The sequence below is a fragment of the Asterias rubens genome, chromosome 2 (genome assembly GCF_902459465.1).
Source record: "Asterias rubens chromosome 2, eAstRub1.3, whole genome shotgun sequence".
NCBI lineage: Eukaryota > Metazoa > Echinodermata > Asteroidea > Forcipulatida > Asteriidae > Asterias > Asterias rubens.
The window spans coordinates 9084891-9373248 of NC_047063.1; the positions used below are offsets into that span (position 1 = coordinate 9084891).

The 288358-nt window shown below is 38.3% G+C and overlaps 10 protein-coding genes across 15 annotated transcripts in view; 5 read left to right on the forward strand and 5 right to left on the reverse strand.

Moving 5' to 3' along the window:
* Positions 1-2619: 2619 nt before the first annotated feature.
* Positions 2620-8689, forward strand: LOC117304969 (ubiquitin-conjugating enzyme E2 N). Its single transcript, XM_033789632.1, has 5 exons — positions 2620-2792; positions 4548-4649; positions 5696-5840; positions 7511-7651; positions 8278-8689. The coding sequence occupies exons 1-5, from the start codon at positions 2763-2765 to the stop codon at positions 8313-8315; spliced, it is 456 nt and encodes a 151-aa protein (XP_033645523.1). The 5' UTR covers positions 2620-2762; the 3' UTR covers positions 8316-8689.
* A 10596-nt stretch (positions 8690-19285) lies between these two features.
* On the reverse strand, positions 19286-59962 carry LOC117306473 (DDB1- and CUL4-associated factor 1-like). Its single transcript, XM_033791020.1, has 34 exons — positions 59880-59962; positions 50500-50616; positions 49415-49565; positions 48482-48595; positions 47905-48042; positions 46506-47237; positions 45868-45969; positions 44989-45188; positions 44416-44554; positions 43016-43225; positions 41685-41854; positions 40409-40528; positions 39888-39990; positions 39369-39491; positions 38453-38606; positions 37724-37801; positions 37107-37250; positions 36181-36305; positions 35079-35333; positions 33599-33792; positions 32834-32909; positions 32246-32307; positions 31585-31663; positions 30821-30892; positions 28956-29012; positions 28227-28309; positions 27199-27283; positions 26592-26819; positions 24740-24833; positions 24086-24193; positions 23053-23126; positions 22517-22606; positions 21574-21793; positions 19286-20409 (listed from the first exon to the last, which is right to left on the reverse strand). Exons 1-34 carry the CDS (start codon positions 59909-59911, stop codon positions 20342-20344), a joined length of 4797 nt encoding a protein of 1598 aa, XP_033646911.1. The 5' UTR covers positions 59912-59962; the 3' UTR covers positions 19286-20341.
* LOC117306484 (peptide methionine sulfoxide reductase MsrB-like) lies at positions 52759-78379 on the forward strand. 5 transcript variants are annotated; one of them, XM_033791046.1, is made up of 6 exons: positions 52759-52912; positions 73094-73199; positions 74343-74420; positions 76190-76218; positions 77243-77340; positions 77631-78379. In XM_033791046.1, the coding sequence occupies exons 1-6, from the start codon at positions 52786-52788 to the stop codon at positions 77751-77753; spliced, it is 561 nt and encodes a 186-aa protein (XP_033646937.1). In that variant the 5' UTR covers positions 52759-52785; the 3' UTR covers positions 77754-78379. The 5 variants fall into 5 exon arrangements, with proteins under 5 accessions (XP_033646937.1, XP_033646918.1, XP_033646928.1 ...); XM_033791027.1 differs by having other exon boundaries at positions 52760-52946; XM_033791037.1 differs by having other exon boundaries at positions 52760-52937.
* Positions 78380-91229: 12850 nt separating this feature from the next.
* LOC117307280 (interferon-related developmental regulator 1-like) lies at positions 91230-102105 on the reverse strand. The gene is made up of 11 exons (XM_033791995.1): positions 101927-102105; positions 100463-100561; positions 99982-100081; positions 99728-99852; positions 98410-98567; positions 97342-97392; positions 95967-96145; positions 95029-95137; positions 94399-94533; positions 93164-93385; positions 91230-91963 (listed from the first exon to the last, which is right to left on the reverse strand). Exons 1-11 carry the CDS (start codon positions 101952-101954, stop codon positions 91883-91885), a joined length of 1287 nt encoding a protein of 428 aa, XP_033647886.1. The 5' UTR covers positions 101955-102105; the 3' UTR covers positions 91230-91882.
* A 5771-nt stretch (positions 102106-107876) lies between these two features.
* Positions 107877-135771, forward strand: LOC117306866 (dual serine/threonine and tyrosine protein kinase-like). Its single transcript, XM_033791424.1, has 10 exons — positions 107877-108039; positions 115961-117151; positions 123902-124137; positions 125364-125447; positions 126538-126663; positions 127740-127923; positions 129244-129400; positions 130117-130366; positions 131584-131833; positions 133256-135771. Exons 1-10 carry the CDS (start codon positions 107892-107894, stop codon positions 133480-133482), a joined length of 2853 nt encoding a protein of 950 aa, XP_033647315.1. The 5' UTR covers positions 107877-107891; the 3' UTR covers positions 133483-135771.
* A 5694-nt stretch (positions 135772-141465) lies between these two features.
* LOC117306555 (NADH dehydrogenase [ubiquinone] 1 alpha subcomplex subunit 12-like) lies at positions 141466-145935 on the reverse strand. Its single transcript, XM_033791066.1, has 4 exons — positions 145836-145935; positions 144292-144374; positions 143648-143720; positions 141466-142864 (listed from the first exon to the last, which is right to left on the reverse strand). Exons 1-4 carry the CDS (start codon positions 145928-145930, stop codon positions 142693-142695), a joined length of 423 nt encoding a protein of 140 aa, XP_033646957.1. The 5' UTR covers positions 145931-145935; the 3' UTR covers positions 141466-142692.
* A 298-nt stretch (positions 145936-146233) lies between these two features.
* LOC117306528 (HAUS augmin-like complex subunit 7) lies at positions 146234-168865 on the forward strand. 2 transcript variants are annotated; one of them, XM_033791064.1, is made up of 10 exons: positions 146234-146287; positions 154454-154560; positions 156779-156855; positions 158113-158174; positions 159335-159453; positions 160977-161147; positions 164609-164708; positions 165856-166065; positions 166653-166755; positions 167198-168865. In XM_033791064.1, the coding sequence occupies exons 1-10, from the start codon at positions 146234-146236 to the stop codon at positions 167320-167322; spliced, it is 1128 nt and encodes a 375-aa protein (XP_033646955.1). In that variant the 3' UTR covers positions 167323-168865. The 2 variants fall into 2 exon arrangements, with proteins under 2 accessions (XP_033646955.1, XP_033646956.1); XM_033791065.1 differs by lacking the exon at positions 146234-146287 and adding an exon at positions 153623-154031.
* A 5515-nt stretch (positions 168866-174380) lies between these two features.
* LOC117303155 lies at positions 174381-176840 on the reverse strand. Its single transcript, XM_033787280.1, has 3 exons — positions 175632-176840; positions 175039-175187; positions 174381-174568 (listed from the first exon to the last, which is right to left on the reverse strand). Exon 1 carries the CDS (start codon positions 176601-176603, stop codon positions 175722-175724), a length of 882 nt encoding a protein of 293 aa, XP_033643171.1. The 5' UTR covers positions 176604-176840; the 3' UTR covers positions 174381-174568; positions 175039-175187; positions 175632-175721.
* A 3293-nt stretch (positions 176841-180133) lies between these two features.
* LOC117307138 (protein O-linked-mannose beta-1,2-N-acetylglucosaminyltransferase 1-like) lies at positions 180134-213264 on the forward strand. Its single transcript, XM_033791807.1, has 21 exons — positions 180134-180265; positions 180849-180980; positions 181725-181777; positions 182301-182351; positions 183278-183492; positions 184324-184387; positions 184989-185136; positions 186048-186169; positions 186924-187014; positions 187689-187882; positions 189834-189926; positions 191271-191366; positions 196447-196523; positions 205381-205474; positions 205809-205985; positions 207169-207232; positions 207672-207890; positions 208153-208317; positions 209320-209451; positions 212150-212253; positions 213120-213264. Exons 2-21 carry the CDS (start codon positions 180898-180900, stop codon positions 213131-213133), a joined length of 2256 nt encoding a protein of 751 aa, XP_033647698.1. The 5' UTR covers positions 180134-180265; positions 180849-180897; the 3' UTR covers positions 213134-213264.
* Positions 213265-275360: 62096 nt separating this feature from the next.
* Positions 275361-288358, reverse strand: part of LOC117306829 (ATR-interacting protein-like) — a 14003-nt gene continuing 1005 nt past the window's right edge. Inside the window, exons 2-14 of the mRNA XM_033791370.1 lie at positions 286372-287576; positions 284856-285026; positions 284002-284353; positions 283757-283879; positions 283412-283589; positions 282526-283093; positions 282159-282382; positions 281052-281194; positions 280190-280278; positions 278230-278316; positions 277298-277383; positions 276579-276739; positions 275361-275703 (exon numbers count right to left, since the gene is read on the reverse strand). Coding sequence (XP_033647261.1) covers positions 275582-275703; positions 276579-276739; positions 277298-277383; positions 278230-278316; positions 280190-280278; positions 281052-281194; positions 282159-282382; positions 282526-283093; positions 283412-283589; positions 283757-283879; positions 284002-284353; positions 284856-285026; positions 286372-287535 — 3468 coding nt within the window. The 5' untranslated portion in view covers positions 287536-287576 and the 3' untranslated portion in view covers positions 275361-275581. The remainder of the gene's footprint in view (positions 275704-276578; positions 276740-277297; positions 277384-278229; positions 278317-280189; positions 280279-281051; positions 281195-282158; positions 282383-282525; positions 283094-283411; positions 283590-283756; positions 283880-284001; positions 284354-284855; positions 285027-286371; positions 287577-288358) is intronic.

Sequence of the window (288358 nt, forward strand, 5' to 3'; positions counted from 1 at the left end):
TATTGTCAAAGACTAGCCTTCACAGTTGGTATATCTCAACATATGCATAAAATAACAAACCTGTGAAAATTTGAGCTCAATCGGTCGTCGAAGTTGCAAAATAATAATGAAAGAAAAATAACCCTTCTCACACGAAGTTGTGTGCATTTAGATGGTTGATTTCGAGACCTCAAGTTCTAAACTTGAGGTCTCAAAATCAATTTCGTGGAAAATTACTTCTTTCTAGAAAACGATGGCACTTCATAGGGAGCCGTTTCTCACAATGTTTTATTTCTATCAACCTCTCCCCATTACTTGTAATCATGAAAGGTTTTATGATAATAAATATTTTCAGAAATTACCAATAGTGTCCACTACTTTTAATTTAATCCAATTTATTTCAACATGTAATTCCTTAGAAAGTCTCGCTCGTGTTAAAATATTTTTCGAAACCTTTTATTGCCATTTGTAAGACAACAAAATCAGGCACTTTAACAGGTTTCAACATTCAAAAAAATAGAGACTTGTAAAGTCTGTTGGTGCAATCAAATATTTCAACTTTTAAAGGGCCGGCACTGGACACGTTTTGTAACTGTCAAAGACCAGTATTCTCACTTGGTGTACGCATAAAATAACAAATCAGGTTCATTGGTCATTAAAGTTGCCAGAAAAAAAGGAAAGAAAAACACTGAGAAAGGCTTGCAGGCCTGTAGCCTTTTTCATACTCAAATATTTTAGTAAGAAATTACCTCTTTCTCCGTACTTTGCTATTCAGAGGGAGTCGCTTCTCACAATTTTTTATACTATCAATGGCTCTCTGTTGCTTGTTACCAGTTTTAAAGCTAATATGTTTTGAGTAGTTACAAAACAGGTCCAGTGCCTTTAAAGAAGCAGTAGTATCATAGTTAAGCATTGGAAACCAGACTAAAGTTGGCTTCTGGGAAACTATGGCCCCTTTTCGAAACCACGACTTCGGCTTTGGATTCGGCTCAGGCTAGCTTGGCCCGCAGTTGTGTTGACAATTTACATGTGCTTTGCGTATACATGCACAGGGTTTCAATCAATCAATCAGAGAGAACTTATATAGCGCCAAAATCAACAAAAGTTGTTCAAAGGCGCTCAAAACAGTTGGATGAAGTTAATGTTGATACACTTGTTGGAATAGAAAACATTTGAGGAGTTTCTTGAAAATGTGAATAGTGTTAGCATGGGAGAGTGTTCCATTCCTTTGGTCCAAAACAGGAGAGTGAGCGATCTGCAAATGATACTGCATGGGTTCTGGGCACAATAAACTGATTAGAAGATGTGGACAGGACGGACCCTGAAACTAAATCCAAAGCCGTGGTTTCGAAAAGGGCCTATTAGTTTCAGACGATTTTAAGTGACAAAGTATCTGTTGATACCGTACTGGTTCTTTCTGTCTTTTAAGTAAAACTAAAAAATGAAACACAATTAATTAAACGACAAAAGATAACAATCTGGTAATTGTTGTAAATAAGGCGAATAAGTTTTCAGATTTGTTTATATTAAATAGAAATCATGAACCAATAAAAGCACAAAAAGAGAATAAATGCAAATGTTTGTCTTCCTATCGAGTTAATGTGTTTTCAAGATGACCCAAAATTATTTTTACACAAACCGAGTCTCTTGAAAGGTCTACAGGTAATATTCTGAAAGGGGCACATTAGTATTATCATTAAATTCAACTGTTTATAGTCACCGTGGTCAATTGGTTAGACTGCAAGAATGTACAATCACAAGGTTGTGGGTTCGAATCCTACCAGGCTAACCGCTAATTTCACAAAGACTAGAGTTAGGAAATTGGGGGAGCGTCCATGATATGAAAGCTGAGAAAAAGTGCTACTATTTCGATCTTTAGACTCACTTTGGTCACATTGTCGACTGCCCAGGACTTGCAAGCACAAGGTTGTGGGTTCGAATTCTATCTGGCTAACCGCTGATTTCACAATGACTAAAATTAATTTTTAAAATAAATTTAACTATTGCAGCTTATTGCAATAGACCGATCCATTAAGCTCCGCCCCATTGCGAATTGGCCAATTAATCACAAAGCAACGAAGGTCCGACACTAAGGTGCCGACATGCGTGCGTGTAAGAGAACTTAGGTAAATACATTGTTCTTGGGGAAAATGTATGCATTGTTCAGATAGACAATTGAAAATACCTGGGATGTTTGCTGCCCCCCAGTGTTCCAAAGTTACCATTGTTTTGTGACTATTCGGATTGGATGATTTTAAGCATCCTTTTAGGTTTTGTTTCCCAATTCAATTTCCAATGCCTTTTCAAAAAACTAAAAAACTACACTAAGTCTGAATGTTGTCCTTTGCAAAAATGTCTTTAAAAAAAGACTTTACAACAAACAAATAAAAGATGACAAGCCATGTTTTCTCTATAAATTAAATTAAATATTAATATTGAAACAGTTTTTGGTTTGTTGGATAGCAAAACTGAAATCACCAACGGATAGATAAAAATATTTTAAGTTTTTTTGTACAAATTTTGTCTAACCACACAAATGTTTTAAATAAACAGCATGGTCGTTGTAGGCCACCGTACCGTAAATCCAGAAGCCTTTTACCCATCATGCCTTGTTCCGGAAGAACATGCTATCAGCCGAAAATTCCCTTCGCCATTTTTAACACAAGTCGAAGTGACTGAAAAAATCTGCCGTGTGTCGGCGAAACTAACGCGGGTATTTTCGTCAAAATCCCGCATTTTGTTATTAAATTACTCTCAACAGATATTCCGAATCTGAAGACAAGATGAGTGGTTTACCAAGGAGGATTATTAAGGTAAGAATTTACACGAAATAACACACCCATTTTTATTTTGGAATTTTGACATTGTCACGATTTTCTAGATTTTTACACATGTGGAACCGTGTGCGAATTGCTTTAACAAATTTATTCTGTGATATTTTCGTCAGTTTACAATTTACTTAATTTTACAACGACTCTGTGTGTGAAAGTAAGGGTTAATCTTGGGACTTGATCTGAACCGTTCAGCAAACTGACAGTGGACATGGTGGACTGGCTTGCATTTCTTATTCAAATCAAGGCTGCATGCAAGCTCAGAGCTGCTTTAATTTTTGTTATTAAATAAACAAATTAATAACATTTAGTTTGTTTAAGTTGTAGGCTCAGTGGATTTGATATCTTGCTGGGGAAAACTTTCGGTATCCTGCCACCACTTGTTCATGCATTTTCACGTACAAAAAAAGAATATCTCATTTTTAGGTAAATTAGATAGGCCTAGGCCTACTATTTTATTTTTATTCAAATGAAAAAGTGGTGGCAGGATATACAAAAACTTTTCCTTTACAGAAAACTTTTTTTGGTATCCTGCCACCACCTCTTCACTCAAAAAGGAATTGTCATTTTGGTAAATTAGATACTAATTTATTTAATAACGAATGAAAAAGTTGCAGCAGGATACAGAAACTTTTCCGAATGTTGAAAGAACAGGGAAAACTAACAGAATCCACTGGCTACATAGCCTATGACACGTCACATGGCAGTAGCTTCTGCATCATGCATGATCAACTGCTAGTGCTAAGTGGCAGTGGTCATAATTCTGCCTCTGGTAAATAAAATAAGCAGGATAACTTTCCGTATGGCACCACTACTTTTCCACTCAATTTTTACAGAAAGGGATATCTTATTGAGGTAAATTAGATACTATATTTTTTTTATATCGAATGAAAAAGTGGTGGCGCTATACAGAAACTTTTCCAATAAGGCTATTCGGAATTGCAGCTGCGCATGTCTGTTACTGGTGACATTGCAATTGTATATCTCCCGTGACCGTTTTGACATTACCAGCGGGTATTGTCCAAAGGTCACGGGAGAGAAACAAATTGCGTTGTCAGCAGTACCAGACACTGCGCAGCTGCAATTTCGAATAGGCTTATTGCTTATGAGTTATGACTGACTGAATTTATTTTGTTTTTTTCCCACTTGCTTTCTGTAAATAATGTGTGCACATCTCTCTTTATTGTGCTTTTGTAATTACATCCCTTGTATACTTTCCCTGTGATTCTTTTAATGTTTGTTTTTCTTAAATTGTCTCTCCAGTCCAGCACCTCGGACTTTGTTTGGTCACTTTGCAATTTTTGTTTTATTTATATTATTTTATATTGTAATCCAACTTTGCTGTATGTACTTTTTCACTTTTAATGATCCAAACATATCTTATTTGGATAGATATTTGTTCCCAAACATTTAATCTCTAAGAAAGGGCCTGACCTCTTTATCAAGTGTGATAATCGCCTTCGTTTCTCCTGATTGTCGGAGACCAGAGGGTTACAACAAACCATACACTTTAACTATATTATGGCAAATTGTTTGAACTTTGTAAATATTTTTTTTTTAAATACACAATTTTTCTGCCATAATAAAAAAAAGTGGTCTTTTATCACACTTACCTGCAAATTTATTATTTTGCCTCCCAAAATGGTGGAAATTGTGAACTCGTGGAGGTGCTTTCCTCGTTGAGCGCAGGGACAATAGAATAAACGTGTTGACTGACTTGATTTATTTCTTTTTAAGGAGACACAACGTCTTGTAGCGGAGCCTGTGCAAGGTATACAAGCAAGTCCAGATGAACATAATGCAAGATACTTTCACGTTAGAGTAGCTGGCCCAAAAGATGTAAGTAATGATATGGCCCAATTTCATGAAGCTGTTCAGCAGAAAATGCTGCTTGACAAATGTCTTTGCTAAGCAAAAATTGAGTCGGCCACCAGCCATAACAATGCAAACTTAATTTATTTTGGGCTGGTAACCTATTTCTGCTAAGAAACATATGTTCTGTGTTAAGCAAGTTTTTGTGCTTACAGTCCCAGGCTAATGAAATTGGACCCTGCACATCAGTTTTTTTACATGACAAACATTTAACCTCTTGGCCCAATTTCATATACCTGCTTAAGCAGAAAAATTGCTGAATACTTTTCTGCTAAGCACAAGTAAGCAGGCTACAGTTACATTTTCGATTCGCATGTGTAGGAAGTATGAACCAGGCTTTGTAGGCAAAATTATGTGAAAGTTTTAGCTGGGTACATTGTCTATTTGTAATTGTTGAAAAAACTGACAAAAACTGTCACCCTATTTTCACAAGAAAGTCAAAGAAATCCAAGTTTAGCAAGGTGACAGCGGATGCCAATTACATTTCTGGTCGCAATATTCAAGAGGGGACACCAACCCTCAATAATCTGAGACGCGATTCACATATGAATTGTTTCTGAGATTTATATGTTTTGGGGGGTTTAAAATTATCCAACCAAACTGTACGGAATAGACCCTTCCCATGAAGTATGTCAATTACACTATAGCGCATATGCACTTAACATGTTGGTTGCCAAAAAGAGGGAACATTGCGCTGTTTTGAATGTGGCTAATGGTCCGGCTGCGTGATGCAGACGCGCTTGTGCGTCTGCTGAGTGCACATCTCTATGGCATTTGCCAACAATGGTCTGTACGCATGCGTGAATGTAATTAACATATTTCATAGGAAGGGTATCCTGCTGCAGTGCTTCTGACCAAGTTAGTTTTTTGTTGTCATTAATTTGTTAAATATTTACAAATCATTATGACCCTACTTTTAAGAACAAGCTGTTTCATCTACATGTAGCTACAAAAATACTTTTGAATAAATTCTGTATCCCTTTTTTTTTCTTTTTCTTTTTTTTTCTCCACAGTCACCATATGAAGGAGGCTCTTTCAAGCTAGAATTATTCCTGCCAGAAGAATATCCAATGTCAGCACCTAAAGTTCGCTTCATGACCAAAATATATCACCCAAATATTGATAAACTGGGTCGTATATGTCTTGATATTCTCAAAGGTATGTAGCTCTTTGAATTTATGGAAAAATATGAAGTATGTTTCTTGTGGTATTTAGTGGAAAGAGTCAGTCGGGCAATGTTTCCAGGTTTTGTTCTATTGAGTGCTCTTGAACCATAAATTATTTGATTGTAATGTTTCCTGTGGTATTTGGGGGGGGGGGGAACACCACAGTTTGAGAGTGTGCACTCATTGTAATGTTGTTTTCCTGTGGTATTTTGTGGGGAAACATCACATTTTGACAGGAGTGTGCACAGAATTAGTAATGTTTCCAGATTTGTTCTGTTGAATACTCTTGAACTTGAATTATTTGTACGTCTTATTTTATTTATTGTCCTGCCCCTTTTTTGTGTTATATCATTTGTACTCTCTATATTGCTTGACTTTTTCTATTGAACATACTTTAACTTGTTATAATCATCATATAGTCATAATGTGTACTGGCACTTATTTCGGTGTCATCATAACGTGTGTATTATATTGCCTATTGATTGACCATTTCTTTTGATTGCTTCTTAAATTGATTTTATTATAATCAAACAATTTTTATTGGCACTTAATTTGATGTGACCGTGTGCATTACAGATTGACATATTCTTGTGAACATATTTGTTATTCTTATAATGTTAATGTGTATGGGCACTTATCTTTGTGCCACTCATCCTATGCAAATGCAATATACAGATTGTCTTTTTCTGATGAATGTGTTTTTGATTGTTTTCTATAACTGAAAATAGTAATGATAATATTTTCTGGTTTGTACTTTTTCCTTGACAATGCCTGCTAAAAAGCCTTCCCTATGCCACACAAAATGTATTTCTTTTGTTCTACTTTTCTCTTCTCGCATTCAATCAATTATTAATGTACATGTTTTATGAATGTTGTATATGTGTCTTTTTTTAACATGGGTTTTTAATTTTAAAAACCATTTTCCAACTCTGTTATTGTCTTGAAGCCCTTTGAACCAATTCTCAAAGCATTAACAAATGCTGCATTGTTATATCCCCAAAACTCACATTTTTAAACAATCAAATATTTTCTTTGGTGTAAAGCTGTATTGCTTTTTTACACAAATCTGTTGATCTTTTTAAACTTTGTGATTGTTATCTTTTTATGAATGAATGTTTCACCCTATATCAGATTTCTTCAAATTTGTGTGTGGGTGTGTGTGTGTGAATTTTGAACTTTGTGCTTATTTTCATGTAAAGCTCTCTGAGGCCTTCGGGCATTAGGAATAATATGATGTGATTTACTATTATTGATTCTATTCGTATAACTGAAAAGATTTTAATGTTTCTACCGCCAATTATGTTTGGAACAGTACGTTCCTTTAAGTTTGTTATTTAATTTATGTTAACTTTGTGTGAACAAAGACAAATCCCGCCCAACCCACATTTTCCCTGTCGCCCCCCAAAAATGTTTTATAATTGCCTATTACTTCCGTGATTCCTTAAATTTGTGTTACCGGTAAAAATAGTTAGGCTTATTACACTAACTAGAAGTTTATTTTTTCAAATTATTTAAAAAGTATTCTTTATACAACATTTCTAAAGACCATTTGTATCATTATCATTTTAACAAAAGTAAATTTACTCAATGAATTTTCCGACTTGATGTCTGTGTCATTGCGTAGTCCTGTAATTTTTTATATATATTTTTTTCTGGGTGTAGATAAATGGAGTCCAGCTCTGCAGATCCGAACCGTTTTGCTGTCAATTCAAGCTTTACTCAGTGCCCCTAATCCAGATGACCCCTTAGCTAACGATGTTGCAGAGAAATGGAAAGTGAACGAAGCACAAGCTATTGAAACCGGTGAGTTCTGATTTTGTCAGTGTGAGACACAAGGCTAGTTGTGTGAGACACTTGGTTCTAGTTGTGCAAAACACAACGTTTCTAGTTATGTGCGCAACTAGAAACTTGCTTATCACATTAGAAACTTGCTTATCACATTAGAAATTTGCTTATCAGTCACTGTCAATCACTGTAGTGTATTGATTTTTAGGACTTGCACAAGTCTGTTTTGGTTGTTAAGTGACGTCATGTAGTACCCTGGGCGCCGCCTTGTTCACATGTCAGTAACACGGAACGTAGTTCAGCTCACGATAAATACTTTTAGTTCAGAATTACAATTACAATCGACTATTCTATGTTGTTATACATACTAGGATTAGTATATTACATTCACACAACTATAAACATTTTCATCACACAACTAGAAACTTGCTTCTTACTGAACTAGAAACTTGCTAGTTGTGTGAGAAGCAAGTTTCTAGTTGTGTGCGACACAGGTTTTGAGTTGTGCAAAACAGGTGAACTTTATATGTTCCCCTAATTATGTTGTGTAACACTAAAATAGAAAACAACTTTATTTTATTTTCATTCTAAGTTATGATTTCTGGGTGTTAAATTGTTTCTTCTTTCCTTGTTCTCTTCCACAGCAAGAGCATGGACAAGACTGCATGCAACAAAGCCATGACAGGGCAGCTTTTATTTTTTGTTTTTTGTTTTCCTTGTATATCTACTCTGCGTTAAACACTCCAATACTAACAGTGGGAGAGAAGGGACACTGCAGAAAAAGGAAAGCAGTAGACCTTCGGGACTCTGCTGTATGCTGGCGGTTCGTAACAAGGCATGTTTAAAATTGGGACTGTATAACTGAAGTTTGACGGCGCTGGCCTGTAGTTTGTAAAGTGATTATATTTTTATTGTTTTCATTTTAGTAAGATTCTGTTTTAGAGGGAAATTCACTCAGACCCCCCCCCAAAAAAAAACCATTAATACATTCTGAGTTGGTTGAATCCTCTACAAACTCCAGGCCAGGACTTTGTTTTTTGTATAAAATAAAAAAAATAATAGTAATAAAAAAGAGTTGATAAGTTAAAAAAAAAATTAAATAAGAAAAACACACAGCTATTCTGTCTAAGGACTGCGGAAAAATAAAAGTCTACGTTTTTACTTTGGTATCATTTTCAATTTGGACGACATTAATACAAAGTAAAGTTTTCAGTTAGGCTGTGTTTTGGCTACAGCAGTGGCTTTGGCTGAATCACTGCAGCCAGTCACTCTTAGCCAGAGCCACTGGATTTAGACGCGGCTCAGTGTAGATACGACAGAGCAAGTTCAAGTGCGCACATTTAGTTGACTACTGACCAGCAACAGACATGCGCAGCGACCCACTCACTCAAACGACTTGTTTGGAAGCCTAGTCAACAATGGTACCATGGTATTCAACACTCAATTGCCTTTCGCCCTTTTCACTATCTTGTCACTCGTTGCCCTCTGCGTTTTGACACATGTTAGCATGGAACAGGCTATCAGGACCATGGAGGAACCATGGTCATGAGGCAGGTTCCAAATTGTTGACCACAGTAGTCGACCAATGGTCGCCAGGTTTGAGTCAAAATAGTCGACCTTTAGTTAAAGACAGTGGACACTATTGGTAATTGTCAAAGACTACTCTTCACAGTTGGTGTATCTCAACATGTGCATAAAATAACAAACCTGTGAAAATTTGAGCTTACTCGGTCGTCAAAGTTGCGAGATAATAATGAAAGAAAAAAAACACCCTTGTCACACGAAGTTGTGTGCTTTCAGATGCTTGATTTCGAGACCTCAAATTCTAAATCTGAGGTCTTGAAATCAAATTCGTGGAAAATTACTTCTTTCTCGAAAACTACTCCACTTCAGAGGGAGCCGTTTCTCACAATGTTTTATACTATCAACATCTCCCCATTACTCCTAATCAAGTAAGGTTTTATGGTAATAATTATTTTGAGTAATTACCAATAGTGTCTACTGCCTTTAACTATTGTGCACACTCGAACTTGCTCATAATGGCAGTGTTTTCAATTGGGGAGAGTTTGTAGTTGGGCACTATTCAATTTCCAATTGGGTAATTCTAGGCAGATGCAATTAATGTGTACGATTGACCTTCTTTACTGTCTAGTCCCATCATGTTGGTAAATACTAAACTGATGTAAGTTTTTCCGGTAAACATTTTATGTAAAATATCAATTTGTTTTTATTAGATTAGAAATAAAATCCGTTGAATCAAAGTAGTCTTTAAATGTTTTTGTTACGGATCAAAGTTAATCCATCTTTATTTATCCCAAATCTCTTGATCCCAATCACTCGCCAAAGTCCACCACCTGGTTTAGATTTATCTTGATGGATTTAGGGCTACATTGATAAACAAACTCGCTTGGAGTAGAACAAGGAATCCTCGTCTTATGAAAGCTTGATTCAATTTGAACCAACCATTGAATCAATCAATCATCAATGTATTATGTTCCCGGGTCACTATGATTTAAAAAGGATTTCATCAAAAAAGGTTCAAGATGAGTGTTAATTTATGTTTTGTACATACTTGTATTCTATCCTTAAAATCATAGAGCTTTAATGTTGACTAGAGTGCTAAGTTGCCCTTAGACTGGTCCTCTGTCCTCTGTCTTTATTTCACAAAGAGTTAGGACTAGTCCTAACTTAGGACCAGTCTTAGGAGATATTTGAAAAAACTTGAGGCTAGTCCTCAAGTTAAGACGAGTAATTCGTCCCAAGTCGAGATAAGACTAGTCTTAAACTCTTTGTGAAACCCACCCCAGCAGCCGCTTTCTTGAGTTTGGACGAGTTACTCGTCCTAACTTAGGATTGGTTCAATGTGTCCTAACGTCTATGGATACGGAACTTAACTCGTCCTAAGTCCTGAGATTAATCCTTAACTAGGAAGAGTTCGGTGAAATCGGCAGCGGGTATTTTAGGCCAAAAGATTTCATTGGATAAACGTGCTGTGACATAAGCTTACATTGTGTGTGTTTTGATTGGACTGAGGTGATGTAATGTCAGCTTGCACTTGCGACCGTCTGCATTCAGTGTGCATTATGTTAATAATAATAATTGTGGCTTCTTATATAGCGCACATGTCCGTCACCCAGTGACGCTCCTGGCGCTGTGACATACAGTATTTCCTGCCAGATGTGGGACTACGTTTGAATTATGAGACCTAATTCTGATAGCACCATGTAATGCTTTATAAGGTGCTGTGGTGCAGCTTGCTGCCAATCATACCAGGAATACCAGAGCGAACCCTTTCTCTTTTAGATAAGTGCACTGAGTTCATTTACATGCGTTACATAACACATGAGACCAACGGCTTTACGTCCCATCCGAAAGGACGAAGCAATGGTTAAGTGTCTTGCTTAAGGACACAACTGTCCTGGCTGGGGATTCGAACCAACACTCTGCTGATCAGAAACACCAGAGTTTGAATTTGGTGCTCTTAACCGCTCGGCCACAACACTTTCATGTTGTATAGTGTTGTTTTATTCACCGTGTACATTTACATTTGTACATGTGCGTGTGAATTGACTGCGAATCTCCGCGTGAAATGAATGCGAGGTCAAAAGTACATTTTAAAGGATCCAGACATCCAGTCAGGCTGGTATCTGGCGTTATTCGAAACCTCAAAGTGTGACAAATTGATTTTCAGTCTAACTTGCCCTGCATTTTGAAGTCGTGACGGCGTGTACATGTTTGTAAGTTTGTAAGCGCACATTCAGTATTTTCCTGCAAGGTATGTGGTACTACATTTGAATTATGTAACCTACTCCTTTAACATAGCACTAATGTAATGGTTTACAAGGTGCTGTGACCCAATATGCTGCCAATCAAACCAGGAACACGGGGCGAACCCCTTCTCTTTTGCAATAAGTGCATTGGGTTCTTTTACATGAGTTACACAACACCCGCGACCAATGGCTATACGCCCCAACCAGAGTTTTTAAACGTACCATTGTCACTCGCGCATGAGGAGGCTTTTACAAAAAACTTGTGTGTGTGTATAACGTGGACTTAGTGCTCTAGTCAGTATATAAAGCGCTGTGCCTTAAAGGAAGGGTCATAGATGCAGGCACCGTCAAGCTTATTTTGTAGGCAAAGTTATAAGAAAAATACAATAAAAGTAGCATGTGGAAGTTTCAGCTGATTATAGTGTCTACTTGCTAAGAAAATGGCCAAAACCATGAAAGTATTTTCACAAGAATGTCAAATCCATCTTTGTTTGACGATGTACGAACAGCAGGTACTAATTGCATCTCTGGTCGCACATTTCCGAAGGGACACTAACCCTCGGAAATCTGAGAAACTATTCATATGAAAATATATTTGGGTGGAATTGTCCAAAGCCATATTAAATAACTTGATACTAACAACAGCTGCAATACTTCTAACCAATTGTTTACGGCCAATATTTGTTGGAGTCTTTACCAATCTATGACCCTACCTTTAAATTTTTGTTTAACTAGTAACTAATACCTAGTAACTATAAACCTGGTTATTTTCTAAGCAGTAACTAGCAGGGAACCAGTCAACAAAAAGCTTACACTACGATGTGTTTAAGCTGGTTACCAATGTATTGTAAGCAAACTAAGCAACTTTTAACTTATGCCCATGGGTTTGTTCAGGTTGGGTTGGTCGAGGCCAAGCCAATTATCAATCCCGTAATAGTAATTAATTTCTGTAGTACTACTATCAAATGTATTTGTTTGTATTTCAAAACGGTTGAAAATAAATCAAGAATTAGGAAAGAAACCCCCAGTGCAATTTAAATGTTGTACTTACGCGAACAATTACTTTTTTAAACATTTCTGGGCCTGTATTATTTTAATTTTAGGTAACAGGCAATCTCCACAATCGATCCTTTTTATTGCATATTTAGTTTGTTTAATTATTTTTGTTGTAGCATCGTCTGTAAACGACAATTAAATACCAAAGAGTAAATATAAGAACTAGAGGGCGCACTGGTGATGCTGCGTGCACGACGCGATGGGACTGCAAGGAGACACACGCGCCATTTTGTAAGATAAACTTTGTACGCGCGTTGATTAGTGAAGTAGACCTACAGGTTGACACGTCGGTGTGTGTGTAATCAACCTCGTCCCCATGGTTGACTTTATTTTCAACCATGTTTACAATAGTAAACCCTGGGATGGAAACTCCTTAACTTGGACCCTGATTGGACAACAACGTTACAATAATTAGAATATGTTCAATATGCATAGGTACAGCCAGCTGCCTGCAACCAAAAATGTACAAACAAGAGCTATTAAATCTGGTACCGTACTACGAGATTATGACGGAAGATGTGAATTTTGAAAAGTAGCCAGACTGTTTGAATTTGCATACGGATCCAAAATTTTTGGATATGCAAATGATCCAATACCAGGGTGAGAGAGCGGTCAACCTTGTAACCGCTCGACACACCCTGGGGACGAGGTTGGTGTGTTATACACTTTATGCGATGGTGTTTTTTTTTCAACTTACAAAACGACTGCACGCAGGGCCGCGTAACTAGGCCAGTGCGCTCTCTATAGTTCAATATATAACCCGATGGTAAAGACTTGCAGCCTCTTGTGAGTTGGGCATGTTCTAGAAGCAAAAGAACGCTACTGTTGGCACACTCCCATAACCCATAACATTGTGCCAAAGCCTGGGCCTAATTTCATAGAGCTGCTTAAGCACAAAATTTTGCTTAAGCAAAAAAATCCATGCTTAGTAAAATCAGATTACCAGTCAAGACTCCACTTAATTGTTACGCTAAGAAATTACCAGTCACAAGCAATGTACATGTATATGGCATGAAATTTTGGCCAGTAAGATGTGTAAAATAAGCAAGCTATTTTAGCGGGTAAGCAAATTTTTTGCTTATAAGCAGCTCTATGAAATAGGCCCTGTTCCGTGTTGCATAACATTTTTTCGGCTGAGCACAAGTAAGCAGGATACCTTTTGTACATGTAAAATGGTATTTTATCTGAACCATATTCTATTAAGCATGATTTTGTTGTGCCTAGCAATTTTTTTCTGCTTAAACAGCTCTATGAAATTGGGCCTTGTTCATGAGTATGCTCTGGAATACTTATCCATTTAGAACGTTCCTAACGTTCTAACTTCTGAGGCACTTCTTAACAACGCTGGTAATGTAACAATAAAACAGCATCAATGCGTATCATGGGGTTTTCATCCAGAAATGATTCCAAATGGTGAATATTCTTTATTGCAAGTTGTTGTTACATGTATGTTCAAATCAATCATGTACATGTGTATTGTGTTAACAGCAAATATAACAACTGCGCCGAACTTCACGGCTCCGCTTACCGTAAGCTAAGAGTCTGTGCTTATAGAAGCAGGGCATTCCCGCTTATGCCAAGGGTATTTCACAGGATTGCGGGGAATTTCTGCTTGTGTGCGTATGTACTAGGCGTTCTAGCGCAGACATTTTAGGCATGCATCCTTAAAGGTTTGTACATGTAGGGTCATAGAGCATTTCATTGAGAAAAAAAACATCTTTGTTTTTTTGTGCTGATCAAATTATCAAGAAAGATACAATAAAAGTCGCATATGAAAGTTTCAACTGAATACAGTGTCTATGTACATGTACATGTGTACTTGCTAAGAAAACGACAAAAAACTCGAGATGTTTTCACAGGTGGAGCGTAAAATCTTTCAACGTGATGGCGGAAACCAACTGCATCTCTGGCCGCAGCATTCGCGATCGGACACCGTTCCTCAGAAACATATGAAATTAGTTAGTCATTTCTTAGATTCAAATTTGTACATGTATCATAGCATATTTCATTTATCGTTCCAAATCATAATGAATAGTATTGTCATGTGAATGGTTGGATAGTAGGATGGTTGACCGTGTACTATGTAGATGCATTCACCACATGTTATCATGTCAGAGGCTAGCATTATGTCATGTATATGTGTAGATGCTTCCCAATGCGTCATATCATATTACAGGCTGGCAAAGTTTATATATCATTCAAGTGGATGCTATTAATTGGTCAGACAGTAGGAGGGTTGACTGTGTACTGTGTGCATGCCATCACCATATCATATTGCAGGCTGGCATAGTTTATATATCGTTCAAGAGGATGCTATTGGTCAGACAGTACGAGGACTGTGTACTGTGTGCATGCCCTCACCATATCATATTGCAGGCTGAAATAGTTTATATATCATTCAAGTGGATGCTATTAATTGGTCAGACAGTAGAAGGGTTGACTGTGTACTATGTGCATGCATTCACCATATCATATTGCAGGCTGCCATACACTTGTTTATACATTTAAGAGGATGCTGTTGAAGGGTTGACTGTGTACTGTTTAGATGCATTCATGGCATCTGTCGTTCCAAATCAGAGTGAATAATATTGTTGTGTGAATGGTTGGACAGTAGGAGGGTTGACTGTGTACTGTGTAGATGCATTCACCACGTGATGTCATGTCAGAGGCTATGCATTATGTCATCTTTCGTTCCAAATCATAGTGGATAATATTGTCATGTGAATGGTTGGACAGTAGGAGGGTTGACTGTGTACTGTGTAGATGCATTCACCACATGATATCATGTCAGAGGCTAGCATTGTCAGCTTTCGTTTCAAATCATAGTGGATGATGTCATGTGAATGGTTGGACAGTAGGAGGGTTGACCGTGTACTATGTAGATGCATTAACCACACGATATCATGGCAGAGGCTAGCATTATGTCATCTTTCGTTCCAAATCATAGTGGATAATATTGTCATGTGAATGGTTGGACAGTAGGAGGGTTGACTGTGTACGTAGTATGCATTCACCACATGATATGTCAGAGGCTAGCATTGTCAGCTTTCGTTTCAAATCATAGTGGATGATGTTGTCATGTGAATGGTTGGACAGTAGAAGGGTTGACCGTGTACTATTTGGATGCATTCACCACATGTTATAAAGCCAGCTGGTATAGTTTACATGTATACATCATTCTGAACCACAGTGTATGATATTGTCCTGTGAATAGTCGGGACAGTAGGAGGGTTTAATTTGTACTGGATGATGCAGGCTGGCATGTAGGTTATCAACCAATAAACCACTGTAAATGATATTAAATGGTCAGACAGTAGGCAGGTTGACTGTGTACTGTTTACAACATGATATCATATTGCAGGCTGGTATATTTTATCTTAATATCTATCATTCATAAATATCTAAGACAGTTTATCCATTCTGATTGGTGATATATAACGCCAGTAAATAGTGTTGAAACATGGGCGTGACACGCGAGTTTGCACCTGTGCTTATAAGACAGTTTCTTCATTCCTATTGGTCGAGAGCAACGGTTGGAACAATTGCGCCACATCACGCGATACGCGCCAAGGGCACAGCATCTCCTTATAAAGAGTTGTTTACCCGAGGGCCTTACCATTTCATAGCTGGAGGGGAGTTTTATTGAAAGAAATAACTGAACAATTATAATTTTTGCATTTATTTTGCTTTTTGACCAACAAGTGTTGATGTTTTTGATCGAAAAGGTATTTATGAATGGGAATCAAAGTGTGTTGAATCGGTTTTCAACTAGTGGTTTAAACCCGCCGAGGCCTGGTTCTTGATAATATACCTCGACTTCGTCACAGTAAAATCACCACACATTGATTCCCTTATTCAAAACCACAATGGATGATATTGAATTGTCGGACAGTATGAGTGTCGAATGTGCACTGTGTAGGGTATGCATTTACGGCATGATATCATATTGCAGGCTGGCATATATTGTTCAAAACCACAGTGGATGGTATTGAATGATCAGACAGTAGGAGGGTTGACTGTGGACTCTGTTAATGCATTTACCACATGATATCATTGTATGCTGGCAAAGTGTATCATTCTAAACTACAGTGGATGATTTTAAAATGTCAGACAGTAGGAAGGTTGACTGTGAACACGATCAGTCATCAGTGACACAATCCTTCAATCCTTTCAGCGTTAACTTTACTAATTGCACCTGCGGGAAACATTGTGCCTCAATGCATCTTGGGAATTATAAATAAGTCGTGACTAGTGTCGAAGTCTCGACTATTTGAGGTGCAACTAGTCGAGTAGTAAATTTCACTAGTCGCCTAGGCCTTCTAAGTACTCTCTCGTACACTTAGTGTATTTTCATGTTGAACTGGATTTTCAGGAAAACTGTAGTCTATAATTTCTAGAGAAAGTTCGCAGTTTGAATCCTATGTTTTGGCAGCGGGTAGCCTCTAGCTACTGGGCAACCTCGGTAGTCTAGTTGGTAAGACACTGCTCTAGAATCCCACCCGAGTAACATGCCTGTGATAACTTTTCACACGAATCGGGAAAGTACCGAGTATACAGTACTAACACACATCGGTGTATGGGTAAAAACCAAAATTAATATTCTTTATCCCCGATGCAAATTTAACATCTCTAGTCTTAAGTTGTTTTCAATTGGTAAGACACTGCTCTAGAATTGCAAGGGTCGTGGGTTCGAATCCCACCCGAGTAACATGCCCGTGATAATTTATCACACGACTCGGGAAAGTACTGAGTATACAGTGCTACATACATCGGTGTATGGGTAAAAACCAAAATTAATATTCTTTATCCCCGATGCAAATTTAACATCTCTAGTTCTAAGTTGTGTGGTTGATACAATTGTGTCATGGTTTGTTCCTTTCTCCATGGTCAAAATGATCTTTTACTTTCCTTTATATCCACAATTGCATGGTGCTGTATAAAGGATAGGACTCGTACTTCAAAAACGTAGCTCCTCATACCTTGCAGGAGATAATACTGAGCGCTTTGATATACCCCCTAGGGGTGTGATAAAACACTATTAAAACCCAGCAGCTGGTTTCACGAAACGCTAGGATGGACGGGTAACCCGTCATAACTTAGAATGGGTTCAATGTGTCCTTAGCTATAAGGATACAGAACTTAATAAAGGGAAGGTACACGTTTGGTAATTGTGAAAGACCAGTGTTCAACAAGCCTGTGAAAATTTGGGCTCAATTGGTCATTGAAGTTGCGAGAAAATGATGAAATAAAAAACACCCTTGTTGGACGTATTTGCTAGCTAGAAGTCTTTTATTATTTTAGTGAGAAATTACCTCTTTCTCAAAAAATATGTTACTTCAGAGGGAGTCATTTCCCACGATGTTTTATACTATCAACAGCTCTCCAATGCTGTTATGAAGTCAGTTTTTACGTTAATATTTTGAGTAATTACCAAACGTGTACCTTCCCTTTAACTCGTTCTAAGTCCTAGGATTAATCCTAAGTTAGGATGAGGTTGGTGAAATCGACGACAGTATTATTATATTATAGTTCGGACACATCACAAGGTGCTATGTAAAAGGAGTAGGTCTCATAATTCAAAATGTAGTCCCACATACCTTGCAGGAAAATACTGAATGTTAAAGCTGCACGAGCGTCACTGAGTGACGGATATGCGCGGTATATAAGAAACCACTATTAAATAAAGAAACCATGTAAACCATATTCCATTTTTTTTGTAATCAAATTCTTTTTTTATAAACGTTTTTTTTTTTACAATGCATAATTGGTATGAAGCCAAAAAGTTACCTATTTACAAACACAATGATTATCATTGTGATGCTGGCAGCTCTCTGAATAAACTTCTTTCATTTTTTTCCCCTCCTCATTTCCATAAACCAAAATAAATCGAAGTTTAAATCAAAGGGGCACAAAATACAATAAATCATTGATAAGAACAATTAAAGCAATGTAATCAAGTAAGGTATCATTGAAAAATACATAACGCTATGTGCTTTCGGCAAATATCTTGTACCTGTTTAAGTTATAATACAAAATCTGGATACAGTTGAAATAAACGTGAACTGTATTATTAACAGTTACTGGTTCCCCTGCCAGATAAAATAAACTGATTTCTAATAGAAACACTTTTTTAGGGAAAAGCTGCTTAAAGGCAGTGGACACTAATGGTAATTGTCAAAGACTAGCCTTCACAGTTGGTGTATCTCAATATATGCATAACATAACAAACCTGTGAAAATTTGAGCTCAATCGGTCATCGAAGTTGCGAGATAATAATGAAAGAAAAATAACCCTTGTCACACGAAGTTGTGTGCATTTAGATGGTTGATTTCGAGACCTCAAGTTCTAAATTTGAGGTCTCGAAATCAAATTCGTGGAAAATTACTTCTTTCTCAAAAACTATGGCACTTCAGAGGGAGCCGTTTCTCACAATGTTATATACCATCAACCTCTCTCCATTACTCATCACCAAGAGAGGTTTTATGCCAATAATTATTTTGAGTAATTACCAATAGTGTCCACTGCCTTAAAAGATTATTATTTTGTGTTCAACATACACCGATGTGTAGTAAAGGCACTGGACACCTATAGTAATTGTCAAAGACCAGTCTTCTCACCTGTATCTCTACATATTCATTGAATAACAAACCTGTGAAAATTTGAACTCAATTGGTCGTTGAAGTTGCAGGAGAATAATGGAAGAAAACACACCCTTGTCACACAAGTTGTGTCTTGTATTTAATTCAAATATTTTAGTGAGAAATTACTTCTTTCTCAAAAACTGTTTTACTTTCTCACAATGTTTGACACTATATATCAACAGCTCTCCATTGCTCGTTACCAAGTAAGTTATTATGCTAACAATTATTTTGAGTAATTACCAATAGTTTCCACTGCCTATAACCACTAGCAGTCAAACACTCAAGTGAAACCCTTTAACTAGCAGCAGTTACAGTAAACAGTTGGTTCAATAGATGAGATACTTTGCATCTGAGAATAGAGAATTTGTTTTCGAATACACGAATGTGAACAGCTGAAAGATTTATTTTACTCTGGCCATCCATTCTGTTGGACGAGTCGAACATAACCATGTCGGTCAGTTTAAAACCACTTGAAGATCATAGCGGCACAAAACGCTTGTATCAAAATGGCTGCAAACCGCCATAAGGTTTTACCATGAAGTTGTATATAAGAACTAGAGGGCGCACTGGTGATGCTGCGTGCACAAACACGACGAGACAGCAAGGAGACACGCGCGCCATTTTGTAAGATATGAACGTTATGTGCGCATTGAATATGAAGTAGGCCTACACTTCGATTTGTGCGTGTGTGCATGATAAATACACGCTATGCGATGTTGTTTTTTCAACTTACAAAATGGCAGCATGCCGGGCCACATAACTAGGCCAGTGCGCCCTCTAGTTCTTATATAACCTTATGGCTTTGACCCACTTCCATTCACATAAAGTGGTCAAAATAAAGGTCATGTCTGGATAAGAAATTGTCCCATGTAAACAATTATTCCAAATTATAAACACAAAACTAAAGTTTCTGTATCGGGTTATTTCTGTTAGATTTCACTGACACAATTTGATATTAGAAATGTCTGGATGTTTTGTGACTATACAGAAATGAATGGTCTCTGAAGGAATAACAACACAAAGAAATAATGCCTGTGAAAACTTTGTCATCACTGTTGAATAATTTTGTTATGGGAGTCACAGGGCAAACATTTGAAATAAATATGATACCAAATGGACCAAAATTAGGGGGAAAAAATAAAACTAAGAATACCGATAACTCCAAAACAAAAGTGAAATATATCATCTATAAGATGTTTTAAAAGTTTAGCTGTTGTCCATCTTGTAATGAGAGCCAATGATCAGGACCAATGTTGACTGAGACTGAAAAGCACATCTTCATAATCATCATCATCTTCGTCACTTTCATCTGAGCAAAAGAAAGAAAGAAAACAAATTGACAATAATTCAGACCGAGTTTCTAAACATCATAAATTGATTTATCTTCAAGTAAGATTGAATCCTTGATTCTGATTGGCTAATCACTGACCTGATAAAACCCATATCATACTCATTAAACCTGTATCATACCCTAACGCATTGTGCACATGCGCCGTTGTATAGTTGCAGAGCAGTTTTGTCAATTGTATTTACAAACATGGCGTTTCAGTGTTGGGTAAACAGGCCAGTTCCTGCGTTGAAACATAGGTTTCCAACCTTCCCTCGGGCTGAAAGTTAAATGTAATTGTTACCTGAAAGTATGTGTTCTCCCTGTTTTATTTCCACGTTCAGGGATAAAAGTGTTTTTATAGCAAGATGGCTCACTATAATTGTCTCTCTTCACCCAGGGGTATAAATGGGTACCTGCGAGGGTAGAGGTTGATATTGTGTATGAAAAAGCATTCGGAGCGCTAGGGTTTCCCAGGATTTTATACTCCCCAGGGAGCTGAGAAAAATCAAAGAAATGTTATTGGCCCAATGACGAGGGTACTAAATGTAACGACTCCCTCTGAAGTGACGTAGTTTCCAAGAAAGTAGTCATTTTCTGCGAATTAGAATTTGGAGACCTCAGATTTAGAATTTTAGGTCTCAAAGTCAAGCATCTGAAAGCACACAACTTCATGTGACAAGGTGTTTTTTTCTTTCATTATTAGCTCGCAACTCACGACCAATTGAGCTCAAATTTTCACAGGTTTGTTATTTTATGCATATGTTGAGATACACTAAGTGAGAAGACTGGTCTTTGTCAATTACCAATAGTGTCCAGTGTCTGTAAGTATGCCTGATGAACAGGGATAATAATACTGTAAAGCGCCTTACAATCTAGCTACAAGGATAAGAACCAAGTCCTACTGTTGTTACTCAAGAAATGTTGGACCTGTATGACGATGCTAAGAACTTTTGTCTTTGGAACAACCTGCCTGGTGCATGTTTCCCTCCATCCTAGAATCCAGATTGTTTTAAGAGGGAATATTAATTCCTACATTCAGCTCCCCAAAGTTCTTTCCACTTTAAGTAATTTTTCTTCTTGTAGCCCCATTGTTTGGGACGTACTTGCACAAACAAAAGAAAAAAAGAAGACAATTCTAACTACCAGAGTCTGAGCTGAGAAGATGTACGTCCGAGTCTCTGCTACTTAAATCATCATCATCATCATCATCTTCAAGACGCGCCGGTCGATCGTCATCTCCTTCCCTGCCTCCATCTTCATGACCGCTGCTCTCACCAAGAAGGTCGTCGACGTCGAAATCTGGAAGACTATCTTCATCGTCATCATCGTCGTCTGATCCTTCCTCGTCGTCATCTTCCTCATCCTAAAAAAAAGATGAGAGCATCACAAAGATGTTAAGGAGAATGGATGAGAAAGTGTAGATTCGTGGTTAGAATGTATGAGCTGAAGGCGTGTACATTGTAGTCTCGAATCTACATATTAGATGGAATGTATGAGCTGAAGGCGTGTACATTGAAGTCACGAATCTACACTTTAGATAGAATGTACGAGCCGAAGGCGTGTACATTGTAGTCACGAATCTACACTTTAGATAGAATGTATGAGCTGAAAGCGTGTACATTGAAGTCACGAATCTACACTTTAGATAGAATGTACGAGCCGAAGGCGTGTACATTGTAGTCACGAATCTACACTTTAGATAGAAGGTACGAGTCTATTCTCTGACTTAAAAACTATTTCCCTCAATCTTTGGTTTTTGACAAACGACTCCGGTCAAATTTTATAACTATTTTTCAAAAGGTATAAGCATATGTACCACAATATCGGACTTAACAGCGTTTATAACATCTTTTCAGCTGAGTTTTTAACATGTTGTTTTCGGAAAGACGGTCATGTCACTTCAGTTTGTACACTCAACTGTAGATTTGTAACGAATCTACAGTCGAGTGTAGATTCACAACAATTCTACAAGGACACAAGTGTCATGACTGGGATTCGAACCCACACTCCGATGACTTAACCACCAGAACTTGAATCCGATGCTGTTACCCACTCTGACACCCTGTAAGGAAATGATTTGTCTTACCTCGTCTTCTCCATCGGCTCTCTTGGGTCGTCCTACTTCATACATTCTACACACGCTCTCAACATTGAGTGTTTCTACACTGCCCTGGGTCTGTGATTGAAATAAGAAAACAAAATGTTAGTTTCGTTTTATGACTGATTATTGTTTCTTCATTTACATAGGATTTGAGGCATTGCATGGTGAAGTATCAATAAATATTTGGGTTGCGGTCACACCATGTGTGTATCTACTTGCCAGGTAGAGTTTGTTCTTTAGAGAACTGTCTTTCTTTATTCTACTACCGCGGAGTAGATTTATCGGATGTTCGGTAGACTTCTCAGTTCTGAAAAGGACTGTCCTGCTTTTTAACTACTTCCTGGCGGAAGGTACAGAAAATTGGCTGGGACTACTAAAGAGCTTATAGGATCGTAATTAACTGCACTACCACGGAGTCAGTTCTTGAATTGGTCTCAACATTTCGACTAGCTTGCTCTAGTCATCATCAGGAGACTGCCGATTGTTATTACTGTTATTTTTCGACATAAAGTTGTACCCACCTCTAGTACAGCAAGATAGCAGTCTGTTGGGTCTGTGGCCAGATCAAATATATTCCTCTTGACATCAATTGTGGCTGACGATAAACGAGAGACAAAAATCCATTAGTTTACAACTATTACAATATTATGTTATGGAATAACCTCGTGATGACTTCTTCTAAAAGAGGTAGTTCTCCCTGAACAAAGACAGTTGGTTTATTCTGACATTTTGTATTCAATAATAATAATAGAGGCTTCTTGTATAGCAGGCATATTTGTCACTCAGTGACGCTCAAAGCGCTTCAACATACGGTATTCTCCTGCAAGGTATGTGGGACTATGTTTTGAATTATGAGATCTACTCTTTTTACATAGCACCATGTAATGGTTTACAAGGTGCTGTGGCGCAATATGCTGCCTATCCAGCCAGGAACACAGAGTTTTAGACCACATGTGTTTTGCTGTGGTATTTAAGTGGATTCTCAGCCTTTTTTTAAATAGAGGGTCAGCCTCCTTTCTTTGCCTCTAAGGTTGGCTGCTCTACAAGTATTTACCGAGTCAGTTTCCCTCGTGGTTTATAATAATTTAATATCTGAAATAAAAAGTTGAATCCCCTAAAGCCAGGTTCATACTGCCTGCGAATGCTTCGTGCGATGCGAATTTCATTGCGTCACAAAGGGAAATGGAGCGCGTACTGATTGTTGCGTCACCAAAGTTCGCTGCACTTTAAGGTGATCCCCTGGCTGCAGCTTCCCAGGTTGTATCATAGATTGGGTGTGATCCCTGGCTACACTTCAGTTAATGGTTGTATGGCTTCTGAATGGCACCCCCGAACAAAGATACATGTATTGACTGTTTATAGGGAGACCGCCAACATAGGGCTAGATAGGTCGCCGACACAGTAATTTGGAGGTTGTTGGTTCGAGTCCCACTTTTCATATTTTTTTTTTCTTTGTTCCAACCCCTAACTATCTATAAGTGTTTGATGAGACTCCTGCACTTATTCAAAACGTGGTCTAGTCACTGACTCTTCTTTAGTAGTCATGATCTCTACCTATTGGTTTGTAGTCTGTGGCATCGAAGGTTCGGAAGGAGGAACCAAAGGGGCTCTTTAGTCTCTCATCGTCAAGGAGGTCTTCATCTGCATCTGATTGGAAGACAGCTGCAAGACACGAAAGAAGACAAAGGTTAAGACTTGAAATAAGAATACAGTTACAAATGGTGTATGGGCTTAACCTTATTGAACCTCTAAAGTGTGGCATTTCAGATAGATTTACAAACTCTAAAACAGTATATAAAAAAAACAAGGCGTCATCTTTGGTCCCCCCTTAGTCTCGAAGATGAAGAGTACTATTAAATCATCAGTCGAGTCGCGACTATCTGTTTTCAAATACTTCATAAATAGTCCTGACTACTTCAAAAAAAGTCGCGACTCTCTTTGGTAAGCCAATTGTGTGGCTCACTACGCTACAACATAAATTACTTGCGAAACACAATCAGACATCAGTGACACAATCCTTCCATCCTTTCGGCTTGAATTTGACTATATTGCGCTTGCGGCACCCATTGCAACAATGCATCTTGAGAATTGAAAATTAGTCGCGACTAGTGTTGTCGTCGTGACTATTTGAGGTGGGACTAGTATTAAATTTCACTAGTCGCCCAGGCATAAGTTGGTGTTATAGATACTGATCTTAGTGAATCTTACTTCCGTAAATGACGGTCCCTGCCGTGTTGAATACAATATTACACTGGTCCAGCGCTGGTACTGTGTGCATTAAATTGAACGTTCTCACGTCCCACTGATTGGCAAGGTTAAGGACGGTTACATTTAACACTTCTTCCCTGTTAGGACACCATTAATAATTAACAGACATACACAATTCTTGGGTTTGGGTTTATGTTGGTGTATTTGTGGCACAAGCGGTACTTGGTAGATTTTCCTCCTGAAACTTCCGCTGGGGAACTTAACAAGGAGGTCATCAGGAGAGCGTCGTCTAATTCGTTTTTTTGTTGTTATTGTTTAGGCCTAGATTGTGAGTGTAATTACTTTTGAAGATTTGGTAGGATTTGGAATCTATGAGGGATTATTGAAGTTTATTCCATAGTTTCAGTGTTCTTGGAAAAAAAGATTGTTCGTAGATGGTAGATGAGATGCTGGGTATTTTTAACTGATTGTCGTTGCCCTTTATTGCCCTCTGCGGTTTTTATTATAAAATGTGGATGTGGTCTCTTTTGATTACACCATTGATCATCTTATAAAGTGTTGTTAGCTGGTGAATTTGTCCTTTTGTACGAGCATGCTGGAAACACTGCTTGGGTTGCTTGGGTAGAACAAGGCGCCCTACGCCACACCCTAAAAACACGATACATCACATTCCATAGCACGCCCTCAACCTTAATGCGAGCCCATGCACCGTGAAGAAAACCAATGCTCTAAATCAAACACAGTTGTTCAACCGATCACATTTGAATTAATGTGTATATTGACTGGTCTCCTCTGTTTATCCGCAAGGATAAAGACAGGCAATGGTTTTATAGACCCAGTGATTTCGTTGGATAAATGTGCAGTGACGTAACCTTTCCATATCTGTGTTTTGATTGGTGCGAGGTGATGTTCATCAGCTGTACATACTTTCGATCGTCGGCATGCAGTGTGCACTGTGTAATGTTTGTATTGTAGCGCAGACAAACAATTGAACTGAACAATACAGTTGTACCATTATAATGAAAAGGGGGTCCAGTATTATTATTGTATACATTCAGTGTATGCATTGTTGTTTTATATGTATACAAATGTGTGTATGATTTGACTGCAAATCTCCATGTGAATTGAATGCGTGGTCAAAGGTGCTTTTGGAAGGGGATTGAAGTGGCTCAAGGCAGATCTCTGGCATGATTCACATCACAGCCCAATTTCATAGAGCTGCTAAGCACACAAATTTGTTGAGCATCAATTTTTTTTCTTGATAAAAACAGGATCACCATCCAAACTTCCATGTAATTTTCAGGATAAGCAAACAACAGCTGAATACCATTAAAGGGAAGGTACACGCTTGGTAATTACTCAAAACAAAAAATAACTTAAAAACCGACTTGGTGATGAGCATTGGAGAGCTGTTGATAGTATAAAACATTGTGAGAAACTGCTCCCGCTGAAGTAGCATAGATTTTGAAATTGAGGTAATTTCTCACTTAAATAATAAAAGACTTCTAGCTAGAAGTCTTTTATTCATATCTGAAAGCACAAAAATTCATCCAACAAGGGTGTTTTTCTTTCATAATTTTGTCACAACTTCGATGACCAATTGAGCCCAAACTTTAAAAGATTTGTTATTTTGTGTTTGTGTTGGGATACACGAGTGAGAACACTGGTCTGTGACCTTCCCTTTAACAAGTATAATGCAACAAATGGAAACTTGGTTGGTTATCCTGTTTTTATCAAGGAATAAATTTCATGCTAAGCAATATTTTGTGCTTAGAAGCTCTATGAAATTGGGCCCAGATGTTCAGGCTAATGTGTACATAGTCGAGGCCATTCTTAGATGGAAAAAGGATACAATTTCCGAGTTGATAATAATCTCAAGTCCAGCAGGATGGAACATTCCACTGATGTTACTCTGAAACTTGTCAAACTTGTAGATGGCTTTAGCCGACCGAACATCCCATAATACTCCATCGTTGAGGACTAGCTCATCAGTCGGGTCAAAGGTTGCACGGTTCTTGGTGTAGTTGTTGCTGAAGTCTTCCAGTTTGAGGATCTGCTGACCGGTAGAGGTGTCGTAAATCTATCCGGAATAAAAAACAAATGTCTTTTAGTGGCTTTTTCTGATGTGATGGTCTGTGACAACAAGCACAAACGGGGTTCAAACCCCCTGATGGTCAACTGCAATTTGCTAGAGTGTCATGCTCATTAGCAAAAAATGCATGAACGGGGTTCAAACTCCCTGATGGTCAACTGCAATTTGCTAGAGTGTCATGCTCATTAGCAAAAAATGCATGAACGGGGTTCAAACTCCCTAATGGTCAACTGCAATTTGCTAGAGTGTCATGCTCATTAGCAAAAAAGGCACAAACAGGGTTCGAACCCCCGATGGTAAACTGCAATTCGCTGCACCATAAATGCTCTTCGAAAACAGCGAGATGAAAATGAGGAAATGGACTTACAAATGCCGTCTCATCCTTGGTCCCTATAATTCGATCTTGAGACAGCTTACTGAATTCCACATGTTGATCTTCCTGGAACGTAAACCTGAAAACAAATCCGCAACGAAAAAAACATAATTTTTCAAAACTGACATCTTCAAGATGTTTTTTCCCGCGATGTTTTTCTGAGATTTTTTTCCTCAAATTGTATGTCGTTGCTGTAACTTCATTCAAAGATTTTGATTGTAATGTTAACCCAGTTGTAATAATAATAATAATATCAAAGTCTTATATAGCGCATGTATCTACCTAACAAGGTACTCAAGGCGCTGAGTATATACACAAACTAAGATGGTGAATCCTTATATGTAGCACCTTATAATGGTTTACAAGGTGCTACTGCACATTCAGCAGCCACAGCCGGGAACTCCGGGGCGAACCCCTTCTCTTTTTGATAAGTGCACTGGGTTCTTTTACATGCGTTACACAACACATGGGACCAATGGCTTTACGCCCTACCCTATCCGAAGGATGAAGCAATGGTCAAGTGTCTTGCTTAAAGCCACTGGACACTTTCGTGACAGAATTTTTTTTTAAAGTTCACAGATTTACAAATAGCTTACAGGGTTTACAGAAGGTAATGGTGAAAGACTTCTCTTGAAACTTTATTCCATGAAATGCTTTACTTTTTGAGAAAACATTAAAACAATTATCAATTCTCGATATCGAGAATTACGGATTTATTTCAAACACATGTCATGACACGGCGAAGCGTGCGGAAACAAGGGTGGGTTTTCCCGTTATTTTATCCCGACTCCGATGACCGATTGAGCCTAAATTTTCACAGCTTTGTTATTTTATATATAAGTTGTGATACACGAAGTGTGGGCCTTTGGACAATACTGTTAACCGAAAGTGTCCAATGGCTTTAAGGACACAGGTGTCACAGCTGGGGATTCGAACCCACACTCTGCTGATCAGAAACACCAGAGTTTGAATTTGGTGCTCTTAACCACTCGACCACGACACTTCCACGGAGTGGTACGTACTTTTTATCAAAGGTGTCACCGATACCCCATAGCGCAGACATGGGATGACTCCACGAACTGGAGGTCAGAATGAGTTTTCCATCCTAAAAAAAATCAAAAAGTAAATGTTATCAGTGCCAGCCTTTCTAAAATAAAACAAGAAATAATAACACCAATTGCATTTTAAATAGCGCCTAACACCTCAGAAGAACACAACAAAGAAAAAGTACATGTACGATGAATTGCAAATCAGTCACTAGTGTTTTATTTAATATAAATCAGTCTATATATTGTTTTGTTTTTTCCTATCGGTTTTTATGTTTAAAGACTTCTCAGTTCTGAAACGAAGTGTCCTGCTTTTTAACTACTACCAGGGTGGAAGGTAGAAAATCGGCTGGGATTACTGCATTAGTAAAGGATCAATATTAACTGCTCTACCGCAGAGTCAGTTCTTTAATGGTCTCAACGTTTCAACTAGCTTGCTCTAGTCATTGTCAGGATGAAATTATTATTATTTAATCAGTTTTAGAATTTGCACCTTTAAGTCATAAATTGCTATTTGAACCAGGTATCAATCCAAATCATTTTTTTAAATAGGCTGGATTGGTCATAACTACTTTGATGCTAAGAGAATTTCAAACTCAGTTGATGAATTTGAAAATGTTATTAACAAAACTGCTCTGCATTTGTGCACAAATGCAATCATTAGTTATTTTTAATTCAGTTTTAGAACAATTTATTCTAACTCACCCTGGAGGGCTCGAGGTTTGTTATAGGCGAGTCGTGGCAACTGTACGATGCTTCCTCCTGCATTGGGAGACAAAAACAACCCATCAAAGTTCAAGCTTAATTTTGTAGAGCTGCTGAAGCACAACTGTTATAATTGGCAGCCTATTGCGCCAAAGCACATTGTAAACCATTACATGGTGCTATGTAAATAGGAGTAGATCACATCATTAAAACTTAGTCAAACTTAAACCTTGCAGGAAATTACTGCATGTTAGAGGGAAGGTACACTATTGGTCAAAGATCAGTGTTCTCACTTGGTGTATTTCAACAAATGCATAAAATCACAAACCTGTGAAAATTTGAGCTCAATTGGTCATCGGAGTTGAGAGAAAATGATGAAAGAAAAAAACACCCTTGTTGGATGAATTTGTGTGCTTTCAGATATGAATAAAGACTTCTAGCTATTTTTAGTGAGAAATTACCTCAATTTCAAAATCTACATATGCTACTTCAGCGGGAGCCGTTTCTCACAATGTTTTATACTATCAACAGCTCTCCAATGCTCATTACCAAGTCAGTTTTCAAGTTAATATTTGTTTTGAGTAATTACCAAACATATACCTTCCCTTTTAAAGCGCCTTAAGAGTCACTGGGTGATGGATATGCACGCTATATAAGAGTCCTTATGATAAGAATATGCCTACCAAAATAACGTTAACAAGGTTTATTGTTGTAAAGAGCATTGGGACCTTTGCGTGTTGCGCTACATAAGTACTGTGCTATTATTATTATCATCGATAAATCAATCTTAACAATACACCAAGGTGATTAGGGATCAGTTAAATTAGACTTAAAGATGTTATGTCTAGATGTCTAGGGTGTAATTCATCGTTTGCTAGGGCTACAGTACATTGGTTGCTATGGTTGGTTGCTAGGGCTACAGTACATTGGTTGCTATGGGTGTTGTACATTGTTTGCTAGGAGTATAGTTCTTTGCTTGCTAGGGGTATAGTACATTGGTTGCTAGGGCTACAGTACATTGGTTGCTAGGGCTACAGTACATTGGTTGCTATGGGTGTTGTACATTGTTTGCTAGGAGTATAGTTCTTTGCTTGCTAGGGGTATTGTACATTGCTTGCTAGGGGTATAGTACATTGGTTGCTAGTGGTATAACTCACTGTGTGCTAGGGGTACAGTACATTGGTTGCTATGGGTGTTGTACATTGTTTGCTAGGAGTATAGTTCTTTGGTTGCTAGGGGTATTGTACATTGGTTGCTAGGGCTACAGTACATTGGTTGCTATGGGTGTTGTACATTTTTTGCTAGGAGTATAGTTCTTTGCTTGCTAGGGATATAGTACATGGGTTGCTACGGCTACAGTACATTGGTTGCTATGGGTGTTGTACATTTTTTGCTAGGAGTATAGTTCTTTGCTTGCTAGGGGTATAGTACATTGGTTGCTAGGGCTACAGTACATTGGTTGCTATGGGTGTTGTACATTTTTTGCTAGGAGTATAGTTCTTTGCTTGCTAGGGGTATAGTACATTGGTTGCTAGGGCTACAGTACATTGGTTGCTAGGGCTAAAGTACATTGGTTGCTATGGGTGTTGTACATTTTTTGCTAGGAGTATAGTTCTTTGCTTGCTAGGGGTATAGTACATTGGTTGCTAGGGGTATATGTCATTGGTTGCAATGGATATAGTACGTTAGTTGCTTGGAGTGTAGTACATTGGTGCTGTGTTGTATGGCACGTTGCGTTCACACATCTTTGTAGTAAAACTAAGACCTTATAAGACGCCCTCTCAACCAATCAAAAGGCAGAATCCCGCTAAAAGGTTGTTAAAATATCGTAAAGTTGATTAAAGTTCTTGAATATTTGGACTCACCGTGTTAGAGTAGATATTGTATGCCTTCAACTCGCCTCCATAATTACCAAGCCACAAAAACATCTCAGTGGGCTGCAACAAAATACAAAATACAAATCAGTAAAACAAAAACATACACGTAGGCCGTGCAAGTCTTGTGGGTATTTTAACATTTTTTGTGACCAATTTGGCCCAACGTAAATTGGTCCCAGATACATTGTTTCGTCTTTAGCCAAAAAAAAAAAAAGATCTTGAGAAAATTTTTCAGTTATTGGAAGGTTCTATGCAAAACTAATACTTAGATTTTGCAACTGTAAATACTTATATTAATATTTGGTTTTTACTCATACACCGATGTGTGTTAGCACTGTATACTCAGTACTTTCTTGAATCTTGTGAAAAAATTTCACAGGCTTTTACTGAGAAAGTATTGAGTATACAGTCCTAACACACATCGGTGTATGGGTATAAACCAAAAGTTAATATTCTTTATCTCCGATGCAAATTTAAAGACGGTGGACACTATTGGTAATTGTCAAAGACCAGTCTTCTCACTTGGTGTATCTCAACATATGCATAAAATTACAAACATGTGAAATTTGAGCTCAATTGGTCGTCGAAGTTGCAAGTTGCATCGAAAACTACATTACTTTAGAGGGAGCCGTTTCTCAGAATGTTTTTTACTATCAACAGCTCCCCATTACAAGTAAGGTTTTGTGCTAATAATTATTTTGAGTAATTACCAATAGTGTCCACTGCCTTTAACATCTATTGTAAATACTTACATCCACATGTCGGCTAAAACGGCAGCAAGTGAAGCAACTGTCCTCATCAGGGTCACGATAAGTCAGAGATGGGTGAAATCTAAGAGAGGAAAACAAAAATTTTTGACATGTTTTAAGCTCCTGAAGCTTAGGGTGCGTTTGATTAGCTTCCCCGAGTCAACCCCTGGTACATTCTAATAGCTTGGATGTCATTCCAGGTCCCCTTAGCCTGCTTGTGGAACGGGTCACTTGAGGCTGGCCCCGAGGTGCATGACGTCACCAAGAGACGGAGAGGAGAGTGTGATCGTTCGATTAGCTCTTGTCAGGGGCTCACCTGAATGAGCACCGCAGGGACACACCCTTAGTTTCTTACAAATCCAGTAGCCACTTCAACCATGCTTCCCAAAACAATATGTGCTTACAATGCCTGTAAAGGAAGCCAGTTTCGTAAGCGCGATATGCCGACCACTATAAATTTTGCCTCTGGTAAGTTCAGTATTAACGTCTGTGGTTTTTTTGTAATTTTAGGCCTTTCCGGGGCAACACTGTGGTGTCTTGAAGCTTCTTAGGACGAGTCACTTCCAGTTTGTTGTGATTGGTTGTGATCCCACTCTGTAAAGAGTCAATCGGTCATGTACAATGTAGTTGTTTTATTGTGTGGAATCTGGAAGAGTCTACTTACCTACTGTAGATAAAATGTCTCGTACATCTTAACCCGTCCACACCACCATGCATTGGTCTGATCTGTACAACAGAAATCATATTAGCAAATGTTATAATTCTTTAAAACCCTTGAAACCCTCTCATACACTTGTACCACCAACTACCCCAAAGTACCTTCAAGGCTATCATTTGAGTGCATGTGTGTTTTCTATTTGTACAGCTGGTATTATCTGGAAACCCCATGGTTTGTGTACTATGGACTTAGTGTTCACAGGCTCCTGTAGCATTTTGTGGCATAGGCCAGTTGGGCAGGAGATGATACCAATAATGGCTTGTATACTATGGACTTAGTCTCCCCAGTCTCCTGTGGTATTTTGTGGCATGGACCAGCAAGTGGGCAGGAGATTAAACCGATACTTGGTTTGAATGCTTTTTTTTACAATGAGTGCCAATTATTAAAAGACGCCCATTTTTGTAAATTCTTCGGATGGAAGGCTGAAGACTTCTACAAAGTCTTAGAACTAATGGAAACTGTTAATCTGAAATTTATTAGATATTTATAAACCATTGGAACAAAAACAAAACTAAATTTGTAGTTGAAACTCACAGCTCTTCTGAAGATCCTTGACGTTGCATTAATTGGAGCGTTCTGACGGAACTTTGGTTCTGGACATTGATGGGGTCTGTTTGGCAACAAATGGTAAACAGTTGACAACTCATACAAATAAACAAATTAGATTTAGGCCATATGAAAAAGGGGTCTCTGATTAATCGGTAGGATAAAGCCATACTGTATTTCTACATCATCCAGATACAGAACAAGAGTAGCTGGTCTAAGTCTCCCCTTGGTCTTGAGTTTGAAGCCCCTAAACATCCCATGTGTTGCATTTCAGTGGATTTACAGACTCTCTATACCACACTAAATACAGAATACAGTGGTGGGTCTGGGTCTCCCCTTGGTCTAGAGGAAAGCCCTCCCCCCCCCAACTTCCAGACTGACATTATATTTCAGTGGGCACTAATGTAAAGCACATTGATACGGTTATTGTGAAATGCGCTATAAAAGGATTGGTTATTATTATTATTACTATTATTGTTTACAGACTCTCCAAATCATTACGAGGAAAAGAACTTGGATAGTTGGCTAGCGGATTGGGTCTCCCTTTAGTCTACAGGATGAAATCCCCTGAACCTCCTGGGTGATAGTTCAAAGTTCAAAGAATTAACATACTCAAAGACCTACACATGTACTTGTAGTTAGCCTTTGTCCCCCCCCCCCCAGCAGTCAAGGTTTTAAAACATTCCAAGACTTTTCTACATCACAACTAACAAAGACTCAGACTTGGTTCTCCTTTGCCTCTCTCTGACTTACTCTAGCAGTGAAAAACTCGGGCAGGCAACGACCGGGTTTCTACAGTGTGCATGTTGCTCCCTGAGGTACTGTGATACTATGATGTCTAATGATGGGGGGCTGGGTACCTGACGCCGTTTGGACTGACCTCCGACACCACTCCCAAGGAATAAGGCATTCTGGGATACTTTCTCTCGGATGATTCTCTTTTTAACCTGTCGCAAATGTTGAACAAAAATAAATTCCCCAAAATACCAACCCAATAAGATCATTCATTTAGGGAAAAGAAATCTCATGTGCAAAAAGAACAAACTGGGGTGTAACTTCTACTTCTACATCTGTACTCAGTAGGATCCATAAAGGCCGAGTCACACTGCAGCGATAACGAAAACGTTACCGATCACAACGCAAAGAGAAACGCATTCTATTGGTCGAATGAGCGTGTGCGTATCCTGCATGGAGCAATTCAACCAATAGAATGCGTTCTCTTTGCGTCGTGATCGTTATCGTTTTCATTATCGCTGCAGTGTGACTCGGCCTTTAGTCTGGATGTAATGCCGAGGGACTTCTTGTCCATGAGTGGTGCATATGTGCAAGTAAAAACTCATCGCTACATGTGTGCAGCCACTACTCCCCTAAATGCCTCAACTGAAGGCCTCAAACCCAAATTGACTTTTAATTTTTTCAGGGGCCGAGTTACTGCCGATGGCAAAATCTGAACCTGGGATCCAAATCTTTAAAGGGACATGGGAATGATAGTCTTGGGATCCCCCCTTGAGTTATAGATTCCAAGGAGCTTTTAAGAACAGTATCTTCAGTCCTAGAGATGTAGATCGAAGAGCATTACTTATTTCATTTGGAGAAAAGCAAAGATTTGTTTGTTTACCAGGTAGACTTTAAAAAGTTTGATTCAGATGAAAATCTGGGATTTCTCACCCCTTCATGGGAAGATGTGAAATCATTTGTACCTAATTCATTTTATATCTGTATTTATAAACTTGTAATCAGTTCTTTTGTACTTGTTGTTGTTGTACATGTTGTACAAATGGAACAGGAAGTAAAACAACCCCAAAAACACCCCACCCCAACAAACAACCAACCAAACTAATTCCTCAAAGCGTCACACCTAATTTCAATTCAACATAAATTTGAATCTCTCCATTGGCCGGGAGTCTATAATAGTGGCTTTTATATAGCGATCATAACTGTCACTCAGTGGTGCTCAAGGCGCTCTACCATACAGTATTTTCCTGCAAGGTATGTGGGACTACGATTGAATTATGAGACCTACTTCTTTTTACATAGCACCATGTAATAGTTTACAAGTTGCTGTGGCACAATATGCAGCTAATCAAACCAGGAACACTGGGGCCAACCCCTTCTCTTTGCTATAGGTGCAACGGGTTCTCTAATGTGCGTTACACAACACACAGGACCAACGGCTTTACATCCCATCCTAAGTACAAATGCATCATGCTGAAGGACACAGGTGTCTACTCACTCTATTCACACTCCCCGGTGTGGTCGCATTCCTATCCGGGCAGAATGATATCCGTCCGATGTGCTGGGGCGTAGTGGGTGCCGAGTGGGTACCTGGGCTGGGATCCCCAACACCACTACCCTGTGAGCCCATACAATGGTCCTGAGATACGGATACACTGAGTGGGGGAAGGGGTAAGGTGGAGTTGGGTTGGTTGTGGCTTTGGGAGATGTGTGAGATCGGTGGCGGAACCCTCGGGGTGTGGAATGATCGCGGCTGTAAACAAAGAAAAAGATTTATTTTTAATTCAAATAATGCTTAACATTTTTAAAGCAAGTTGTCAAAACTTGCAAAGTCTCTATTCTGTAAAGCGCCCTCTCTTGGTTGTTATTGTTTAGTGTTATTGTCGTGTTACAAAATGGCTGTTGTTGAGTTCAGTCACGTACAAATAAAGATAGTTGACTTTTCTGAAAAATTGTTTCCACGACTGGTTAAAACAATTGGTGATGAGGAAGGGATGACCAGCAACTTTGTAAAGTGATTTCACATTTTCTATGGCATTATAAATTTCATAAAGAAGCAGTAATCAGCTAAAAAATTTACAAGCTTAAATTAAATTTTCGAAACTCAAAAATTACGCCCAAAACAATGTCATTTCACAGATGTAGGAAAATAAGTTGTAATGACTAGCTAGTAAAAAATATCTACATGAACTTTCATAGCAACAACATCTTCATCAAAAGCAATGAAGAAAAACAACTTGTGCAATGAAGAAAAACAACTTGTTTAAACAACAATGTTTATACACAAGCCAACAAAACATGGTATTGAGTCAGTGCTTTAGTGTGACAAAATTCCAGATTTCTATGAAACTATTAAACATCATTTACTATTGGACAAACTTCATTTACTATTGGACAAACTTTATTTACTATTGGACAAACTTTTAAAAAAATAAAAAATAAAAACTACTGTCAAAACTAAACAAAGCAAAGCAATCTTCTTAACAGTAAAAAGTTTATTAATTTGATTTGAAAAAAAACCAACACTTTTTTGTACCATACATATATGGGACGTATTATAATAAAAGCCAATTATGTTACATATGTTACAGGGGACGTACCATTATTGAAGCGGGTGTTAGTAAGGTACCAGCGGTGTGAGGGGAAAGGCCAGGGGTCAGTAAACTTGTTGATATCTTTGGTATCCTAGCCTCTCTCTGTAAGACGCTCGCTGTTTCATTCAAACCTGTGAACAAGATACAACGTTTTAATAGATGTTAAATTTGCATTGGGGATAAAGAATATTCAGTTTGGTTTAAAGGCAGTGGACACTATTGGTAATTACTCAAAATAATTGTTAGCATAAAAACTTACTTGTTAACGATCAATGGAGAGCTGTTGATATTATAGAACATTGTGATAAACGGCTCCCTCTGAAGTAATGTAGTTTTTGAGAAAGTAATTTTCCACTAAGTTATTTGAATTTGATTTTGAGACATCAGAATTAGATTTTGGGGTCCTGAAGTCAAGCATCTGAAAGCACACAACTTCGTGTGACAAGGGTGTTTATTCTTTCAAAACTGTCTCGCAACTTCGACGACCAATGAAGCTCAAATTTTCACAGGTTTGTTATTTTATGCATATGTTGAGATACACCAAGTGAGAAGACTGGTTTTTGACAATTACCAGATGTGTCCAGTGTCTTTAAGTGTTCGTTATACATTTATTGACTCCTTGCACGCACGTTCCACGCGGCCACTGATGCCACGCTCACAATGTTGGTGGGCAGTTAGGTTTACATGTATTAACGCCATGTCTCCTAAAATGCGCACTTCACAGCAAAACGCACAGCATAGAGTTATATATAAAAACGCATAGTAAAATTGCCCACCAGTATGGCACATTCAAGATTTTTGTGATTTGGTCATTAAAAAGTATATTTGTCCCAAGGAAAAGAGTCATCATCTTAATTTTATTCTTACATATTTTTGGCCAAGTTGACGTGACACCTGCAAATTCGGAGTGTAAAACAATACTATAAACTCACCTTGCGATACTAGGTGACTATGGATAAGCTGCAGCAGTTCTTTTTGTGAGTACGATATCTTAGTTTGAGCAACAATACTAGCTTTATGAAGCTTGGAAAGTGTTGCATCACCGCTGAGCGACATTGGCTTGCCCGTCACTTTCTCTGTAGGAAAGAAAATACAATTGTCAGCTTCTACATGTATATATACACCATTATACAAATGTACATGCCATTTGGTATATTCAATTTGCAGTATGTGTATATATTTACTCTAATTGTGTAGATTTGTTCTTTGAGAACTTGTCTTGCTGATTAATCTAATGATGCAGAGTAGATTTAAGTAATTTGAAGACTACTTAGTTCTGAAAAGAACTGTCAGTTCTGAAAAGAACTGTCCTGCTTTATTAACTACTACCCGGGGGGGGGGGGGGGGGGGGGGGGGGGGGGTAATAAATCTGCCAGGACTACTCCTTTTTATTAGAAGATCTATGGGACTTCTCGTTAAGTGCATATTTAACTTGCTGGAACAGACTATTTTCAATACCACTGGATTCAAGCACATTTCCTTTGACAATGGTTCCCAGCATACTTGGTGCCACACACAACTTTAAGAAAAGCTGAACTGGGTAACTTACCGATTAGCTCGGAGGCATACTTGCAGAATTTCAAATGCTCCGACTGTTTATCTTGTAGTACAGGTTCCCTCATGAGTACTGTCAAAAGAAAATAATTTGTATTTATTAACAAATAAGTGTAATAAATATCTATCGTTGTCGTAGTCCACCAAAAGTCACAATGGAATCATTTTGACCCTTTTGATAATGGAGTTCCATCACCGCCTGTCCATAACTGACCGACCGACCAAGCCCTTAAGCTCCTTTATTCCATCGGTCCTACGAAGTTGCTGTCTGACACTTGAACTGCTTCCTTTTACAATTCCTTCATAACATACCAATTCAAATTTATAAGGCGCTATTCCATCAAGATCATAGCGCACAATAATAATCTTATCTTCTTATCTCTTCTTCATTCTCAATCAATTTTCCAACATAAACTTTGATTTCTGCTCTTTCCATAAAATTCTCATCATCTTCCAAAGGCCTAGAGTTACACGCAGACCAAAGAGGCCATGGCCCGTGTTGCCCCTGGCCTTGGCCTTGGTGCCCCTTTAAAAGTCCCCCATAGACTTAAAAGGTCCTTGCCCTCTCAAATTTGAAATTCCAGGCCTCCCTGCAACAACATCTACACATTGTGTCAAATATTGAGTAGGATCGCCAAAGACAAATGAGAATTCCTAAAGTTTGATGATCAATTTGCGCCCCAGAAGTTTTGTAAATTAGTACGAAGAGAATTTGAGATCGTACCTTGGAGCTGTCCGCTAGAGAACAGCGGCAATTTACTGACGATCTGGCGAACAACTTCACTCTTGGCAAGTCCACAAAGGGCTTTACAGCTCAACGCACGGATAGAGTCTGCCTCGATGATCGGAATCTTGATGGTCAATAGGCTTAATAATGTCTGAAATAAGGGCAGTATACATGTGATATTAACTGGCAATATGGGCAATATATATGAGAAATGGACTGGCAGAAAAGCCAATGTGATATTGCCAGACTACAAGGGTATTAGTGCCAGAGTCTGTAAAAAAAACAGAGAGGGCTTTGCAGCCCAATGCACGGATAGAGTCTTCCCCTGTGACCGGAATCGTGATGGTCAATAGGCTTAATAATGTCTGGAAATAGGGGCAGTATACATGTGATATTGACTGGCAATATGGGCAATGTTTATGTGATATTGACTAGCAGAAAGGGCAGAGTGATATTGACTGACTATACAAAGGCAAATGTGCAAGAGTCTGTAAAAACAGAGAGGGCTTTACAGCTCAATGCACAGATAGAGTCTGCCTCGGTGATCGGAATCTTGATGGTCAATAGGCTTAATAATGTCTGGAAATAAGGGCAGCATACATGTGATATTGACTTGCAAAAAAGGGCAATGTATATGTGATACCGACTAGAAACAGGGCAATATACATGTGATAATGGCTAGTAGCAAAACTGACAAAATACATGTGATATTGACTGGCAATAAAGGCAATGCGATTTTGACCGACTACAAGGGCATTAGTGTGAGGGTTTGTAAAAAGGTAACAATGGCCACAAACAGAACTCAAGCTTAGTTCCTCAATAACAGATAAATCATTTTTAGACCAAGTCAAGAATTGAAGTAATTTTCTAATTTACGCAGAGGTCATTAATGGCCTCTTGACCTATGACCTACCCTAATGCCATTGTTACTCCTAACACAGTCCCACATCTTCTCAATGACATCATAACTTGACCGTACTGTACCACGGTTCCTCCTGGAACCACCCTCTGCAAACCGGCTGACCGTCACACCAAGCTTTAAAAAAAAAAAAACATTTTCATTTGGCAAAAGAAGACGAGCAGAGTATGTTTAAAGATGTTAAATTTGCTTTGGGGATAAAGAATATTCAGTTTGGTTTTTACCCATATACACCGATGTATGTTAGGACTGTATACTCAGTACTAAAGTATACTGTTCGCAACGTTGAGACCAAACCCGCTCTTTCCATCACTGCAATAACCTATCTTTCTGAAAGTTTGTATACACTCAGCCTCTTGAGTACCTCGTTTGGTAGATACTTGCGCTAGATATGAGACTTCGATATTATATTATTAGTATTATTACCCATAGAACACTCTGACCCCCCTCCTCCCCTATTATAGAATGGTCTAACCTCAGAGCAATCTGACCCCCATTACATAATGGACTAACCTTAGAGCATGGACCACACACACAATTGATGATAACTTGTAAGGCTGCCTTCTGGACCTCTGCATCTTGCAATATGTCCCCCTCTGCCATACCACTGATGATGCTGTCATAGAGGTCAACGGTCAAAGTGTTGATAAATCCGCGAATGAAATATTAACTGTTCCCTGTTTCAATAGCCTGAACATCTGCCACCACACTTCGAGGCTCATGAATTATGCCAGAGATTGGGCTTGAAACTGCGTCAAGATTCTGACAGTCATTTTGCAGTGAAATTGTACGTGAACATCTATTAATATAGTTTACCCTTGCAAGGTTGCGCTGAGAATTTTTTTTCATGGAAAATTGCTACAGTAATAATTACAACAGGTACATATTTATATAGCACCTTTACAAACAGATCAAAGCGCTGAGCAGAATGAGATGAGAAATGAAATACAGGGGTAAGGAGAAGAAAAAAAAAATTTTGGTATTTGAAAATAAATCCCCCCCCCCAAAACAACAAGTTTCAAACCAAGTCTGACCTCATTCCAATGGACGCAACATTGTCAGCGACCTGCACCTCTTCACATAGCTGTAGTTGGCCTCTGGTAGTCACGGTGATAGTCGCCAGGACGTCCAGAGCAGCACCGATGGCATCAGCCCTGCAACAAATAAACACAAATGGATAGGTTAATTCTCAAATTATTAGTCAAATTATGTATGTACATCGCTGGAATACAGGAGTTGGGTTATAGGAGACTATTTCGTTGACTATTTCGGGCAGTTCAAACCACTTGACACTTGTTTTCTTAAATATTTCCATGCCCTCACCATCTTTTGTTTTACCTACTTGCCCCGCCCTCCCCAGCTTGTGCTCTCATGCCCCACGCATCAACTTACACCCCCTCAGCCAACTTTACAACTTGAACCCCTCCCCAAACTTGTACCCTCACATCCCAACTTGTACCCCTACCCCACACATCCCAACTTGTACCCCACATGCCAACTTGAACCCTCACATCCCAACTTTCACCTCCCACATCCAAACTTGCCCCTTCACATACTAAGCTTATCACATACCAACTTGTAGCCCGTGTACCCCCACATTCCAACCTGCACCCTTACATCCCAACTATCCCCTTCACATCCCAACTTTCCCCTTCGTATCCCAACTTGCACTCTCACATCCCAACTTGCACCCCAACATCCCAACTTGCACCCTCACATCCCAATGTGTACCCCCACATCCCAACTTGTACCCTCACATCTTAATTTGTACCCCCACATCCCAACCTGCACCCCCACATCCCAACCTGCACCCCAACATCCCAACTTGCACCCTCACATCCCAACTTGTACCCCCACATCCCAACTTGCACCCTCACATTTCAACTTGTACTCTCACATCCGGTGAACCCCCACATCCCAACTTGCACCCTCACATCCCAACTTGTACCCTAACATCCAAACCTGACCTCCAATTTGTACCCCATCCCAAATGTACCCCCACATCCCAACTTGTACCCTCACATCCCAGTTTGTACCCCAACTTCCAAACCGGACCTCCAATTTGTCATCCATCCCAACTTGTAGCCCCGACACATCCCAACTTGCACCCTCACATCCCAACTTGTACCCCTACACCCCATGTACCCCACACACATCAACTTGTACCCACCACATCCCAACTTCAACCTCCCACACAAAAACTTATACCCCCACATACCCCATTGAACCCATCACACCCCAACCTGTACCCCATCCCAACCTTAACCCCCATCCTACAATCCTTAAAACTTGCAGATCTGACTGGCTTACTTTCCACTGTAGTTCTTCCAATCATTGGCCATGGCAATGATCTGCATCATCACCTTGGCTCCATCCATCTTGATGAATGCGTTCACTGGTTTCCAGTACATGTTGGGCGGTGCTTCCTCTAGCATTGTCTCCATGTGCTCACTGGTACTCTCTGTAGTGACCGTGATGGCCTATGGGTAGAAATCAACTTATAACCAATGGGAAATAGATGAATTTTCAATTAATTCTTTTATGGGTGCGTTCGATTAGCTTTCGTGTCGACCCCCCGGTGCTCACTCGGGTGAGCCCCTGACAAGAGCTAATCAAATGATCACACTCACACTCTCGAGGTGACGCCATGCACCTCGGGCCAGCCCCAAGTGACCCGTTCCACAAACAGGGCACTGGGGGCTGACCCGGGTGAGCCCCTGGAATGGCGTCAAAGCTATTCGAACAAACCGGGGGCAGGCCGGGGTCGACCCAGGGAAGCTAATTGAACGCACCCATTATTAAAGAATGACTTGAAAGGTCTCTTTTATTATGCCACTACTGTTATGTCAAACAACTGTTATTTTATTTTGAAAATATATATGGTAGACTTGCTACTTGAGAATTGATGATCTGACTGCAAATTTATAATAACAAAACACTGTCTTTACATAGCACTTTATCTTTACCTGACTGGCATTTTAAAGCACTAGTTATTTTTTTAAAAGGTGGAGCTATTTCCAAATTATGACCACATTTATATAAAACCTTGTATGAGTTTACTAGATGATTGAGTGCAATCTCCAACCAACAATACGGTGAAAAACACCTTCTCTCAACGATTAGTGTGCTGCGTTATTTTATGTGGAGTACACAACACACGGACTTATAGTTTAACATCCCACCCGAAGGATGAAGCAATAGTGGTCAAGTGTCAAGACCAGAACTCGAATCCACACTCTGCTGATCAGAAACACCAGAGCTTGAGACCGGTGCTCTTATCTGCTCGACCACAACACGCCATGGTCAAGTTCAAGGATTAGTGGTTGTTCAGTGACGTACGTAGGGCATTCACACAGCGGTTCAAGTGCAAATGACTCTTGTCATGTCACCTCAGGGCGACCGACAATTTAACGCGTGTAATATTTTTGTTATAACTGGTCAACACTGTGCTGTGCTATGAAAACGGCTGTTGGTAACCATTGATGCGACCAGGCCCAATGGGTTGGTTCCAAATAGTCAACTAGCGTAGTCCAACTAGACAGAGTTTGAGCAATGCTAGTCAAACTATATTCAACCATAGTCCTTGCGCGAACCTGGCCCATGTTTTACAAAAGATTCCCCCAAACCGCGTTTGAACAAACCTTGTACGGAGGAATAGCGTCTGGAGGAACAAAGCCTTGGTTCTTGGAGTATGCTCTCTTGATACTGTCCACTCTGATGGCCAGGTGGGTCTCAAAGTACTTCTTAAGTGTCATACAGGTATGCTTGACTGTCTGGCGGCTGGTGTATAGATCGTCATCATTCAGAAAGTGTCCTTGGTCTTCGAGATTCAGGATGTTTAATGTACTCGTCTGGTGTAGGAGAGATAATTAAGGAAAGTCAAGTACAGTGTACTGCATTGGAAACTGAGCCTTAACTTTTCTTCTGGCTGACCATTCAATATCATCAACTGTGTAAAGTCAAATACTACATTGGTCTTAACCCTCCTACTATCTGACCATTCAACATCATCAACTGTGTAAATTAAAGTACTACATTGTGCCTTAACCTTCCTACTATCTGACTTTTTAATAAGAATCAACTGTGTAAATTCAAATACTACATTGGTCTTAACCCTCCTACTATCTGACCATTCAACATCATCAACTGTGTAAATTAAAGTACTACATTGTGCCTTAACCCTCCTACTTTCTGACCATTCAACATCATCAACTGTGTAAATTCAAGTACTACATTGTGCCTTAACCCTTCTACGTTCTGACCATTCAACATCATCAACTGTGTAAATTCAAGTACTACATTGTGCCTTAACCCTTCTACGTTCTGACCATTCAACATCATCAACTGTGTAAATTCAAGTACTACATTGTGCCTTAACCTTCCTACTATCTGACTTTTTAATAAGAATCAACTGTGTAAAGTCAAGTACTGCATTGTGACTTAACCCTCCTACTATCTGACCATTCAATATAATCAACTGTGTAAAGTCAAGTACTGCATTGTGACTAACCCTCCTACTATCTGACCATTCAATATAATCAACTGTGTAAAGTCAAGTACTGCATTGTGACTTAACCCTCCTACTATCTGACCATTCAATATAATCAACTGTGAAAAGTCAAGTACTGCATTGTGACTTAACCCTCCTACTATCTGACCATTCAATATAATTAACTGTGGAAAGTCAAGTACTGCATTGGCCTAAACCCTCCAACTTTAATATCATCAACTGTGGTTGTGAATGAAAGATTGAGTACGCCAGCCTGCAATGTGGCAAAATGGTGTGACTGTATCACAGTACATAGTCAACCCTCCTAGTGTCTGACTATTCAATATCATCCACTGTGGCATGTCAGCCTGCAATACGATATAATGTGATGATTGCATCTACACAGTACATAGTCACAACCCTCCAACTGTCTGACCACTCAGACTGTACACTCAGTACTTACCCGAGTTCTGTGGAAAAAAAACCCCACAAGCATTATACTCGGGTGGGATACAAACCCATGACGTTTGCAATTCAAAAGCAGTGTCTTACCGTATTGAAGAGTTTACGGATGCCATCCTGCTGATCGAAGTGCTCCAAGACGGTCCAGAAACTAAAGGCCATAGTGAAAAACATCGTGGCATGACTCCTGCCGGATTCATGGGAGCACTCTAGCAACCACAGGGCATACCTGAGGATGAAAAATAAAGAGACAGGTTAGCGACTTAAATGTTGATTAAAACATCCCTCTTCAAGAAAAGTAAAACTTCTTCCCCAACATAACTTATTTTCACAACCCTCTCTAGATTGTGTGTTGTTACACAACCAGGGGTGGATTTCACAAAGAAATTAGGACTAGCCTTACTTAGGACTAGTCCTAGGAGCTATTCAAACATTAATGCTAGTCCTAAGTTAGGATGAGTAAGTTGTCCTTTTTTACTCGAGATAAGACTAGTCTTCACTCTTTGAGAATTCAAACCCTGCTCTTATCAAACTGAACACAACTCATGAGAGATATTACCATGTTGCTACCACAAACCTCTGTAGATTGTGAGTTGTTACACCACCAGCTCTTGTCAAAGCCATCACAACTCAAAAGATAAAGAAAAAAATGCCATCACTTACCGGACAAGTTCTCTGACGTCTTGCGGAGGCAGCAAACAAATTCTTTCCATGGTATCAGCGTTGTAGGCCAAGTAGTACAGGCACAGGGACACCCCGGTGGCAGGGATGGACGGACGATGGACCTTCAATAACTGTTGAACACCGCCTCGTTCAACGAACTCAGCAGCAAACTTCTTATGGCATATCAATGAGGATAGGTACTGGTAAACAAACGCAAATAAACAAACGCAAGTAAACAAACGCAAGTAAACAAACGCAAGTAAACAAACGCAAGTAAACAAACGGTAAAGAATTGTTCGAATTTCACTATCAAACTGTGACATGGATTTATAAGACTTTGTGATCACTGTTGCCTTCAAGGCAAACAAACTATTTGTATTCAGGTTAGAGTCCCAGCCGCGACACTTGTGTCCTCAAGCAAGACACTTAACCATTGCCACGTCCTTCGGATTGGACGTAAAGACATTGGTGTAGTGTGTTGTGTAGCGCACGTAAAAGAACCCAGTGTACTTATCGAAAAGAGAAGAGGTTCGCCTCGGTGTTCCTGGCTGTGGCTGCTGAATGTGCTAACCCTTGCAAGCCCTTATAAGGTGCTAAATAATTGGGTCTCAAAATTCATAACTTCAATACCCTATCTTTTTGTAAAAATGTATATACTAAGCGCCTCAAGTACCTCGTTGGTAGATGTTCGCTATATAAGACTTTGATATTATATTATTTAATAAACTATTTTTCACTGGATTGTACCAATTGTCTTGTATTGATACAAGTGAATTCGACATCATCCACCCAAACTATTTCAGAGCCCGTATCTTACTTTTGCAAATAATTTTGAAAAATGTATGCTTTCAAAATCAGTTTATCAGCCGGAATAATCACCTTTAAACCGTCGAAGGTCAACCTGGCATCGTTAGACTTGCTCAAGTCAATGTAGTGCATCACTAAATCCATAGCTCCATTCTCGAACATTGTACCAAGCAGCTGAAACAGGGAAATTGGATCAACAATGAAACTACTTCCCATCACAATCTTTAACTATTTAAAGAAATACTGAAATAGCAGAGTGGGAATGAATTTGCTTCAGCGACTAGTGCGACTAGCATCTTAGTCGCGACTACTGATTGCTTAGTTGAGTCGCGACTACTATTTTTGAGCTACTCAGGTAATCTTGCTGCAACCACTACAACAAGAATAAAGCCGAATGTTTCACTCACGACTTTTCAAAACAACATGTTTTACTACAAAACACAATCAGACATCTGTGAAACAATCCTTCAATCCTTTAGCGTGAATTCTATTATATATTGCGCGTGTTGCAAATAATATGCCGCGATGCATCATGAGAGTTTGTGGCTACTAGTGTCGAAGTCACGACTATTTGAGGTGCAACTAGTGGCGAGTAGTAAATTTCACTATTCGCCCAGGTTTAGGAAAGAGAACAGTAAAAAGGCTACAGGTCAAAGGTTAAGGTCATGAGTTAAGACTTCCTCATCCTTCTTGAGTAACACTTCACTTACTTCCTGGTACTCCGCCAAAGGCGTCAGATATTGCAGAATAAATCTCTGCTGCATAACAGGAGTCATTGGGTACATACAGTGGGTACCGATGATGAAGTAAGAAAGTTCAGACCAGCTGCTGTTGCTCTCTTCAGGATGACTCAAACCCTTCATGGACTTGGCCTTCCTGGAGCCTGGGGCGGATGTCTTTTTGGTTTTGCCACTCTTCTTGGGAAGGGCAGCCTTATCTCCTTTGCCGCTACTCCGCCGGATTCTTGTGCTTATTGATGTTCCTGAGGTGAGATGGTCTTTGAAGTTTGACAATGCGGACAGTGTGCTTGAGGACGGCATCAACTTGGGGTCTGTAACATCGGCTGAAGTCTGTCTGGCTGTGATATTTTGGTTGGCAGATGAAGTTCCTGAGATGAGAGTGTCTTTGGTTTTTGACGATGAGGGCGACACTTTCTGATCTTCTGAGGGACCAGGAGATGGGTCGGCAAACCCGTTACTGCATGTTGCATCATTCGTCGGGACGCATGAGGAATCCATTGCTTGACTCTCTGCGGTGAAGTCGTCTGATCCAGAGGGTCTCTCTGCAGGCTCTTCCTGGGTGAGGTCAGGGCTGTTGTCCCCACTCCCATTTAAGCATTCAAACGGTCGATCGTCTTTGGAGCTCTCGGAGCGACCTGACGAGTTGTCGTCCTCCATGGACTGCTTCATCAGAGAGTGGAGACGACCCATCATTACCGTCACCTGCAAATAAAACATTCCACTTACAGCATTACTAATAATAATAATAACAACGCTCATAGGTCTGAGCACGCGCAAAACTATGTAAAAGGGACTGTCTAAATGTCTCCCATTTATATCCACTCAATCGTTTAAAATGAAAAAAAAAAACATTACAGGAGAGAAAACTTAATAGATCAAGGAGAGGAGGTTTCCTAAAAGCCAGCTTGTTGGGAGCCCCCCCCCCCCCCAATGTGTGTACATACAGCCAGCTTGTTGGGAGCCGCCCCCCCCCCCCCAATGTGTGTACATACATACTTATCTATGAGAAAGAACAATGCAAGAACAGACTGCTGCACCTGCACCTAACACCTGTTGCCTAAGCCAGCCCTTGCGCTCACACACAGTGCGTACATCTTCAATCATTTGAAGGCTGCACTTTTCTTTAGTCGCTCCGTGACTGTGGAACCATCTTCCCATCACCTTACACACCTCAAGAAAGCACTTAAAAAACAACTATTTCTTTAGTTTCTGTTTGTTGCTGTTTTTGTTCATTTGTTGTATTATTTGCATCGCTGTTGTATGTTTAAAGCGCTGTGGTCTAAATGAAATGGCGCTATGTAAAAGCCCATTGTATTGTATAAGAAGAAGAAGAAATAATTGAAGCCACACAAACAAGTTTCCATCTTACCATTGAGGTATTTTCCTCACGTAGGTTGCCGGCTATTTCCTGAACCTCTATGGCGTTGGCTAGGAGGCCAGTAGCGTAAGACTGAAGAGGTTCCTCAGACTGCATCACCCACTGGACTAACTTACTCACTAGTTGATCCTGTTGGATTATAATAATAATAAAAATAATAATCTTGATAATAGTAATAATAATAAAAATAATAATAATAATAATAACAAGTTTTGAAATAGCGATTTTCACACCTGAAGGGTATCTACTTTCTAATGACCTCATGATGCTTCATCAGCCCAGAACTTCCACTCTTTGGGGCAATAGGTCCTTTTCTGTAGAATCAGAATTTATTGGATGTTTGGGAGACTTCTCAGTTCTGAAAAGAACTGTCCTACTTTTTAACTACTACCCGGGCGGAAGGTATAGAACATTGGCTGGGACTACTACTTAGCTTATAGGATTGTAATTAACTGCACTTCCGCGGAGTAAGTTCTTGAATTGGTCTTATATTTAGAGAGGCGTATTTTCAGGTGAGGGGAAACGTGATGTTGATCGAGGGGCTGGTTACAATGCAAGTTGCTCTTACCGATTCTTCAAAGATAATTGAAGTCTCAAGACCAGGGAGAACATCTAGGAGCAGACGGCAGCCGATAACGTTGGTGTCGAAGTCTCGTGATAGCGTTACGAAATCACTCACAAGCTGTGTGTGCAAAAAAAAAATTGAGATAAGTTGACAATAAACAGTGATGTTTTATTTAGAATTTTCCCAAAGGCACTGACCGGCTCAAAATTAGACTGAAACTTTGGTTTTTTATTTGATTGAAATAGTCAGGAGTAATTCCATGAAGAAAGTAAGTAAACTGTGAATAAGTTTAGCAGTTTCAGCTATAACTGAGGTCAAGTGGACTGAGGTCAAGTGGACTTTACGCAGTTGTGTAAAGTTTTTGTGAAATCGGCTGCAGGGTTTGTATCTCAAAATGTTTACTGGACTAGAACTGTTTGTATGGATTTGTGTAGACCTCATGTCGTCCCATGTCTTAAAGTGGAAACATTGGTGGAACACAAAAACCCCTTTCTCCCCTTGATAACACTTTATTGCTCTTTAGTCAAATATACCTTATCACAGAAAATAAATAAAACAGTTAAAAAAAAACGTAATGGGAAAGTCATTAAATGTGTTAAACTGAATTAAACTGTTACAGTTGGTTGAACACAAAGCTTTAAGCAAGGGGCAAATGATGGGCCAATGAGCAGCCTCCTTTTGACATCTAGCCGAGGGCGCTCTCCTGCAGTGATGTCTTGCGAACGATATCCAATGATCTATAGTGCAGACATGCATCTTTCTAATTGCAAAAAAAAAAAAAAAAAGGAAATGGCCGATCAAACTTAACTTTTGTACAATAATTTTCAGTTTTCTATGGCACTGTTTTGAAAAGAAAAATTCAGCTGAAAAAGTTGCATGCCTGATATTGTTCAACAGTTGCCCATAGCAACCTAAACAACAACAACAACAACAAACCTGATTCATAAAGTCATCTTTTTTAAACAACACAGTCATCAGGTAACCCAAGTCACATTCGGGATCAACGCGGGCCGGATGGCGATCATCAAACGGATCCTGATCAAGCTTCATGTAGTTTTCTGTTTCCTTCTCAATAATCTCACACATCCTAAAGGATAAAGGGTGAAGAGAAGGAACGTAAATGATTATCATCACAACTTAGAAAGATTTAATAGATGGAAATTGCATCGGGGATAACGAACATTAATTTTGGCTTTACTCATATACACTGATGAGTGTTATTACTGTATACTCAGTACTTTCCCCAAGCTTTTAAAAAAAAAATCACAGGCATAATTACTCAGCTAAATATAGGATTTGAACTGCCTCTAGCTACTGGGCAATCTTGGTGGTCCAGTTGGTCTAGTTGGTAAGACACCAATGGGAAACTTTAGACTATCTGCCAATCACCAAGAGAGGGCGCTCTTCACCAGGTAATGTCAACAACTTAGGAATAGGAAAAGCATGAGTGACGGTCACTGACAGCAAATACCTTGTGTTTTGCGTGTTTTTGATTTTGTATTTTAGATTTAGCCCAACTGTATTTTGTTTTTCATTACACATTGCCAGCATAAACCAAACTGTTCTGAAACAGGACGTACTGAACACGAGTTCCCCAATGATAACAAGCGGTGTGCATAAGTTTTTGGGAGTGTTTCTTCTAGGTAATTAGCAAAAATTCCAAAAAGCTGACCTACCAAAAATTGAGAAGAAATCTGAAGTTAAGTTGTATGACAATGTATCTGATTTAATTTTCAAGAGGCTGAGAGACTTCTAAATATTTTTTGAGTATTTTTGAATTTTTAGCATTTACCATTGTTTGCTATAGGAGTTGTGCACCCTTACCTGGTAGGTCTGCTGCCCTCTAGTGGCAGAGCTTTCAAAAAGTCTCCCATTGCAAATATTGTGGGTTCGAATCCCAACCAAGTAATATGCCTGTGAGACAAGTGTCCCAGCTCCAGAACCCATACTCTGCTGAACAGAATCACAAGAGCTTGAGTTCAGTGCTCTTATCCGCTCGGCCACGACACCAATAGACCTACCTGGTGACTATGGCTATGTTGGCTGCCGAAGAGCCGCTCCCTCGATTCCATTTCTCAAGCAGGGAATTAAATTCCTTCCTCGGATCTTCGGTCTTCTCCTCCATCATGTCCTCCTTGCTATTTCAGGGGAAAAAATAATAATAATTTGTGTTACTTTTTATTTATCTCACCGTCACAGACAGGAAACATTTATAAATTTCATACGGACTTCTGCTTCTGCTTAAAGACACTGGGCACCTTTGGTAATTGTCAAAGACTAGTCTTTCCACTTGGAGTATCTCAACATATGCATACAAAAAAAAAATCAGTTGTCAAATTTACGAGATAATAATGAAAGAAAAAACACCCTTGTCACACGAAGTTGTGTGCTTTCAGATGCTTGATAAGTAATTTGTGAATGGGTGGGCACGAGTTTGAATGTCCTTGGTGTTTAGTTTTAATAGCAAAGATAGCTTTAAATAATATGCTTCCTGAGTTGATGCTGGTTAAAAGTCCCACACTGGAATTGTGAGAGGTATGAGAGAGAATTTGTAGCAGTCCTTTTTTGGTGTGAAATGGGACTTTGGTCCAAAATGGCTCCAAGTTTTGGAAAAATCCTGTGAAGAACCCAGGTTTGAAAAAATAATTATCAGTTACACTAAAAGTCCATCCAACATTTTCAATTACTTTGCTCAAGATAAGAATGCTTATATCTTCAAAAACAATCTTAAGCCCCATTGCATGCATATATTGAGCCCAAAATACACGTGTTAAAAGTCTTATTGTTTTGTTTTACTTAGATTTGTTAAATGTTTTGTTGTATTGTATCGCTTGGTTCCCTTTTACTGTATTATCTTAATTACCCTTACTTCTAGAAACTATAATGCTCCCCCGTGAGAGCCGTTTATAGTTTCTAGAAGTTTCTAGAAAATTACCCTAAACTGGCAATTTAAAATATCATCATTGTTCTTGTTTGTTATTACTATTTTTGTTCGTTTGTCGCTCTTGTGAAAACTTTTTCCACCAATTTGTAAAAGGGCCAGGGGTGGATTTCACAATAGATTTATTAAGACTAGTTTTATCTTGAGTTAGGATGAGTTACTTGCCCTAACTTAGGCATAGCTTTAAGTTCTTAATATCCCAGTCCTAGGGCCCTCTGTGTGTCTATTAGAACTAATGTTCTGGTACTATGGTAGTATGGCTGATTTGTATTTTTAGTTTTAAACGACCACGCAAATGCGTATCAAACTTTAAAACTTGCGAAACAGTTATAAATTTATCCATACAACAAAAATTCACTTTTAAAAACAACTTAGGGGCAGAATTGGGACTCCATAATTTTTGTCTGCTAACCATATGTATCATGTGGTTATATGTTTGATTGACTTTTAAATTTGAAGACATGACCAAACATACTGCATCCCCATGTTGTATAGGCTATACATACAGCCTGTCCTCTATTTATTATAAGTAAAAAATAAAGGCGACTGCTAACAAACTACCCCAAAGTAAACCAGTGGACCAAACATGGATGGATGGTTAAAAGGATAACTTTCTGTATGGCGCCACCACTTTTTCACTCATTTTTACAAAAAGGGATATCTCATTGACTCTTGAGGTAAATTAGATACTAACTATATTAGGAAAAGTTTCCGTATGGCGCCACCACTTTTTCATTCGATATAAAATAATATAGGAACTTATTTACCTGATTGATATATCCCTTTTTGTAAAAATGAGTGAAAAAGTGGTGGCGCCATACGGAAAGTTATCCCTATAATATTATTTCAAATGAAAATGAAAAAGTGGTGGCGCCATACGGAAACTTTTCCGGTTAAAAAGCACAATTGACTGAGGCATTTATACAACAAAAAACTAAATGATCGTCCAAGTTATTGTTGATGTTGCAATCATGTGTCAATTAATGAACACCGCCCTCTCGTGACAGATACCCAAATATTTCTTTACAAACCTGTCCAAAAGTCAAACACAACAACGATCGCGTAATTTAAACAAATTAGTTATGATCTATAATTTATTTTAAGTATATCATGCCATCGAAATTTACAGGAAGGCGATAATTACCCATAAAATTCCAAAATAGCGTGTCAGCCGCGTGTTTGTGTACACACACCGATCGGACGTCGATCAAAGTTGAGTGTGATCTCCAGTCGTCACAACACAATTTCTAACGGTCACTGTCGGAGTCTGGAACCCGACTATTGTGCAAGCTGCAACTATAGAGGGCGTACTAACTAAAACTTTCAGACATTATTTTTTCTTTTTTTTCACCAACATTTTTAAAACATGAGACGAGCTGATGATGTCGCTAACATTTTGCGCTCGAAATTTGTGCCGATATTTGCCTTTGGTGCGACCCTCTGCCTTATCTACATATCGAGGCCCGCTGATAGCAGCAAAGACTTGGAACAGGGTGTGTACTGCTAATTATTTTCAAGGTGTTAGGCGTAAGTTTTATTTCCTTTTTTTTCGGTGTGTCTTTATGGTAGTTGCGATAACCCTCCTGCCGACGGCAGGGTTACGCTATCGCAACTACCTAGTCTTTTTTGTGGCTCGGTTTTTGTCATGTCACATAAGCAACACCAAATAGCAGTCTATTTCCACACGCAGTGCGCAAGTTAGCATTGATGTATCCGGCAGGATATTTTGCTGACAATGGAGATGGAGATGTCGCTGTGTTGCAATGCAACAAGCATTCAATTCAAGTTTTCAACTGGAAGTTGGAACTGTTTTGTTCGTACTTTAAAAATATATTGTATTTAATAATGTTGTAGGAAGAGTACCCAGCCCAATGCTTGATTTACATTTACCGAACTACCTAACCTCTGTACTACGTCACTTCAGCAATGTGATTATATTATAATGGGAAAACTGTCTGTAGTGTATCTATTCTTACGATACGAGATATGACCACTAATTTAATTATATTTTACCAAGCAAAGGGATATATTCAAAATTATGATGATTCTATTTTAATGTCATAACGAATGAAAAAGTGTTGGCAGTATACTAAAACTTTTCCTCATTTTAAGTAGCCCATAAGGTTTATCGCGATTCAGAACCGCAATGCTTTGAGGGAAGGAATATGGGGGCAGTTTCGGAAAAGTTTCCGTATGGCGCCACCACTTTTTCATTCGATGTGAAATAATATAGGAACTTATTTACCTGATTGAAATATCCCTTTTTGTAAAAATGAGTGAAAAAGTGGTGGCGCCATATGGAAAGTTATTCGCGGTTTCTATCTATTCTATGCAGTTTCTACGACTCGCGCACGCAACGCCTATTACCTGTTTTGAGGTTCAACAGCGCCCTCTCTTGATATTTTGCTATTCGCGATAAACCTTATTGGGTTAATAGAGTGTGGGGTTTATTAAACTGTGCATTTCTTGCCCTCATACAGGAAGTGGGTCAAACTAAATTTAAGCAGACAACTGTACTGACGGGTCAGTGACGACAGCCAATTTTATTTGCACGGGTGGCAGTTGCCGTTAGGCGTCATCAGTTATCAGCTTTGTTTTCCTTGCAGTAGGAAGGGCAGACCTCGAATAACAAAATCTTTAGGGCAAGGCAACTTTGGCCTTGGGTACAAGGCCAGTAGATAGGAGGCACAAGGTCACTCAAAGATGTAAAAATAGAAAAGGCTTGAAAGCCATAAGAAATACGAGTTGTAAATCATAATAAACCCATAATGAAATTACTTTTTTTTTGTAATTAAACATGCTTTTTGTATTGAATAAGTTTAGTCATATTTATTACTAATTTGTTTAAAGCCATTGGACCCTTTTGGTACAGAAAAACAAAAAAAGTTCACAGATTTACAAATAACTTACAGGGTTTACAGAAGGTAGTGCTGAAATACTTCTCTTGAAATATTATTCCATGAAATGCTTTACTTTTTGAGAAAACAGTAAAACAATATCAATTCTCGTTAACGAGAATTACGGATTTATTTTAAACACATGTCATGACACGGCGAAACGCGCGAACACAAGGGTGGGTTTTCCCGTTATTTTCTCCCGACTCCGATGACCGATTGAGCCTAAATTTTCACAGGTTTGTTATTTGATATAGAAGTTGTGATACACGAAGTGTGGGCCTTGGACAATACTGTTTACCGAAAGGGTCCAATGGCTTTAAACAAACAACTGATTTTACAAAACTTTGATAGCCTCCATGCCCCCTGGTCATTGCATCGGTGCCCTTGAAATGCTCCAGTAGAAATGTACAACTTCCTCATAGGGTACCCTTTACTAAGAAGAAAATGCCTGGGTGCCCTTGCTCTTTTAAACAAATTAATACTTCTTTGACTAAAGAGTTTATAACAAACCGTTCAATGGATAAGACACTGGACACCTTTGTTTGGTAGTTGTCAAAGACCAGTCTTCGCACTTGATGTATCTCAACATATGCAGACAAATAACAAACCTGTGTAAATTGAAGCTAAATTGGTCGTCAAAATTGCGAGATAATAATGGAAGAAGCGAGAGCATTACAAACCAAAACAACGTATACCAAAATGCTGATGATTTTTAGATAGGCCTAAAGACATAACTGGATCTCAATAGGAGTGTCTACCATTCTCTTAGTACAAACCTGGGGAGTGTCTGGAGTCTGGACTCACTCTGGGGTAAACATAAAATAATGAAAAGACCAGTTTTATTTTCGTTACTGTGAGCAAAAATAGTGAGTCAGAAATGTTGTTGCCATTTTTTTTTTTTTATTTCAAAAAATAACATTTTTTGGAATGGTTAGGGGGCCTATTAAAAGGAAAATCAAAGTCTGGTATGTAAGAAAGGCGTTGTGCATGTTCAGTGTCTGCACAATGTATTGTTTACAACAACAAAATACTAATTTGTATGCATTGTTCAAATAAGTAAAGAGAATTATCACGTTCCCCCTTTTCAAACAAGTTTGTCACAAATTAATTTTCAACTTCATTACACAAATTTCTTTACTAGAAGACAAACTTCTGTTTATCAAAATCTTTAAAATGTAGACACTTTTGCTTTATAATTCTCCTCGATATTCTTCGATAATAATGCATCAAATTATTACTTGATAAGCCTTCGATTTCACAAAACTCTTCCTAAGTTAAAGCCATGGGACACTTTCGGTAAACAGTATTGTCCAAGGCCCACACTTTGTGTATCACAAATTATATATAAAATAACAAACCTGTGAAAATTTAGGCTCAATCGGTCATTGGAGTCTGGAGAAATTAATGAGAAAACCCACCCTTGTTTCCGCACGTTTCGCCGTGTCATGACATGTGTTCAAAATAAATCCGTATTTTATTTTCACCATTACCTTCTGTAAGTTATTTGTAAATCTGTGAACATTTGTTTTTATTCTGTTCCGAAAGTGTATAATGGCTTTAAGACTAATCTTAGGACTTAGGACGAGTCCCAACCCTGCACTGTAGCATGCAGACCTTAAGATTAATCCTAAGTTAGGACGAGTTACTCGTCCTAACTCAAGATAAGACGAGTCCTAACACTTTGTGAAATTGACCCAAGGGCAAGGGGTCTTTTCACTTTTTTTCATCCCTGTGGCCTGATAAATTGAGTGCTGAAATTACAAAAGGTTTCCGTTCAAAATTGCTGTCATAATAGCATCATACTTTGCTAACAAAATTCTTTGCTTCTAATGTTGTAAATTTAAAGCTGCTTGATTTGGCAGTCTAATTATTTCTGTCTGACCTTCAAGATAGGAGAAATTAGTAAAGATTCAACTTTTCTAAATAGGTTTTTCAGTGCAAAATTACGTTTTTGCTCAGAGCAAAAAAAAAAATGCAATGTTTGTGTCACAAGAGGGCGCTATTGATCATGTTATAAAAGAAACTTCCACACCACCAGTTACACACACACGTACGCGTGCAAGACTGATGTTCAGCTTTTTTGTGTGTTGTCAAAGTTTTGAAGCCAAACTTCATAGTAAAAACAGACCAAATTCAGGATAAATAGTTATCATACATTTCAGCAAATTTATGAATGACTGGGTACAGTGTTTTGAAGCTTGAAGATTATTTCGTTGTGACAGACCAAGTGACCAACCGTGAGTGAGTGGTAGTGTAGTGCATGCAGTTTAGTTTGCAAACTTTCTTCACTGAACGAATGGGTGCATCAAGTTCAACAGGTGAAATTTTGAAACTTTTTTGATATAATTATAAATATTAGCAGTGTTTATTTTGTCATTATAATATCAGCTTCCTTTTGGATAACTTACGCATGGCGGCACCACTTTTCACTTACTTTTACAAAAAGGGATATCTCATTGAGGATTAAAAATTAGATTTAGAAGATATTAATATTAATATTATTATATATTTCTTTTCATAATGATTAATTTAATCATCAGATTCTTACCGAATGAAAAAGTGGTGGCGCCATACAGAAAGGTTTTCTTTCTATTTCTATAATTGCAAGCAAATAGTTATGCCCATGGCCTGACGTAACGTTTCGGCCTGAGCAGGGTCTTTGAAAAAATCTGCACCTTGTCCTTGCCACCAATTTCTCAATTTTTTTGTTACACATGAGGTTTTTTCCTGTGTCTGTATTTTGGATGGATATATGCGGAACCCTTCTTGATGGGTAAGACAAAAGTTCAGTGTAATTTGAGCTATTAACTTAGGGCCAAATTGGTGGCAAGGTGCGGAAAACTTGCCAGGGTCTGTCTTTCTTTAATAACACAGTAACAGCACGGAACATGCATCTAGTGACAGAGTCACACTGGGCTGTTTTGTAGTTTTTTATTTTTTATTCTTGATTCGTTTAATAATCCTTTTATTTCATAAAAGGGGGGGGGGTGTCCTCTAAAAAGGAAGTGGTTAGAGAAGCTAAACTATTTGTTGAGGTGGGGGCTGCTAATAATGCATGCAGCATGTACTTGCAAACTTACACAGTTTAAAGATAATGATTGTAGAAAGCTTCCCTTAAAATATTACTTACTGAGATGCTGCAATAGTTTTTCATAAATTAGTTAAAAAAAGATTTCACACATGTTATTGTTGTCTCATAAGCTGACAACTATTTCAGCATACCGTATTTAAGCGACTTTTCTGAAAACATTGCTCTGAGATTGTCACTATTTTTTCTCAAAAACTTGATGTCTTTAAAAGCTGAAACTTCTACAGGTAAATTATATTACAACTTCATTCACAGTGAGTAGGGATTCATGTCATGGCCAAAAAATTGATCTAAAAAAGGTATCAAAGCAATTTAAAGGCAGTGGACACTATTGGTAATTAATTAATCAAAGTAATTCTTATCATAAAACCTTTCTTGATTACGAGTAATGAGGAGAGGTTGATAGTATAAAACATTGTGAGTCTAACAGCTCCCTCTGAGGTGATGTAGTTTTCGAGAAAGAAGTAATTTTCCATGAATTTGATTGCGATACCTCAGATAATATTAGAATTTGAGGTCTCGAAATTAAGCATCTGAAAGCACACAACTTCGTGTGACCATGGTGCGACATTGAGGGTGTTTTTCCTTTCATTAGTATCTCGCAACTTCAATGACCGATTGAGCTCAAATTTTCACAGGTTTGTTATTTTATGCATATGTTGAGATAAACCAACTGTGAAGACTAGTCTTTGACAATAACCAATAGTGTCCAGTGTCTTTAACTAGTCAGAGCTTCCAACTCATAGAGTTCCAAAACCCTCCCTGAGTCTGCAAAATGTCCCTGATAAACCACCCTTTCCATGTCAGACTGATGAACAAATTTGAAAAACTCTGCTTAATGGAAACGTTTCCTCTTCTAAATATCTCCCTGATTCTAACATTAATATCTCTCTGATTCTAACATTAATATCTCCCTGATTCTAACATTAATATCTCCCTGATTCTAACATTAATATCTCCCTGATTCTAACATTAATATCTCTCTGATTCTAACATTAATATCTCTCTGATTATAACATTAATATCTCCCTGATTCTAATATTAATATCTCTCTGATTCTAATATTAATATCTCTCTGATTCTAACATTAATATCTCTCTGATTCTAACATTAATATCTCTCTGATTCTAACATTAATATCTCTCTGATTCTAATATTAATATCTCTCTGATTCTAACATTATATCTCTTTGATTCTAACATTAATATCTCTCTGATTCTAATATTAATATCTCTCTGATTCTAATATTAATATCTCCCTGATTCTAATATTAATATCTCTCTGATTCTAACATTAATATCTCTCTGATTCTAACATTAATATCTCTCTGATTCTAATATTAATATCTCTCTGATTCTAATATTAATATCTCCCTGATTCTAATATTAATATCTCTCTGATTCTAATATTAATATCTCTCTGATTCTAATGTTAATATCACTCTGATTCTAATGTTAATAATGGACACCCTGGCTGTTTTATCTGTCAGTACATGTACCCATGTATACATGTACACAGTATGTATTGTAAGTAAACAATTTGGACACCCAGTTTGTTTATAATTTCCAGCAAATTTGGACACCCACCCTCTTATCAAATCCCGACTAAAACCTTGTGCAAAATCTCCCTGATTACCAGATGCAAATGTTGTTCTTATTTTTATTTGCTTGACAATTTACCTGTGGTGCTATAACTAAATCCATGGTAACTTATTTGTCTACTCAATATCAAGACCATTTTTATACATATTTTATAATAAGCTCATTGTCAATGAACATAAATTGATAGACGGATGCTTGACACTTCACAGAGGCAGTTTAGGCGATTGTCTCCATGCCCCCTGGTCATTGCCTTGGTGCCCTTGAAATGCTCCATTAGAAATTAACAATTTCCTCATACTAAAGAGAAAATGCCCTGTCAAAAACAAAGCATCTGGCCTCTGTACACCCTCTATACTAATTGGCTTTATTGAATAATAGGCCAGGCCTTGACCCATCTTTAGCAACTGAACATTTTTCGATACAGTATGTGATCGACAGTACTTACTACAGCATGTTAGTAATTTGAACAGCCCATTTTATAGATGGGGGTGTCATTCGCTGTTGTTAAGTTTTTAAAGCAAAGAGGCTGCACAAATCATAACTTCTAAATGGAAAACGCATTATACATATTGAAGATTATTTAAAAACAAATTCTGAAGTAATCTTTTGTGAAGGATATTTATAGATAAACACTTAAAGTGTAAATTTATGTTTATTTTGAAATCTCAACAAGTAGAAAAATCAAACAAAATTTTGTCGGGTAGCGTATTTATTTTCTGTTGTTAGGCGTGTTATCATAGTCACACTTTTCCGACCTTTGTGACAGCAGCAAAATAATATTGAAAAATCTAATCTAAAGAACTGTTCATACAATCACTAACAATGGTAGCAGTCGTGACTCGCCATCTACGTGTATTTATAATAATTCCCTTACCCATCGATGCACATCTGATTCATGTAGTTCATGTCTGGCTGATACAGATAGTGTGTAGTGACTGAGTGAGTGGGCTGGGGTTTGTGCACAGTAGATTGCTACAGACTCCGAGAGGCACTGGTTGTGGATATTGTAGTAACACTCTTAATACTGACAGTTCTTATTGTTGTGGATTGTTGATGCCATTCTTTTTGTGGATTGTTGACACCGTTCTTGTCATAGAATCAACCTACCAGATAACACATCTCAGTGAATTCAATTGATAAAAGACAAGGCCATCTTCGACTACAGCACTCTATAAACCCATCTCATCAAATGATGCCTTGGATGTTATATTGAGGCCAAGGAGGGTAGCCGAGTGTATTTATTGCGTGGACGATGTTTTCACCGAATCATTCCATGCATAGGACTATGCTTCTTGAGGCCATCGAGAAGAGGGAGTTAGGGAAGACTAAGCCGGCCGTCTATAAACCACCGAGTAAAACAGGTAGCGTGATGTGAGATGTTGAGATTAATGTTGTGGAACTCAATCAAATGATTAATTTATTTACTGTACATGTTTTGTAGCCCTGTACATGAATTTAACAGTTTTGCTAGCCTCCTGCTTCGTTCTTGAAAGCGCAAGGGCACCAAGGCGTTTTCGTCTTTTAGAGGTCACCTCTTCGATGAGTCCAGACATTTTAAGTTATTTTGGGAATGTTTGAAGGGGCACCAAAGGCAATGAGGAGTGGCAACAATGCCTTATTTTCCTCCGTGCGGCATCAGGTCTGGGGGTGATTTTGAGCTCTTGAGGGCAAGGCAGTTTCAGGAAATGGAGGGAGAAATTTTTCTGCCACATTTCAAACAGCCCCAGGGCACATTTGCAAAGGGCATTGAGGAATTTGCCGTACTATTACTTATATGCCTGTACTGTATCAATATTTTTAATACAGTCCTTGACTAGGTTGAGGTGCCACAGCACTTTGAGGTTTATAATTTTCTTATAATGACTTTTTATGGATGTGGACTTACATACGTACTTTGTAGATTGTCTTGGGAAGTAAGGAGGGAAAGGGGATGTTGAAATGATTTTGGCGCATATGTGTGATGTTCATGTATATTGATGATAGTGACTAGCCTTGTCCAAAGGTTCTTTACGCAACCACCGGCCCGCTCTGAATTTACGCTGCATAGACATTGTACCGACGGTAACAGTACTTGATACCGTGGGGTCGAAGCTTGGTTTTTCAAGGTTGTTGTACCTCGTACAATGAGGCCAGATCAGGCGGTTGTACGAGGTACAACAACCTCGAAAAAACCATGCTTAGACGGTATCAAGTACTGTTATGTACCGCGGTATAGTATCTATCAGTCATGATACTCTTCTACTTTATTCTGATTTCAGATTTTTTTATTTTTTTTTAAATAAACTGAGAAGTTTGTCTTTAGCCTTTGTCAGCACTTGTACTAGGTAAAATGTTCCTACTTTTTTTCCAATGCCAAATACCATGCCACTAGTTTGTACAGAATACTTTGTAGCCCTACAAGTAAAGTGTATTGAGCATTGGAAATATGTTTTGTGCTAACATTTTTTTTATTTTTTTTTCCAAATTTGTCTACTCTTTACATTATTTTTTATTGTATAATTGTGTAAACTCCTTCTACTCTGGCTATCATTGGATAAAAACTTGGGGAATTTTCAACAGGCAGTTGAGTACATCACATCAGCGGTGTATTATGCAAAGAATTTGATGAATTCAACTACATTGACCTGTCACTGTTTCTTCAATACATGTGTGGTGTGCACAGCCCCAACCCAAAGGGAAACAGCTGAACGTGTCTTGAGCAAATATGCACTGCACTGTTAGCATTTTTATCTGGTTTAAAGGCCACTATTGGTAATTACTCAAAATAATTATAAGCATAAAACCTTGGTAACAAGCAATGGGGAGAGGTTGATAGTATAAAATATTGTGAGAAGCGGCTCCCTCTTAAGTAGCGTAGTTTTTGAGAACTTGGAATTAGATTTTGAGGTCTCGAAATCAAGCATCTGAAAGCACACAACTTCGTGTGACAAGGGTGTTTTTTCTTTCATAGTTCGCATATCTCGCAACTCCGACGACCAATTGAGCTCAAATTTTCACAGGTTTGTTATTTTATGCATATTTTGAGCTTTATAAAATAAAAAAAAATGAGAAGACTGGTCTATGACAATTACCAATACTGCTCAGTGCCTTTAATGTTCAGATGATAAAGAATATCCCACGGTCATGGGTGCAGGCTAAAGTAACCAGCAACCAGCGTTGGAATGTGGTTGCTTTGTAGGCCTGATTACACTGTATTGTTTGTGCAAGCTTTGCCTGTAACATAAACAGTATTGTCTGAACTTGATGCTGACATTAGATCATAGAGTATGATTAGATACACATTGAAGTCATGAAATACTTCTGTTGAGTAAAAAGAAACATGTATACCCTAGTACAAATAATATTAAACCATTCCTGTGACGTCACTCTATTGTTGAAAGTGTAGATTATTTTTACGAATCTACACTTACATATGTACATGTACCTGTATATTTGATACGAAGCTACACCTAAGTGTAGACTCGTAACATAATCTACAGTTGAGTGTATTTTCATTATAATAGTTCAACTTGAAAATTACGGTCTTTCCAAACTGAAAGATGAGATGAAGTGCAACAAAGCATTGGCTAGCTGAATATATGTTATCTTTCAATTTACAAAAACTTGTTTCCAGTTTAGTTAGCTGAGCAAACTGACGTTGTACTCGATAATGTTGCAACGACTAAAGAGTGCCTCTATATGTTTTAAAATGTTTATAAAATGTGACCAACCGTCATTTGTTATAGTATACAAAATTAGATATAGGCCTAGTGTTGTTACTATTTAGAAATCCAATTCATTCAAACTGTTATATAACCAATGGGGGAAATAGTTTCAGTCAGAGAATATAAAATGTAGATTTGTGAATAGAATGTACTCGCCTTCGGCTCGTACATTCTATTCACGAATCTACACTTTATCGTCCATTTTCTTTGACATAACACTGAGCAAGGACTGATGGTGCATGAATGCTGCTTTTCAAATGCCGGGTCATCTCTGTGGAGCACGTCCCCCTTCAACTCAGAAAAGCAGTGGACCATTTGTCATGTCACAATGAACATCACAAAACGTTGTGCGTAACCAAAAATCCACAAGTTATTATTATGCTGTATTCTGCAAATGAGATTAAAATCTTTCTTAAAGTGCTACATGTAGTTTAAAAAGAAAACAATGTACATTTAAGTTTCTGGCCTTGTAGAATAAATTTTGGTTTTTGAAAAGTTTTGAGCCACAAGCCCTGCAGTCTTGTAGAATTTTACCCCAAAGTCGAGCCTCGTCAATGCTCACTGTCTTTGAATCAATATAACGTACAGCAGGCCTGATACTTCACAGAGGCACAATAGGCGCTTTCCTCCATGTCCCCTAATCATCTCTTGGTGCCCCTTAAAAAAGCTCTCAGTAGAAATTTTCAGTTTGCTCATAGGGTGCCCTTTATCAGGGAGAAAATGCCTCAAGGCATCATTTATGCACCAACAGAATGTTGTTTTTGACAAATATCAATGCTTTACCAGGCCTACATGTACATGTATATGTTTCGTTTTGAAAGGACAAGTGCACCAATTGTTTTTGGTGCACTTGTCCTTTCAAAAACTAAGCATACAGGCCTGGTACAGCATTGATATTTGTCAAAAACAACATTCTGCTGGTGCATAAATGATGAGGTCAGTTTAAACAAGGACGGACGCTTAATTAAAACGGAGGCACCGTTTGCCCTTCACCGGCTTGTTCTTCGTGGGAGTGTAGGAGCTTTAAGAAGGTCAAGAATTAGGTTTAGTATTGGCCAGGGAAAATTATCACCATCGTCATCATCAAAAATGTTTTTTATCCATTAAGCTTGGGCGATATCGATTTATTTTAATCACGATATATCGGCAACAATATATCGCGACATTCGATATTATCGCGATTAATTAAATTTGACATCATCAGTCTTTTAACTCCCAGTGAAAGTTGTAGAAGAGACAGTCATAGCATAAGATGGGTGTTCTAATGACCTATTCTTCTGGTTTTACTCCAAACCTATGGGGTGCAAGATGTCTCAGCTAGGAAATACATCGCGATATTGCAATACTTAATCGATATCGCGATATACCGCGATATATCACGATATATCAATATTTCGATTAAAACCAAATCGATCCGATATCGAAATCGTTTCCAAATTAGTATCGCGATATTCGATAATATCGTAGTATCGCCCAAGCTTATTTTTCATCCTATGAAATCACAGGGACAATGTTTGCCTTAAATTGCATGGATGAGTAATACAGATTTGTGTAGAAATTCAGACTAGTTTTTGTCGGTCTGGTGTTTAAAAAATAGCTGTAATTTCTTCAGATACAAAGAAATCATGATCTTGGGTTGACTTTTCCATCGTTTATTGAACATCGGGCGTGTCCATCATGGTGTTGGCAGTAGTATATCGCCACCCAAAAGGTGTACATCCCATGTTCAACGACGATTCCTGCCTGCAGCTGCGCCAGCTAACTATGAACAGTTGTAGTAGGGGTACATACTAAAATCATTCTTAAGTAACCTCTTCACATGTACCTCCTAAAATTTAGATACTAGTTTCAGATAAAAAAAATTCAGCAGTGACACCCTGCCCTTTCATGGAATGACCTATTTAACCAATTCTGTTTTAACTTGTTTCATTAAAAGTTTTAAGGGCATTCGGACACTCAAAGTTACAACTGAATGAGTTAAAAATGCCATGAGACCCATTTTATTGAGTTAAAAATGCCGTAAGACTGACTTAAGTACTGTGTCTGAACGACCTCAATGTTAGAGCCCTGCCTGGATTAATCACAGCCATGTTTCCCAGCAGACTCAATATGTTTCTGAATGTAATCTATGAGCTGAGGCTATCTTCAGTTCCTTCTTCCCGCTGTGTGGTTATTGGTGCATTCAATCAACAGCTGTCTACATCAGCTAAAAAATAACGATGGTGGTACGGCATTCCACAAGAAACAGATTAAATTTCCAACGTGAAAAACCAAGAAGTAAAAGCTAATTAAGTCTGGGTGGCAGGCATGTACATGTGCATGTACATGTATGCTTCGTTTTTTAAAGGGCAAGGGCACTAAGGCATTTTCTCATTAAGGGCACACCACGAGGAAATTAGAAATTTCAAGGGCACCAAGGCAATGACGAGGGGGCAATGAGGCAATCGCCCCCATTGCCTCCGTGAAGTAGTGTATCGGGCTTAAAAAAAAATCCTGTCATGGGGGAAGCATCATATGTTTAGGAGTTTTTGTTCAAAATTACTGACACAAGAAAAAGAAAAAACTTTTTTCTTCTCATCCATTGGACGATTGTGTTGACTAAAAATAACTTAGGTAATTAAGGAATCAAAGTGCGGTGAAGAGGTTTTTAAATTTTCTTTTTGGTTTAAAGACGGTAATGAGGTCTGATTTTGTATCATACCTTGGACTTTTAATTTCCTCCGTTAGGTTTTTTTTTTTTTTGGGGGGGGGTCTTTTCTTTTAAACTACGTTTTCAATACAAGTTTGTGTTTTTGAGGTGCAAATATCAATTAAGGCCACGTTGTATTGTGGTGCATTTATCGTAAACGTGTATGTTGAATTTCAATGTCATCTCTTTTGCAGTAAACAAATGTACCTGTAGACTGTGTACTGTGCTGTAATGCAATGAACGGATCAATACTGTGGTTTTATAATTTTTATATCCGAATCAAAAACAAATTCCATCAATGGTAAATTATCTGAGATTGCCTCCATATGTTCACTTCAAGGACATTCCTGAACCTGTTTATTTGTTTGGTTAGAAGCAGAAGGTAGATCGGGAGATGATTTTGTTTTAATCACAAATATTAATCTTTTCTGCAAATTCACTAGCTTGTAATAACATCTTGTAATATAACTAGATTTATGCACGTTCTAGAAGTGCACATTCTAAAATACCTTGTGGATCTAGCCCTTTGGCAGATGAAATCAAATAGATGTACTTAACAACTAAAGCAAGCTAATCGAAGCGTTGAGACCAATTGAGAACTCACTCCGTGGTAGTGCAGTAAATAGCGAACCACTATAAGTATTTATAAGCTTAAGTAGTAGTCCCAGTCGATTTTCTACCTTCCTTCCAGGTAGTAGTTAATTTTCAGAACTGAGAAGTCTCCCAAAATCGGAAAATCTACTGGAATAGATAGCTGTAGTACATGTAGAATACAATGTATCAGGACTGGACATACATGCATGCCACTAGGGCATGGCCTCTGTTGCCCCCTAGTATTGGCCTTGGTGCCCTTCAAAAGTTTCCGATTGACTTAAAGATTTTCCAACGGAAGTGCCCTTTGCAAATTGAAAAGTGGGCCAGAATTGAATCAGAATTGAATCAAAAGGGCAAGGGCCCTTTTAACATGTTCGAAAATGAAACTCCAGGCCTGGAATATATAGCAAGGACAGTTCTCTAGAACCAAGTCTACCTGGCAAGTAGATACACACAAGGTGTTAACGCAAACCAAATATTATAATGATTAAAAACATTGTGAAAACTCATTGCTAAGAAACTAGACACTTCTTCCTTAATGAAAACAGGATTACCAACCAAAATTCCTAGTGAGTTTCAGGATAAGCAAATAACAGCTGAATGCCAGTAACAAGCAATATGCAACAAATTAAAATTTGGCTGGTAATCTTGTTTTTATCAAGGAAGAAGTTTCATGCTAAGCAAATTTTTGTGCTTACAGGCTTTATGAAATTGGGCCCTGTTCTGTTATGAAAGTCACTAGAGAATGTTACGGATGGAATCGGGTAGTTTATTCCTGTAAACAGGACCAATGTGAGCGTGTGATATAAAATGCAATATAATTATTGTCATGAATGATCTCTATTTTTTAGAGTGAATACAAAATTAATCAAGCAAAAAAATGAGAGCCAATAAGTAATAAGCAACAATTTTTAGGTATAATAACAATGTATCACACCGGCTCACAGTGGGCCAGAATTGAATCAAAGTGTGCCAAAATTATATCTCAACATATTTTTGGTGAAAATTATATTTAAACATATTTATGATGGAAAGTTGGTTGTAAGGGGTTTTCTGATACGTAGAATTTGATGGTCGTGGTTTTAAAGGTCTATGACGTCATCATAGTCCTGAATCGTGATTGGTCGGCAAGAGTTTAATAACTACTAATATCGTTTTGTTCATTTTTTCCCCTAGGCATATCAAAGAAACAGTTTGTGAACAAATGTTTTGCGATGCAAAGTGTGTTTTCATAAGGGTTTCTAAAAGCGGTACTCATAAAGGGTGGTCTTTCTTTGATGCTAAACAGAGAAATATGACCGCTGACACACGCACTGTCGTTACAGGTGGTTGAGTCAAAACAGGCGTTTCTCATAGGGGTATACAACTTCAAAATTGAATTATTTCCAAAGTCGCAAATTGTCGCAACCAAATTTGGTTTTAGACTGTTCCTGAAGGTTCAGGCTACTGAAAAAAGTTAGAATTAAAGCGGCAATCGGCGGCATTTTATATTTCCTATGTCTCTGATTGAAATAAATGAAAACTAGGAGCGTTTTATGGGATTTATCAGACCTTTTTAAACAGTAAACAGAAATTAAACTGATTATTAATTAAATTTTCATGAAATATGGACTATAAACAACCATCGACACGGTTTTCATGGCATTATCTTTTATGAGCCGTTCAGGGTCGCAAGTTAAAATACCCATTAAGTTCAACGGTTTTGCCGCACTTTGTTACGATTTTTTTGTCTAAATAAAGTCATAACCCTAATTTTAAAGAGTTTTTTTTCATTAATTCTTTCTTTTAACATACCCCTGGACTATTAAGAACAATAACAAAATGGAAGTACTGATTTTTGAAACAATCACCACTTGCCTATTTTGGCGCAGTTTGACCTTGACCTGGCCCACTGTGCGGCTTACACTCGTTCTCGTTCAGTGACACAAAGTGGTGTCATGGCAGAGTGGTTAGAAAGAGCATCAATATGCAAGTTCCAATGTAAAGCACATTGTTACGGTTATTGTAAAACACGCTAAAGAACAAGTTATTATCATACATTCTAAAATTAAATTAAATCATGTCAATATGATGGAGGATTCATCAGATATAAATATCGCATAATGGAACCATAAACTGTTTATAGGGTTGTGGTAAAAGGATCCATCTTAAAACAAAATCTTTGTTTTTCGGGGGAGATTAAAAATGTTTCATTCATCTTAATGTTTACAAGTTGTAGTAACACAGCATGTGCACAATGTTTCAGTTGAGTAAATATTGTTGGCGCCTTAAAATTTTTTTACTATTACTATTAGCATTATGTTAGAAATGACTCTGCCTTTAAGATGCATACATAGGGTCACTTCTTACTAAAATAACAATTTATTTTCACCCAGGACAAAAATGATTGCCCCCAGTGAATGAATCATTAATTAAGCATGAATTCCAAAATTTGTCAGTGGCTCGGCTGAATAATGAAATCAATGGCAGACCCCCCGAAGACGATTAGCGCCAAAAAGTCACCTGGTGGAAGGAAAGATATTCAAGCAATGATGTGCCCTCAGTGAACACACTGAGTCTTTTCACCCTGAGGGCTGGGGGGGGGGGGGTGATTCTAAGTGCCTAGCCATATTACAGGTGTTTATAATTAAATGGAAGTTGTGCTCAGCTTAACATAATCGTCACCAATGCCATGAACTAGCACACTGATTTGATAATCGATTCTTTGTTGTACATACACATGGAACATAAACAAATTGGTGCTCTAACTAGGCCTGGGTGACTAGTGAAGTTTACTGCTCGACTGGTTGCACCTCAAAAAGTTGCGACTACGACACTAGTCGCAACTAGTTTTTAATTCTCAAGATGCATTGTGTGCGGCAAGCGCAATATTGTCAAATTCAAGCCGAAAGGATTGAAGGATTGTGTCACTGATGGCTGATCATGTTTTGTAATAATGTTGTCGTGAATTGTAGTGAGCGACACAATTGATTCACCAAACAGGTAGTATTTTTGAAGTAGTCGTGACTAATTTTGTAGTAGTCATGGCAGCACGGAAAACCAAGTAGTTGGAAAAACGGTAGTCGCGACTGGACTAATGATTTAATAGGCGCGACTGCGACAATAGTCGCCCAGGCCTAGCTCTAATCACTAACACAGTAAATTTTGTGTCACTCTGTTGTTTTTGTATGCGCCTTGATTGGTTTGCAGTGGAAATGATAATTTCATAGAGCTGCTAAGCACCAAAGTTTGATTGGCATGACATTTTTTCCTTGATAAAAACAGGATTATCAACCAAATTTTCACATGATTTTCAGGATAACAAACAACATCTGAATACCATTACATGCAATATGCAACAAATGAAAATTTGGTTGGTAACCCTGTTTTTATCAAGAAAGAAATTTCATGCTTAGCAAATTTGTTTGCATAGCAGCTCTATGAAATTGGGCCCTGTAAAATCACCTGCTATAAGCAATTTTACGATCCTGCATTACCATGGTTTAATTGGGCGCACTACACTATCGTTTCCATCAATGTAAAATCAATATATACCCTGCCTGCACATATTCTGTTTGTTATCATATTACAGGTAGCTCAGCAGAATAAGCTTATAAGATCAGTACAGTTTTAAATTATACAGGTCATGTTGAGTTTTCCTGGGGCCAGTCTGCTTAAAAGGCACTGTACCCTATTGAAATGGAGAGCTGTTGATAATTGAAACATTGTGAGAAACGGCTCCCTCTAAAGTCATGTAGTTTTTGAGTAGAAATAATTTCTCACTGAAATATTTGAACTGGTTTCAAGACCTCAGCTGAGGTCTGGAATTCAAGCATCTGAAAGCACACAATTTTTGCGACAAGGTTTTTTTTTTTTTGGGGGGGGAGGCTGTTAAGATCAGTGCACTGCACCTCTGGAACAATCTTCCACTTTATTAGGAGCGCTGGTAGCCTTGATGTTTTTTTAAATCTGAAGCTTTTAACTGAATGTGCATTTATTGTTCCCCTACTAATACATTTTGGTTTTACTGTCTTAATATTATAATGCAGTTTTTCTATTTGGAAAGTCCTGTAAGGGTCTTGTAACATTTTTATGGATCGTTGTATTTCCTCACTTTTTCCTGTTGTAAATTTGTAATCTTTTATATTATTTTGTAATGCACTTGTGTACATTTTATGAGTGGGTGCAATATAAATGAATAAACTATTATTATGCCCTTGGTAATTGCCTCTGTGCCCTTGACATGATTTGGTAGAAATTTACAATTTCGTCATAAGGTGCCCTTTACCAAATAGAAAATATTGTCTTGTTGCATACAGGCCTGAAAACCAAAACTATCTTTATCCATGATGCAAATTTCCATCTATTAAATGTATTGTACAATACATACAGCACAAAGGCATTTGTACACTGTGCTTCATTTAGATCACAGTGGTTGATGAGGCAAATAACTCTAGAAAAAAATTTAAAAAAGAAATGAAGGAAAGGGAAACAATGAATACGAAACAAGATATCATTGGGTGAAAAGGTGAAATTTGAGGCCTGTCTTGATCATCTAAATGGATGTTGCTGAGCGCAGATGTGTCGGGAGACTGTTCCATAATTGGGGAGCCGCAAATGTATAAACGTGCTCTGACAAGATTTTCGCTGTTTGCTGCAACTGCAAGAGGTCAATTTTTTTAATTTAATTTACTTCGGACTCCATATCAACCCGGCGTTGAACTTGAAAGCCGAAAGTATCCAATCATCTACCCGCATATTCTCACGCTAATGTAAACAGTGATTCTTAATAATTCAATAAGAATTTTTTCATTAGTTTATTGAATTCATGTAGGGTCTTCTCTTATAAAAACAAAAAATGGTCTGTGAAGTGTTTTTTTGTGTGGGAGGGTTTTATCAACAGATAACAGATAAACAGATGTTTCTTAAAACAAAAAACTACTGTCGGAAGCTTTACTGCGCAACCAATATGAGCCGTGGTGAATTTTTTATGTAAATGAGAAACAGAAATGTTGTTGGTGCCCAATGTCACCTCGCTAAACATGGATTAATTCAATGTTCTTGTGAAAATGCTGTCTCATTTGTTTGCTGTTTGCATTTTTTTTTATGACAATACAACCAATCCATGACCCTACCTTGAAATATGTTCACTCTGTTCCAAAACTTTGACAGCCTATCATGTGAACTGATAAAACAGTGTAACCTCCTTGACCTTTGAAAGAAACCTTTGTGTCAACTTTGAAAGGAAAGGGCAAGGTTCACTTCTCATGTTCAGTTAGTCTCACTCTCAAGGCCTTCCTGTTAGTTTGCTGTTGAGGTGACCAAAGTTACTCCTCTTAAAGGCCTTGGACACTATTGGTAATTACTCAAAATAATTGTAAGCATAAAAACTTACTTGGTATTAACAAGCAACGGAGAGCTGTTGATAGCATAAAACATTGTGAGAAACGGCTCCCTCTGAAGTAACATAGTTTTCCGGGAAGAAGTAACTTTCCACTAAAGGGTGTTTGACCAATTGAGTTCAAATTTACACAGGTTTTTTATTTTGTGCGTTGAGATACATGTACACCAAGTGACTGGTCTGTGACAGTTAATGTACCAAAGGTGCCCAGTGTCTTTAACGGCGCTGGGGTGGATTTAACAAAGAGTTAAGACTAATAGTATTATCTCCAGTTAGGACGAGTTATTTGTCCTAACTTAGGACTAGCATCAAGTTTTTAATATCTCCTAGGACTAGTCCTAAGTTAGGACTTGTCCTGAAATCGACCCCTGGACATGTTTGGTTATCACTCAAAAAATATATTAGCATAAAAACTTGCTTGATAACCAGCAACGAAGAGCTGGTGATACATGTATTACAAAACATTGTGATAATTTTATTTATTTATTTATTTCCTCAACACCTCCACAAATGTAAAAGATAAAAGTACATCAAATTAACGTTTCCCTCTGAAGTGTAGTAACATTGAATTTGATAACAGACTTAAGGCCTGAAGCCCTTCTCAGGCATCAAAAAGCACACAAATTTGTGCACCACATTTTTTTTTTTGGGGGGGGGGAGAGAATACTGCAGTTTGTGACATTTACCAAACTTGTCAGTGACTTAAAAGGATTTTGGTACTTTTTGTAACACAAAACACAATGTCCACAGATTTACATTAACCTTACACCGTTTGAAGATAATATAGTAGAAAGCCTGCCATATAATATTAGCTGCTGAGGTGCTTTAGTTTTTGAGAAATGAGTAAAACAATGTCATGAAAATCATTTTTTACTTGCCAAAATAATTTATTAGACACATTTTTTTTTCATGACAGTGTTTTAATCGTGTTTTACTCATTTTTAAAAAGGTACAGCACCTCAGTAAGTAATATTTTCAGGGAAGCTTTCTACCTTCATTATCTTCAAACTGTGTAAGTTTAATGTAAATCTGTGGGCATTGTGTTTTTTGTTAGGAAAAAGTACCCAGACCCTTTAAAGGGACACATTGCCTTGGATCGGTCAAATTGGTCTTTGAAAAGCGTTTGTATTCGTTTGTTCTTAAATGCATATGATTAGAAAGATATTTTAAAAGTAGAATATATTGATCCACACAAGTATCACTCGAAATTGCGTGGTTTTCCTTTTACCTCGTCGACAAACACGGTCGGCTATTTATAGGAGTCAAATTTGTTACTCCCATAAATGGCCGACCGTGTTAGTGCGCAAAGTAAAATGAAAACCACGCAATTTCGTGGCAAATGTGTGTGGATCATTGTTTTAAAACATCTTTCTAACCATATGCATTTTATAACAAACGGTTGCAAATGCTTTTCAAAGACCAACTCGACCGATCCAAGGCAACGTGTTTCTTTAAGGAGGGGCTTCAAGGTCAGTTTCAATTTTGTGATGCACTCATGTTCAACACGATGATACAGCACCTTTAGTGAATAATAGAATAACAGAAAGTAACTACTTGAAACTGTTGTACTTTTTCCTGGTATGCGGGTATGAGGAAGTGCGCTCACTGTTACTTCCGGTTTAATTCATTATATATTCCAGAGCATAGCTCCTTTCAACAGCACAGTTCTCCACAGTATCAATGTAACATCAACCTTGAGGATCTTTCTTTTATCTTTGCAGACTACTCCGAACGAGGGAAATACGAAATGTCGATTGACAAGGAGGAATTGAAGAAACGGCTGACACCTTTGCAATACAGTGTCACTCAGGAACACGGCACTGAACAGTAAGTTGAAACCGATTTGAAATAAATATTTATCTTTGTGCCATGTTGGTGAACTTTTGTTTAACTTATGCCCGGTCAATACTTCCTGCTATTTGACGTGAATTTGACAGCACAACTCTGTGTTCGCTGTGATATTTGCATCAGAGTTGAGCACATCTCACCTGATGCGAATTGTTAGTTGCGAATTTGTAACGCCAACATTCGTATCGCATTCGCATTCCCAGGAAGTATGAACCAGAAGTATGAACCGAAAGTATGTTGGATCCATTTTCAAAAGAGTTTACCAACCATTTGAAACCTTCCTTCAAAACCACAGTGGATGGAATTGAATGGTCTGACCCCCAAAATAGTGAAGTATACAGTTTTCGATGTTCACCTCCCGCAACAACAAAAAATCAGTCCAGATTTGTCCCTATTTCTGGGATACCAATGTTGGCAGGTATGTTAAGAGCACCAAATTCAAACTCTGATGTTTCTGATCAGCAGAGTGTGGGTTCGAATCCCCAGCCGTGACACTTGTGTCCTTAAAAGCAAGACACTTAACCATTACTTCGTCCATCCGATGGGACGTAAAGCCTGAGACTAGCCTGAGACTAGCCTGAGACTAGCCTGAGACTAGCCTGAGACTAGCCTGAGACTAGCCTGAGACTAGCCTGAGACTAGCCTGAGACTAGCCTGAGACTAGCCTGAGACTAGCCTGAGACTAGCCTGAGACTAGCCTGAGACTAGCCTTCTGACCCTTATTGTATAATGGAGTACCCGTCCTTCGGATGGGACGTTAAGCTGTTGGTCCCATGTGTTCTGTAACGCATGTTAAAAAAAAAAAAAAAACAACTAGTGTACATTATCAAAAGGAGAAGGGGTTTGCCCCGGTGTCCCTGGTTGTGGCTGCTGAATGCGCCGTAGTACCTAGTAAACCTTGGTGAGCCCCTACATAATTGGGCCTCAGAATTCATCACTGCAATAACCTATCTTTCTAAAAGTTTGTATATACTCAGTGCCTTGAGTACCTTGTTTGGTACATTTGCAATAAGACTTTGATATTATTACATTATTATTATTATTATAATTGTGTACATGAGTTCCACACTTGTCTTTAAGAATAAGTGATCCTTACATTTATTTGTTGCTTTTTTTTTCCAGAGCGTTTTCTGGTGAATATTACAAACTGAAGGATGATGGGCTGTACCATTGTGTGGCGTGCGACGCTGTGTTGTTTAGGTGAGCCACCAAATCATGGTCTAAATTGAATCCTTTTCCATCAATCATTCAATTGTTAAGGTTCCAATCCAACGGTCGTTGCTCATAGCACTGGTATTATAGACATTAAACCTGTGTGTCTGTTATTTTATTTGCTGATAAACCTGAGTGGATTTCTGAGCGTCTTGTCACAACAGAATTTGTACTGTAGGCAACTTGAAGGCAACCAGTTGCGGCGCTCCAGAAATGAACACTTGGGTAATTCCTCCAAAAGCATTTCAATGTCCAAAGAAAGATATATGAAAATTCAAATGTGGATGCCATCGGCGTAACCACAAGAGGGTCGGGGAGGGGGGGGGGGGTCACACACCCCACAATATTCCAGTGTCCCCACAAGTGCCCCCCCCCCCCCCCACATTGAAAACAGTTCTGTTCATGACGCTGGTTTTCTAAGAGATTGGCTGGTTGCCTGTAAATTGCCCTGTGTATTTTGCTGTGAAAGTTTACCAGCTTTGCAAAGCCGTTTGAGAGTTTAATATTTACTTTATAAGCACATTGTCATTTTATTACTGCTTGCGGTGCTGTGAATGATCATTATACACTTGCATTGTCATGAACTATTTTTTGTTTGCATTGTTTTGAATTATTATATCATTGCATTGCCGTGAACTATTTTTTATTGCATGGCTGTGAATGATTATTATATCACTTGCATTGTCATGAACTATTTTTTATTTGCATGGCTATGAATGATTATAATATACATTGCATTGTCCTGAACTACTTGTTTTATCACTTGCATTGTTTTGAATGATTACAATAATACTTGCATTGTTTAATTGCATGGCAATGAATTATCATTATTTGCATTGCTATGAATGATTATAATATACTTTGCATTGTCCTGAACTATTATTACTTGCATTGTTTTGAATGATTGTAATATGACTTGCATTGTCCTGAACTATTATTACTTGCATTGTTTTGAATGATTGTAATATGACTTGCATTGTCCTGAACTACATGTATCACATGCATTTGATATGAATTATTATAATATAACTTGCATTGTCCTGAACTGTTTCATTATAGCTTGGATTGTCCTAATTTGTTACATTATTACATGCATTGTCCTGAACTATTTTCACTTACATTTTCATGACTGATTGCCACTTGCAATGATTATAATATTACTTGCATTGTCTTGAACTATTATCACTTGCATTGTTATGAATGTATGATTGCTTGCGTTTTTATGAATTATCTTGATGATTGTCTTCACTTTGTATTTGTTTGTGCTCATGCCTTTGGCTAGGATTTGTAGATATACTGGCCATATTTTTGTGGTATAATGAACTTATCATGAACAGTCTTTTATTTATGAAACCCCCATTGATCCCATTCACTCTTACAGTAAACCGTTGTCGAAACAGAATCCGGCAGTAGACATGCTTTGCATGGAATGTAGTTATTCAGTTATATGCAAATGCAACATGTGTTGACCAATGAGATTAGTTTAATTAACTGGTTCAGTTTGACGTCGGGGAGTTTTGGTAGTTAGGCCTAAGCTTTTGTTATTTCTTTGAAAGAACACTGAATGAGGGACTTTTGTGACGCTAGAGACCAGCAGACTTACCATGTTAATTCTATTTTTCTTGGTTATGTGCGCATGCTCAGAACAATGTAAACAATGGAAATTTAACTGGTAAGTCTGTTGCCACCTCGCGTCCCAAAGTGTACCATTGAAACGACATGTTGATTTGACATTTTCTGTGTTTGTCTCTTTACAGATCGAACGAGAAATATGATTCTGGATCAGGTATGTCACTGTGTCTGCATGTAGATATTTTCAGTCTGCACTAGTCAAAGCGTTTTCTGGTTCATAATGGTATTTGTAGAAAAATATTGACTGTTTTTACTTGTGTTATGGGCCAAATTTCATAGAGCTGCTTAAGCACAAAAAGCAGCTACGCATGGCAAAACTTTGCTTACCAGAAGAACGTTACCAGCCAAACTGCTATGTCACATGTACAGTTTGTGACGGGTGTCCTGCTCATTTCTGCTTAGCAGAAATGTGTCAAGCAATATTTTCTACTTTCAAAACCAAGCAGCTCTGTGAAATGGACATGGTTATACCCTGGACTCTAGTGAGTTTGTATCTGTTGGTTTTATGGTTTACATTTTATTGTGAACTTTGTAAATGTTTTTTTGTACTTAAAGGAACGTTACAGAATTGGTAAGAAAATAAAACCGTGAAGATCACGGATTTACATCAAACTTACACAGTCTAATGATGATGATAGTAGAAAACATTCCTTGAAATATTTCTGTCTGATATGTCATATTTGATGAGAAATAAATAATTTAACTTTGCGTTTGGAGTTTATCGCTCAGTGAGCGTTTTATTCATTTTTTTGTTTGCATCAATGTCATGCAAAATGTGTAATCGGTTTTTCACTATTTTCATGGACCCAGATGGCCGATCGATCTCAAACTTCTACAGGTTTGTGTGTTCGGTGTACAAAAAGTGCTTATACTCAGAGATGCAACTTTTCCGTACTGCCAGCAACTGTTCTGTTAGCAAAACCAATTCTGTAATGTTCCTTTTAAGTTGCATTTTTTTCTTTTTTACTGTATTATGGTGTTCATGCATCTGTTTTCTCTATAAAGCTTTGAATTCTATATGGTGTACTTTTTCTTAAAATGTTTTGTGTAATTTTCTTAAAGTATTTTTTTACTGTCATGCACCCTCTAAAAGGCTGGTCCTGGAGAGAGCGCAATATACAATCCATAAATAATTGTGAAACTAAAATGATCTTGATTTGCAAATTTGACCTGTCTAGGTTGGCCATCATTCTATGATTTAGCCGAGAAGGGGTCTGTCAAGCTGCACAGAGACTCAACGCATGGGATGGTACGGACAGAGTGCGTCTGTGCAAAGGTGAGCAACAATCGGACATTTTGTGGCACTTTGACCCAAAGGTGTAGAGCGGTGTCTTACTAACTAAACCACCAAGATTTTCCGGTAGCTAGAGGCATTTCGAATCCTTCAGTTACAATGCAGAGCTAACATACATCAATGTATATGGGTAAAACCAAAATTAATATTCTTTATTCCAATGCAATTTTCCATCCTATTACTCTCAAACTCTTAAAAACTGTTCGAAACTCACTTCACAGAATTTTTTTGTTACCAATAACCACTTTGGTTTAATTTTTTTCTTCCGACAGTGCGGGTCTCATCTAGGTCACGTCTTTGATGACGGACCAAGCCAGACCGGGAAAAGATTCTGTATCAACTCTGCTTCTCTCAAGTTCAACCCCAAGAAGAAGCCAGAAAAATCAGATTTATAGCCGGAAATTAAAAAATCAAGACGTTATTTTTTTATATCTGGTTGGCTAACTTTTCATAAAAACTAAAGACAAATTTATGTAGATAAGAGCATAATAATAACTGTTATAATAATTATGGTTTGACTTTAATACAGAAGTGAATTGGATTAAGGGTTTTATTTCAAGGAAGTCTTAAAGTGGATAAGGAGGGGGGAGTCAAAGACTTTTATCTGATGTTTTTAGGGCATTACAAAGTTTGTAGATTTTTTTAAGAAGATCTCCCCGTATTTAGTTAATTTCGTTGTGAGAATCGATAATTAACTTTATGGAAAAACTTGTTTGGGGGGGGGGGGGGGTCTGGGAGTGGTGTGTTTGACAACTTGAATGATTTCACAATAAAAGTATATAAATATTCCGAGTCATGGATCTTCATTATTAAAGTTGATTTATTTTTCTTCAAACCTCGGCCATTTTTAAAGTGTTTGAATTGCCTTAGAACTTCAGTTTGGTGTACTTAATGTAAATATCTCTGCATTTTTAGGACTCTTTTGTGATTGATGACAATAGGCATAAATAATATTGAAGTCTTATATAGCACACGTATCTTCCAACAAGGTACTCAAGGCGCTGAGTATGTACAAACTTTCAGAAAGATAGGTTATTGCAGTAATGAATTCTAAGACCCAATTATGTAGCACATTAAAAGGGTTTACAGGGTGCTACGGCGCATTAAGCAGCCACAACCAGGGACACTGGGGTGAACCCCTTCTCTTTTCGATAAGTGCACTGGGTTCTTTTACATGCGTAGCACAACGGCGCTACGTCCCATCCGAAGGGCAAAGTAATGGTCCAGTGTCTTGTTTAAGAACACAAGTGTCACGACTGGGACTCCGACCCTCACTCTGCTGATCAGCAACGCCAGAGTTGAATTCGGTGCTCTTAACCGCTCGGCCACGACACTTGCATTGAGGCGCTTTATAAAGCGCTTTTAAAATTTGTGTCAAAGCACCTTGCACTTTTCATTGAGCCTTTAGCATCCCTAAACCCCATCTCAACTCCTTTGGAGTATGCAGCACCGGAAACTAAATTAGTGCACATGCTACTAATCATTCACATCAACAATCTCTACCCTAGCAGGTACCCATTAACTCCTGGGTGCAGAGAAGCAATTGTGGTACAGATTCTTACCCAAGAACCCAAGTTGTCATGACCTGGATTTGAACCCACACCTTTTTGACTCGGCCATCAGATGTTAAGTTTGATGCTCTAGATTGCGCGGCTGAGACATGCTATATGCTTGCCATTCTGAAACGTTTGTATTAGTGATTCACTATTTTGGAATGTCATTTTAAAAAAGTCTCAAATTTTAAACTGGTCACAAAATCTTAGGAAACTTTTTGTAACCAAGTATATCTTTATTATTTATTACTCTCTTTGTATATGCTATATTATCAATGCAAAGCTGAAATGTTCCTCTTTAAAATGATATCAATATAAACCACAAGAGACACTGACTGGGTAAATTTTTAAATGATTTTTGGGGTTGAACAAAGAATTAACTAGAGTGGGATTCGAACCAACGACCTCCGGATTAACGTGCCGGCGCTCTACCAACTGAGCTATCTAGCCCAATGTTGGCGGTGTGTTCCTATTTTGTCAATATCTTTGTTTCATTAAATGATACCACATTTGCAATGATTACATGTTGCTGAATTTTGTTACATGAATGACAATGAGGCAAAGACACAATTTAAATTGGCCAAAATTACCATTAGAGAGTAACAAATAGTAAATGTATACTTGGTTAAACAAAGTTTCCTAACTTTGTGTGAGCAATTTATTTAATACCTCTGCAGAATTCCACATTGATGTGGACCTTTAAAGAAATATCAATGTTCAATTTAACTAGTTATTAAGAAAAGCAATGATAATTTAAGATTGTCTCACAGGGAGATAAGGTTGTAGGAGTTATTCATTCGGTGAATTTCCCCATTATTCTACTCGACTGCTTTCACTGTGATTCTTATCAGCTTTTAAAGTAATATTCAACATTCAGAATGTGATTTTCTGACAGTAAGCACTGGAAAAAATAGCATGAAATGGAAATTGTACAGTAAGCACAAAATTGGCTGTTAAGCCTGCTTCATGCAATGGGGACCTGTGCAAAATTTCATAAAGCTTTTTAGAAAATACTGCTAAGCAAAAATAGAGTGGGGCACCAATCGCAACAATGAAGGTTCATGAAAGTTAAGCTAAGCATAATTTGTTTGTGCTTAGCAATATTTTGTGTGTGCAGGCTAAAGCTGTTTACTGGAAAGCAAATTCATATCAGGTCAGGTTGATGTAGTGGTGTCTTGCCTTGCCTTCCTGGAATAATTTTCTGGGGTTTTCCTCTATAACATTTAAAACTGAAATTTTTTCATCATGATCATCTTCTCTATTTTTTGGGGGGCTCTAATTAGAATGTGAGAATATTAGTCCAGATCCTGATATCATTACTATGAAAAAATAGCACGCATCAGCAAAAGTAGTTCATAAAATGGAGAAGACTTAAAAACATGTTCACATTAGAGTTGTATTATTTTGTCACTCGTTTGCTTACTGAAACCCATGGCAAGTTGATAGTAATCTGAGACAATTATAACGTGCATTATGCAGGAGCCTCTTTGCGCAAACGCTTTGAGTGCCTTTGCCCTTAAGGGCTTAGAGTTGGCTGTGTATGAAACAAATTCTGCTGAGGATGTTCTGTAAGCAGAAAACATAGGCTTGATAAAATTGGTCCTAGGTCTTAAACTATGTTGTGGTTTTATAGTTGGTAAAATAGTAGTATATTTTGTTGCCCTTGGTTCATGCCTTGGTGCCCCTTGCACTGAGGAATAGTCCCACACCCTTTTAAAAAATAGGCAGGTATGATATTCTTGCATGTCCGAGTCTGATTTAAACTTTTCTTGTCAAATTTTAAACAAGCGTTTTAGTACCCCACAAGGTAAATCAATTACATTGTTGTGAATTTTTATTTTTGTTTGTTTTAAACCTACATTATGTAGGTCAACCTTAAAGGCACTGGCCACCTTTGGTAATTGAGGTCGTTGGTTCATTCCTGCTCTAGTCAAGTTTTCTTATCTACCAGTTATTTACCAGTCTGTGACCTTACCTGTAAGGTGCAATAGATTTATGTACAAAAGTTTAACAGGTTCATAACAGATTGCAGTTGTGCGCAAGTTTAGGTTTACAAAATGATCTCGTTTTCAATTGTTTAACGACTGAGCTGTGAACTTACAGTATAAATTTCTTAACAAATCTATTGTCTAAATTTTGGTTTTACCCATATACATTTACGCCCATGTGTTTAGCACTGTATACTCATTACTTTCCCGAGCTCTGAAAAAATCACAGGCATATTAGTCGGGTGGAATTCGAACCTACGACCTTTGCATCTTGAGCATGCAATGTCTTACCAACTGTACTTTTGTACTTAATCCAATGCTGTGGTATTTTCCATATGGACAGGTCAGGTGCCTGGTTGAGGGTAGAATTTCTGGTCCAAAATAATTTTACTCGCTGACAGCTTTTTAGAAAAATGTTAACATTTCAACTAAATTTTGGTAAATTTTGGGGTGGATCTTTGGAGTGGAACTTTAATACTATTTTAATTGTTGATTTATTGGCAATTTAAGCCATAAACATATCACTAAAGATAAGTAACAAAGTAGCTGTAGGTATTTATGCACACTTTTATTTAAAATAATTGAATACAGTAATTTAATATGCATATATTTTTCTTGCTCAACTGTTTGAAAGTAGCTTTATTCAAATAAAACAAATTGTTAAAATTTATCAAAAGATACTGTTTGGATTTGGCTTGGAAATTTCATTCTATTGAATTTTTTGCATTCCGAGAAGGTATGGTGACAATGTTATCTCTTTTTTACATCAGATTCGAGCCTCACTTTTAGATCACTTCAGCAAAGATGGCTGCTTTCAAATTTACTTGTCAGGGTCAGGCTAGACTTGATGACAAGTCGTTAGGCGCTGCCTATTTGTTACTAACAAACATTCTGCCATTCATGCAACAGTCACAGTGCGATTATACACATGCTACGGTCGTAGGTAGCACGTGGCAGCTAATTGCCACTGACTCACACACACATACTGGGATCGAGGATGAGTGTACCGTCCCCGATGAGTGTACCGTCCCCGTAGATTACGCTACACCGCGCTTAATAATTACCGACTTGATTTCAAGACTAGGGTCAGGCAAATGATTTCTGCATTCACCAACAGGAGAGAGTCCATACTGTGACCAAACCTATAGTTTTGAAACCTCCTGAATTGCAACATCTGAGATGTTCTGGGTCTAGAACATGGTAGTGAGAATAGACTCACACAAAGCTAGCGGACGATACAGCGCGCTGCCCATGGTAGTGAGAATAGACTCACACAAAGCTAGCCGACGATACAGCACACTGCCCATGGTAGTGGGAATAGACTCACACAAAGCTAGCGGACGATACAGCGCGCTGCCCATGGTAGTGAGAATAGACTCACACAAAGCTAGCCGACGATACAGCGCACTGCCCATGGTAGTGGGAATAGACTCACACAAAGCTAGCGGACGATACAGCGCGCTGCCCATGGTAGTGAGAATAGACTCACACAAAGCTAGCCGACGATACAGCGCACTGCCCATGGTAGTGGGAATAGACTCACACAAAGCTAGCCGACGATACAGCGCACTGCCCATGGTAGTGAGAATAGACTCACACAAAGCTAGCCGACGATACAGCGCGCTGCCCATGGCAGTGGGAATAGACTCACACAAAGCTAGCGGACGATACAGCGCGCTGCCCATGGTAGTGAGAATAGACTCACACAAAGCTAGCGGGCGATACGGCAGGCTGCCCATGGCAGTGAGGATAGACTTACCATAGCTAGCAGGCAATACAGCGCGCTGCCCATGGCAGCGGGAATAGACTCACACATAGCTAGCGGGCGATACTGCGGGCTGCCCATGGTAGTGAGAATAGACTCACACAAAGCTAGCGGACGATACAGCGCGCTGCCCATGGTAGTGAGAATAGACTCACACAAAGCTAGCGGACGATACGGCGCGCTGCCCTTGTTAGTGAGAATAGACTCACACAAAGCTAGCGGACGATACAGCGCGCTGCCCATGGTAGTGAGAATAGACTCACACAAAGCTAGCGGGCGATACGGCAGGCTGCCCATGGCAGTGAAGATAGACTTACCATAGCTAGCAGGCAATACAGCGCGCTGCCCATGGCAGCGGGAATAGACTCACACATAGCTAGTGGGCGATACTGCGGGCTGCCCATGGCTGTGAGAATAGACTCACACATAGCTAGCGGACGATACGGCACGCTGCCCTTGTTGATGAGAATAAACTCACACAAAGCTAGCGGGCAATACGGCGGGCTGCCCATGGCAGTGAGAATAGACTCACACATAGCTAGCGGACGATACGGCGCGCTGCCCTTGTTAGTGAGAACAAACTCACACAAAGCGAGCGGGCGATACGGCGGGCTGCCCATGGCAGTGAGAATAGACTCACACATAGCTAGCGGACGATACGGCAGGCTGCCCATGGTAGTGAGAATAAACTCACACAAAGCTAGCGGGCGATACGGCGGGCTGCCCATGGCAGTGAGAATAAACTCACACAAAGCTAGCGGGTGATACGGCAAGCTGCCCATGGTAGTGAGGATAGACGTACACATAGCTAGCGGGCGATACGGCGGGCTGCCCATGGTAGTGAGAATAGACTTACACATAGCTAGCGGGCGATACGGCGGGCTGCCCATGGTAGTGAGAATAGACTTACACATAGCTAGCGGACGATACGGCAGGCTGCCCATGGCAGTGAGAATAGACTTACACATAGCTAGCGGGCGATACGGCGGGCTGCCCATGGCAGTGAGAATAGACTCACACAAAGCTAGCGGGCGATACGGCGCGCTGCCCATGGTAATGAGAATAGACTCACACAAAGCTAGCGGGCGATACGGCAGGCTGCCCATGTGAGGATAGACGTACACATAGCTAGCGGGCGATACGGCAGGCTGCCCATGGTAGTGAGAATAAACTTACACAAAGCTAGGGGGTGATACGGCGCGCTGCCCATGGCAGTGGGAATAGAGTCACACAAAGCTAGCGGGCGATACGGCAGGCTGCCCATGGTAGTGAGAATAAACTCACACATAGCTAGCGGGCGATACGGCGGGCTGCCCATGGTAGTGAGAATAGACTCACACAAAGCTAGCGGGCGATACAGCGCGCTGCCCTTGGCAGTGAGAATAGACTCAAACATGGCTAGCGGGCGATATTGAGGGTTGCCCATGATTGCAAGAATGGACTCACACAAAGCTAGCGGGCAATGGCGCTCTGCACATTAGCAAGCATAGACTTATACAAAGCTATAGTAGCGGGCCGTACTTACACAAAGCTATTCCGGGTCTAAAGGCATTTAACTTTCCAGCTGATCATGCTGATTTTCTCTTCTTCTTTTCAAAACGGTGCCATAGAAACCCCAGGCACAAGAGCCATTTTCAGGCATTTTCAAATTCGTCAACTCATTTCTGTTCTGTGTATTACTTAATAGGTCATGGTATTTCCGGGTTTCCCGTTACTGAGTAATTGTCACTGAATCACCCACTTTGAACTGACAATTTCCAGAATCTCTGGCAACACATTCTATCCAAACCTGTAGTTTTGTATTTCTGGTGATAAACAGAGTCCTGAGACCTGAAATGTAACATCTGAGATGTTCCGGGTCTAAATGCATGTAACTTTTCAGCTGTGATTTTCTTTTTTTCTTGTCAAAACAGTGTAGAAAACTAAAAAAATACACTGGGAAGGTACACGTTTGGTAATTACTCAAAACAAATATTAACTTAAAAACTGCCTTGGTAACGAGCATTGGGGAGCTGTTGGTAGTACAAAACATTGTGGGAAACGACTCACTCTGAGGTAGCGTAGTTTTTGAGAAAGGTAATTTCTCACTAAAGTAATAAAGACGAGTCTTTTATACCTATCAAAGCACACAAATTCGTCCAACAGGGGTGTTTTTTGTTTCATAATTTTCTCGTAAATCCGATGACCAATTGAGAAAAAATGACCAACTGAGCTCGGATTTCCACAGGCTTGTCATTTTTATGCCTATGATGGGATACACTAAGTGAGGACACTGGTCTTTGACAATAACCAAACGTGTACCTTCCCTTTAAGTTTGATTGGCCATTTCATCTTTTTCTCTTTTCTGCAATTAGAAAGTTGCATTTCATCAACACGGTTTCCAGGCACAAAAGCCATTTTTTTGGCATTTTCAAATTTGTCAACTCAATTTTTGGTCTGTGTAATACATTCCTTTGCGTTATTTCCGGATTTCCTGTCACTGTTTATTGTCCAAGCCTGTAGTTATGTTTTTCTGGTGATGAACAGAGTCCTGAAACCTGAATTGTAGCATCTGAAATTTCAGCAATTTTTCCCGCATTTTCAAATTCATCCACTCATTTCTGTCCTGTGTAACACTCCGGGTTTCCTGTCTTTTGGTTTTCTCATACTTTCTGCATTTTCTGTGGCAGTCATATTTCATATGTTTATTAGTGGCTATCATAATAATAGCAAGAATGTTGAAATATTGCCCTATTTTTGTTTAAAGGCGATGAATGACAAAAGTTATTTGCAAAGGATTTACCGAAAATGCCTATAGAGCTACATTGCTTCATGATTATGGATAGCTGAATCTTTTCGTAAATGGAAACCTTTTGGGGTTATTAGGTCGCGCATGTGTATTATGTAGGCACTTCCCAGCGCACTTGGATGAGGCTGGGCAAGAGGTCTCATTACAAAAATAGAAATCTTACTATGCAAAAAAAAAAGCTCCTTGTCACAGAAACAAAATTCAAACTTTGACCAAACCTTCTGTGCTTAGAGGAAAATACCCACTCAGAAATACTAATTGTATTACTCTAAGCCAATTATGTCAACCACAAATGGAAAATTTAATTAACAAGAACTGTGTTCACACTAAAGTGCAGATGACTTGATTACAATCTTCAGTACTGTCAAAGCTGAAAATATTGTTTAGTGTTATACTTTAAAGGAGTGGACACTATTGGTAATTACTCAAAATAATTATTAGCATAAAACCTTACTTGGTAACTTGTAATTGGGAGCTGTTGATAGTATAAAACATTGTGAGAAACGGCTCCCTCTGAAGTAACGTAGTTTTCGAGAAAGAAGTAATTAGGTGTTCGGCTTTTAGCCGAAAACCTATTGTTATTGTTAAGTTTTTTTTTTTTTTTTTTTTTTTTCTCCGTCTTCTTCTTCTGCCTGAACGTTCTCCGCCAATTTTGAGAAAAACTGAAACTTGTATGAACTTGAAACTTCTCATGAACATCAACCTCGGTGAGTAGACGGCACCGCAACTTTTTTGGAATGGTGACGTCATTGATGACGTCATTACGTTAAATAAACGTGAAATAAACCTTAAATAATTAGAAAAATCATATCTTCAAAACCAAAAGAGCTACGTTCAAAATTCTTTTTTTACATAAAACCTCTTATAAAGATCTACAAATGCGGTGCACAACGTGACCCCATTTGACCTTTACTTCCGGTCGAAACCGGAAGTTAAAGTAACAAATCATGTTATTTTGGGCTCTAGAGCCTAAGTGAATAAAAATATGAAAAAATGTCCAATGCATAAAATTTTTTTAAACTCAAGAGCATTCTAAAAATATAATGTGTGACGTCATAGCTACGTCACAACGAAAATGGAACACGAGGTCGAAAAAAAAATTATTTTGCTATCTCAAAAAATACAGCATGTACGGACTTGAAACTTACCACGTACTTAGACCAAAGCGTGTATATGACAAAGAACAAAATTTGGAATGATGACGTCATCGATGACGTCATTATATTATTAAATTGAAGTTTTTTATTAAAATACTCATATCTCCAGAATCAGATATGCTACATACGTGATCTTTACACCATATGAAAGGTCATGAAGTATTAAACAAATCTTACACAGGGTGTGACCCCATTTGACCTTAACTTCCGGTCGAAACCGGAAGTAGTAGTTTGTTTTATAAAAAATCGTATCTGAATAATATTATTTTGTGTATTAATATAATAACTTAATTTTAAGGCCCTTCGACGATTCTACAAATGTTTACAATGTGTGACCTCATTTGACCTTCATTTCCGGTCGAACCCGGAAGTATAAGTTTGTACATACAAAATTGTGTATCTTATTAATGAAACGTGGTACATTAATAATCATTACATCAATTTTGAGCTCTCTGGCAATTCTATATGTTTTGCACAAAGTGTGACCCCATTTGACCTTTAAATCCTGTCAAACCGGAAGCTGAAGTTTAATATGACAAACCTTCATTTCTCCGTCTTCTTCTGCCTGAACGTTCTCCGCCAATTTTGAGAAAAACTGAAACTTGTATGAACTTGAAACTTCTCATGAACATCAACCACGGTGAGTAGACGGCACCGCAACTTTTTTGGAATGGTGACGTCATTACGTTAAATAAACGTTAAATAAACCTTAAATAATTTGAAAAATCATATCTTCAAAACCAAAAGAGCTACGTTCAAGATTCTTTTTGTACATGAAACCTCTTATAAAGATCTACAAATGCGGTGCACAACGTGACCCCATTTGACCTTTACTTCCGGTCGAAATCGGAAGTTAAAGTAACAACTCATGTTATTTTGGGCTCTAGAGCCTAAGTGAATGAAAATATGAAAAAATGTCCATTCAAAATTGTGTATTTTATTAATGAAACGTGGTACGTTAATAATTATTACATCAATTTTGAGCTCTCTGGCAATTCTAGATGTTATGCACAAAGTGTGACCCCATTTGACCTTTACACTATCTCCCCAGTCAACTAAACTTAAAAAGTGATGGCTCGTTAATTCAGGCCAGAAATCCGAACACCTCGAATTTGTTATCAAACAAATTCTTATGTCTAGTTTTCCACAAATTTGATTTCGAGACCTCAGATTTATTTGAGGTTTTGAAATCAATCGTCTGAAAGCACACAACTTCGTGTGACAAGGGTGTTTTTTCTTTCATTATTATCTTGCAACTTCGATGACCGATTGAGCTCAAATTTACACAAGTTTTTTATTTTATGCATATGTTGAGATACAGCAAGTGGGAAGACTGGTCTTTGACAATTACCAATAGTGTCCAGCATCTTTAATACGGAGACCGCCAACAGAGAGCTACAAAGCTCACTTGGTTCAACCCAAATTTAAACAAAATTTACACTGTCAGTTTCCCTTAAATAAAATTTACACTGTCAGTTTCCCCATGGTTTCCCTTAAGGTTTATTTTGTGATATCTGAAATCAATTAGTCGTATCCCCTTAATGCTTAATGTGATTCCTCTGCTGCTGTTACGTATAGTCTGACCCCTGGCTATATTATGGTAGTTACAGGTTAAATGGCATCTGACTGGCAACCCCAGACAAACATATTGACAAAATAGGGTGACTGCCAACATATGACTAGATAACTCAGTTGGTAGAGCGGCAGCAAGTTAATCGGGAGGTTGCAGGTTCAAGTCCTACTCTAGTCATGTTTTCTTTGTTCAAACAAATTTAAGGTTAGTTGAAATGATGGCATTTCCAACTTTTGGTAAACCCAAGGGGTTTAGATTTCATGCAGGGATTGTAGGAAATGTCCTCGGCACCAGAGAAGTAAATCAAATTGAAGGATTTCTACATGTGGAAAAAATTACCATGTCTGAATTCAGATGAAGTATGAAATTGTTCATGGATTGAGTCGGAACCAGCACACAAAAATTATTCCAGAATTAAACAATTTTAAATCAGAAATTTAACCCAATTTGACTGATCACATAGTTTCAAATAGTAACTTTGATTTATTCTCAAAACAACTCTTTATTTGCACATTTATAAACACAAAGTATCTTTAAATAAATACCTTTCATATGCTAAATTATTTGATTTACCTTGTTCATAACAACAGTTGCATGTATATTCAGTGTTGTAGCCATTCTGGGCAGGCCTGCCCTGCCCAGAACTAACAAATTAGCACACTGAGCAAACCATCAATAATGGCCCCACATCTAAACAACTTTGTTGAATCGCTCGCCCTTAGTGGACTAAATTAGATTGAAGAGCCCACAACTAAAATGTGTCTAGCTACAATACTGCACTGGTTGTATTGTCATGATAGGTTGACAAATCATGTAACTCACTAATGAGTCTAGGATTCCAACTTTCAAGTAACTCATCAATAATTCAAATCATGATGCCAGCGAGAGAAACTATTTAACTTTTACGCAAACTTGTGAAAGGAACATGTTGCCTTGGATCGAACGTTTGTTATGAAATGCATGTGGTTAGAATGTTTTAAAAGTAGAACACATTGATCCATACAAATTTGCCTCAAAATTGCGTGGTTTCCTTTTACTTTGCGAACTAACATGGTTGGCCATTTATTGGAGTCACAAACTTGACTCCCATCAATGGCCGACCGTGTTGGTCGACGAGGTAAAAGGAAAACCTCGCAATTTCGAGTGATACTTGTGTGGATCATTATATTCTACTTTAAAAATATCTTTCTAGTAATATGTGATCATCCACCACCAATGGGCTGTAAAGTTGACACTTTCACTGTTATGGGATTAATGCATTTTTTGAGAGAGTGTGTAATCAGCTTCAAAATGATACCATCCACATTTAAATCAGATATTTCTTGACAAAGTGATGATTTCTCAAAGCCACATATTTTTTTATTCAGATTTCTCAAAGTTTTCTTGAAAACCCAAACAATTTAATAGGCTCTGCAATGTGCAAGTGCGACTTTACAGCCTATTGGTGGTGGATGGTCACATATGCATTTTATAACAAACGGTTACAAACGGTTTTCAAAGACCAACTCATCGCCCAATCCAAGGCAACGTGTTCCTTTTAGGTGCAGTCGGAAGCAAAATATCAAAACGAGCAGACATTGTGGTTAAATTACAATAAAAATGTTCATCAAACTTGGCATAATGTTCATAAAACTAGTCAATAAAAAGATTTCAGATTTTTAAATACCGAGTAATATCTCCTTTGGGGATAAAAGAGCTCCAAGTCTAATCAAGGTTAGATGGCAACAGTTAGTCTTGATACCAAACTGTATCGTTACTTTCCACTTCATAAATACTGAAAGTCGATCCCAAAAGTAAACTAAAGTCTGGAAATAAGACTAGCACCTTTCAACTGACTTCTTTTCATGTTTCATTCTAAACAGTAGACTCGAGATTTGACAAGGAAAAATCAACACACAAATTTTATTTCCATTTTTGTTTAAACACTGCAATATGAAAACAAAAAGCCTTCAAAAGGGTTTTATTTACAGTTATTGTACTACATTTAATCAATATTGATTTGGTTTTGTTTTTAATAGATGGAAGATTTGTAATAAAGAAGAACATGAAGTTAAAAACCCAAAGGGGTTATCCCCACCCAACAACAAATGAAAACCAAAAGAAAATTATGAACAAAATATTTAAAGGTAGGGTCATTGTTTAGTCCTTGTCAGTGTAATGCTAATTTGTAGACAAACTTTTTAAGAAATACACAATAAAAGTCACCTATGTGGATATAGGTTACATTAATTAAGTGTTATTAAAAGGTTCCTCTTGTCTTGTCATAACAAAATTATACTTCAAATTGGACAATTTTCCCGATAAAAACAACTTAACATTTCTGGGATATGTGTCTTTTACTGAAGTTCGTACATGGTAGTTCTTTTGTAATTATAACAAAATAAACAACTTTATGCTTGGGTTATATATTATCATTTTTTTTTTTTTTTAATAATTCATTCAAATTTCATATAATCCTAAAATAACATTTATAAGATGAAATCTTCAAAAATAATCTAATGATTTCTAGATATCTTTTATAATCACTCTACCTACTAGAGGTTATACCTTTTCTCCCTGCTGCAAGTCTTGCGACCAAGTCCCGTCAGATTTTGACTAAGCGTCAGATTTTGAAAAATGCCCGGTTCAATGACTTCATTGGTCACAAATCAACACTTGAATTGAGTTCCCCAGACTAAACCAATGTGGCTACGTCCAAGCCAGGGCAAGTTTTTGTGTTGCAACCTCCAGATTGGCAAACCCTTGTACTTAAAGAGAAGGTAATCGTTTGGTAATTACTCAAAACAAATATTAACTTAAAACTGACTTGGTAACGAGCATTGGAGAGCTGTTGATAGTATAAAACATTGTGGGAAACGACTCCCTCTACAGTATTGTAGTTTTGAGAAAGAGGTAATTTCTCACTAAAATAATCAATTGAGCTAGAAGTTACTAGAAGTCTTTTATTCCTATCTGAAAGCATTTGCCTTGCAACTTCGATGACCGATTGAGCCCAAATTTTCACAGGCTTGTTATTTTATGCACATGGTGGGATACACCAAGTGAGAAGACTGGTCTTTGACAATTACCAAATGTGTACCTTCCCTTTAAGTGCCATACACATTCATTCAGAATTGTGTACGGGTGTTCACCATCTCTTACAAAACTATGGAAATGCTTGCCCCGAACCATGTGAAGTAGCAACTGTCTCTCGTCTGAGAGATTACAAATGTTAAGGCTTGCCCTGAACCATGTGACTTAAGAACTGTCTCTAATGTTAAGGGGTTTGGGTACTTTTTGTTGGACACAAAACACCGTAATTACTAGTATCGGTATTTACCAATACTAGTAAACACGCTGTACATGCTCAAATTATTTTTCGTCTTCTGAGATGAACATTATTTTTGTGACATTGTTTTGCTCATTTCTAAAATTACTACAGCACCTCAGCAAGTAACATTATAAGTAAAACTTTCTACCAGCATTATCATCAAACCGTGTCAGATTTAATGTAAATCTGTGACATTGTTTTTTCTGTCGTACAAAAAGTACCCAAATCCTTTAAGGAATTCAAATTTGTGCTTGTGATTATGCAAGTCACTGTACAGGACATTATTCAAATAATTTGAAAAAATGAAAGTGAATAATTTGAGGTATTTTCATATATACAATTCTTACTAGCATGATTAGAGGCAGAGGATTGTCTAATGCTGGGATGACGTTAAATGATCGCCGTTCTTTTGTCCCGTTGTTTGCTGCGGATTTTAGTTCTAGCTTTGAAGGCTTGCGAGTTATAATGATGCTGTGGGAAAAATAAAAAAATAAAAATAAATCAATTACAAACTAATTAAAATGTAAGGAAGGATTGTCTCTAAAGCCGTCAAAATATTAGTGTTAAACTAGGGATCAATGTCATTGAGCTGCTTAGCGGCCGAATTTGTGCTTTCGGTGCAATTTCCATTTCATAGTGCTGCCCTCGGGCAATTTTTCTCCTTTTGTAAAGAATGTTTAATTAATCTTTTATTTTGTATGATTTGAACATATTTTAAAATTGTAAATTCTTAATGCAATTCGGCCGTTTGACCGCGATTTTTGAATGTTTTTACATAAACCATAAACCATAACCATAAGCACACGAAAAGGCATGGTCCCAAATCCCTTTTCCACTGGCTAACTGAACACCCACATGTTTAGATTCTGATAAGATTGGTGTTCCAGGTTTCATGCAAAGAGTGTGTGGTTTGGGGCAACCTCGCTACCATGGGCAGCGCGCCGTATCACCCGCTAGCTCTGCGTACGCCTCTAACCCCATGGAGGGAAATTCCGATCCGTGTCTTTGATTGGCATCATATACGCGCAAAATACGAAATGACGTGCGTCTTCAAAAAGCTCTATACGCCGAAACGCGTGCATATGAGATGTACGTATTCACGTTTTTTGTCACGCAACACTGAACACCAAGGCAAGTTTATGACTTTTATTACACACATCGCATCCAGCGTGTGCGTGACTAGCGCCCAACACAGAACGGATCAACCACAGGACTAATTGTAATATCCCTTATATTTGGATATTTTGGAGTTACACTTCCAGGGGTTATGATCGAGCAAGGCATGCTGGGAAAAAATGGCGCGGCGAGATCGATCACCCCTGGGAACGAGGTTGGGTTTTGGGTTCAGTACCATATATCCATCAATATGAAACTTTCACTGGCTTTGTCAGGGCTCAATTTTTACACTAGACCACAGGCCCTAGGCCAGTGATTTTAATGTAGGGCCCCGAAGCTCATTACCGGACTGTCCTGCAGTCTAGCGTTTTTCTATTGAATAAATGAAACCTCACTGATGTTTAGATTCTGATAAGATTGGTATGCCTAGCCTCATGCTAACAGTGTGTGATTTTGGAGTGCAGCACCAAATCCACCCTTGAAAAAGGTTGAAACTGCAAACTATAAACTGCCCTTAACCAAAAAAAGGGAATCTACATAAACAAAAAAACTTACTCTTTCTATTCTGTTGGCTTTCTTCGGTGCCCCAGGCCCAGATACGATGATGGGCGCCCCTAGACCAAAGATATCCCTTAGCAGTAGATTCTCTTGTAGGTGGATATTGGTCCCTGAACCTAGAGACTCACGGAATGCCCCGTACTGTCGCTTCTTCACCCAGCCGTCTAATTCTAGAATCTCTGGCCCAAACTTGATAATCTCATGCGGGATGTCGTTTTCCTAAATAAAAAACAGAGTTTCAAGACATTTAAGACAAATTTTAAGGGATACAGAAAAGGATCATTTACACAATTGTGACACTCGTGCCTAAAGAAGTATATTTTGAAGCATTTTATTCAGCAATTTTGTTGTTGTTGATAAGTAGATGGTCTTGATAAAACCAAAGTTGTGTACTGTACCAGTCTTTTCAGTATTCATGCAAGCACAGGGCATGGCATTTGGTACTTTGAAAAAGTAGGAACATTTTGTTGGGTGCAAGGAACGACCAACAGGTACACATAATGTGTAGGCTCAACAGACTTTTCCGGCTATTGAATCACTTCTAATCTTCCTATGGGCATAAAAATAGTAGAAAAAACATCACGCCTTATGCATGACACAAGTGTGTATACGCCTGCAACCGTGGACTGTTGACCTGCAACCTATTGTCCCTCTTTTGTTTATTCAACAGTTCCCATTGGTTTCCTGAACCATGGACCCTATTGTCCTTTTTTTGTTATAGGTTAATAATAACATAAAATTTATGAGGCGCACAGTATCTGGAATGGTACCATTCAAAGGCGCCGGATGCTAGCAAGCAGATAAATTAAACAGATAAGTTTTGAGGTTGTGTTTGAATGTAGATAGATCAGGTGTGTCCCTCAGCTCGTCTGGCAAGAAATTCTAGAGACGAGGTGCGCAGCTGGTAAAGGCATGGTCTCTGTAAATTGCCAGACGAGTTTTGGGAACATAGAATACATGTGATGATGATGACGATCTAAGGCCTGATCTGATGTTACGTTGTTGTAGAAGATCTGTAATGTAGCAAGGTGCTAACCCATGGAGGGCCTTGAATGTGAGAAGCAAGATTTTGAATTGTATTCTATGTTTACCAGGAAGCCAGTGGAGATTATATAAAATGGGTGTTATGTGCTCGGAAGATTTGGTCCAGTATAGACTGCTGCAATTTTAAACCTTTACTCTTTTGATTATCACGTCAAAGTCATGGTCAGGGAGCTAGATGTTAAGCTCACCTCAATCGTTCTGATGATATCTCTGAAGCTAGACCGTTGCTGACGTCTGTCTTTCTTAGCTCTGTATTTATTGCTGTCTGTTGCTAAGCCTCGTAGACTAACCAATAACTCCTCAACATTCTCCATGTCGAAGTCCTACAGGGAAAAGAAGCGATCATTATATTAATAGTGGCTTCTTATATAGCGTGTGTATCTGTCACTCAGTGACACTCAAGGCGCTTTAACATACAGTATTTTGAGTCCCCAATCTGATCCCCCTTGTTGTCAATGATTGAGTTAACGTACTTCATTCTGCTCCCTGGCTAACTCATAAAGCATAGCAATGGCCTTTCTCCTTAAACTACATTACTTCATGGGGAATCGTTTTTAACAATCTGTTATAACATCAACACTATGTAACTCTATGGTTTTATTCCCCACTCTGATTCACCTTGTTGTCGACGATTGAGTTAACGTACTTCATTCTGCTCTCTGGCTAACTCATAAAGCATAGCAATTGTCATTTTCTAAAACTACATTACTTCATGGAGAATTTTTTCAAACAATGTGTTACAATATCAAGGTTCTAATACTCTATGGTTTAAGTCCCCAATCTGATTCCCCTTGTTGTCAATGATTGAGTTAACGTACTTCATTCTGCTCCCTGGCTAACTCATAAAGCATAGCAATGGACTCTCCCGCCTCGATCCTCAGGCTGACATCATCGCTGTGTAGGAGACTAGGAAGTTTACTTAAATGGCTGGAAAAGAAAACAAAAAAAAAACAATGATTAAACTCTTCCAGACTTTAGATATAAACCCTAACCTTATTAGGGATGTGATGGGCTATTGAAAAAAAACCCTGAAATATGAGCGCAAAGCGCGAAAAACTTGTGAGCGCAAAGCAGGAAAACTTGTGAGCTCAAAACGTGTAAGCTTGCGAGCGCAAAAGCTTGCAGGTCTGAAGCCTGCTTACATACATTTATAAACACAGAGAAATCACATTATATGAATAGTGTTTTCGTTGTGAATCCGGTGATAGTTTTGTTTGACCCAAAATTTATTACAAATTCTTCAGTCAGTTTCCCATGTGGTTTATTACTGTGATATTTGAAATAGAAAGTTGCATCCCTCTCCTGCTGCTCCCAAGGTAGTATCGTCAATTTGAGTCAGTGACCGAATGAAAACTGTAGTAGATGCACTTAAAATGTTCCAGAATGTGGAAAGCAAAATCTTGAAAAGCATCCATAAACTGACAATTTCATTTTAAGAAGCCTGAGGTAGATTTCAGAAAAAGTTATGAAGAGATAAGACTAGTTTTATCTCCTCGAGTTACTCGTTCTTACCTGGGACTACCCTTAAGTTTTCAATATCTCCTAGGATTAGTCCTAAATTCGGACTAGTCCCAAGTTAGTACTAGTCCCAAGTTGGTACTAGTCCCAAGTCCTAAGCTAGGATAGTCCTAACTTAGGAAGTTAGAATTAGTCCTAAGTTAGGTATAGTCCTAAGTTCTTTGTAAAATCGACCCCTGTTGTTTCAGAATTCTTCAAAACGTCTTGTTTTTTGGTCACCCCTTCTTGTCTGACTTACCTATCCACAAGTTTTGAAACACGGGATGGTGGTGTGATAGATAGTAACAGGGTCCATGCAGACAGTGCCGCGCAATGCAGCGCCGAGACGGCTGGGCTGTGCGAGGGCGCTGTGCCATCTCCCTTTAGATACGATAATCTAAATACTTCTTCCAGGGCATCCATGCTCTCCTGCACAGTCTGGATATAAATTCAAAGCATAAAAGTTAGACAAATTTATCCAATATTTTTGAAATCCACCAAGGGTGAGCGTTATCAACAAAAGTGCCCATGTTTTAATATGAGTCTATTAGTGCTAAAGTGGGGCCAGGTTTCCAAACTGTTCCTGTTATGGGGCCATGGAATAAGGTGAATGGTCTTTTGACTGTGCTTTTTTCTGTGACACTTTGATACTCTTCATCTGTGTCTCAGATCAATGCACAGTGGGAATTATTTGATTTATTCTGGTGGAAATCTGTGCTGGGCGGCAAAATGTATTTTGCTCAGAGTGCCCAGCATTGCCCACCGTGGCTACAACACTGGTTGTAAGGATACTTGCAAATACAAATTGTCGCATGATAGTGAATAAACAGGGATCACATTTTTACACTGGACCGCAGGCCTGAGGCCAGTGGTTTTAAGTGTCGAGGCCAGTATGAATGAACAAGTCCGGTGGTCTTGTGTTTTTCAATCGTATGAAAACAATACCTCACAGTGTTTTACATTTTGAACAGAAACAAATCACTGTTCAAATTTTGACTTTTGAGTCAGAAAAATACCTTTCAATTTCATCGAGTAATGAAGTATACTTAACACCCACGACGACAGATGAGATCAATCTTTTCTTACAGATGTTTTAGTGCATTTGAATGCATGTTGTAAAGACTTTTTGTTCTCATTTTCATTCTGGTCTTTTACAAAGATTTCTTGTCCAGTAAACATTTTGAGCTACAAACCCTGTAGTCTTGTGGACATTGCTCCCAAATTTGAGCCCTGTAGTATGGGTTTTAAGGCATTACATTGTGAGGTATCAATTCAGTTTGCAACAACACCATCAGTAGAAATAAACAGCAAAACAAGTTCTCAAAGAACAAATCTACACGGCAAAGTAGATAGTCGCACTTGGTGTTACCACAAAGTGAACACACATTGATAGTGAACACCTCAAATTTTGAGCGAACTAGATTTTCTTTTCAATTGTGAGCTTCATCAACAACGTTAACAAAGTTCAACTCAGTTACACAACCTCATAAATCAGAACTTATTATGTTCAGTACAAGAATAGTACAAGCCATTTGAAAGTCAAAAAGAAATTTCTTTTGTTGTCTTAAAGGACAACTTTGAATTGATTCCTTTCTCAAACTTGTATTTCGATGGGACAAGCTACCCTTGCATACCTCGTAATCTTCCGCAGCTAGGAAACACCCAAGCCCAAGAAATAAGGCACACTGGAGTAAGAAGAAAACAAAAAGGAACAAGAAATTATACATTGAACATCATAATGATATTAACCAAATAGGGGGACTACCAACACTAGGGGCTATATATGGTAGAGCGTCAAAATAAAAAACATGTTGCCTTGGATCGGTTGAGTTGGTCTTTGAAAAGCGTTTGTAACCGTTTGTTATAAAATGCATATGGTTAGAAAGATGTTTTAAAAGTAGAATACAATGATCCACACACATTTGCCTCGAAATTGTGTGGTTGTCCTTTTACTTTGCGAACTAACACGGTCGGCCATTTATGGGAGTCAAAAATTTGGCTCCCATAAATGGCCGACCATGTTTATCGACGAGGTAAAAGAAAAACCATGCAATTTCGAGTGATACTTGTGTGGATCATTATATTCTACTTTTAAAATATCTCTCTAATCATTGCATTTTTATAACAAGCGGTTACAAACGCTTTTCAAAGATCAACTCGACCGATCCAAAACAACGTGTTCCTTTAAGTTGGAGGTTGAAGGTTCAAGTCCCGCTCTGGTAATTTTTTCTTGGTTCAACCCTTTATTATTTCAAAGTTACCCGGTCACTTTCCCTTGTGGGTTAATACTTGAACTTTATGATGATAACAAGGATAGGTTTAGTAGAGATGAACTCATTGTTAAGGCCAGGATTAAGTCATCACCAAAGCAAATTAGCTGTATATTGCACCACAGCACCTTGTTAACCATGGTGCTATGTAAATGGAGTAGGTCTCATAATTCAAAAGCAGTCCCCAGACCTGGCAGGAAAATACTCTATGTTAGAAGCGCTATATTAGAAACCACTATGATTATGATATTTATTGTTATTATTATTTGTGCCTGTCTTAAGAACTCAATACCACTATTAAACTGTTTCCATTTTGATAGTTTTCTTGGTTGTTCTTTTGGACAAGTTTCGGTTCCATTAAGAAGTTCCTGTTGCTTATATTATGTAGGTTTTTGAATTCTTTAGTGAACTAAATACTATTTCTCAACGCACACTTGCTCTGCCCTTTGGTGAAGCCGTCTTGTCGGACAGGGTCGCCTTGAGGATAGGTCGTAGGTCATTGAAGATGCCTTCACTGTCATCACCGGCACCCAACTGAATCAATAGTAGGGTACCAACACTGGCAGCCAATGCCTGCTCGTCACCCTTTCCTGAAAAACCATTAAAGCATAAATACATGTTGTAGAGATCAATACAAGGAAATAGCAAGTAAATTCACCCCGACTGTAAGGATTTCCCGTTAGTTTTTGAAAAGATTTTGACACCTTTTGTAGATCAAACTTTTGGCCATGACATGAATCCCTACTCACTGCGAGTAAAGATGTGTTTAATATAATTTACCTGTAGAAGTTTCAGCTTAAATAATCGTCAAATTCTTGAGGGGAAAAAAAGGTAAAAACACAGACCTATGATTTCACTATCTCAATGGTTTTCAGGGGAGTCAAGTAAATACCAGTACTGGTAAATACATTGCTTAATTTATTTTCGTCTCCCGAGACGAAAACTATTTTTGAGACATTGTTTTACTCATTTCTCAAAAACTAAAGCACCCCAGCTAGTAATATTTTCAGGGAAGCTTTCTATCATCATTATCTTTAAACCGACATTCTGTTTTGTGTCATACAAAAAGTACCCAAACCATTTAAGGGCATGTTATAGGTAGCTTTCCCTCCCCCCCCCCCCCCCCAGTCAGCCCTGGGTCTCCCTATGTCATCAAACTGGTGACTTATTTCCACTGCCGGCATAATTCACAAACAAAAGTGTTTGGTCATTTATTAAGCAATGGTCAAGATTCACTCGAGTAACGCCAAGGTAGCTAATCACAGTGTTCTCCCTCAACAGTGGTCCGCTGGCCCAATGCCAGTTAAAACACCCGAAGACCAGTCAAAAGCCTCACCAAGTTGTCCTACTGGCAAGTTTAGTCTTGAACAGCATTCCGAATTCATTTGAAGTATTGACTTGTGAAGCTGGTGGACTGATAAAAAGATGCGCTAACTGGTCCTGCTGGCCAGTCACCCAAAATGTTTGTGGTAAAACCCCGACTCGAGTGCACCGTTAATGCAGGCACGGAACTACACGGAGGCCATGGAGGACATGGCCTGTGTTGCCCCCAGGCCTTGGTGCCCTTCAAAACTTTCCCATTGACTTTAAGATTATCCAATGGGAGTCCACTTCGCAAAATGAAAATGGCCTTGCCCTCTCAACATGTTCAAAAATGAAGATCCAGGCCTGGTGGGCCAACCCCACCCTACCTACATGTACACCACCATCTACCTGAGAAAACATGTCAATAACCCTTCACAGCTCTTACCTTTTTTGATGCAGCGTTCCATACAGTCCGCGATGGTTATTTTCCTCTCCGATATAAAGTCAGTCAGAACTTTCTGTGTCAGACATTTCTTCAGTCCATCCAAACATTTCTGACGTCCGTTTACACTGTTATTAACAACAAGAAAATCAAACCAAGAGTTTTAGGGGTTAAATATTTTTTTGACAGAAAATCCAACAGAAACTATTGGAAAAACAAAAGCATTTTTCTTATTAAACAATAATGAGTGCGTTTACCTTTTCTGGGTGGTTCCATCAATGTACTCCTTGATCTTGTCTTCCAAGAGTTCCTGAGCGTCGGACTCATCAGCACGGACATTATCAGCCGCCTCAAAACCTAGCACAAGAAAACAAAAGCAACACAAACAATAAACAACTACACTCAGACCTGGCTAAACAGCAAAGGGAAACCAAAATTGAGCACTGCTACAGAGCAGCCAACTTTTGCATCTTGTGGTGTGTCATGGCTGGCTCTGGTGTCTGATCAGCAGAGTGAGGGTTCGAATCCCGGTCGTGACACTTGATATGCAAAATTGGGGAGGTAGTGTTTCTGCTCTACCGGCGATTGCCTCCATGCCCCCTGGTCATTGCCTTAAGGCCCTTGTAATGCTCCAGTAGAAATTAACAATGTCCTCATCGGGTGCCCTTTACTAAGAAGAAAATAAATGCCTTGGTGCCCTTGCCATTTCAAAAACCAAAGCATACAGGTCTGAAATACCTTCCTCGATGATGCTATCTGGTTCTGAAAGATGACTGCTGGTCATGCTCCCTGTCTCCTCTGTGTCTCCTTCACTACTGTCCCCACATCGGGCACCACCTTTTAAAACAAAATAAATTACGTTCAATGGAATATAAGGAAAGCTCATGAGATTCAGCTTTGAATGAATAAATTTAGGTGCTAATTGTTTTAAGTAACATAATTCAATAATTGTTAAAACCCTAGGCCTTTGTATGTTTATTTTTTGTGTTTTTGCTATTGTTCTGTACGGTCAAGGACCCCAACAGAAATGAGTCAAAGTTATTGGCTTTTTGGGGCTATCCTTGGATAATGTTGTTTAAACTATTTTCATTACTATCCTCCTCTTATATGTGATTGTGCAATGTTCTTGTAGTTGTACTTGTTGAGCTTTATCAAAATAAATTCAGCTAAAAAGTTTGATTAAATGAAATCTATTTATTTTACGGCACACAGCAGTTGGCTGCCACAACTTTCCACTACTTTCACGAACAACTTTTCAACTCCACTTTTAAATGTTAAGTCTGATTATGGGATAGCTTTCAGTATGGCACTACCACTTTTTCACTCATTTTTACAAAAAGGGATATCTCATTGAGGTAAATTAGAATACTATTTCATATCGAATGAAATAGTGATTTTGTACCATTTGTCTGATGTTGTCATTATGACTTCTTTGGTTTCACAAAATGGGATTCAGAGCGTTTGAATTTTTTGATGTACAATTTTAGATGGATTTCCTTTTAAATAAAAAAATCCTTGCAGAGTGCAGACCAAAAAAAAGTTTGGAAAAGTTTCCGTATGGCGCCACCACTTTTCCATTTGATATGAAATAATGATAAAAAAATTATAGTATCTAATTTACCTCAATGAGATATCAATTTTTGTAAAACTGAGTGATAAAGTGGTGGCGCCGTACGGAAAGCTATCCAAAAGTTTTAAATAGAAAGATAGGCCTACTCTCATTCACACTCTCAGTTCACACTCAGTCTCAAATGTTTTTCAAATTTTGAACGAGAAAATTAATCCCAGTTTAAGAAGTTATAAGAAAATGTTGGCTACTCGTGTGTGGACTCTTCAAAGAGAGTACTACACAATCGGTCAAGTAGTGTTTCCTAAATTTGATAGCCGGCGGTTGCCGGCAAAAAAACAATTTTGAAACAACAATGAGTGACCAACACCAAGACCAAGTCATCAATCAATATTCAATCAGTAAACTATTAAAATTAAATGTTATGATTCAAAACTAAACCATGATTTAGAGACAACGCAAGATGTGACAACATATCTAGACGTTTAATAACGTTAACGTCTTGTTGTTGACAAGTAAACGTTATAAATCAATACAAAATTCCAAACGTATGGTGACTAAACAATATGCACACGTGAAAATGCGCGCGCCAATAATGTTGAGTATGTTCTTGAAATTCCATCGTCAAGACTTACCCTTTTTCTTCACTTTACGACGCGGCATCTCACTAGAAACTGCCTAGTATTATCTTGAAAAGACCTTATCTCAGGATATAAGTAGATTTTGTATATTCCAAGAGTTTTTACTACGAAAATATGTCTTAAAAATAAGCATTTGTTTGGGTGTTGTTGCTTGTCGTAGACTCATATTGTGTTTTGACCATATGCGGCCTTTATGCGGACCGCGTATGAATGTACGTACACAAAACACATCATGTGGATCATGCATTCGTGACGTCATTAAATGTTTTGCCTTTGACCTTACCCCATACCTTGCATTCCCATTTAATTCCCTGTGAAGTGAGCGCTTTGCAATGGGAGTGGTTTTCCGTTTTTAGGTACGGGGTAAAACATAACACGGTATTTCGCAATAAAGTGTAGAATACGTGCGATCGGCAAACAAGCTATTTTGAGAACCTGCTTGCGTCACCATTTTTTTTCTTTCGCCTCCTAATTATTTTGAGCCGTCACGAGTAATTTTTGGTTCGTTTCAAGAGTAGCTCCATATTTAAAGTTCAATATTAATAGAAAACGCCGGCCGCCCGCGCCCGAGACAGGAATTAATGATTGTAAGGGGGCTCCCGTAGCTATTTCTACCTCCATGCCGTAACTAAGGGGACATGCACCCGCCCGTTCCCGCCCCCCCCCCCCCCCACCCTCCCCCAGCGCCTGCATTTTTTTTCTGTAGGCCATATCTACGTCAAAATTGCCATCCTCAAAAAAATTCCGATGTTTCTTTAAGGATTACCTTTCTTGAAACGATTTGATTTGGGGGGGGGGGCGGTGGCGGCCGGCTGTACATGAAAATTGCCACCGCCGTAGTGTTTTTCAATGCATTGGGGAGACATTATTTTTATTTTCATGTACATAACTTGTTTTTGCACACAATGTGACCCTTTGCACCCCCCCCCCCAGATTCTGTGCTGTATGTGTCCCCCCCCCCCCCTTCCCGACCCGTGTGAATCTGTCAATCCCACCATGGAAGAATACATTTATTCCTCCATGATCCCACATAAGCGTCTGTGTACGTTTGGTGATGGCAATAAAAACACGTGTAGTACAGAGCAGCTTTGTAAAGTAATGCTTTTTTTTTTACATTGTATATCTCGAAAAATCGGTTTGGAAGGCGCTCACTTTTTTATCCCCAAAACTTCTAGGATTATAGGGATTTAGTCATAATTCGATCTTCCCTAGGCGTGCGTGGACATCGTTCCGGAATCCTCGATTGACGTCACGAACAGCGCCCTCTCGGGTCGGGTTTATTTTCAAATTTGTAAATAACATGGAAACTATTTTATTTTAAACCTTAGTTAATTGTTTATTCATATTCCACTCGTCAAAACACATATTTTCGTGACAAAAGCTTTATTTTGACAAAATACCACTTCCAGGTGACTTTAAAAAAAACGACCACATTTTGAATATAAGTTTTCATGGTATTGTATACACCTAGTACAATGTATACAGAATTAAAACAATCCCCGAAGGTGTTGTGTGAAGAAGTTTCGTGATAGCGCCCTCTTTTGACTAACTTTCCTTCAGGTATTGAACGCGACATTCATCGGTCTATAATATTGCGATGTTTTTTCATTTACACCCATAGAGCTATGACTAGAGCGCTAACGTGCTCTGCGTTTTGAAGCCACCCTGGGCGCAGACATGTTTGATGTGTTGCGTGAATTCGGAATTTTAAGAGAACACACATTGCCGCGATTATTTTACATTCTGCGTGTGCGTATCACTGATCTGTCAGTGGTGCGTATACGTACGCAACTGTCCACTCGCGTACGTCCGCGCTACGAAAACAGTAACTTCGACTTGGTTGCCGTACTAAAAAAAGGTAAACGCGCCTTTTAATCATGACGCACATGACGCTCGCAGTTTGTGATGCGCTTATCAGCAGATTGTGCGTTCACATTTACTGCATTTTTTGCTTCGATGGCACATAACAAAGAACAGACGCACGATCATGCAAATAGCCGTACAAAATTTCAAGCTATTGTAATGGTTTGTACATAAACATGGATGCGCCCACACGGTTTCAAAACCTTGGTGCGTGTATAACCATGGAGGAAGTCCTCCATGGTATAACGGGGTGTTAGCGCTCAAGTCAATATATACAGCTCTATGCTTAAACCGAATCATAGCCCTATAATACAAAGAACTCAAATCTTACCTGCAACAGGCCACTAATTTCAACAGATTCACATTCCATGCTGGCGGCATACATTTTTCTGCGGTGGGTTTTTGTCGTCATATATTCTTCACAAATCCGTAATTTTCGTGAAATAATGCAGCTGCCATCGTTAAAAAATTCCCGTTTTGATCGTTTTCTCACAGTGTTGTGTGCTGCCGTGCGCGCGTACGCGTACACTCACACGATCGCGTGCAAGACGCAAGATGCCAGCAAGACGCACGAATTCTTTGCCACCGTATCTTGACTGCACAGCGTTAACACACAAACGCAACGCAAGTTTGCACGTCGTACGTCTTGCATCTTGCGTACACACGGCAGACTGTGAGAATACGAACAAAAATTAATGTGAATTTCTTGAGCTACACTATTTCGTGAAAATGAATCTGTTGAATTAGTGGTTTCTTGCAGGTAAGATGTTATGAAGCTTTGAAAAATTTCCGCTCCAGAAATGGACCCTGATATCCAGGACGTCACTGTAGTATAAAACGAAACAACAAGTGTAAGGCCGCCAGGGCTAGCCTAATCATATCAGAACATACCACTTGCTTACTTATGAAATGTTGGCCGGTTCTGTTTCTGTATTAAAGGCAGTGGACACTATTGGTAATTACTCAAAATAATTATCATCATAAAACCTTACTTGATTACAAGTAATAATGGGGAGAGGTTGATGGTATAAAACATTGTGAGAAACAGCTCCCCCTGAAGTGACGTAGTTTTCGAGAAAGAAGTAATTTTCCACGAATTTGATTTCGAGACCTCAAGTTTAGAATTTGAGGTCTCGAAATCAAGCATCAGAAAGCACACAACTTTGTGACACAAGGTTTTTTGTTTTCATTATTATCTCGCAAATTCGACGACCGATTGAGCTAAAATTGTCACAGGTTTGTTATTTTATGCATAATGTTGAGATACACCAACTGTGAGTACTAGTCTTTGACAATTACCGATATATTGTCCACTGTCTTTAAAGCAATACCCAGCCTTTGTTTTTGTGGTTGCAGGCTTTTGGTGGTGATGTCTTGCCTCGCCTTACATGGGGATGTACCTCTGGGACTCCCCGTTCGCATCCCACCAGAGAGACACTATTAGACCATGGGATGGGTATTGAAAAGGGGCCTATTTGGGGGGTTTCGTGGTCCCCATCTCCGGACCGCATCAAATTTGACGCACAAGGGTTTTCAATGGTACTGAATCCGAATTTGGTTGTTGCTAAGCTCTAAAACTGCACAGTTCGTGAACAGACCAATGTTTGGGTCATTTTAGGTCAAAAACAGTATTTTTTGACAACCTCTGTAATCACTGGGACTATTGACCAATCGTTCACGGCAGTGAAAGAACCTTTTCCAAGTGTTTAATGTGAACGAAGTAAATTTTCCCCTTTTCTGTCGGATTACATGCAAAGGCCTACAACAAAAAAACATGATTTTTATTCATTGAACCTCAAGTTCAAGTTGCCATTTGTTTTTCGTTGCTAAGATGTGCGTGTGTTAAATTTTGTATTATCACACGCGCGGCCGAGTTATGGGACGCAGACGCACTATTTTGTTCGTATTTCCACTCGCGCTTGTGTGATAACTAATCTTTATAGACCTTTCTTTTGTTGATAAACAAACCGCCTTGGTTGGCATGGTCGGCCGAATGTTAGTAAATCATTAAATCGTAAAAACAGATGTTTTAACAAAATTCAACATTTTCTTCAAACTTTCAATTAAATAAAATACCTCTCATAATTAGTTGTTTTGTTTTAAACAAAATGAACAAAATGTGGTTCATTGTTACAAAAAAATATCGATCTTTTCTTGATTTGCACATATGGCTTTCCATAGTTTTCCAATCTGGGTGGCAAAAACTCGGGCTGTGACGTTGCAAAAGAAAGGTCTATAATTTTGTCGAACGAGCCTGTTAATCGGCATCCTTTTATTCAGGGGTTTGAAGAATTACACTGTATGTTATAACGGTACAGTGTGGGAACGAAACACGATAATGCTTCGAATGCCGTCACCCACATCGCAGGCTTCCGAGGATTTTTAGATCACTATTTGTCGCCGTAATTGTTTCTTTTCGGGATACGGTTCAGGATTTTCGCCAAGCAACATAAGAAATGGATGTTCTGTATTTTATTTCATACCTACATACAAAAATCGCGTGGTCCAAAAGTGGGGGTTCCGGCTTTGAACAGTTCTAGCGATCATCCCATGGTCTATAATAATTATGTGAATTGGGTTTTCAGTCCCTATCTTGACTGCATGGGTTTTGTCTGTGGAATAATTTCTTCATCATGTTCTCTTCTTCACGTTTGGCTCTAATTAGATCAATAGCACATCATTCTGTCGTCTTCATAAGTCGGGCTCGGGTATGGCTTCCCCTTGCAGCACGGCTGCAAGAAATTGTTGATCTTCCAAGATGCAATTGGGCTCTAGCTGGTGTTATTTGAAAGATTCCCCCGAAGATTCTGAAAAATGTCAGTCTAGGCCTACACACAGTGTGCAAACAATATTAGCTTTAGCATGATATCACTCGTGAATGAGCTGATTATGTACACAAAAAATAATAATTTGAAGGACCCTGTCGTCCACTTTCAGGAGATGAAGTTTTACTTGGACATTCACGGGGAGTCGCTTGGTCATTGGAATCGCGTGATCTTTGAGAGGGTCGATATGGGTGGACTGATCAACAGACGGCGGTCAATAGCCTGGTCTCCAAGGCCGGCCCCGCTCGTTGTCTCAAAAGATAACACTTAGCCCCCAATCACATTGTTTTTTGTTTGTTTTTCCATTTAGTATAAAATCATCAAACTTCAAAATTAGTGGTTTCTGTGCCTCTGCTACAGTGGCGTGGAAGGGCCCAAGATCATCAGTTTAATTACTAGTGACTAAACTATAAAGTTGTTCGTTGAATATTTAGGGCAGAAAAAACCCGAGTGAAAACCATTGTGAATGGCCTTTGAAAACAATCTGGTTCATTGCTCTTCTGAGTGTTTGGATTTGTATTATTTGCCATGCAATGTAATTTTTGGGACGGGTGGTGGTGTACGGGTCACAACCAATATTTCGAGGGGGCGGGGAATCGACTATTGAATTGACTGTTCTGTACGTGCCTCAACTGAAGGGGCGAGAGGAAAAATCGCCCAGCTCGGCCTTGGAGGGCCGACCTTGTCTGGGGATACCGGATGGGGTGACCGGTGAAATCCATCGATTTTGCTGCTATGTTTGTTGCTATACATAGCCTATAATAATGGGATGTTTTCGTCAAGAGCCTTTAATAGGCACACACGGACGGGCAGAGGAAAAAGTACATCCAACTTTTTAAAACTCCTTCTATTATACGAAAAATAAATTATGATTCATCCTTTCTCGCGCATGTTTGTTCATCAGGGATAATAATAATATTGTTAAAAATCGTTCGATTTCGCTGCATGTCTTGTTCTTTGAGGAGGGCCATAAGCACAAAAACCTGCTTAGCCCAGGAAAATCTTGCTAAGCAAAAAAACCCAAGCCATCACAAGTTTACATTATTGCAACCGGTGCCCCACTAATTTTTTGCTTAGCAGAGAATTTTGTGCATGGCTCAGTGACCCGCCAAACTTTACTTTTGACACGAACTGTATGGCGGTCAGTATGTGCGCACACGCGCAGACGATCGACATCACAAACTACACGTTCGTATTTTTTGTTTTATTTTCAACACACCAAAAATTAATTCAGTACACACACACCGCCGACCGACTGTCCGCGAGCCGTCATGGCGGAACGCCGTTCGCGGTCTAGAAACCGCGATTTAGCTTGGGAATTTCGCCAATTTAGCGGCCTCTCCAAGCATTTAAAGAAGATTATATATGACTCTAACGTCTCCCTTGCAGAACTGAGGACTTGTGGTCATTTTGAAGACGGTAAGGGGGAAGAAATGCAGAAGTTTGTTTATGTTTTTTATGTCTTATATGAGTTTTTTTGGTGTTGGTGAATTGTGTCTGTTTTACTTTTAAGTCCGTATGTTTTGGTTCACATGACCTCCACCCATGTGCAATAAATAGCTAGCTGTGTGGCATGACTGGCGTTATTTTGTTGTTTTGCTTCGCGACTTACAAATAATGTTCTCTTTAAGTTTACCCATGTGGGATTATTTTCAGTAAACAAAGTATTATTTAATAATTTGTTTTGTCAATGAAACTTCATTTTGGAAAGTGGGGAAACTTCAATTTGGAAAGTGGGTCAGGCCCTCTAGTCTAGTCTGGGCGGCCTACTCTTCTAACTGCCTGCCTGCATACAGAGCCCCAACAAAACAAAATGTTTGGGCAAAAGTCGGCGAGTCCAACCAGTCAGTTGTTGGGACCCGGGTCTCGTAACTCTGACTTTGTTTGGACACCCATATTATGTGTGTACTTGAATATAAGTTGTTTTCTCATTGACAACAAACAGAGGAAAAGTTTCCGCATGGCGCCACCACTTTTTCATTCGATATGAAATAATATAGTATCTAATTTACCTCATTGATATATCCCTTTTTGTAAAAATGAGTGAAAAAGTGGTGGCGCCATACGGAAAGTTATCCCAAACAGATTTGAACTGTTTCACTGGGATGGGGGAAAAAAAAGCTCAGTTTGAGCATGAAGGTAGAAAGTTGAGGTACGGAAGGCTTAACAAATGCAGTAGCAATATTCAGGGTGTTCAAGTGTTGGTCTTCAATAAAGTACAGGGTTTGCAGTGCCTTTTGTCATAAATTAAACCATTGAAACATGACCACAGGAACTTCATTAAACAGATGCAAGCGGTCCTACTACTTGCCATCAACTCGCTGACCTGCCGTCAACTCATGTTCGTGCCGTCAACTCATTAAATTTACAGAACAAATTTTATAAATGGGGCATGGAAGTGTTAAAGGCACTGTACACGTTTGATAATTGTCAAAGACAGTGTCATCACTTGGTGTATCCCATCATAACCAAAAAATAACAAGCCTGTGAAAATTTGGGATCATTTGGTCATCGAAGTTGCGAGAACATGATGAAAGAAAAAACACCCTTGTTGGACGAATTTGTTTGCTTCCGATACGAATAAAAGACTTCTAGCTAGAAGTGTTTTATTATTTTAGTGAGAAATTTCCTCTTTCTCAAAAACTGCGTTACTTCAGAGGGAGTCGTTTCCCACAATGTTTTATACTACCAACAGCTCTCCAAAAATCCAATGCTCGTTACCAAGTAAGATTTTAAGTTAACATTTGTTTTGAGTAATTACCAAATGTGTACCTTCCCTTTAAGTCTGGGCTAAACTACATTTTCTCATAGTTTTTGGTAAAATTTCATTTTACAAAAATGACTGTGTGTTGAAAAAAAAATAGTACAAATCATTGACATCTTGGGCCAAGACTAATCCATGTGAAAAAGCAAGACGGGGGCCGACGGTTTTGCTTTTTGGAATAATTTTTTCTCGAGAAAAAACCCTAAATTTGTATTCCGAAATGTAATCTAATCCTTACGCGAATTCTCTTTTAGCTATAATACTTTTGTGGAATTTAATGTATATTGGAGGAGTTGACGGCGCGTCGACGGCACACGTGAGTTGACGGCGAGTTAACGGCAAGTAGTAGGACCCGATGCAAGTGTTTCTGCAATCTGCCACATTGACTACAGTACACCACAACATGCACAGAAATTCCCATACTAGTTTAAAGCAATCGCACAACATCGGTAAACAGTATTGTCCAAAGGCCCACATTTCATGTATCACAACTGATATATAAAATAACAAACCTGTGAAAATTTACAATACAATACAATACAATACAATAATCTTTATTATATCCCAAAAAGGGTAATTCAAATGCTCGCATACAGTAAAAACATTGACACATTGAAAACATTACAAAACAGACAATGGCTATATACAATTACAAGAAAAAACACTAAAAAGCGATAAGAAAAATACCGGAGTCTGGGCGATAAGTTTATAATAAACTTTTGAAATTGAGAAAAAAAACACTGGAAGACCTACAATCTGATGTATATAATGAAAATAAGAATGGAGCAAGAACCGTACCTTGTGGAGCACCAGTATTCGAATAAATCAAACTAGATTGTGTGCCAGCAGCATTAATTTTAACATACTGAGAACGATTTGTCAAGTAATTTAAAATCCAGGACAATAGAGACTTAGGTACATCACAGTGGTTTAGTAGTTTCTGAATTAGTACATGAGGCTGAATAGTGTTAAATGCTGACGAGAAATAAAAAAACATCACTCTAGCTGAACTATTAGAGCGAACCTGTTCTAAGTGAGCATATAATTTATCTAACACTGTTAAAATAGCCAGATACAAAATCAAACAAAACATTCTTAAACAGTTTTTCACACACTTTCATTGGTATGGCTGTTAAGGCCACTGGCCGGAGATGATTCATGCATGTAACACTAGAATGCTTAGGTATAGGAATAATACAAGAGCATTTCCAAAGTTGTGGAATAGAACGGGTACTAAAAGACAAGTTAAAATAAAGGTTAAAATTCTAGAAAGCTGACCCGAACATGATTGTAAAAGCTTTGCGGAAATTCCATCCGGTCCGGCTGCCTTAGATGTATTCAGTTTTTTAAACTGACGGCAAACTTCTTGTTCAGAAACACTTAGCTCATAGGGATCTAAATCTTGTTGAAGTACATCATGAAGGTTATCAATTTCTTTATGAAAATCATATTTATCAAAATGGTTATAAAACTCATTCAACTTATTAGCATACTCAACTGATGTGTCTGGTAATTGGCTACTTTTTCTGATCTATTTGAATAGCCACTCATGAGTTTCATTCCCTCCCAAACCTTTTTCATATTGTTCTGAGTCAGAGTCTTTTCAATCTTGTTCTTGTATTTAACTTTCTCTGCTTTAAATTTATGCTCAATCAGTCATCAGAGTCGGGAGAAAATAACGGGAAAACCCACCCTTGTTTCCGCACGTTTCGCCGTGACATGTCATGTGTTTAAAATAAATCCGTTATTCTCGATATAGCGAGAATTGATAATTGTTTTAATGTTTTTCTCAAAAAGTTGAGCATTTCATGGAATATTATTTCAAGGGAAGTCTTTCACCATTACCTTCTATAAACCCTGTATGTTATTTGTAAATCTGTGAACTTTTAATTTTTGTTCTGTTCAGAAAGTGTCCAATGGCTTTAAATCCCTTACATCAAGTGTATTTCATAGGTCAGCAGGGAATTTTAGCTACGTGCGCATATGGCAAATGTGACTCTAGGTTGCTTCAAAACATTTCATTTCTTATTCTTTGCTTATTAAATGGCTTGCGCAGAATTCATTGGTAAGCAAAGTCATGACATTGGGCCTTGCCATCAATGAGGAAAAGCAAGATTTTACAGAGAGTTAATATTTTGCAATAACGCATTATTTAATGTGATCTAAATAGATCACATTAAATGCTATGTTTGTGTCAAAATGAGAAACTGAGCCCTACTGTTATCTTAGTTTCTTGAAAAAGTCCACTTTAAAAGTTGGCTGTTGATAGTCCTGTTTTTTTCAGTCAAGTCCACTTGTCCATAATATTAACCAGCAAAATGTTAAAGTAGCACACTAACATAGCACAGTGATTCTTCTTCTGTGTGTAAAAATGAAACAGAAACATTAGCCATTTATTTATAGGCATGTAATTTGACAACTGTAAAGGAATGAACGATACTGACAACTTCCCAACTTCAAACTGTCAGCCAATTTAACGGAATTCCCAAATTAAGTTGAGTCCTAAACTTGATGGTTGCCCATCTGTAGGTGGGACTAGCCCAACTTCAGACAATACTATCAACCAATATAAGGGAGTTCCCAAATTGAGTTGAGTCCCAACTTGATTGTTCTCCCATCTGTAGTTAGGGTTAGCCCAACTTCAGATATAGACCATGTCCGAAATAGCGACTTTTGCCACAGCTAAAGCTTGCGTCTGATAGTGTTGAAGAATAGGCAAACGCGCGCAATCTAGCCAAAGCTGTTACCGAAATCGCCGTTTCAGACACGACTACACCTGTCAACCATTCCTCCATGTGTCAACCAATTTAAGGCAGTGCCCAAATGGGATGCACTGGCCCAACTATTGAAGTAACACAAATTGGTGCTTGGTAATGACAGTACAATTCCTATTGCCTGTAGGAGGACCTAATCAATAAAACCAATCTGCATGAGACAGTCCTGTAATGTCAAAGTCTATGCAATCTGTAGGGGCCTCAGCGCACAATAAAATTGAAAAACCCCAAAACAAGGGTCAACTCCTAATATCAGCTCGTTAATAATTAACTGAAGGTAGACAAAGAAATTAAGAAAGCATGACTGGAGATTTTGGTTTGCATGAAGATACAATGTACATGACAGTCCTTGGTCTGTAGTTGAAACAAGGTCATCAGCTGGCTTGGTGATCAAATAAAGGATGGCTCCCAGGCGACCCTCAGGCCCAACTCTGCATTTTTAAAAGACTGGAATACTGTATGGCAGCTGCTCATTTTCCATTGCATCCATTCCCCATTTTGCGTTTGCCCTTTTTGCTTTTTGAAATTAATTAATTTAACCACGCCATGTGTACTTGGGAAAAGAAAACCTCACATTTCTTATTTTACATGCTGGCATAGAAATAACCGCCGGCACCCACAGCAATTGCCGGGCTGCCCTGTGCAAAGTTCCAATACAAATTTAAAATAGTGGAGGATGCCCTTACCTGCGAGAAATTGTTGTGCCCCTGCAAGAGCAAAGTTCAAGGCCTGCATGAAGTTGTAAACAATCTGTGATACACTCGGAGCTTTCTCTGTGTGAGTCAAACACAACCACAGCAATACAGAGATTCCTGTATCTTTCTAAGCAGGAACAAATGTTCAACTTAAAAACATGGAGGTAGAAATAGATTAATTTATGATGAAGACCTAGTAAATATGTTAGATAAACTTAGTGTATATATTTTTATTTCCTGTTTGTCCCTTTTGTGTCAATCCCTATGAAGGATTCTATGTTAGACAATGTCATAAATTGAAAGTGTTTTAACAGTCAGTGGTGAACAAATTTTAGTCAACTCGCTGTAAAATTTAACCAGGAGTACATGTAATGTAGGAGGGGCTTAAAGCCATTGGACACTTTCTTTCTGAACAGAACAAAAATTAAAAGTTCACAGATTTACAAATAACTTACAGGGTTTATGGAAGGTAAAGGTGAAAGACTTCCATTGAAAAATTATTCTGTGAAATGCTTTAGTTTTTGAGAAAACATTAAAACAATTTCAATTCTAGATATCGAGAATAACAGGTTTATTTTAAATACATGTCATGGCACGGTAAAACGTGCGGGAAAAAGGGTGTGTTTTCCCATTATTTTCTCCTGACTCTGATGACAGATTGAGCCAAAATTTTTACAGGTTTGTTATTTTAAGTTGTGATACACAAAGTGTGGGCCTTTGGACAATACTGTTTACCGATGTTGTGCCATTGCTTTAATGCAATACAATGAGGTACATGTACATGTATACATTCTAACCATTCAAGCAATCATTTTATACAAAATGCACTGTACATAAAATGGTGTGCTGTTGTTGAATGTGATAAACACATTCATAACATTAATATTATATTTACTAATTGTGACTGTGCTTCAAATAGCTGGGTTCTACATGGCCCTGACATACAATTGTGCAATCAAGTCTATACCAAACTTCAATGCATGTAATGGTGCATTTACCTAAACCAGGGGAAATACCATAGGCTGATGTAGACTATGTTCACTACACAGTCTTCCGTTGCAATCAGTTGCATTTTGCAACGTTTTCATTTCAACTTTATTGGTACCTTTTTTTACAATTAGACTGAGCAGGGTGCCTAAAAACACAGGGTACTGTTAGATATGTTAAAGTGACAAAACAAAATTTCAGTATATGAATTAGTATAAACCATAGTGTCAGAAAATGAAAGCCAACAATTGGTAAAAAACTTCATGTAATGTTTAAAACATTTTATGTGCACTGCTCATTCGTTTTTACATGGATTCATGTTCAGAGAAGGATTTGTTGAATGGGAACTGGTTTGGGGCCAAGGTTGATTTCATAAATGATCTATGGGATTAGTTTTGTCTGAGCTTTGTAAATAATACTGGTCTGTACTGAGCCATTGGAACTTGATTGTACCATGTATGTGTATGTTCACCCAATCACAAGTGGTGTTCTAATACCATATTAGGGGAGGAGGTCTGGCGCCGATTTCACAAAGCAATAAAATTCATCGCAAGACAATTTTCCAGTATCACCATAGTAATTTGTATTGTGACATCACCATTTTCATAGCAACTACGATTGATTTGCAGTTACGATCAATCTTAAATCTTTGTGAAATCGACCCCAGGGCCCTATCTCATCAATCAGCTTGTTGTGCAGAAAGCACTGATATTTACAAGCAAATTTTTTTTGGCACAATTCTAAGTGGAAATTATTTGTAATTGAATTTAATTGAATTGTATAATAAGTTATTCTGAGTGCTTAATCCCAACACTGCAAACTTTACTACATCCTGCCATGCAAAGTTTCTGAAATTTGGCTCTGTTCTCTTCAGCTTCTCCTCATTTGTTACTTAATAAATTTGTTTAGTTTACAATAGTCAGACTTTATTGACACTGCTTCAGAACTGTTCAGAACTGAACAAATATTGAAAATAAATACAGGTAGAGGTATTTATTGACAGCGCGCAAGTCTATTCAAGATCTTACAATGGCACTAAGTGCATTTTCCCTGAAGGTAGAGTCAGTTTCTTTACAAGACATTCTTTGCTTGCAATTCTTTTTACAAAATTTAGATTTAATGGACATTGGACTACGGCAAGAGAGACTTGTGATATAATAGACACAAAGAAAATATTGTGTTTTGTATTCGTTACTTTTCCCTTTTTAGTTTTTAATTTTTTATTTGAAGCCATGTTTTTGGTTAGGAGCCCACCAAATTCAATCTGCACCCTTTTTTAGCACATGGCCAAAAGGCTTGATGTTGATTTTTGAACTAGTCATTTTGATTTCGAGAGTGTCTTTAAAATAAAGAGCAAGTCAGAGGTTTTTTGTATAGGAATATACTGTGGTTAGTATAAAACTTTGTAAAATATCAATTTAGGACATTTACCATTCCTTTGACCTTTTTGGGTTGAGTGGAAGTAGTTCAAATCTTGCTGTCGCTATGGTCATTTTGGTACAAGCAACATTAGTCCCAGTCATCTCAGTCACCTGATGATGACTATAGAGCAAGCTAGTCGAAATGTTGAGACCAATTCTAGAACTCACTCCGCGGTAGAGCGATTAATTACGATCATATAAGCGAAAGTTGTAGTCCCAGCCGATTTTCTACCTTCCGCCCAGGTATTAGTTAATAAGCAGGTCAGTTCTTTTCAGATCTGAGAAGTCTACCGAACATCCGATAAATCTACTCCGCGGTAGTAGAATAAAGAAAGACAGTTCTCTAAAGAACAAACTCTACCTGGCAAGTAGATACACACATGGTGTGTATGTTACCGCAAACCTAATATCTTCACCATGCAATGCCTCAAATCCTATGCCCACTATGATGTATGTGGGTTAAAGACATTTTAGACATATTTGTACAGTTCTTTTACATTGAGGTTTCTGTTTTATAAGAGGGCATGGGCATTTCTTTTCGCAAAGGACACTTCCATTGGAAAATCTAAAAGTCTATGGGAAACTTTTGAAGGCGCACCAAGACCAGGACAACAGAAACCACGGCCTCAATGTAATTCCAAGCCTGCTTTTGTGCTAGAAAACTTAAAGAATTTCTTGTTTCCCTTCTTTATCATACAGAGCGTGTCTCGGCCCTATTATTACAAGATGAGGATGAATCTTTTATGAAGTCCATTGTCAGTGATCCACCTTGCCTTTTGATCTATGGCCAGACCTACACAGCCAAAGCTACCATTGTCAACAGACTGTTCGGCGAGCAGCTGCTGCGGGTGACAAATAGCTCAGACAATGCCAAGAGTTGGCGAGCGCTGCGATTCCGGTACGGTACCGAGAGGCGGTGTTCTCTCACCACGCTTATGGACAGCTTTGAGTTACTGAACGGGGATTACAGTCCGGAGACAAACTGGACGGCGCTCCCGCAGCGGGATATTGAAATCAGACCGGAAGATCTCGGTGATCCATGTACGGCGCAGGCAACAACGGAAGTAACTCTCAACCATCCGCTGCTTGCCACGAAGGCCGAGGTTGTTGTCGCACCCCACAACTGCCCAGACCTGAACTCGGTTAAACTCTACAACCAGTACTCTTCGCGAATGCTTCCTATTGTGCTCTTTGGGATTGAGAAGGACTACCTGACCAAGGAAGATCAAAATGACCTGCTGGAGCTGAGACTAGTCCTTGCTGGTTTGCCGGTGCTGTTTCTAGACTGCTGCCCTCACAAGGAGAGTTCACCTAGACAGTCGCACGGTGGGGAGGATGTGGGGGATGACTCGGCTTATGATAGCAATAATGAGGACCTGAGTTTCCGAGGCGATGATCAAGGAGGTAGTACGAGGGCTGTGTCCCCCGCGCCAAGGAACCCCTCAAGGTTCCAGGACATCTTGCAGGGGCAGCTGCGCGGCATGGGATTCCTGAAAGATCCGACGGAGGGGTCGGTCTTCAAAGGAGGCCTGTCCCCGACTGAGGCCGACCTGAGTCAGAGTCGGTTGGAGAAACTTTACAACATGCAGGGTATACTGGTCTATGTGCACCAGGTGCTTCAGTTGTACCTCACACGAGCCACCAACATCCTCCATGATCTTCACCTCCAGTGCATGAATATGTTCATCACGACAGCCTTTGACATGCAGCGAGACATACAGATTACACCCCGTAGGATAGACTACGCCAGGCAACGTGAGGCGGAGCTATTCGAATCTCTCAAGGAACTGGCCAATCAGAGACAAGAGGAGATTCGGAAACTGATACAGGAGACCATCCAAGACATGAAAGAACCTCTCTTACAAGAAGCAGAGAACTTTCAGTTTTCAGGTAGTACACAAGAAAACTTTAAAACTATTTTTTTATTTATTATTTAAAGGAACATTACAGAATTGGTTTTTGCTACAAAACAGTTGACTGGCAGTGTAAGCACTTTATGTAATCCACCGTACATAAACTGACAAACGGTAACCTGTAGAAGTTTGAGATCGATCGGCCATCTGGGTCATGAGAAAATAGTGAACCCGAATACAAATTTTGCATTGCATCGATCGGATGCCAAAATAAAATGAATAAAACGCTCACTGAGCGGTAAACTCAAAGTTAGATTATTTATTTCTCATCAAATATGACATTTCAGAGAGAAATACTTCAAGGGATGTTTTCAACTATCATCATCATTAGACCGTGTAAGTTTTTTGTAAATCTGTGGTCTTCACGATTTTGGTTTCTTACCAATTTAGTATTGTTCCTTTAAATTAATCAGTGAGGGCTCATATACATGTACTACTCACAAAGGCAACAAAGATAATACACCGATCCATTAGGCTCCGCCCACGGCGCACCTGTGAGCAAGAACACGTGAGCCTCTCCAATGCCATTCTGCACAACTCTGCTGAGTGTGCCAAGCATACGTGTACACATGTCAGACTTTATAGTGTCAGACTTTTGGTTGTGCAGTTGGATGTGATTGGTCAATACGCAATGGGGCGGAGCTTAACGGATCGGTCTATTGCTTCCGTGCCCCTTGTCATTGTCTTTGTGGCACTTAAAGGCAGTGGACACTATTGGTAATTGTCAAAGACTAGCCTTCACAGTTGGTGTATCTCAACATATGCATAAAATAACAAACATGTGAAAATTTTAGCTCAATCGTTCATCGAAGTTGCGAGATAATAATGAAAGAAAAATAACCCTTGTCACACGAAGTTGTGTGCGTTTAGATGGTTGATTTCGAGACCTCAAGTTCTAAACTTGAGGTCTCGAAATCAAATTCATGGAAAATTACTTCTTTCTCGAAAACTATGGCACTTCAGAGTGAGTCGTTTCTCACAATGTTTTATACCATCAACCTCTCCCCATTACTCGTCACCAAGAAAGGTTTTATGCCAATAATTATTTTGAGTAAATACCAATAGTGTCCACTGCCTTTAAAAACTGGTATAGTAAAAACTGATATGGGATACTGTAGTACACAATGTATACTGCGCCTCGAGAAAAATAGAATGCTCAGGGGATCACCGAGGGCGCGTAATTTTAACCGAAGCACAAGTAAAAAGCAGTCAATATTTGTTTTATAACACCCCATACATGTATAGATGCCTTGGTACAGCACCCTGGTTGTTAATGGTATAGGCCTAGTACATTGGTTGCTAATGGTATAGTACATGTACGTTGGTCCGCCTTTCTAGTGTACATTGTAAGTGATAAATCAATGACATTGCAGAATCTATGTGTATGAGGTGTAGTCAACACCACTTCTCAACTATCCTTGTGGGCAGCTAAAAAAAAGGTTTTCAAGGTCATATTTTAATTGTGGATTTTTACCAAGGTCTATGACCTTAACCTCATGCATGTCATGCATATGCCACATGCAGATGATTGATTGTATTTGCTGATGTTGATAATGGAAGTCATGGTGGTGGGGGGAGGGGGGGGGGGGGTTGGGGGGGGTGGGTTGATCAACATCCAATGTTAGTCATTCTACATGTAATACATGTACTGTGCATGTTTTTGCACAGAAAGGCAATGCATCCTGAACTTTGGTTGCCGCCAAAACCACAGTTGCCTGGTAGAGGATGATGTCATTTGAAAGGGTTCTAAACTCTATGGTCTAAATTCTCTATTACTCATTAGGAAGGTCGGATTTCAACCCGACAAACAGAAATTGACTTTGACCTCAAGATAACAACAGTGAAGAGTTTCCATCAACTTGTTTTTTTTGTTTATGGATTTAAGGGAACGTTACAGAAATGGTAAGAAACAAAAATCGTGAAGATCACAGATTTACATAAAACTTACACGGCCTTATGATGATGATAGTAGAAAACAACCCTTGAAATATTTCTGTCTGAAATTTCATACTTGATGACAAATAAAAAATCTGATTTCGCGTTTGGAGTTTATCGTTCAGTGAGCGGTATATTCATTTTTGTTTTGGTATCGATGCCATGCCAAATTTGTGATCGATTTTTCACTATTCGGTCTCAAACTTCTACAGGTTTGTCAGTTTATGTATGGTGGATTACATAACGTGCTTACACTGCTAGCAACAAAACCAATACTGTAATGTTCCTTTAAACAATTCTGTGTATTCAGTTACATGTAGTTTGATTATGATACCGTAGTAAGGCCATCTTTTTATCTGTGAATTGACTGCAGTTCGCTGTAAGCGCAAGGATGTACATGTACATACATCAAAGTATCTAATTATAAAGTTGTGTATGCAACCATCTTTTTGAAGGAGTGTTGGCTTATAAAAGAGCCATTGGTACATGATTTACCATAATGTTCACTCAACCAGCATTTAAATCGCTGTTGTTGGTGCCAAATGGGCCTGCTCGTATAACTCAACAGTTCCACCAGCGCTCTGAACAAAACACACTGTGCACCCCAACGTTTATTTTGCCGAAAATAAATCAAAATTGTCAACTGTGCATTAAAAGCTTACAATACAATGTCCCAGAAAAGGGGCGCAGTCAAACTAAGAATGCAGCTTCATGGCGCCACAACATTGAACATGAACAGTGTGGAATCCTGCCATCATGCTGTTTTTGTCAAAGTTAATGCTGATTTATGAATGTATAAATATCTAGGTAAAATTATACCAATAACAGTTTCAGTCCCATACAGTTTCTATTGCTGGGATTAACTTTCAGTCCAATAAAGTTTCTATTGCTGAGATAAACAGCAAGAAACTGTCACTGTATTTTTACAAGCTCACATGAAGAACAGCGAATTCATACATGTTTTAGCGAGATGACAGTGGGTACCAGCCACATCTCTGGCACTAGCATTTGCAATGATTCACAATGTTCACATAAGGTTTAACAAATATGTACAGAACCAGATTTGTATGTTCCGCTGGTTGTATTTCCAGAAGCAAATTCATGATTTTTTAATCAGTACTCCCTAATTGCAATACACTGTTGATGTTTTAGTGCATGGAAAAAAAAAAGCAATTCCAAACGGCAAAATTGTGAGAGATTTGAAGGAAATTTTCATCTTTAACAGTGTTTTTAAGCACTAGAGGTCAGAATCCCATGTGTGTATGCCTCATTTTTGAAAGGGCATGGGCACCAAGGCATACTCTTTGGTAAAGAAAGGGTGCCTGATTAGGAAATTGTAAATTTCTACTGGAGCATTTCAAGGGCACCAGGGGGCATGGAGGCTATCGGCGTTGTTGCTTAGCTGTAAAGGGGCAGGCCTGGAATCCAATGCAATTAAACAACTTTCACAACTTCACTTTCGTGGATTATTTTCATATCCATGTAAAGGAAGTCAAAACTGATCCATCGTTGAAACCACAATTACCAGGCGGAACCGCACCTGAAAGCTGTTAGGTCTCTACATGCACTTGTTTTTGTGTGTGGTGGCGGTTTATATGGGTTGTTGTGCACAGTGTCATTGTCTGGGGCATGGGATAGGCCCATGCATAGAGTGAGGCTGTCCCTCTTTGTCTTTGCAATGTCAAATGAACAAAACAAGTTAACCTCTGATATGAACAGAACCAACTCAACTGTGTAGAGTTTCAGTGACTGAATCGCACTACATCACATTGAATTATATTTGTATGCAGTTGCTATGGGAGTACAGTGTTAAGGCCGGGTTATAGTCGGTCGCGTGATGCTCGCGCGACGGAAATCTTGCGCGCAATCCTAAGACTGAGGCCTGAAAACCGTGTCTTTTTATGATCGCGCGTCAAGATTTCCGACGCCCGACCATCGCGCGACCGACTATAACTCGGCCTTTACAGTGTAGGTGTACAATGTCTTATTCTTAAAGCCACTGGACACTGTTATTGGTAATTGTCAAAGACTAGCCTTCACAGTTGGTGTAGCTCAACATATGCTTAAAATAACAAGCCTGTGAAAATTTGAGCTGAATCGGTCGTCGAAGTTGTGAGATAATAATGAAGGAAACAAACACCCTTCTCACATGAAGTTGTGTGCTTTCAGATGCTTGATTTCGAGACCTCAAATTCTAAATCCGAGGTCTCAAAATCTGCATTACTTCAGAAAACTACATTACTTCAGAGGGAGCCGTTTCTCACAATGTTTTATACTATAAACAGCTCCCCATTACTCGACGTTACCAAGTAAGGTTTAATGCTAATAATTATTTTGAGTAATTTACCAATAGTGTCCACTGCCTTTAAAAAGGTACTAAATTGGGGGAATTCAGCATTGGTTATTTTAAACTAGTTTTAATATGGGCAATTTATCTTTAGACGTCAAAATAAAAGTGCTCATCACCGTTTTTTCCCTGACCGGTTTTTGAAGTTACTGGTCTTTAACAATAACCAAAAATATACCCTGCTTTGAGGGAGAAATCAGGTGAGCGAAATAAACAATTTTTGTTGGAAGATGGAACAGTTTAAATGGCACCAAAGCAATGACCAGAGGCATTGAGGCAATTGCCTACATTGCCTTTGTGCAGGATCATTTATTTTTTGTGTAATATGGATTACCACACTACACACATACATGTACTTGCACTAAAAAGTATGTTATAAGTATTCGAACACATTGAGCCGGAAACTTGACAAAGGTCACCGAGGAAATGGTCATGTCTCATTAAAGCTTCTGTAGACTTAAAAAAATTAAAAAAATTAGGCCTTATCATGCAATTTCATGTCGGTTTTAAGGTCGCTGTCCAGTCTGTTCTGGGTTGGCCTGCTTTCTCCCTATGGCTCTCCTCAACTTGGCCCTGTGCTTCGCGTCCCTTGCATTAAATCCAAGCAGTTGTGGTAATTTTGCAGTTATGTAGACATGGAGCTCTGCCACGTCTTGAGCGATCGGCCAATGGGTGTGGGCCCACCCAAATTTTTCTTTAAATGAAATTTATTTTGGTGTAATATCCCAGGTTGTTTGTATCGTAAACTTGGGTGTGATCCCAGGTTAAAGGTGCAGGCACTGGACACTATTGGTAATTGTCAAAGACCAGTCTTCTCACCTGGTGTATTACAACATATTATGCATAAAATAACAAACCTTTGAAAATTTGAACTAAATTGGTTGTCAAAGTTGTGAGAGAATAATGGAAGAAAAAACCCATTGTCGCACAAGTGGTGTGCTTTCAGATGCCTGAATTCGAGACCTTTGCTACTCAATATTGGCTGTCAGTGTGCACAACATATTTTAAGTACATGTACATGTATCAACACAAGCCACTTTACAACCTAAGGCAGGGATATGTATACATTGCACTTTTATTAACTGTATGACAGGAAATTCATCTCCATGCACACGAAGACCTACTGTACAGTACACATGTTTGATCACACAAACCATGCACACTGTCTCTGACTATTTTGTCAACTCTACCAATTCTGTATATTACCTTTAGTTCTAAATATAGAGTTCTGATTGTTGTACACAATTTCCCTGATTGCTTGTGTGTATGTGGTAAGGGGAATATTGTGTTAGCAAAGCTGAAGTACACCAGGAAAAAGGTATCAAATGAATTTTCCTTGAAACGTCTTGTAAAGTGATTCAATGATTCAAGATGTGCTTTTAATTCAAGGACATCCGATTGTATCCACTGAATATCTTACATTCTTGTATGCCATCTCACTCTGTTTACAAATGGAAGACCTTGTATTCTGGGGTCTTTCTTACATCTGAGAGCAAACAATTCTATGCAACAAGGGTGTTTTTTCTTTCAGTATTTTCTTGCAACTTCGATGAGCAATTGAGCCCATATTTTCACAGGTTCCAGGCCTGATACTTAACGGAGGCAATGAAGGCAATGAAGGTGATTGCCTCAATGCCCCCTGGTCATTGCCTTTATACAGTGTCCTTTAAAAAAGTAAAAATTTACAATTTGCACATAGGATGCCCTTTGCCAAGGAGAAAAAGCCTTGGTCTTGGCTTTTCAAAACCAGAGCATACATGACCACGTCTGAGGTTCAAATGCTATTTTATGCTTACAAATATTGGGATACACCAAGTGAGGCTTCTGGTCTTTGACAATTACCAAAGGTATAACCCTGCTTGCAATGTCCCATCTGAATGACCAAGCAATTTATGGTGAAGTATCTAGCTCAAGGACACAAGTGTTTGGACTGGGACTTGAATCTCAACTCATGCTGATCAGAAACACCAGGGCCAAATTTCATAGCTCTAACGATCACCATTATCCGTTAACTGTGCAAGCGCAATGTTTTACGCTAGTTGTGTAAGCAAAGCTTACCTACATTAATAATGTGGTGTAGACACTCGCATATTTCCTGCTAACCCAATAAATGACATATAAGTGCAGAATTCCCTGATTCCGTAGGCACCCACACTGTTTGCTTGCGGTAAGCAGAGCCACAAATTTGGGCCCAAAGCATAAGTTCATAGCTCTTAACCGCCCTGCTACACGAGTTTAGGCCCTAACTCAGGTGTGTATGCTTCATTTGGACAGGGCAAGGGCACAAAGGCCCGTTTTTCTCCTTGGTAAAAGCCACCCTGTCTGGAAATTATAAATTTCTACTGGAGCATTTCAAGGGCACCAAGGCAATGACCAGGGGGCATTGAGGCAATCGCCCATGAAGTATCATTTAACTGACATGGAATTTTGTTTGTTTGGATACAGATTTAGAGATATCCATAGATGGTGAGATCAGCCAAGCCAAGGAGATCCGAGGATGCACCGCTCAGATTCAGGAGCTGACTCTGAACAGAGTCAACACGGCCGTTGTAGAGAAACTCATCAGCTCTGTGGATTACTTACATGATAGCTTCGTAGGGACGCTGACGAGATGTCTGGAGAGCTTAGAGAAGGGTGATGAAGGACTGGTGGAGACCACTGCAAGCATGGCGTTAAAACAGGTAACACACGTTTCAAACAGGTGCGCCAGAGGCGCAACAAACCAAATAGAATAAGGAGTTTGTTACTCAGGTTGTGCGGCATTCAACTTAATATCGAAGCAAAGTTGATTTACCCAAAAGACACGTTATCCGGAGGGTGTTGGTTCGAGTCCCACTCTAGTCAATTTTCTTTGTTCAACCCCAAGTTATTAATTTTGTTGAGTATTTACCAATCTATGACCACACCTTTAAAGGCACTGGACACTTGGTAAATTCTGAAAATAATTCTTAGCATAAAAACTTACTTGGTTACGAGCAATCGAGAGTTGTTGATAGTTTATAACATTTGTGAGAAAAGGCTCCCTCTGAAATAACGTAGTTTTTGAGAAAAAAGTAATTTCTCACTCAAATTTTAGAATTGAACTCCAGACCTCAGCTGAGGTCTGGAATTCAAGCATTTTAAAGCACACAACTTGTTCGACAAGGGTGTTTTATTCTTTCATTATTCTCTTGCAACTTCGACAACCAATTGAGTTAAAATTTCCACGGGTTTGTTATTTGATGCATATGTTGGGATACACCAAGTGAGAAGACTGGTCTTTGACAATTGCCAAAGGTGTCCAGTGCTTTTAAGAAGTTTTTTTTTCTTCTTTAATATATTCTCTTGCAAGTTCAATGACCAATTCATTTTCACAGATATTTTTGTGTTATGCATATATGTTTGGATACGATTTCAAAAAGCACTACGTTTGTGACATCATACTTTTCTTAGCAACTGCAATCTATTTGCAGTTAAGATCTTTGATTGTCAAAGACCAGTCTTCTTACTTGGCGTATCTCCACATATGCATAGAATAACAAACCTGTGAAAATTTGAGCCCGATTGGTCGTCGGAGTTGCGAGATAACTATGAAAGAAAAAAAACACCCTTTTTGTCACACGGAGTTGTGTGCTTTCAGATGCTTGATTTTGAGACCTCAAATTCTAAACTTGAGGTCTCAAAATCAAATTTGTGCAAAATTACTTCTTTCTCGAAAACTACGTCACTTCAGAGGGAGCAGTTGTTTTTTACTATCAACCTCTCCCCATTACTCGTCACCAAGTGAGGTTTTATGCTAATAACTATTTTGAGTAATTACCAATAGTGTCTGCCTTCAAAACTCCCCTGTAATGCTTCTCGATGTACTTTTTGTGAGACTTTCCTCAGATCAGACTGATAAACTTTTGGGTTTGATTGTATACAACAGATTTTGAATTCAGCTTACCAGGTGGAAGTCACAGTGAAGACCAGTTCCTCATTCATCAAGGTCATCTGGGAGCGAATGAAAGAGGTATGTGTCTCACACAAGAAAGTAGTTGGTTACTATAAAGAAACAGGATCCCTCTGCTTCGAGAAAAAGTGCCTGAACTTGTACTTTATATATGGTTTAATCAAAGACAGTTTCACAAGGTCCAAATGTGTCTGTTTACCACAAAAGTCTGTGCCTACAGCTCACTGCCGGGTAAGCGCCATATTTCTGCGCTAGCTGTGTAAGCAAAAATGTGAATAGGCCTATACTTCTGTCTATAGACCATGTGAACTTTGTTTACAATAAGTGTGACCTTGTACATTCTTTGAGTATTCTGGCAGTCAAGATACTACACTGGTCCTATGGAAAGTTGACATTTTGTGTCATAATTTCCACATAAAACCAAGAGTTGTGAAGTAAAAGCTGGTCAAGTTTTGAGATGTTCCCCTTTTCATCATATCAAAAGTTGATAAGAATGTGACAGTGCAATCTCCATAAAATGTAAGATTTTATGTTTTCTTCCATTGAGCTGTATACAAAGCATGCCTGCAGGAAGTCCAGGCTCTGTGTCTCTTTTGTAAACATGTGATGTCACAGGTCACATCGTCTATACCTAAACAACCTACCTAATAATTACCTGTTCATGTTTGTTGTGTTGTCATTTAGCCTGTGAGAAAGACTCTGCTAGAGTTGAATGTAAAAAGAAATTTGTTCAAACGACATTTCATATTCAACATGTTCAAGAATAAACCACAAGGAAAACTGACAGGATAAATATAAACAAAATTTGGGTTTGAACAAAGACAAATTTACTAGAGCGGGATTTGAATCAACAACCTTCAGTTTAATGCGCTGGCAATTTACTCATTGATCAATCTAGCCCTACATGTAAGTTGGCAGTCTCCTTATTTTGTCAACATCTTTGTTTAGGGGTGCCAGTCAGAAGCCCTGCACCTGTTAACTGCAGTGTAGCCAAGGATCACACCCAGGGGAGTCCGCAAAGATAGGTTATAGATACATGTAGCTCAATTGGTAGAGTGCCGGCTTGTTAGATTATCGTTTCTCTGTTAGATTATCTGCATTCCATTAGACTCATTTTGACTGGTTCATGTACTCTTTATCCCTGTTTTAGATTCTACAATCCATGAAACCCTTCAAGGCCCCTCCGGTTGTGGACAAGGACTGGAAGAGGAAGATTGCTCTCAACATGCTCAACAATCTAGACGAGTCAAAGCTAGCCAAGAGTATCTGCTCACAGGTACGTCCATCCTCTGCTGTTTTCTATTCCACTTTTGGAGTAAAGAGAACTTTTTTGTGGTTTAAAAACTTTCATTATTTTATATAGAAGAAGGGTAACAGTTGAAATGACGTTGGGCCCGATTTTGTTAAGCTGCTCATCTACGTGGCATCGTATAATATTCACAGGACATTCCTTTGTGTATGCAAGTACTGTGCTAGTTTCTCTCATGAAAACTGGGACAGGAGGTACTGGAACTCACGCTTGTTGTTTGTGAGTATTCTCACTTAGTGTATCTCAACATATGCACAAAAAAACAAACCTGTGAAAATTTGAGCTCAATTGGTCGTCGAAGTTGCAAGATAATAGTGGAAGAAAAAACACCCTTGTCACACAAAGTTGTGTGCTTTCAGATGCTTGATTTTGGGACCTCAAAATCTAACTCTGAGGTCTTGAAATCAAATTCGTGCAAAATTTCTTCTTTCTCTAAAACTACAATGTACATGTATGTTAATTCAGAGGAAGCCGTTTCTTACAATGTGTTATACTATCAACAGCTCTCCATTGCTTTTCACCAAGTGAGTTTTAATGCTAACAATTATTTTGAGTAATTACCAATAGTGTCCAGTTCTTTTAAATGAATAGACAGGTTTGCACTTTTGTTTATCATTGATACAGCTCAATGGGGAATAAATCTGAGTACTCTTAGATTCCAGCATACTAAAATACCAAGGTTTTGCAACGCATCGTTAACGCATTGATTATTACTCACAAGTGAACCACAACAGCGGTGCGTATTGAGAAACTTTGTTGTTTTGCCTTTGTCTGGTTTTCAAAAACAGTTGAGCAGAAGTGGTTCAGCAGAAAATATTGCTTAGCTTAAAAAAAAAAAATTTTTGCTTAGTAGAAATGAGCACGTTTCCACTCATAAATTATACAATTGACATGGTAGTTTGGCTGGTGCCCAAATTCTAGTAAGCATAATGTTGTTGTGCTTAGCTACTTTTTGTGCTTTAAGCAGCCTTATGAAATACAGCCTAGATGTATTGTCTCAATTGATTGGTTTCAATATCTTTTTTTTCTTCTTCTGGTTGCAGTTTCGGTCTCGACTGAATAATTCCCATGACATGTTCTCATCATCGCTACGCCAGCTTGAGAATAAACATTCCGGTCGGCTGGAGAAGACGGAGGAGCAGAGGATGAGAGTGAGGAAGGTTCATGCCCCGCGGCTTGCCCGCTTAGCTCTGGACAGCACGTCACTACGAGACATGGTCCTCTACGGTATGTACTTCATCAAAAATTAAAAAAATTCAATATTATTGTTAGGATGTCGAACAAAGATATGAGCGCTGGAATACTAAATGGAGTAGAGCGATAGCAAGCGGAAGTGGTGAACAGCGCCCTCAAGAGTTGGATAGTGTGGATAGCGCCATGCGCTACCACCTTGCCTCCTTTGTCGTTGCCTGTGCATCGTTCACTGTTTTCAGACTAATAAACCAAGTGTTCCGAATCCATGGTGTGGTGAGTAGTTAATTTCAACTGTAGACAAATACCGCCAAACCAACCCCCTCCACATTTTAATTTTTGTTATTCAATGCTCTAAGTAAACACAGAACATTACAGCCAAAAATATGTACAAAATTACATACAAAGACAAAAACAGAGAGGGAATAACAGACAGACAGCCAAACCGGAATACAAAGTTCTACGGTCAACGTTCCTTCCAATATGCTTCAGGGCAATTCCAAGCAAACATGGACATGACAAAAAAAATTAAATATTTGTCACAACTTTCTTTCGACTCAAAAGTTAAAGCTAACATGAAATCAATTTATTTTGAGTTATTGACAAGGAATGAACCCAATTTTGCCAAATAAGAACTCAGCTTGGGCTCCATGTAGGCTTGGCTTAATTGATTGGAAAACTTTAATGCGACTGACCGTAATGCCACTGACCATGGTCTTGCCATGTATGCCTAAATGTTCAAGTTGCTGACCATTTATTTGTATCCTGTTGGATACTCATGTATAAGAGCTAGGTTACTTTTTCTAACTTTATAGTTACAGGAAACTTTTGAATTGTGACTAGTGAATTTATTCCCTTCCTTTCTGTGTAATGCGACTGACCGCTTTTTACAACGTTGTAACATCCAGAGTTCAAGGGCCCACAACGTTTCTAATATCAACTCAAAGCCTTGGGAGTCAAGTACTAAATCAGTCTATAAACTTAGTGGAAAGAATATCTCACACACAACTACTAGCACCAAGATCAAGAAATGACACAGAAAAGTGTAATGCGACTGACCATGGAATTGCCCTTCACCTAAACTCTCTTCCCAACAATGTGAAAGACTGTTCCACGCTAGAACAATTTAAATCTACACTTAAAACCCATCGTTTTAATAACAGAAGCGCTTTTGTATTATGTGCCATACAAGAACTGCTTATTATTATTTATTATTACTTGTAAAGTTTGCAAATTTGATTTGAATAATACCTGGTACCTTGTTCAGTCACAAATGAATGCTAAATTCTTCTAACTAAAACCAGTATTGCAACATGTATGTATGTCATAAGCTTTTGTTGTAATTTGTCACCTCAGGTATGCCGAAGCTGGAGCGTGAGGTTGGGCGAGGGCAGTATGGTGTGGTTTACTCCTGTAGGTCGTGGGGTGGTCTGACATCGCTGGCTGTGAAGTCGGTAGTCCCACCTGATGACAAACACTGGAATGACCTAGCCTTGGAGTTCCACTATACAAGGTGAGTGTCCTCCAATTGTGTATTCTCCACAAAATGTGTATTATCCACAAAATCGGTATTCTCCACAAAATGTGTATTATCCACAAAATCGGTATTATCCACAAAATGTGTATTATCCACAAAATGTGTATTCTCCACCAAATGTGTGTTATCCATCTAATGTGTGTTATCCATCTAATGTGTGTTATCCATCAAATGTGTATTATCCCTCAAATGTGTATTATCTACAAACATGACAAATTGTGTATTCTCCAGCAATTGTATGTTTTCTACAAAATGTGTATTATCTACAAAATGTGTATTATCCACAAAAAGTGTATACTCCATGAAATGTGTATTTTCCATGAAATTTGTATTCTCCATGAAATTTGTATTCTCCATCAAATTTGTTTACTCCATGATATGTGTATTTTCCATAAAATGTATATTGTCCACAAAATGTTTATTTTCCATCAAATGTGCATTATCTACAAAATGTGTTTTCTTCAATAATTGTGTATTATTCACAAAATGTGCATTCTCTATCAAGTATGTTTTATCCTCAAAATGTGTATTCTCCATCAGATGTGTATTCTCCATCAAATGTGTAAAATTATCCACACAACAAAAAAGTTTTATTAAAGCAGCTCTTTGGAATTGGGCCCAGGAGTTTGAAGCTTGACGGAGCAGAGGAATTTCTTCTCACAATAACGGTTCTTCCTGTTGTGCTTTCCCAGGTCCATAAGCGAGCACGAGAGGGTAGTGACACTCCGTGGGTCGGTAGTGGACCACAGCTACGGTGGTGACGGTTGCTCCCCGGCCGTCCTCCTCATCATGGACCGACTACAGAGGGATCTCCATGTAGCTATCAAGGCCGGGTTGGACTTCCCTGGCCGGTTGCAGGTCGCTCTGGATGTGGTGGAGGGCATGAGATACTTGCACAGTCTGGGACTGGTGCACAGGGATATCAAGCTGAAGAATGTGCTGGTCAGTTCAACTTTAAATCAAAATTTTGATTGCCCTTGATTTCTGTATTTTGCAATGCCATTGTGTCTAGAATTAGCGAGAAATAAACAAAAATTTCAATAAAATTAAACATATATTTGGTTTGCGGTAACACCATGTGTGTGTCTACTTGCCAGATAAAGTTTGTCTTTTAGAGAACTGTCTTGCCATATATTCTACTACCACAGAGGAGATTTTTCGGGAGGCTCCTCAGTACTGAAAAGACCTGTCCTGCTTTTTAAAAACAATTAACCGGAAGGTATAGAAAATTGGCTGGGACTAAACTTTAGTTTATAGGATCGTTATTAACTGCACTACCACGGAACGACTTCTTAAAGGAACACGTTGCCTTGGATCAGACGAGTTGCTTGTCTGAAATGCATATGGTTGGAAAGATGTTTTAAAAGTAGAATACAATGATCCACACAAAGGTGCCTTGAAATTGCGAGGTTTTCCTTTTACTGTGCGAACTAACACGGTCGGCCATTTATGGGAGTCAAAAATTTGCTTCCATAATTGGCCGACCGTGTTAGTCGACGAGGTAAAACAAAAACCATGCAATTTCGAGGCATGTTTGTGTGGATCATTGTATTCTACTTTTACAACATCTTTCTACCCGTATGCATTTTATAACAAACGGTTATGAATGCTTTTCAAAGACCAACTCACCATTCAAGGCAACTTGTTCCTTTAATTGGTCTCAAAGTTTCGACAAGCCTACTCTTGTCATCATCAGGAGACTGTCTCCTAATCAACCTGGCAAGTAGATATACACATGGTGTTACCGCAAACCAAATATATATGGATACTTCACCATGCAATGCCTCAAATCCCACGATAAAACTAAACTTATTCTAAAAGGGTTTTTCTGTTATATTACATTAGCATAGGTGAAAAATTATGATGGTTATTAACTTTGAAAGACAAGGTGCCCTTTTAGATAATCGAGTAACATATGTTGTTGTGAATTGTCTATTGCATAATGTTGAAAAAGCTATGTTGATAGAGTATTTCCAGTATAATAATAATTAGTATTTTTTATTATAATAATAACAACATTTCTAGTACGTCATGTCTCTCAATGATAACACTCTTGCACAAAAAGACATCTGCTAATACACAAGACAACCAAAAGTTTCATGGCAATGGTTTCCAAATTTAAACTAAACGCATTTTATCTTGTTTCTGATCCCCCACAGCTTGATAAATACGACCGTGGCAAGATCACCGATCTCGGCTTCTGCAAACCGGAAGCCATGATGAGCGGAAGCATTGTGGGTACGCCGATCCACATGGCCCCCGAGCTCTTCTCCGGGAAGTACGACAGCAGCGTGGACACGTATGCCTTTGGGATTCTCTTCTGGTACGTGTGCGCAGGTCATGTCCGCTTACCAACGTCATTCGAGCAGTGTGCCAATAAAGACCACCTCTGGAGCTCCGTCAAGAAAGGTAAACCAGAAAAACACCCCCCCCCCATCACAAAAAAAGAAAAGAAAAAAAAGAAGCTGTGTTGCCCTCCACTTTATAATAAATGCATAAAGATAGTTTAGGCAATCCTATTTGTTGAAAGGTGGCCACAAGAACATGTTTAACTGAGCCTAATTTCATACAGCTGCTTTAGCAGAAATGATTGCTTGACACATTTTGCTAAGCAGAAATGGGCAGGATTCCAGTCACAAATTGTACATGTGACGTGGTAGCTTGGTTGGTAACCTTATTGTGGTCAGCATAATAGCTGCTTTTTGTGCCTAAGCAGCTTTATGAAATAAGCCATTTGCGTGTTAGATTTGAATATTGTCTGGTACAATGATGTGCTTGATCACAAATTACCACTTACATTTGAATTCCTCGGACTATTGAGACATTTGCTATGTCACATGATTAGGGGCAAGCTTTTGCTTAGTTACGAAAGAGACGGCGAACACCCATACAATTTTTTGAATGAAGGTGTATGGCAAAATGAGCAAAAGGGTCTGCTCATCTGGAGGTTGCTATACAAGAGCTTGCCCCAAATCATGTGACATAGCAACTGTCTCTATAGTCTGGTGACAAGTTTGTTCATGATTTATTGTTTTTTTTATACCGTCTTCTTTATATCATTATATTTGTATATATCTGTAAATTGTAATTTTATTCTTGTTGTCTATTGTTGCTGTGCTTTTCTTGTATGTATTGTATGGTCTCCTTTACACAGGGAAGACAAATTTCATGTTTTTTATCATGACAATAAATATTTTTTTAAATCTAAATCTGAGTCTTTCTTGAACATCTTGATCACCTCTTACTTGATAATTTTGATTGTTCTATAAATTTACCTTGTAGTAGAATATTAATTTCAAGTTGATTTGCTTGTAAATTTGGAGTTTTGTTCTATAAACTTAAATTTTAACTTTATTTTTGTTGTTTAAATTTACCTTGTAGAATATACATTAATTTCAAATTTATTAACTTGGTAATTTAGAATATTCGTTCTATAAATTAACCTTGTAATGGACACATTAATTTAAAATATATTAACTTGGTAATTTTGATATTCGTTCTATAAATTTACCTTTTAGTAGATACATTAATTTAAATTTATTAACTTGGTAATTTTGATATTCGTCGTTCTATAAATTTACCTTTTAGTAGATACATTAATTTAAATTTACTCACTCGGTAATTTAGATTTTCGTTCTATATAAATTTTAAACGGCCAATTAAGAACGAGTCACTACTCTTTTATTCCCTTATTTATTAACCGTGGTAAATTAGATTTTCGTTCTACAAATTTACATTGTAGTAGATTAATTAATTTCAAGTCAACTTACTTCATCGTTTATTTGTTGTTCTGTTAATTTTAACTGCGTTTTTTTCCTGCTCTCTCTTCAGGCGTACGCCCAGAGAGACTGAACGTTTTTGACAAACCCTGCTGGGATATGATGTCCGACTGTTGGGCAGGGGAGCCAGCCGACCGCCCCTTACTGGGAGACGTTCAGATCCGACTGCAAGAAATCCACCGAGGGGCGCTGGAGTCTCGTAGCAGGGCTGCGACAAAACTGAAGGACCTTACCAGCAAACAGGCGGAGCAAGGAAAGGCACCCATACAAGAAAAATGACCAGGCTGCAGTCAGAAACCAGCTGTAATATCATAGAGTGTTAACTTGAATCAGGGGCACTGATGTACTTGTTTGTTTGTTTAGCTGGGATGCGTTCCACTTGCGCAAACATTGCCAACGTTTGCGTACAAACGCTAATGATTTTGAGTCCAAACGAGTTGTGCGCTGCCGCTGTTGGCGAACGTTAGCAACCATAGGCGAATGTATATCTGAGGTGTTGGTTGGTGGTTTAAAAATGATGGACAAGACGAAAGCAGGTGATATTATTTTCTTGTGCACGTATTTATAGTGTGTTTTCGGTGGTTGATATTAACGCAGTCAGCTGGAGTTGAAATAACAACTTTAGTTAGTTGATGTAATGATTTACAAAAGAGGATAATACAGTCAAAACCAACGTTACAAAAAAAAATATGTCGGTGTCGCCATCTTCATTACATAATGCTGCAAATGGTTCCAATGACGACACCCCTGCCAATAAGAGAACTCTGCAAAGCTCCCACTAGGGGATATAAACACCAAGCTGGCAACAGCCAATCTCTTCAGTCTGGTACATTGTCTATGATTATGGATTGCACAAATCAATAAATTGTGATTCAGTGACTAATCAACTAGACTTTCTAGTCATTGTGATATCAGCGGTTAGCTTGGTCGGATTCGAACCCACAACTCTCTGATTGCAAATCCTGCAGTCTTACCACTGGTGAAGCTTTTCCCCTGTCATTAAACCTCAAAGCAGGTTAAGTCATGCCTCTAAACCTTTTTCATGCTGCCTCCATCTTGGTCATGTTCCTCGTATCGAATAACGATAGTGAATGCTAATAATCATTTTGCAAATATGAACCAGACTATTTTGTTCTTCCAGCCTCAGTTTGGTAACATTGATATCAATGGTAATGGTCTATTGTGATGGGAGACTCACTGTTCCAGTCTGGCTGGTTTGGGGTTGCTGATTTTTTTCCCCCATTGATTTCATTTTGTTTTTTGTTTCTTTCAATCTTTGTCATTTATTTATAATTTATCGATTTCTTTCATTCTTGGCTGTACTGTTTGGGAAGTTTGGAACAGGTTCCATTCACTTGAGAAGTGTTCTCAAATTAAAGGGGTTTCACAAGTCTACGGATTCGTCAACTCTTTGTTGTGTGTTCTAGGGTCGCTTAACCACTTTAAGATGGCTGTTAACAAAGTCTACAGGAGTTCATACACATTCCTTAAAAAACCGGCTAGGCTCGTTAAGAATTATTTTACACATGGTGGGGTATCAATATATATTTGGTTTGCGGTGACATCATATGTAAGTAATACATTTGAAAGTGTAAACAGGGTTTCTCTTTTGCCGTGCTTTACACGCCTATAAAGTGTTGGTCTGAGAAAGACCAGTTAAACCAAAAATTTATTCAGTCAAGTAACAAGACCACATTTATACCAAATTACTTAGGATTTGGTTTACTTGCAAAACCTACGCCAACGTGTTTGTATGATTTGTTTGCCTGACACAAAACACGATGACCGTGAGTCAAAGTTTGACGTGCACCATATATGGATGGATAGAGTTATCGGAACGGTCTCTATATCCAAATTTGTACTCTTGCGAAACTTCTCTTTTATGAAAGTACATTGGAATGAATTTCTTTAAGTTTTCTTTTTAATTACAATCTTCTTGGCATTTTTGAAAATTTAAAAGGAATTGAAAAAAAGTGCCTAAGTATTTTCTTGTTTACTGTCCTGAAATGATATACCTTATATAAATGTGTAAATATTGGTTGATGTTACTAAAGTATTAATATCACAGTTTTATGAAACAATGTCGTATGGCCTTAACTAAAATTGTGTTTGTTTCCCACAAAGCTTTGCTCTGAAAGAGCATATTTTTCTGCCGCATATCATATTTTGCTATTTTAAAATGCTATAAAAAAGGACCACTCAAAATACCCAGTTCAGGGTCTTTGAGAAACACAGGTTCCCTGGTGTTCAGGCTCATAAAATACTAGGAGCCTGGTAATTCTAGTGCGCTGTTTTCAAAATACTCTGACTTAGTCTTTTTGAGGTATGGCGGACACTATAGGAGTACACTGTTTAGTTAGGAGCCTGGTAATTCTAGTGCGCTGTTTTCAAAATACTCTGACTTAGTCTTTTTGAGGTATGGCGGACACTATAGGAGTACACTGTTTAGTTTGGGTTTATACAGACAGATTTATCCAAACACCGATCTCAAGATCTGGTGCTTCTGTTCAACCGAGTTTACAATTTATGTTTGAATCCCCGTCGTGACACTTGTGTCCCTGTGGGTAAAATGGGTACCTGTGAGGGCGGAGAAGGTTCTTGTGATTGATTTAGCCGAGTAGCGCATATTAATGTTACACAGGCTGCATACTCCTGGCCCACCAGAGAGCTTAGATGGTTTAAGGAAATTATTAAGGCCCAGTGACCAGGGCTAATAATGTTAGACGCGCTTTGAGACGCCCTTCGCGCTATATAAAAACTGGTTATTGTTATTATTATTATTATTATTATTATTATTAAACCTTATAGTGTCATAGGAATGTTTTCCCCCATACCTCTAAAAGGCTAATGGGATCTTTGTGAAATGCAGATTTACTGGTTTTCAGGCTTGAGAAACACTTGAAGTCGTGTGACAGCAGTGCACTGTTTTGAAAATACTGGAAACAGTGGTTGATTTCACAAAGATTTAGTACTAGTCCTAACTTAGGCCTAGTCTTAGGTGATCCTGAAAAACTCAAGGCTAGTCCTAAGTTAGGAGGTTGTCCTGACTCGTGATAAGACTAGTCTTAACTCTTTGTGAAATCCACCCCAGGTTTCATCGACATGCACAACTTGAAAATAACTATCATTACTTTGAAGGTAATTCATCTCAGTTTAGATGTTTATTCTATTACTTTTCTTCTGCCTTTTGTGTCTCAGATCTTGGAAAAAAAGGAATCCATGATTAGATTGGATGCCGTTGTCACATCAATTTTTGTTAATTTTATTTATAGTAGGGGGGGGGGGGCCTCCTTGATCAGGATGTGTTTTGCTTTGCCACTTTTTACCCTATTCCAAAAAGATTTGAAAAGGCCTTTGAATATCCAGAACTTTAAAACATAAGAAAGGGAGATTAAATTTACTCAAAAAATTAGTTTATTCAAAACTTCTTTTTTTTTTCCATGTGAGGAATGGGACTATCTTGTAGGCTTAGTTCTACCCCTTATAGTAGACGAAGATTCAGAGTGCCTGAGGTTATTATAAAAGACTTTAGGCCTGAAGTCTTTCAATATTTGAGTGAGAAATGACCTCTTTCTTAAAAAACTCTTTTACTTCACAATGTTTTACACTCAAGAGCTCTCCATTGTTACTCCATTGCGCGTTACCAAGTAAGTTTTTATGCTTCCAATTATTTTGAGTAATTACCTGTGTCCAGTGCCTTTAAGATATGACCATGTTGGACCAAACTGATTTGTAAGTTGACAATACACGACTTTATGGCCCTGTCACTCTTGGCTTTTTTACAGGCAACTTGGAGGAAACCGTGCTACAAGACCACATAAGTAGGACATAAAGTAGTTTTTTAAACAGTGTCTAATGATCCAGAAGAAAAATATGTGAATATTCAAATGTGACTGCCATTTTTGTTTGGAAATTGCCTGTAAATTGCCTCATGTGACATGGGCCTTAGAAATGTGTAATATGCCGACTAAATAGGAAACGATGTATAAAGTTACTATAGACCGTATTGAATAACCCCTTTGTTGCTATGAAAGTCGCCATCTTGTAGGGCAAAACGTATGCGCGTCTAAACGCGTACATCAAAGAAGCACGCAACACGTTGCATTCCCGATTGGCACATGCACGCGCACACACACGCACACGCTCACAGACGCTCACAGACGCCATGTTGTGAGCAGTGACGTCATATTCAATACTGTTTATAGTTGACTTCTTCCTTTCGACAAGATCATGAGATAAATTCTGAGTTTCTACCATAACGTTATATATAAAAACTAGACGACGCACTGGCCTAGTTACGTGGCTCGACATGCGCCCATTTTGTAAGTTAATAAATAAAAAAACATTGCGTAGTGTGTATTTATCATACACACACCAACATGTAAGCTTCATACTCAATGCGTGTACAATGCTTATCTTACAAAATGGCGTGCGTATCTCCTTGTGGTCCAGTCGTGTTTGTGCACGCAGCATCCCAAGTGCGCCCTCTAGCTCTCATATGTTATTCTATGGTCTTGACTCTAAGGTCAAACGTTACTTGTATATAATCTCGGCGTGAGACTGAAATAGAATAACCTATAGTATATTAAGACATAATTAGGACAATTTATTACAATTTGTCAAGACTCTTAAGAATGCCTTTAGCAAGTTTGGGTGCTAAAACTTTTGTCAACTTTTTGTAAATTTAAACACGCACAAGGGGTCTGTGTTTCACTTTAAGTGTCTAATTGATTGAGTTAATCTACCGTATATAGCCCATGGCAATGAGGTGCCTAGTTGATGGGCCGGCCAAAAATGTCTTGGCCCGTCATTTTCATTTTACTTTTATTTCTAAACATAACTTGCATAATATATAGTACAATATTTAACTAATCTTACTGATCATGCGTGTTCACAAAAAAAACCCACCACTTATCGATAATTCGTAGAGAAATTTGAGTCTAATCGACCCTAGCCACCCATCTGAATTTGCTTCTTGCTGCAGAGTTGAGTTCTGTCTGAAACAGTGACTGTTGACTTTTAATTGCAGTCCTAGTTGACTGGCTGATGTGTAGGCCTATGTACGCCCTTGTACAATCCATGTATTAGCCTAAACACATATGCACTAACCACGCTGTGCTATCCCTTAATATAGGGAAAAGTGGAATTCTGTAAAACAGAAGAATCTTAGTGCGTTTTATCGGGACACTTTTCTTTACTTTGCAGTCAAAATTTTATTGACTCAATTTTATTGACTCAAAAAAAGAAAGAGAAAAAAAAAAAATTATTTGAAAGTTAAGGAAAGGTTTGAAAAGCCAAGGTTCTGTAATTTTCTTAATACCATCATGAAGTGTTCCCATCATGTTCATCTTTAAAATAACAGTGGATTATATTTTTGTCTTAATTGACTTAACTTTAATTCCTATTAATTTGCACGATAAATAACCCGCCTTAAAATGATTTGACCTGACCAGGGCCCAATTTCATAGAGCTGCTGAGCACAAAAATTTGCTTAGCATGAAATATTTGCCTTAATAAAAAACAGGGTTACCATCTAAATGTCCACGTGCTTTTCAGGATAAGCAATATGCCACAAAAATGGAAATTTGGTTGGTAAACTTGTTTTTGTCAAGGAAGAAATTTCATGCTAAGCAAATTTGTTGTGCTTAGCAACTCTATGAAATTGGTCCAAGGTCAAATCATTATTCAGAGTATAATTAATTTGTAAATTGTCAGAACATTGATTCTGCCTATAATCAAATAAATTGATTTTCATAACAAATCTTGTGCACATGGCAAATAAATTTGGTTGCTTTATTCCCTTTGTTGAATTTAGAAATAGACCCCCTTGCATGACATCACTCTGTGAAACAGTGCCCTCACTGGGGCAAAAGGAGGCAGATCATTGGACGATAGAAGTTCTTGGTGCGTAAAATAATAATAATGATAATAGTGGCTTCTTTTGATAGCGCTCATATCTATCAAGGCGCTTCACAGTGTTATTGCCTCGAATTGGCCTTAAATCAGACTTGAGTCAACATTTTCACTGACCTGCGACTTGACTTGACTTAGGGAAAGTGACTTTTGACTTGACTTGACTTGAGGGAAAATGACTTGCGACTTGACTTGACTTGACTTGAGGGAAAATGACTTGCGAATTGACTTGACTTGGCTAAGGGAAAATGACTTGCAACTTGACTTGACTTGACTTGAGGGAAAATGACTTGCGAATTGACTTGACTTGGCTAAGGGAAAATGACTTGCGACTTGACTTGACTTGACTTGAGGGGAATTGACTTGCGACTTGACTTGGCTTGGGGAAAAATGATTTGTGACTTGACTTAAAGGAACACGTTGCCTTGGATCGGTCGAGTTGGTCTTTGAAAAGCGTTTGTAACCGTTTTTTTTTATAAAAGATGTTGTAAAAGTAGAACACAATGATTCACACAAACATGCCTCGAAAATGCACGGTTTTCCTTTTACCTCGTCGACTAACACGGTCGGCCATTTTTTACTCCCATAAATGGCCGACCGTGTTAGTTCGCACAGTAACAGGAAAACCACGCAATTTCGAGGCAAACTCGTGTGGGTCATTGTAATCGACTTTTAAAACATCTTTCCAACCATATGCAATTTATTAAAAAACGGTTACAAACGCTTTTCATAGACCACCTCGTCCGATCCAAGGCAACGTGTTCCTTTAACTTGGCTTGGGGGAAAAATGACTTGTGACTTGACTTGACATGCGGGAAAAATGACTTTAGACTTGAATTGACTTGCAGAACAATGACTTGTGAATTGACAATTGAAGTGAATTTATTTGATTTGACGACAATGCAATTACTGTTTGAAATAAATGTGGCAAAATTGAGTCTACGGCAATGATGCTGCCCACTAATTTTAACTAATAATTGTTTCATTCTTATGTGCCAATGGAAACTAAATTTCTGTATATTTATGATGCAGACAATACAACATTCCAATTCTAATTTTTTTTTTGAGTGATGCTCTTGTCACCTTGTCATGAGGCTCTGAACGTTTTAAAAATGTTGCACGGATATGCAGACGTGTGGGTGCACCAACCTATGGACAAGAAATGTACAGGGTGTACATGGAAGTGTCGTGGTCGAGCGATTAAGAGCGCCAAATTCTAACTCTGGTGTTTCTGATCAGCAGAGTGTGGGTTCGAATCCCCAGCCGTGACACTTGTGTCCTTAAACAAGACACTTAACCATTGCTTCGTCCTTCGGATGGGACATAAAGCCGTTGGTCCCATGCGTTGTGTAACGCATGTAAAAGAACCCAGTGCACTTGTATCGAAAAGAGAATGGGTTCGCCCCAGTGTTCCTGGCTGTGGCTGCTGTAAGCCCCCTAGCACCTTTTAAACCCTTATTAGGTGCTAAATAATTGGGTCTCAGAATTCATCACTGCAATAACCTATCTTTCTGAAAGTTTGTATATACTCAGTGCCTTGAGTACCTTGTTTGGTAGATACGTGCGCTATGTAAAACTTTGATATTACTTCTTTGCGCATAGGAACAGTTTATTCTTCCAAATCATCCGTTTAGGACAGCTCTGTATTTTGATTGTATGTATGTTTGTCACAACATCATGGGATTAAGCTTATTTCGGGAGACTTTTTGAGAAAACAGTAAAACAATATCAATTCTCGTTAACGAGAATTACGGATTTATTTTAAACACATGTCATGACACGGCGAAACGCGCGGATACAAGGGTGGGTTTTCCAGTTATTTTCTTCCGACTCCGATGACCGATTAAGCCCAAATTTCCACAGGTTTGTTATTTTATATAGAAGTTGTGATACACGAAGTGTGGGCCTTGGACAATACTGTTTACCGAAAGGGTCCAATGGCTTTAACTGCCTTGGGAAATAAATAAAAAATTCCCCCCTTTTTCACCGAATGAGTAAGTCGTGCTCTTTGATATACTTTTCTAGTTCTGAGAGCACTGTTCCCAAAAGATTCTTGAAATCTATAACTCCAGGGGTAATCAAAAGGCGGAAATCATTTTTGTGTGCCTCTAAACATATTGAAATCTATAACTCTACAGGTGACTACCAAGTTCCATCATCACGGCCCACTTCCTAAGCTAAAATCTATATCCCAGTTGAAGAAGCGACTCACCCCTAAAATTTCATCACCCAAAGCTAGGTCTTCCTTTGACCTCATGTCCATGTTAAACAAATTATATTATACCATGATTTTATCAAGAAAACAATGGATAGTAGAGACACAGTTAGTTGAAAGTACAGAGACAAATCTTTTTTTGAAATCAAAACTGAAATATTTATTGTATCAATCAATATTTATATACAATCGGATTTGGTTTTGAGTGCACAATGTTATTTACAATGTTCGAACATGTGTTTTTCACTGTGATCGAATGCTTAAAACTTTCTTCAAATAGAGAGACTTTGGCTATATGCCTCTCTTAATGGGTGCTATCGATTAGCTTCCCGGGTCAGCCCCGGTCTTCCCCCAGTACGTTCGAATAGCTGTGTGTCATTCCAGGGGATCACCTGGGTCAGCCCCCACTGCTCTGCTTGTGGAACGGGTCCTTTGGGGCTGGCCAAAGGTGTATGACGTCACCACCAGAGGGCGAGTGTGATTGTTCGATTAGCTCTTGTCAGGGGCTCACCCAAATGAGCACCGCAGGGTCGACATCCAATATTCATGCATGACATCACAAATCTAGCCAAAAATAAGGCCATCGGCTCACATCATGCCACCGCCAGTAGCAGCCCTTCGATCCTAGTTGCAGTGACTGTGCCGATGGCCTCCCTTCAGGCTAGAATGATGACGTCGTGCATGAATATTTAGAGAGTCGTATTGGATCTGATGGGGCACAATGAATGAATGAATAGGCCTTTGTAGTCCAATGCCAAAGCCATGTTTACTGCTAATGAACAAAATTTCCCCACAGCACATGGTCACACTTCATGCAAACCTTGAAAACTAAATATCCTTTCCATGCACAAACTTATAAGGGCCCTGTCTGTTTTGTTTTATGCCAGAGCCGTTTTCTATTAATAAATAACAGTGATTTTTTTTGGGAGGGGGGATGGGGGGAGACAACCTGAACTTTGAAAATGTATTTATTATAACATCTCAATGCTGTTGAAGGAGCTTTTTTCCAAAATGTGCCAAAGTATTATAATCTTAGGCCCTCTTCCAAACCACGGCTTCGGCTTTGGATTCGGCTTGAAGTTCTATTCTCTCGTTTGAACCCCTGAGTGCGTATACGCAAAGCATGCGCAATTGTCAAATCAATTAGCGGGGCCAAGCTAGCCTGAGCCGAATCCGAAGCCATCGTTTCGACAAGGGCTTAATTTACTCAACACCCAACTATTTGGACTTGGATAAGGTTGGAACACCTGCTTCAATGATTTATAAGCAATTATTAAATGGGCATTTGGTGCCATATTCTTAAAACTTCCTAAACATAAATGGGACTGTTATTAGGTGTACTACAAAGATTGTACATCCATTTAGTTGTTTTGTGGTGGCACCCATTCATGTATTTTCTTGGGTGTTGTGGTGGACGGAACGTATCGGCCTTTGGTGCCTGATAGATTATAGGTGTGGTCGGCGAGGAACTTTCGCGGTGTGGGAGGGACCGTTGTGGGTGGGTCATCCGTCATGAGATGTAGCCACCTATGCCTGTGGGAAATCACATGTCAATCATTAAATTCTATCGATATATTTTTTGATAGTATTTTTGCAATTTGTTTCTTCCTTTTCCCTGGAAAGATGAAAGCCCTCTGCAGATGCCTGGGTACGAATCCCACCCGAGTAATATTACTGTGATTTTCTTTTCACAGAACTCTGGAGAGAACCGAGTTTACAGTGCTAACACACATCGGTGTAAAGGCCGAGTTATAGTCGGTAGCGCGATGGTCGCGCGATCAAAAAAGACAAAGTTTTTAGGCCTCAGCGGCGACTATAAACTGTGTTGCGCATCAAAATTTCCATCGCTGACCATCGTGCAACCAACTATCAACCGGGCTGAAAGCAGGCAGGCCTGGGACTACAAGGAGGCCACAGAGCCCATGGCCTTTGATTCTCGTGGTCTTGGCCTTGGTGCCCCTTCAAAAGTTTCCCATGGACTTTTAGATTTTCCAATGGAAGTGCCCTCTCCAAGATAAAATTCCAGGCCTGGTAAGAGTAAGAACCAATTAATAGAAATATTCTTCATGTGAAGGGAAAACGGTTCATTAAAAGCTAGGAAGGTAGTGCATTCTACCAGCCGGGCTCCTAGTGGATGATTCCCATGCCTACATCTTTAAGGACTGTGAACTAAAGGCAACATGCCCCTGGTGGCAGTTGATTTGGGTTTGACAGTCCAACTATAAGTGTCACCCTCACCTTAAAGTTTATTTTAGGGAGTATCTCATAAGAAACTTTATCAAAAAATGTACACTTTGACACATAGTCGGGGCTTACCATTCAGCAGGGACCATACTGGCATCCAGGTTCCAGTACTTATCTTGTCTGTACTCTACCCAACGGTGTCTCGCTAAAATAGAATCAGGGGAACGTAAAAGATGCTTGGATTAAATTCTTGTATAGATAATATGAAAATAGAAGTGGATATAATCTGAATCTTATTACTACTGACATTCTCACTACTGGATATTTGAACATGTCTCCGTGGTCAAGTGGTTAGACTGCAGGACTGTGCAACAATGAGAATAAAGATCTGAATGCTACGAGCTAACCAATGATTTCACAATGACTAGAATTAAGTATTGTTGTCTATTTACTGAATCACAAACCTTCTTGATTTGTGCTATTCATAACTCGTTGATTTAACAGTTAAACTGTTAAATCAACGTCTATTTGAGAGAAATCGGCTGTTGTCAGCTTGGTGTTTATTTCATTTATTTCATTTCATTTCATTTACACATACGGGAAGTTCATCAAAACAACATACTTGAATCAACACCAATAGTCAGTGTGCCATTTGATATTGAAGGATAGCACCATTTTCAAATTCCAAGCAAACCCGAGTTGTGCTTATAACTGAGTGGCCTTCGACAACATTGCAGAAAAACAAAGCGTTTATTTATATTAGACAGAATACTTACACTGAATATATTTCTCATTTTCAAAGTATTTATTGCCAAACTTGTCAGTTCCAACCAGCACACCTAGTCGAAGATCATCTCCTCTGTAAAGGAAAAAAGACAAGTCCGTAATTGTAAAATATTTACTAGAGGCAGTTATTTATTAGCATAAATAAAACCTTACTTGGTAACAAGTAGTGGGGAGCGGTTGATAGTATAAAACATTATGAGAACCAACTGAAGTAACGTAGTTTTTGAGAAAGAAGTAATTTTCCACGAATTTGATTTCGAGACCTCAGAAGTCAAGCATCTGAAGTGAAACCACACAACTTCGTGTGACTAGGGTGTTTTTTTCTTTCATTCTTATCTCGCAACTTCGACGACCAATTGAGCTCAAATTTTCACAGGTTTGTTATTTTATGCAAATGCTGAGATACACCAAGTGAGAAGACTGGTCTTTGACAGAGATCAGTTGTTTAGGTTCTTTTGAAATTGGACTTTTTTTTTTATCAAACAGGACTCGCAAAGCTTATCAGCCTGCATTTATTGTTTCTAGCCTTTGTGATCCAGTTCACTGTCATCAAGAAAAACATTAACCCCAATAACAGACTGAGGATTGAATTATTGTAACTACTGCTTAGTGCTTGATATGACCGTTGGGAGGATGGAGAGTCACGATCATCACAACTGATTGGTGATCATAATTAAGTACAAGTTAAAACACAACAATTAATTATTAATATTTAAATAATATTATGATTTATGATTTTCTTTGAATTTGATGAAAAGCCAGCTTGAGTTGACTGAGCATCATTGTTGTGTTGATGTCTTGAATTTGATGTGTGTTAAAGCCATTGGACACTTTCGGTAAACAAGGGCCCACACTTTGTGTATCACAATTTATATATAAAATAACAAACCTGTGAAAATTTAGGCTCAATCGGTCATCGGAGTCGGGAGAAAATAACAGGAAAACCCACCCGTGTTTCCGCACGTTTCGCCACGTCACTCATAAAATGTGTTTAAAATGAATCCGTAATTCTCGATATATCGAGAATTGATAATTGTTTTAATGTTTTTTCAAAAAGGACAGCATTTCATGGAATAATATGCTAAGAGAAGTCTTTCACCATCACCTTCTGTAAACCTTACCCTGTAAGTTATTTGTAAATCTGTGAACTTTTATTTTTTTTCTGTTCCGAAAGTGTCCAATCATCATCATGGCTTTAAATATATGCGCCCAGCAGCACAACCACAATCATCATGGTAAATTTGCAACGTTATAAAGTACAAGATTTGTTTTTTGTTTATAATTAATTTTCTCTGTTCTTACTCTATGATTTGATTAATGCATTTACTATTTAAAGTCTTGTAAGTTTAGAAGAAAGAAAAAGGATTGCTGACAAGTTGCAGCGCCACCTATCGTCACAACTGTGTCAACCCAAATAAAATCGTCTTTCGACGTCTTTACTTTATTTGAAATGATTAATTCAACTAATAAAATTGGCTTGATTCTAAAACGAAATAACAGATAAAAAGCATGATAGTTCTACTTTAGTTTTTACCGCAGGATCTTCCAGAAACAGCCCTTTATACCACCGTTTACACGAACAGTTTGGAAAAACCGTCCAGCTAGCGCTCCGTAGCTGAATTTCGCCATCTTGGATTTTAAAGGTCAAGGTTCAAATTCTAACGCGCAGCCTCGACTCGACTATGGAAGGCAAAAGAAACTATTTTTTTTATTGAAAAACATTTGGAAATAATGTTTTTTTTTATGGTTATTTATAACTTAAAACCCTAAAAATTTAAACAATATTGACTGTTAAAGCATATATTTAGATTTATAAAATTTTCAGTCAACATTAAACGGCAATTTTCCCCTTATTTAATTTAAATCATCGGTTTTTTTTAAATGTCATATATAAGCACAGGCTCTTCTTATTTAATTAATAATAGTCAAAACATGGCGGTGAATTCAAGAACACCACTTTCTCGTTCGTTCAAGCAAAGATTGCAGGTAAATGAACAATTTTTCACTTTAGAGTTTTCAATATTTACTGGGTTTCTTTTCGTTTAATGTATCAGAGCTTAACAACTGATGATATTGATTTTTCTACTCGAATTTATTTGGAAAAAGTGATTATAATTGTAAATTCGTTGTCGTACTCGTCGTACGAGTCGTAGTCGTACGCGGCCGCCCCGGCCCTGTCAGTCATGCCTGTCACTTCACTTGTTGTGTCAGGTTGTGTCGTGTCGAGTGTCGACCTGTCGTGACTTTTTTTTTTTGGGGGGGGGGGTTATAGTTTCTAGAAGTAGGGGGGGGGTTGGGTCTTTTATTTTTTACCAGTCAAGACTGTCACTGTCAGTTCGTGTCATGTAAGGTTACTTAAAGCCGTTGCATTGGACACTTTCGTTCGGTAAACAGTATTGTCCAAGGCCTACACAACCTGTATCACAACTTCTATATAAAATATATAAAATAACAAACATGTTTCAGGACATTTCGTACCTTTACCACTTCGTAACCTAGACAATTTGTACCTTCTAACTAACACAAGACACTTCTCGTACCTTCGTCGTACCTTGTTCTAATTTGGGGTTGGATAATTTTCCGTATTGCGCCACCACTTTTTCACTCATTGAGGTGAATTAGATACTATATTATTCAATATCTAATGGAAAAACAATGGCGCCATATGGAACATTTTTCTCAGGATTTCTGGCTCTAAAAGTGACCCCTTACTTGTGGCTAGACCATAGAGCTGGGCTAGACTCAACTTACCACTGCCCTAGATTTGCAGGCTAAACAAATTTATATATTGATTTGTAGTATAGTTCAGGTCGATATGTCAAGAAAAAGCTTATCGAAATAAAACATACATATAACTTTAAAACAACAATTGTAAACCTTTTATTACTTTAAATATCCCAAAAACAAATATGGAATTTGTTTTCATCAACAAATGTTTTTTGCTTGCATTGTAGAGAAGCTTTCTTTCTATCTTCCGATGAGTACAAATATCCCTCCAGAGGATAGTCGTACTTGGGTACAAAAGTGCTTAGTCACAGGAACAATTACAAAAAAAGTGCTACAATTTTAAGGTTTAAAAAAAACCAAAAAAACTTAAAAACGCTTCAGCAAATCTGACCACATATCACCTCGCCTTCAACAACTCCATGGTTTCCTATTCACGAACGTATTATCTTCAAACTGTTAACCATCACCGATAAATGTGTGAATGAAACTGCTCCCCCTTTTACCTTACTGAGCTTATCACTCCTTACCAGCCAAATCGCACACTCCGCTCCAGCTCAGATACAAGGATTCTCACTAAACCTAAAACCAGATAAACTTCATCCTCCAAAGGTTTTTATGCAGCAGCACCAAACCTTTGGAACACTCTTCATTATCAAATACATCATGCTAATTCACTTTCCGATTTCAAAATATCACTCAAAGCACACCTTTTCCATACTTATTGCGCTTCTTAGGCTATTTATTTAATTCTCATTGCATTGTATATTGTTATTTTTTGATTGCTTGTAATTATTGTTGTAAATAATAATACTAATAATAATAAGACTTGTAATGCGCACATATCCACCCTGCTGGGTGTTCAAGGCGCAGTAGTAGTACCTTTTTTGTGTAAGAACGCTGGTAAAAATGTCACTGTCAGCGTGGTTGAGGACACTCTCTCTAGTCTCTTTATAATACTCTGGCCTTTCCAACGTTTCCCCCGTCTTCTATCTCTTCTCTCTGGACTCTGTTGGCTTCAGTAGCCTCTCCTTCAATACTTTCCCTTTAAAACTTTTAAGAAAGAGTGGTCAAATATGCAATAAAATCACAATGAATTTAGTCAGCAAACTTCTACTTCTTGCTTTGACAATGTTCAGTTTTGAGTTTTGAGTTTTGCTTGCCCTCATACATGTGTTGGCTGGCTGGCGGCAATACTGCATCAAAGTATTAAATGACTTGCCTCAGTGGCCGAGTCCACTGATCTTCGGCTTTGGCATAAAAATTGTATGCCAACTGATGAACAAATCTGCCTAGGAACATGGACTGGCTGGTGGCTAGAGCAGTACTTCACACACCCTCTCGCTCCTTGGTTTGATGTCAACTGACTTCACACAGCATTTGCACATAGGTTGTTTCTCTCTCACTTTCTTTTTTATCAGCCACACCCTAACTAATTGTTTCTGTTAGTCTTCTACTATTCTATATACCACTAAACTGAACATAAAGGGACACTTGCAATCAAAGTTTTGTAGCTGATTCAGATTGTTTGGGCTATGCTTTTATTGTCACTTCTAAGTGCTACATTATGCCAGTGAAACCCTAGTTAAAGGTTTAAAGAAACATTCCACCATTTGAACAAAGTAACTAATGGTACAACAAAAAGTCCTGTGTGTGTCCAACAAAGGCTGGTTCCAACCAAAAGGAACATACCACATAGTTAACAGTGCATGCGACAAACCACAGCCTGAGTACCTGTTAGTTTTAGTTAATGCTAATAAGACTGGAAGTTTGTAAATAGGTAAGTTAAAGTAAGGACTGATTCATTTTATCTACAGGTAAGTAACAAAATAAAGGCATAATTTAAACTACATTGTGACAAATCCCCTTGTATTGTCCAGAACCCAGTGGCCATGATTGTACCATGGAGGAATAAATTAGACATAACCCATGTCTATTGTGTAGTACCATGCCCAGATTTGTATGGTCATAGGTTTAGGGTCCAGTAACTTCATTCAAGTTCAAGTTCAATTTTATTTCCACTCAATCATTTCAGATGACAAGATATAACATAGAGTAGTAAAAATACACAATAGATTAAGTGGTGGAGGACTCCCAAAAGCAAGCTTGTAAGGTGGAGTCCCCCAGGGATGTGAGTAAATACAAACGTAGTTTGTTTTCAGAACAATGTCTGGGATATTTAAAACACGACAAAAAGTTACACATGGAAAGACATGGACAAACACTAACAGGACAAACAAACACAAAGACAGTGGTTCTCTATATGATGGATATACAGAGAAAAGTAAAAAAGTGGTAAAAGCTGTATCAAAAATAATATATAACAAAAGCAGTTAACTAAAGTAATATATACGTTAAACGAAAATAATACTATTCAATCATGGTAATTATCTAAGAGAACACATTTGAGTTTTCTCTTGAACATATAGGTACCCTTGCATCTTTTTAAAGAGTCGTCAAGGGAATTCCAGTACTTCGGGCCTTGGAAAGAGACACAATTCATAGATCTAGATGAGGAACAAAAGGGGATATGAAAATCATGTGAATGTCTAGTTTGATAAGAATGTATTTGAGAATTAAACACAAACATATTCTGAAGGGAATTTGGTAAGTTATTGGAAATAAACTGATGCATAAATATTCCAAGCTGATGTAAATAAATATCAGATACTTTAAGAGTTCTATGTTTAAGAAATAATGGGTTTGAATGAGCACGAAACCCGACACGATTAATAATTCTGAGGGCTCTGTTTTGTAAATAGTAATACGATTTAAAAGATAAGCACTTGATTTACCCCAGGCAAGAACGCCATAGGAGATATACGGCAAAATTAAAGCAGAATAAATATTATATAATATTTCAGATGGAAAAAAATATGAGAGTTTGCTGATCATTCCTATGTTTCTGGAAATCAATTTACATATATAATTGATATGAAAATTCCAAGAAAGTTTGTCATCAATATATAAACCAAGGAATTTAATACAGTTGGTTCGAAGGATAGGTACATTATCAAAAAATATATCACATGGTAGATTATTAACAAAAGGACCAAATAGCATGAAATTGGTTTTCTTGATATTAATAGAGAGTTTGTTGGCCTTTATCCAATTTGAAATATGTACCAACTCCCGATTCACAATGTCAAAGAGTGTGTCGAGACTTCTATGGGAACAAAATAAATTTGAGTCATCAGCAAAAAGAATAAAGGAGAACTTATCCGAAGATTTAGGAAAATCATTGATGTACAACGAGAAAAGAAGAGGGGCTAATAGGGATCCTTGTGGTATGCCACAAATTAATGATTTGAGAGAGGACTCTTTGCCGTCAATACACACAAATTGTTTGCGGTTGGACAGATAATTCCTGAACCACTCCAAAGCAATACCTCGAATGCCATAAAAGGAAAGTTTGGACAAGAGAATGGAATGATCAATGGTATCGAAAGCCTTGGAGAGGTCCAGGAAAATTCCCATTGTATGTAAAGACTGATCACGATCAGCCCTAATTCTATCGATTAGTTTGAGGATTGCGTGAGTGGTGGAATGTTTCTCTCTAAAACCAAATTGTGAATTGGAAAGAATGTTGTGTTTTTGCAAAAAAAGAGAAGTACGAATATAAACAGTACGCTCAAGTATTTTTGAAAAGGAAGTAAGGATCGAAATTGGACGATAATTATTAACCATATGGCGATCTCCATTCTTATGGATGGGTGTAACCCGAGCAATTTTCATGGAATCCGGGACTATACCAGAGGATAATGATAAATTCATTATATAAACTAAAGGCTTGGAAATAACCTGAATTACCTCTTTGATGAGGGGACAATTGATTGAATCATGACCAGAGCTCTTCTTATTAGGTAAAGTTAGGACAATTGACAACAGTTCATTTTCAGTAATTGGATTAAAAAACACAGAGTGGGGATTAGGGTTGTCAAAGAAATCATGGAAGGTTGAATTGCAATTAGGAATTTTATCGGCAAGAGTGGGTCCAATATTAACAAAGAAATCATTATAATGCTCTGCAATAAGAAGGGGATTGTTAATACTCTGATCATTCACATTTATACTAGAAATGCGAATGGAAGTATTGTTTTTAAGAACACTGTTGATAACCTTCCAGGTATTTCTAGTATTATTTTTTTCCTTCTCAAATTGATTGGAGAAATAAGCTTGTTTAGCAGAACGTAAAATAGTAGTAAGAGAATTTTTATATTTTGTGAAAATAAGACGATTTGCTTCGGACGGAGAACGCAGGAATTTTCGATAAAGCTTGTTTTTGTAATTAATGGATTTAAGAAGACTGGAGGTAATCCATTTGGACCTGGGTTGGGATTTTCTGTTGCAATGATTCAATTTAATGAGAGGGATATTTTTTTCATAAAGATGGCTAAAATTGTGCATGAAGTTATTAAAAGCCACGTTGGGATCCTCACACCTGAAAACCGTAGTCCAATCCACAGATTTCAGATCATTTTCAAGACGACGTATATTGTCGATGGAGTGTTTACGAAAATAATCGGAGGAAGTAGAATTGGTAGGAGGGATAAATGGAAAAGAAGTTAAAATTGGAAAGTGGTCTGAAATGTCACAAACAAGAATACCTGAGTTTGGAGGGGGCATAATATTTGTAAAAATATTGTCAATAAGAGTGGCTGAGGTGGCGGTGACTCTAGTGGGTTTATTGATCAGTGGTAGAAAGGAATGGGAAAAATTAGCATCTACAAATTCCTGTGATTGATTGTTAGAATCAGTGGCAAGGACATTAATATTGAAATCACCGGAAATAAGACATGATTTGTTATCAGATGCAACAAGATCTAAAAAATGCTGGTAAGTGATCATAAAATCATTGAATAATGCTGAGGGAGGTTTATAAATGACGCCAACGATAATATTTTTACATTTAGAGTGATTAATTTCTATAAAAATAGACTCAAATGATGCAGTGGAAAGAGTTAAGTCTTGACGTATAGAATACTGGAGGTCGGTAGAAACATAAAGGGCAACACCACCCCCCATCCTACCCCCTCTGCAGTTGGTCTCAAGATGGTACCCTGGTATGGAGTATGTACTAAAGGGCATATCGGGCTGTTTAAGCCATGTTTCGGAGAGACCAACCACCGAGAAGTCCGAATGGAGGGAATCAAAATAATTAATCATCTCATCGAAATGTTTCGGAAGACTTCTGATATTCATGTGTACGAAAGAAAATAACGAGGAGTCATTAAGATTAAAGGATGAAGTAAGAGTGGACTCCGTAAAGTAGTTGCATGAATGCTGGTATTGGTTATTATTGTTGGCATCAAACACTGAATCAAATGCTTCAAAATCAAAACCGGGATCACCAGGAGTAGACATTGGACTCATTTAGGAATAAATGAAAAAAAAAAATAATAATAATTTTAAATGTTTCAGCAAGTCAGTGGTACCAACTATAATACAATGCACAATATAACCGATAATGAATGTTCCTAAATACAGCTTACAATGAGAACGTGAACAAGACAGTGACATGACATTGACAGGACAGGACAAAACAGTTAAATATAAAGAATGAATAGATTGACGCGGTAAACGCATATGCAGTGGTATGGGGTGGAGCAATGTGGCTCCCACTTCCAAAAAAAGGAATAATCTATAAGTACAGAATGACGGGGGACTGAAAGTAATTATCGCAATCCGAGGGACTGTAACGTCAGTCGCGATGAACGCAGCCCTCTGCCCTCAATGTGAGGACCGAGGGCCACGCAGTCAACGCGACCCACAAGACAGGCAATGACGTGATCATAACAATTGCAATATGAGAAAAGGAACAACAACAGGTAATCAAGTTAAGAAATAAGTTGCATCTTACATTACTGCTCCACAGCGTCTGCCAGGAATGGGGCGCCGAACAACTTGGTAAAAATAGAAATTAGATGGGTGGTTGCCGATTGAACCATGCGAAATAAAACAACCAAGTCAGGTCGACCAGCCCCAATCCCGGCCTCAGATGGAAGCAATAAAGAGTGGAATGTCAGATGCAAGAGTCATTGGTCTATTTCAATTTCTTAAGATCGTCTCTACATCCGATTACAAATCTGTTGCCGTCTTTCTGTCGGATCTCGACGCGGCCATCTTGGGTCCAGATTTTCTCTGTTTGAGGATGGTTCTTAGCTGTATGAAGCCAGCCCTGTCGTTCTCTTGTTAGGCTCTCCTGAACGAAAATGTTTGATCCCTTGAATTTGGACCGTAGACGGTAGAAGTTGGCTCGAGTGTTGTAATCTACAAATTTGACGATCAAAGGCCTCACTCGTGGGTTGTCAAATTTATCCAGGCGAGATCCAATCCTATGGGAGCGGTCAATGGATTCCGGGGTAATTGTTAGTCCAAGGTGGTGATTAGCTGCCTCAATTACTCTTTTGTCAGTATTCTCCGGCTGGCTAGATTCCTTAAGACCATGGACAATGAGGCAGTTTCTTCTAGAATACTGGTCATGGACGTCCATCTTCTCCGTCAGATTGCGGACCTCGTTCTCAAGCTTGCCAATTCGAGCATCTCTTGACTGTAACTCAAGCTCGATAGCCTTGTTGTCATTGCATATTTTTAAAGGATAAGTTTGAATAAGAAAGAGATTTGTGCTGGTGTGATGTGTGAGCGAATACAGTGTATGCTATGGGATGTCAATATAGGGGGTAGAGCAATTGAGTTTGGTGGGATGTGAACACAGTCCTTCTGTGAGCTTGTGCTGGATGCACACACCCCGTTATTTGCTGTGCGGTTGTATGGCTTTTTGGAGACCACAGTTTTTCAAAGAAATATATTGGAAAACCAACCTGAAAATTTGCTTTGCTAGCTTTGCAAGCTTTGCAAGCTTAATCATTTTTATCAGCTGTTGTAGGCTTTTAGCCTCATTCTGCCAGCTTGGAAAGGAAATTTGGAGTGTGAAGTTGCGATGCTAAAAGTCGTCTGGGAACCGCTGGTGTAGTGTAAAACCTCTCAAATTGGTGACTATTATGAGGTGAATCCATGAGAGTGTAAAGTAACCGAAAGTTGGTGGTGGAGTATATCCATCGTACATCAAAGTATTGATGGGAGTGAATTTGGTTTGATTTATGTTTGGTTTTGAAGTGAAACTGAAGACCTAGAAATACAAATAATAATTAATTGTTGCTTCTACTTCTACTTGTATACTCGGTAGGGTCCATATAAAAAGACAGGACGTAAAGTCGGGAAGTGGTTAGGTTTTACCCACAATTACTGAATCACTATTTCTGCGTACGAAAAAGGAAATCTCAGTTTTTACGACCAGTTGAAAGTGTTATATTGATTTGCAATACATGTAAGTACTCGTCGTACTGACCTAAAGCTTGAGACTAATGTTTATCGTTTATTGACAAATATTCAAATAACCATTTATCTGTGCATGGTTTTTTTTTACAGGATCTTGACTGTCCCTATGTGGATGGAGTGGATGAAACATGGATAGCGGAATTATTGTTTCAGCCCGGAGAGGCGAGGATAAGACTTCTACAATGGCTCTTCTCAAGGTACAGATATATTCCCAGACGCAGTGAATGATTTCCCTTGTATAGACTGTATTGAATAACTCCTTTGTTGCCTTCAAAGTCGCCATCTTGTAGGGCAAACAGTATGTGCGTCCAAACGCGAACACCAATGAAGCATGCAGCATTCCTGGTTTGATTTCTCCGGCACATGTGCACACACGCAAACGTGCACAGACGTCATGTTGTAGGGCAGATATTTGATCGGTGACGTCATATTCAATACGGTCTATAGCAGAGCAGAATGCTATGCAAAATGTGTCAGTTGGTGTTAAAAAAATCATTGTTTGCTACTCAACGTTACCATACAGTGTGCACAAAATTTTGCTCAGTCAAAATTTTTTGCTATGCAAAAGTTCTGGATGAATTTGTTCCCAAATAAGGGAGTAATAAATGGTTTGGATAATTTGTCGGCCAAAAACATTTGAGTCTGAGAAACAATTCATGCATGAAGTATCCCTCAGATCTCTGATGGTTGGTGTTCGTTTGCAAAGGCTGCAGGCAAAGATGCAGTTACACCCAGTTCAGACAGGCGCTCCAGAGTCGCGCTGAATCAAATAGATTGGGAGCGATTCTAGGTCGACCCAGATAAATTTGGGTGTCAGACAGGCCAACTTAACATAACATTTACATTAGGTTCGGCTTGTGACAAGATCGACGTCTGAAACAAAGGCGCTCCAGAGTCAATCCGGACAACTGCAACAGTCAAACTTTCGACTTTAGCACGTCCAGTCGCTCCTAACTGTTTCAGATGTCGAACTTTTCATGCACTTGATTCAATACTTTGTTTCGGCCCGACTCTAGAACACCTGTCTAAAACGGGTGCTAGAGATCTTTTCTTCCTTCTTCCAGGGTTCTGAGTTAGTGGTTGCCCAGTCGATAAATGCGAGTGAAAATAGTGGCGGGCGAGTCAAAACCCTTTCTCACCAGCATGCGGGCGAGTTAAATATGACTATAGTGGCAAAATCCCAAAGAAAACTTTTACTAAAGCTTTTAAAATAGTAAGTTCAACCATGGTTTAACAAGTTTAAATTAAGAGATAAATCATCCAAAAACACAATGTTTTTTATTTGTTTGTACGTTTCGAAAATTTTGTGTATCAATACTAGTGAAAAGACTTGCAGGCGATCAAGAATTTTGGTTGACTCACTCAGCGGGTGGGAAGGGAAGTGCCGTCTTCTCACTTGGATCTTTTCTGCCAAGGTAAAAAATCACCCCTGGTATCCCACCAGTGTTTAAAAACCAGGTGAGCAATTGGGTGTACCATGGAGGAAGGAAGAGAAGGAGTTGAAACGACCTGCAAAACCGCAGAGTACCAAAAGAATACCCTGACAATGCCCCTGTCCATGACCATGGCTCCCCTCCTGGAACCAAACAATAACCTTAAGCTGGGATTAATCCACCAGAGTCGATCATCCTTTAAAGGTAGTGGACACTATTGGTAATTACTCCAAATAATTATTAGTATAAAAACCTTACTTGGTAACAAGTAATGTGGAGAGGTTGATAGTATAAAACATTGTGAGAAACGGCTCCCTCTGAAGTGACGTAGTTTTCGAGAAAGAAGTAATTTTCACACGAGTTTGATTTCGAGACCTCAAGTTTAGAATTTGAGGTCTCGAAACCAATCTGAAAGCATACAACTTCGTGTGACAAGGGTGTTTTTTCTTTCATAGTTATCTCCCAATTCCGATGACCAATCAAGCTCAAATTTTCACAGGTTTGTTATCTGATGCATATGTTGAGATACACCAAGTGAGAAGACTGGTCTTTGACAATTACCAATAGTGTCCAGTGCCTTTAACCATCACCCATTATACTCGCCTGGAAGTATGGTCAGGGAGATGGCTCAGTGAGCTTTTCATCCTAACCACTTCAACAACTTTATACTCGGCTCCACAGTGTTCCTGGTGGAATGGATATAAAAGCGGGCAGTGAATACCAGGTGGTCTGATCTGTGCTGGGTTTTTTGACCATGGAAGAAAAGATCTTGTGCCTAAACATGGATGGTTGACTTTTTTGTGTTGACTTTCTTGTGTCACACCGTGTGTGACAGTTTTTGTTATGCTTTGTCAGAAAATACTAAACTGTATTCTTACTTTGTCTTTGACATTAACATTATTCAGCTGATACATTTAGATTCACGTTCATATTTTCTTCTTTTTTACTTGCAAGGTAAAATTTTTTTAAATGTTGTTTTTAGGTTTGATGGAAAGTTGGCTGAGATGTTGGACAATCATTATGTACTGAGTGAGACACAAATGGACTCCAGGCTACAACGTGAGTAACGTCAGGTTTTATACATCATGGATTTAACTGTACTCCATAAATCATAATCATGTGGAAGTGTCGTGGCCGAGTGGTTTAGAGCACCGAATTCAAACTCTAGTGCTTCTGATCAGCAGAGTGTTGGTCGAATCCCAAGCCGTGACACATGTAAGCAAGACACTTAACCATTGCTCTGCCTTCGGATGGGACGTACATGTAAAGCCGTTGGTCCCATGTGTTGTGTTGCGCATGTAAAAGAACCCAGTGCACTTATAGAAAAGAGAAGGGGTTTTTCGCCCCGTTGTTCCTGGCTGTGGCTGCTATATGCGCCATACAATGGCGCATAGCACCTTTTAACCCTTATAAGGTCCTAACTTATTGGGTCTTGAAATTCATCACTGCAATAACCTATCTTTCTGAAAGTTTGTATTTACTCAGCGCCTTGAGTACCTTGTTTGGTAGATACTGTCGCTATATAAGACTTCTAAATTACTATTATTATTATAACCTCCAGACAAAATCTTCACGATATATAATTAATAAATAATAATTTGGGGGGCTAATCATCCTTACTCGCAGCTAAGAGCTGCATGATATATAAATAAATAATTAATAAATAATAATTTGGGGGGCTAATCATCCTTACTCGCAGCTAAGAGCTGAATTGCAAAGGACGCGGTTACACGTGTTCGAGAAGCTGGTATTCAAGGGCGCCTTTGGCTGCCAGCCACATCAACCCATTATGACCATGGAGCACAGCCAAGATCAAAAATGTTTGATTTTTTTCCCGAGGGAGGAAAACCGGATGGTCTGGAAAACCCTCGTGGCACAGCAGAGAATTAACGCACAACTCAACTCGCATGTGGCCCCGGACGGGAATCGAACCGGGGTCACCTTAGTGAGAGGCGAGCGCTTTATGCACAAGCCAACCATGCCGTCATATCGGCAATATTTACTCGACAAAATATCACCAGTCTAAACTTTTAATATCGTCCAGGGTTACGTACAATGTATTATGACGATGACTAGAGCAAGCTAGTCGAAAACATTGAGACCAATTAGGAACTCCAGTCCGCGGTAGTGAAGCTAAATAAAAATCCACTAAAAGCTAAAGTTACAGCGTCAAGAGTGTCACTGAGTGACGGACATGTGTGCTGTATAAGAAGCCACTGTTGTTATTATTATTATTATTATTATTATTATTATTATTATTATTATTATTATTATTATTATTATTATATGAGTTTTTTCTTCTGCTTTATTTCTCAGGCCTTCTACAGATAGCTTCAATTATGGGTTTATGTAAAGCAGACGACATTGATCTTATAAGGGTGAGTAAACAATATTGGAATAACAGTGTGATAATCTTGGTCCAATTTCATAAAGCTATTAAAGACACTGGATACTATTGGTAATTGTCAAAGACCAGTCTTCTCACTTGGTGTATCTCAACATATGCATAAAACAACAAACCTGTGAAAATTTTAGCTCAATTGGTAGTCGAATTTGCAAAAGAATAATGGAAGAAAAAAAACCTTGTCACACAAAGTTGTGTGCTTTGAGATGCTTGATTTCGAGACCTCAAAATCTAATTCTGAGGTCTCAAAATCAAATTCGTGGAAAATTACTTCTTTCTCGAAAACTATGTTACTTCAAAGGGAACCGTTTCTCACAATGTTTTATACTATCAACCTCTCCCCATTACTCGTTACCAAGTAAAGTTTTTTTGCTTATAATTATTTTAAGTAATAACCAATAGTGTCCACTGCCTTTAAACAGAAAATACTGCTGGACAAATTTCTCCCTAAACAATTAGCAAACTTTAATGTAATTTTGGGTGGTAACCTGTTTCTGCTAAGCGATACAATTCAGTGTTTAGCAAGTTTTTGTGCTTACAGGCTTTATGAAATTGGGTCCAGGTCTTCACAGTGTGGTACGTGAAACTGCGCCACGCATCTAGAACTCTCTAGCACTTGATTTGAGATCTTGTCTTTGTACCACAAAATTCAAATCTCTTCTCAAAACTTATCTTAAGTTACAGGTTTCCAAGGACTAATTTTGTTGTGTCTGTTTTTCATTGTTTTTCTTTGTTTTGTTCGTTTTTGGTTTACTGTGCATTGAACACCCAGTAGAGTGGATATGTTCACATTACAAGGCTTTATTCTTACAGATAACTTTCAATGACCGAGTTATAGCTGGCTGCAGTTCATTAAGAGTGACCGACTAGCCTTATGGGTGTCGTAGTGCATAAAGTGGTCACCTATGGCCCTCGTTTGGCCATTTGTGTGTTGGTTCTTTCCTCATGCCACACAGGTTTTTCTCTGTGCCCTCCAGCTTGCTTCCTTCCGGAGGTGTTTCTCAAAATGCTTAAAACTATCAAACGCTGCTCCAGGCTTCTTACCAAAGGTTTTAATTGCCATTGATTTTAATAGCGATTTTCAAACATGCCTTCATTTAATGACGATGAAGTTATTGACATTGGTGTTTACAGGGTGCAGCATCTTCGAACAAGCAGGTTGCATTTTGGGATCAGCTTCTTGACATTCTATGCATCTCAGATGCTTCTGACAACCCACAGAAGAGATCCATGGCAAGCCCTGGAATTATCAGGTAAATTAATCAGGGAGGCATTGTTGGCTTGTGTGTAAAGCGCTCGCCTCTCACCAAGGTGGCCATGGTTCGATACCCGGTCAGGGCCATATGTGAGTTGCGCCTTGAGTTCCTTGTTTGGTAGATACGTGCGCTATATAATCTTTGATACGTGCACTATATAAGACTTTGATATTATTATTGAGTTGTACAGCGTGCTGTGCTCCGTGGTCATAATGGGTTGATGTGGCTGGCTGCCAAAGGCGCCCTTGCATGCCTGGTTCTCGAAACATTGTAGCTGCGTCCTTCGCAATTCAGCTCTTAGCTGCTAGTATTACAGACGCGCTATATTTTCCGTATTTCCACGAGCGCGCACGTGATAACGTATTTATCTTCAAGCAAACTTGGCGCGTGACAGAACACACAATACGCATGGTAGTGATATTAGCCGTGCAATATAGGTTTTTATCACCACTCCTTTCTGCCAATCTGATTGGAGGATTAGCGCGTACTTGAAGATAATATAATTAATGGCAGGTTAATTCAAAATTGTTGGTTCGAGTCCCACACTAGTAAATATTTCTTTGTTCAACCCCAAATAATTTATACCCAGTCAGTTTCCCTTGTGTTTTATATTATTTGATATCTCGAAATAAAAGGTTGTATCACAATTTGGGTGTGATCCCTGGCTACACGGCAGTTAACGGTTGTATGGCTTCTGCATGCCCCCCCCCCTCCCGAACCAAGATATTGACAAAATAGGGATACCGCCAATATAGGGCTACAATCCCGGCCATATGTCGTTGGGGCCCCCTGCCCCCTTTCAATATTGGTTCCAATTGCCTATCTTCTTCTGCGTTACAGTCAACATTGAACGGGGGGCGGGGGAGACAATTGTCAATGGGAAGTGGACAAGGAATGGGTGGCCCAAGCATTTTGGCCTCAGTTTGTAGAGCACAGGCACGATAATGCAGAGGTTGTTGGTTCTAGTAAATTTTTCTTAGGAAGTGACCAAGAAAATCAAGTTGTAAACCCATTTCATAATATAAGCATGTGAAGTAGACTATTCCATAGACCATATGCACATGACGTGACGTCACTCAAGTGAGTAGGACGCCCTCACCTTGACGTCAAAAGAAGGTTATTCGTTGGCAAATCCCGTTTTTAAGAAAAATGTAAAAAACTTAGGGAGCAATGTTTTCAGGGGAGTCGCGTAAGTACGTTTTTCATGCTAACATCGTTTTCGTCTCACTGAGATGAACATTATCTTGGTGAAATTGATTTACTCATTAGTTTATCAAAAACTACAGCACCTCAGCTAGTAATATTTTTAGAGGAGCTTTCTGTCATTATCTTATACTGTGTAAGTTTAATGTAAATCTGTGGACATGGTGTTTTGCTTTGTACAAAAAAATAATTTTTGTTTCAAATATCAAGTAATACACCACGACAAAAACTGACTGGAAATTTTTTTTGACAATTTTTGTTAAAGTGACTTTTTCCGACCACTTTCGTCACTGACTGCTACTTAATTTTGGTTGCAGTGAGAGCATGACCCTTGATGACCAGTTTGATCGCGACTGCCAATACTTGACCACCTTGTCTGGACAGCGTGATCTTAAAGAGACATTCTCCACAAAGCTCAACCTTCTACCTCCAGACCTCTTGAGACTGATTGAGAACAACATCAAACAACAGGGACTGGAGGGACTAAGGTAAGTCTAATTTAGCCATTCATTGGCCCTTTGAAGACCTTCATTTCTGTATAATCCATAGAGTTATTTAAGAACTAGAGGGCGCACTGGTGATGCTACTTGCACAAACACGACGAGACGGCAAGAGAACACGCGTGCCATTCTGTACGCGCGTTGAATATGTAGTACACTTTGTAAATTATGATTAGTGAGCGCTACGCGATGCTGTTTTGTCAACTTAGAAAATGGCCGCATGCGCACATTCCGAGCCACGTATATAGGCAAGTGCGCCCTCTGTTCTTATATATAACTCTATGGTATAATTATTACTTTACTCCCAGGCATTGCTAATCTTGATGATTTTTTGCTGCGCTATTTTCAGGTAAAATGTCAGGAAAATTAATAAGAAACAGAAATACAAGAAATACATAGTTTGGGTTTTGAGTTGTAGATTCTATGTGTACACCGGACACATTGGTTAAAAGGTCAATTCAGTCCCAAACATTTTCTTAGACCCAAATGTTTAAGCAAAATTTTGTTAAATATTACGGCTCTGGGCAGTTTGGTACAAGCCGCTTGCAGCCACTATGGTTTCTACTAAAGGGTCAATCTTGCATTAGTCATGTTAGTGTGTACTTGTCATATATAATATGGTTTTATATTTTCATGGAAAATGTGACACCGGTGTCTCACCTGTCGTCAATTTCCCCAAACTCTTTCTAACTTAGGATTAATCTTAGGATGAGTTGAGTTCTGTATCCATAGATTTTACGACCCATTGAACCCATCCTAAGTTAGGACGAGTCAGTTACTCGTCCTAACTCGAGATAGGATTAATCCAAGCGGCTGCAGGTTCCTCCTATCAGGAAGTTTAAGCGTGAAACCAGGATTTTAGTTTAAGCATGAAACCAGGATTTCTGCTAAGCTCGTTCCCACCCCAACCATAATGCTGTTGCTTTGCTGAGATGTAGAGTATACCAAAGTTCCATTCCAACATCATTATTCCTGGTACTGCATATCTTTGGAACTCATTGCCTGGTGCATAGTTCCCTGTCGCTTGGAAATAAATCAAAGGTGGTCGTCATCAAGATTTTGTTTTTGCATCACGGGTGAATCTCTGTTATTCTCGCTTCGATATGCTGCGCTTTTGGTCAGTGTGGGGCACGGGGGTTGGAATCCCCTTCCTAAAAAAAAATGCCCAAGTAGTGGTAAAGAAGCAGTGAGTACTTTTCAGAACTGAGACATCTCCCGAATTCTGAAAATGCAATCTGCGGTAGTAGAATATATAGCAAGACAAAATCTACCTGGCAAGTAGGTATACACATGGTGTTACCACAAACCAAATATATATATATATATATTGATACTTCGCCAGGCAATGCCTCAAATCCAATATCATATTAATATAAATAAATTAATCAATCAAAATTATAATAAATATTTTAAAACAATTAATAAAAAACTTTAAAAACCCAATAAAAAAACAACAACTATACTATAACAAAAGCAAACAAACAAAAAAATGAAAAACATTGCCATACCACTCATCAAGTAAATCAGATAATTTATCAAGTCGGCAGGCATCGAATTTCATTATAAACATGTTGAAAGGGCAAGGCCATTTACATTGCACAAAGGGCACTTCCATTGGAAAATCTTAAGGCATCAAGACCAAGACCAGGGACAACGGAGGCCATGGCCGTGGCCTGCGTGTAACTCCAGTTGATTTTACTGAACGCAACAAGTCAACATACTGTGATGATTCCTGCCAAGTGGAATAAACTGAATGATAGAGTAGAGGTAAATTTCTGTGCCAAGACGACTTAATGAAAACTAATGCGGGTAAGTTGACTTTTCAGTTTAAGTAAGTCAATTTAGGGGGCGGGGGGTGGGCTACTTTGGCAAGCTGATTTTGTAGGGTAAGTCTGTCGTCTTGGGGAGATAAATAATCTTGATATGTGGTATGGCCCTTTCTGAATCTCAGGGAATGATTTTGTCCAGCAATTTTGCATAGACTTTTTATGTCGGCTTGGTGAAGAAAATCAGATAATACTTGTTTCCATAAATAAAGAAATCCTGCTCATTGGTCTACTTCTCTAGTGCTTTGGATACTATTTCCAAAAGCTCCTTGGAATTTATAACCCCAGGGGTTACCAAACGGTAGAATTGGCATCATTTCAACATACCTTTGAATTTTTATCCAAGTTTCAGACTTTTTCGTTAGTAACGACTCTCGCCCCTGATAGCAAGAAAATTAGACTGAACTTGTTTTGGGGGTTGAATGAAGAAAAATTTACTAGAGCAGGATTTAAACCAACGAACCCTGGTTAAACGTGCTGGCGCTCTACCAACTGAGCTATCTAATAGCCCAATGTTGGCGGACTCTCTATTTTGGCAGTTTCTTTGTTCAGGGTTGCCAGTCAGAAGTCGTGAAACCGTTAAATGCCATGTTAAGTCAGGGATCACACACAAGTTTTTAATACAGCTTTGGAAGCGCCGGCAACCAGGGGATAACCTTAAACCCCCAAATTAGCCGATATTTAATAAGACTAGTTTTTAAAGCCATTGGACCCTTTCGGTACAAAAAAAAAAAAAAGTTCACAGATTTACAAATAATTTACAGGGTTTACAGAAGGTAATGGTGAAAGACTTCTCTTGAAATATTAGTCGTTAGCGAGAATTACGGATTTGTTATAAACACATGTCATGGCACCGCGAAACGCGCGAAAACAGGAGTGGGTTTTCCCGTTATTTTCTCCCGACTCCGATGTTCGATTGAGCCTAAATTTCCACAGGATTGTTGTTTTATATATAAGTTGTGATACACGAAGTGTGGGACTTGGACAATACTGTTTACCGAAGTGTATAATGGCTTTAAACTCCAATTAATATTGGAATTTTTTGTTGTGGCTCTGATCAGCAGAGTGGGGGCTTGAGTCCCGCCTTGTGTCCTGAGGCAAAACTCTAAAGTTATATGTTTATAGCTTTCTCCATCAGGTTGGGCGTAAAGCTTTGTGTTGCATAATGCACGTAAAAGATCCCAGTAGTCACACTTAATAATCGCTTACAGAAGGGATTTGTCTTGGTGTTTCTGGCAGTGGCTGCTCAGTGTGTCCCGGCTCATTGTAAAAGGCCGAGTCACACTGCAGACATGGCGAAAACGATAACGATCACGATGCAAAGAGAATGCATTCTATTGGTTAAATTGCTCCACGCAGCTAGAATACACACACGCTCATTCAACCAATAGAATGAGTTCTCTTTGCTTTGTGATCGTTATCGCTGCAGTGTGACTCCGCCTTTATAATGAGTCTTGTAGGACATGCCTGTCTTGGAAAAAATAACAATAAGCGCTTTAAGATGATTGCTTTGCGACCCCTATATACAAAAACAAGTTTTTATTGTTCTAAAATCAGATTATGTTGCTGTACAATGTTTGGATGAAAATGAAATTTATTATTATTATTTTTTTTTTTCTTCAGACCACAACCCCCAGACAGAGCTAAACTCAATGAAGTTATCTTCAAACTGTCGAAGGACCTAGAGGCATCTGAAGCCCAACTTGATGCCATTAAAAAAAAGGTAGAAATAAATTTAACAAGATTAGAATTAACCCTTTATTGATAATTCATAAGTACCCGGAACAGTTTATCCACTCTGATTGGTCGAGAGGGCATCACGTGGGGCTGTTTAAACGGATGATATAACACCAGTAAAAAGTGTTTAAACATAGGCGTGACGTGTGAGCTTATCGCGTGATGTGATATGCGTAACGCATTTAATACGCCAGGATGGCCGGTACTCAATGTAAAAAAATGTTAGCACGCGTGCAGACGCACAACCGTTGAGCGTCAACGCAATGTTTATGCGAAAGGGAGCCAAGACAGAAATTGAAAATTGCCTTGATTTGTTTTACAGATTCAAATTTTAATACGCTTTTCCACAAAAGGGCATTTATGAATGGGAATAAAAGAGTAGTGTCACTACAATTTAAACCTTGCAAAGTCTTGGCCGTACGATCCACGACCCTGCCGGTTTTAAACGGACGTTTAAGACCGAGTCACTACTCTTTTTATTCCCTAATTTAAGCAGCTTGGGGTTGTATGCTACCACAAGAACTCAGAAAGAATAGAGGAATGGTCTGAATGTATGCCTGATGAACAGGGGTTGTAATGTTGTAAAGCGCCTTGAAGTATCTTATTGGGCTATTATAAGAGTCAAGTAGTGTTAATTTTGGTTTTTACCCGTACACCGATGTGTGTTAGCAAGGAGTGCTATTGTTAAAAAGGAAAGGTACAACGTTGATCATATTAACTTTGGTTTTACCCTCCCTAGGGAGCTGAGAAAGATTAAACGAATGTTATTTATTTGCCCAATGACCAAGGGCACTATAAATGTAAAGCGTATTGAGACGTTACTGTGGAATGCGAAATAGGAATTAGTTGTTATTACTATGCAAATTGGGGAGGTAGTGCTTTCTGCTCTACTGGCCAGGGTTCTGATGATACCCAAGCCTACATCCGTATGGACTGTATTAAAGGGGCAACCCTGTTTCAGCCCTAGGAGTAGGTGGCAACGGCCTCTGAAAAAAAAATATTTGTAGCCCACACTTTAAAGTGGCCTTCAGGCCTTGTGTGTCTGGCGACGTGCATACATTTGTTTTTTACTTAAAAAAAAGAAGATGTGGTTTCCATAACAAAAATGTTCTTTCCAAATTTGAAATCTCTAGTATGACTTCCCAAGAAGTGACCCAACGGCTGTCGATAAGGTCACCCAGACGCTTAAACTGGTACTGTCTGAGCTAGCTCAACTGGTAACCAGTTTCTCGTACTGCTTTGAGAGTGAGATGCGCCAATGGTGTAACAAGACTCCACCTAAGCTGGCAGGACTCGGACCGGCCATTAAGAGAGTGCACTCTTTGCAAGCGCAGTTTTCCACGGTGAGTCTTGAAGGGTGTTGCTACCTTTTGTAGATCAAGTTTTTGGCCATGACGTAAATTCCTACTCCATTCCTTGTCAGTGCAGTTAAAGGCACTGGTTTAAGGCACTATTGGTTACTCAAAATAATTGTTGCCATAAAAACTTACTTGGTAACGAGTAATGGAGAGCTGTTGATAGTATAAAACATTTTGAGAGATGGCCAGGTAAAGTAATGTAGACTTTGAGAAAGAAGTAATTTCACTAAAACATTAGAATTGAATTCAAGACCACAGCTGAGGTCTTGAATTCAAGCATCTGAAAGCACATGTGACAAGGGTGTTTTTTCCTTCCATTCTTCTCTCACAACTTTGACGACCAATTGAGTCCAAATTTTAGGTTTGTTATTTTATGCATTAAGTTGTAATACACCAAGTGAGAAGACCGGTCTTCTAAAAGTGTCCAGTGCCTTTAACTCCTTCATTTATTTTTTATTGTTTAAACAAATCTACTGTACCATTATAGAGATGTACTTTTTTCTTTTTAATAAATGGACAATAATTAACTTAATAAATAATTTAGATTTTGTGTGTTTGTATATTTTGATCAGGTGATGGAAGGCTTGAAGTGTATACAAACGTCCTACACTAGTGTATGCAGTATCGGAAATAAGAGAATGAATAAAACAGAATCTACAAGAATTGATAATCTGGGTAGGTATAAAAAACAAAGACTGCAGAATTGGTATACATGTACTTCTACAGAGCGTTGTAGAGTCAAAAACAAAAACTATTCCTTATCCCCGATTGGCAATTGCTTTGTCTGAAAATATTACTGTTCCTATGGCCTGAACATCTGACGTCTAACGTTACTGACGTCACACTTCCAGGCCCGTGGATAATGCCAGGGGCCCAGTAGAGGGTGCCTACTCCTTAGTACATGATTCAAACTGGCATCTTTTTACTGATACTGCTAGGTGGTCTGTGTAGTGATTATAGGCGTCGGCTGTAATATATTGATGTCAGCTCTAGAATTTTTGAGTCCTTAGTTTTAATCCATAGTCTCAGGGATGTGATTCTTGGTTATTTTAATTGGAAATCAATTTTTTTTTAAATTCCTTTCTTTTACTCTTTTTTTCCTTCTGTCCTCATAAAGTATCTGTGAGCCAGGCTACATTGGAAAGCTTCCAAGAATGTGTAAGCATCATGAACGAGTCACTACATAGATGTGATGAACAATGGCAGACAAGCACCACCTTGGGGGCTACGTTCATCAGGTAGCGATCACCCACACGGAGGCAACAAAAAGTACGTGGGAAGTTTCCTTTGGGGAGTGGCAAGCAAGCACTATTAGGAACAGTGTTCATCAAGTCGTGAGTGCGACAGCGAATGACAGGCATGTATGCTTTGTCTTTGAAGGGCGCCTAGGCATTTTCTCCTTGGTAAAGGGCACCCTACCACCGTAGGGGCAATATTCATCAGGTAGCGATCGCCAATATTGAGACACCCCCCAAAAAAATATATGGAAAGTTTCCTTGAGGAGTGGCAAGCAAGCACCATTAGGAACAGTGTTCATCAAGTCGTGAGTGCGACAGCGAATGACAGGCATGTATGCTTTGTCTTTGAAGGGCGCCTAGGCATTTTCTCCTTGGTAAAGGGCACCCTACCACCGTAGGGGCAATATTCATCAGGTAGCGATCGCCAATATTGAGACACCCCCCAAAAAAATATATGGAAAGTTTCCTTGAGGAGTGGCAAGCAAGCACCATTAGGAGCAGTGTTCATCATCTCGTGAGTGCCACAGAGAAAGACAGGCATGTATGCCTTGTTTTTGAAAGGGCAAGGGCACCAAGGCATTTTCTTCTAAAAGAGGAAACTATACTTCTACTGGAGCATTTCAAGGGCACCAAGGCAATGGGGGCATGATGTCAGTGTTCATCGAGTAGTGATTGCCACACACAAAGACAAGCATGTATGCCTCGTTTTTAAAAGGGCAAGGGCACCAAGGCATTTTTCTTCTAAAAGAGGAAATTGTAAATTTCTACTGGAGCATTTCTGATTAGCAGTGTTCATCACAAAGTGATTGCCACACACAAAGACAGGCATGTATGCCGTGTTTTTAACAGGGCAAGGACACCTTGGGTGAAGAAATTGTAAATTTCGACTGGAGCATTTCAAGGGCAACAAGACAATGAACAGGGGGCATGACGAGCAGCATTCATCAATTAGTGATTGCCACACACAAAGACAGGCATGTATGCCACGTTTTTAAAAGGGCAAGGACATCTAATGTTGGTAAAGGGCACGCTATGAGGAAATTGTGAGTTTCTACTGGAGCATTACAAGGGCACCAAGGCAATGACCGGGGGGCAAGGAGGCAACCGCCTCCGTTGCGCTCATGAAGTATCAGGCCTGGAAAGACATTTCAACAACTCTTCAAAGAGGTGGCACAAGGATTGGCCAACCAGCACCACCATAGGAGCAGCGTCATCAGGTAGCGACCACCAACACCAAAAGTTTTGTCCACTGCATTCATCAGGTCACGTATTGCCACACCAATGTCAAGAAAACCCAACGAATCTTCACAGAAGTGGAATGAGGACTGCAAGCCAGCACCACCATTTGAAAGCAGGCCTGTATGCTTTGTTTGTTTACCCTTACACCAACGTGACAATACGACTGGGACCAAAAAATTAAATTTTCGCACAAAGAAATGAGAGTACAATTAGACGTTTATCTTGCTAATCTTATATCACTAGTTTATAGGCAGTGGACACTATTGGTAATTACTCAAAATAATTATACATCTATTATAAAATAATTATTATCATAAAACCTTTCTTGATTACGGGTTGATAATATAAAACATTGTGAGAAACAGCTCCCTTTGAAGTGACATAGTTCTCGAGAAAAAAGTAATTTTCCACGAATTTGATTTTGAGACCTCGGATTTAGAATTTGAAGTCTCGAAATCAAGCATCTTTATAAAAGCACACAACTTCGTGTGACAAGGGTGTTTTGTTCTATCATTGTTATCTTGCTCAAATTGTCACAGGTTTGTTATTTCATGCAGATATACACCAAGTGAGAAGACTAATCTTTGACAATTACCAATAGTGTCCAGTGTTTGTAACAGGGAGTTCTTTGATGAGCTAATTAACAGTGGATCTGTCTTCACTTCTTTTCTGAATGTATTTTTTTCTTGCTGGGAATTTTGTAAATATTAGTTGTGAATAAAGAACTGGAAACGCAGCATTTTGCACAACATATAATGTAAAATTATATTTTCTGCCAATTTTCTTTACATTAAAGTAACGATTTTATGCAAAAATTTTCATAATCCAAGTCAACAGACTTAGTGTTACCCAAATGCTGCTGTGTGTTGACTTATAATAGGCTTTATTAGTTAAGTTATCAGGAGAGATAACGAAATGAATATTATTAATTTTAATATATTATAAAAAATAAATTAAAGGCAGTGGACACTGTTGGTAATTACTCAGAGAAACGACTCAACTATTTCTGACTAAAATACAAACAAAGTCAAGAAAACAACATGAAAACCCCCGAAATCAACATTGCTTTTAAAAACTATTTCTGTGACGTCACTCTATTGATTTAAGTTTAGATTATTTTTATGACTGTAGATTCGATTAGAATATACAATTGAGTGTACATACTAAAATGATAATTCATACGGACAGTTACGCTTGTCAGATGTCAGATTCAAATTTGGGGGAATAAAAGCTTATATCTATCTTTGTACATATCCCATAACTTCAAAGTAAATTTTTTCTCAAATGCTTAACTACTGACAGCTGCTTTTTTGTGACCAAAAGTTATTTATTGTCATTAATTTCAGAGTGATAACCAAACATTTACCTTCCCTTTAAAATCTAGTTGATGGAAACAAAAAGTATTTCATCCAAAGTTGAAAAAAAAAAACACATGGGATGTTAGTTGTAACCTTTAAAGAGGCATATTGCCTTAGGATTGGCCACCTTAGGCTGTGGAAATCATTTGTTTTGAAATGATGGTTGGAAATTTGTACAAGTAGAATTGATTCACTTAATATCCCTCAAAATTGTGATTATTGGGGTTTGTAAATGGTATCAGAACACGGTCCGCTATGTAGAATTAAACTTTTTACTTTACAAAAAAAAGCAGACCGTGTGTTCTGTTGGTTGTATTTCAAGAGGCAAATTTATGTCTTGTAATTACTACCACTAATTGCAGGACACTCTCGGTGTTTTAGTGCATGAACATGATGAACAATACATGTACTTGGAAAGGATAGGAAACAATTCTGAAACTGCAGTTGTAGTTCATAAAACTAACCTGTGAACATTTATTTTTAAAAGGTTATAGCGTTTTTGAGATATTGCCGAAAACCTGAAGTGGTAATGTTCACGCAGGAAGAATAATCTGCACTTTAAATACACAATCTGGGTGCAATATAAACCTCTCTTGGATTCAAATTGTTGGGGATAAAAAGTTATATCTTTTTTTCATAACCGCAGTACTTTGAAATGAATAGTTTCTCAAAATGTATTCTACTATTTTATACAAAGCTGCTGTACTTCTTAGCAACAAGTAAGTTTTTATTGCCATTAGTTTTCAGAGTCATTACCGAACGTATACAGACCCTTTAAACTGGACACCTTTAGTAATTGTCAAAGACCAGTCTTCTCACTTGGTGTATCCCAACATATTCACAAAATAACAAACCTGTGAAAATTTGAACTCAATTGGTCATCGAAGTTGTGAGATAATGATGGAAGAAAAAACACTCTCGTCACATGAAGTTGTGTGCGATGCTTGATTTCGGGACCTCAAAATCTTATTATGAGGTCTTGAAATCAAATTCGTGGAAAATTACTTCTTTCTCAAAAACTACCATTACTTTAGAGGGAGCCGTTTCTCACAATGTTTTATACTATCAACAGCTCTCCATAGCTTGTTACCAAGTAAGTTTTTATGCTTGATATTATTTTGAGTAATTACCAATAGTGTCCACTGCCCTTAAGGGATTGCAACATGTTTGTTTGTACTAGAAGTGATATACTGTGTCCCACCCAGCTGTCATAAACACACACAATTCAGTAAAAAGCGAAGGTCATTTCTATAAATATTCAATTGAATGAACCCATTCTAATCAATGCGGTTTCCCTTTCATTCACTCCCACACGTTATGGTTTAAAGTGTTTTATATGTAATGCTTTCAGGCACAGAACAGCTTTCAAGTTGAGTTTTCCATGGGAAATATTTTTAATTATGTGCAAAAGAGGCCATGAGAATTCCTCAAAAAGTTTTTGGTCAGAAGTTTTTTAAAATTGACTTTGTGCCCCTGATTGATGCCTAGATGCCCCATGAAATATTTCACATTTTTAAATCTGCCTTGCCCCTAAGAATAGGGCCTGGTCATAGCAAAGTGGTAAGACTCAATTTCTGATGTATCTGACAAGCAGAGTGTGGGTGAATTGAAAAGGCACTGGACACCATCTATGTATGGTAATTACTCAAAATATTTACACTTATTAGCATAAAAACTTACTTGGTAAAAAGCATTTGGAGAGTTTGATTGTAATCAAAAGTCATGATATTGTATTTTGTACATACGTAGAGCCTACCTTGCTTAGTGTTTAGTTTTTTCAACAGCTGTTGCTGATTACTGTCAATATATGGATATTTACTGCGGACGTCACTTCCGATTTCAATACAAGTGGGGATGTAATCCACACAATGTATTGTTATTATAAACCTAATTGAGTAGCGGGCCGTGTGTGAATTGTTCATACCAGTATGGAGTGTAACCATATAATTGGTGACGTCAGGAAAAACCTTGATTACTAACTGGCATTTGAGATGGACAAATAATATTGTTGTTTTTTAAGTACATATACTGTAACTTCAATATTCTTGCTCTTTGTTTCTGTATTGTTTTGGGGGGTTTAAATTAATATCTAAATTATGGTTTATGTAAAATGCGCACAATGCTACTTTGTAATCAGCGTTAGCCACGGTGGGCGGGCCCGCCCAGCACTGACAATTTTCGCCCAGCACTTCAGCTGAAAAATAGTCTGCTGCCCACCACAAAGTTTCCCCAAAAATTAAAAAAGAAAAGAAAAGTTCTGCCGATATTGATCACATTGCAAGATTAAAATGTCATGTTTTTCGCAATCTCTGACCAAATTTAAATTCAGCTGCCCACCACTAAAAATGTCCTAGCTACAACACTGTTTGTAATGTACTTTATGTGTTACATACAAATATACAAACATAAACGTGTCTGAACTTGTACATTACAAAATCATTGCACAATATGGCGTCATCCAACATCTCTTATCACTCAATACAATCACTCCTGCAGTAGCCTAATAAAAGTGTCCGGGTAGAACACATGGGTCTGCATAAAATTACTGATTTCGGGGCTGCCCAGTAGAAAACACACCAGTTTATTTTTCTCTGTCTAACTACTTAAAATCAAATATAAGTTTGTCCAGCACCAAAGGCTAACATTTTATGTAGTTTTGCCTCATCTTGGCACAAATGGTATTGTATTTTATCTCAAATTTACAAAAATTGGCGAGTTTAAAGTCTGGCTCTTTCCTCCTTTAAAAACACTGGACACCCTTGGTTATCGCAAAGACTAGTCTTCTCTCTTGATGTATCTAAATATATTCATAAAAAAAACCAACCTGTGGTCTTGAAATCAAATTTGTGGAAATTTACTTCCTTCTCGAAAACTATGTTACTTCAGAGGGAGCCGTTTCTCACAATGTTTTATACTATCAACAGCTCTGCATTGCTTGTCACCAAGTAAGGTTTTATGCTAACAATTATTTTGAGTAATTACCAATAGTGGCCAGGGCCTTTATAGATGTAACAAACAAAACAAAGACTATGTTTGAATTGAATATTTAATTTGAAGCCTTTTATGAAACGGATATATTTCCACCTGTAACCTTTATTCAAGTTGACAATTTTCATACAATTTTACATGTTCTGGTTTCCACCCAAAATATTTTGGTTAAGCTAGTCATGTGAAGCCAAGCCTTAAGGTTTTGAATAGACTTGTTCAGTCCCACCTACACTGAGTTTATTCAAGGGGTCTTTCTATTGTTAGTGTGCACAAACAAGTCACACACCCATTTCTCCATTCATTACCAGATAAAAACACACTGGTTTCTATGGAGCTCTAGAAGTGCCATCCAACTTGTTAATATCAAGAGATAGTTTCATGAAGCCTGTAAGCACAAAAAACAAGCTTATCCCAAACTATTGTTGCCAAGCAAAAATAGGTTACCCACCAGAACACCATGCCGTTTCCATTGCTGCGACTGGTACTGCGGTCATTTCTTGTTGGTCATTTGTCATTGGTCATTTTCTGCTTAGCATTTATTTGAAATTGGGCCCTGGCATGTCATATCAGCTGTCGCATGATCCCAATTTCACACAGCTGCTTAAGCAGAAAGTTTGGCTTAGCAATTCCTGGTCAGCAGAATTGGGCAATACACTGGTCACAAATGGTACAAGTGACATTGTATGTTGACTTGGAACTCTATGATATTAGGCCTTGGCTTAAGCAGAAAATATTTCATCTAATTTCTGCTAAGCCAAATGTGGCTGGCAATCAAAATAACAATAACAAAATGACACTTTGGCTGGTAACCTATTTCTGGTTAGCATAATTGTTTCTTGCTTAGTTAATTTTCATGCTTTAGCAGCTCTTTGAAATTTGGCCCTAGCACCCCAAAGTTTTCCACAAAACATAAATATTCAGCAGTTGTATATAACATTAAAAAGCTGTCTTTATTTAATTGTATTCACTGTAATTCACAATTGTTTAAGTTTGATAAAATCAACCAATAGTTTTTAATTATTTGGTTTTGATGAACATGATCCTAATTTACAGTGTCCCTAGTATCCCTTTTTGCTAAATTACTTCTTGGGAAATTGTTCTCACTTGATAATTAATTAATTACATTTATTGACATAGGTATTGTTTTTAAGGTGACGTGACAACTTTGTAGCAGTTAGCCACTGGACATTTTTGGTAACTGTCTAAGACAGTATTCTCACTTGGAGTATCTCAACATACCCAGATGTATGCATAAAATATTAACAAACCTGTGAAAAGTTTGGGTTCAATTGGTCTATGAAGTTGCAAGAAAACACCTTTGTTACACAATTTGTGTGTTTTTCAGTGCATAATAAAAGGCTTCAGGCCTGAAGTCTTTCATGATTTGACTGAGTGAGAAATTGCCTCGTTCTCAAAAACTTTAGTAGTTACTTCAGAGGGAGCCGTTTCTCACAATGTTTTACACTATCAACAGCTCTCCATCGCTCATTACCAAGTAAGTTTTTATGCGAACAATTATCTTGAGTAATTACCAATGGTGTCCAGGGCCTTTAATTGTGAGCGATTAACATAATAACAACAACTTTTACAGAGGAGGGTCAAACTGATGTACCGTTTTAGCACGACTGACTCCGTCACCAGATCAAATGTCTCATCCATCACCACCTGTAATAAACAAACACTCGTTGATAATATTTGGTTTCAAATATTGGGTCACAATTTTGAATTATAAACAAATTTGATGCCAAATGTTTATTTAGAAGGTAATCGGTAAAGGATTTTCAGTTCGTGAAAATATTTGAACAAAATACACCAAAACAAATAATTGATTGTATTCTATTTTGTAAAATTACTTTATTGCATTTCATATTCATTTAACGAAACAGTTAACAATGGACTAGTTAAACAATATTGTGAAACTGTAGCATATGATGTGGCGAAAAACATGTACATTTTGTATTAAACAAACAAAAAGAGTCATTTTGTCAACAACAAAAAGAAGTTATTAAATTATATCAGGAGTAGCGAGTAGTTAAAATTCATGAATAAGATGGTAGACATCACTTTTTGGGTCTGACTTTTGCCCAAATAAAGATCGAATCAACACTATTAATCAAAGCAGAGCACTAAATTACCTGGAACTCTGTTCTCACCCAGATGACCTAATGAGGTCAACAGTATGAGCAGTCCCAGACAGGTCGAAGCAGCCCTGCGTTGCCACGGAGATGATGATGCAGTTCTCACATTCTTGCAAGCAAGGTTGAGCAGCAACTGATGTTCGTTCCTGAAATGATAAATTCTTAGTCTCGTAAGAAACAAATCTCTTCAATAATCGCAAGTAAATAAAGAACTTTACGATTTCTACTAACAAAAAAAAAGTAACTTATCATTAAATAAAACCTAAAAAACTGTTGTAACTGCAAACGTTGTTACACGTTTTGACTTGTAGGCAAGTTATAAATTACTTCAGTAAACATTGACTGGATATATAAAACAAAAAAGCATTCACTTTTGTTTGTAACACAGAACTCTACCTTGTGATGGTTTACCTAAACTTTTTAGAAATACATGTACATTGTACAAGCGTTAAAAAGTAAGACAAACAAAAAGTCAAATTTAAATAATATTAATAAGTGTTCTTTCAAGACTTTCAATGATTGTAAAATGATTGGTATTGTTCAATGTTTAATTCTTAAACTACAAAACTGTTGTCCATCTTTGTACGTACTTGCACAAAACCCAACTCTTTCAAGTCTGTCCATTTCTATCAGCAGAGATTTCCCAAAAGACTTGACAACAAATCCTCTGTGGAGTCTTCTTAGCAGGAGAATCGGGGCTCTCTCGAGACATCCGACGGGATCAATCTCAAGACCTTTCTCTGCTCCAACTGTTTCAGCTTCTCCGTCAACTTCATGCATTTGGAGATGAGTTCTTCTTTCGTTGCTTCTTGAAGACCCCTGGTGATGTTGTTGTTGTACTCCTCTTCAAAGTTTCTCTGCAGGAAATCTGCATCCGTCCCATCTATGACGATGCCTCTGTTGTATGAGTCGACCTTAGCAGCCGCATCTTCTTCATGAGGTTGTGATGTTGGGTGTGGATTGTCATACTGGTTCAAGCCTCCATGGTTCAAGTCATCGGGGGAGCTCGGTAAACTGCTGTAGTCTGAGTAGATACTTCCAGAGGTTGTGGGGCTGTAACTCCCACTCCCGGGCGAGCTGTTTGGGCTGAAATGATGCCGTGGAATGTCATCATCCTCGGGGAAGAAACCGGTAGGGTCTAACTTAGTTGGGTCGGCTAGTCTAGGATGGCCGTTGGATGTAGGATTGTGTGTTTCGTCAACAACATGCAGCCCCTCGATGTACTGACTCATGAGGAAATCGTTATCGTTACGTGGTGCACCGAGTACTCTGTGGTTGTTGCCGCCCCGTAGTAGAGCACGGGCGAGAAGGTCGCGTCGGTGTTTGGAGAACCGGTGTTTGTGGACGCTTTTCCCCCGTCGGTGACGCCTCTTCCGCGATCGCCGAACCTCGTCGTCCACCAATTCATTGGCACAGGAAGATACCATTACGTTTTCATGTGTTTTTACTTCAACTTCTGATTTTAAACACCCCCCGAAGCCGAAGTCCATGTCTAAAAATGGGTGTTCACGCGGTTTCATGCAACAGTTTCCCTCCGTAGATTGCGCAATGTGGTCTTCCATTTCAAAATCACACAACACTTTGGATTTGTGATGAGAATTCTCTCTGCAACGATTTAAAAAGTTACAAACTGATGAAATTGTTGTTGGTCGAGTGCTTGAGAAGTTTTTCTTTCGATTGTAGGAGGATTCGAACGAACAAAATAGCTAACGAGTGTGTGGATAATTCTTCTGCACGTCGAACACGTCTACACTCAACGCTATCTGAACAGTAAATGCGCGATTGAGAAACGTTTACCAACAAAACACTATCATCGAACGAATGCGCATCGTACATGTTCGTCGTTACTACGTTTATGAATGAATGGAGTTGTAAATAAAGCTTATGTCATGGTTTCCCTTTGTTGTGATTGGCTTTCGTCTTGCATGAATAAGTAGTAGTCTGATACCCTGCCGCCAGTAATGCATACAGATGTGTGAAATAGTGTGAACTGATGGTTTAGGTTTCAGACAATGCACCAAGTTATCAACATTGAAACTTCTTTTTGTAGGACCAAAAAGGTTAATACAGTGCCATCACAAACGCCTGCTACAAAAACAAATGACAATAAAACTAGTCGAAATCGGAACCCCTTTGCCTACCTCCTCCATGCTTGGTGGGAAAAAGTATGGAGTTTTTACGACCTATTTGTAAGTTTTTGGTGTTTCTGAACTTGCTTTTATTTTAAAATTAAGGTAAGTTATGTTTTCTCCAGAAAGAGATAATAATGTATTTTTCTATAGGTAAATTTACAGCAAAATTTGGTAATATGCTTGGTTGGTCATTGGTTTTTGTCGTTTGGTTTTTACCCGTTTTTGGGGACGGTGTCATGTACGTGTGTACATAGTGATCATGGTACATGTTGGCCCACCTTGTTGAGCTGTAATGGCTCCGCTTTTAACATCGGTCTCATCGTGAGACCGATGTTAAAAGCGGAGCCATTACAGCTCAACAAGGTGGGCTAGGTACATGTATACCGTTTAGTTAGTAAGGAATTGAGACTGGGAGTATGCTTGAAATATTGAGGGCGACCAAGTATTAACATTTCAGATCAAACTTAATTACACATTTCCTCCTTAGTTCCTGTGAACAAAAGTTAGATAGAACCACACTCACAGGGGGAATTGTGGCAAAGTTTCTGTACATGGCGCCACCATAGCCATTACCATAGTTTTAGACCCAGCATGGACCCAGTGACTGGGTGGGGCGTAAGTGGGGCGCTAGATTCCTTTTTTCGAAATTTTGACATTATCGATCATACGATAATGTCAAAATTTCGCACCACTTACTGAACTGGATCTAGCGCCACCATTTTTTCGTTTGATATGAAATAGATATAGATGGGCCTAGTATCTAATTTACCTCAATAATCAATATTGAGATATCCCTTTTTGTAAAACTGAGTGAAAAAGTGTTGGCGTCATACGGAGAGTTATCCGGAGTTGTTGGCCTGATCCAGTTAAAGCCGTAGTCAAAGGTCTAGTTAAAACCTGAACAAGGTCTACCATTAACAAGTAGTATTCCAGTTACACTCTTTCTTTTCTTAGGTTAGATTAAAATAAAGGCTTGTTGTCATGGTTGTTGTATAATCTGTACTCCTGACTCTAGTTTGACGGACGGCACAATTGTCCACGTAGACAGTAGTCGAGACTCGACTAAAGAACTAGGTAGTAGTAGTTACTCCTAGAACTATGATGACTGACGTTCGTTCTGCTATCGACTCCACAATAGCCGAACGAAACTAAAAGTTCTAGGAGTATTAATTAGTATTAGTGTAGCAACCTACAAAATTGTTACAGTTCCACTCTTTTCTTACTTAGACCTAAACAAAGGCTTGTTGTATTCGACACAATTAGTCGAGTAGTCGCTGCTCGACTAAGCAATCACTAGTTAGTATTTCCTAGTAGTAATGACTACGACACTAGTCACCCAGATGAGGCCTAAAGGTAAAAATATTATTATTATATTTAAATGTTATTATAACTTCCTTTCCAATTCCAATTCTCCTGAAGACGAGCAGATTATACTGTTCGAAACGTCGAGACCAAACCAGCTCTTTTCAGAGCCAAAACTCACCCTAAGAGATTTACACATGGTTGTACGGTCCACAAGTTTACTATTTATTTATAGTTTCTCCTTATTTCTCCACACCCGAAAGCTTCAAACAATACTTTTATTTCCAATTCAATTGATCATTCTTTCCTAAGGCATAAAACAAAAATATATATATTGGTGTAACCCGACGTACCCTAAAAATACAGTGGACCCTGGATATTTTAATTTTTTCAAGGGCAGAAATTTATTGATTAAAATCTATTAAAGACATAAAAATAAAATAAATGTCATCAAGAGTTTAAATATATACTATTTGTTGTGTGTAGCCTCGTTTTCTTTTGTTGTCTACCGGCTTAAACAATTAGAAAACATTTTCGTTGCTGGTAGTGAAAAAAACAACCTATTTTTGGGGGCCCGGTACGCCAACATAACATTTTTTTATATATTATGCCTAAGCAGTAATCCAGTAACACAGTTGGTACTTGGTATTTTGGCTGTTTACCTTATATCTACCTAGTAAGCATAATTTTGTAAATAATTCTGACAATTAAATGGTGTGTTTTTGCCCCCTCAGAAACTTAGCCGGAGAGAATTTGCTTGGAGGATAATATGATCTCTTCGAAGGACTCTCAATACAGATGATGAGTCGACTGGTTGCGCTGGTTTGTCCTACATGTTACCACGTAAAGTAGCTGTTATGCTATGCAGAAAAATGTGGAGAATGAAATGTAAGTTGTTATGTCATTTGTGGCGGCTTGTTTTTGTATAGATGCTAATAATTAGAGAACTATGACTCTTGCTTCTTACAAGTTGCCCTGTTCTTTATTTAATTTCAGTCTCTTTGTCGCTTCCCTCCAAAGACTTGGGGGGGGGGGCATAGAGAACTATGACTCTTGCTTCTTATAAGTTGCCCTGTTCTTTATTTAATTTCAGATCCTGTCAGCATTGCTTTAATCAGCAAATAGTCTTATACTTATTTATGCTAGAGTCATAGTTCTCTAATAATAATAAAGACTTGTAATGCTCACACATATCCACCCTGCTGGGTGTTACTGTCGCAGTTAAAACAAAACAAAAGAAAAGAGACATAGCAAAACTAGTCACTGAAAACCTGCGACTTTCGAGAAGCGAGGTAAGAATTTTGTGGTGCAAAGACAAGATCCAAGATTAAGTGGTAGAGAGTTCTAGATTGGTGGCGTAGCTAAAGGAAAAGGTCGACTGTGATTGACCTGGGTTCATAGAGCTGCTAAGCAGACAAATTTGCTTAGCTTGAAATTTCTTCTTTGAAAAACAGGATTACCAATAGTGCTGGTAGAATAGTGAAATTTGGTATTTGGTTGACCGCTAGACAAAAATTCTAAATCTGAGGTCTCAAAATCAAATTCGTGGAAAATTACCAAGAAAGGAGTAATGCCAATAATTATTTTGAGTAATTACCAATAGTGCCCATCATTGCCTTTAAGTATTTGTTGCAATATTTGTTTATTTGCAGTTCATTATCAAGCAGTGCTGCTTCTCGGTGTTGGACTGATCTTCATTTGTTTGTCTCGAATCTTCAGTAGTTCAACAGAGAGCGAGCCGCGTCTAAATGTACAGAAAAACATCCAGATTCGTCCCACTTCATCAAAGAGTATGTAAACCCAAAGAATTTTCTCTCTGACAACATTGTCTTGCAAGTTCTAGATTTTATTTGAGCAAAGATTGTAGAGCACTTATGACGCTAGGAACAAGTTTAAGTGCACACATTTAGTCGACCAGCAACTTTCATAAGCAGTGACGCCCTCTCTCGAATGACTCGTTTGGAAGCCTAGTCATCTATCGGTATTCAACACACAAATGCCTTCCACGTATTCACCATAGTGTCACTGGTTCCCTCAGCGCTTTCACGTGTTGGAAGAAAAAAACACCCTTGTCTCACTAGTTGTGTGCCTTCAGATGCCTTGAATTCGAGACCTCAGCTGAGGTCTCAAATTCAATTCAAATATTTTAGTGAGAAATTGCTTCTAAATCTGAGGTCTTAAAATAAAATTCCCGGAAAATTACTTCTTTCTCAAAAACAACGTTACTTTAGAGGGAGCCGTTTCTCATAATCTTTTATACTATCAACAGCTCTCCGTTGCATGTTACCAAGTTAGCTTTTATGCTAACAATTATTTCGAGTAATTACCAAGAGTGTCCAGTGCCTTTAAACGTTCAGTGGTGTTTATTTGCAGAAGCTAAAATCATTTATGAGGATACAACAAAATGTAACAACCGGCAGACATGTCGACAAGGTCAGCTAGCCTTCTCCTTGCATCAGGGATGGAGAATACTGGAAAGCCTTATATCTGTCTCAACGGTAAAGTGTAAGTAGTGGGGAAAAAAATTAAAAAATGGGGTTGAACAGAGAAAAATTAAGTAGAGCGGGACTTAAACCTGCAAACCTTGGATTAACGTGCCGGCGCTCTACCAACTGAGCTATTAACTAGCATTGTGTTGGGGTCTCCCTATTTTGTGAATATCTTTGTTTAGACGTGACAGTCAGAAGCCATTGAACTGCACTAATCATTTTGTTACTTCGTTCAACCCAAATTTATTTTTTTAAATTGATCAGTCATTTTACCTTCTTCAGTTTGTTTCATATCTTGTAAGAGATACTTATAATGAGTGTCATAAAAGTTTGCATTATTTAAAGGGTTTAAATGTACTTTTTTTCTAGCACAAAACACAATGTCAACAGTTGATAATGATATTAGAAAGCTTCCCTTAAAATATCACTCTCTGAGGTGCTTTAGTTTTGGAGAAATGTGTAAAACAATGCCACAAAAACAAAAAATTGTTTAAGTTTTAGCATGTGAAAAACGTATTAACCAGTTATGGTATGTTATGGTATGTTATGGTATAATTTCATAACTGGTTACACGTTTTAACATGCTAAAATAATTTTTGTCTCACTGAGACAAACATTATTTTGTGACTTGTTTGACATAGATCTAAAAAAAAACTACAGCACAAAACCATGTAGCTTTAATGTAAATCTGTGGACATTTAAAAAAAGTACCCGAATCCTTTAATCAATGTTAACACATATATTGTTTGTTATCTTTTAGCATTTTGAAAGATGAGGAGATTGGAAGAGGTCTTAACATGGCAGTAGTGGATGGTAAGAAATCTTCATTTTATCTCTAAAGGAATGGAGTTGCAAAAATACATTTTTCATTTGTTGAACCAGTGCAGCATTTATTTTACAGCAGTTTGGGTGCTCCAATATCGGAGGGTTACCTCCTCCAGTTGCAACCCCCAATTTGTACTAAGTATTTATAACTTTATTTATTTACTTGTAACCAATATTCCTGTAATTTTGTACAAATGGAAATTAAAAAAACAAACAAACAAACAAACCACAATTGAAGTTTTACCCATTATACTGTATTACCATTCAATGTCAACCGCTGTGAGGTTTAGCCTGCAGTCTGATATCATGCGGTGAACTTTTCCTACACAGTATACAGTCAACCCTCCTACTGTCTGATCATTCAAGTTCAAGCTTTACTTTTCCAACTTCGTGAATTATTGAAATAATTGCTTATAGTATGACTAACTGATTGATTGTATGCAATTGTCAATTACCCAAAATACTAAACAGTATAATTTTGTGATTATTTATGTTTTTGTTTGTTTGAAAGGCAATGTCAAGGAAGTGATTATTACGCAGCGTGCAGACACATATGCAGAGGGTGAGTGTGCTTTAATAAAGGAACACTTTACCTTGGATCGGACATGGAGGAAGGAAGAGAAGGAGCTCGAACGAAGGGACTTCAAAAGCCAAACCCGTGGTACCGCCGTCGTTTAACGACACCTCGTTATCACCCACATACCTTATACAAACAATGGGCGACCTGCCGTCTGTGAGTTTGCGCGTGCGCACTTGGTTCTTTACTCAACTATGGTGTCATATGTCGTATGGGTATAATAAAGAAAAAACAACTTTTTTTAGACCTGATAAAATTTGTGTACACTTTCGCCCACTAAATTGAAAACACAATTGTATACCAGCCACCCTCGTGTGCTAATACCCAAATTTTGAACCACCGCTAGTGACAGGAAAGTCGCAAAAAATGTAAAAATATGCTAAGATATTTCCATGTAAACACCACAAGTGGTAAATGAGAATGTGTATATTCACAATTCTTGTCTCCAATGGTTCAACTTTACACGAAGGCAACGGTGCAGAGTGGCGGTACCACACCTTCTGTACAAAGAGATCTAATCGCGCTCACTAATCGGCCGTCCAGCTGGAGGTCTCCTATCTTTTTCCACAGGTCAGACAGGGGCATTGTCAGGGTATTTTTTTGTTACTGCAGTTTTGTGTGTCAGTCGAATTCCTTCTCCTCCTTCCTCCATCGATCAGACGAGTTGGTGTTTGAAAAGCGATGTAAACCGTTTGTTATGAAATGTAAATGGTTAGATAGATAATTTAAAAGTAGAACATAATGATCCACACAAACTTGCCTCGAATTTGCATGGTTTTCCTTTTACATCACGACGAAACGCGGTCGGAGTGTACTGTTTGGTTTGAGTGTATGCAGACAGACTTTGTTGTGTCGTAGTACTTTGTCCGCCATATCTCAAAACGGCTTATTGTAAATCTTTTCTTTTACAGCTCCCGAGTCGCTTGTCAAGTTTCTTACAAAAATCGCTCCTGGTGATGTCCTGATGGTAGTGACATCAGATGACGCGGCCCGCATGCTGTCCAAGGATGTTAAGGAGATCCTAAACAGAGACTTTAATAGTCGGCTTATATACGACCTCGCATATAGATCAACCTGGGTGTTTATCGGACAGAAGGGAGTCAAATCATCAGTTCAAATTGAAAAGGTGAGATGTTGACGATTTAACTATGCTTACCAGTATTTAACCGTAACCTTAAAGGGTCTACATGTATGTACTTTTTGTAGGACACAAAACACAATGTCCACAGATTTACATCAAACTCAAACAGTTTGAAATTATTGATGGTAGAGAGCTTCCTTTAACATATTACTTGCTGCGGTGCTGAGGTTATTGAGAAATGAGTAAAACAAGTCACAAAAATATTTGTTGTCTCAGATGACGAAAATTATTTGAGCATGTAAAATGTATTTTCGTGACATTGTTTTACTAATTCCTCAAAAACTACAGAACTTCAGCAAGTAATATTTTAAGGGACGCTTTCTACCACCAGTATCTTCAAATTATGTGTTAATGTAAATTTGTGGACATTGTGTTTTGTTTTTCAAAAAGTACCCAAAGCCTTTAAAGGCAGTGGACACTATTTACAAAATAACTTTTAGCATAAAAACTTACTTGGTAACAAGCAATGGAAAGCTGTTGATAGTATAAAACATTGTGAGCTACCTCTGAAGTAACTTAGAATTAAGTAAGAATTAAGTAAGAAGTAATTTTTCGCAAATCTGATTTCGATACCTCAGAATAAGCTTTTGAGTTCCCGAAATCAAGCATCTGAAGGCACACAACTTCGTGTGGCAAGAGTGTTTTTTTCCCCATTATTATCTCGCAACTCCGACGACCAATTGAGTTCAAATTTTCACATTTTATGTGTATGTTGAGATACACAAAGTGAGAGGACTGGTCTTTGACAATTACCAAAAGTGTCCAGTGTCTCTAAAGAGATATTTCAACTGATTTCCCTTTCTTATTTTTGCTCAGCTGAATTTGATCCATGGTCAATGGGGAGAGAAGATTGATCTCCATGGATGTCTTTCACTACCAAGTAAGTCAATTTAGTCAACTTACTAGGGGTCAAATAGCGTTAATCAGTTTACTGCTAATAATAATAATAATAATAATAATAATAATAATAATAATAATAATAATAATAATAATAATAATAATATCAAAGTCTTATAAAGCGCATGTATCTACCAAACAACGTACTCAAGGCGCTGAGTATTTACAAACTTACAGAAAGATAGGTTATTGCAGTAATGGATTCTGAGACCCAATTATGTAGCACATTATAAGGGTTTACAAGGTGCTACGGCGCATACAGCAGCCACAGCCTGGAACACCGGGGCGAACCCCCTCTCTTTTCGATAAGTGCACTGGGTTCTGTTACATGTGTTCCACAACACATCGGACCAATGGCTTTACGTCCCATCCGAAGGACGAAGAAATGGTTAAGTGTCTTGCTTAAGGACACAAGTGTCAGGGCTGGGGATTCCAACCCACACTCTGCTGATCAGAAACACCAGAGTTTGAACTCAGTGCTCTTAACCGCTCGGCAGTGACACTTCCAAACTCAAGTGCCCATAAATCCGCCAAACAACATTGGACGACCCCTTAAGCTCTTTATATTTTATGGTTTGTTTTAGTGGATTTTAATACAAGCACGGTTGAGCAGCAGCGCGACTCGTCAAACAACTGCAACATACAAGAGCATTGTGGGAATAGTAAATTCCCTGTGGCTATCCAGTCAGGTGGAGACAAGGCTGTGCCGACAGTCTGCGTTGACGGCAAACAGTAAGTTTCTGCCCTCATAATTGGATAAGATATCAAAATGTGACACCTCTGCTTTATGGGTCTATGTACTTTTTTTCTTATAAAAAACACAATGTCCACAGATTTACAATAAAGGCAGTGGACACTGTTGGTAATTACTAAAAATAATTATTAGCATAAAACCTTACTTGGTTACTAGTAATAGGGAGAGGTTGATTGTATAAACGGCTCCCTCTGAAGTGTGGTAGTTTTTGAGAATGTTACAAGGGTGTTTTTTTCTTTCATTATTATCTTGCAACTTCGACAAATTTTCACAGGTTTGATATTTTATGCATATGTTGAGAAACACCAAGTGAGAAGACTAATAGTTATTTTGAGTAATTACCAATAGTGTCCACTGCATTTAATATATATCAAAAGTGCAATAGACGGCCATTCAAGCAAGCAACTCTTTAAACTTGATCTACAGTTAAGTGTAAATTTATCTACACTTTCTTCCCAATCAATAGAGTGACGCCACAGTAAATAGTTGAATGATGAAGAACTCAAGTTGCTCTATTCTGTTTTTGTGTTTTACTCATACACTGATGTGTGTTAGCACTGTATACTCACTACTTTCACGAGTCCTGTGAAAAAATTCACAGGCATATTACTCGGGTGGGATGCGAGCCCACGAACGTTGCAATTCTAGAGCAGTGTCTTACCAACTAGACGACCGAGGTTGCCCGGTAGCTAGAGGCAGTTCGAATCCTATGTTTTGGCAGGGGATATTTTTTCGCAGGACTCGGGAAAGTATTGAGTATACAGTGCTAACACACATCGGTGTATAGGTAAAACACAAAAACATTTTTTATCCCTGATCCAAATTTAACATTTCATATACTGCTATGTTCTCATTCATTCTGTATCCTCATAATTTGACTGTTCTGCAGAGTGTTGGGACCTGTAACCTTGGGTGACTTTCAACCGGCCTCTCGTGGACTCAACTGTCTTGTCTTTGATCCTAGCAAGATGAAAATTGTCAAAGTGGGACATTTTGACACTTACAATTCAGGTAAGAAAGTGACTTTAAAGGCACCGGACACTATTGGTAATTGTCAAAGAACAGTCTTCTACATGGTGTATCTCAACATATGCATAACATAACAAACCTGTGAAAATTTGAGCTCAATTTGTCGTCGGAAGTTGCGAGATAGTAATTGAAAAAAAAAAACACCCTTGTTACACGAAGTTGTGTGCTTCCAGATGCTTGAGAATGCAACTTCGACAAATTCTAAATCTAAGGTCTCAAAATCAAACTTGTGGAAATTCACTTCTTCCTCAAAAACTATGTTACTTCAGAGGGAGCTGTTTCACGCAATGTTTTATACTATCCACAGCTCTCCATCGCTCGTTACCAAGTAAGGTTTTATGCTCATAATTATTTTGAGTAATTACCAACGGTTCTTTTCAAAACCACCCCAACTCATTTAGATGAGTGTGGGCTATAATTTTTTTTCTTCCTACAGGCTGTTGCCACCTACTCTTGTGGCTGAAACAGGGTTACCCCTTTTACAGTCCATACGGATTTAGGCTTTGGTATCATCAATCTGAAGCCTGGCCGGTAGAGCAGAAAGCACTAACCTCCCCAATTTTATGTAGCAAGTGTCCACGACCGGGACTCGAACCTACACTCAGAAACACCAGAGCTTGAACCCGGTGCTCTGAACCGCTAGGCCCCGACATGCCACAAACTGCAAACCTTTCCATATCATATTTCCGCCATGCAAAGTTTTAAATCCTACTTATTGTTTGTTTGATTTGATCAGCCATTGATGACTCCTTGGCATCGTCTTTTCTAGAGGTGATCGAGGATGGACAGATTGTAATCATTGTGATCTACGACGAGGCTTCAAGAAAGTGAGTATCATTGATTTATTTTAAAGACACTGGACACAAATTGTCAAAGACCAGGCTTCTCACTTGGTGTATTTCAACATATGCACAAAATAACAAACCTGTGAAAATTTCAGCTCAATTGGTTGTCGAAGTTGCGAGATAATAATGAAAGAAAAAAAAAAACACCCTTGTCACACAAAGTTGTGTGCTTCCAGATGCTTGATTTGGACACCTCAAAATCTGTGGATTTATCTGATTGTTCGAAAGACTTCTCGGTTTTGAAAATAACTGACCTGCTTATTAACTAATACCTGTGCGGAAGGTAGAAAATCGGCTGGGACTACAACTTTCTCTTATATGATCGTAATTAATCGCTCTACCGCAGAGTGAGTTCTTGAGTTGGTCTCAACATATCGACTAGCTTGCTCTAGTCGTTTTCAGGAGACTTAAGAGATAATACTGCACAGAATTGTCGCACATGCTTTATACTCCTTAGGGAGTTGTCCTGCTTTTCAACTACTACCTCGGTAGTCTAGTTGGTAAGACACTGCTCTAGAATTGCAAGGGTCGTGGGTTCGAAATCACAGGACTCTGGAAAGTACTGAGTGTACAGTGCTAACACACATCAGTGTATGGGTCAAAAAACATATATATATCTTAATGGTTATCCATCATTAATTTCTTTTCTTGCAAAGGTTGACCGCTAAAACTAAGAATCTTCTTAGCTCCCTGGGAAGCAGCAAGATCGAAGACTTCAACTTTAGAGATAACTGGCTCTTTATCGGTCAGAAAGGGATCAAGGGATTCAGCCCCTTTGAGCAGCTTGGGTTCCGTCAAGGATCGGGATGGGGAGCTAAGCTAGACTTCAGGAAATGTGTTCCCCTTAAAAGTGAGTTTCAGAATGATTGAATGTTAATTAAAGGGACATTACAGAACTGGTTTTGCTAGCAAAAAAGTCGCTGGCAGTGCAAACACTTAATGTAATCCACCATATACATAAACTGTAGAAGTTCGAGATCAATCGGCCATCTTGGTCACAAGAGAATAGTGAAAAACGGATTACACATTTTGCATTGCATCGATGGCAAAACAAAAATTAATAAAACGCTCACTGAGCGATAATCTCAAAATGGGAAAGTAGATTATTTATTTCTCATTAAATTTGAAATTTCAGACAGAAATATTTCAAGGGATGTTTTCTACTATCATCATCATTAGACTGTGTAAGTTTTATGTAAATCTGTGATCTTCATGATTTTTGTTTCTTACCAATTATGTAATGTTTCTTTAAAGGCGCTGGACACTACTTCAGTGTGGACTGTAAATAATATGAATAATAATTATAACCAGTTTTTATATAGCGCTTTTCACACACCCACAGGCTTCTCTGGTCACTGGGCCTGAAAACATTCATTAAACTATCTCAACTCCCTGGGGAGTATACAACCTGTGCCACAATTCTATGCGCTACTCTGCTAAATCAATCACAAGAACCATCTCTGCCCTCACAGGTACCCATTTATACCCCTGGGTGGAGAGAAGCAATTATAGTTAAGTATCTTGCTCAGGGACACAAGTATCATGTGTGAGAAAACCCTGTTTCAGCCCCAGGAGTCAGATGCAGCGGCCCCTGGAGAAATAGTTAATTGTAGCCCACATCTTTAATTGGCCAGTTGCCTTCAGGCCTTGTGGGTCTGGTGACTTGCACAACAACAAAATAACAACAAAATAAATTAGTAATTTGTTTCCTTGATATTGTCCTTTGTGTTTCCATCTTCTTGTGGTTAAAATCAGTCCCTTCTCTTCAACCTTTGTCCCCTATTCAATGTTTACCCCTTGCTTGTTCTGTATGCCTTCTAACCCCATTGATGTTTTTCCACTTCACTGCCTATGTTTGACTTAGTTACTTGTTCATGTGTATTAATTTTGGTTTTTACCCATATACACCGATGTGTGTTAGCACTGTATACTCGGTACTTTACCGAGTCCTGTGAAAAAAAAACTCCCTGAGAACTTATTTGTTGTATATAGGTTGTAAATAAAGTGTAAATAAACGTTCTTTAATGTCAATAACTTGTTTTTAATTATTTGTTAACAACTATCTCATATAGTAACCCATTTTCTCCACAGGTTCCTCACACCTATTTTTAATTGCATCCTACGTGTACCTTTGGTCTTGTTATTCTTTAACTGACCATTGTTAGTTGCATCATGATGCAACTTGCTCTCTAATCCAACCCTTTCATGTTTCCCTGCATTGTTATCGAACAATGCTTTAACCACTTTTATGGTCCAGTAATTCATCCTTTCATGTTGAACATCCTTTGTCCTCACCACTTTACTCCTATTGGTCCATAGCCACCAATTTTTTCTGAAATAGAAACTTTGATTGGCTATAATTTTCCGCCTATTCTTGGATCCTTCCCTTAATGCCTTTCCCCTCTTTTTTCTATAAATAGATATGTATTTGTTTGTACTTGTTTTATGCCTCTGAAGAAGGTCCGGTTTGGATCGAAAGCTAAGGCCATCTACCCTACTTATTATATATATATATATGTCTGAGTATACTGTGCTAACACACATCGGTGTATATGGGTAAAAACCAAAATTAATATTCTTTATTCCCGATGCAAATTTAACTTCTATTAAATTAAATGTTTGTTGTGTTGTCATTTAGCCTTCAAAAAAGACTCTGCTTGGTTTGAAACGTTAGGCCAATAACAATGTTTTGCATTTTGGTTGGTAAGTTGTTTGCAACAGCTAGGTCTATTTTCTCAACAAAATAAATAAGCTGTGTCGAATGAATTGTTATTGTTCAGCCTTTATGTTCTTCTTTTCAGTTGAAGGAAAAGAAGCTGTTTCATCGCTTAGTATTAATCGTAAACGGATTGAGTTTTGCAAGCAGTACAACACATACTCTGACTTGTGTTCTGGTGAGTTCATCAAACCAAATAATGTTAGGTTTTTTGGTTTTGTTTTGTCGTAGCAAACAATCAGGCATGCATCTCTTGCGCGATACGGGTTTTTGTGTGTAAAATAAAATTGCGTAAAATAAAATCATGCTGCATGAAAGAAAATATTTGCATTGGATGCTCCGTGGAAGTTCACATACAAAAGCATTACACAGTCCAGGCACAGGCACAAGCTCTCCTTGTACAGCATACCTTCTACACTGTTTTTGCACAGTCCGGCTCCAAAGTGTGTTATTGTTTTTTGTACAATTGGATACGGGAGGATCCAGACACTGTAAGGGCCAAATACACGGCTAGGACACATTTGTCCTCGTACAGCATACCTTCTACACTGTTTTTTTTTGCACAGTCTGGCTCCATAATGTTTTTATTGCTCCTTGTACAAGGGGATTATAGGGAAACCAGACGCTGTAAGGGCCAAATACACGGCTAGGACAGAATTTTCCTCGTACAGCATACCCTTCTACACTGTTTTTTTTTGCACAGTCTGGCTCCATAATGTTTTTATTGCTCCTTGTACAAGGGGATTATAGGGAAACCAGACGCTGTAAGGGCCAAATACACGGCTAGGACAGAATTTTCCTCGTACAGCATACCCTTCTACACTGTTTTTTTTTGCACAGTCTGGCTCCATAATGTTTTTATTGCTCCTTGTACAAGGGGATTATAGGGGAACCAGATGCTGTAAGGGCCCAATACATGGTTAGGACACAATTGTCCTCGTACAGCATACCTTCTACACTGTTTTTTTTTGCACAGTCTGGCTCCATAATGTTTCTATTGCCCCTTGTACAAGGGGATTATAGGGGAACCAGACGCTGTAAGGGCCCAATACATGGTTAGGACACAATTGTCCTCGTACAGCATACCTTCTACACTGTTTTTTTTTTGCACAGTCTGGCTCCATAATGTTTCTATTGCTCCTTGTACAAGGGGATTATAGGGGAACCAGACGCTGTAAGGGCCCAATACACGGCTAGGACACAATTGTCCTCGTACAGCATACCTTCTACACTAGTCTGGCCCTTAGCGTTTTTATTGCTTGTTGTAAAGGGAATGAAGTTTTTTTTTCTTTCATTATTATCTCACAACTTCGAGGACCGATTGAGCTGAAATTTTCACAGGTTTGTCACTTTCTGCATATGTTGAGATACACCAAGGGAGAAGACTGGTCTTTGACAATTACCAATAGTGTCCAGTATCTTTTAAGTGCTTCAGACTGCTCACCATAACACACTACACATATTTCACATTTCTATTTTATGATATTGACAAGCCATCTTCCTTTTTTTTGGTTATCTGCAGAAGAAAATGTCAACAAATCTTTAAAAGCTTTACCACTGGACGACACTTCCTTGAGCAGTAATTTGGCATATACCCTGCCTATCCTAGTTGTTCCGGGTGAGTACTATCTGTTCATTTAGCAGTAATTTGGGTTATACCCCGCCTATCCTAGTTGTTCTGTGTGAGTGTTAACTGTTCATTGAGCAGTAATTTGGCATATACCCTGCCTATCCTAGTTGTTCCGGGTGAGTGTTAATTGTTCATTGAGCAGTAATTTGGCATATACCCTGACTATCCTAGTTGTTACGGGTGAGTGTTAAGTGATCATTGAGCAGAAATTTGGCATATACCCTGCCTATCCTAGTTGTTCCGGGTGAGTGTTAATTGTTCATTGAGCAGTAATTTGGCTTATACCCTGCCTATCCTAGTTGTTCCGGGTGAGTGTTAATTGTTCATTGAGCAGTAATTTGGCATATACCCTGCCTATCCTAGTTGTTCCGGGTGAGTGTTAAGTGATCATTGAGCAGTAATTTGGCATATACCCTGCCTATCCTAGTTGTTCCGGGTGAGTGTTAATTGTTCATTGAGCAGTAATTTGGCTTATACCCTGCCTATCCTAGTTGTTCCGGGTGAGTGTTAATTGTTCATTGAGCAGTAATTTGGCATATACCCTGCCTATCCTAGTTGTTCCGGGTGAGTGTTAAGTGATCATTGAGCAGTAATTTGGCATATACCCTGCCTATCCTAGTTGTTCCGGGTGAGTGTTAATTGTTCATTGAGCAGTAATTTGGCTTATACCCTGCCTATCCTAGTTGTTCCGGGTGAGTGTTAATTGTTCATTGAGCAGTAATTTGGCTTATACCCTGCCTATCCTAGTTGTTCCGGGTGAGTGTTAATTGTTCATTGAGCAGTAATTTGGCATATACCTTGCCTATCCTAGTTGTTCCGGGTGAGTGTTAACTGTTCATTGAGCAGTAATTTGGCTTATACCCTGCCTATCCTAGTTGTTCCGGGTGAGTGTTAATTGTTCATTGAGCAGTAATTTGGCTTATACCCTGCCTATCCTAGTTGTTCCGGGTGAGTGTTAATTGTTCATTGAGCAGTAATTTGGCATATACCTTGCCTATCCTAGTTGTTCCGGGTGAGTGTTAATTGTTCATTGAGCAGTCATTTGGCATATACCCTGCCTATCCTAGTTGTTCCGGGTGAGTGTTAATTGTTCATTGAGCAGTAATTTGGCATATACCCTGCCTATCCTAGTTGTTCCAGGTGAGTGTTAATTGTTCATTGAGCAGTAATTTGGAATATACCCTGACTATCCTAGTTGTTCCGGGTGAGTGTTAATTGTTCATTGAGCAGTAATTTGGCATATACCTTGCCTATCCTAGTTGTTCCGGGTGAGTGTTAATTGTTCATTGAGCAGTCATTTGGCATATACCCTGCCTATCCTAGTTGTTCCGGGTGAGTGTTAATTGTTCATTGAGCAGTAATTTGGAATATACCCTGACTATCCTAGTTGTTCCGGGTGAGTGTTAATTGTTCATTGAGCAGTAATTTGGCATATACCCTGCCTATCCTAGTTGTTCCAGGTGAGTGTTAATTGTTCATTGAGCAGTAATTTGGAATATACCCTGACTATCCTAGTTGTTCCGGGTGAGTGTTAATTGTTCATTGAGCAGTAATTTGGCATATACCCTGCCTATCCTAGTTGTTCTGGGTGAGTGTTAATTGTTCATTGAGCAGTAATTTGGCATATACCCTGACTATCCTAGTTGTTCCGGGTGAGTGTTAATTGTTCATTGAGCAGTAATTTGGCATATACCCTGCCTATCCTAGTTGTTCTGGGTGAGTGTTAATTGTTCATTGAGCAGTAATTTGGCATATACCTTGCCTATCCTAGTTGTTCCGGGTGAGTGTAAATTGTTCATTGAGCAGTAATTTGGCATATACCCTGCCTATCCTAGTTGTTCCAGGTGAGTGTTAACTGTTCATTGAGCAGTAATTTGGCATATACCCTGCCTATCCTAGTTGTTCCGGGTGAGTGTTAATTGTTCATTGAGCAGTAATTTGGCATATACCCTGCCTATCCTAGTTGTTCTGTGTGAGTGTTAACTGTTCATTGAGCAGTAATTTGGCATATACCCTGCCTATCCTAGTTGTTCCAGGTGAGTGTTAACTGTTCATTGAGCAGTAATTTGGCATATACCCTGCCTATCCTAGTTGTTCCGGGTGAGTGTTAATTGTTCATTGAGCAGTAATTTGGCATATACCCTGCCTATCCTAGTTGTTCTGTGTGAGTGTTAACTGTTCATTGAGCAGTAATTTGGCATATACCCTGCCTATCCTAGTTGTTCCAGGTGAGTGTTAATTGTTCATAGAGCAGTAATTTGGCATATACCCTGCCTATCCTAGTTGTTCCAGGTGAGTGTTAATTGTTCATTGAGCAGTAATTTGGAATATACCCTGCCTATCCTAGTTGTTCCGGGTGAGTGTTAATTGTTCATTGAGCAGTAATTTGGCTTATACCCTGCCTATCCTAGTTGTTCCGGGTGAGTGTTAATTGTTCATTGAGCAGTAATTTGGCATATACCCTGCCTATCCTAGTTGTTCCGGGTGAGTGTTAATTGTTCATTGAGCAGTAATTTGGCATATACCCTGCCTATCCTAGTTGTTCCGGGTGAGTGTTAATTGTTCATTGAGCAGTAATTTGGCATATACCCTGACTATCCTAGTTGTTCCGGGTGAGTGTTAATTGTTCATTGAGCAGTAATTTGGCATATACCCTGCCTATCCTAGTTGTTCCGGGTGAGTGTTAATTGTTCATTGAGCAGTAATTTGGCATATACCCTGCCTATCCTAGTTGTTCTGGGTGAGTGTTAATTGTTCATTGAGCAGTAATTTGGCATATACCCTGACTATCCTAGTTGTTCCGGGTGAGTGTTAATTGTTCATTGAGCAGTAATTTGGCATATACCCTGCCTATCCTAGTTGTTCTGGGTGAGTGTTAATTGTTCATTGAGCAGTAATTTGGCATATACCTTGCCTATCCTAGTTGTTCCGGGTGAGTGTAAATTGTTCATTGAGCAGTAATTTGGCATATACCCTGCCTATCCTAGTTGTTCCAGGTGAGTGTTAACTGTTCATTGAGCAGTAATTTGGCATATACCCTGCCTATCCTAGTTGTTCCGGGTGAGTGTTAATTGTTCATTGAGCAGTAATTTGGCATATACCCTGCCTATCCTAGTTGTTCTGTGTGAGTGTTAACTGTTCATTGAGCAGTAATTTGGCATATACCCTGCCTATCCTAGTTGTTCCAGGTGAGTGTTAACTGTTCATTGAGCAGTAATTTGGCATAAACCCTGCCTATCCTAGTTGTTCCGGGTGAGTGTTAATTGTTCATTGAGCAGTAATTTGGCATATACCCTGCCTATCCTAGTTGTTCAGGGTGAGTGTTAATTGTTCATTGAGCAGTAATTTGGCATATACCCTGACTATCCTAGTTGTTCCGGGTGAGTGTTAATTGTTCATTGAGCAGTAATTTGGCATATACCCTGCCTATCCTAGTTGTTCAGGGTGAGTGTTAATTGTTCATTGAGCAGTAATTTGGCATAAACCCTGCCTATCCTAGTTGTTCAGGGTGAGTGTTAATTGTTCATTGAGCAGTAATTTGGCATATACCCTGCCTATCCTAGTTGTTCAGGGTGAGTGTAAATTGTTCATTGAGCAGTAATTTGGCATATACCCTGCCTATCCTAGTTGTTCAGGGTGAGTGTAAATTGTTCATTGAGCAGTAATTTGGCATATACCTTGCCTATCCTAGTTGTTCCGGGTGAGTGTTAACTGTTCATTGAGCAGTAATTTGGCATATACCCTGCCTATCCTAGTTGTTCCGGGTGAGTGTTAATTGTTCATTGAGCAGTAATTTGGCATATACCCTGCCTATCCTAGTTGTTCAGGGTGAGTGTTAATTGTTCATTGAGCAGTAATTTGGCTTATACCCTGCCTATCCTAGTTGTTCCGGGTGAGTGTTAACTGTTCATTGAGCAGTAATTTGGCATATACCCTGCCTATCCTAGTTGTTCCGGGTGAGTACAGAGTCTCTTTCTACCTGTATTTGAGAGGGTACCCAGTCCACACCTTGCACCCACCATCTGGTACCCAGACAATGCATTGACCTCATGCTGTGGTAGCCTGCGGTAATCCATCTCTACACCCATGACATATATCCCTCAAACTGTGCCCACCCATAGTATGCCATCTAAACCTAAACCCATACCCAGACTGCTAAAGGCTTCCTTTATACTGTTTCCACCCAGAAAACCCTCTTTACTCCCCCCCCCCCCCCCACACCACATACCAAAAGCACCAAATATAGACAATTTGTAGGCAAACTCATTTTGAATGCTTTTGTGGTTTTAATTTTGATCAGGTTGATCAGTACTTAACAATTTACAAAGTTATAGCAGGGTGTCGACATTAAGTGTATTTTCTTGGTAGTCAGCAGGGCTAGTCGCCCAGAATGTTTAGTAGCTCGATGAGATTTTGGTTGCCCGAAAAACACGTCTTGAGTCAAAACACAAATTGTATTTCATTTTATACAATACCATCAGCACAGTTCATTATTGTTTGTGATGTTGATTTTTGTAGTATTTTTCCACTAGCTCGCCGGGCTATCGAACTGGAAAAATGAGTAGCCCGGCTGTAAATCTGGAAGTCCAGGGCTGAGTAATTGGTAATTGTCAAAGACCATTATTCTCACTTGGTGTATGCAAACGTATGCATAAAATAACAAACCTGTGGAAATTTGGGCTCAATTGGTCATCGTAGTTGCAAGAGAATAGTGAAAGATAAAATACCCTTGCTGCGTTACTTACTTCATGTGCTTTCAGGTACATAATAAAATGCTTCAGCTGAAGTCTTTTATTATTTGAGTGAGAAATGACCCCTCTTTCAAAAAGAATGTTAGATCAGAGTGAGCCTCTTCTCACAATGTTATATACTATCAACAGCTCTCCATTGCTCTTTGTGAAGGACATTTTTTATGCTAACAACTATTTCAAGTAGTTACCAAAAGGGTCCAGTGTCTTTAAAGTTTGGCTGCAGGAAGTTTTTACCGCTTTGTATGCAGTGAGTCTGTTGTCTCCTAATTCCCAATCACATTTTGAATGATATTTAAAATCAATTTTCTTGACTGTAGGTGTTGATCTGGAACCCTTACAGAAATGTTTGTCATCGCTGATTGCTGTGCCAGGTTTGAAACCGGGAAACGTACTGGTGAGTTTTACTAGAAGATTAATACAATAAGTTGTTAACTTTTAAAATAATAATAATAATATAATTTTATACCGCGCTTAATACTACGTTTTTAAGCGCATGGTGCTGGTGTCTTAGTGAAGACTATAGTAAACCAGGGCAACAGCACCAAATACAAAGAACAATATACATGTTTAAACTAAATAAGCACAACAAAGCAGAAATAATCAAGAAAAATAAACACAATCTACAGAAAATAACAAGATGCAGAATGGGGTGACTACAAAGATTCGAACAAGTGAGTCTTCAATATGGTTTTGAATGTTTGTAAGGAAGAAGCATTGTGAATTTTTGGAGGGAGAGTGTTTCATACATGTAGGTTGGGAGGTGCAACAGAGAAAGCTCTGTCACCGTAGCGTGTTTTCACACAATAGTCTAGACCAGATTTCCAAAAAGGGCTCTAGTTAAGGAAGTGAGCGGCATTTTTGAGTAAAAGTTGGTAACATACCTGATTTAACTAATTTGGGGGTGCTGAATCCGAAAATGGTGGATACCAAGGCTAATTTTTAGTCCTTCACCCTGAAAAATCAAATTTAAAACAATACAGAAAACCTAGCAGACGATGGACTTCTCACGTGAAAAATAGTCAGGTTCTGCTGTGGTTCCATATTGATGTTGTCAGGATACCACACAGGGCAGGTACCCGGGTGCAGGTCGGGTATCCGTAACAAACTTTTGATTGTACTGGATAGATCTACAACCAAATTGCACTTTCAGAGGGGCCAACAGGTGCTTTCAATGTCATTTTGAAAGTATTTGAGTTAGTGTTTTTTCTAATAAAGAGTTATTTATTATTTGAACATAATTTCTCTGTTGTTAAAAGCACAAACTGTTGATTATTTTCTCTTATTATGTAGGCCTACACTACTTAAACAGGTAGGCCTACCAGGTGTAGTCTAGACTCAACAATCATACAGAAAATTGTATTGTATATCAACTTTTCAGTGCTCCCTGTTTTTGAATAGGTTAGCTTTAAGTGTTCACACTCATGGCTTGAAAGTATCTTACCAGTCAAAACATTTGATTTTAGAGGATTTTAAAGTAACTCATTTGTCGATTACAATTCTCCCCCGTTTTAGAAAGTATTCTCCACAGTTGACGAATCAATCTAACTGTTTTAGGCTAACAATTGAAAAAATAATACTATGAAAGACAACTTAAGTGATTTAATTTTTACATACTTAACAATTAAAAATCACAGCATTGTCATGATTAAAATACTTTGAGAATAAAAAAATATATAATTATAAAAATACTTACATTTAATGAGCATAAGTCACTGAATGATTTTAAAGATTAAAGTGCAAGAAGCTGATATCTATGATCAATCGCAGAGTAAAGAATGATCAAAACATTTGATCATTCAAAAGGACCCAGCTTGTACCCACCTGTATTCTTGGTCAATGAAATGTCATGACCAGGACTTGTACCCACACCTTGCTTGCCAGCCTGTATAGACATTACCGCACAAGTTCCTGTGGTACTTAATATTCCTGTGGTATTTCGTGTGGTACATCAAGGTACCACAGGAAATATCATTCTACAACAGCCAGCCTGTAGACGTTACCGCACAAGTTCCTGTGGTACTTAATATTCCTGTGGTATTTTGTGTGGTAACAGCAAGTACCACAGAATTTTTTTGTAAGGGGTACTTCGCTATACTTATTTCATTGTACATTGTATGTACATGTACTGTACATTTACATGTCTATTGTATACGTTGTTTGCGTACACCGTCTATGAACTGCAGTTGTTGCCGAATCGTGCCGCACCGGGCTGTGGCACACTGCGCTAACAGCTTGGAATCAAGGCTAGCACATTGCAGACATTTTATCTAGGCTAAAGCTGTATTCTAATTGCCAATGTTAGGCTGATAAACATTGTACGAGGCTTCATTTCAAATTGAATTGACCCGGAATCCGGGTCGTTTGAATTGACCCGGAATCCGGGTCATTTGAATTGACCCGGAATCTGGGTCGTTTCAATTGACCCGGAATCCGGGTCGTTTGAATTGACCCGGAATCCGGGTCATTTGAATTGACCCGGAATCCGGGTCGCTTCAATTGACCCTGAATCCGGGTCGTTTCAATTGACCAACATATGCATAAAATAACAAACCTGTGAAAACTTGAGCTCAATCGGTCATCGAATTTGTGAGATAATAATGAAAGAAAAAAACACCCTTGTCACACGAAGATGTGTGCTTTCAGAAGCTTGATTTCGAGACCTCAAATTCTAAATCTGAGGTCTCGAAATCAAAATCATGGAAAATTACTTCTTTCTTGAAAACTACTCCATTTCAGAGGGAACCGTTTCTCACAATGTTTTATATTAACAACCTCTCCCCATTAATATTCTGACCCGGATTCCGGGTCAAGTAAAATGACCTGTAATCCGGGTCATTTGAAATGACCCGGAATCTGGGTCAATTGAATGACCCGGAATCCGGAATCATTTGAATTGACCCGGATTTGACCCGGTCATTTGAATTGACCCGGAATCCGGAAAATTACTTCTTTCTTGAAAACTACTCCATTTCAGAGGGATCCGTTTCTCACAATGTTTGGTATTAACAACCTCTCCCCATTAATGTTCTGACCCGGATTCCGGGTCAAGTAAAATGACCCGTAATCCGGGTCATTTGAAATGACCCGGAATCTGGGTCAATTGAATGACCCGGAATCCGGGTCATTTGAATTGACCCGGATTTGACCCGGAATCCGGGTCATTTGAATTGACCCGGAATCCGGGTCATTTCAATTGACCCGGAATCCGGGTCATTTGAATTGACCCGGAATCCGGGTCATTTGAATTGACCCGGAATCCGGGTCATTTCAATTGACCCGGAATCCAGGTCATTTGAATTGACCCGGAATCCGGGTCATTTGAATTGACCCGGAATCCTGGTCAAAACATATTGACTCGGAATCCGGGTCACGTAAAATGACTCGGAATCCTGGTCATTTGAAATGACCCGGAATCTGGGTCAATTGAATGACCTGGAATCCGGGTCATTTGAATTGACCCGGATTTGACCCGGAATCCGGGTCATTTGAATTGACTCGGAATCCGGGTCATTTGAATTGACCCGGAATCCGGGTCATTTGAATTGACCCGGAATCGGGGTCATTTGAATTGACCCGGAATCCGGGTCATTTGAATTGACCCGGAATCCGGGTCATTTGAATTGACCCGGAATCCGGGTCATTTGAATTGACCCGGATTCCGGGTCATTTCAAGTGACCCGGATTCCGGGTCAAACAATTTTGACTCGGAATCCAGGTCAAGTAAAATGACTCGGAATCAGGGTCATTTGAATTGACCCGGAATCCGGGTCAAAACATTTGAACATTCAAAAGGACCCGCCATGTCATTTCTCAAAAACTACAGCACCTCACCTACTAGTATTTTAAGGTACGCTTTCTACTATCATTATCTTCAAACGGTGTGGGTTTAATGTAAATCTGTGGACACTGCGTTTTGTGTTCCGGGTCAACGAAATGTCATGACCAGGACTTGTACTCACACCTTGCTAACCAGAAACACCATAGCTTGAGTCCAGTGCACTTGACTACTCGGCCACTATCGCCTCAAAAGTGACACCTGCGTCCATTACTTGTCTTATTAATGTTGTAATTAATTATTTGATTGGAGCTGTGGTAGCAAAATGATTTTTTAGGAAAACAAAAGAGTGGGGAAGAGGTCTTAAACTTCATTTTGAAACATGCAGGGTAGTACTGGCTGTGTGATAAACTCGACACATTCTTTTTTAAAAAATGGCGAACGTGTTCTGTAGACCAAGGGCGTTTTTTTTAGTGCAAGGACGGTTTTGCGCGGGGGCGGACACAACTGCATATATGCAAATGTGTCCGGGCAAAGGCAATTGCAGATGCAGCAGCGTCCAGGCGGACACGATTGCATATGCAAAACCGTCCGGTGGACATTATTACATGCAATATTGTCCTCTGGATAGTATTGCATAGAAGACATATATGCATGCGACACCGGCATCCTAGATTTTTGGGAATTTTTTACCAAAAATAAAAACTCTTAAAATCCCTCAATAAATCTCCAACTTGTGCTTATATTTATTTTGGTCATTTCAACTTGGTTTCTGCAGTGTGCGGGGGGAATCTTGAGGGGTTGTCTGGTGGGCCTTTTGCAGCAAAACTGTTTCTGGTGGCCAGGAGATCAATTCGTCTTGAAAGATGGGGACATAACATTTACGGCTAGGGGTCCAGGGCCCGCATTATGCCCTAGGAAAATGTTTAGGCCGTAGATGCTCTGGTGTAATCTAGGGAGTCTGAGGGTTGGTGTGCCCCCCCTCTCAGATGTTTGAATTTAATGCCTATTTCAAGCTTTGATGCACCTTTTTTTGCTATCAGATCATGGTTAATGTACCTAAAAAAAGAAAAAACTGTAGCTTCGTAATATCCATATTGTTTCTGCATTATAATGCTCAGACGGCATTTTATCCCCATCATCACTCACTTCAACCACCCTTCATTGCCTACTTTTGATGGATTCAGTACTGTCAATGCACTGTCAAACCAACAAGGACAGCAGTGTGAACGTTATCAGAGTCAAAAGATTTAGGTGGTATTTGGCAGTGTTGTAGTCAAGACCTGGAAGTCCGAGACCTGGAGGTCCGAGACACGAGACATGAGACCGGCAGAACCGGTCTCGAAACCTACAACATTTTTATTGATATACAGTACATGTATACACAAAATATCTTTAACTTCTTCATATTATTATTATTATTATTAAAAAAAGCTTCCAACTGCAAATGGTCCAACAGCAAGTTCTATTAGACTGCAGTGAGACTGCCATCAACAAGTTTCAAGGGTGGATTTCACAAAGAGTCTTATATGGAGTTAGGATGAGTTAGCAGTACTTGTTCAATCTTAGGGCTAGCGTTACATATTTAATAACTCCTAAAGAGGCCAATGAAGAACTCACTCCGCGGTAGTGCAGTTAATAACGATCCTATAAGCTAAAGTAGTAGTCCTAGCCAATTTTCTTTTGCCTAGGTAGTAGTTAAAAAGCAGGAAAGTTCTTTTCAGAACTGAGAAGTCTCTTTAAAAAAACCAAAAGTAGTAGAATTATTTAGCAAGACAAATCTCTAAAGAATAAACTCTACCTGGCAAGTAGTAATACACATGGTGTTACCGCAAACCAATTAAATAACTCCTAACGAGTCCTAGGAATAGTCCTAAGTTAGGTCTATCTTTGTGAAATCGACCCAGAACCCACTCTGTACTTTGTTGTTTAGTTTGTTTTAGATATTCTTTGGTGCAATCAGAGCACTCCTTGATTTTATATTGAACCAACAACTTGTGGCTGTTTTTCTATTTTATTTCTCAACTTGAGCAGTATCCAACATGTACATGTATTTCAATATAAATAGATAGTAAAAAGTTAAAAAATACAATTATTTTTCTATACGTTATAGAAATTCACACGACTAATATTGGTTGACTTTTTAGAGTCCCAAAATGGATTTCAGGTCACACACAGTTTACATAGGTTATTATATTTGCACAAAATAATCTAGGCTGCTTGCTTTTGAAGCACTGGTTAAACTGAAAAATGTAAAATCTATAGAATGGCTTTTTCTGCTTGGCTTGATTTGTTCTTCAAAATAACTTGTTCTTTCAAATTCACAACCAATGTGTTGCAGGAGAATAAAAACAGAATATATTTTATACAATTTTGTAAAATATAAAAATAGATTTACATTTTGACAAACAAGTTATGCGTGGAAGTCTGCATAAAAGATCGGCAGCATATTGCACCAAAGCACCTTGTAAAGCATTACATGGTACTATGTAAAAGGAGTAGGTCTCATAATTCAAACGGTGTCCCTTTTTCTTCTTCTTCTTCTTTCGACTCAATTACATGAGCGTACTGCCTTGCAGGAAAATACTGTATGTTAAAACGCCTTAAGCGTCACTGAGTGACCAATATGCGCACTATAGACGATATGTGACCTCTGACGTCACTCGAAAACCATACCATGATTCGCGCGCATACCGCCGGGCAAAACCTTTTGTGTTTTGGCAGCCAGCTAGAACGTGTATGCAGTCTGACCATGACTACGCGTCTTTTTGCCTGGCGAGACATGACGTAAACAGTGTTTTGTCAACAGAGGGCGGTTTGAATGTAAATGTAGGTCACATCGTCCATATAAGAAGCCACTATTATTATTATTATCATGAATGCTCTGTTTTGATGACATGAGCTATTGTTTCTGCCACTTAATGTTCAGCTATGCCAGCCTCTATAAGGGTGTGTGTTTTTGAAAGAGATACTTACTATGAAAGACAAGTGATTTAATTTTAAAAATCATAGCATTGTCATGATTAAAATACTTTAAGAATAAAAAACTATATAATTATAAAAATACTTTTATTGAGCATAAGTCACTGAATGATTTTAAAGAAGCTGATATTTATGATCAATCGCAGAGTAAAGAATGTGCTTTTTGTCTTGTCAACTTCTTGGTTTAACGTTAAAGACAGTGGACACTATTGGTAGTCAAAGACCAGTCTTCTCACTTGCTGTATCTCAACATATGCATAAAATAACAAACCTGTGAACATTTGAGCTCAATCGGTCATCGAATTTGTATAGATAATAATGAAAGAAAAAAACACCCTTGTCACACGAAGATGTGTGCTTTCAGATGCTTGATTTTGAGACCTCAAGTTCTAAATCTGAGGTCTCGAAATCAAAATCGTGCAAAAATTACTTCTTTCTCGAAAACTACTCCACTTCAGAGGGAGCCGTTTCTCACAATGTTTTATACATGTATTAACAACCTCTCCCTATCACTCTTTCCCAAGTAAGGTTTTATTTTGAGTAATTACCGATTGTGTCCACTGCCGGAATCCGGGTTATTTCAATTGACCCGGATTCCGGGTCATTTTAAATGACCCGGATTAAATGACCCGGATTCCGGATTCCAATCAAATAATGAAATACACAATTAATAAGACAACTAATGGACGCAGGTGTCACTTTTGAGGCGATCGTGGCCAATTTGTCAAGTGCACTGGACCCAAGCTATGGTGTTTCTGGTTAGCAAGGTGTGGGTACAAGTCCTGGTCATGACGTTTCGTTGACCTGGAATCCAGGTGGGTACATGGCGGGTCCTTTTGAATGTTCAAATGTTTTGACCCTATTCCAGGTCAAAATGTTCTGACCCGGATTCCGGGTCAAGTAAAACGACCTGGATTCCGGGTCAATTTAAACGACCTGGAATCCGGGTCATTTCAATTGACCCGGAATCCGGGTCATTTTAATTGACCCGGAATCCGGGTCATTTGAATTGACCTGGAATCCGGGTCATTTGAATTGACCCGGAATCCGGGTCACTTATAATGACCCGGAATCCGGGTCATTTTAATTGACCCGGAATCCGGGTCATTTGAATTGACCCGGAATCCGGGTCATTTGAATTGACCCGGAATCCGGGTCATTTGAATTGACCCGGAATCCGGGTCATTTGAATTGACCCGGAATCCGGGTCACTTGAAATGACCCGGAATCCGTTTTAATGTTAAAACATGTTAAGTTGGTAAAAAGTCAGACATTTTGAGTATGTGGCCGAGTCAAAATGTGGCCGAGTCATGGTAGGCCTACCTGTTTAAGTAGTGTATATAGGTCTACATTATAAGAGAAAATAATCAACGGTTTGTGCTTTTAACAATTATGTTCAAATCATTAATTACTCTTTATTAGAAAAAACACTAACTCAAATACTTTCAAAATGACATTGAAAGCACCCGTTGGTCCCTCTGAAAGTGCAATTTGATTGCAGATCTATCCAGTACACCCAAAAGCTTGTTACGGATATCTGACCAACACCCGGGTACCTGCCCTGTATGGTATCCCGACAACATCAATATGGAACCACAGCAGAACCTGACTATTTTTCACGTGAGAAGTCCGTCGTCTGCTAGGTTTTCTGTATTGTTTTAAATTTGATTTTTCAGGGTGAAGGACTAAAAATTAGCCTTGGTATCCATCATTTTCGGATTCAGCACCCCCAAATTAGTTAAAACAGGTATGTTACCAACTTTTACTCAAAAATGCCGCTCGAAGTTGTTTTTTTAAAAATCTGGTCTAGACTACAAGGACCAGGCATCAGTTGAAGGTGAGAGGATGTGGAAGATCGTAGACGGGTTGAAGGAAATTGATGAGTTGTGAGAGATATGTAGGACACTGACTATTACAAGTTTTAAAAGTAAGCAGAAGAGTTTTATGTTCTTCTTCATACCAAGTTAGGCCAAAAATAAAGAAATGTTACGTTTCCGGTAACCTGACTGACCCTAACAAAAACTATTAATACAGTTTAGGGAAGAAAACGGAAAAATACTGTGTTTTATTTTTAAAATGTAAGAAATGCACCATGGACAAAATGTCTGACTTTTTACCAACTTAACATGTTTTAACATTAAAACCAGAACAAATTTTTACCGATATCTCTATGGTTTGTGACTCATGTGATCCACGTCTTGACTCAAGACTGGTCTCGGACTTGAGACTATTCTCAGACATGAGACCAGTCTTAAACTCAAGAGTGGTCTCAGACACGAGGCTGCTCTCAAGTGCATACTTTATTTTGACTCGGCCACATACTCAAAGCCCTGATCAAATGAAATTCGGACAACTTGGAGGGGCTAGGTACTTTTTCACAATGTCCACAGATTTACATTAAACTTTTGTACAGGGTTTGAAGATAATGATAGTGGAAAGCTTTCCGTTCTTTCTGCTCTGGTTTTAAAAGGTTTTTTTTTTTCTTTTCCTGTAGGTTGTTTTAGATGGCAACTTTGCAGAGCCCAATGATTTGATAGGACTTTATGGCTTCACCATTGAGTACATCAAACCCAAAACTGTATATTCAGGTATGACTGAATATCTCTTGCAAATTGTACAAGTAAATGTGACACGGTGTTGACAATTTAAAGAATGGAGTTATATGCATGACTGGAAAGAACACACCAGCACCAGTTATTTTCATGGCATGTGTTGCTGGCTCTATTGTGTGTTGCCATGTAATTTTGAATATTGTCTTGCTTTGTATTTTTTTCTTGCGATATATATGTTTGAATGCCGAATAAATAATAATATTAATAATAATAATAACATGTGCGCAATATAAGACTTTGATGTTGTTAATATTAAGAGCGAATTGCAAGGCTTGCTATATTTATATATGTTCTCGTTTAATACGATTAGTCTTTCTACACGACGCCATCACGAGGGCGCTCCAGCTGTTCAAAGACAAGGAGTATCTAATCGTCTTGGAGGAGAGACTGGAAGTGACGCCAGACTTCTTGAGATATTTCTCCCAGGCCATGCATATATTGAATAGAGATTCATCAGTCTTTACCATCTCCGCTTGGAATCCAAACGGTGAGACATAAAATTATTTTGTAACTGCTTATATAGAGATATCCAGGGCCCAATTTCATAGAGCTGCTAAGCACAAAATTTGCTTAGGATGAAATTTCTTTCTTGATATAAACGGGATTACCAACCAAATTTCCATTTGTTAAATATTGCTTGTTTCAGGTATTTATGCTTATTTGGTTGGTAATCCTGTTTTTATCAGGGCAAACATTTCATGCTAAGCAATTTTTTTCTTCTAAGCAGCTCTATGAAATTGGGCCCATGTTTGACTGATGACTAAACCCAAGACAAAAATCCCAGTTTACTTACTTCTTGTATAAAGATATCCATGTTGGACTGAAAGATCATACTTCAGTCCCCTGAGGATGACTAGAGCAAGCTAGTCGACACGTTGAGACCAATTCGAGAACTGACGCTGCGGTAGTGCAGTTAAATATGACCCTATAAGCTAAAGAAGCAGTCCTAGCCGATTTTCTAAAAAGCAGGACAGTCTCCCGAACATCTGATAAATGTACTCAGCGGTAGTAATATAAAGAAAGACAGTTCTCTAAGAACAAACTCTACCTGGCAAGTAGAAACACACATGGTGTTACTGCAAACCAAATACCTATTGCTAGTTTCTTGTATAAGGATATCTATGTTGGACTGATAGATATACCTGGGTCAAAATTCCAGTTAAACCAAGTTGACTGGGTCAACTGGCTTGAAGCCATTAGACACTTTCGGTATTAAACAGTATTGTCCATAGGCCCACACTTTGTGTATCAAAGGCTCAATCGGTCATCGGTGTCGGGAGAAAATAACGGGAAAACCCACCCTTGTTTCCGCACGTTTCGCCGTGTCATGACATGTGTTTAAAATTAATCCGTAATTCTCGATATCGAGAATTGATAATTGTTTTAATGTTTTCTCAAAAAGTAAAGCATTTCATGGAATAATATTTCAAGAGAAGTCTTTCAACATTACCTTCTGTAAACCCCTGTAAGTTATTTGTAAATCTGTGAACTTTGTTTTTTCTTTCTCTGTTCCAAAAGTGTATAATGGCTTTAAAGGATTTGGGTACTTTTTTAAAACATCCACAGATTAACATTAAACTTACAGGGTTTGAAGATAATGATGGTTCATGTAGGACAGATTTTTATTTTGTTTACATTAATGTTCATTGATGATATTTGACATGATGCAGGTTTCACTGGTACCTCTGGGGATGAAACACTGCTGTATCGAACAGAGGATTTCCCTGGTTTTGGGTGAGTGTTTTAATTCAATACAGAAGTTAGCATTGGTTGGTACCTTATTTCAAAATAACCTGCCGTTTCTTTGACCATGTGAGGGCGTTTTTTTGTCACTTCCGGGGGGTATACTCGATTCCTCCTGCACAGTTTTAATTGGCGTTCTCTCACTTTTGTTGTGCTGTAGTTTTGAAGGAACGTTACAGGTGGATTATTGTCTTATTGTCCGTGGTGAATATGATGTCTGCGGTTGTAATGTGTTCCAGTCTTTAATAACTGGTTTATAGATGAATGAATATACCCCTGGAAAAAAAAAAAAATTAAAACAAATGTAAATTAAAAAATAACAATGAAAATATTTTTGTTTTTTTAACTAAGACTAAATTCACAAGAAAATCAAGATAACCATATGGAACACTACAAACATTAAAATATTAAAAAACTAATTTTCCTTCAGATGGATCGTTCGTCGAACTCTCTGGACAGACAGATTTCAGACGAATCAGAAGACGTGTTGCAACAATCCATCATGGAGAGGTTGGAATCTAGGGGAGATTGCTGGTGGAGAATCTATTATACCTGACGTCTCGAGGGTACGAAGGATTAGTCGAGACGGGGGATACTACGAGGAGAAAGCCTTTATGACACAGTATCTTGCTCATAGGATAAACTCAAGGTAATAATAAATAAGGGAATAAAAGGGTAGAGGCGAGTTTTTAAACGTTCGTTTAAAACCGGCAGGGTCGTTGCCGTGTGATAAAGGCCCTAGCTGAAGGCAAGGGCCATTATCGCACGGTAACGACCCTGCTTTTAAACGGACGTTTAAGAACTAGTTTGTTACTCTATGCGTATGTTGAGATACAGCAAGTGAGATGACTGGTCTTTGACAATTACCAATAGTGTCTTTAATGGCGTGTTCTCTTTTTATTTTGTTGCAGTGCTGGTCCTCAGTCTGAACCCACGGAGGTTTACAAACTTGAAGGGAGTGAGTACGAACAAGAAGTCGGACGTCTTGTATCTCACAGTATTCCAATCACTCCAGATTCTTTTACTGCATGTCTTAACGGAGGCACGCTGGCTTTAACACTCCCCAAGTATACAAGGTAATAATATTACTAACAATAATTTATTTTGTATATAGCGCTTTATCACAGCCAGAAGGGCATCTGAAAGCCCTTCCAACATTACTACCCCTGCAGCCGATTTCTAGAAACGCTAGGATTAATCTTATCTCGAGTCAGGACGAGTAACTTGCCTATTTTTGGATGGATTTAATGCGTCCTACGTCTTCATACACGAAACTGAACTCATCCTAAGTCCTAAGATTGATCCTAAGTTAGGAAGAGTTTGTTGAAATCGGGTCTGGTCACTGGGCCTTAATTCATTCCTTAAACCATCTGAGCTTCCTGGGGAGTGAGTACAACCTGTGCAACAACATGCACTACTAAGCTAAATCAATCTTAAGAACCATCTCTGCCCTCACAGGTACCCATTTTACCCCTTGGTGAAGAGAAGCAATTATTGTTAAGTGTCTTGCTCAGGGACACAAGTGTTATTTCCAGGACTCAAACCCACACTCTGCTGAACAGAAACACCAGGGTTTGAGTTTGGTGCTCTTATCCGCTCGGCCACAACACCCCATTAAGACTTTGAGCAAAAGAGGGTTTCAGTTGTTGATCCAAATCACTATGTGACTCATAGTTGGTATAGACCTTTCCATTGTTGATAAATAAACCATGCGGGTTGGCAGTGAAGGCTGAATGTTAGCAAAACATTCAATCGTGTTTAAAACATTAATAATAATAATATTAAGTTGTGTGCTTTCAGATGCTTGATTTCGGAACCTCAAAATCTAATTCTGAGGTATCGAAATCAAATTCAAATATTTTAGTGGAAAATTACTTCTTTCTCGAAAATTACTTTACTTAAGCCGTTTCTCACAATGTTTTATACTACCAACAGGAACAGCTCTCCATTGCTCCTTACCAAGCAAGTTTTGATGCTAACAATTAATTAGAGAAATTACCAATAGTGTCTAGTGCCTTTAAGGGGGATATTTCAGTAACTTGTTTCCTCTTTTTCTTTTTGTATTTTTTCTCCTTCAGTCAAATCTATGCAGTTTTCTATGAGCAAGACTCTGTGGATGATCACAAGCTTCTGAGACTTATATGTACATGTTTTGGGCTGTTTGTGTTTGAGGACGTCCCCTTACACAACATGCACAAAGGAATTGTCAGGTAAGAATGATAACAATGCCTTCTTATATAGCGCTCAGGTTCGTCACGCAGTGACACTCATGGTGCCCCGACATTAATACCCCTGGTCACTGGTCATTTAATCATTTCTTAAACAATCTCAGCTCCCTGGGGAGTATACAGCCTTGTGCAACAAATACCCGCTTCTCGGCTAAATCAATCTTAAGAACCATCTCTGTCCTCACAGGTACCCATTTACCCCTGGGTGGAGAGAAGCAATTATAGTTATGTATGTTCTTGCTCAGGGAAAAAAGTCACGACCGGGATTCAAACCCACACTCTGCTGAACAGAATCACCCGAGCTTGAATTCGGTGCTCTTATCCGCTCGGCCACGACATCCCATAAGAATCTGTGAGAGGCTGTGCAAGTCTTTCAAATTTGTTGAAGCGAAGGTTTTTGTTTCTTTTACATGGTGAAGCAATGCATGTGTGAATCCAAAGGTGCTGAAAGAAAATTGGTGGAATATGCGTCATGTTTTATCCTTTTTTGTTTTTTTGCAATGTACTTTCTATTGCAATGTTGGACCACTCTGCAGTGTTGGACCATGTTGGATGTTTTATTTGATGTTTTATTTCAGTGTGTATATCTCTGTCCTTTTAATCTGTGTAACGTTATAATCATTGTTTTGAACTTATAATTGTTTTTATGTGCCAATGGAAACAAAATTTCTGTATATTTATGTTGCGGACGATCAAAACTCTAATTTTAGATATAATCCTAACCATTGATTATATCGAAAATAAATAGTGGACAGGATTTGCCTTGAAAATTGAATAGTCCAGATTTCACTTTGTGACTGAATCTGCCACAATGCATTCAGTATTTGTACTGACAGTAGGTCACATGCATATTAAGTATGGTGACTTGATGCATGGTTGCTGTAGGAAATATACTGTGATTGAAGGATCTTACATCCAGGGATTGGAACTCAAGACCTTTGCAATTCTAGAGCAGGGCCCAATGTTATGGCTCTGCTTACCGTAAGCAAAGAGCCGACGCTTACGGAAGCAGGGAATTCTGCGTATCTCACAGGTTAGCGGAGAATTTCAGCTTGTGGCGTAAATTTTTGGCGTGCTTACTCCACGTTACTAGGCATTCTTCGCTTTACATAGCCAGCGCAGAAATACAGCGCTTGACGTGCGAGCAGAGAATGGTGATTTTAAGCGCAGAAATCGTTGGTAAGCGGAGCCATGAAGTTGGGCCCTGATGTCTAACCACTAGACCACTGAGCTAACCCAGTAGCTAGAGGCAGCTCAGATCCTAGGTTTAAAGACACTGTATACTATTGGTAATTACTAAAAATATTTGTTGGCATTAAAAACTTACTTGGTAACGAGCATTAGAGAGAGCTGTGGATAGTATAAAACATTGTGAGAAACGGCTCCCTCTGAAGTAATGTAGTTTTAGAGAAAGAACTAATTTCCCACTAAAATATTTGAATTTGATTTCGAGACCTCAGAATTAAATTTCGAGGTTCCGAATTCAAGCATCTGAAAAGACACAACTTGTGTGACAACAGTGTTTTTTCTTCCATTATTCTCTTGCAACTTCGATGACCAATTGAGTTCAAATCTTACAGGCTTGTAATTTTATGCATACATTGAGATAAACCAAGTGAGAAGACTGGTCTTTGACAAACACCAAAGATGTCCAGTGCCTCTCAGCAGCATTATCTAGGTCCCGCATTATCTATTATCTATTAGTGAAACATCTTGGGCTGTGTTTTTCTCTGATGAGAGTTGGGGGGGGGGGAACACACATGATATGGGTATTTACTTTTGGTATTTATCGGTAATATTTAGTTTCTTATTATATTGCTTTTATTTTGGAAGTTATGGGAAACGAATCAACATTAATTGACAGGGCATGATTGAAATTAAACATAACTCTAAAAAAAGAAATATAAAAAAAAGAGTACAGTTTAACATATTAAAGGAATAATTTTATCTAAGATTTATTTTTAGTGTTTATTTGTAATATTTAGTTTTTTATTATATGGCGTTCATTTTATTGGCAATATTTAGTTTTGGGAAACAAATCAACATGGGGTATTGTGTCTTTTTATTGTATTAACTGCAAAATTTTACATTTAAGACCACAATTCAGTTTTGTTACTGCTAGTGTCTTTTATAAATATTGATGAAATAAACAAACCATTAATAGTTATAAAACAATAAAAAATTGAAACTGCAAAATTTTACATTAAAGGCACTTTACACAGTTGGTAATTACTCAAATTATATATTAGCATAAAACTGTACTTGGTAACGAACAATGGAGAGCTTTTGATAGTATAAAACATTTTGACTAGCGACTCCCTCTGAAGTAACGTAATTTTGGAGAAAGAGGTAATTTCTCACAAAAATGATAAAAGACTTCTTGCCAGAAGTCTTTTATTTCTAACTGAAAGCACACTGTTATCATGTACAACAAGGGTGATTTTCCTTTCATCATTTTCTTGCAACTTCAACGACCAATTGAGTCCAAATTTTCACAGGGTTGATGTTTGATGCATATGTTGGGATACACCAAGTGAGAATACTGGTCATTAAAAATTACAAATCGTGTTAAATATTGAATATTGAATATTAATAATGATAAAACATGTTTTTTATATCATAAACTTTTAGGAAATGACAGGGGGTATTTGAGATTATACATACCTCTCTTTTTTTGCAGGTTTACATTTGAAAGAAATCATTTTATCTTGGTTGGTAGTAAAACCATCTACTTCAACAGCCATCCAGCAAATACCGAGGTTTTATCAAACATGGGAAATGCAAGTAAGTTACATGGTTATTCACTGCAGAATGAAAAGTCATTTCCCACATAGCATATTTTTTTAGCCAAGATAAATTTGTAATTTCTAATAGATAATAAATTTGCTTCGGCGATAAAGAGTATTCATTTTGGCTTTTACCTATACACACCGAATTGTGTTAGCACTGTATACTCAGTACTTTCCCGAATTCTGTGAAAACAATCACAGGCATAGTAATCAGGTGGGATTCAAACCCATGACCTTTGCAACTCTAAAGACCACAGAGATTTGCCCACCTGACACTGCTCTGAAATTGCAAAGGTCGTAGGTTCGAATGTAATGAATGCCTGTGATTTTGTTTTTCTTCACAGAACTCGGGGGAAAGTACCCAGTATACAGTGCTTACCTACATCGTTGCATATGGCAGGCATGCAACTCTTCCGCGGTTTCGCGTTTTTTCTTGTTTCATGAAATGGAAATCTGCCGTTATGAATGAAATCAGAGACACAAGCTTTCCTCGTACAGCATACCTTCTACTCTATTTTGTGCACAGTCTGGCTCTGTAGTGTTTTAACGTGCTTTTTGTATAAGGGATGAGCGGGAACCAGACAATGTAAGTGCCTCATACGCAGCTAGGACACAATTCTCCTACTGTACAGCATACCGTCTACACTATTTTTTGCATAGTCTGGCGCTGTAGTGTTTTTGTTGCTTGTTGTATTAGGGGATGCCGGGGGACCCAGATAAAAATGGCCCAATACGCAGCTAGCTTCAGTTTACGGGATCATTAGGAAATGTTTTTTTCCACTGAGGAGTTGCATGCCTGATATGGGTAAAACCAATTATAATTTGTATTTGTTTATTTCACCTCTTTGATTTCATCCACAGGTAACACAAGATGATAGATTCCAATAATAACCAGTAACGTGACATCCCAAGCTACAGCTGTGTGGAGCTGACGTTTGTTTTCTCATTATTTCAAGCGCTTAATAAGTTTCCCTTATATGACTTGAGGCATTGCATGGTGAGGTATCATAATATATTTGATTTGCAGTACATCATGTGTGTATCTACTTGCCAGGTAGAGTTTGTTCTAGAGAACTGTCGCTCTTTATTCTACTATCGCGGAGTGGATTGTTCCGATGTTAGGATGTCATCTCAGTTCTGAAAACAACTGTCCTGCTTATTAAGGAAGGTATAGAAAATTGGCTGGGACTACTACTTTAGCTTATAGGATCGTTATTAACTGCAGTACCGCGGAGTGAGTTCTTAAATTGGTCTCATCGATTCGACAAGCTTGCTCTAGTCATCGTCAGGAGACTGCTTTTACCTATTTTATTTTTTACTTTTTGCTGAGAACTTGCATCATCAGGGCCCAATTTCATGGCCCTGCTTACCGTAAGCAAAGAATCTGCTCTTAAGGAAGCAGGGAACTCCATGCTTATGTCAAGTGAATTTTCAGTTAACAGAGAATTTTGGCTTTTGCTCTTGCGTATTCCACGTAACTAGGCATTCTACGCTTACACAGCTAGCGCATAAATTTGCATGCTAGTAAGCAGAGAGTGGTATTTAGCAACCACCGTTGTTCCTTCGTTATACAGTGATTCTCCCTCAAGAGCGGGCAATTGCGGGAAAATGCATGATACTGGGTAGATTTTCTTTTATTTGAGTTGTCACGGTTACAAGGTCATTTTATATAGACTATATAATTCTGTAGTTAAGATTTATTTATGAACATGTATATATTTTTCGAGTCGTCAAATAGTCCGATTTAAACCAATCACATTGCCAAAAAATCTCTTTGTGCCAATCGAACATCAAAATATTGATTCTTGAAAACATTTGTTTGAATGTTAGGTGGAAGTTTTTCTTTTTCTGAACGGTGTGCTTAAGCGTGGGTAGCAGCGTGTACAGGCAGGTAGCTACCATGATATTTCACCAAACTCTTCCCAACTTAGGATTAATCTTCCAGGGATGAGATTGTTCAGACTTTTGGCTGAATTCAGACTTTTTATGTCGGCCCGGTGAAGAAAATCAGACAATATTTTTTTTCTCAAAAAAAAAAATCCTGCTCATTGGTCTACTTCTCTAGTGCTTTGGATACTGTTTCCAAAAGCTCCGTGGAATCTATAACCCAAGGGGTTACCAACAGTAGAAATGGCATCATTTCAACATACCTTTGAATTTGTATCCAAGTTTCAGACTTTTTCGTTAGTCATGCCCACAGTGGGCTCAGAAATGTTTTAGAATACTGACTGAGCCTGGGCAACAAGTGTAAGAGTCTCAACTTATGATTGCTTAGTCGAGTTGTGACTACTGTTATTCAACCACTCCGTTAATAGAGAGGTTTCGCAAGTGTACGGATACACATACAAATACCGATGCATCGACACTTTGTGTGTTCACGTGACGCGTCTCCGCGACTTTCGGACTTGTGCACACACATTAGCAACGGATTTAGTTGTTTTTTTGTCTCAGATCAAAATTATTTCCCACAAAATTGCTTTCACTTGTATCGTACTTAATAATATAGATAGAATTTTTTTAGTCATTTGCAAGCAAAACGAGGAGAAAATGCAGTGCATAAAACACAGGGTTTTATACTGGTCATGTTTGTCGATGAATGCGAGCGCACTCAAGTGAAACATACCTATAGTTTGCGCAACAAAATCAAACACGTGACTGACGTGAATGCTTGCGAAACCTCTCTAATAGTTGCGGATACGAATACGCATACAGAAATCAAACCGTACGCTTTCGCGTCAAGTGAGCTGTGTAGTTTTGTTTCGCAAAATTCTAACGAATACCCTCAACTTGAGGCTCAAGAGGGCGCTATTAACCAAATGGCTGCACCCATGGACAATCGCCATTTCTCTTTTTCTGAAGCATGGTGGTTAACAAATGTCAAACTACATCCATGTATGATACCTCTATTAGACATGGTGAAAACCTGGTACATTAAAAAATAACGATCCGCTCCAAAAACATTAACAAAATTGAAGTGTTAAAATGAAATAGCTCAGTTATACTTATAATTACTTTTATACTTATGTTGTAAATTCAAGTTGGAAATTAATTATCATTATATAAAATAATTTTTATGCTGTAAATTTCTTTTGCTTCCAATTATCATAAACCCAAAGATGATGTTTTATAAGGAGTACATCAGTTTTGATATGGAAATTATTGATAATACAGGTCATCATTTCATGGCTCTATTTACTGCAAGCAAAAAATCAGCGTTTAAGGAATTTTGTGCTTTAGTCAAGTGTATTTCACTGGTTAGCAAAAATTAGCGTTTGCACAGTAGTCAGTGAATGGTGATCGTGAGCACAGAATTAGGCGATAAGCAGAGCCATGAAATTTGGCCAAGCTGTAAATAACATCTATTTGTGATTGAAGCAGTTTGTAAGTATGTCAATAAAATTAATCTAATTATAAGAATGGTTTGTACTCTTGCATTATTAAGGGAACAAAACAATGGCAACAAGTGTAAAACCTGCAGAGTCATTGCCGGGACCCATTTTTAAGCATGTAAGCACAAAACTTGCTAGGCACAGAAAATGTTTTTGCTGAGCAGAAACTTGTTACCTGCCAGTTTGCATTGTTATGTGGCTGGTGTCCCACTCAATTTTTACTGATCAAATACATTCTGTAAGCAGATTTTTTTTCTCTGCTTAACAGCTTTATATATATTTAGGCCCTAAGGTAATTAAAACTGCTGTAACGAGCCACGTTTCACAAATTTCTTTGTCCTCTCATGAATGTCCTTTTTGTTAAAAAGTTTTAAAAATGTAGAATTTTATATAAAGAAATCCGTTTTGTGAGCTGTCAATACACCCTTCCCATGCATATCACTAACACTACCAATAGGCAAAGTTAGGGAACAGGACACCTTTTTGTATGCAGCTGGGATGGTGGTGGTTTGGTGCAACCCCCCCGGTGGCACTTGGTCAGGAAAACAAGTAAATAAATGCTCTTTTTCTGACATTTTGGTTTCTTCATTTGACTGTTTTAGGACATTTTTATTTAGCTTATAGTTAAATTGTCTCACACATTAGTGTTGCAGATTTAACCTTTTTTTTCTGGGCGAACTAATATCGTAAAAAGTATGCCTACATGTATAAAGCATTGAGATTTATAAATTCTTCCATTCACATTCTTTTTCAAAGAACAGTCGTCTGTTCCTGCAGACCAGTGTTGGCCCTAATCAAAACCGAAAGGAAAATATTCTGAGACCCCTTCTGGAGTTTGTACCAGCATGGAGGTACAGAGACCTTACGGGGGCTGAACAGTGCCGGTAATGGGTAAACAGTTCCACCAAATAGGAAATTATTGAAGAATGTTCACACGATATCATATTTTCAGTGCACGGAGAGTGTGGTTTTACATTGCCCTCATTGTATGATTGTGCTGCCAATAAAAATCTACCGATGAAGCTGCAAATTCATTTATTTTCATCCTCAAGTTATTTGATTAGAAGAGGAAGCTGTATCATCTAGATTCCAACAACTTTGCGGTCTCCCTTGGCACAGCTCGACTTTACGCAGTGCACAACTCAAAAACCATGGTGCGCAAGCGCGCTCAAACCTTGGTAATGTACGTAGTCTAACCATACTCTGGGCCGTATAGAAGGTCCAGCATTAGCAAAAGGTCAACAAGTAGAAGATCAGGGCATGAATACTTTTGCTGTACTTTATAGTCAAGTTTTTTTATGTCAGCAGTGGCTATGATGAGGAAACAGCCAGTCTCTCCATGCCAGAGATCCAATGAGAGATTGGTAATTTTGGAGTTATTAAAATACACAACAGATCAATAAGTAACATTATGGTTTGATCATAAGGCCACTGGGGATAATAACCCTTTAATACTGACCCGATACCGAGCCATAATTATGCAACACTGTTGTTTAATTAAAAGCACAAGCTCCTCATACAGGGGTAGCTTGAAAAACTACAAGTAATTGCTATAGGATATTAGTAAAAAGTTGTTTTTATTTATATGTCAATAAGTAAAAGGTTAATCCCGCGAGCATTTAATTAAACGCGCAAGTAATTGCTTTTCATACTAGTCGGACCATTACCCGAGCATGGTGCAAGTCGAGTATTAGTCAAGTAAAAGGTTATTTATAGAGACTTAAGCAATATTGCTCGAGCCTGATCTTGTACTTATCGACCATTTGCTTATGCTGGAACTTTTACTTGATAAGCAATTGCAAGTTTTTATTTATACGGCCAGTGTCTAGGCCCATAGAGGTAGAAATATACCTCTATGGTAGGACATCCACCCCAGTGCAGTACCATGGCACTGTGGGCAACCATTGGGCAACCCACCCACTCATACAGGGCAGCATACCCCCAGTGCAGTCCCATGGCACTATAGGCAACCCACCCACTCATACACGGCAGCATACCCCCAGTGCAGTACCATGGCACTGTGGGCAACCATTGGGCAACCCACCCACTCATACAGGGCAGCATACCCCCAGTACAGTCCCATGGCACTGTAGGCAACCCACCCATTCATACAGGGCAGCATACCCCCAGTGCAGTCCCATGGCACTGTAGGCAACCCACCCATTAATACAGGGCAGCATACCCACAGTACAGTCCCATGGCACTGTAGGCAACCCACCCATTAATACAGGGCAGCATACCCCCAGTGCAGTCCCATGGCACTGTAGGCAACCCACCCATTCATACAGGGCAGCATACCCACAGTGCAGTCCCATGGCACTGTAGGCAACCCACCCATTCATACAGGGCAGCATACCCCCAGTGCAGTCCCATGGCACTGTAGGCAACCCACCCATTCATACAGGGCAGCATACCCCCAGTGCAGTCCCATGGCACTGTAGGCAACCCACCCATTCATACACGGCAGCATACCCCCAGTGCAGTCCCATGGCACTGTGGGCATGGCACTGTGGGCAACCATTGGGCAACCCACCCACTCATACAGGGCAGCATACCCCCAGTGCAGTCCCATGGCACTGTAGGCAACCCACCCACTCATACACGGCAGCATACCCCCAGTGCAGTACCATGGCACTGTGGGCAACCATTGGGCAACCCACACACTCATACAGGGCAGCATACCCCCAGTGCAGTCCCATGGCACTGTAGGCAACCCACCCATTCATACAGGGCAGCATACCCACAGTACAGTCCCATGGCACTGTAGGCAACCCACCCATTAATACAGGGCAGCATACCCCCAGTGCAGTCCCATGGCACTGTAGGCAACCCACCCATTCATACAGGGCAGCATACCCCCAGTGCAGTCCCATGGCACTGTAGGCAACCCACCCATTAATACAGGGCAGCATACCCACAGTGCAGTCCCATGGCACTGTAGGCAACCCACCCATTCATACAGGGCAGCACCCCCAGTGCAGTCCCATGGCACTGTAGGCAACCCACCCATTCATACACGGCAGCATACCCCCAGTGCAGTCCCATGGCACTGTGGGCAACCATTGGGCAACCCACCCACTCATACAGGGCAGCATACCCCCAGTGCAGTCCCATGGCACTGTAGGCAACCCACCCACTCATACACGGCAGCATACCCCCAGTGCAGTACCATGGCACTGTGGGCAACCATTGGGCAACCCACCCACTCATACAGGGCAGCATACCCCCAGTGCAGTCCCATGGCACTGTAGGCAACCCACCCATTCATACAGGGCAGCATACCCCCAGTGCAGTCCCATGGCACTGTAGGCAACCCACCCACTCATCATACACGGACGGCAGCATACCCACAGTACAGTCCCATGGCACTGTAGGCAACCCACCCATTCATACAGAGCAGGGCAGCATACCCACAGTGCAGTCCCATGGCACTGTAGGCAACCCACCCACTCATACAGGGCAGCATACCCACAGTACAGTCCCATGGCACTGTAGGCAACCCACCCATTCATACAGAGCAGGGCAGCATACCCACAGTGCAGTCCGGCTACACACCTTGACACCGCTGTGGTACACCACTGCACAGTACAGAGGGAAGGGTCCTATGCTGCATAGGCCTACTGCCTGGCCATTCGACCGGCACCACCACAGCCATTTTCTACCGGCTGTACTTCAATGTGACGTGTGTCAGCACGGCGTGTATTGTAGCGGCTGGTTAGGTGTTCATAGTCGACCGATTGAGCTTCCATCAACATGAAGTTTGCTTAGTGGTATGGTCGATCAGAGTGTGTAATAAGTTTTCATCATTTATGCAACATAAAAGGTGCATTTACCATGATTTCTTTTGGGGTGAGTGCAAGAAGTTGGCAGATGTTTTTTTGATGGTTTGGATGATGAGGTCTTATTCTCGGCGGCTAATTACTGGTTAATTATGTAACCAAATAATCAAATTCTACCTCACTGATATGTTCTTTCAGAATTGTGAATAACAAATTACTCTTAATTACATACTATTTAAAAATTCGTTCAAATTACAAAGGATGGGGAGGTTGTAATTCAACCGCCTTTTACTGCATGGGTTCTAATTTTTCTAATTTCCGGATCCTCGGTTATTGACGGTAAAAAACAAATCTGGCCAGAAACGCGGCTATGTTGGGCCAGAAACGCGGCTAGCTTCAGCTCGGTGAGAAAAGCGAGCGGGGATTGCGCGATAGTTTGGGAGTTTTTCAGCGGCGGTGTATTGTGGCAGTGATTTCTTGAGGGAATGTATCTTCGTTGCTGCATACAGTTAAAGACTCCCCATCCCACTGCACAACAACCGTAAGTTATGCTCCATGGTTTATCAAATTCAAATCCCAAATCGTGAAGAGCATTTTTGAACAGAGCATATTTTTGTTTCATTGAAATCTATGTTGGTTCTCAACAATGTTTCCTAGAATGCATCATTGAGACGTGTAGGCCACCATCCAAAAACCTTATGAGGTTCTCCTGGCCAAAATGTTCGCAACAACCACCCTCACATCATAGAGTAAGGACAGAGGCTCACATACAACAGGGCCAACCCAGCGTTAAGTTCTGTTGTACAGCGTTAATTTGTGTGGTAATTCTTCTCCTGTCATTTACAAACCTGACAATCTAAAACTCCTCAATGCTCAATTTATTACCGGTGTTGTGCTGTATTTGGATGATGATGTCCCCAGTGTACTGATATGCTCTCAAATTGTCAACAAAGTCAAAAGTGGATCTTGTAGTAGATGTATTTATTTTCCCCATGTTGTGCCATCTCTCAAGACTTTCAAACCTAATGATTTTTTTCAACTATCAAACTGTTGTATTCAAGTGCTGGCCCAACTCTCATTATTGTTGCCTATTATATGAAAACTTACTGAGTTAATATGTTTTTCAAATCTTAAATTGTCTTAAAATGCATGTTGTGCTTTCTCTGTTTATTGTCTCTGGGCTAATGCTGCGCAAATTGTTCAGTACCCCCAGAAAACACTGATTGCAATATTAGAGAGGTTTCGCAGAGTCGCGGATACGAATACGCATACAGATATCGAACCGTACGCGTTCGGGTCAAGTGAGCTGTGTAGTTTTGTTTCGCAAAATTCTAACGAATACCCTCAACTTGAGGCTCAAGAGGACGCTAATAACCAAATGGCTGCACCCATGAACAATCGCCATTTCTCTTTTTCTGAAGCATGGTGGTTAACAAATGTCCAACTACATCCATGTATGATACCTGTAACAGACATGGTGAAAACCTGGTACATTAAAAATTATTAATCCGCTACAAAAACATGAACAAAATATACTCGTTGTTTACTTGCGTGTATGGCGACAGATTCCTGTTTTGAGCGACTTTTCTAAAACTTGCGTGCAACGGTTATACGTCACATGGACGTATTGATGACGTATTATGACGCATCCGTTCATGTAAGAGTTATCGGTGACTCTGCGAAACCTCTCTATTATAATTGATAGGGATCTTAAATTTGCATCGAGTAAAAAGAATATTATTATTTTTTTTGTTACCCATACACCGATGGTGTTAGCACTGTATACTCGGTACTTTCTTACTCGGGTGGGATTTGAACCCACGACCCTTGGAATACCCCCACAATGATATGATAGATATGATAGATGTTAAATTTGAATCGGTGATGAAGAATATTAATTTTAATATTTTAATTGTTTTAAACTGTTCATTGGTTGACTATTTTGCTCATTTGTATCGTGCTCTCACCAACCTGCCAATCTAAAACTTTTGAATGTTCAATTTATTACTGGTGTTGTGCTATCTTTGGTTGCTGTTTTTTGATTGGCACCCACGATGCGTATTCCTCGAAATGTTGCCACTGTACTGTACTGATATTTTATATTGCCCTCTAATCTAAGCGGATAATGTAATCTTGAATTTTCCCAATGCATGATGTTCCTGTTCTCAAATAGTTTTTGAGAACAATTTTGTTCATTTTATTGATTTTGTTCGACTCTGAATCTGTATCCGAGGCCAATGTTGTTGTTATATTATAACATCTGTTACTTTTTCCAAAACTACATTGCTGGTCCTTCAAAATATTTTGTAACACAAAAACAATGTCTACATATTTACATTACACCGTAATGATACTAGAAAGCGTGTACCTTTTAAATAATTCTTGCTGAGGTGCAGTGGTTTTTAGAGAAATTAAAAAACTACAGCACCTCTGCAAGTAATATTTTATGGGAAGCTTTCTACCATCATTATCTTCAGTGTGTGAGTTTGATGTAAATCAGTGGACATTGTGTTTTGTGTTAGCAAAAAGTACCCAGCCTTTAACCAAATATTTGTTAATCCTTAGGCCCTAAATATTGTTCCCAAGCAAATGTTGTATTTTCTGAAATTTCACACTGCAAGTTGTTCAGAGTGCCTGTTGTGCTAGCCAGGACCCAATGTCATAGAGCTGCTTAGTGCTTAGCACACAGCATTTTCTTTGCATTAAATTTCTTCCTAGAAAAAACAGGATTACCAACCAAATTTCCATTTGTTGCATATTGCTTGGGTTACAGGTATTCAGCTGTTGTTTGCTTTTCCTGAAAATCACAAGGAAATTTGGTTGGTTATCCTGTAAAATTTCATGCTAAGCAATTTTTTGTTCTCAGCAGCTCTATGAAATTGGGCCCAGGTATTAAATATCGAACCCGCTATCGAACAATTCCTACACTCTTTTATTCCACTTTAAAAAATAATGCCAATTGTTTTTTCTTTGTTAAATTTGGAAGAAGAACTTACTGCGTTTTTGTTTCTTTAATTAATTTTATTGTTTGTCAATAAAAAACCTTTTTCGAGCAAACGGCGTCAAAACAACATTAAAAAATTACAACGACCGTCATCCAGCCAGCAGCGAACTCAATGCCCGTGTATGACGGCCGTTCACACGCGTTTTCGTTAGGTACCAATCTCATCTCTCTGTCAGGCAATGCCTATTATGACGTCACGTGTAGCACCTTATACCACATACATTCTACAGTTGCTTTTTAGAAATTGGTTGCATCACGTGAGAGGGCAAACATTCTGAGATATCTGTTTTTCTGCCTGTAAAGTCGTTCGGGCGATAGAGTTAGTTTGGAACATCGTTGTCAAATTATACAAAGTATATAGTGTTCCAGTGTTATGACATCTGTGAAAAGAGCAATCACATTTCAAAATTAAGTGATTTTTTTTATGATTTTTTTTCAGGTGTTGATTTGGTCACTCGCAAACCTGCTATTCTAAAAAACAAAAAACTTTGAATTGTTTTAGCTATTCTTGTGCTGTATATAGTTGATATTTCTTGAGGCTCATGATGTATATTCCACTGAACTGTTTTGTTAATCTTCAAATTTTTCTGTTGACTGTCTTTAAAAAACTATCTTGTGATTCTTAATAATGTGGTTGTTAATGTAACGCTTGCCTTGATTGTTTCTTGGTTGTTTCTTTGACAGAGTTGGCTGCTGCCTGCACAGATGATGAAAGTCTAACAACTTTGGACATGTCTAGAAATTCACTGCAGGCTATGTGACTGACAGGCTATTCAGAAACTCAATGCTTCACACCAACGACTGTAGTTCATCCTGTGACGACAACTTTTATTTTCAATGGGTAAGTCCTGAAGTTTGATCCCATATGTTCTTAATTTGAACTTTACTTTGTCTCATTAAACAAAACTTGTCCCATGCACCGAGGTCATATCTCTCTGTTGATTTTTAACCTGTTCTAGTCCTCGGACATTTGCAACTGAAATAATTTTATTTAAGTTTAATTTGTTCTTAAAGGGGCACACCGGCTCACCGTTTACGCAAAATGTCACGTAATTAGCAAAAAATGATTAAAAAACCCAAAAGCGGTAAAAGGCCGGCGCATACGTGTTTCCAGCCGTTGCAACTGTCAAATCTTCGTGACATTGTCGCACAATGTTGTAAGTGGACTGGTGCTTTGTTCATACATGTAGCAATGTTTTACTACGATGCAGCATAAGGATCCAGTCTATTCATGTATTATTATTTATAAACAACCAGCATAAATATATGGATCAGGCAAATCCTTCGACGATGGAGGTAGGCCTTCGTGCTTTGATATACATCGTCACGAAGAACACAAAGAAACTAACCCAGAATATGATGGGACAGTGACAAGTAAACAAAGCATTCCCGTCTGCATAGCCATGATGCAGTTTGGAATGCGATCGTGGCGTTACATGCTCCTGACGTGCCAGGACCCAATTTCATAATGCCTGTATGGTGGCACAAAAATGCTTAGCACAAAATAGCACAAAATAGAATTGCATAGCAGAAACTGATTACCAGCCAAATTTTAATTAAGTTTAAAGTCTTGTGAACTTTTGGCTGGTGCCCGACTACATTTTTAAGTTGTAAAGAAATTTTGTAAGCAGTATTTTCTGCTAAGCAGATGAAACTGATCAATGGGCCCTGTTATTCACAGTGAATTTTTTTTTAATCTTTGGGGAAGGGAATCTTGAGGGATTCGAAAGCGCCCTTGTGCGAATGAATTTTGAAACAGTGCTGCAAATCTTGAAACGTAGGCCTAAGCCTAGCTTGACTGGGATTGAAAGCATAGCGTAACTCACTGGAACCTTAAAATATATTGGATCGTATAAGCGTAGCTGAGTAGCTGCGTAGCTTGGAACGTAACGGTAACCATATCTTTTGGAACGTAAGCATATCTTTGAACGTAAGCATAGCTGGGTATCTTGGAACGTAAACGTAGCTGTGTATGGAACGTAAGCGTAACTTGACTCGGGATTGAAAGCGTACCATTTGTTATTATATAGCTTAACTTGAAGGAACATAAGGGTATCTTGTAACACAATAACTGTCAATATAACAACATGTGGAATTCCTACGTTTTGACATTATAATCTTTTTTACATACCTGAAAGCATATCTTGGAATGTAAGCGTAGCTGGGTATCTTGGAACGTAAACGTAGCTGCGTATGAAACATAACCTTAACTTGACTCAGGATTGAAAGCGTACCTTTTGTAATTATAGCACAACATGAAGGAACGTAAGCAAAACTTGGAATGTAAGCCTAGCTTGGAACGTAAACATATCTTGGAAAGTAAGCGAAGCTGGGTATCTTGGAACATAACCGTAGCTGCGAATAGAATGTAATCGAGCTTGACTCGGGCTTGAAACGTACATTTTGATATTATAGCGTAACTTGAAGGAACGTAAGCGTAGCTGCGTAGCTTGGAACTAACCAAATAATACCTCAACAATCTCAAAAATTACACTCTTTTTTGACAAAATTATGCTTGAGGGAATTTTGTTTTATCATTATTTTTGTTTCAACCTTTTATACAAAATTATTATTCACCTGTTTTTTTTACGATCGGGGGCTCCGTTTTTTGTTATCCTTTTTGTCTTCTTCATAAACCATTTTTTAAGCTGCTCACACAATAACACTGTCAATATAACAACATGCACATGGGGTATTCCTATGTTTTAAAATCATCAATCTTTTTTAAATACCTAAAAACTCCTAACAAAAAGAAATGGGGAGCCATGAAACAAAACAGAGCATAATATTGGAATGTTGCGATCATAAGAAATAACGGATTCAACACGAGGCGTACCGACTGACAAAACCACGATGACAAACATGTACTTTGATGTCTGGCTCCAAACCCCTCCCAAGCTCACAAGAGACCCGCAAGCTGGGAGATCATAGTGCCCGGAATTACACCACCAGCCCCCACGAGACACGGCATGTACGGTACGTGATATGCCCCAAGGCTTATGTTCCATCTGCTCCACACCGTGGCGCCTTATAACAAGCTTCCGTTACACGGACTCTATGAATGTGAATCTTACGTTAGATTTTTCACCATTATTTACATTTTGTAGCGATAATTTGAACACATGATCTTTTTCGTAAATTACACGTTAATAATTTTGTAAAAAAAAATATTTGAATTTGGTTTGGTAAGTTACTTTTAGACGGCTGGAAGTAAAACTAGCCCGGAAGGTCAAGTGATTGTTTGTATCACTTTTTGGTTTGAACAATCACGCGACCATTCGTTTTTGTTTGAAAATGCTCAAAAACGGCTAAATTTGATGATTTTTGTTTAGGGACTGTTCTTCTTCATTGCTGGATAACCGTTGCAGTCATATCTTATTCTATGTTGTAGCCCAAATAGCCCAATTCAGCCGGTGTGCCCCTTTAAGCTGATTTTGTGTCATTCATGAAATTTTACCAAAGTTTGTTTGCAATTCTTTAAAATAGTTTGCGCAATTGAATGATAGTTCAACTCCCATTTGTTTCGATTTGATTGAATTGATTTCTCTTGGAATTCTTATTTTTAAATTGATTTATTTTCAAATTGCAAATTTTATCAAGGGCCGATCACAAGGGCAATGCCCCCTCCCCCCCCCAAAAAAAAAAGAGTGTTGTTTTTTTATAAAGTTAGATGTAAAAAAAAATTGTTTGAAACAGGTGCTCTTTTTAAGGAAACTTTTATACTGTACATGTTCTAGTGCAATTCAACCATATCGGTTGTCATACTGTTCATTTCTTTGTAATGTTTGTATGAAATAAACCAATAAGTACACTGTATAAATATATAGGTGCCAGATTGAGAGGTTAACATGAATCAGATAGCCCTAGCTGTAAAAAGCAAATTCTGCCAAGTCTCTTAACAATTCGTGATTTTTAATCTTTAAGTTATTTTTCCTAAGCAAATGTTTTTTTCTTCATAGTTTTCACAATGTACACATTGGTACTGTTTTATTGATTAATTCAAAAGTTACTAATCTTATAATTTGTAATAATATGTCTGATAATGTCATGTATGTCTTGATTCTGTCTCTGTTGCCATGCTTTTTGTTTCTTCGACAGATTTGGCTGCTGCCTGCACAGATGATGAAAGCTTAACAACTTGGGACATGTCTAGAAACTCACTGCAGGCTATCAATGTGACTGTTAAGGTTGTGCTATCTAGAAACTCAATGCTTCACTCCAACCACTGTAGTTCATCCTGTGACGGCAACTATTATCTTCAATGGGTAAGTCTTGAAGTTTGATCACATATCTTTTCAGTTTGAACTTTACTCTCCTCAAACAAAAACTTGTCCCATGCACTGAGGTCATATCTCTGCTGTTGTTTTTTAACCTGTTCCGATCCTCGGACACTTGTAACTAAGAGCTTTATATTTTTAACTTATAAATTGTTCCCAAGCTGATTTTGTGTCATTCATGAAATTTTACCAAAATTTGTGCCAGTGTTTAAACATAATTGCAACTCTCATTTGTTTCAAATTTAATAAATTATTCTCTCTTGGAATCCTTCTTTAAATTGAATTTTGTTCAGGAGGGTCAGAACACTGAAGCGGACCACCTTATTTTTCTAGACGGTAGAGATTGAACAGAAACTGTCTAGTGATAACGACAGTGATTAACATGACGTCTAGAGTCCCCATCAAGACAACTACCTCTAACCATCATGGTAACACTGGTTGGATGCAGCGTACTGCCCTCAAAGAAATCGTTAAGTATACTTTTTGTATGAACCCTTTAGTTTTCCAAAAGCACACTCTGTCCAGTCCCTCAAAACTTTTCATCCTACTGATTTTCAAATAGCAAAATATTCATGAGCTGTTTTTGTGCTTAAATTCTTTTAAATTTTCTCAAACCAATTGTATACAGGCTTGACTTTTTATTCGGATTGGTCTACAGTTGGTTGTGACGTGGAGAGCTCCCAACTCGTGTCATGTTGTTCCTCAAATACTAAGATGTTGGCTGTATTTAAATTCACCGGAAATCATTTGTCAATTATTTTGTTAAATGTGGCAACCAAGTATTTTTTTAATGTGGGATTTATATTGTCATCTATGCTTTAATTTCATGTAGATTGCAATGCTGGCTATCCTTAGACAGGGTTGGCTGCTGCTAGCACAGATGATGAAAGCTGAAGGTTCTACAACATAGATTGCCAAGACACTGTTGAAGGTATATGTACATTAATTTATGAACATTGTGATTGTATGACACTTTTATTAAACTTGTCTCTTTCTGTAAGCCACAACTGTGCCGTCTCTGATAAGCAGAATGTTGAATCCCTCAAAAACTTGCTGAACTGATTATAATTTTCAATTCGCTACAAGTTCACAACCCAATGATTGTGCCATTTCTGGGAAACTATCAATGTGTTGTCCAGTCGTTTTAAAAACTTACCAACCAAATGACTTTTGTTGATCTGAAATTTGTAATCTCACATGATGTTGCTGTACCTTTGATATTTCATAAAAAAATCCTGTTGTCCAGTGTTGTGGAATCTCTTGAAACCATACCTAGTTCATGTTGAACTGCTCAAGTCCTTTTCAAAGCAACCTTGTATAATCTCTCAATACAATTTCATGTTGACATTGTTTGGCTGTAATTATTGTTAAATTACAGCCATACAATGTCTTTTTAGATGACTTTTGATGAAATGATTAACCTCACAGGTTGGCCTATTCCACTAAGACAACCTAATGATTTTTCTTTAACTCGCAAACTGTATCCCATTTATTTATAATTAGACAGCCCTAGATGTAAGAAGCTAATTCTGCCAAGTCTCAGACCAATTCGTGTTTTTCAATCTTTAAAAAAAATTTCTGAAGCAAATATTTTTTTTCTTCAGAGTGTATACATTGGTACTGTTTTATTGACTGTCATTCAAAACTTAACAATCTTATGATTTTTAATAATGTGGTTGATTATGTCACGTATATCTTGATTTTGTTTCTGTTGCCATGCTGGTTGTTTCTTTTACAGTGTTGGCTGCTGCCTGCACAGATGATGAAAGTCTAACAACTTGGAACATGTCTAGAAACTCACTGCTGGCTATCGATGTGACTGTAAAGGTTGTTCTATCTAGAAACTGAAGGCTTCACACCAACCATTGTAGTTCATCTTGTGACGGCAACTGTTATCTTTAATGGGTAAGTCTCGAAGTTTGATCCCATATCTTCTCAATTTGAACTTTACTCTCCCATATCTTCTCAATTTGAACTTTACTCTCATCAAACAAGAACTTGCACTGAGGTCATATCTCTCTACTATGTTTTAACCTGATCCAATCCGTGGACACTTGCAAGTAAAGCCGTGTTCGCGCTGGATTAATATTTTGGGTAACTTAAAAATTACTTAACCATGCCGCTGGGTAACATTCCGACAGGTTCACTTTCCCACCCTCCGCACTTGGAGTTATTCGACTCGGGTAAACTTACCGAGACTGTGAGTAAACTAACCGAGCTGGCCCCCTGTGTAACATTTGACAGCACTTTTCGGTTGTTGGCTTGATCTTTTGCAATTATTGTTAGTCTAAACAATTCGTTATCAAATTCACCACTCCGCTTTTTTTTTTTGACAACTTGAAAAGACGTCCCCCACTTGCTAGAGCATGCTAATGCCGCCCGCATTGAGGCCATGAGGCATGCTATGACACAAAGGTCCAATTATGTGGCTAGGAAAACCTGCTACACTATTTTCTGCACAGTCAGGCTCCCTTGTGTTTTTATTGCATGTTGTATAGGGTGTCTGAATCCTTATGAAACTTCTATTAAGACAGCATAAAACAGCATAAATTAAGTATTTAACTATGCTCACCTCTGTGAAGAGTTATAACATTGACATTTCTGACGTAATTTGTTCAAAGATTACGAAAGTTTTCTTTCACGTAGAGTCAATCACGATCAAAAGAAAAAGCAAATCGCCATATTTAAATTAGATCCGGTTATTTTTATGAATGAACCGAGTGACACTGTCTAAAACTAATATCAATCCCCCATAAGATCTCATTCACAAACGAACTGCGCCCTCTAGCGGCAAAACATTTTTGTAATTTTTTTTTTAAATAGCGCCCTCTAGCGGCGAAAAACCTATTCGAATATCTGGTTAATTATGGATAGTTGGCTTCTCAAAATTTGTGCCAGTGTTTCAACAAAATTGCAACTCTCATTTGTTTCAAATTTAATAAATTGTTCTCTCTTGGAATCCTTCCTTAAATTAAATTTTGTTCAGGAGGGTCAGAACACTCAAGCGGACCACCTTGCTTTCAAGACGGTAGAGATTGAACAGAAACTGTCTACTGATAACATCAAGACAACTACCTCAAACCATCATGAGAACAATGGTTGAATGCATCGTACTGCCCTCAAAGAATCCGTTGAGTATACTTTAGTTTACCAAAAGCACACTCTGTCCAGTCCCTAATTTTCAAATAGCAAAATGTTCATAAGCTTGTGTGCTTAAATTCTTTTAAATTTTCTCAAACTAATTGTATACAGGCTTGACTTTTAATTTGGATTGGTCTACAGTTGGTTGTGATGTGGAAAGCTCCATACTCGTGTCAAATACTAAGATGTTGGTCGTATTTAAATTCACCAAAAATCATTTGTCAATTTTTTGTTTAATGTGGCAACCAAGTGTTTATATTGTCATCTATGCTTGAATTTCATCTAGATTGCCATGCTGGCTGTCCTTAGACATAGACAGGGTTGACTGCTGCTAGCACAGATGATGAAAGCATGTCGGCCTGGAACAAAAGAACATTGCTGAAGGTTCAACAACATAGATTGCCATGACACTGTTGAAGGTATATGTACATTTTATGAACATTGTGATTGTATGACACTTTTATTAAACTTGTCTCTTTCTGTAAGCCACAACTGTGCCGTCTCTGATAAGCAGAATGTTGAATCCCTCAAAATCTTGCTCAGCTGATTAAAGTTTTCAATTTGCTACAAGTTCACGACCCAATGATTGTGCCATCTCTGGAAATGATCAATGTGTTGTCCAGTCCTTTTAAAAACTTACCAACCAATAATGACTTTTGTTGCTCTGAAATTCGTATTCAAACTTGATGTTGTTGTGCCCCTAGATATTTCATAAAAACTGCTGTGGTCCAGTGTTGTGGAATCTCTTTTGAAACCAATACCTAGTTCATGTTGAACTGCTCAAGTAATTTTCCAAGCAACCTTGTATAATCTCTCAATACCATTTCATATTGACATTGTATGGCTGTAATTATTGTTAAATTACAGCCATGCAATGTCTTTTTAGATAACTTTTCATGAAATGATTAATGCAGTTTGTTTTTTCTTCTTCTGGATATTCAGTGATTCAAGAACAACTTCATTGTCCGAAGCAATCACCAGTCTCCCCAAGACTTAGGGTCTTCTATACCCGAAGTCAATTCATTTAGGACCATAGACTCCTCACCACGCCCTTCCTGCTCCAATAGGCATCTTCAGCTACCACTCTACCGTATGCAAGAGTTGGAGTCAAGCAATTTCCTGACGGACAGAGTATACTGTCTGAAATATAGAGCCCACCGGTTCTTCTCAGAACCAGATATCACTCAACCAGAGATCTACCTACTGAGTTTGGCAAGCTTCAGAGGGTAGGCAAATTACTGATGTTATTTTTCCAACCCAATGTTGTGTTCTCAAAGCCAAGCCAACTTTATATTCTACTGTGCCGAAAATTTCTGAGGTAATTATTCTCTATGTATCTTAACAACTCCAAGGTTATGTTTTTCTCAAATCATTTCCAAAGTAATTTCATGCAAGTTTACTTTACCATTATTGCTCCGTCCTTCGAGTGGGGCATAAAGGTCCTGTGTGTTATGCAATGCTGGTGAGAGAACCCATGTATTTATCTTGGAGAGAAGGGTTTACCCTGGTGTTCCTGGCATGTTAGGCAATGGGTCTTGTGTTTCAACAATTTAGCATGACTGTCTTAAACATTATGGCTCTCTATAACTGAATGGATGACCCTTTATAAATGCTTGATTTTATTAGTTTTCAACTACTTCAGATCAAAAGTGGCTTTTGAAGAGGGTCAGAACACTCAAGCGGACTACCTTTTTCAAGACGATAGAGGTTGAACCAAAACTGTCTACTGATAACGACAGTGATGAACATGACGTCTAGAGTCCCTATTTGACAACCGCCTCAAACCATCATGAGAACACTGGTTGGATGCTTCATTCTATTACAGAAAATAGCTCACCTCCGATACCTACAAATGCATTACGGAAGGTGTACCCGTAGTAAGGTCGAATGGGGAATGCACCACTTTGGGAGTTCCCACGTGTGCATGCAGAGGGAAGGTGAGTGGGTACCCCCTTGGCGATTTCTGTAGGAACCTCCTGTGGAGTTGTCTGTCTTTATAAGGACTGTACAATATATGACTCTGTTCTTATAATGCTGAAGAGCTCCTTGAATTGTTAGAAGCTCCGTCAGGTAGATGTGAAGTAGCTTTTCTGTAGGTGACCAAGTTCCCGCCAGGTGACTTGCGTGCCAGACTATCCTGCCAGGCTGTAAAATATCTCCAATCCGCAGTAGACCAGGCGGAGCAGACCCCACACGTTTTTTCCTGCGAACAAACACGACATCTCTGACATTCTGTTCGGTCCCTCAAAATTTTTCATTCTCCTTATTTTCAGACATCAAACTGTTCATGAGTTGCTTGAACTTTCTCAAACCCAATGTATACAGACCATTTCACTTTTGACTTGGCTTTGTTTGGATTGGTCACCAAATTCATTGAAACATAGAAAGCTCATGTTGTGTTGTAGCCCTTACACTTTCGTATTGTACTACAGTGACACCCTGGACATCAGGGTACATTTCTTGGGCAGAACATTTTCACAGCTTCATAACTCAAATCTTACCTGCAACAAGCCACTAATTTCAACAGATTCACACTCCATGGCAGCATATATTTTTCTGCAGTGGGTTTTGATCGTCATATATTCTTCACAAATCCGTCATTTTCATAAAATATTTTTTTAACGTTGGGAGCTGCATCATTTCACGAAAATGACGACTTGTGAGGAATATATGAGGACCAAAACCTACCGCAGAAAAATGTATGCCGCCATAGAATGTGATTCTGTTGAAATTAGTGGCTTGTTGCAGGTAAGATTTGTGTAATGAAGCTTTGAAAATGTTCCGCCCCAGAAACGGGCCTTAATAGTTAGGACTCTGTATCTGTGTACAGAGGAAGAGTGCTATATAGGGCTAGTTGTGTTGTACCTTAAAAACCAAGATGCTTGGCCGTCTTTAAATTTACCGAAATTCATTTGTCAAGTATTTTTCAGAGTGTGGCATTCTTGTGATTTTTAATATGAGGTTGATATTGTCATGTATGCTTTTACTTATATAAGTTGCCATGCTGGCTGGCCTTAGACAGGGGTGGCTGGACAGGGGTGGCTGCTGCTAGCACAGATGATGAAAGCATGTCAACCTGGAACAGAAGAACATCGGCGAAGCCTACAACATAGATTGCCATGACACTGTTGAAGGTATATGCACATTTTATGGACCTTGTGTTTTAATTACACCTTTATTAAATTTGTATTATTCCTAAGCCAAAACTGTGCCATCTCTGAAAAGCAGAATGTCAAGTCCCATAAAACTTTGAGCTGAATAGATTTTTTAATTTACTACAAGTCCTGACCCAGTGATTGTGCGATCTCTTGAAATTATTAATGTGTTGTCCAGCCCTTTGAAAACTTACACACCAACGCTACTGCAGTAATGCCTCTCATATTCAAATTTCATGAGAAAGAAAATTTTCTTTTTCCCTAATCGTTTGTCTTAAAATTGCAATGCTTCTCAATATTATAGATTATACTAAACAAAGGCAGCTGTACTTCTAATTTTTTTTAACTTTGGAGAGTAGGGTTTGCCCTGATGTTCGTGGCATGTTAGGCAAATATATATATGGGTCTTGTATTTCAACAACTTGCCATAACTGTCTTAAACATTATGGCTCTCAGTAACTAAATGGATGACCGACGCTTTATGAAAGCTTGATTTTGTTATTGTCCACCTTCTTCAGCTCAAGGAGGCTCTTGAAGAGGGTCAGAACACTCAAGCGGACTACCTTGCTTCCAAGATGATAGAGATTGAGCAGAAACTATCTAATGATAACGGCAGTGATGAACACGAGGTCTTGAGTCCCCATTAAGACAAACCATCATGAAAACACTGGTTGGATGCTTCGGACTGCCCTCAATAAAATCGTGGAGTAGACTTTTTGTATGGACCCTTCAATTTTCCAAAAGCACATTCTGTCTAGTCCCTAAACACGTTTTATCCTACTGATTTTCCAACATCAAACTGTTCATGAGCTGCTTCAATTTTCTCAAACCGAATGTACTACGACCTTAACTGTTGCGCGCGACTTTGTTTGGATTGTTCACTAAGTTGGTTGTGACATAGAAATCTCCAAGCTCATGTTGTGTTGTTGTTCAACTTACCATTATCATTTGTCAAGTATTCTTTAAAATGTGGCACTCTTGTGATTTTTTGTATGGGATTTATATTGTCATGTTTGCTTTGAATTCATCTAGATTGCCATGCTGGCTGTCCTCCAACAGGGTTGGCTGCTGCTGGCACAGGTGATGAAAGCATGTCAACCTGGAACAAAAGAACATCCGTGAAGGTTCTACAAGATAGATTGTCGTGACACCATTGAAAGTATATTCACATTTTGTTAACCTTGTGATTTATTACACTATTATTAAACTTATATTATTCCAAAGCCTCAACCGTGCCATCGCTGATAAGCAGAATGTTGAATCCCTCACACTTACTGAGCTGAAAAGATTTGCTGAGCTGAAAAGAGTTTGTAACCATTATGATGCCAATATTCAGACAGTAGGCATGTTGTTGTGCCATTCCAAACTTCTCATGCTATTGTTACTACACATTAGTGTGTTCTCTCTCAAAGTCAACTGTGTCAGTAATTTCCGAGGCCTCGTCCTGACAAAGTGAAGAGCCCAAGCTGATTCTTTTTAGGCCTAAAGATTTTACCAATGTAGTCAGAAATCTTTTGAATTACACAGCAATGTGCACCTTTTGGAAACATTTTGATTGTTTTAATCCTTTATAGTTTTAGTTGCATACAATAAAAATTAACCTGTGAAAATTTAATTTCAAAGGGTGGTTACAATTTTAAGAAATTGCTGAAACTCTGGAGCAAGTCTATGCAGGAATACACAATCTAAGAACCGTTACTGCAGTAATGCTTCTCATATTCAGGTTTCAAGAGAAAGAATGTTATGTTTTTTCCATAATCGTACTTCTTCAAATTGCAATGTTTCTAAATGTTTCTAAAAATGGATTATACTATCAAAGGCTGCTGTACTTTTATTAATTAACCTTGGAGAGAAGGGTTTGCCGTTGTGTTTCTTGCATGTTAGGCAAATGATGTTCAATCTCTAAAGTCTTGAAAGCAATGAACCCACAGGACGCGCTCTCCACCAATAGGAATAGCGAAACTGTCTAAGGTATTTATGTATGTGGCTTTTTTGGATTTCATCTAGATTGCCATGCTGGCTGTCCTTAGACGGGGTTGGCTTCTGCTACCATAGATGATGAAAGCATGTCAACCAGGAACAAAAGAACATCATTGAAGGTATAAATTATGTACATTTATTTAACCTTGTGATATATTTACACTTTTAATACACTTCTACTGTTCCCAAGCCTCAGCTGTGCTGCCATCACTGATAAGCAGAATATAAGAGATGTTAAATTTGCATCGGGGATAAAGAATTTTTTTTTTTTACCCATACACCGATGTGTAGAATGATGAGCAGAATGTTGTGTCGCTCAAAACTTGCTAGCTGAATAAATTTTCAACTTGCTACAAGTTCACGATCTAATGATTGTACGATCTCTGGAAATTATCAATGTGTTGTCCAGCCTTTAAAAAAGTCACCAACCAAATGACTTATGGTAACTCACTTGATGTAGTGGTGCCTTGGTATTTCGTAAAAAAACTCCTGTTGTCCAGTTTTAAGGCATATCTTTAAACTATACCTGTAGCCATACCTAGTTCATGTTGAACTGCTCAAGTCATTTTCAAAGCAACCTTGTATAATCTCTCAATACCATTTCATGATGACATTGTATGGCTGTAATTATTGTTTAAGTACAGTCATGTAATGTCTTGCTAGATGACTTTTTATGAAATGATCGATGTTTTGTGTCTTGTTTTTCTTCTTCAGATTATTTACCTATTGAAGAGCCAACCCATTGTCCCAAGCAGTGCTCCTCAGACCGAGGGTCATTTATACCCAAAGTCAATTCGATTAGGAACCTAGTCTCTTCATCACTAGTCTCCAACAACTTAGAATCGCCTTTCAACAACTTAGCATTACTGTCAAAAAAATATTATGGCTCTCAGTAACTAAATGGATGACACTTTATAAATGCTAGAATCTATTATTTCTCCTACTTCAGATCATGGAATTAAAAGAACATTCAAGCAGACTGACCACCTTGCTTTCAAGACTTTAGAGATTGAACAGAAATATGAGAGCAGAAAACAATGTCTAGAGTCCCCATCAAGACAACCGCCTCAAACCATCATGAGAACACCGGTTGGATGCTTCGTACTGCCCTCAAAGAAATCGTTAAGTATGCTTTTTCTATCAACCCTTCAATTTTCCGAAAGCACATTCTGTCTGGTCCCTAGACATTTGTCATCCTACTGATTTTCAAATATCAAACTGTTCATAAGCTGATTTTTTTGCTCAAATTCCTCTTAAATTTTCTCAAACCATATGTTTGCAGACCTTAAACGTTTGGCTTGACTTTGTTTGGATTGGTCACCAAGTTGGTTGTAACGTATAGAAAAAACTCCAAGCTCATGTTGTGTTGTTCCTCAAAAACTAAGATGTTGGGCTGTCTTTAAGTTTATTGAAAATCGTTTGTCAAGTGCTTTTCAAAATGGCATTCTTGTGATTTATATTACGTGATTTATATTGTCATGTATAGTTTGATTTCATCTAGATTGCCATGATGGCTGTCCTTAGACAGGGTTGGCTGCTGCTAGCACAGATGATGAAAGCATGTTAATCTGGACCATCGGTGAGATAGATTGTCATGACAGCAATGAAGGTATATTTTTGTTTACCATGTGATTTTATTACAGTTTTATTAAACTTCAATTATTCCGAAGCCACAACTGTGCCATCTCTGATAAGCAGAATTTTGATTCCCTGAAAACTTGCTGAGCTGAATACATTTTCAACCCGCTACAAGTTTACAACCTTATGATTGTGCGATCCCTTGAAATTAACAATGTGTTGTCCAGCCCATCAAAAACTTGCCAACAAAATGACTTTAGGTATCCTGAAATTTGGTTTTTATCGCTCGATGTTGTGGTGCCTTATATTTTGTCATAACTTCTGTTGTCAAGTTTTGTGACATCTTTAAAACTAAACCTAGCTCATGTTGAACTGCTCAAGTCGTTTTCCTTGCAACCTTGTACAATCTCTCAATACCATTTCATTTTGACATTGTATGGCTGTAATTATTGTTTAATTACAGCCATGCAATGCCTTGCTAGATTACTTTGATGAAATAATTAATGCTGTGTCTTTTTTTCCAGATTATTCACTGACTGAAGTACCAACTCATTGTCCAAAGCAATACACCAGTCCCCCCTCAGACCTAGGGTCATTTATACCCGAAGTCCATTTGACTAGGAACCTAGTTTCTTCATTACCAGTCTCCCCAGACTTGGGGTCTTCTATACCCGAAGTCAATTTATTTAGAACCATAGACTTCTCACCATGCCCTTCCTGCTTCAATACGCGTCTTCAGCTACCACTCGCCCATATAAGCAAGAGTTGGAGTCCAGCAGTCTCCTGATGGACAGAGTACACTGTCTGAAATATTGAGCCCACCAGTTCTTCTCAGAGCTAAAAATCATTCAATAGAGATCTACTGACCGAGTTTGTAAATCATTATGTTGCCATGCTTCTGAGGGTCATTTATACCCGAAGTCCATTTGACTAGGAACCTAGTTTCTTCATCACCAGTCTCCCTAGACTTGGGGTCTTCTATACCCGAAGTCAATTTATTTAGAACCATAGACTTCTCACCATGCCCTTCCTGCTTCAATACGCGTCTTCAGCTACCACTCGCCCATATAAGCAAGAGTTGGAGTCCAGCAGTCTTCTGATGGACAGAGTACACTGTCTGAAATATTGAGCCCACCAGTTCTTCTCAGAACTAAAAATCATTCAATAGAGATCTACCGACCGAGTTTGTAAATCATTATGTTGCCATGCTTCTGAGGGTATTTTTTTTTAACCATTAAATATTTCTGATGTTACTTTTACAACCCAACGTGTGTTCTCTATTCAAGCCAAGCCAACTTTATATTCTACTGTGCAAATAATTTCTGAGGTAGTCATTCTCAAACTATCATAACAATTCCAAGGTTATGTTATGCTTCTGTAATCTTTTCAAAAGCAATTTTGTGCACTTTCTAAAGTTATATTAAATGGCAATTTTTTCCAAAGACACTTTACCATTAATGCTCCATTCTTTGCAAATGATGTTGTATATGTTGGTCTTGTATTTCAACATGTTAGCATAACTGTCTTAAACATTATGGATCTCATTAACTAAATGGATGACACTTATTTAATAAATGCTTGATTTGATTACTTTTAGATCAAGGAGGCTCTTGAAGAGGGTCGGTATATTCATGCGGACTACCTTGCTTCCAAGACGGTAGAGATTGAACAGCAACAGCAATGAACACGACCCTCAAGAAATTCATTAAGTATACTTTTTGTATCAACCTTTCAAGTTTCTAAAGGCACTTTCTGTCCAGTCCCTCAAAGCTTGTTGTTATCCTCCTGATTTTCAAACTGTTCATGAGCTGCTTAAATTTTCTCAAACTATATGTATACAGACCCGTTAAATTTTGGCTCTAAAACTATGTTTGGATTGGTCACCAAGTCCATTCAAGACGATAAGTTCAGCTGGTGTTGGGTTTACTAATTGGAACTTAAATCGGCTGAACTTCATGCGTAGCTACATTTGGACCTGTGAGTATGAACAAATTTCTTTACTAACTTCGCCACATGAGTGAACAACGACACTAGATTGAACTTCAGCTGCAGCTACATTTGGACATGTGAGTATGAAAAAAACTTTCTTGAAAAATCACGCCACACGCACAACATGGAACGGAGCATATGCGGCCCCAGGCCAACGGTCCTGAGTGCAAACCTTTATCAGAGCTATCCTTTAAATATTCTATTTCTTGCCCAAAAAACTCCTTACAAAGTCTCCCCAAAAATTGTCCCCCGAAAGTATCTACCAAGTGTTTTCCAAATTTATTTAGATTTTTAAATCTTGTCTTACTCTTCCTTGTATTTTCTCAACTCTTCCAAGTTCCTCTTGAACTCATCCAAGTTATTTTGTCAACTCTTCCCAGTTGTTTTCTCAACGCTTCCAAGTTTTCTTAATGAAATCTTCAAAGTTCTTAATAAAGTCTTCCAAGTTATTTTCTCAACTCTTCCTAGTTGTTTTCTCATCTCTTTCAAGTTTTCTTGCATTCTTGCATTTTCTTTGTACAAATTCTTCTAAGTTTTTGTCTCCACTTTTACAAGTCATTTCTTAACTCTTCCAAGTTTTCTTGACCAAATCTTTCAAGATCTTAACCAACTCTTCCAAGTTGTTCTCTCAATTCTTCGAAGTTCTTAACCATCTCTTCATAGTTTTCCTAATAAACTCTTGCAACATTTATGTTCTTGCATTTTCTATGTACCAAATCTTCAATGTTTTGTTTATCAACTCTTCCAAGTTCTAAATGAATTATTTCATGTTCTTGATCAACTCTTCCCAGTTGTTTTCTCAACTCTTCCAAAGTTTTGAATAAAGTCTTCCAAGTTATTTTCTCAACTCTTCCTAGTTGTTTTCTCATCTCTTTCAAGTTTTCTTGCATTCTTGCATTTTCTTTGTACAAATTCTTCTAAGTTTTTGTCTCCACTTTTACAAGTCATTTCTTAACTCTTCCAAGTTTTCTTGACCAAATCTTTCAAGATCTTAACCAACTCTTCCAGGTTGTTCTCTCAATTCTTCGAAGTTCTTAACCATCTCTTCATAGTTTTCCTAATAAACTCTTGCAACATTTATGTTCTTGCATTTTCTATGTACAAAATCTTCAATGTTTTGTTTATCAACTCTTCCAAGTTCTAAATGAATTATTTGTTCCAATTATTCCAATTTAATTATTTAATTCCAATCAAATTATTCCAATTTGTTCTTCTCAACGCCTCAGTTCTCAGTTCTTTCTACAAGTTATCTTCTCAACTCTTGAAAGTTTTTCTTAATCAACTCTTCCAAGTCCTTAATCAACTCTTTCAAATGTTTCATCACCTCTCGAAGTCTTTTCAATTTGTCAGTTTTCTCAACTCTTCTCAATTCTATTGTTTCTCAACTCTTTCAAGTTGTTTTCTCAACTCTTCAAAGTTCTTAATCAAAATAGGCGGGGCCTATTTTCCATTGTCTTTTCAAATTTGCAAATTAATTTCTATCGTCTTCAAAATAGGCGGGGCCTATTTTCCATTGTCTTTTCAAATTTGCATACTAATTTCTATTGTCTTCAAAAACTCGTGGCATATTTTCTATTCTCTTTTCAAATTTGCATACTAATTTCTATTGTCTTCAAAATAGGCGGGGCCTATTTTCCATTGTCTTTTCAAATTTGCAAACTAATATCTATTGTCTTCAAAATAGGCGGGGCCTATTTTCCACTGTCTTTTCAAATTTGCATATTAATTTCTATTGTCTTCAAAATAGGTGGGGCCTATTTTCCATTGTCTTTCCAAATTTGCATACTAATATCTATTGTCTACAAAATAGGCGGGGCCTATTTTCCATTGTCTTTTCAAATTTGCATACTAATTTCTATTGTCTTCAAAATAGGCGGGGCCTATTTTCCATTGTCTTTCTCAAATTTGCATATTAATTTCTATTGTCTTCAAAATAGGCGGGGCCAATTTTCCATTGTCTTTTCAAATTTGCATAATAATGTCTATTGTCTTCAAAATAGGCGGGGCCTATTTTCCATTGTCTTTCCAAATTTGCATACTAGTATCTATTGTCTTCAAAATAGGCGGGGCCTATTTTCCATTATCTTTTCAAATTTGCATACTAATATCTATTGTCTTCAAAATAGGCAGGGCCTATTTTCCATTGTCTTTTCAAATTTGCATACTAATATCTATTGTCTTCAAAATAGGCGGGGCCTATTTTCCATTGTCTTTTCAAATTTGCATACTAATATCTATTGTCTTCAAAACAGGCGGGGCCTATTTTCCATTGTCTTTTCAAATTTGCATACTTATTTCTATTGTCTTCAAAATAGGCGGGGCCTATTTTCCATTGTCTATTCAAATTTGCATATTAATTTCTATTGTCTTCAAAATAGGCGGGGCCTATTTTCCATTGTCTTTCCAAATTTGCAAACTAATATCTATTGTCTTCAAAATAGGCGGGGCCTATTTTCCATTGTCTTTCCAAATTTGCATACTAATATCTATTGTCTTCAAAATAGGCGGAGCCTATTTTCCATTGTCTTTTCAAATTTGCATACTAATTTCTATTGTCTTCAAAATAGGCGGGGCCTATTTTCCATTGTCTTTCCAAATTTGCATACTTATTTCTATTGTCTTCAAAAAAGGCGGGGCCTATTTTCCATTGTCTTTCCAAATTTGCATACTAATATCTATTGTCTTCAAAATAGGCGGAGCCTATTTTCCATTGTCTTTTCAAATTTGCATACTAATTTCTATTGTCTTCAAAATAGGCGGGGCCTATTTTCCATTGTCTTTCCAAATTTGCATACTAATATCTATTGTCTTCAAAATAGGCGGGGCCTATTTTCCATTGTCTTTCCAAATTTGCATACTAATATCTATTGTCTTCAAAATAGGCGGGGCCTATTTTCCATTGTTTTTTCAAATTTGCATACTAATATCTATTGTCTTCAAAACAGGCGGGGCCTATTTTCCATTGTCTTTTCAAATTTGCATACTTATTTCTATTGTCTTCAAAATAGGCGGGGCCTATTTTCCATTGTCTATTCAAATTTGCATATAAATTTCTATTGTCTTCAAAATAGGCGGGGCCAATTTTCCATTGTCTTTTTAAATTTGCATAATAATGTCTATTGTCTTCAAAATAGGCGGGGCCTATTTTCCATTGTCTTTTCAAATTTGCATACTAGTATCTATTGTCTTCAAAATAGGCGGAGCCTATTTTCCATTGTCTTTCCAAATTTGCATACTCATAGGTATTGTCTTCAAAATAGGCGGAGCCTATTTTCCATTGTCTTTTCAAATTTCTATTGTCTTCAAAATAGGCGGGGCCTATTTTCCATTGTCTTTCCAAATTTGCATACTAATATCTATTGTCTTCAAAATAGGCGGGGCCTATTTTCCATTGTTTTTTCAAATTTGCATACTAATATCTATTGTCTTCAAAACAGGCGGGGCCTATTTTCCATTGTCTTTTCAAATTTGCATATTAATTTCTATTGTCTTCAAAATAGGCGGGCCTATTTTCCATTGTCTTTTCAAATTTGAATATTAATTTCTATTTTCTTCAAAATAGTCGGGGCCTATTTTCCATTGTCTTTCCAAATTTGCATACTTATATCTATTGTCTTCAAAATAGGCGGGGCCTATTTTCCATTGTTTTTTCAAATTTGCATACTAATATCTATTGTCTTCAAAACAGGCGGGGCCTATTTTCCATTGTCTTTTCAAATTTGAATATTAATTTCTATTTTCTTCAAAATAGTCGGGGCCTATTTTCCATTGTCTTTCCAAATTTGCATACTAATATCTATTGTCTTCAAAATAGGCGGGGCCTATTTTCCATTGTTTTTTCAAATTTGCATACTAATATCTATTGTCTTCAAAACAGGCGGGGCCTATTTTCCATTGTCTTTTCAAATTTGCATATTAATTTCTATTGTCTTCAAAATAGGCGGGGCCTATTTTCCATTGTATTCTCAAACTTACATAATAATTTATATTGTCTTCAAAATAGGCGGGGCCTATTTTCCATTGTCTTTCCAAATTTGCATACTAATATCTATTGTCTTCAAAATAAGCGGGGCCTATATCTATTGTTTTCAAAACAGGCGGGGCCTATTTTCCATTGTCTTTTCAAATTTGCATACTAATATCTATTTTCTTAAAAAAATGAATAGGCAGAAAACGTTAATTTGCATAGGGGAAAAGACAAAGGAAACTTATTTGCATACGAAAAAAGACAAAAGAATTGCCAATTTGAATAGGCAGAAAACGTAAATTTGCATAGGAAAAAAGACAAAAGAATTGCCAATTTGAATAGGCAGAAAACGCTAATTTGCATACAAAAAAAGACAAAAGAAGCTAATTTGCATACGAAAAAAGACAATAGAAGCTAATTTGCAAAGAAAAAAAGACAAAGGAAGCTTATTTGCATACGAAAAAAGACAAAGGAATTGCCAATTTGAATATGCAGAAAACGCTAATTTGCATAGGAGAAAAGACAAAAGAAGCTAATTTACAACGCTAATTTGCATACGAAAAAAGACAGAAGAATTGCCAATTTGAATAGGCAGAAAACGCTTATTTGCATAGGAGAAAAGACAAAGGAAGCTAAAAAAGACAATAGAAGCTAATTTGCATACCAAAAAAGACAAAGGAAGCTAATTTGCATAGAAAAAAGACAAAGGAAGCTAATTTGCATACGAAAAAAGACAAAAGAATTGGCAATTTCAATAGGCAGAAAACGCTAACTTGCATACGAAAAAAGACAAAAGAAGCTAATTTACATACGAAAAAAGACAATAGAAGCTTATTTGCATACGAAAAAAGACAATAGAAGCTTATTTGCATACGAAAAAAGACAAAGGAATTGCCAATTTCAATAGGCAGAAAACGCTAACTTGCATACGAAAAGACAAAAGAAGCTAATTTACATACGAAAAAGCCAGTAGAAGCTTATTTGCATACGAAAAAAGACAAAAGAAGCTAATTTACATACGAAAAAAGACAATAGAAGCTTATTTGCATATGAAAAAAGACAATAGAAGCTAATTTGCATCGGAGAAAAGACAAAAGAATTGCAAATTTGAATAGGCAGAAAACGCTAATTTGCATACGTAAAAAGACAATAGAAGCTTATTTGCATACGAAAAAAGACAATAGAAGCTTATTTGCATACGAAAAAAGACAAAGGAAGCTTATTTGCATACGAAAAAAGACAAAAGAAGCTAATTTACATACGAAAAAAGACAATAGAAGCTTATTTGCATATGAAAAAAGACAAAAGAATTGCCAATTTGAATAGGCAGAAAACGCTAATTTGCATACGAAAAAAGACAATAGAAGCTTATTTGCATACGAAAAAAGACAAAAGAAGCTAATTTGCATAGGAAAAAAGACAAAGGAAGCTTATTTGCATAATAGGCAGAAAACGCTAATTTGCATAGGAGAAAAGACAAAGGAAGCTAATTTGCATACGAAAAAAGAGAAAAGAAGCTAATTTACATACGAAAAAAGACAATAGAAGCTTATTTGCATATGAAAAAAGACAAAAGAATTGCCAATTTGAATAGGCAGAAAACGCTAATTTGCATACGTAAAAAGACAATAGAAGCTGAGTTGCATAGGAAAAAAGACAAAGGAAGCTTATTTGCAAAAAAAGAGAAAAGAAGCTAATTTACATACGAAAAAAGACAATAGAAGCTTATTTGCATATGAAAAAAGACAAAAGAATTGCCAATTTGAATAGGCAGAAAACGCTAATTTACATACGAAAAAAGACAATAGAAGCTTATTTGCATATAAAAAAGACAAAAGAATTGCCAATTTGAATAGGCAGAAAACGCTAATTTGCATACGTAAAAAGACAATAGAAGCTTATTTGCATACGAAAAAAGACAAAAGAAGCTAAGTTGCATAGGAAAAAAGACAAAGGAAGCTTATTTGCATACGAAAAAAGACAAAAGAAGCTAATTTACATACGAAAAAAGACAATAGAAGCTTATTTGCATATGAAAAAAGACAAAAGAATTGCCAATTTGAATAGGCAGAAAACGCTAATTTGCATACGAAAAAAGACAATAGAAGCTTATTTGCATACGAAAAAAGACAAAAGAAGCTAATTTGCATAGGAAAAAAGACAAAGGAAGCTTATTTGCATAATAGGCAGAAAACGCTAATTTGCATAGGAGAAAAGACAAAGGAAGCTAATTTGCATACGAAAAAAGAGAAAAGAAGCTAATTTACATACGAAAAAGACAATAGAAGCTTATTTGCATACGAAAAAAGACAATAGAAGCTTATTTGCATACGAAAAAAGACAAAGGAATTGCCAATTTCAATAGGCAGAAAACGCTAACTTGCATACGAAAAGACAAAAGAAGCTAATTTACATACGAAAAAGCCAGTAGAAGCTTATTTGCATACGAAAAAAGACAAAAGAAGCTAATTTACATACGAAAAAAGACAATAGAAGCTTATTTGCATATGAAAAAAGACAATAGAAGCTAATTTGCATCGGAGAAAAGACAAAAGAATTGCAAATTTGAATAGGCAGAAAACGCTAATTTGCATACGTAAAAAGACAATAGAAGCTTCTTTGCATACAAAAAAAGACAATAGAAGCTTATTTGCATACGAAAAAAGACAAAGGAAGCTTATTTGCATACGAAAAAAGACAAAAGAAGCTAATTTACATACGAAAAAAGACAATAGAAGCTTATTTGCATATGAAAAAAGACAAAAGAATTGCCAATTTGAATAGGCAGAAAACGCTAATTTGCATACGAAAAAAGACAATAGAAGCTTATTTGCATACGAAAAAAGACAAAAGAAGCTAATTTGCATAGGAAAAAAGACAAAGGAAGCTTATTTGCATAATAGGCAGAAAACGCTAATTTGCATAGGAGAAAAGACAAAGGAAGCTAATTTGCATACGAAAAAAGAGAAAAGAAGCTAATTTACATACGAAAAAAGACAATAGAAGCTTATTTGCATATGAAAAAAGACAAAAGAATTGCCAATTTGAATAGGCAGAAAACGCTAATTTGCATACGTAAAAAGACAATAGAAGCTTATTTGCATACGAAAAAAGACAAAAGAAGCTAAGTTGCATAGGAAAAAAGACAAAGGAAGCTTATTTGCATACGAAAAAAGACAAAAGAAGCTAATTTACATACGAAAAAAGACAATAGAAGCTTATTTGCATATGAAAAAAGACAAAAGAATTGCCAATTTGAATAGGCAGAAAACGCTTATTTGCATAGGAGAAAATACAAAAGAATAGCCAATTTGAATAGGCAGAAAACGCTAATTTGCATACGAAAAAAGACAATAGAAGCTTATTTGCATACGAAAAAAGACAAAAGAAGCTAATTTGCATAGGAAAAAAGACAAAGGAAGCTTATTTGCATACGAAAAAAGACAATAGAAGCTTATTTGCATACGAAAAAAGACAAAAGAAGCTAATTTGCATAGGAAAAAAGACAAAGGAAGCTTATTTGCATATGAAAAAAGACAAAAGAATTGCCAATTTGAATAGGCAGAAAACGCTTATTTGCATAGGAGAAAAGACAAAAGAATCGCCAATTTGAATAGGCAGAAAACGCTAATTTGCATACGAAAAAAGACAAAAGAAGCTAATTTACATACGAAAAAGACAATAGAAGCTTATTTGCATACGAAAAAAGACAGAGGAATTGCCAATTTCAATAGGCAGAAAACGCTAACTTGCCTACGAAAAAAGACAAAAGAAGCTAATTTACATACGAAAAAAGATAATAGATGCTTATTTGCATACGAAAAAAGACAATAGAAGCTTATTTGCATACGAAAAAAGACAAAGGAATTGCCAATTTCAATAGGCAGAAAACGCTAATTTACATACGAAAAAAGACAATAGAAGCTTATTTGCATACGAAAAAAGACAAAAGAATCTAATTTGCATAGGGAAAAAGACAAAGGAAGCTTATTTGCATATGAAAAAAGACAAAAGAATTGCCAATTTGAATAGGCAGAAAACGCTAATTTGCATACGAAAAAAGACAAAAGAAGCTAATTTACATACGAAAAAAGACAAAGGAATTGCCAATTTCAATAGGCAGAAAACGCTAATTTGCATACGAAAAAAGAGAAAAGAAGCTAATTTACATACGAAAAAGACAATAGAAGCTTATTTGCATACGAAAAAAGACAAAGGAATTGCCAATTTCAATAGGCAGAAAACGCTAACTTGCCTACGAAAAAAGACAAAAGAAGCTAATTTACATACGAAAAAAGACAATAGAAGCTTATTTGCATACGAAAAAAGACAATAGAAGCTTATTTGCATACGAAAAAAGACAAAGGAATTGCCAATTTCAATAGGCAGAAAACGCTAATTTACATACGAAAAAAGACAATAGAAGCTTATTTGCATATGAAAAAAGACAAAAGAAGCTTATTTGCATACGAAAAAAGACAAAGGAATTGCCAATTTCAATAGGCAGAAAACGCTAATTTGCATACGAAAAAAGACAAAAGAATTGGCAATTTGAATAGTCAGAAAACGCTAATTTGCATACGAAAAAAGACAATAGAAGCTTATTTGCATACGAAAAAAGACAAAAGAAGCTAATTACATACGAAAAAAGACAAAAGAATTGCCAATTTGAATAGTCAGAAAACGCTAATTTGCATACGAAAAAAGACAATAGAAGCTTATTTGCATACGAAAAAAGACAAAAGAAGCTTATTTGCATACGAAAAAAGACAAAGGAATTGCCAATTTCAATAGGCAGAAAATGCTAATTTGCATAGGAGAAAAGACAAAGGAAGCTAATTTGCATACGAAAAAAGACAATAGAAGCTAATTTGCATAAGAAAAAAGACAATAGAAGCTTATTTGCATACGAAAAAAGACAAAAGAATTGCCAATTTGAATAGGCAGAAAACGCTTATTTGCATAGGAAAAAAGACAAAGGAAGCTAATTTGCATACGAAAAAAGACAAAAGAATTGCCAATTTGAATAGGCAGAAAACGCTAATTTGCATAGGAAAAAAGACAAAGGAAGCTAATTTGCATACGCAATCAAGACAAAAGAATTTCCAGAGACAAGGAAGCTTATTTGCATACGAAAAGACAAAAGAATTGCCAATGTAAAATAAAAGACAATAGAAGTTAATATGCATATTAAAATAGATAAAAGAACAATAGGCCACGCCCATTTAAAAAACAATCGAAATTAATATGCATATTTGAAAAGAAAAAGAAAATAGGCCACGCCCATTTAACAGACAATAGAAATTGATATGCGTATTTGAAAAGAAAGGATTAAACACTTGGAAAAGTGGATGAATCAATGATTAAGAACTTGGAATATTTGTGGAAAAGACTTTGAGAGGCGATAAAATATTTGAAAGAGTTGATTAAAACAACTGTTCTACTTGGAGAAGCAAACCTGAAAGAGTTGGTCAAGAACAACTCGGGAAGGTTTCGGAAAAAACTTGGAAGAGTTGATTTAGAACAACTGTTCTACTTGGAATAGTTGGTTAAGAATTTGGAAGAGGTGATCAAACAGTTTAGAAAACAACTTGAAAGAGTTGAGAAGCAAACCTGGGAGAGTTGATTTAGAACTTGGAAGAGTTGATTAAGAACAACTGTTCTACTTGGAGTAGTTGGTTAAGAACTTGGAAGAGGTGATCAAACAGTTTAGAAAACAACTTGAAAGAGTTGAGAAGCAAACCTGGGAGAGTTGGTCAAGAACAACTTGGGAGAGTTGATTTAGAACTTGGAAGAGGTGATACAACAATTAGAAGAGTTGACAAAACAATTGTTCTACTCCGAAGAGTTGAGGAAAATAACTTGGAAGAGTTGAGAAGAAAACTTGGAAAAAAATTCAGAAAATTTGGAAGAAGTGATACAACAGTTGGAAGAGTTGAATAATAACTTTGCAGAGTAGAATAAGAATTTGGAAGAGTTGATACAAACAAAATTAAGAGTTGAGCTTTAACAGTTGATAAAGAATAACTTAGAACAGGTGATACAACAACTGGAAGAGTTGATTGGAGTTGAGAAAACCAACTTCGTTGATTAAGAACAACTTGAAAGGGGTGATACAACAATTGGAAGAGTTTAGAAAACAACTTGAAAGAGTTTGTCAAGAACAACTAGGACAATTTGGGAATACAAAATGGAAAATTAATACAACTTGGAAGAGTTGAATAAGATCTTGGAAGAGTTTAGAAAACAACTTGAGAGAGTTGAGAAGCTAAAACTTGGAAGAGTTGGTCAAGAACAACGTGGGAAGATTTAGGGGAAAAATGGAAAATTAAGAAAATTTGGAAGAGTTAATAAAGAAAGAACCACAGAAGAATTGATTAAGAACTTGGAAGATTTGGTTAAGAGTTGATAGACTTGAAGAGAAACTCAAAAGAAACTTCAAAAAGAGTTGAAATAAAAACTTAGACTCAGAGAATACTTAGTATATACTTTCGGGAAGACTTGGTAGATACTTTCGGGGACGATTTTTTGGAGTGAGAAAATAAAATAGTTAAAGGATAGCTCTGATAAAGGTTTGCACTCAGGACCGTTGGCCTGTGGCCGCATATGCTCCGTTCCATGTTGTGCGTGTGGCGTGATTTTTCAAGAAAGTTTTCCATACTCACATTTCCAAATGTAGCTGAAAATGAAGTTCAATCTGAAGTGTCGTTGTTCCATGATGTGGCGAAGTTAGTAAAGATATAATTGTTCATACTCACAGGTTCAAATGAAGTTCCATCTGAAGTGTCCTCTGGCAAAAGAAGTTCCATCTGAAGTGTCCTCAGCCGATTCAAGTTCAAATTAGTAAACCCAACACCAGCTTAACTAATCATTTGGAATGGGTCCGGGAGATTAACAAAATAATACCGATTTTGTTTTTGTGAATTCAGCATGTTTCTTATTAACTGTTTCTCAAGATGACTGGTACCAAAACCAATTTGTAACAAATAATAAGTTTATAAGCGTAAAAAAAACCGGTTTTTCAACTTTTTTTATTCCAGTATTGATTATTTAAAAAAACATTACTACTTTTGTTTTCAGAGTTTAGGGGGGGGGGGGCAGCCAGCATGGCAATCTAACTTAAATCAAAGCATACATGAAAATTTAAATCCCATAATAAAATTCACAAGATTGTAAAACTTTTACAAATATACTTGACGAATGATTTATGGTAAATTTAAAGACAGTCAAACATTTAGTTTTTAAAGGCAGTGTACACTATTGGTAGAATACTCAAAATAATTATTAGCATAAAACCTTACTTGGTGACGAGTAATGGGGAGAGGGTGATAGTATAAAACATTGTGAGAAACAGCTCTCACTGAAGTAACGTAGTTTTCGAGAAAGAAGTAATTTTCCACGAGTTTTGATTTCGAGACCTCAGATTTTGAATTTAAGGTCTCGAAATCAGGCATCTGAAAGCACACAACTTTGTGTGACAAGGGTGTTTTTTTGTTCATTAGTATCATGCAACTTCGACGACCGATTGAGCTCAAATTTTCACAGGTTTGTTATTTTATGCATGTGTTGAGAAACACCAAGTGAGAAGACTGGTCTTTGCAGTTACCAATAGTGTCCATAGTCTTTGAGGATCAACACACATGAGCTTGGAGCTTTCTATGCGACAACCAACTTGGTGACCAATTTAAACAAAGTTTCACAGCCAAAAGTTAAACGGTCTGTATACATATGGTTTGAGAACATTCAAGCAGCTCAGGAACAGTTTCATGTTTGAAAGTCAGTAAGATGAAAAGTTTGGAGGGAGTGAACAGAAAGTGTGATTGGAAATTTGGTTGATACAAAAAGTATACTTAATGAATTACTTGAGGGCAGTTGGAAGCAGCCAACCAGTGTTCTGATGATGGTTTGAGGCAGTTGTCATGATGGGGACTCTAGACGTTGTGTTCATCACTGCCGTTCAATCTCAACCATCTTGGAAACAATGTGGTCCGCTCGAGTGTTCTGACCCTCTTCACGAGCCTCCATAATCTGAAGTAGTTAAACAGTAATAAAATCAAGCATTTATAAAGTGTAATCTATTTAGTTAATGTGAGCCATATTGTTTAAGACAATTACGATAACTGGTTGAAATACAAGACCCGTAACCTATATACACAATCCTTTGTCATGTCAAACATGCCAGAAACACCAGGGCGAACCCTTCTTTCAAAGATAGATACAATGGGGTTCTCTCACCAGCATAACGCCCCACTCAAAGGACGGAACAATGGTAAAGTGTATTTGAGACGTAAAACATAACCAACATTGTAATTGTTATGATAGATGTAGAGTGATTACCTCAGAAGTTATTGGCACAGTACAATATAAAGTTGGCCTGGCTTCACCTACCCTCCGAAGCTTGGCATTAAGATAATGATTTCCAAACTCAGTAGGTAGATCTCTATTGAGTGATTTTTGGTTCTGAGAAGAACCGGTGGTCTCTATATTTCAGACAGTTTACACTGTCCGTCAGAAAACTGCAGGGCTCCAACTCTTGCTTATATGGGCGAGTGGTAGCTGTAGATGCGTGTTGGAGCAGGAACGGCGAGGTGAGAATTCTATGGTTCTAAATTAATTGACAACGGCGAGGTGAGAATTCTATGGTTCTAAATTAATTGACTTTGGGTATAGAAGACCCTAAGTCTGGGGGAGACAGGTGATGAATAGACTAGGTTCTAAATCAAATTGACTTCGGGTATAAATGACCCAAGCTCCGAGGTGGACTGGTGTATGGCTTGGGACAATGAGTTGGTTCTTCAATCAGTGAGTAATCTGAAGAAGAATAAAAAGACACACAATATTAATCATTTCATCAAAAGTCATCTAGCAAGACATTGCATGGCTGTTATTTAACGATAATAATGGCCATACAATGTCAACAAGAAAAGGTGTTAAGATTGTACAAGGTTGCTTTAAAAATGACCTGAGCAATTCAACATGAACTAGGTATGGTTTCAAGAGATGCAACAAGACTGGACAACAGGAGTCTTGACGAAATATCAAAGGCTCCACAAAATCTAGTGAGAATAAAAGTTTTAGAGTACCAAAGTCATTTGGTTGGTAAGTATTTTAAAGGGCTGGACAACACATTGATAGTTTCAAGAGATTGCGCACCATTGGGCCATGAACTTGTTGCGAGTTGAAAATTTATTCAGCTCAGCAAGTTTTGAGGGACTCAACATTCTGCTTGTCAGAGATGGCATAGTTGTGGCTTAGGAATAATACGAGTTTACTAAAAGTGTAATAAAAAACACAAGGTTCATAAAATGTGCATATACCTTCAATAGTGTCATGGCAATCTATGTTGCAGAACCTCCAGCGATGTTCTTTTGTTCCAGGTTGACAAGCTTTCATAATCTGTGCTGGCAGCAGCCAAAACCCTGTCTAAGGACAGCCAGCATGGCAACCTAAATGAAATCAAAGCACACATGACAATATAAATTCCATAACAAAATCACAAGAATGCCACATTTTGAAAAATACTTGACAAATGGTTTTCGGTAAACTTAAATATGGCTCAACATCTTAGTATTTGAGGAACAACATAACATGAGTGTGGAGCTTTCCACATCACAACCAACTTGGTGACCAACCCAAACAAAGTCAAGTCTAACATGAAATGGTCTATAAATTTGTTTTTGGAATTCTTTTTTTGAGAATTTAAAGACAAAAACAGCTCATAAACATTTTGGTATTTGAAAATCAGTAAGATGAAAAGTTTTAAGGGACTGGACAGAATGTGCTTTTAGAAAAATGAAGGGTTGATACAAAAAAGTCTACTTAACAGTTTCTGTGAGGGCAGTGCGAAGCATCCAACCAGTGTTCTGTTGATGGTTTGAGGCGGTTGTCTTGATGGGGATTCTAGACGTTGTGTTCATCACTGCTGTTCTCATCAGACAGTTTCAGTTCAATCCATACCATCTCGAAAACAAAGAGGTCCGCTTGAGCGTTTTGACCCTCTTCCAAGAGCCTCCTTGATCTGAAGTAGTTGAACAACAATAACAACATAGCATTTTTAAAAGGTTATCTATTTAGTTACTGAGAGCCGAAAAAAATTAAGACAGTTATGCCAAGTTTTTGAAATACAAGACCCATCATACCCATTAAAGGGCTGGACAACACATTGATAGTTTCAAGAGATTGCACACCATTGTGTCGTGAACTTGTAGCGAGTTGAAACATTTATTCAGCTTAGCAAGTTTTGAGGGACTCAACATTCTGCTTATCACAGATGGCACATTTTGTGGTTCAGGAATAATACAAGATCACTAAAAGTGTAATAAAAACAGAAGGTTCATAAAGTGTGCATATACCTTCAACAGTGTCATGGCAATCTATGTTGTAGATCCTTCAGTGATGTTCTTTTGTTCCAGGTTGACAAACTTTCAACATCTGTGCTAGCAGCAGCCAACCCAGTCTAAGGACAGCCAGCATGGCAGCCTAAATGAAATCAAAGCATACATGACAATATAATTCCCATAATAAAATCACAAGAAAGAATGCCACATTAAAAAAAATACTTGACAAATGATTTTTGGTAAATTTAAATATGGCTCAACATCTTATTGTTTGAGGAACAACATAACATGAGTTTGGAGCTTTCCACATCACAACCAAATGGGTGAACAATCCAAACAAAGTCAAATCCATTGTAAAAGGGTCTGCATACAATTAGCATAAAAGCAGATCATAAACTTTTTGTTATTTGAAAATCAGTAGGGTGAAAAGTTTTGAGGGAGTAGACAGAATGTGCTTTTGGAAAATTGATAGGTTGGTACAAAAAGTATACTTCAAGATTTCTTTGAGGACAGTATGAAGCATCCAACCAGTGTTCCGATGATGGTTTAAGGCGGTTGTCTTGATGGAGAATCTAGATGTCTTGTTCATCACTGCTGTTCTCATTAGACAGTTTCCGTTCAATCTCTACCCTCTTGGAAGCAAGGTGGTCCGCTCAAGTCTTCTGACCCTCTTCAAGAGCCTCCTTGATCTGAAGTAGTTGAACAATAATAAAATCAAGCAATTATAAAGCATCATCCATTTAGTTACTGAGAGCCATGTTGTTTTAAGACCTTTAAACTTTAACTTGTTCAAAAACAAGACCAATATATACAACATCATTTGCCAAACATGATAGAAACACCAGGGCAAACCCTTCTTTCCAAGATAGATACAATATGGTTCTCTCACCAGCATTATGCCCCACTCATAGGACAGAGCAATGGTAAAGTGTCTTTGGAAAAAATTGTAAACTAATGCAACTTTAGCGCTACAGCACCAACTTGGAATGGTTTTGACATTGTGCAAAATTACTTTGGAAATGATTTGAAAATTTCAGAACATCACCTTGGAATTGTCATGATAGATGGAGAATGATTACCTCAGAAATTATTGGCACAGTAATAGAGAACACAACATTGAGTTGTAAAAATAACATCAGAAATTTGGGGTGGCTCATAAAAATGCCTACCCTCCGAAGCTTGGCAACATAATGATTTACATACCCAGTAGGTAGATCCCTATTAAGTGATTTTGGGTTCTGAGAAGAACCGGTGGGCTCAGTGTATCAGACAGTATACTCTGTCCGTGTGTCCGTCAGGAGGCTGCTCGACTATTGCTCATACTGGAGAGTGGTAGCTGAAGTTGCATGTTGGAGCAGGAAGGGCGTCAAGAGAAGTCCAAGGTCCTAAATGAATTGACTTCGGGTATAGAAGACCCCAAGTCTCATGGGAGACTGGTGATGAAGAGACTGGGTTCCTAATTAAATTGACTTCGGTTATAATTACCCTCGTTCCAAGGGGAGACTGGTGTATTGATTGGAACAATGAGTTGGCTCTCCAGTCAGTGAATATTCTGAAGAAGAAAAACAAAAAAAACATAAATCATTTCATCATGACTCATCTAGCATCGCTGTAATTAAACAAAAGTTACAGCCATACAATGTCATCATGAAACAGTATTGAGAGAATGTACAAATGTATTTTATGAAATATCAAAGGCACCACATCATTGGGCACAAATACAAATTTCAGAGTTAACATTTGTATGGTTGTAAGCTTTTTGAAGGGCTGGACAACACATTAATAATTTCAAGAGGTCGCACACCATTGGGTCGTGAACTTTATTCAGCTTAATAAGCAAGTTTTGAAGGACTCAACATTCTGCTTATCAGTGATGGCGCAGTTGTGGCTTGGAAACAATAGAAGTGTGGAAAAAGTGTAATCAAATCACAAGGTTACACAAAGTATACGTACCTTCAATGATAGAACCTTCAGCTATGGTTTTTGAAGGGCTGGTGTAACATTAATTAAAGATATCGCACACCATTGGGTTGTGAACTTGTAGCGAATCAAAATTTATGGACTCGACATTCTGTTTATCGGAGATGGCACAGTTGTGGCTGGAGAACAACAGAAGTGTGTATATACCTTCAAAGATGTAACGGCAATCTATGCTGTAGAACCTTCAGCAATGTTCTTTTGTTCCAGGTTGACATGCTTTCAACATCTGTGCTAGCAGCAGCCAACCCTGTCTAAGGACAGCCAGCATGGCAGTCTAAATGAAATCAAAGCACACATTGACAATATAAATCCCATGATAAACATCACAAGAATGACACATTTTGCAAAAACATTCGATAAATGAGTTTCGGTAAATTTAAATACAGCCCAAACATTTTATTTTTTGAGGAACAACACAACATGAGCTGAGTGGTTTTTATGTCACAACCAACTGGGTGACCAATCCAAACAAAGTCAAGTCAAAAGTTAAAGGGTCTGTACACTTGGTTTGAGAAAATTTGAGAGAAATTAAGCACAGAAGCAGCAAATGAACAGTTTGATGTTTGAAAACCAGTGGGATGACTAATTTTGAGGAACTAGACAGAATGTGCTTTTGGAAAACTGAAGGCTTGATACAATAACAATAACTGATGATTTCTTCTCATTACACTGTTTCTGTTCAATCTCTACATACCATCTTGAAAGCAAGGTGGTCCTCTTAAAAAAAGAAGGATGCAAGGAGAGAACTTTTTTTTGTTAAATGCCACAAACTTTGGTAAAATTTCATGAAGATCAAAAATCAGCTTGGGCACGATTTAAAACAGAAAAGTAATATAATGGGATAATATATTGGGAGTGTCGCGTGACACTTGTGTCCTTAAGCAAGACACATAACCATTACTTCGTCCTTCGGATGGGACGTAAAGCTGTTGCAAGTGTCCAACAATTGGATCAATTAAGCATGTATTTCAGGTGCAAAATGTTACATTCGTAACTTAAAAAAATTTTTGAGTTAGGAGAGGGTGGATGGCCCCCGTTGGTCCCCCTCCCTTGATATATTATCAATTTTGAAGACACAAAATCAATTTTAAAGAAGAACCCCGAGAAAAATTCAAACTCAGTACACTCAGAAAACAAATGGTAAAAAGATGTTTTGTAAAAAAAGTTATGTAAGAAACTACCTAACTTAAGTAAAACACGGCCAAAAATATATACTGATTTGTAATGTAAAAAAATATATACATGTTTTGAGAGTAAGTATTGCAGTTAATCAAAGTTATGTAAGATTTACCAAAGTAAAGACAAACTTTACATGGCATTGGTAGGTCTTACAAGGAACTGTGAAAAATAATCCGGTGTTTACATGCAAGTTATGTTTTCCCCGCGTTTGCGCACCCGCGTGTCTGCGTGACAAGTTGCTAACGTCTCAGTCCATGCAGTCATGTCGTTCGTGCTCGGCGAGCAAAAGTTACAAGAATGGGGATTTGTGCCCCTAGGTGGACGTATTAAAAGGTGAGTTCTCAAAAGTTGTTACGATCTACAGCCATATCTACTGATGCGTGTCGTATTATTTTTGGTTAGTTTTACAACCATTAAAATTTGGCCTACATGTTTGCCATGAACTTAAAGATGTATACAGCGCTATAATGCTGATATAGCAAGACAACATGTTGCAACACGTTACAACACATGCTCACTTTATAGCGCTGCAGACATGTTCACGTTTATGGCAAACGTGTAGGCCGAAATGGTTGTAAAAACTAACAAATAATAATACGCAAACATCAGTGTCTGTATATGACTGAAGATCGACATTTTTTTGAGAAACTCACCTTTCAATACGCCCATCAAAGAGCAAAATCCCCATGCTTGTAACTTTTGCTCAACGAGCACAAACAGGCAGTAAGGCCTTAGGGTCGTGTTAGAACACACTCAAACGTTCAGACGGGAAAAGGGTACAAACAACGGTAAAAAGATGTAATTTTGTACGACTACAAACAATCCAAGTAAACATTTTACCTAAACAAACGGTAAAATAATAATAATTACACAGCTATAAGGTAAATCAAAGTTTTTGCCCATTAAAAGGGTAACGCGGAATAGTTTTACATGTAATATAAGTGTAAGGTTTACACAATCAATGTGTAATATTTTACATATCTAGTGTTTACTGAAAATTTAGGTAAATATGTTTACTCCCAAACGAAGTAAGTTTGTAAGTCTTTGTTGTGTAAGTTTTACCCTGCAACGAACTGGTAAAAGTTTACCTAACTGTTAGCAGGTTCACCCCCTGCCTCTAAAACATGGTTTTTTTTACACAAATTGTGTAAATATTTTTCTGAGTGTAGATATGGGCTAAACTTCAAGACTTACCCATTAAAGATAATAGTTGCAGTCACACCAGTGACCTACAGTGGTTGGAGTGAAGCATTGAATTTCTAGATAGCACAACCTTTACAGTCACATGGATAGTCTGCAGTGAGTTTCTAGTGACGTTTCAAGTTGTTAGACTATCATCATCTGTGCAGCAGGCAGCAGCCAACTCTGTCAAAGAAACAACCAGCATGGCAAAAGAAACAGAATCAAGACATACATCACATTATCAACCACAGTATTGCAAATCACAAGATTGGTAAGTTTGTTTTAAAGACAGTCAACAAAACAGTACCAATGTGTACATTGTGAAAATTAAGAAAAAGCACTGTGCTTTGAAAAAATATTTGAGTATTGAAAAAATACTAGGTTTAGAAGTTACGATGGATTTAGCTTTGTACATCTAGGATTGTCCGATTATTAAGTTTATTAACCCTCCCGATCTGGCATCTATGAACACGCACAAAAATGTCACATTCCTAACTTAATAACAAACACCCTTTTTTGTTTTTAGAGTGTTGGGGGGGGGGGTTAATGGCCCCAATGATTAGCCCTTGATTATATTGGCAATTTAAACAAAAAAATCAATTAAAAAAACAGATCTCCAGACAGAGAGAACAATTTATTAAATTTAAAATAAATTAGAATTGAACTATCATTAGATTTGCAACTCTTTTTAAAGAATGGCACTAACTTTGGTAGAACTTCATAATTGACGAAAATTGAGCTTGGGAACAATAATTTAAAACTGTACAAGAAGTGTCCAAGACATGGTCTCAGTGTTTAAGACAAGTTTTGTTTGATGAGACAAAATCAAAATTCAGTTTAAAGACCCTGGACACTATTGGTAATTGTCTAAGTCCAGTATTCTCATTTGATGTATCTCAACATGCATAAAATAATAAACCTGTGAGAATTTGAGCTCAATTGGTCGTCGAAGTTGCGAGATATTAATGAAAGAAATAAACACTGTGTCACACAAAATTGTGTGCTTTCAGATGCTTGATTTTGAGACCTCAAATTCTAAATCTGAGGTCTTGAAATCAAATTCGTGGAAAATTACTTCTTTCGCGAAAACTACGTCACTTCAGAGGGAGCCGTTTCTCACAATGTTTTTTACGATCTAGTTCTCCCCATTACTCGTTACCAAGTAAACTTTTGAGCTCATAATTATTTTGAGTAAATTACCAATAGTGTCCACTGCCTTTAAGTAGAAATGGGATAAACTTCAATACTTGCCCATTGAAGATAATAGTTGCTGTCCCACAGATGACCTAAATTGGTTGGAGTGAAGCAGCGAGTATACAAATGGATGACCTGGCGTGGTTGGAGTGTAGTAGTGAGTGGCTGTCACATGGATAACCTGCAATGGTAAGAATGTAGCATTGAGTTAACATGAAATATGCAAATCGATATAGTTTCTGGATTGCATGTTTTTAAGTACAATTCCAAATGGCATTCAGGGAAAAACAGTTAATAGAAGCTGGTATGTCCTAAGGAGGCAAAGGAAATCTTTTGATTACATCTAGGGTTGTCTGATTTAGTAAGTTCTTTGATTTGTCAATATAGCCTCTACTTCAGGCACAAAATAATACACTCCTAACAGTTGAGTGGGGGGGGGGGCATGGTCCGGGTTGGACCCCTAGGATCGGCCCTTGATTATATTGGCAAGTTTCATAAACATTCAATTAAAATGAAGGATCCTACGAGATAACAACTAATTAAATTTTAAACAAATGACAGTTGAACACTCACTAGATTTGCAATTTTATTTTTAAAGAATGGCACAATTCTTGGTAAAATTTCATAAAATGACACAAAATCAGTTTGAGAACAGTTAAGAGTTAAAAACTTACTTTTTGTAGTTGCAAGTGTTTGAGGACTGGATCAGGTAAAACAAAATGATTTATCTGAGATTTATGACCCCTGTCCACGGGACAAGTTTGTTTGATGAGACAAAGTAAAATAATATTCAAATTTAATATGGGATAAAAATTCAAAACTTACCCATTGCAGATAACAGTTGCAGTTACATGGCTGACCTAACAGTGGTTGGAGTGAGGCATTGAGTTTCTAGATAGCACAACCTTTCCAGTCACCACATGGATAGCCTGCAGTGAGTTTCTAGTGACCTTTCAAGTTGTTAGACTTTCATCATCTGTGCAGCAGGCAGCAGCCAACTCTGTCAAAGAAACAACCAGCATGGCAACAGAAACAGAATCAAGACATACATGACTTTATCAAAAACAGTATTAAAAATCACAAGATTGGTAATTTTGTTTTAAAGACAGTCAACAAAACATTACAATTTCTTTTAGGGAAAATGTAATATAGATGATGGTATATAGATTGGCTTTTGAGAGTTTGCCCAGCACTTGGAAACAGTTTGTGAGTTAGGTTGTCTTTGAGTATATGCCAACATGCATGGAGACAATTAAAGATCACAACATCAGCTTGTAAAACTTATTTAAGGTAAAACATCAGTTTAGAGGAATACACATCATGAGCCTCAAGCAACATCAACCAAAGACAGCACAACACTACTATATAATTTGAACAACTAAACACAAACCAATTTTCCTTTCAGATAAGCAGGTTTGCGAGTGAATAGCACAAAATCATCTCAGGAAAAAAATTAGGTTAGAATATAAAAAAAAAACTTTTCTGAATTGTGCTTGTGTCATTTCAGAGATGTCACAATACTGGCTTCCAGAAACACTTTACAATTTGACAACTCTTTAGGTTTGAAAGTTCTGAGGTAGGCCTACGAAACAACTTGCTCATTGTGGAATTTCAGAATAGGAACAACAACTGTTTGAGAATAATATTTGAGGATTGAAAAACACTATATAGGTGAGGAAATTTTTAGGGACCGGGCAGCATTAGAAATTTTAGGTCGTGATGCTCTCTGGTACCTATCTAAGGCCATTTCAGAGACATTTCTTGGACCCTTAAAATCATCTGAAATTATTTTAAAGTAGTACAAATAATGGAGTACAAGTTTGTCCACAAAATGTTGCGCGGCCCTTTAATTGCTGTGATACTTCTCATACAGATTTTTGTTTAAAGACTAAACAATTTTCAAATGAAGAGGCAATTTTTGAATAATATTTTTAGAACAAACTAGGACTTATCACTTAATAATGTTCGGCTGATATTTTGTATTTTGTATTTATATTTAACAAATTAATTAATTACCTAATTAACGAAAAATCATAATTCACACAAGTGTTTGCAAACAATCAAAATATCAAAAGTTATTTACCATAATAATTGTTTGCTTATATTAAACTGACTAATCATGTTGGGACTAATTGACCTTTTACAAAGTATTTGTATTGTATGTTTGTATATAGTTTTTAGTATAGGTTGTTTAATTTGTGTAAACAATAATAAATAAATAATAACACTAACATAACACTTAAAAACTAGGACACAGGTCAAAGGAAGTTGTAAACGATCTTCGGAAAATTTTTTTTAGGGCTAATATTGAAAGACAGTGCCATTAAGTTTTTCCAGATGTCAAAAAAAAAACGTGTGTATGGAAAAATAAATGGTAAAAATCGACTTGAGATTTAAAAAGAACATGAACAGAACATAAACCAGTTTTTGAATCTAGCGTACGAATACCCATATACACAAGAGGAACATTGAACTCCGAAAAAAAATGTAGCACACAGCGATCGCGATATACTTGCATTGCGGGCAGAAAAAAAATCATCACAGTGGATGTTTGCCGCTGCATCCCACACACGTGAAACCAACTCAGAACCAATTTCTGGAAAGCAACTGTAGAATGTATGCGGTATAAGGTGCCTTGCTCCGGGTGACGTCATAGTATTTGAGTGGGACGGCACAACACGCGTGGGGAAAATAAATATGACTACATCCACTTGTTAAAAATTTTAGAGGTGAAATATCGGTATACTGGCCACATTTAGAGAAATATACATGAGTCTCCAGAAATATCAACCCGAATACAGCACAACAGTACATACATCAGTTATAATTTTAACATTGAGAAGTTTTAGATTGGTAGGTTTGTGAGTTGCACGATATATTTGTGATTGATTAAATTTGATTAAATAAATATTTAATAAGTACTTTCATTAAGTAATTATTGATTTATCTTTTTATTTATTGATTTGGTGTTTTCTTGCTTTGTTTCCATGATTCTTCCTGTTGCACTTGTCTAGGTTTGTCTTCAATTTCTTGTTGATGTTGGTGCCGTTTTTTAAATACACTATTGATAATTAACATAATTGGGAAAATAAATATTACAACATCCACTTGTGAACAATTTCAGAGCTGAAATATCGTACGTTGGCAAAATGTAAAGAAATAAACAATGTTTATAAACATCATAAGCCTCGGAAAACAATTACAGCACATCAGTAATATTTGAGCATTGAGAAGTTTTAGATTGGCAGGACTGTGAGTGACAGGTAAACAAAAAATTTGCAAAACAACCAACCAAGGAAAAGTTAACAAAAATAAATAAAGCTTCTGATCTGTTTGTTTTTGAAATGTGCTACAGTCAATTCCCAGACGAAACAAAACTGGCTTCATGGAACAATTTATCAGTATTAAAACTCTTCGGGTTTTGAAATTCTGCAGGTACTGAATAACTTGCGCAGCATTAGCCCGGAGACAATTAACAGAGAAAGAACGACATTCATTTTAAGAAATTTTTTCAGAATAAGTATAGTTTGAAGCTTTGCATGGTGTGGAGAATTATGAATAAACTATAAATAAATATTCATAAATACCTCATGACAGTTTCGCTATTCCTGTTGGCTAGTCTTGGTGCAAGACGTTTCTTGTTACCGGCAATGCGTGTGCTGTCGGTGAGTTGGCCGTGCTGTGTGAAAGGAAAACGAGAACGTGTTGCACCAAGGCTTTACGTGCACGATAGGAACCGGAAACTGTTGGAAATAGGCATCTCAGTCATAATAATGCAACACCCAGAGCTCAAAAGCACGTCGGAAACTTTTTTACGCCTTTTAACCAAAAAGACATTTATAAATGGGAATAAAAGAGTAGTGACTCGTTCTTTAACGGATGTTTAAAACCTTGCGGGGTCATTGCCATGTGATAAAGGCCCTCGCCTTCAGCTGGGGCCTCACACAGCAAGGACCCTGCCTGTTTGAAACGGCCATTAAAGAACTTGTCGCTACACTATTATTCCCTTCGTAAACTTGCGGATACGAGCATTATTTCAGAGTTAAAACAAACTAACTCAGCAAGTTTTGATAGATTGGGCAGCGATGGAATGTATAAGATTTATTTTTTGAGAGTTGGACTGGCACTTGGATACAGTTTGATAGTTGACCACATCCACTTGTGAACAATTTGAGAGCTGATATATCGGTACACTGGCATTATTTAGAGAAATAGCATCAAGAGCCTCGAGAAACATCAACCAAATACAGCACAACATTGGTAATACTTTGAACATTGAGAAATTTTAGTTTTGCAGGTTTGTAAGTGCCAGACAGGGTATGGTATTGGCAAAAAATTAAACTCTGTACAACACTACATCAGTCTTTAATTTCACCGGGTATTGCATTCAGCCCTGGTGTATGTGTATGAGGGTGGTTCTTGCAAACATCGGCTATTCGCTATGCCGTTGCCTCGCAGAGCCTCACAGTCAATTAGGTTTTTGGATAAAGGCCTTCACATCTCTAAATACATCTCAGAAATATAGATGTCAGCAAACAATCAGTATGCTCAGTTCAAAAATAATCTTCATGATTTTTAGATATGATCAACTGCCATAACTTACGATTTTTACAGGCGGGTGCGTCTCTTTACTGTGTGTACTAGTAGGCTATGCATCCCAGTTTAGTCAAATGTGTGCTGCAAATGGATCACCTTAATGAAGACATCAAGCAACACTGGCACTGAAGATAAGGACGAAGATAACACTAGTAACTCTTATAACACTAGAAAAACAACATTGCCTCAAGAAATTGCTGCCTTAATGTTGTCTGTGGCTGCACACACTAGCTGCCGGGATAACGATGTTACAGAGGCACGATGCTTGGCGCTGCGTCAAAGAAAGTCAAAACCCCAATCACACCGGACTCGTTCTCACGTACGTTCTAAAAATGTAGTCATATAGTGTACATGGTGCATTCAACTATTCAACCCCGCTCGCTCCCCCATTGAGCTGAAGCTGAAGCTAGCCGAGTTTCTGGCCTGATTTCTGGCCCGATTCCTGGCCAGAAAATTAGGGAAATAGAACCCATGCAGTAGGTCTACGGACGGCGGCAGCAGGCAGCATACATACGTGTATGCTCATGGGACTGCACTGTGGGCATGCTGCCGTGTGGTGTGTGAAACATCAGGCCGGCAGTGGCTTCGTTCAACACCATAGAGCAAGGCCTTTCTCTACGGCAGGCAGCGTGCAGCACTCTGTGGGCGGCCGCCGGGTAGCCTCCTGTGGTCATGCAGCATTATATAGAGCAAAGGCCTTGTTCCTCCGCAGCAGCATACAGCATGCGTAATACGTGTATGCTCATGGGACTGCACTGTGGGCATGCTGCAGTGTGGTGTGAATGGGTGCGAATGGGTGAACCGCCAGGCACTGTGACTTTTTGGCTTTTCGAAATTTTCATTCAATAATTAGAGCAGGGCCTTGCTCTACGGACGGCAGCGTGCAGCACCACTGTGGGATGGGCATGCTGCTGTGCAGCACTGTGGGCACGCTGCCGTGTGGTGTGGGTGACATTAATTAATGTCTGACATTAATAATTGTGACTTTTTCATTCAACATACGATATGCTCCACGATTAAAATAATGATAAAAAGCAATTATAACATGATATCAAATTTTGTCCTACAATGCAACAAGGTTAATTAACAAATTTTGCCTGAAAATGCAAAAACAAATTGCTCTGAAAATGCAACAATTTGCCCTAATAAGCAACAAGGCTTACGTGTGCTTATCAAATTTTGCCTGAAAATGCAACAAATTTTACCCTAAAAGGCTAAAAAGCAACAAGGCGTATATCAATTTTCAAAAAAACAAAAAAAATGGCAACAAGGGCAGCTTTGTGTACAAATTGGTACGATATCAAGGTTTTTCCAGATCGAGGCTTAGTGAACATTTTGACTGTTGAAAAATCATCATAAGGCACTGAACACGTTTGGTAATATTGTCAAAGCCAGTCTTCTTTCTTGGTGTATTTCAACATTTGACAAAAATATCAAACCTGTGAAGTTGAGCTCGTTTGATTGTCAAAATTGCGAGATAAGGAAAGAAAAATAACCCTTGTCACACGAAGCAATTAAGTTGTGTGCTTTCAGATGCTTGATTTCAAGACCTCAACCTTTTAAAGTCTGAGGTCTCAAAATCAACTTCGTGGAAAATTACTTCTTCCTCAAAAACCAGGTTACTTCAAAGGGAGCCGTTTCCCTCAAGTTTTATACCATCAACAGCCCCCCCCCCCCATTACCGTTACCAAGATTTATGCTAATAATTAGTTTGAGTAATTACCAAGTGTCCACTGCCTTTAAAGTCACCTGGAAATGGTATTTTGTCAAAATGAAGCTGTTGTCACTAATATGTGTTTTGGTGGGTGGAATGTGAATAAACAGTTTACTAATTGGTTCTAAAAAATTAGTTGTCTTGTTTACAAATTTAAGAGTCGGCCCGACCCTAGAGGGCGCTGTTCGTGACGTCAATCGAGGCCCGATACTTTGCTGCACAGTGCTGAAAATGACGTCGGACCGGACCACTAGGCACTATTGCTCTTGTGAGTCTGACCAGCCATGCAGACTGACCCCATATTTAGTTGTTTTGCTAAATCCAGCGGCAATAAACTTGGTCGGCATTGCCGGAAAAATCCAAGAAAACAACTTTTTTGAAACGTACAAACTCAAGGACTTTAACGTGATGCACGCATCAAGGCAAAGTCTGCCTCGATTGACGTCACAAAAGGGGTAGGCGGAGTCAACCCCCAAACAACAACTTTTATTTAAACATATAAATCGTGACAAACAATTACTAAAAAAAAATGTTTTTTGGTTAATAAACATACTCTTATGTTTGAAAAAATAAAAATTATATTTCCAGGTGACTTTAAGATGGCAAGTTTTTAAATGACTGGACAATATTATGTGGCACCTAAACGGCACCACCCACAATATACAATTGGCAACAATTTAAGAGTTGAGAAATGGAAAATCATTACGATTGTAATGCACTTTTGGGCTAGAAGCGCTTTATTTTTTCATACTCGCATGGTCCTAATGTGGCTGCAGCTGAAGTTCAATCTGAAGTGTCGTTGTTCCTTGATGTGGTGGAAGTTAGTAACGAAAATGTTTTCATACTCGCAGGTTCAAAATGTATAGCACGAATAAAGTTCCATCTGAAGTGCATTTTCAGTCGCAATAAATCCCAATTAGTGAGCCAAACACCAAGCACCAACCATTATGATACTTTGGTGATACTGTAAAGGGACATGTTGCCTTGTTGGATCGGGCAAGTTTAAATCTATGAAAAGCATTTGAAACTGTTTGTTATGAAGTGCATATGGTTAAAAAGATGTTTTAAAAGTAGAATATACTGATCCACACAAATATATGCCTCAGAATTGCATGATTTTCCTTTTACTTTGCGAACTAACATCGTGAACTAACACGGCACACCATTTTGACCCCACGTAGTTCGCAAAGTAAAAGGAAAACATGGCAATTTGTGTGGATCATTATATTCTACTTTTAACACATCTTTCTAACCATATTCACTTCATAACAATCAGTTTCAAACGCTTCTCGTCACAGACCAACTCACTGGATCCAAGGCAGAGCGTGTCCCTTTAAGTACCACATTTGTGTTAACATTTATTTGACTTGTTATCCAGTTTAGATACTAGAATCTTCAAACCCTCAACATACGGTATGCATATTAAAAAACCTCAATTCTAAAATTTTAACTAATTTTGTTTGAGAAAGTTTAATGTCGACATTTTCTCAAGATGATAAGGTACCAGGTATTAAAGGCAGTGGACACTATTGGTAATAACTCAAAATAATTATTAGCATAAAACCTTTCTTGGTGACAAGTAATGGGGAGAGGTTGGTGGTATAAAACATTGTGAGAAACAGCTCCCTCTGAAGGGCCATAGTTTTGGAGAAAGAAGTAATTTTCCACGTATTTGATTTCAAGACCTCAAGTTTAGAACTTGAGGTCTCAAAATCAACCATCTAAACGCACACAACTGCGTGTGACAAGGGTGTTTTCTTCTTTCATTATTATTTCGCAACTTTGATGGCCGATTGAGCTCAAATTTTCACAGGTTTGTTATTTTATGCATATGTTGAGATACACCAACTGTGAAGGCTAGTCTTTAAAAATTACCAATAGTGTCCACTGCCTTTAACTAATATACATAAAGCATCTTTGCAAAACCTTTAAAAAGAATACAACTATAAATTGGCTCTTCAATCTTAAGAGACAAGGTTACTGTTTTTTAGCATGTACATGGCAGCTGGAGAAGAGATAAATAAGGTATGCTGAGATCAGCTTCTCACACCACATGCCTAACCGTACACTCAACCATCAGAACACTCTCATCTGCCCACAACCGGACTTTCTCCTTTGTTGCTCCCATAATATGGAACAACCTCCCAGTAGGCAACAGAAATTGTAACTCTTTGACATTTAAAAATACTGTATTGTATTGCATGGTATTGTTTGTAAAGCTTACATCTCGTATATGCTGTACATTAAATGTACATATACTTAAATTAAATATACCGCACAACATGCTGGTCTACAATGGGACAGTTAAAGTATCAGTAGATTTTCAAGTTTATGAAGGACTAGATAACATGAGGTTTGAGATATTGCTCAGACAACATTTCCTTTGTTTTAGCCATTACGACAAATTTGTTTACCTATAGTCCAACATCGACAGGCCTCTGGAGTTGGGGGGGGGGGGGGGGCGGAAGAATCCCAAGACTATTCAACAAACAAGACCAATCCACAAACCAAATTTCGTGGAGTTGATCCACAAACCAAGTTTCATGGAGTTGATATGACAAGTAAATCTCAAGATATTGCTCAGACAACGTTCCCTTTGTTTGAGCCATAATGACAACTTGTTTGCCTATAGTCCAAAAAGGACAGACCACTGGGGGTGGGCGCGAATCCCAGGACCAATCCACATCAAAAGTTTTGAGTCCTTCTGAGTTATAATTTGTACATAAATACATCTATATGCACGAACGCAAGCACACACACAAAAATCACAACACCAAAACACCATAACTGTGTGTGTACACACTCACACCCTAAGCACACCTATACGTTAGAGGACACCTATTGTACTTTCTGTTGTTCCAGTATTGATGCAATCCCCATTGGTTCTGATGCAATCCCTATTGGTTCTGATGCAATCCCCATTGGTTTTGATGCAATCCCCATTGGTTTTGAAGCAATCCCCATTGGTTTTGAAGCAATCCCCATTGGTTTTGAAGCAATCCCCATTGGTTTTGAAGCAATCCCCATTGGTTTTGAAGCAATCCCCATTGGTTTTGAAGCAATCCCCATTGGTTTTGTACACAAATGACTATAGTGAGGACACCTCAAAACAAAGAACCGACAAGTGAGGACCTACTGTCACTTTTGTTAAATGTCCTCGGACGGTAGGCAATACAAACACAGGCATGCACACCCCCACAGCCACACACAGAAGGACAAACTAAACACTATATGCCCCTTCGTCTTCATATGCAAGGCATAACAAAGCCACAGCGTATTGATTTCAGTGAAGGTAACTTCACAATTTCATACCACTATTTTGGATGACTATTTTATTTTTGTGCCATACTAAACAAAACTTGATTTTACCTTTTATTTTTCTACAACAACCTCCATATCTCTGCTAGCATCATCTTTCAGTAGCTGATATTAGTAGACATTGGCACCTTCGTCAATACGTTTGTATGCACCCGTCTGGGTAGCGGCTGCCAGGAACCTCAAGGTGGTGGAAGAAAAGTAAACAAGCCATTAGTAAAATATGTTATGCAGTTCAAGGAATATTCTGCCCATGCCCCATAAACAAAATTCAATGCAATAATTTAAGAGAACAACTGAACTTATTAACAGAAATGGGCATGTGGTGTTAAAAGTCTGCTTATAAATATCTTGTTGAAAACCAGTGGAGCGCCTCGCTACAACCCCAGGGGTGTGATAAAGCAATATTCATAAATACCTCAGACAGTTTTGCTATTTCTATTGGTGGAGAGCGCGTCACGTGGGTGTGTATAAACCTTTGTTTATGACCAGTAAAAAGTGTTGAAACATGGGCGTGACACGCAAGCTTGCACCTGTGTACATAAGACATTTTCTTCATTCCTATTGGTCGAGAGCAACAGCCTGGACAGTTGTGCCACATCACGCGATACGCGCGACGCGCACAGCATTCCCTTATAAGGAGTTGTTTACCCGAGGGCGGCGGAGGGCTTTACCATCTTATAGCTGGAGGGGTGTTGTGTTGAAAGAAATCATTGAACAAATATAGTTTTTTCATTTATTTTACTTTTTGACCAAAAGTGTTGATGTTTTTTGACCGAAAAGGTATTTATGAATGGACAGAAACAAATTAAATACTAAATACTTTTAGTTTCTACTAAATAATGAAAAATACTTTCAGTTTATGGACCGATCCGGCCTATCAATCAAACTGTGCGCTTCACCCATTTGACCAATCACAGCAATGATTGTGGTCGGACAAACTCGGTCATGCATGCGCGTATATTTGGCACGCGCGGCAGAATCGTGCAGAATGTCGTTGGGAGTGCTCGTACATGTGTCTTGCTCACGTGCGCGATGGGCGGAGCTTAGTGGAAAAACGGAACGGTCCATACCCTAGACCTACAGACAAATACTATGTTTGTATACTTCTTACTTATGCCTGTAAATGGGGCATAGTTGCTGCTGGAAGGCATCATTATTTTTCCCCAAACAAAACAGGACAGGGGAGGATAAATTATGTCAAAAGGTGAAAGTTTGTTGGAAGTTTCCTGCACAATTAACCTGTTCATAGGGCCCTAAAACAACATTTTGAAGAATTATACCGGAGTTTGTGATGTTAGTTTTAATTGTTGAAGTTTGGCCTATTTAACACTTTGGCAGATACAAACACATACATAACTTGTGTGAGTCAGTGGAGCTCCAATACACAAATTTTAGGTACCGGTACATGAAATCCATAATAAAATAAAGATCAAAGTCGCCCGAATTAAAGCAACTAATTTTAATTTCGCATGTGTTATAAATTTGAAGTGTATTTGAATGTATTTCCTTTACAGTTTGCCAACAAAAACCACTAAAAAAGAGAAGCCCGCCCATGATTTTGTGCACCGTGCATCCATGTGCAATAGCCCAGGTTGGACTCCTCCGTTGCATGCAGTGCACTGACTGGACGTCCTACCAGGGTACTTCTAGAAACTATAAGGCTCCCTGTGAGCTCACAGGCTACCATGTGCATCTGATTGTAATGATTGTGCGCAGTTGGAGAACATGATTTACAATCGACTTTGATAATGTCTACAAGGCATGTTCAGAATAATATGTCGCAATGTCAACTACATACATTATAACAGAGTACCTACCTTTAACAAATGTTTACTTGTCGGAACAAATTAGGTTCACAAAACGTGATTTTAGGCACTTTTTATGAGCCACTATATATGATCCTGACTCCACCTGCCGAAGACTGAGACACACAACACTGAGGGCGCTGTTCGCTGCTGTGGCATTTAAATTAAAAAAAACAAAGCACGGGGGTGTGTCTTCCCTAATGAATCTTCGAAATGTGTTGAAAAAGTATTGATATTATGCTAAATTGTTTATTGAAAAATTATTTTCACTACGTCAGTCCTTCCTAAAAATCTAGTGAGTTGTTATCGAAAGTATTTATTTTTCTAATAAAATAGAAATGGGCAGTGAACAAATCATGGGAAAACTAATTTAGTGATGATAGGAAGGAGGGGACGGGGTACGGGTGAGGGGGTCGTCGTAAGAGATTGTCACGTTTGCACATGACACTATTTTCAATAAAAAACATTGAAAGATATGGACATTTTTTTGGCTGATTATCTCTTCACTTTATTTTTAAAATGCAGATTTCAATAGTACAACAATTCCAGAATGGTCTTGATATTAAAGGCTGTACTCAATGTTTAATGAACATTACCACCAATTATTATTTGAAAGGGTCATAGGCCTAAACATGATAAAAACCAATATCAACATTAATATTTTAATACCTTCGATGCCCATGTAAAAAGTACTGGAATGGTTAAAAATCCCTGAATTTGGACGATCCTGCGGTCCGTCGGTACAGTCTCTGTTCATGTGCTGAATTTCTAATATCTGGGCCCAATTTACAGCAGTGTTTAACCAGAGGGTCGTCTTTCGGACATCTAAATGCTTTTATTCAATAAATGTTAAATTGTAAATGAGCAATCAGTAAAAAAAAAAAAATTCTGCTGCATCAAACTTGTCCTCTCCGCACAAGGCATTCCACTGGAATGTGTTTGAATCTCGATGGATTTTTGTCAACAGTGCTCATTCAATTTAGGGTGAACGGGATACACTAATATCATGGTGTCAGAGCCAGAACATGGTATGTCCTGTAAAAAGCACAATCATACACGCAAGTTTGAAACTTTCAAATCGTTGTATCTCGCTGTAAAAAAACCTGTATTGAAGCACCTGTGCCCAATTTCATTAGAGCTGCTCAGCACAAAAACTTGCTCAGTGTGAAATTTCTTCCTTGATAAAAACAGGATTACCAACAAAATTCCCATTTGTTGCATAATGCTTGTTACTGGTATTCAGGTGTTGTTTGATTATCCTGAAAATCACTTGGAAATTATGTTGGTAATACTGTTGTAAACAAGTAAGAAATTTCAAGCCAAGCAAATTTTTGTGCTTAGCAGCTCTATGAAATTGAGCCCTGGATGTAAACACAAAGTAAATAATACGCAAAAAATGCAACACAGCGTTTTCGCACAGAGCATTTCCATTCGACAACGTATTTGCTAATTGAGATACGATGTTTTTGCACTGACACAATAATATACATTGTTTTTAAGTTCCCAACAACTGTGATCAAGTAATGTACACACATGGGATGGTAGGATGCTTCACACATTAATTTGCACATGTTTAATTATGTGAATACATAAAGCTGTTTGGTATAAGTATTTACACGCTTAAATACAATATGCAAAAATAAACATGGTACCGCACTCCTTTTTGAACGAAAAAATTAGATAAGAGTTACCCTGTGAATATTTTATACAAAAGTGTGGTATTTGTAACTATCTTTTGATTTTAGAGTACAATACATGTGCTGTATGTTGATTAGACTTTTATCTGAACATTTTGGACCTTCCAATTGCATAGAAATTTGAACATAGGTTGCCTCTGAAAAGGGAATGACTTACATAAGTTCTTAGTTAACAGAGACCGGTTTTGATAATGATAAAAGCTGTAGATTTTGTAATGCTTACTAAGTATTCCTGAGAACGTGGACATTAATATTTGTTTTCCACCTACACACTGTTCTTATAGCTTACCAGACAAGAAAACACTGTGAAACAAATACTTATTAGCATATTTTCATTTAGCAATTTGATCTTCTTCTTAAGATACTAAAGCTATCTTTCTAAATGATTAAAGGCACTGTACGCGTTTGGTAATTACTCACAGCATAAAACTTTACTTGGTAACGGAGAGCTGTTGATATTATAAAACATTGCGAGAAACGACTCCCTCTGAAGTAACGCAACTTTTGAGAAAGAGGTGATTTCTCACTAAAATAACAAAATACTTCAGGCCAGAAGCCTTTTATTTTTATCTGAAAACACACTATTTTGTACAACAAGGGTGTTTTTTCTGTCATCATTTTCTTGCAACTTCAATGACCAATTGAGTCCAAATTTTCACAGGTTTGTTATTTTATGCATATGTTGGGACACACCAAGTGAGAATACTGGTCTTTAACAATAACCGAACGTGTGCAGTGTCTTTAAGTCTGTAAATGACAATTGATTTAATCTATAAAATTAATACATGTAGTCATGTACTTCACATCCTCTGCAGAATTTCCCTAAACTTGTCATATCTAGTGAAAACCAGAGAGGTGTCTGTGTGTCTTTTGGGCACCCCTGTCTTATCTGTCAATTACATGTGATGTATTGTAAACAATTTGGTCACCCAGTTATTAAATTTCCAGCAAATTTTGGACACCCTTAAACAGCTACCTGAGCAGATGTTTTCAACAGAAATGGTATTTTTACTTGTTTATAATGCACTTGTTCACCATTTTAATGTAATTTTGATGTGTGCACACTTCTGAACTTTTCGTAATTATCGAGTAAAAAATCAGGCCCCTACCTAAAGGTTTTTTGAAAAACTAAAAACACTTCTGCCGTTGAGAGCGGGCGTCAAAGGACAATGCCGCTGACGTCATTTGTGGGAGTTTGCTTTGTTATACATCCACGCTACAACAAAGCGGCTTTATCTACTTATGACGTTTTGAGAGTGATTACGTAACGGGGCTTTTTCGCAAATCTCGCAGAAAAGCTCTGGACAAGGGCATACAAAATGATTGTTTTTTTTTACACAATATGACTCGATTTCCTTATTCATAAAAACCATTTTAAGTGGAATTCAGCAAAGTTCACGACTTGACATTTTCGTTCAAGCAGGTCTTTAAACAAAATTCTGGCTAAAACGTCGCTTTGAATCTTTTTTAACACATATTTTGGAGAATTTACACTCTCTCCCATCAGTACAAATTTTAGAGTCTAAGGTAAAGTTTAGAAACGTGAATAGTATAAAAAATAACAGCATTTATATTTACATGTACAGTGAAATCAACAGCCCATATCTACTGTACGCACATCCCTCATTTACAGTACTAGTTGAGTTAAATATTTCAATTCACAGTCAACCCTCGTTATATAGAACACTCTTTAGCTTAAAGGAACACATTGCCTTGGATCGGTCCAGTTGGTCTTTGAAAAGTGTTTGTAACCGTTTGTTATTAAATGCATATGATTACAAAGATGATTAAAATATAATGATCCACACAAGTATCACTTAAAATTGCATGGTTTTCCTTTTAACCATAAACAACGGACCATGTTAGTTCGCAAAGTAAAAGGAAAACCATGCAATTTTTAGGCAAATTTGTGTGGATCATTGTATTCTACTTTTAAAACATCTAACCATATGCATTTTATAACAACAGGTTTAACAAACGCTTTTTATAGACCAACTCGACCGAACTGAGGCAACGTGTTCCTTTAACAGCAAGTACACTCTGAAGTCATGAGTCTCATTCCTGGTTTTCTTTGTTTAGCTGTACTACTCTCTAGCAACATTCATGTTATAAAGAGGTAATTTTGACCAGTCTCACCGACGTTGTTGTTGGTAAAACAAGAGCCGACTGTAAGTTAAGCTTTTATTTACATGCAAAAAAAAAAACAATCATGGAAAAAACTATTTTGTAGCAGTGTGCATTGCATACACACTCAACAATTCGAATACAATCTGGTTCAAAATTGTTTTATAGACCTTGGAGGATATCAAAGTTGCATGCCCCTGGCAAAAGAGGGAAAGGCCTAGAATAGATAGGTTGTAATACGCACCATTGACCGCACGAGAGTCGAGGGCAGCACATACACGCGTGCACTTTTCATGTGTAAAATACATCAAACATGGCGGTCAATGGTGCATATTGCAACCCATCCATTAAGTATTGCAGGCCTGATACTTCATAGAGGCACTGATGGTGCTCCATGCCCCCTGGTCATTGCCTTTGGGCCCTTGAAAAGTTCCAATAGAAATTTACAATTTCCTAATAGGATGCCCTTCACCAAGGAGAACATGCCTCGGTGCCCTTGCCCTTTTCAAAAAGGAAGCATACAGGCCTGGTATTACACATTATATAACACCCAAGCAGATCCTTGCCATTTGATTGGAGGATTGTCCGTCACGTGATAGCAAATAAAAGTACCATTGCACGCTGAGTCACTCGCCGTGCTTTTTCGTTCCATCCGAAAAGTACCATTGCACGCTGGCACGCTGCCAGCGTGCAATGGTACTTTTCGGATGGAACGAAAAAGCTGAGTAAAAACATCACTGCGTGCGCGTGTCTTTGGTAATGCAGCAGGTGTTACTGCAAGAAGGCATAGTAAAATTACTAGCATTCGGCTTCTACAGTTGAAATTGTTTGTTTTGAAAGTTGTATCTTTCAATCAAAATGACAAAGATCTACTTGGATGTTATATAAAACAAATAATGAATGTTTTTCATTCGTGCAATGGTGCAAATATGGTCATTCGTTGAAAGCTGGAATGTTCCATTCAACTCGGCTCCGCCTCGTTGAATAGAACATTCCCTCTTTCAACTCATGAACATATTCGCACCATTGCACTCATAAACATTCATTATGTGTATAATAACCTCTACACAAATTGGGAAGTTTGCATAATTTGGTGCTTGGAAAAAAGTAGGAAAATTTTATCGAGTACAAAGGCTGACCTTCATGTACACAAGGTGTTGTGTATGGATTAGAGCATCGAACTCAAGCTCTGATGCTTCTGTTCAGCAGAGTGTGGATTCGAATCCCGGTCGTGACACTTGTGTCCCTGAGTAAGATACTTAAAGATCCTATGTAAGATTTTTGGCCCCAAACATTAAAAAATAGATTTTTTTTTAGTGAATGGTATTTCAAAGAGTATCACCCGCTCTAACGAAAAATAGTTTAACTCTTACTTTTAATGGTCAGGAACCATGACAAAATTAAAAATGTTTCTTATAAAACAAATAAGAATTGGTCACGTGATATATTGTATAATTTTGAGCACTTTATTTCACTGCTACTAATAATTTGGGGACTTTTTCGAGCAATGGCTAAAATGAAAGCTTGTAACTTTCTCGACCCTCATCAAAATACCTATTGAATTTTAAATCAAACTTTTTGGGTCAAATCGGCAAAAAATCTGACATAGCATCTTTAACTATAATTGCTTCTCTCCACCCAGGGGTAAATGGGTACCTGTGAGGGCAGATATGGTTCTTGTGATTGGTTTAGCCGAGTAGCGACATTTCTGCACAGGCTGTATACTCCCCAGGGAGTTGAGATGGTTTAGGGATGATTTAAGGCCCAGTGATCGAGGTTATAATGTTTGAAGCGCTATGAGATGCCCTCAGGTATGAAAAGCGCCATATAAAAACTGGTTGTTATTATTATTATTACTATTATCGCAGATCCCGCCAGGCTGATTTTTGGAAGGAGGTTGTGTTTCTTCAGGCAGACCTTTCACCTGTATGGTGAGAGTCACTGATCTACCTCCATATTGTTGCCTAGTCCCTGAGCTTCATCCTGAGGTTCATTGTCATCTTCACCCCACTCGGCTGCATCCCATGGATCAAACTCCCATAGGTCCTGAAGTAATCCAGCTGATGGAGAAACATGTTATTATTAGTAGTTTAATATTTCATCAATTTTGATTAAAAAGACACTTGCAGTAAAAAATACTGAATTGTGGTCTCTTATGTACAGCATTAAATATATGTTAATGGCATTGGACACTATTGGTAATAACTCAAAAAAATTATCGGCATAAAACCTCACTTGGTAACGAGTAATGGGGAGAGGTTGATAGTATAAAACATTGTGACAAACGGCTCCCTCTGAAGTGACGTAGTCTTCCAGAAAGAAGTTATTTCCCACGAATTTGATTTTGAGACCACAAGTTTAGAATTTGAAGTCTCAAAATCACGCATCTGAAAGCACACAACTTCGTGTGACAAGGGTGTTTTTTTCTTTCATTAGTATCTTTGACAAGCCCAAATTCAGTTTGAGAAGCCAAATGACAAAGCATATGATAAATCATAAGTTCAAATAGGTGGGTTGCTAGGTGTTTGACTAGCCTGCCAGACTGTGAAGTTTGCCAAAAGTGAAGTATGACTAAGAGTCAAGTTGACAAGCCTGTCGGGCAAAGCAAGAGAAAAGTTTGACCAGTCTCCCATGCTACCTAAAGCCAAGTTTACCTAAGCAGAAAGGTTGACTAGCCTGCAGGGCAGCCTAAGAGTCAAATTAACAAACTTCTCAAGCTTCCTAGCAGTGAAGTTTGAAAAGCCTGCTGGGCTAAACAAGGGTCAAGTTTGACAGGCTACCAGCCTACCTAAGTTGTTGTGTCACCATTTTATCTCTAAGATGGCAGCGTGAGGCTTCAAAGCTCAATCAGAAACAGGTTAAATGAATCAAAGGCAGGACAAAAAGAGACAATGGGGGTGGGGATATTAGTCTGGTAGGAGAATGGAAAACTTACTTTCATTATCGGAGATGTCTGGAATCTTGAGGTAGAGTTTGATGAGACTTGTAATGGAGTACACATGGAACTTTTCTACATCCAAGTGGTGATAGTTAAAGTTCCTATCATGTACTGCAAGACAGTGAAGTAGCAAAAGGGCCTCATGCAGGACACACCTCCTGCAAGAGATACAACACCAAAGAGTGAGCAGGAATTGCTTAGCTTAGAGCTGCAGATGTTTAGGGGCAAGGCCCGATCAGAATTCAGCCTCGGCATTCGACGGCAATACACAATATCTTGGCTGGTAACCTGTTTTTGGCTGAGCAAGATTATATAAGAGTATTTGTGTTGTTAATAGATTCATGAATAGGCCACAGAAAATTTAGTTCCCCTGGGGATGACAATTTTTTATATGGCTACAAATTCTATGAGATAAATGTAAAAGGGGTGTAGGGGACAGAACATCGATATTATTGGTGTTGATCCACTTTTCATCAAATATAAATAGGAACAGTACAATATGTATACATCAATAAAACGGTTTATTAATAAATTCTTAGAAACAACTTTTCAATCAAGAAGTAATACTCGTGCAAAAACTTATAACTTAAGTGCTATGATTGTCCGTATTGTAATCAAACTATTGTTTTGTCAAGTGTTTCCCAAACTAAGTACTGCAGAGCTAAACTAACCATGCTTGGTCCAGTGGCAATGTATCCTTAGATATTTTAGCTTACCAGTTCTGGGTGGGATGTTCGTAGACCGCCTTGGACAATGTAACGTCAAGCACCCTTCTTAGCATCAGTACTGCAGCATTTATCAGCTGTCAAATCAAAGAATACAAACAAAGTTGGTGACAATGCAGCTTCATTGCTACCCCGTAGGAGTATTGAAAAATTTTGTTTCTACTATCTGCATTCCTTTTTTTCACAGTTAACATAAAAAGCTTTTCAATCTGGCATAGAAACATCATTATAACCAAAAACTAATAATAATAATTACAACATTTATAGAGCGCTAAATACGGAAGTTACTAAGCGCTATAACCAGATTGATAAAACAGATGGGTTTTAAGTTGAGATTTAAAAGTGTCCAATGAAGGAGCTGCTTGAATGTGGGTGGGTAACTTGTTCCTAAGTGTTGGAGCTATGACTATGAAAAGGCCTGATCGCCATAGCGTGTCATGGTGCGGGTCGCGGGGAAAGCTGGAAATGAGTGATTGAAGAAGAGCGAAGGCGTCGGGTAGCTGATGAAAGTGAAGAAGAACGAAGGGCTTTGAGGTCTTGGAGATATGCAGGAGCCAAATTATGAACAGCTTTATATACAAGAAGAAAGGCACCTGAAACAAAGTCTCGACTCGTTGCTGATGTTTTAGTTATAGTTTCTCATCAATTGTCACCAGTGGTTTTTTTATAACTGCATTGTCTTCATCAAAACCTCACTAATATTTGTTATTATTCAAGGACTTGTTCAATCCTGGATATTCTACCATGACACTAAAACCACTGGCCTCTGTACTTTGGTCCAGTGTAAATTAAATGTAGCTTGGCATACCTTGCAACAAAAACACTGAATTCTGAAGGTGTATAAGCGCTACTGAATAACGGATTTGAGCGCTATTATAAGAAGCCACTATTATTATTATTACTATTACTACAGAATGACTTACCTCCATACTACACTGGCAGTCCGTCTCCAGTAACATCTCTGCTCCCTGATGATGTGTAGATACAATCCTCCTCAGCAGTGATATCACCTTAATAGACAACGCCGACAACAAAATAAAACAAAACGAAAATCTAATTGCAACGGGGATAAAGAACATTGTTTTGGGTTTCCCCTTACATCAGATTGTCAAGCACTGTACAGTCGACTCCCGTTATAACGAGGTCCGCCGGACTGGCCCATTTTCCTCGTATTATCCGAACCTCGTTATAAACGCAGCGCGCTAAATATAGATACACACGTCATCATTGTGCATGCACACAACACGTGTACGTGCATATACATTGTACACAACACGTGTACGTGCATATACACTTGTGTTAGCCTGCACGGAGCTGTTTGCTTATCAGAACAGCTATTACGAGCATCTTGTACACAAGAATATCATTGCTAAATGTCTTTTATTGAGTGATTAATCAGGGAAATGTAATATTTTGTACAATTTATGATAACAATATAGCAAAGAGATGTCAACTTGCCGTTCAGAGCGAGTGGATTCTGCCGCGTAGCGCATGGTATGAACATGATGCATGCACTGAACGTTCATTTTCGTTGGTGATCGACATGGAGTATCATGATAACAGCATGTCAAGCGTGGGACACCAGCGAGATGTTTCTGGAGTTCCGTTGCACATGGACTGAAGGGAGTGATGATTGTATAAAGGAGCTTGTTTCAGTTGTTTGCCGTTTCCTTTTTTAGCTGTTCCGATCCAGTTGTTTTGTTTCATTTTTCAATTTCTCCTTTTAATTCTTATAACAGTATTTAATTCATTAAATCTTTGTGTGTCTGTGTCTTTTAAAATAATTTTCTTTTTGATTTATATTATTGATTTAATAAAATCTTTGCGTATCTGTGTCTTTTAAACCATCTCTATCTTTTGATGTGATTGAATTAAATATTCCGGACGGGCAACCTTTGTTTTTTTCTTTCTTTTCTTAAAAAAAAACATTTTTGGAAACGGGGGAATCTTCATTCATTGAATTGTTATTATTGAATTAATAATAATATTTTTAATTGAAAAAGGGGCTCTACTAAAAAAAAAAAACTCGAACAGCGGTGACGTTTTTGAAGTTTTGCATGGATGATACGAGCAAGGAATAATCATTAGAACCCCCAAATACTGCTGAGTGCGTTCGCCGACATGAATTTATTAAGTAAGCGGCATGTTTTTGAAATTGAGAAGGATTGTCGTCAGTGACTAAACCGTTGGTGGTTTTGAGCCACGCGCGTGATTTAAGCCCTCTATTGTCTGCTTGGGTAAACCAGTCCGTTGAATAGACTGGTGGCACTCTACGAGCACCATGCAATTATCACCTCTATTGTATTGATCATGGGGTTTAAGGGCTTCATGTCATTTCTCAACCTTGACGAAGGTAAGCTTTTTTTACACACTTATTCCAGGCCCTCGCTACAAACGCCTGAAAACAATACATTTTGTCTCCAAGGGACCGCAAAATTACCTCGTTATAACCGTGTTCTCGCTACTTCCGTGCTCGTATAATCCATATTATAATGCATTGAAACACGCACGGGGCAGTTCGGGACCGGCAAAAAACCTCGTAATAACCGGAACCTCGTTACATGCGAGCTCGTAATAACGGGAGTCGACTGTATACTGTTTACTGGAAGAGTGAACAAAGCCATAAGAAAGATAACAGGAATGTTTTCGTCCAACAGGGCACTAATGTCAAGCATTGTATACTTTGCTTAAAAATGCGCTATAAGAACTAGTTATTACTATTTATTAGTTTGTCATCACTTGCACTAATGACCAGTGACGCCACTCCAAATGTAATTTCACTCGAGAGCTGCTAGATGGATTAGCTCTTCTCAAGACAATTGATGGTTTACACACTACTTCAGTCTGCAGTCATATGGAATTCCCTTTACTAAGTGCACATACCTTAACAGTGAGCTGTAGCTTCTGGGATGTAGTGCAACTCCTCGGACCGTGTACACCACACTGGTAGCACTGGAGCAACAGGCATGTATCTAGAAAAAGGACAGGGGGATATCATCTTAAAATGATTTCATTTTAAAGAGCTTATTTATTTTCATCCTAAATTTCATTCACAATTGCTTTCACTTTAAAGGCTGATAAAAGATTTACTTCACAATCTTAACACTCTTCTTTTACAAATTGTTTTGACAAAAAAACAATTGCTGGTGACCACTCAAGCACATTTTCACACAACAGCACCCGTGTGTTTACAAACCAGTTTGACAAAGTGTACTAAAGACGTGTACTCATACGAACATCAACAAGAGTGATCAATAAACAGTTATCTTCTCTATCTTGTTTTCTTATTAGTAAAAAGTATTTTCTTGATCGAAAATTCAAAGCACAACCAACAAAGCACGATCAAGCTTTACTATGGATGGTGAACATGGACAAAACTAAACCTTTATAAAAACTGGCGTTTTAGTTGGTTGTTTCTAGGTTCTGATGGAAGGAAAGGGTGACAGGATGCACCACTCCTTCAAGGAATCTTCGATCAAGTTCCATGCTTCTCCTCATTGAACCCAAGTCTCGACACTCATGGGGTGACATGTTTTTTTCTTCAGCTGCGCCTACATCTGGAACTCTCTACCACTAATCTTAGATCTTGTCTTTGTACCACAAAATTCAAATCTCTTCTCAAAACTTATCTTATGTCACAGGTTTACAAGGACTAATTTTGTTTTGTCTGTTTTTTTGTGTTTTTTTGTGTTTTTTACTGCGCCCAGGGTGGATATGTGGGAGTTATAAGGGAGTTAATAAGTACCTGACTGGTTGCATAGTTTACACGCCAGCTTCCATGATATACACAATGAGGAGAGGATGTCCAATGCATTCAATGCTTGGGGAAGGGTACAATCTGGTGACATGCTGTTATACAAGGCATCATGGACGAGCACAGACTGCAACCTGTTGGGAATATGTAATCAGTACACCATCTTAACATTAAAGACACTGGACGCTATTGGTAATTGTCAAAGACTAGTCTTCACAGTTGGTGTACCTCAACATATGCATCAAATAACAAACCTGTGAAAATTTGAACCTCAATCGGTCGTCAAAGTTGCGAGATATTAATGAAAGAAAAAAACACCCTTGCGCACCATGGTTACACAAAGTTGTGTGCTTTCAGATGCTTGATTTAGAGACCTCAAATTCTAAATCTGAGGTCTAGAAATCAAATTTGTGGAAAATTACTTCTTTCTCGAAAACTACTTCGCTTCAGAGGGAGCCGTTTCTCACAATGTTTTATACTATCAACCTCTCCCCCATTACTCGTTACCAAGTAAGGTTTTATGCTAATAATGATTTTGAGTAATTACCAATAGTGTCCACTGCCTTTAAGTAGAACGATGGATACTTGAATAGAGCAGCAGCCCAGAGCATGTTGATCAAAGGAGCAATGTACCAATATTTATGAATGTTTAGTGCATAACCTAACATGTTCAGATATTGATGTCTGCCAGGGATCCCCCGCTGGCATGTGGCGCATGGAACCTCCCCCCCCCCTCCCCCTCCAACAAAGAGGCAAAATAGTGGCCTGGATCAAACATTGGATCAAGTACGTCTCAAAGAGTAAATAATGGCTACTGCCAGACAAGTTTCCCTCTGCATTAGCCCCCCCTCCCACCAGGGGTCAACAATTTTGAGCTGGACTAAACATCGGAGGTAACACATGGAATCAAATTAAAATTAACAACATGAAACCAAATAAAAAATATCAACCGCCAGACAACTGTTCTGCTGCATTAGGCCCGCCAGACACCCCCTCCCAAAAGTTTACATTTTTTCATAGAAGTAGCCCCTCACCAGAGGAAAACTGACATGCCCCTTCAAGAACTAAATTCAAGGCATATGATTGGGTCATGCTTACCTCTCTGATTCCTCAGTGGTACACTTCATAGCCAGGGCACTGAGAGCTGCAAGTGAAAGCTCAACTACGGACCTACAACTACCGAGTCCATGCTGCATGCTGGCAATCCTCATCAGTTTACTCAAGATATGGTTGGTGGGTTGGTTGGGAGCAGTTGGGTCGACAGTGCCAACTGGGGAAGGTTTGTCCGACAGGGCAGTTGACTTAGAAGGAGCCTGGGTTGGCTGCAATTAGAAATTATAGTTCAGATTAAAGACCCTTTCTGTCTGCTGCCGCAAGCTTCTCAAAAGTCTCCCTTAAAATTGGAACAGTTTTATTATAGAAAGCCGAGGGACTTTTTATTATAAAGAGTTTGAAAATTACTCACATCAATGAGAGGTGCTGAAGGGTCAATCTCCATCATTGACAGGTCATCATCGCTGCTTACTGGCTCTACGCTTCCGGAGCTGTTACCAGTCAACACAGCTGTGCGTACTTCAGCAGAAGAAGTCAACAATTGACGCAGTAGGGCTAGGGAGGTCTGAACTGCAGCTTCAGCACGACCCAAGTTCACACTGTCCTCACTAGGACTGCTGGAGCCAGGTGAGTCTAAAGAGCCTTCCAAGGTCCGGGATCCACTGCTGCTACTACTTGGACAAGTAGAGCAGAGCGGTGAAGCATTTTTAAGGGTTATACTGTGGACAATGTCGATGTACACTGTCTGCTGATCCTCAAGCAATGGAAGGATGTCCCTGATGCTGGTGGAAGAGTCTGAAGCATTCCGTGAACTCGGGAAAGGATGGAAGGGTGTCAACTCAGATGACAAGGCAATATTTGGTGGCAGTGGTGGGATCCGAGGAGGATTGAGGAGATTTGAGATGGCTCTTGTGGCTAACTCTACATTGAGGCTGGAAGTCTGGTTTCTAACATCACTGGTTGGACTACTGCTTGAAGATCTGTTAACAAGGACAAATGTGTTTACTGGTCAGACACGCAACATAACAAAACTTTGTGAAGGATTTTGGTAAATTAAAGGAACGGTAATTATATAAAATTTAAAAAAATGTAATTCAACCTGACATCTAAATGATTACAAACTTCAGACCAAACAAAAGTTTTTTCAGAAAAAAAGAAGCAAAAAACCCCCAGACCTTCAGAATCGCTATAACATCTTTCTTTTGGGTTGTATGCTCCCCAGGGAGTTGACAAAGGTACTTGGGTGTGTGCGCTAAACATGTATAAGAACCATTTATTATCATAATTTGTTTCTAAACCTTGTGTCTTTGGTTGAAGAATGTTGTACAGAATCCACCCCTTCCCCGGAGACCCTATTCAATACTGCACGGCTCTGGACGAGACCTATCAATCCACCCACAGATCCTGCTGCGTTGTTCATGTATTTGTCTTCATCTTGGAGAAGATGCCCAACGATTTCTGCATCCGATGAAAAAGCTATGAGAAAGGAAAATGATAACACAACACTAGGATAATTCACAAAACTTTAAAAAAAATTTTTTTTTTAAATCAATAAACAAATAAATCAATAAATCAATCCAATAAAAGGAACAATTTTGATGTTGAAGGTCAACCTTGCAATGATTTTCAATAGTTGGTCTTACCTTTTTGACCTCTAGCTGCCATCAGGCAGTGACTTTTCCCTCGTATGGGCGGCTTTTTCAAAGGAGTGGAGGAGCTGGAACTAAGAGATGGAAGAGAATTTGGACGAGCTGGCGAGGTCTTGGCTGGATACAAACAAGTTTTTGACAAAAGAAAAATCAGTTAAAAGTGTGAAAAACCTTCATAATGGTTATAAACAGATGGTTATAAACAGATTCTTTCTGTTCAAGAGAAAACCCAGACTCACCAGGGCTCTTGGTTGAACTGCTACGTCTTGGACTCTTTCTTGGGCTCTGTCTTGGATTACTGAGACCATGAAGCCCCTCTGACATGGCTTTGAGCCGAGGTGACCTAAGCTGACATTTTATGTCAGCCTTTGGATTGTCAGCCATGAATGTTTGCTGCGTTGGAAACATCTCAGAATCTCTCATGTCATTGGCATTGTAAGAACCGGGGATGCCCGGGCGTTTCTGAGGTGTTGCAGGGGCTTGACTGGGCGTGGTGGGCATGGGTAATCGGGTGAGGTGGTTCTGGCTGGCACTGTGTGCTTGCATTAGCTCCATCTCCTTGAACTGCAGTTGGGTTTTCAGGCTCTCTACCTGCAAGATGAGTTTTACAGAGAAGGGTGCAGAAATAGAGAACATTAATGAACTGCCAAAGGAAAGGGGCATACTGCCTTAAGATTGGGCGCTTTGGGATGTAAAAAGCATTTGTTATGAATTGAAGGTGTGGTTGGAAAGATCTTTTACAAGTAGAGTATAATGATTCACATAAACTTCCCTTGAAATTGTGTAGTTTTTGAGCAATTTCGTATAGAACCAAATTTTGGACTCCTCAAAATGGCGGACTGCATGCTTGTGTGATTGTTCCCGTGGCAAATTCATGTTTTTAACCACTACTCACTATTTACAACCCACTACACATGTAGGTTTCAAACAGCAAAAGTTTGAAAGATTTAAATGTAATGTGCCCCTTTTAAAGAAAATAACATCTCCCATTCAATACTACATGTACATGTATGCACAGGAACGTACTCTATACAATTTGAGAAAAAAACACATACTGCTGAATAGGAGCATAATTTTTTTTGAACATCTGTACCTCTTTTTTGAGTTCTTTTTCAATAAGACTACTTTGTAACCGCCTTTGTTCCTCTGTCTGTAGGCGCTCTTGATGGGAACGACTGGCCTCCGATTTGACTTTGTTCAGGTTCTGCCTCAACACCTGAATCTCACCATCCTTGGTCAGTTGCTCCTCGGTCAATCGTTTCAACTGCAAAGGAAGTTAAACAAGCATTACCTTAAAAGTGTTACCTTACAGGGCCCAATTTCATAGAACTGCTTAAGCACAAAATTTTGCTTAAGCAAAACAATCCTTGCTTAATAAAATCAGATTACCGGCCAAGACTCCACTCAATTGTTATGCCAAGTAAACAAAAACTAAATACCAGTCACAAGCAATATATTTGGCATGAAATTTGGGCCAGTAACATGTGTAAAATAAGCGAGCTATTTTCGTGCTTAAGCAAAATTTTTGCTTAAGCAGCTCTATGAAATTGGCCCCTGGCAATTTTTTTGCTTAAGCAGCTCTATGAAATTGGCCCCTGGCCAGGGGCCAATTTCATAGAGCTGCTTTTAAAAGCAAAAAAATTGCCCTTAAGCAAAAAAATTGCTGAAGCACGAAAATAGCTCTCTTATTTTACACATGTTACTGGCCAAAATTTCCTGCCATATACATTGCTTATGACTAGTATTAAGCTGTTGTTTACTTAGCATTACAATTGAGTGGAGTCTTGGCCGGTAATCTGATTTTACTAAGCAATGAACTTTTTGCTAAGCAGCTCTATGAAATTGGGCCCTGGGCCCAATTTCATAAAGTATGTAAGCACACACTCAGAGGAAAGTATAAGTTTCTATTTGAGTATTTCAAGGGACACTATGATAATAACCTGGGGCAATTGCCCACATTGCCTCCATGAAGTTCATGTAGCAGGCCTGAACTTGAATAATTATAATCATCTAGGATTTGAATTCAGCAAAAGTCACAACCATTAGTTTTACAGTGAATACATACATGTAACTTATGGTTAAATCAACGACCCAGACGAAGACAGCAGGGCCCAATTTCAAGGCTCTGCTTATTGCCGCATTCTGCGCTTACGGTCACGATTCCCCGCTTACGTGCAAGCGCCGAATTTCTGCGCTAGCCTTGTAAGCGTAGAATGCCTAGTAACAGAAAGGCATCATCCCTTTTGGAAAACAACTATTAAAGGTCATGCTTTTAAAATTTGCAATTGTTTTTTTAGGGTTTACAAATCTAGGAAGACCACAAAGGGCTATGAAGAGCCTGTATGTTAATCCAGGGGCCGCAGGTTCAATTCCCACTGTAGTAGATTTTGTCTGTATTCACCCCCCACTCAAAATAATATATTGTACAGAACACAAGAGAATGCACCACCTATACCTATTGTACTCTGCCATAGCCAGTGATCGACTTCCCTTGCTTAGAACCCAAAAATCATCAGTTGCTAATATCAATAACCGCATTCTGTGTGCACAAAGTCTGTTCTTTAAAAATATTTGCTCACTGGATGAAATCGTTCCACGATAGTACTTACTTGTTGTTTAATTGTCTCACACTCTTTCTTGTACCTCTCCACTTGCTGGTGTTGGAGAACCGATAACTGGGAAGGTCCACTGGTGCTTCCTGTTGTGGGCAGGCCTGGGGACTCTCTTGCAATTGCCCCCTTTGGAGGTGTTAAACTTGAGGTGATGTTACCCCCTCCCATGGCATGGTTTGAGTGGGTTGTTCCACCTTTATTGGACAATGGGTTGACTTTGGACCTTGTGTTGTGAACCAGAGGTTTGCTTTTATTAACAGTGTCCGTTTTGAATCCATCAGGGATGAGTGGGATAGGGTTACCAGTGGGTGTGACTCCAGAGTAATAGGAATTTGGCTTTGACATAGAAGTTGTACTTTTTGGAACGATGTTTGATTGAACTCTCTGTTTGGGTTGAATCATGTGTCTGTTAGTACTGGGCTTCAGGGTTTGTGCAGTTGATGAATCGTTGCTGGCGTGGTGCTGGGCCCCTGGTGGTGTGCCTCCAGAACGATGCTGTGACGAATGAGGATAGTAGATTTTTGTTTCCCCGACATTACTTTGCCTCGTGTAAATATTGTTTCGGGTTTGTTTCGGTAATGTAGGAGTAGGTGTAGGGTGTGTAACAACTGAGGCAGTGGTGGACGCTGTTGTATGGCTGCTTAGTTTACTGCTCCCAGGTTTAAAGGAAAATCGGCCCGAGCTTGCCTCGCTGTTGAATTGCTGAAGGGACCCATAACCGCTTGAGGCTGCTTGACTTGTGATGTTATAGTTACTCCTATCGTAGGTATTGGGGATTACACCGAGGGGGTTTGTCTTTGGCTGAAATCTTGGGGTGCTGTGGGGCCTCTCTTGCTCTTGGGCATGGGTGTTGTCAGGGCGTGGCTGCTGGGTCAGGGCTTGAGAGGCGATCATATCAAAGGCCTCCAGGTCATCTTCTGTGAAGGTATCATTGAAATCCTTGAATGGGTCCGACTCGTTCATAGTGTCAGACGTTTTCGCATCCCCTACTCGTTGTCTTTTCCTTGGAACTGGCGACCCGCCGAAGTTCATGTTGTCCTGGTTGAGGTTTGACTGGCGGAAAACGCCTGAAGCTGTTCTCTGACTAGGGGAGGCACAGTTATTGTAAATGGAAGGTCGCTGACTCGGCATTGGGCCTGAGAATAGTGGATTGACAGACATGTCTTCATCCAAGACCCAGGGTTAAAAGCAGTATATCAGATCTGTAAAAGATAAAACAAATACGACATTGTTAAAGAAAAAATAAAAGATCAAAATATCTATTTAAAAAAAGTGTTGAAAGATGATTAATTCTTGAAACAAATTTAAGAAATTTTTACTTAGTGTGATTACGAACATGAGTAAAACATGCTAAAAACATCGCTGTTCTATACGTTTTGTTTTTCTCACTTCGTTTCAATTTTTCCTTCTAAAACCATAGCATTGTGGCTTTTTTGTTAATACACAACAAGTGCACACACACACTTGTTGTCGAAAGCAAAAATGTTTCTCAATGAATAGGCTGCTGCTCTTACTAGTCTTCTCTATCTCTGTTTTGACATGCTACAACACATGCAAGAACCATTGAACGCTAGTGTTAGAGGGCACTTTCACAATAACAACGTACATGTACACCCTCATTGGAAAAATCATAACAGTGCAATAATATACACGAAAACAAATAAAAACAACTTGACATGCTTGACAACTAAATACATGTCACTGGGGTGCTCGCTTGCTTTATAATGCATGGGCTGTTGCTAGTTCGTTCCAGTATTTTATTTATTATTGACTTGAGGACAGCAGTATGGGCATGTGACCTGTTCTTCTTATTTAGTTAGTGTAAAAAATAAAGCGTAAGTTTTGACAAAGTTTGTTAAAATTACACAACATTTGTCGTTGACTTGTAGGATCAATATTATATTATATTTTAAATTCAATAACAAGTAGGATTAACCTTGAATGAAGAAAGAAGCAAATAGTTTACAGTATCAATTTAATGTTT

Excerpts from the sequence above, each read along its gene's own strand:
- LOC117307280 (XM_033791995.1), bottom strand. The coding sequence starts at position 101,954 with ATGCCGCGTCGTAAAGTGAAGAAAAAGG. Across the intron at positions 100,082-100,462 it reads AGATAGCATCATCGAGGAAG|GTTTTGAGGCGGCTGATAAT; the intron begins GTATTTCAGACC and ends TTCTTGTGCTAG. Across the intron at positions 98,568-99,727 it reads GGAACGCTGCATCAAAAAAG|GAAAGGGTGACGAGCAGGCA; the intron begins GTAAGAGCTGTG and ends ATGGTTTTTCAG.
- LOC117306866 (XM_033791424.1), top strand. The coding sequence starts at position 107,892 with ATGGCGGAACGCCGTTCGCGGTCTAGAAACCGCGATTTAGCTTGGGAA. Across the intron at positions 125,448-126,537 it reads TCTGGGAGCGAATGAAAGAG|ATTCTACAATCCATGAAACC; the intron begins GTATGTGTCTCA and ends TCCCTGTTTTAG. Across the intron at positions 127,924-129,243 it reads ACGAGACATGGTCCTCTACG|GTATGCCGAAGCTGGAGCGT; the intron begins GTATGTACTTCA and ends TTGTCACCTCAG.
- LOC117303155 (XM_033787280.1), bottom strand. The coding sequence starts at position 176,603 with ATGGAAGACCACATTGCGCAATCTACGGAGGGAAACTGTTGCATGAAA.
- LOC117306528 (XM_033791064.1), top strand. The coding sequence starts at position 146,234 with ATGGCGGTGAATTCAAGAACACCACTTTCTCGTTCGTTCAAGCAAAGA. Across the intron at positions 159,454-160,976 it reads GCAAGCCCTGGAATTATCAG|TGAGAGCATGACCCTTGATG; the intron begins GTAAATTAATCA and ends TTTTGGTTGCAG. Across the intron at positions 166,756-167,197 it reads TACAAGAATTGATAATCTGG|TATCTGTGAGCCAGGCTACA; the intron begins GTAGGTATAAAA and ends GTCCTCATAAAG.
- LOC117307138 (XM_033791807.1), top strand. The coding sequence starts at position 180,898 with ATGTCGACAAGGTCAGCTAGCCTTCTCCTTGCATCAGGGATGGAGAAT. Across the intron at positions 181,778-182,300 it reads TAACATGGCAGTAGTGGATG|GCAATGTCAAGGAAGTGATT; the intron begins GTAAGAAATCTT and ends TTTGTTTGAAAG. Across the intron at positions 208,318-209,319 it reads ACACTCCCCAAGTATACAAG|TCAAATCTATGCAGTTTTCT; the intron begins GTAATAATATTA and ends TTTCTCCTTCAG.
- LOC117306473 (XM_033791020.1), bottom strand. The coding sequence starts at position 59,911 with ATGAACTACATGAATCAGATGTGCATCGATGG. Across the intron at positions 43,226-44,415 it reads TCCGTAAACTCTTCAATACG|ACGAGTACATTAAACATCCT; the intron begins GTAAGACACTGC and ends CTCCTACACCAG. Across the intron at positions 30,893-31,584 it reads GTTTTAGCCGACATGTGGAT|CCCACTGAGATGTTTTTGTG; the intron begins GTAAGTATTTAC and ends ATTTTGTTGCAG.
- LOC117306555 (XM_033791066.1), bottom strand. The coding sequence starts at position 145,930 with ATGGCGAAATTCAGCTACGGAGCGCTAGCTGGACGGTTTTTCCAAACT. Across the intron at positions 144,375-145,835 it reads TGTTTCTGGAAGATCCTGCG|AGGAGATGATCTTCGACTAG; the intron begins GTAAAAACTAAA and ends TTTCCTTTACAG. Across the intron at positions 142,865-143,647 it reads AGTATGGTCCCTGCTGAATG|GCATAGGTGGCTACATCTCA; the intron begins GTAAGCCCCGAC and ends GATTTCCCACAG.
- LOC117306484 (XM_033791027.1), top strand. The coding sequence starts at position 52,799 with ATGATGTCGCTAACATTTTGCGCTCGAAATTTGTGCCGATATTTGCCT. Across the intron at positions 52,947-73,093 it reads TTATTTTCAAGGTGTTAGGC|ACTACTCCGAACGAGGGAAA; the intron begins GTAAGTTTTATT and ends TTATCTTTGCAG. Across the intron at positions 73,200-74,342 it reads CAGGAACACGGCACTGAACA|AGCGTTTTCTGGTGAATATT; the intron begins GTAAGTTGAAAC and ends TTTTTTTTCCAG.
- LOC117304969 (XM_033789632.1), top strand. The coding sequence starts at position 2,763 with ATGAGTGGTTTACCAAGGAGGATTATTAAG. Across the intron at positions 4,650-5,695 it reads GAGTAGCTGGCCCAAAAGAT|TCACCATATGAAGGAGGCTC; the intron begins GTAAGTAATGAT and ends TTTTCTCCACAG. Across the intron at positions 5,841-7,510 it reads ATGTCTTGATATTCTCAAAG|ATAAATGGAGTCCAGCTCTG; the intron begins GTATGTAGCTCT and ends TTCTGGGTGTAG.